Here is a 266,090-nt window from a genome sequence, read left to right as displayed (position 1 = left end):
ATCATCACCGGGTATGACCCAAAAAGCAAAAAAAAAAAAAAAAAAAAAGACTAAGAGAGAGGCTGGGGTCTCTGAGTTTTTTGAAACACCACCAGTCCGTCGGCATGCCTAGCACTTTATTCACTCAGTTCAGATGTAGACAAAATGTTGAGAGGGAGCTGGCCTCAAGCTTTCCTGGAGGAACTGAGACATTGGGACCTGGAAGCCAGGACTTGGCGAAGGTACTCCGCCCCCACACTTGGAGCATTTAGGACACAGGATAGAGTGGGGGTGGGGAATTGTAGCAGAATGCCAGCACCCCACACTGTTAGTAGCACTTGGGAATACTAGTGTGTACCCACATGCAAAGCCATTGCCTCCTTTCCAACAAGTTCCCAGGAGTTTTCTGTAAAGGAAGTTCAAAAAGGGAGACTAGAAATTCTTGGTTTTGCCTCAAAATCCAGCTTAGAGCTAGAGTTTGCACATGAGTGAGGGCCTTTGCCTTGCATGCTGTCAACATCGGATCAATCTCTGACACTGCGTGTGGTCCCCAGGCACTACCAGAGGTGCTCTCAGAGTACAGAGACAGGAGTAGCCCCTGAACACCACTGGGTATGACCCTAATATTCCCCCGGCCCACTGCCCAGTGATTGGGGTCTGGTTCCATGGCTTCTCTGGCCTCCAACTCTTTAAAATGGGAAAACAGTGGGCTGCTCTGAAGATTCAGTCAGAGCACTTAGAAATTCTGCCAAAGGGCCATGGTGGGCTGAGATCTATTAATTATGTCAGGGGTAGAGGAGGTACCCATTCCCCATGAATGCTGAACCCTCTCCCTGGCTACCAGTACTGGGAGGGCCCCTGTGCCTGCACCTACTATGCTTTGTTCTCCCACCAGTGAAGGAGGAGACCGATGAGCAGATACAGGAAACATAGCGAGTCATCACAGAACGGTCAAAATCAGGTTCTTTAGCTTCACTTCCACAACCCCAGAGACCTGGAATAGAGCCACACATCACTTCATTTACCACCTTCATTAACTAAAGGTGAACGAAAAATACCCGTCTTCTTACTCTTGATCTGTGACTACCATAAATCAGAAAAAGCCATTCAAGATGCAGTGGCAACCACTGGCCCTGATTAACATGGCTGTGAACATATGTTGAACATCGACAATGTGACAAGCTCGGAGTTACTGCATGCTTTAATCATTGGCTCCACTTTCAATTAACAGCCTGTCTGGCTTTTCTTTGATTCTGATTTCTTCTTTCACTTCACTCCAGGGGATATTTAATGAAATCATCTGCCAGAAACACTCCTCAGTAACCCCAAACTTGTATCCACAGGTCGAGTTCCATCTCCCTGCAATAACCTGCCCACTGTCCAGGGAGATCTCATTGGGATTTTCAACTTACAGTCTCCAAATGAATCTCTTAGCTTTCCTATCCCCACTCTTCTCCCTGTCTCACTTATTTTTGTTGCCTGATTCAATGTTGGACTAAAAATATAGGAGTCACCCCTGATCCCTCCTTCTTTCCCTCACTGTTTTCATCCTGCCTGTCTACCTTCAAACTCATTTAGACTTACTCCACCTTCACGAGATTATTTCTCACATCGATGCCACCCACATCCTCCATGTTTCCCATCTTATTTTTTTCTATTTAAGAAGTCAACTAGCAGGTTTCTGTTTTTACTATAGCTCACCAATGTTCATTCTCTGCACAGTAATATTTAAAGCATGCATCAGATCTTGTATCAGTCTCCAACTGCAAATTCCCTATGGTTATCGTATTTGGGTACGTAATGGTCTCCACCTTCACTGTACCCTGTTGTTTTTGCAGTAAAACGATCACATTGTTTTTGTTTCACATAATGGTCACACTCCACTTTTTGGCAAAAATATGGCATGAAATCAACAGTTATGTAGTGAGATGCAGTACCCACTCAACACAGGGTAAATTCCTTGTAGTGATCTTTCAAGTCCTTCATAATTCAACCCTTGTAACTCCTCTGGAATCAGCTGGCAGGCTCTGGTAGAAACACCTTGGTTCCAGGACCAAGCACAGAGCCCAGTGCAGAGGCAACTTAGTTTAGATTTGCTTTGCATCCACCATTTTCTTTCTTCTCCATAAGCATTCTGGTCCCATCTACAAGCATTTCTTCTGCCTTGAGTCCATTCATTCCCTGAGGCTCATATGACTGAATCTTTCTTGTGACTGATCTTTTGACCCAGATCCCACCTTTTAGACCTTTCTAGGTCTCTGTCATCTCCCATCAAGATTGCCATCAGTTTCCTCCCTTTTTCATGATGGCATAAGACGTACAGACTTCTCTGTAGTGGTCCTGCCCTTCATTAGTAGAGAAGCAAGTTCTCTGCAGACAGGGGTTCTGGCTGCCTGGCTGACCTGCCTGTTTGTATTCTCAGCACCCCAAAACACTATTGGGCCAGAGCTTGTTCTTAGGAGGCACATGGTGTGTAGGTGGGAATGTAAGGAATTAGTATGTTCTCATCCTCAGTTACCTTTTCTTTCTGATTTCACTACACTACTTTTTCCTAAGGGGAGTCAAGGCATTTAATACAAATGAAAATTAACTTACCTTTGATTATTCCTTGTGATTCTTCAAATGGTCTTGACACTAATGAATGATTACAAGGCCTTTATAAGTCCAAGACAGCAACCTGGTGTGGCCCTGATTCTTCAGAGGATAAACCTAGTCCCTGAATCAGGTGCAAGACTCACTTCAGAAACCAGGAAAGTGTGGCTCGGTCAGTAGGAGATATGATTGCTGAGCAGTTATAAATAAAAATTTATTAAATGCCATCATGTTATAAACACACTGCAAAAGTTCATATTTAAGGGAACTCATTAAAAGTCCTCTTATGAAGGATAAAATTGTTACACTGATCACCCCTTAATTTACAGGCACTGTAAATGAATTTTTGCGTAGGTTACATTTTCATAAAGTAGGGTGTTAGAAACAAAGGTCCTTTAATAAAAAAAAATTCCAGGGCTTGCCAAAGAGTGACAGGTTCTGTGTAAAGAGAAACATGAACTAGTTGGAAATAATAGATAAATCATTTCTCCGGACAGACGTGTCTGTAAACATGGCTCCCTTTTCTGAGGAGAAGAAGCAGTGAAAAATTTTCCTCCATTCATTCCTGAACAGTGACATGTTATAAAGAATGGGATTTAGGGCAGAGTTGGAGAAGGTGAAGGCCACCACCCAGAAGAAAAGGGATGGCCAGATGACTAGGTCTTGCTTGAAATTCTGGATCAAGATGAGGAGGATGGTGATGATGATGGGACTCCACATGATGAAGAAGGAGATCATGAGCAGGAAGAGGGTGCGAAAGAGCCTGAAGTCTTGTTGGGACACTCGGATCTGGTGACTTTCCGAATATGCCATGTTCACAGTCAGCCTTCTCCTTGATGCCTTGGTGATCTGTAGGAATATGAAGAAGAGCTGGAGTCACAATTCACTATACAAAGTCAGGACATGGTCAAGGAGGGGTGGGAGGGGTTGTTTTAGGGAGAGCAGAGAATCCAGGAGTTGGAATCTACTTTCCCCATTGCACGGGGTCTATGTCCCACACTCAATGTGGTGCAGGACTGGAGAATGCCCTTCTCAGAGACCTGGCACTTTCCTTGTGCGTGTGAGATGTGCTGGAACGAAATGGCCCCTGAGTGGCCTCCTGAGAAATAAGACAGAAAAGTACCCACGTTGTTAAGGAGTTGATGAAACCAAGTGAAAGCTTGGCCTGGATAGTCTGGTGATGGGTATATGTCAACAGGAAAAATGTACAGCCTTGGTGTAAATGATCCAAATGTAAATGATCCAAAATTCAATTGTAAAAACTAATTTCCAAATTGATAATATTGTGTTGGGGGCTTGGGGGCTGTTGGGAGGCAGGGAAGGGCACAGGCATCACAGAGACCTGTGATACATACAGAGACAATCTCTCAGCTTCTTGATAAAAAATGATAATGGTCCCTGATATCTGGGGGCACTTACCTGGGTCCAGGCAAGCTTTCCTTAGATTCTCTCCTGCCTTTTAAAGCCATTTCTACAATTGAGTTGGATCTTTCAGTTTTTATAATGACTGTAAGATACCTTTCAGCAATAACCATCAGGAAACTTTAAAAATAGAAGCTGATTACACACAAGCCTTAGAAATTACACAGCAGGCCGGGGCCATGGAGAGATCAGAGAAAGACTGACAGAGGGTCTGGGGCCTATTTCCTGGGGTTGAATGGTGGAAAGTCTGAGACTTCTCAGGTTTTATTGCACTTTAATGCACTCTTTATTGGTGCATTCAAACGATGAGTGGGAATTCAAAGTGGAAAGAAAGGCAAAAAGAAAAAGACAAAGTAAATCCCAACTGACTGGTTACCTGAATCAACCCAGATCTAGAAAACAAAAAGAGCCTGGGGTGAGGGGGGACCATGTTTGCTTAAGTTACCCGCTCTGAAGTGGGTGCCCCTTCGACCAGGATGTCTGGACACCACAGGCTTAGAGAACTGGGCAGAGTCCTCATGACTGGTATGAATGCCCTTATGAAAGAGCCCTGAAGTCCCCACGCCCTGTGACCACACAGTGAGGGGGTTGGCAGTCTGTGCCCTGCCTCAGCCCTCAACGCCTCCACAACTGGGAAGAATAAATTGCTAGAGTCTGTGAGCCACTTGGCCTGAGGTGTTTTGTTAGTGCACTTCTGAAGGACTAAGAGGCACTTTTCAACTGTTGTTACCTTTTGGAAAGAGCTAAATAAATAATCCCACAAAAGCAATGTGCACTCAGGGTACAAACTCAACAATATGACACTGAAGGGGATAGAATAAAAGTGTAAGGCCTCAGGGTCAGAAGAGACAGCAGAAGGGTTAAGGCAGTTCCCTTGCATGCAGTCAGTTGGGGTTTGATCCTTAGCACCATTAATGGCCTCCTGAGCCCTACTAGGAGTGATCTCTAAACACAGAGACAGGAGTAAGCCCTGAGCAATGCCAGGTGTGACTTAACCATTCCTTTGCTTCCACCTTCTGCAAAGTAAGGTCTCTGGACCTTCTGGTCTTTTATACTGTCCATTTATACTCCTTCCAAGTACCTAAAGTTAAGAGTTTGGGGCAGTTCTTATAGAAATATTTTCCTCCCCCAAATCATAGGCATTTGCACATTTGCTTTGTCCACCAAGGAGTCATAGCATGGTCATACTTGGAACCATGTTTTCCTTCCATAGCAGCAGTCTTCATGCCTGTTCCTTAGCAGTCTGGAGAGAAGTCTGCTCGTTGCTGTTGCATTTTAGTAGTGGTTGAGAGATTCTGCTGGGTGCTCTTTAGCACAATTTATCCAGCTTCCTCTTGACGAGTCGTTTATTTAGTCATGTGTGTGGAGAGAGGGGGCAGGGATAGGTATCTGTTGATTTGATATTGTTCATACTTGTCCCTTTCAGGCTGGGGGTAATTGGGAGATGCAAAAGGGTGTGGCAGATGGGGACACTCTTCTCTTTCTTGGGCTCCCTTCCTTTCTCTGGGGCAACTGAAAATGTATCATTGTCTGATGTCAGGCTGCTGAGTTGGGGCTACCGAAGGCAGTCAGGCAGTGCTCATTTGTTATGGCAGGTGCTGCCAGGAGACCTCTGAAAATGAAGATGTGACTGGGTGGTGTCCCCACCAATGCCTGGGGTAGGATACTGCAAGGGGAATGACATCTTCATCGACAGAATCTGTGGCACCACTACCCAGCTACACTGTGGCCTCTGAGTAGAACCCACTAGACGGTCTGGGGACAGTCACCTCACATGGGGAGCATGCAGTCCCTTATCCAAGAGAGGGCCACTGACAGAATAGCCCGTCCTTGTTCTGCATTCCGCTGGCGAAAGGCTAGCTTTGACTTGCCCGTGAGAACGATGGTCTAAAATAAACAGACATAGCCGAAAAGTAACGTTGCTGATAAGCCAGAGATGCTGAGCAGAGCCCTGCAGTAACGCTTGCTGAAAACTCCAAACTGTTCAGTGCTCCCTATTGCCATGCACATCCCTTGATGGGGTAACTGCTCTTCGTGTACTGGCAAGTGCTGTCAAAGGACCCCGCTCCTAATGCTTATAACAGCCTCTGGTACATGGTAGCAGTGAGCAGAGCCTGCATTCCAACAGAAGGATGCCCAGCTATACACGTTCGGAAGGGTAATCTGGACTCTGTCTGGGGGAGACCCTGAAGGGCCCCCCTCTCTGTCAGTTAGAGGTCTGGCTTCAGCCTCAGTCAGAGAAATGGGTTTTAATTGGCAATGGGAATTCTTGCCCATAAAGGCCCATCTACTGGAACAGGTTAGACAGAAATACACAAGAAGGGTACTCTTGTCCCTGTCCCAGCTGAAAACAGGCCTTCTGAAACAAGTCTACACTGTGCAACCTTTCTGCTGGAGGTGCTATATGGTGTCCAGCATCTCAGGAGCACCTCCTAGCTCCCTGGGAGTTGTACAGCATGACCTGATTTAAATGCAGATCCAGAGGCATTAGCTCCTCAGGGGAGGGGCTGAGGACGAGCCTTTCCAACAAGCTCCCCTGCCTGCATTAACTATCCAGACCTGCTGCACCCCTTTATTCTATAGGACAGGAAACCGGTGCCCCTAGAGAGGTTTTAGCCGTGCTGCTTTGAAAATAGGAGCCTCATAGGCACAGAAGCGGGACCTGTGACAGGAAAGGATGGTTCTGCCGTTTCAGGGTGCAGGGTGGTGAGTGTGAGGTGAGTCTGAGCACCCTGGCAGCTGCCCTGGAAATAGATTCAGTGCCTGCCCTGCAGTCCCCCATCACTCCCTCAGTTTCCACAGAGCCAAGAGATTGGGATGGGTGGGGAGACAAAGGTAGTTGACCCACTGTGTGCTGGAGCCCATGTCTCTTGGCCTGTTTGTTTCCAGCCTGAGACCTTCCAGGGCAGAAACCCGATTGTCACCACCACCTCCCAGGTCCCTGTGAGCAGCCTCATTGATTGAGTCTGCCCACATGGGACCACATAACGGGTGTCTGGAGACTTGGGAGGCCACACTTCCCAGTCCTCAGGAGCTCCTTCTTCTAAGATTTCTTGAATTCCCCAGGAGGGAAGTCATTAGACACAATGAGCATCTTTGGGAAAAATTAACTCCAAGACCGGAATGACTGCAATTATTCTCCACAGAATTCCTTGTACTAGCTCATTAAAGGGGAACTGGATTTGGTGATGAAATGAGAGTTCTTGCTCACCACAGTGTGGTCATTTCAGGCCACTGCTTGGGTGAAGAACAGAGCAAAAGATGCTGCATGAACAGACCCCGCCTCAACAGTGAGTATAACAGGAGCACGGCTGAGCGTGATGTGGAGCTCTCTGTGGGCCAGGCCTGGCTCTATCCATTTGTCACAGAAATTATCAAAACAACCTTCACAGCTGGGCTTGTGGTTTATACAATTATGATTTCCACCTCAGAGATGAGGGAATGAAATGCAAGTAATGTGCCGGAGGTCACTGCACTGTGGGTGGGGCGTCAGAGTTCCCAGCTGAGGAGAGCCAGCTCAGTGGAGCTGAGGAGCAGCTGGATCGTACAAGGTCTGACAGAGCTCCATTCCTGCCCACCCTCCCTTCCACCACCTGCGCTGCAGGGTGGGATCCAGACATGACTCCCCTTACATCTCAGACACATGCACAATTCACATGGGCACAGCCGAGTGTGGAAATGGCATGTAGAATCACAGTAAGAATGTGTCATTCAGTCAGATGAAGAGGGATAGACATAGAAAGATTGCATTCGTCGGGGGAACATAAAGTAACAAAATAGGAGATGAACACCCAAAAGTGGCTGAGATTAGTACCAGGAATTTTGCTCCATGGCTTGGAGGCCAGCCACACATGCTAGGGGAAAAGGGAGCCCAGATAGAGAAGGAAGCACCAAATAAAGGGTGTTGGGAAAATCCTCCCAGGATGGGAGAAGCATGCTGAAAGTAGACTAGAGACCAAACATGATTGCCACTCAATGCCTCTTTTGCAAACCACGACACCCAAAAGGAGAGAGAGAACAAATGGGAATGCCCTGCCACAAAGGCAGGGTGGGATGGGGGGCTCTGGGGGGATGGGAGGGATACTGGGACCTGTGGTGGTGGAAAATGGGCACTGGTGGAGTGATGGGTACTTGGTCATTGTATAATTGAAACCCAAGCACAAAAATTTGTAAGTCTACAACTGTACCTCATGGTGTCTCACTAATAAAAATTTAAAAAAAGAGAATGTGTCATTCAAATGACAGTTGGTTGTTCTGAAATCTCCGTGACCAAGAGACCTGAAGAGTAAGGGCACGTGTATGTGTGTGTGTGTGTGTGTGTGTGTGTGTGTGTGTGTGTTTGTGGAAGGTGGTGGGGGGGTTATGACAATCACTCTAATACTGACAGGGTGGATGTGGAGGTCTTCTCCTTGACTGTCCCTTCCCAGAGTATAGGCTGGGAGTTGGGGGTGCTGGGCAGCCCTGTGATTGCCACACCCCAGTGCTCTAGAAAGTGGCTGATGATGACTTAGTGAATAGACAGACAAACGATGTGATTCATACGACAACTGAGTGTACCCTGGTTGGTTTTTCTTTTTAGCACTGAATAATTCTGCAGTGTCCTTTTGTCCCCAGAGCCCAAGGATCATTGGAGTGAGGAGGAGAAAGGGCCCGCTGGAACCGAGTGTGGTTCTGCCCCGTTTCCACCCCGTCTCTCCACATGCTGGAAGCTGGGACTCCTCAACCAGTCATCCTTGCCCACAATGCCTCTGGCAACGAGCTGGCTGCCTCTTCAGCTTTCAGAAGAAACTAAATGCTCAATTACCTTTAGGGGATTAACTTTAATTCTGGAAACAAGTCTGTGCAGTACTTGGTAGGTAAGTAGGAGCTGTCCTCAGCCTTCTTTGGGGAAGAATAATGGAAACTCGAGCTGAAGTGACTCGTTCAAATACTCATGATCAAATAGAGGAAGAAGGAGGTCAGGGCTCCTGGGAATATGGGCATCAGTCAGTCACAAGACACTCAATAAAATTCAGATGCCTAGAGCACCCCTCAGATACTCTTATTCTGGGGGTCTGAGAGAGATCCAGAAAATTGCCTATTTTCATCAATTCCCCAGTAATCCTTAATCAAGAATAACAAGGTTTTATGTGCCCCTCCCCGCCCCCAAGAGACACTATTTTTATTTTTTGGCAGGAGAGTCACACCCAGCAGTGTCTGGGACTTACACCTGGCTCTGTGCTCAGGGATCACTCCTGGAGAGACTTGGAGGACCATATGGAATGCTGGGTTCAAACCCAGTCGGTCACATGCAAAGTAAGTACCCTATCTCTCTCTCTGTTCTTCCTTCTTAAAACTGTCTTTTGGTCCACATCTAGCTCCCGTTGCCACCAGGGAAATGGTCCAGCTTCACAAATGATCTTGGAGAGATGCCATTTTTCCACTGTGGGTCCCAGATATCTGGAGATTTTGTGAGATGGGGAAGACCAAGTTCCCTCACTGTCGAAGGCCCAGTGCTCCACCCATTTGCATCCAGTTTCCTCCACCACTGATGGAGAATTAAGCCAGCTTCCCAACTGACATCGAAGAGACTCTGGCTTCTGATCAGCCTAATGCTAAAGCTCCTGAAGCACGCAGCCATGTATGTGACCACGCGACATCTGCAAACTTCAGAGAGCTGACACCTAAGTTGGGAAGAGATAATTAGATGGGAAAATTGCTTAAAGTCCACTAAGCCCAATGCATGAAAACAATAACACAGAAGGCTCAACTATCACCTAATAGCCCAGTAAATCCTCAGACAATGGCTTTAGTAATAGCATCACTTGATATAAGTTGCAACAAGCTATATAAGGTAATAATTTTGTGCCTGCTAAGACAGCAGGCTTGGGAGTTGGGTGGGAAACTGGGGACACTGGTGGAACCTGGGTCACATTGGTGGTAGAACTGAGGTCATATTGGTGGTGGAACTGGTGTTGGAACACTGGAGACCTGAAACAACTGTATTGTAAATCACATTTTATTAAAGTTTCATACTTCCCCCAGCCCCCCTTCCCCCCCAAAAGTCCTGTATTTTGAAGACACCTGCCTTCAAACCCACATGCACAAATAAAAGCAGTGAGAAAAGCTTCTTCTTATCTCACACCTGGGGCGACAGGAAGGAGAGTGTAGGGAGGAGGAGGGTGGAGGGGAGTTCATTGCCAGGGGTGAAGGGGAGGGGCAGCATGTAGAGGATTTCTCACTGACCCAGCTGGGGTCCCTGGGCTTCTGTCAGGAAACTCTGTGGTGAATCAGCAGTCTCACTGAAAAGCCTCTGTCAGAGGCCCTCCCTGCCTGAACATCTTCAGGGTCAGGTCCCACTAAAGGGTGCGCTTCTTAGCGTGCCTGCACGTTCAGTGGAGGCTGACTCCATTTCTCAGTTACTGAAGGGTTTCCCACCTTCAAGCCATAGACATTCAACATGTACTTCTTAACCCCCTAGGACGGAGCAAGCATTCTTACAGGGCCGGACAGGCAGCAAGAAGCGAGGCCACCCTGGCGCCCTGCACTGTGTAGAAGGGGGACAGGCCGAGAAAAGCAATAAATGTACTGACTGGCACCAGGTGGAAGCATCTCCCGGTGCTTGGCAACTGTTGCTGGGTGATCATGTAAATCAAGCCTCAATAGCAAGCAGAGACAGCCTGAGGGAAGCATTGGGAGTGGTCTGGAAACTATTTCCCTGGGAAGCTACATTGGAACAGGCCGTGGAAGACGAATAACAGGTCTGAGTCACAAGGAAAGAGGAAGTGAGAAGCAGAGGGCACGGAAGACTACTGGCTTAGGCACCAGAATGGGCCCGAGAGAAAGGTCTAGGTGAAGATGATTCCTCACTGACCCAGATGGGTCCCTGGGCTTCTGGCAGGAAACTCTGTGGTTAATCAGCAGTCTCACATAAAATCCTCTGTCAGAATCCCTCCCTGCCTGAATATCTTCAAGAGCCAGGCCCTACTACAGGCATAGACGAAAAGGTGTGGGTGCGCTTCTTAGCGTGCTTGCATGTTCAGTGGAGGCTGACTCCATTTCTCAGAGTTACTGAAGCATTTCCCAACTTCAACTTATACTTCTTAAACCCCTAGCGTGGAGCAAGCATTCTTACAGAAGTCGACTCTGCAGCGAAGGACCCAGGTGAAGACCCCCATGCCTTGCTCAGGGTGGATGCAGCTACCAAAATGGGGCTTTTAAGGCATTTTCCCCAGGGAGACTCTTGGAGCACCAATGCAGAGGAAGTCTAGGGAGGAGCACCTTAATGTTTTTCTGCTCACACTCATTCCATGTTGCCTGAGAACATTTTATGCTATCGGGTATATAAAATACAAATTAAACATTTACCGATAATGCACCATAATTTTATTTTGAAACAATTTTTCATGATTCCCCCCTTCCTCCGATATCCAGTTTGAAAAGTCATCTGGGGGTCATGACCCACAGTTTAAGTAACTAGTCTGGTGGAGACAAATTCTGTTTATAGGACTGATTTTTTTTTTATTGTATGTATCTTTTTTTATTTGGCTTTCTTTTTCCTGGTTCATTCATTTCTTTTTTTTTTCTATTTCTTTTTTTTTCTTTTTTATTAGTGAAACACCATGAGGTACAGTTGTAGATTTACAAATTTGTAAATCTACAACTATAGGACTGATTTTACTGACTCCTGAGTAGGTTCCTAAAGTATATTTGCATAATATAGGCCCTGATAACTCCTGCAGCAAAGAAACTATTTAATTCTGATTTACCTAGCATACACCTTCCACCCAGCTCCGTCCCCAACTCATTTGATCATAGAATTCAACATCTAACATCACCGGAGTGCTAGAGAGTGCTTTATGGGGTACTCAGAGGAGTAACAGCAGGGAGATTTGAAAGCAGCTATTCGCTGGCCTATTGCTGATGCTTAAGGCAGAGAGAGTAGTGACTAGCGAGTTGACTGGCGACAAAAGTGGGGATGCAGTGGCTACAGATGATTTTCTAACTGGTCCCTCTGAATACGAATGATTAATTTTAATGTTCAACTGATTTTATAGTTATGTCCTTCAGAGAAAAAGCTCAGCATTCTCTTTGTACCTGCTTTCAGGGCCATCACCTTAGCAGATCCAAGGGTGCCAAAGGAAGACTAATGTCATTGTCCTCCCGGGAAATGGGCAATGGTCAGTTTCGTCAATGGGATGGAAACTAATCTTTTAAAAGTCTTATATTTGCACGAACCTCGTGATTTTCCACTTTCATGATGATTATATTTACACTCTTATTTTATTGTGCTAAAATTCCACTGAGGCGCATCTGGTGCCAGGGAAAATTGAGGCCACATTAGTTACATGATTGGCCTAAGGTCACCCAGGAATAAGGTGTGGGTGAGAATCTGATCTTACCACTCCGTTCAGTGGTTTTCCACTACCCAGAGGTAAAGGCTCTGTTGGCCCTTTCAATATGCTTCAGCAAGGCCCGTTCTAGGGCTGGAGATAGAGCAATTAACTAAATAGTCTCTGCCCTAATGGAGGGTGACTCTAGGGGGAAGGCCAGATGGCAAACAAATAAACATATGCAGGGGAATATGGCAGGAGTGGGAAGTGCGTGGCCCAGAAATAAGTCAGGATCAAGAACATGAGGATGACAAGGAGAGTCTCTGAGAAACGGCCTCTTGAGTAAAGACCTAAATATGAAGTGGAACAGTGGTTGCAAAAATATCTGAAAAAGGAAGATCCAGGAGAGGAAGTGGCAGGTTCCAACGCCCTGAGGTAGCAGAAACATTGTCTGAGGAATGATCCCAAATCCCAAATGTGGACACTTGACAGAGGAAGAGACAGGAACAGGGTGGCAGATTTCAGGTGATTCAGGACTTTAAGATGAGAACTTTGAATTTTATCCATATGTAAGGAAAACAACAGGCTCTGATTCATGTCCTTGATTCAAAGCACTGTTTTAAAATCTAAAATCATGACTGATAGTTCAAGTCCACAAGCTATCATGAAGTCTGTAGCAGTCAAAAAAAGGAAAACTGGTCAAGGTTCTATATGGAAAGCGTCTGGTTCCTTGCTCTCCCTATGAACTAGGGTTAAGAGTAAACGTTTGCACCCCTCCAGCCTGCCCTGCTCAATTGACAGAACTGTGTTCTCACCATGTTTCAACTCAAAAATCTCAGCAGTCCCTCCTGGAACAGCTTTGAAAAAAGGCTTGAAGGAACAGTTTGGCCCAACAATAGCAGGTATAAAGGAGTCATCCTTTGGTACAGACAAGCATGACACTCCATCAGTCACAGTACTCCTGTTGTTCATTAATTTGCTCGAGCAGGCCCAGTAATGTCTCCATCATGAGACTTGTTGCTACTGTGTTTGGTATATTGAAGACTTTACCACGCACGGCAAACGCTCTACCACTGTGCTATCGCTCCAGCCTCTTGACACTCCATATATTACAAAAAAACATATCTCTTCTGTATGTTTCACAACCATCTCCCTTATTGGAATGGTGATTGCCATTCTCCAGGTGAAAGAGCTGAGGTTCAATGAAGGCAAACAACTTATCCAAAGCCACACCGCAAGTAATTCAAAGCCAAATTAGTAAAATAATAACTTTTACATTCACTCAGAGGTGTGAGACATGAAATAGAAACATCACTTTCATGTCTGTCTTTCTGACCCTTTGTCTCTTCTCTTTCACCTGTTTGTGTGTGACCTTTTCCATTTGTGTAGCACTAAAAATTTGCCAAGTGGTTTCACATGTTCTGCTTTAGTTTCAGTGCACCAAGTAACAGTGCCCTGGTCTGTCACCCCTTCCTTTTCTGGATAATGTTAAGTTCTCATTTTTGACCAATCTCCACACCATGTCAACACTTCACACAAAGCAGACCCATGAAAAATGTCTGAGAAACTGGGGAACACAAACTTTTGGTTTGTGTGCCTTTGGACAAGTTACTTAACTTCTCTGCAACTTGATTTGCTCATTTGCAATTCTACTAGGATTAAATGGTTTGTTCCTGGCACGCTCAATTTAACAATAATGTTGTATAAATAATTTTTAAATCTGTCCTATATTTCTCTGCTTTTTTCTCCCATTTCTTTCAACACGATGATAATAGCTATCACATAAGAGCATATGCACATGCCAGGCCCCAGAGCAACCCCTTTATCCACCTTTACTCCATGCCTGAATCAACTTCCTGTTCTTGGAACAAACACGGACTCCTGGGGGGTACAAGTAACTGATTGGGAAGAGTCTAGGGGATAACGTGAGAGGGAGGTGAAGGAGGTCTGAAAGAACCCACAGATTAGTGGACCCAGGCAAAGGTTGACCTAGTTTAAGTTCTGTACATCTAAGAAGATTATAGATCCTCGGTTTCAAAGAAAGGACTATGAGAGTAATCAGATGGATAGCAGGGTCTGCTGACACCCACTTATACATGACTTTTTGTCAGGTGCACCATACGATACTATAAAACCAACATTCAACACCTGTACACATGAACTTCTGTCCATGCTGCTTGCCCGGCTGAGAAATAAAGAAACTGACTGGGGGTTTGGGAGAGGAGAAACAGGCTGAGGTCATGTTCACATCTCTACCAGGATCACTTCCTGTTTCAGCATCCTTTAGGAGACTTTCATTCTCTGGGAATAGGGGTGTTAGCGATGGTAATGTACTCAAAGGGACTTTTGGTCATGTTCTGGCTCCCATTCTATTCCAGGCACTGCTTTTGTGTGACCGACTAACTGCTCAACTGTACGTGTGAGCTGGGTGTGTGTTTCTGTAGGCATATTACACTGTAATAAAAAGCAGCTAGAGGTGTACATTCTCTATCACTACATTGCTATTTGTGACGGGGAAATAATGTGCTCACTCCAAACGTCTATAAAAACAAATGAGGGTGCATCTGCATGACAGAAGACCATGAAGTCATTAAAGATAACAAGGCAGATATGGAGATATGGAAGCTGATAAGGAAGGGATATTACAATATAGTGTTAGGCAAAGAAAGCAAGCTCCAGGAAGTCAGAACTATTTCAAATATGAAAACAAATAGAACATTGACTTGAACTATGGCACATCGTTGATATTTGGCTATTTCATATAGTTCTTCATGAATATGTACGCATATATTCCATATGCTAGGGAAAAATACATATGAGAAAAATGACTTGAAAACCACATGTTGAATGGTCAATAGTCCAAGTAGAGAATTTCTTCATTGTGCTTTTCAAAATGTCTTTGAAATTTTGAGTAATGAGTTTGTATTACTTTAGTGACAAGCAAAAGACAAAAGATAATAACAAAGATTATAACTCATTTAAAAAAAAAAACAGATTCTCTGCACCCAATCCCACACCCTTCTATTCTGGGTGTATGATTTTTTTTCTCTTTGTTTTATGCTTCACTCCACTTCTGGGGTTTCCTGCAACTCAACTGAGGATGTGTAATTCCTTTTGGGGGTGGTGGGGAGGGTCTCTTCTCCTCGTTTATTTTCTAAATAAAAGTATTTCACTTCAAAACCAAAGCACCAAATCCTCATTCATGAGTGTTGCTGAAGGAGTGGATGGATCCAATTCACTCCAGGACATCCAGAGAGCATCAAACTACATGTGGGCTGGTGCGAATACTAAGGTAACTTCCAAACCCAGGAATGCTGATGCCACCTTTTATGCCCTGAGTCCAAACAAAGGTCAGTTGCAACAATGAAAGCACACATACCTGTAAAATTTTGGAGTAACCAATCACAATGAGTAATCCTGGCACCAAGAAGTTCACAGTAACAAATAACACATCCCAAGAGATTTCTCCGGCAATGCTGGGCCAAATCAGTGTGCAAACTGGAATTTCCTAGTAAAGAAAGGAAGAGAGCATCATTAAGTGTGTATTTTTTTTTACTGAGTCTGCAACTCCAGATCTATGCTTGCTCACTTTCATAAACTGAGTTGCAAAGAGCCTTAGAGTCCTCTCTTTCTTTATTTCACAGTTGGAAAACTGAACCCTGAAAGGTTCTGTAGTGATACACCACACACAAGCATCTCAAAACCAAATACATCCAAACATGCTATCACATTATGTACACTGAAGATAACAGGGTCTAGGTGAAGACCAAACACTCAGACCACTATCAAATATTGAACACTTCAGGCTGCATCAGAGAAAAACATAGCTCATTCCTTGTCAGTCCCAGTGCCCAGATGAGAACACTGTCCTCCTGGAGGAGCATGCAGCAGCCCCAAACTAGACACAACTACAAATCTCCATTCCAGAGATGCAAAACATGGAATGTGTCAGAACTGTGTAAAGGTTATAATTCACCATCTCACACTAGATTGTGTTAAATTCAAAATGTCCGACACTAAAGATGCTGAACATGGGGTGAGGGGCTTATTGAACAGTTACTAAGAACTGTGGTAATGTATCTTTCAACATATAAATAGGTCAATTAAAAGTGCCTCTGCCAAGAGGCTAGAGAGATGATACAACGGGCATGAAACGTGGCCAATCTGCATTGATACTCAGCACCACATGTCATCCCTCAAACCCCAAACTGCTAGGAGTGATCCCTGGAACAATCAAGTGTGACCCCCAAAACAAAAAACAACCCCCCAAGAGAATCCATCAATCCTTCCATCTCTCTCTCTCTCTCTTTCCTTGCCCCCAAACACAATTTCTTGTGACTCCATGACAACACTTTCAAAACTGTTCAGAAAACAAGTTGCTTCAAATACTTCCATACTGTAGAACAGACTTTTTTTCTTTGTTTGGTTTTGGTTTGGGGCCCACAACTGGTGGTGCTCAGGGATGAGTTTCTCAGTATCAGTGCTAGGGATCAAAGCCAGGTCTCTGGCATGCAACACATGCACACCAGCCCTGTAAGCTTTCTCCAGAGAAGAGTTTTCCCCACAGAACAGACAAAATCTTTCCCCACAGAACAGAATTTTTTCCCTTAAATTTTTATTAGTGAAACACCATGAGGTACAGTTGTAGACTTACAAATTTTTGTGCTTGAGTTTCAGTTATACAATGATCGAATACCCATCCCTCCACCAGTGCCCATTCTCCACCACCACCAGTCCAGTATCCCTCCCACCTCCTTCCCCCTATCCCACCCTACCTCTGTGGCAGGGCATTCCCTTTTGTTATCTCTCTCCTTTTGAGTGCTGTGGTTTGCAAAAGAGGCAATGAGTGGCAATCTTGTTCGGACTATAGTCTACTCTCATTGCACATTTCCCATCCTGAAAGGAACCTCCCAACACCCTTTATTTGGTGCTCCCTTTTCTATCTGAGCTCCCTTTTCTCCTAGCATGTGTGACTGATCTCCAAGCCATGGAGCAAACCTCCTGGTACTAATCTCGGCCACTCTTGGGTGTTAGTCTCCTATTTTGTTACTTTATGCTCCCCAGATGAATGCAATCTTTCTATGTCTGTCCCTCTCTTTCTGACTCATTTCGCTTAGGATGATACTTTCCATGTAGTATCACTTGTACGTAAATTTCATGACTTCATCCTTTCTGACAGCTACATAGTATTCCATTGTGTAGATGTACCAAAGCTTCTTTAACCAGTCATCTATTCTTGGGTACTCAGGTTTTTTCCAGATTCTAGATATTGTAAACGGTGCTGCAATGAACAGACAACTGCAGATGTTGCTTCGACTATACTTTTTTGCCTCTCTGGGGTATATTCCCAGGAGTGGAATTGCTGGGTCAAATAGGAGCTCAATTCACAGAACAGAATTTTATGAACACTTTCTGTGTAGAAATACTTGCTATTTTTGAATGGAAGAAATCTTTTATCCTTCTTGTTAAAAATGTTGTTTTGTTTTTTAGGTAGCACTGTCCTCCCATTGTTCATTAATTTGCTTGAGCGGGCCCAGTAACGTCTTTGTTGTGAGACTTGTTGTTACTGTGTTTGGCATATTGAATATGTCACAGGTATCTTGCCAGGCTTTGCCGTGCAAGCAAGATACTCTCGGCAGGCGAGATAATCTCAGTAGCTTGCCGAGCTCTCCCAGAGGGGCAGAGAAATCGAAGTCAGGTCGGCCAAGTTGGCCGCGTGCAAAGCAAACGCCCAACTGCTGTGCTATCGCTCCAGCCCTGCTATTGCTCCAGCCCATTTTTTTTGAGATAGCATGATTAAAATAGTGTTGCTATTTATGTTTAAGTATACAAAGTTACTGCACCTCCAACAGTATACAAAGTTACTGCACGTCCACCAGCATCAAAGTACCTAATACCTTCCATCACTGTTCTTAGTCACTTCTGGTCAGCCCCTTCCTTCCCTCACCCCACTTGGAAACCCTCAGTTCTGCTGTCAAAGTAACTGATTGTTTTCACTGGATAAATCCAGAAGTTTCTACATGGAAAATATCATGCTAAGTGAAATGAACCAGAAAGAGAGGGCTAGACATAGAAAGACTGCACTCTTCTGGGGAATATAAAGTAACAGAATGGGAGTCGAACACACAAGAATAGTTCAGATAAGTACCAGGAGGTCTGCTTCACGGCTTGGAAGCTGGCAGCACATAACAGGGGAAAAGACAGCTCAGATAGAGAAGGGAACACCAAGTAAAGGATATTTGGAGGACTCCCTCGGGATGCGAGATGCATGCTAAAAGTAGACTATAAACCAAACACAATAACCACTCAATACCTCCATTGCAAACTACAACACCCTGAAGGAAAAAGTAATTGAAAGGGAATGCCCTGCCCCAGAGGTGGGGTGGGGTGGGGGGGATGGGATGGGAAGTGGGAGGGCTACTGGAGAATGGGCACTGATGGAGGGATGGGTACTCGATCATTATATAACTGAAACCCAAGCATGAAAGCTACTTGGTCACATGGGCACAAAATTTTGTACCTCATGGTGTTTCACTAATAAAAAAAAATCCAGAAGTATGATTATCATCCATAGCATCAGCCATTTATTCAATCAGTTTTATTAAAGTTATAATAAGCAAAGAATTTTTATCATTTCTTAATATGTGCATAACTGGGTGACCAAACTCCAAATATAGTTAAATCATCATACCCTTCAATATTAACAGTCATCATATCTAAATATTTATTGAGCATTTATTCTGTGCTGAGCAATACTGCCTGCTTTATCTTACTGAATGCTCACAGCAACCTTATTAAAATGCATTGCTACGGGGCCAGAGATATGGCTTAGTAATAAAGTGGACGCCTTGTGTGTTGGAGATACAAATACAATTCTTTAAAGGTTGCTTTCTCCCATTGCACAGAGAAGGAAATCTAGACTCAGAAACATCCTCTATAACAGTAGTTTATTTGTTTGCTTATTTATTTTGCTTTTTGGGTCACACCCGATGGTGCCAGGGGTTACTCCTGGCTCTGCACTCAGGAATCACTCCTGGTGGTGCTGATGCTGGGAATCGAACCCAGGTTGGCTGCATACAAAGCCCTACCTGCTGTGCTATCGCTCCAGCCCCTAACAATAGTTTATAACACTAAAATTTAGTCCTTTTGTAGTATGAAATACTTTCCTCAAAAACTAAATCATTTTAAGAGCTATCCAGGATTTACCAAGAAAACTATAAGGCAAGTCCTTCCGGAAAGAATGCTTTCATTATACATTATACCTATGCTCTGAAAAGAGGTGAAGATGTTGATTCCTTTTTTTTCTGTTTTATTTAGATGGCTTTAGAATACACTGGGAATATCAAACTTTTCTTCCTCTATTACTCTCCTATTTATCCTGATGAGAGACTGTTTATCAGTTCTTTCTACTTTTGGTGATTGGAAAGCACATCTCATAAAGATCTCTTGTATATTGGCAGCAAGATTACCATAGTTTTTAGGTAATCTCTGCTGACTCTGCTTGTACCCAGACCTCTGCCTACCAAACACCCCTCATTCCAGTACACCAGTAGACAACATATACCAGCATCTCTCCTAGAGCGGCAGTCAGAAGAAACGGGTTTCAGCCTTGAATGTGACTTGGTCTCTATTTCCTATACTTTTGATGGAAGAATGCACAGGTAGAGAAGGAAAATCAGATGACCCCAGTACCATTTCTCAAAACCACTAAGAGATCACAAAGACTTGTCTAGAGTATCTGCTAAAATTGTCCCAGATTTAACAAAATTTTGTAGGAAAATGTGGAATAGAACAAGTTGCTCTCCCTGCTTTAGGGACAAAAAGAGTAGGCCCTTGGGGCTGGAGCAATAGCACAGTGGGTAGAGCATGTGCCTTGCACGTGGCTGACCTGGGTTCGATCCCAGCATATGGTCCCCTGAGCACCGCCAGGGGTAATTCCTGAGTGCAGAGCCAGCAGTAATCTCTGTGCTTGCAGGGTGTCACACACACACACACACACACACACACACACACACACACACAAAGGTAGGCCTCTAAACAATAGGCCTAGATGCTGGAGCAAATGCACCTGTGTGAATGAACTAACACGTGGCTGTATGGGTTCTCACACACAGTAGAAGAAAGACTGAAAGGACAGACTCCACAGCTAACACTGTTTTTCAGTGAGTTTCCAGTTACTTTTATTATTTTAGCTTATCTAGATTTTCTAAACTTTCCACAGTGTGTTTATATGACTTTTATATGAGTGGGAGAAAGCAGTAAAAGTTCATTTTGAAGGGCAAACATCCTCAAACATGAGACATATTACCCTTATAGTTTAGAAAACCTAACATAACCCAGCTACTTTTTCTTTTTTTTTTGGAAGTAAAACAGATTTTATTTGGAGGTCTTGAAGGGAAAAAGGAAGAGAAAGTGGGAGCGATTGGAGAGTAACGTGCTCAAGAGAGAACCCGGGCTTCTCCCAGGGTGGAGAGAGTCCCCTACACACATACCAGCAGTAGACCTGAAAGTATTAAAGTACAAATCTCAAAAAGGGAGAGATGTGGGTGACACATGTGCATAGGCACCACATATGCTTAGACACCACACGTGCTTGGCCACATGGGCACAAGCAGTACATGGGCTCCGGCAGAATATGGGCCACGGGCTCCGTTTTCAACAAAGACAATACAGTTGTCCCGACAATCATCCCAAATGCCATGACCCCCATGACGATGCTCTTTCATTTATTCCAAATGGCCACACACAGCAGTGCCGAGATGGGGATGCTTCTGATGGTATGTTGGAGGAGGGAGAAGTGCACACCAGGGCTGTCCTGGGCCATGCTTGGAACTTCGTGGTGCTAAGGATTGGTTTCAGAGCTTCGCACATGCTAGGCATATGCTCCACCACTTGATCTGTCTTCTAAAACCTGTTCCTTCAGATGACTGGTCAAAGAAACTTTGGTACATCTACACAATGGAGTACTATGCAGCTGTTAGAAAAGATGAAGTCATGAAATTTACATACAAGTGGTACTACATGGAAAGTATCATGCTAAGTGAAATAAGTCAGAAAGAGAGGGATAGACGTAGAAAGATTGCATTCATCTGGGGAACATAAAGTAACAAAATAGGAGACTAACACCCAAGAGTGGCCGAGATTAGTACCAGGAGGTTTGCTCCATGGCTTGGAGATCAGTCACACATGCTAGGAGAAAAGGGAGCTCAGATAGAAAAGGGAGCACCAAATAAAGGGTGTTGGGACGATCCTCCCAGGATGGGAGAAGCATGCTGAAAGTTGACTATAGACCAAACATGATTGCCACTCATTGCCTCTTTTGCAAACCACAACACCCAAAAGGAGAGAGAACAAAATGGAATGCTCTGTCACAGAGGCAGGGTGGGATGGGGGGATGATGGGGGGGATGGGAGGGATACTGAGACCTGTGGTGATGGAAAATGGGCACTGGTGGAGGGAAGGGTATTTGATCATTGTATAATTAAAATCCAAGCACAAAAATTTGTAAGTCTACAACTGTACCTCATGGTGTTTCATTAATAATAAATAAATAAATAAATAAATAAAACCTGTTCTTTGACTTTTTGATTTGTACTCATGAAAATATTCAGATACAGAATTTGATGAAGGTGCAAGATAGGGCCACATACATCAACTAAGGGGCATTGACTGGCCAGTGTAAACCAAAGGACTGATTTATGTGCTCTTTTGAAGAGTCATAGTATCATTGACTCAGTACACAATCTATCCTCATTTTAAGAAAGAATTTTAAACCAGGTACTAGGTTCACTGACAGAAATCTAACTTGGAAGTATAATTTTGTGTCGAGGATTTGACTTCAGTCTTTTTAAACTGGGGTGTCTAACTTAAAGGATAATGGAGGTGGTCAGAATCACACAATACTCTCTGTACTCCTGCACATTTGAAATGTTTTCTGATTTTTTTTTAAAGGGAAATTAAAACCCTCAAAGTGCACTGTTCAGTTACTGAGCTACTGAACTGGAGCTGGCGGAGTCAACAAGAGTGCTCTTGAATTCATTTGCTCAATTCTCAGGGACCCAGCCACTGAGGTCACCACGAGGATGGGCAGAGTTCAGCCCTGGTCTTGAAGAAATATGATGCCACAGCGCCAGGGAGAGGCAATGCAGAACATGGGAAAAGGCTGGAAATACACAGAAAACTATGGAAGGATAGAGTTTCACCTGGCAAATGCATGAGGGCTGGCATTTCCAGAAAGGTAATACAGTGGGTTAAAGTGCTTGCCTTGACTGCGGCCAACCCTGGCTTGATCCCTGGCACGGCAAATGGTCCCCCAATACCGCCAGCAGTGGCCCAAAAACATCTCAGCACAGCCAGTTGTGGCCTCCCAAACAAAAGAACAAAAACAATCAAAAATAGGAAAAGGAAAAGCAACAGGCAGTATGGAACTCAGGTAGATGTGCTGAAGTGTGACTTGCCTACCTGCTCATTTCCCCCTCTCTATCACATCACATCACATCACATCACATCACATCACATCACATCACATCACATCACTTTCTTCATGGTAGTGATGCTGCAACACACACTTTCCTCATCCTGAACCCTAGCTCCATGCCCCTGTTCGGAAGACATTGCTGTAGGATGCCTCATTCAAGGGCATTCACACTTTTAATGGTACCCTATGAAAGGTCCTAGCTCCATCAGTCAAGAACTCCTGCACCTAGATGCCCATCCCAGTCCTGAGTACTGGGCTTGCTCTCCTTCCCTCCCCACTTACCACCTCCTGCCATCACCTGGGCTTTCTCCTCTGTTGTAAAGCCCCTCCAGAGCCCTACATTTTTGCCAGGCTAACTTTGCATCTTCACACTCAGCTGGGATATTCTTTTATAACAGTCCCCTGGGGGTGGGGACATCTGTCTTTAGACACTGCTATTCTGATTCCAGATGCTTCCTGGAGTGTCCCCTAGGGACACCCTCTCACAAAAGAAGGAGAAGGAGAAGGAGGAAGAGGAGGAAGACATAGAGTAGGAGGGGGGAGGGAGAGGAGGGGGAAGGGAAGGGACCTGAGTCCCTGACACATCCTGACACATCCCAGGGAGGGGGAAGAGAAGAAGGAAAAGGAGGAGGAGAAGGAGGAGGAGGAGGAGGAGAAGGAGGAGGAGGAGGAGGAGGAGGAGGAGGAGGAGGAGGAGGAGGAGGAGAAGAAGAAGAAGAAGAAGAAGAAGAAGAAGAAGAAGAAGAAGAAGAAGAAGAAGAAGAAGAAGAAGAAGAAGAAGATGACTTCAAGATCATTTCAGGAATTGGAAATTTTAGTAGGAAATCTCCTCTTCTATTAGCTTCCTAACAGAAAATAAAGAAATGTCAGTGCATGATATTTTAAAGGTATCCTGTAATATTAGCTGAAGCCTGAATGCCATGTTTGTCTCCTCAGCCAATGCACATGTAATCAGGGCAGAGAAAGGCCATGGAACTTATAAGAGAGTGGGAACTCTAAAACCCTCTGAGGACTCAATAAAGGAGCCTCCTTGATGAGAAGGATGGTGATTTGATCATGTCACTGATGGTAGGGACAGGGTAAAGAAGGGAGACAGGGAAAGAAGCTTTGCAAATGTTTGTGCAATAAGGAGCAGCACGTCCCGGTCAGGGTGAACTGGAGCAACTGCCAAGGAGGGTCGGGGCCTGCCTGGGCCACGGCACACACAGGCAGGAATCCCGCTGGAACACGCCGAGCTCACCTGGCTGACACATCCTGGTTGCTAGGCTGTGCCCACCCTTTCAAAATGGCAGCCTGTTATTCCACAGCGATCCAAAGACTCCCACTGTTTGAAGACTATTTAAAATGTTTGCAACCAAGGATAAAGAACTAATAATAGCTACCAGTGCTGAAGCACTGAACTGTGTCCGTGCCAGGTGTTGACCCACTTACTGAACAGCATGAATCCCTGGCTGTCCCTGGAGGCAAATTCCATTAGCAAACCCATTTTACAGGTGAGAAAAGAGAGGTATGGAGAGCCGGGATAACTCACTGGTGTCACACAGCTCCTAAACGACAGAGAGAGGACTCGAACTCAGAATGTTGGACCCCACAGCCATGCTTCTAATTACATTTTTCCCCCTAGCATGTTTAAACATAAGTATCATTTCCTCCTCTCCCTTCAGTGAAGTCTTGGGGTGTTAGCTCATACTGACACCCACGCAGGACCAAATGGACAAAAGGGCTAGACATTGTTCCTGTTTAGGGGAGTAGGTTTCAGACTATGGGTATCCGACTCTGGAAACTCCGAGAGACCTGCGGTTTGAGAAGGGGATCCAGTGTGTGTTTGGCTTAGCTGTTCTCTCAGCCTTGCTTTAGGTAGGAACACATGCCCCTCATGCCAACCCACCTACTTAGAACACAAATGCAAGGAGGTGGCAGACTGGAGAGCCCGGAAGTTGGGGTGACTGAGAGATCGTCAGTGTGAGACTCAAGGCTGACTCAAGAGACACTCCTCCAGCTTTGTTTCAAAACAGCCTCACTCCTCTCCTGTTCTGCTTCCAGCAGAGCTCTCCAGTGGCTGAGTTCCTTTGCTCAGAGACAAGTCGCCCAAGTTCAGAAATGGGCAGGGGTGTGTGGGAGGCGAGGGGCAGGGAAAGGACGAAGAATGGAGAACTGGCAAGGCTGTCCCTGTTTTTCTCCTTATCAGCTCCCCTGCTCTGCCTCTACTGATCTCAGGGGCTAGGGCAGCTGCTGCCAACTCATCTTGTGCCCAAACTTGCCAAGAGCCTTGTGAGTCCATTTCCTCCCACGGCTCTTAAGCCTCGGGAGGCATTTCTGCACTTGAACTGAAGCGTGTGTGAGCGCGGGGTGTGGGGCCGAGGGAAGACGAGCATCGCTGGCCCCACAGAAGCACCTCACAGCAAGGCGGGTCTGGCCACTCCTCGGTGCTTTCGGGGTCCCAGCCCATAGAGCTGTCTTCCAGGAGTGGCAGACAGAGGGCAAACCAGGTGCCTCTGTTTGAGTGGCAGCCTTCTCCTTCAAACCTGGAGCTGCATTTTTTGTCTGCCCTTTTGGCTGGGAGCCGACCAGAGTCACCTTTCCTAGCATATTAGCCAGTTAAGGTGGCTTGTACCTAAAATAGCTACAAATAGGAAAAGAGGCACAAACACATGCCTAGAAACTTACGATACCCTTAAGGTCCGTCTCATTGACCACTGATTCCCTGAACCTCACCTTTCTGTTTTGTGAGGAAAGAACAAGGGAGAGATCAATTCTTCAAGTTCTGCTCTTAAAATTACAGAAAGACTGTCATTCAGTAAAGAGAATGACTTTATTATTTATTTATTTACTTATTGCTTTTTGGGTCACACCCGGCTATGCACAGGGGTTACTCCTGGCTCTGTACTCAGGAATTACTCCTGGAGGTGCTCGGGGGACCATATGGGATGCTGGGAATCGAACCCGGGTCGGCCGCATGCAAGGCAAATGCCCTACCCGCTGTGCTATTGCTCCAGCCCCAAAGAGAATAACTTTAAAAGAAAAAAATGTTTAAAAATCTGATGGCAGGACTTCATGCTCCAATCCCATTGGACCGAACTCTGGGCTCCCACTGCTTCACATGCATCAGTGTGGCCCTGGTGTCTCCAGGGAGGGGACTCTGGGACTGCCCACTCAGCCCCCGTCCTTGCCTGCCTCTGCCACATGCACCCCACAAGCTCAGCTAATCCCAGCTTTGCTGTCCCCTAGGTGAGACCCAGATGTCCTTTAATCAGTGCCAGGTTCTACCACTTAGTCACTCAAGGCCTTAGAACCAAAATAAACATAAAACTTCATGATGTATCTACACCTGAAAGAAACACTTAGGAAAGAGACATTCAGTTTGCATTTTGTTAAGGTAAAAAAGGTAAAGGCCCTCCCGCTGATCGTCGATTTGCTCGAGCGGGCCCAGTAACGTCTCCATTGGAGACTTTGTTGTTACTGTGTCTGGCATATCGAATACTCTCGGTAGCTTGCCGGGCTCTCCGAGAGGGGCGGAGGAATCGAACTCGGGTCGGCCATGTTGGCTGCTTGTAAGGCGAACGTCCTACCGCTGTGCTATCGCTCCAGCCCTGCATTATGTTGAATAGAAAAAAAGAAGGAAAGAAAGAAAGAAAGAAAGAAAGAAAGAAAGAAAGAAAGAGAAAGAGGAAGAAAGAGTGAGAGGAAGGAAGGAAGGAAGGAAGGAAGGAAGGAAGGAAGGAAGGAAGGGTATACAGGACCCAGATTTCTACACACACACACACACACACACACACACACACACACACAGGTCTTGTGGGAGAGACTGACCTTTCGATGCCACCCTTGTGCCCAGGATCTTGGAGTGGACACCCAGGGGACTAACAAGTAAAAGTGGCTGTTTGAACCACCTGCAGGTGACATCTTCTTCCCTCTGGAGGACTGTGGCTTGTGCTGGTTTCCTCAGGGCCCCCATATCCCCTCCTAGCCCCAGGTTTGAGCAGTGTGGGGCCTGCCTGGGGGTGGAGGTGGGGGAAACCAGCCACCTGGGCTGAGAACCAGACCCTTGGGAGGCTGAGCCGGAACCAAGGCTTCCCACCTTCCTGCAGTTTGGACGCCCTCGCCCCCCCCCCCCCAACGTCCTTTTCCTCCACCACTCCCAACCCCCACCCCACCCCACCCCAGAGGTGCCCACAACCTCACACACTCGCTGAACTACCACCAGAAGAGCCAGCTGTGGTCCACTGCCTATGATCCTGGACCGCCACGGGCCCCTGCGGGCCCAGAGCCAATGTCATCTGAACTGAACCCTTCCCACGGAACCCTTCTCAGATCGGGGACCTTCCCCTCTGATAGTAACGACAGTGCCGGCACTCTGCCCAGAATAAAGTTCCCGGGCTCAGCCCTTGGGTGCTGAGAAACAGTTCGGGCACCCTGGACCCTTTGAAGCCACCCACCCAAGGTAAGACCCCGGGCTACTCTCAACCACAGCTCGAAAATGCCTGCGGCTATAGACGGGCATGTCATAAGCCCGCTGGAGGCAGCGCCAGGCTTGCTGCAGCTGCAAGGGACTCGAATGCCCTTGCTGGCCCTGCTCCTTCACAGGCAAACTGCCCGCGGGGCCTCAAAGCTGCAGCCCCAGGCAACAGCCCGTGCACATCTCAGCTCCACCTTGAACTAAGGATGAGAAGCTTTGGGCAAGATTTTATTTCTCTGGGCATAGCGTCACTGTCTTCTCTGTAAAGTGTGTAGGGGAAGGCGGGGTAGATAATGAGGATAGATGCACCCAAAGAGAAGGCAGAATTGAAGATAATGGGATTAGCCGGTCCAGCCCCCCGCCCCCACGTCCCATCCAACCGCCTCCCCGTTACTTCCTTCTCCTTGCTCTAGCCACTGAGCCGTCCAGGCATTTCGGGCGGGGGTGGGTGGGGGCACTCCACTGAACACTATTCCGTGTCGCGTCGCGGGACCTACAGGGCAGGGTGGTAGCGAACCCCGAAGAGCCCGACCGTCCAAGCGCCCCGCCCCGTGGATGGGAAACCACAGGACCCGGTTCATTTCGTGATTCCCCATCCCAAAGCCTGGCGTTACCGTCGGGTCCCGGCAGCCCTCCCGGAACGCGCGCCCCTTGCCCTGGCTCCCGCACCCCCCTACCGCCCGCAGCTCACCTGGTCGGCGCCCGGGAGCCGCTGCTGCACGACGTGGAAGAAGACGCAGAGCGGCAGCGCGGCCACGGCCGAGAAGCCCCAGATGAGCGCGAGCAGCGCGCCCCGCAGCCGCCGGCCCGGGCCCCGCACCCCGCGCTGCAGGCGCACGATGCACACCATGCGCTCCAGGCTGACGGCCGCCAGCGTGAGGATGGTGACGCTGCCGCTCAGGCTCATCACGTAGAAGAGCAGGTGGCAAGCGACGGGGCCCAGCAGCCAGGCCTCGGTCCAGCGCACGGCCAGCACGGGCGGGATCGCGCTGGCGAAGAGCAGGTCGGCGCAGAAGAGGTTGAGCACCAGGCAGGCGGTGGTGCCGCGGCGCCGTCGGCGCGCCACCAGCACCAGGGCGCACACGTTGCCCAGCACGGACACGGCGAAGATGAGCGCCAGCACCGCCGTCTCCACGGCGCTCAGCACCAGTCGGTGGTCGCCCTTGACGTCGGAGAAGAAGGGGAAGCGGGTGCGGTTGAGCCGCTCCAGGCTGTGCGGGGGCCCAGGGCCCGCCGCCCCAGCGCGTTCAAGGAGCATGCCCGGCGCCCCGGAGGCCCACTGCCCTCTGCGGAGCGCACATCAGGGAGGCGACGGAGCGCCAAGGCGGGGAAAGAGGGAGGGCAGCGGTTGCGACATTTCCCCTCTGGCCCCCTCCTGCCTCCCGTCCGCCGAGCAGCGCCGGCTCTGGGCTCTGGGCGCAGTGCGCTGAGTCCCGGGCGCGCGGGAACAAGGAAGTGCCAGGCGACAGCAGCTGGAAATACCCAGGCTGGGAGGGAGGTGGCAACCCAGGAGGAAGCCCTGGCCCCGGGCAGGTAGACCTCAACTAGAGAACCAACCCCTGCCCCACCCACCAGGGCTTGCGAGGACTGGCTAGTGTGCCTAACACTGGTACCCAGTCCGGAAAAGCCTTTAAGCCTACCCTTGCGGCTAAAGTGGATCTAGGGAGATCCATCCTGCAATTTGGAGATCATTTTTTAATCTGTGCTCTCTATATTCAGGGTTTCCCAAGGAAGCTCCCTCGGTCAGGATTCTAAAGTAGCTTGCCATGGGCACAGTTTGGGGTTGAGTGTCTGTACATTGCTAAATAACATTCAACTTGGGGTGGAATATTTTAAATCTCTGTGGCAGTTTTCTTTTCTTTAATCTGTCCTACTCATTGGTTGATTGTGGTGTTCACATAAAGACACTAACAGACTGGACACACAGTGATTATCCATGAACACTTCAGGTTGTTAGTTACTGCATTTCTAACACGTGTAAATTTTACATTCTAAGTAATGATGCAAAATGTTTTGAACCAATAAGAAAATATAAAACTCTACCTTTTGCTACCTCTAGGATGGAACTGGATGGTCTCATATGCGAAACTAGTTAGGAGAAAGACAAAGAACAGATGATCTCACACACAGGTGATGACTAAAGAAACAAAGCAAGAGAATAGACAATATCCAAAGTCTCTGAGAACAGAATTGAGGTTACCAGAGTGGCTGGAGGAATGGAGGAGAAGGGTCTTCCCTTCTGTGTAGGTTATTCTACTGTGGTAGACTGTGGTAGGAGGCTATTCTCTTGTTGGTATTGGGCATAATTTGGTAACATTGCACCCTTAAAACATAGAGACATGTACATGCTTGCAAACAAGAATTTTCAAAAGAATTCTAAATATATTATAATTTTTTAATGTTTTCAGAAAAGACATTTTCACTCTTCTGTTGATCACAGCACTATTCACAATTGCCAAGATCCGAAAACAATCTATGTGCCAAAGAGCAGATGAGTGGATAAAGTAACTTGATCCTGGAATACATGAAATTAAAAAGTTTTACGAAATCATGAATTTGCTGCAATTTAGATGAAATTAGAGGGTATTATGCTAAGCAGTCGGGGGGGGGGACAAATTATAGAATGGCATCTCTCAAACTATTCACAGTATTGTAAATCATGGTGCTAAATAAAAAACTAAGCAAAAAAGAAATTTAAAAAAATTGTAAGTGTGTGTATGTGTGTGTGTGTGTTTTAAATGGGATTCCCCTGAAAAAGTCTTGAATAGCTTCCATCTCCAGAAAGAGGGATAGTCCAAAGCTTTAAGATAGGGGTTGCCTTGAGCACCCTTCTCTGAGAATCAGTGGACAATCCAGTCCTTTTCGCTGAGGAAAGGCAGGTACAGCAAGAAGTGTCTAAAGTGACCATTGGTTAGCGATAAGAGCCCGGCCCTCTGTCCTTGCCAACATGTCTGCACAGTGCCCTGGTAGCTCTCTGGTATGCAGAGGTGGTTAGAGGAGTCAAGGGGTCATGTCCTAGACCCAGTGGCATTCCCTTATCCAGTCACCACCCACACCCTCCTTCCTCTTCCCTTTGTCACAGTTGCTCATTCTGTTCTTCAATTTCCCTTTTTGGTTTCATTTTAGTTTTTGCTTTGGGGGCTTGTGGGTCATACCCAGTGGTGCTCAGGAGTGCCCCTAGCTTGGAGCTCTTGGCAGTGCTTAGGGTTGATGTGGTACCAGGGCTGGAACCCAGCCTGCCAGGCATGTATTCAGCCCTCTGTCTAGTGATTGGGACTTTACCAAGGGCACAGACGCTGAAGTTAGGGGTCACTGTGTGCTGCTCACTGTCATGAGGGGCTGATACATTATGTGAACTCTGACCTCAGAGGTATGTCAGAGGAAGATGTTCAACTTGTACCCGGACTAGGTTCAAATTGTAAAGCAAAGTCAGTTTGCTTTCTGACACAGTTGAAACAGGGGTTGAAAGAAAGGGAACTCAGGTCGGATTTGGCAATTGTCTGATGAGGGTCAAGGAATATTTATTCTTGGGGGAGGAAAGGGAGAGCTGTGTGTTATGTGTGAGAAAAAAGAAAATAAAATGAAAGATGGTAAGGAGGAAGAGAGAGAGAGAGAGAGAGAGAGAGAGAGAGAGAGAGAGAGAGAGAGAGAGAGACTGTGGTGTGTGTGTGTGTGTGTGTGTGTGTGTGTGTGTGTGTTGGGGGGTGGATCCATTATCCGCAGCTGCTGTGCTTTTGTGCCTCGGGGCCATGAAGAGGCTCCAGTGCCCAAGAGTGCCTTTTATTATTTGGTCTCCTAACAACCCAGTGATTACCTGGAAAAACAACAAAGGTAAATTAAAAGACGAGGTTCCTGTTTTGTTCCTAAATAATCATGAGGGCTTCCTAAAGGCTGCATGCACCCAGAGAACTCTCGGAGAATCTGTTGGTAGCACTACCTTCATTTCCTCTGCCACCTTGACTTTCAAGTCATGCTTGGTCTTGATGCCACTGTTAGCTCTGAAAACCCAGTGTTGGAAAGACGAGATGCCGTGGGGTTCCTGCAGAAATAGTGACTTGCATAAAGAGCTAGTAGCTGATGCAGAACCCTCCAGCTCTTTCCTCCTGGGGAGCAGCAAGGTTCCCTTTGGTGCTCTTGGGCACTCATGAGCACCAAAGTTAAACACGTGTGCTTAGAAGGATCAGAGTCCTGGCTGTCCACTCGCCGTGCAGCCTGAGACAAGTTGCATTAGCCTTTGGTCCTTCAGCCTTCCCGCACTGCAAAAGGTCCTACGGATATCCCTAACTACAACCCTGTAGGGTTTGGCAGTGCTTAGATGGAACTCCTGTGCACAGAGCTCTCACCAGGATAGTAGTCACTGGACACACTTATGGGTCAGGCCCTGTCCTCATGCTGGAAATGCACTTAGGGAATGACAAATTCAGGCCCATTCACGGAGTCAATCTCAGGTTATCAAATTAGAACTCAAACCCCCTTTCAGGCCCACATTGCCTGTCTTTGAAGTCTTCATCACCCAGTCAGAATCCACCTCCCGTCCATCCCCCATGTCTGCTGGAATCCTTCTCAGTAGCACCACAGGGCTAGATTCTATACTGACTGAGTCCAGAGTTCCTGCTCTTAACTGGGGTAGAGTTTATCTCCTACTCCCGAAACATCTGGTAGTGTGGGAGCTTCTTTGTGTTTTGTTTGGCAGCCATGCTTGGTGGTGCTCAGGAGACCATATGCAGTGCTGGGATTCGAACCAGGGTCTTGGCTGCAGCCACATGCTAGGCCAGCACCTTAACCTTTGTGCTAACTCTATGGCCCAGAGGGTAGATATTGGTTGCCACAGCTGGAAGATTGCTATGTTTATCCCTTGGGTAGGACAGAGGCCAGGGTTGCTCCAGGGCCTGTAATCCTCAGAACAGTCTGGCCCCAAGGAACTGTCTAGTTCCTACTCCCACAGTGCTGAGACTGAGAACCAACCCCCCACTCCTCACCCCCACTGGCTCTACCTCCCCACTAAGTCTTCACCAAACAGTTCCTCTTCCTGGCCTATCCACTGTGGAGTCCCACCTCAGGGCAAACACCAGAAATGTCATTTTCCTTGCAGGAGATTCACTTTAACCTCATCTCTGGGTGAAACTCATCCTTATGCCCAGAGGATCGGGGCTGCGAACCTGTTTGGGCCACAGGACTGGATATCTGGGAGGGAAGGCAAAAGGAGACATAGGCTGAGTCCTCATCAAGTGGAATTGATTGCTCAAGAATATCGATTGCTATTGTTATCATGCTCCTTTACTTCTTCCACCCAGATAAAATGGAGACACGGATCTGCCAAGTGTAAATAAAGACAGTCTCGTCTCTGAGCTCCTGGGGAGGCCACCCTAAGGGATGAGTCCTTTTTATTTTCTATTTGTGATCAAACAGGAAGAGGGGACTCCCCTTTTGTCCCCCACTTCCCCCACAGTCTACCACCCCCATGTGATTCTCTTAATTTTCCTTTGGAAAACTTGACTAAAGTTTGCATGGAAATGTGTACTGGCACGTTGTTTCCTCTCTGACCAAGTTTGTTAGGAGTCTGTCATTGGTTCACTTGCCTTTCTACCACCTATCGCCTAGCGGCTTACTCTTTTAATCTACCTACATGACTATATGGCCTATCGATGACTCATCGATCACCCATCTACCTAATTAACTACCTCTAACCTGCCTGGCATCATCATGATCCTTGTCTATATTATCATCTCTCTTCATATGTCTGTCTATTGGATTTGAGACATGGGTCCTTGCAGAACATCTCTCCCGACAAAATCTGCCTCTATTCTGGACAGGGATGCGCAGGGCCCAGGGTAAAGAGTCTAAGTTGTCCTCCTAACTTTACGTCTCTATTCCTCACAGCTCCTCCTCTGGTTCCCCACCAGCACCCCAGGTAAAACTGTCCTGAGCTGGGAGCTTGGAGGAACCACCTCAGTCGAGCCCTGGGGTAGAGAAGACTGCTTTTTGCTCAAAGAAAGAAGGAGACCCAAGAGTTCCCCCAGCAGGCCAAGACCTGAGTGTTATCACAGCACTGGGAAAAGTATGTGTGTTCGGGCGGGATGCAGGCAGGTGTGGGCTGGCAGACTGATCCAGGGAAGGAAGGTGCTTAGTGCACTGTGGCCATAGTCTTTGCATCGTCCTTACTGCCCAGCAACCAAAAGAAAGAAACCTGAGAAGAAACAAAACAGAAAAACTAAACCTGCTTGTAAAGCACCCGCATCCTCGGGGCCTGGGGCAGAGGGCCTGGACAGGCTACAACTCACTCAGGCAGTACTTGATGGAAATTAAGAAAAAGGGCTTCTTGTGAGCTGGCACTTGGGAGAGGGATGATGCAAAGAGCTCCTTGGCCTTGTAGCCCTCCGGGTGCACCTTCATCCTCTCTCACACTGGGACCGCCAGCGCAGAGAGAGTCCCCTGAGGGTCCACTGTTGCAGTCACTGCCCACAGAATTTGCTGTTGTGGGGCTCTTGCCTGAGGAGATGAAGGAAGGAGAATGAGGCTTGAGATAGATCAGAAGGGCCCACGGCTGCCTGATGCCCTTGTGAACTAAGTTGGTTCTCACGCAGGTGAGAGTGGGGGACCCCAAGGAGGCTCCAGTTTCCCTGAGGGAGGCCCCGGAACCAATAAGCCAAGGAAAGTTCAGCACCTCTCACAGGCAGCTTTGATGGAAAAGGAACAGCGAGGAGGAAGGAGAGAGCAGGTTGCCTAGGGGACAATGATGGTAATAACAATTAGCACCATAGCAATAATAAGAGCAATGGCAAACACTTCCTTGGTAATGGCCATATTCTTGGCACTCTTCTCAGCACTTTTTGGTATAAGGATCTGAATCTTCATGACTTGCCTATGGGGTCGTCTGGTGGCTGGAGTGCAGTCAAGCAAGCACCACTCCCGTTTGCCACAGGTTGGCTCTGCATGATGTTGACATGGCATTGCCCTCTTTCCACAAGTGGTGCGAAGTCCAGGCCACCTGGACTGACACTCCACAGAGAGCCTGTCAAGATGTCAAATGGGAGACCGCTGGTCGTGAATGTAGGAGCACCCAGACTTGATTCCCAACACCGACAACAGAAACAAGTGGAGAACTCAGAGTCCTATGAAGTCTGTGTAGGAGGGAACACTCAGGAACGGTGACAGTGGCTCTTTGGTGAGATTTTCTGCTGGGCCATTCTCTCCCCATCCAAACTCTCAGCAGGCAGGAACCTTTCTCAAGCATGTCTTTCCTTGAATTAGCCAGAATTTATTCTTGTACCTTGTCATCACCAGGTCTAGTGTAGCGTTCTCCAACCTTTCTAGTCCTCTGGACAAGATTCTGCCTATATACCAGCCCACTTATCACCATGGTGGTACACCAGTGGTTCTCAACCTTTCTACCCTCATGAACTGGTGGCTGAAGACCACTGGCAGTGGTGTTTGCAAGTGGTAGGGCACATGCCTTGTCTATATGACGCCCTGGGTTTGATCCCTGAGCACCACTGGGAGTTATTAGGTATGTGGTTAACATACCTAATTATCAATCAGTCCAGTGGTTCTTTGTTTTAATGACAATCAGATTGCCTCTAAGATGGACTTAAAGGGGGATGGAAAACTCTACTACAAAGCAGTAATAATTAAAACAGCATGGTACTGGAACAAAGGCAGAACTGCAGACCAATGGAACAGAGTTGAATACACTGACATCTCCCCTCAATCATATGATCATCTAATCTTTGATAAAGGTGCAAGAAATGTGAAGTGGAGTAAGGAAAGCCTCTTTAACAAATTGTGCTGGCATTATTGGACGGCTACATGCAAAAAAAATGGGTTCAGAACTCTGCCTAACACCATGTACAAAAGTAAGATCAAAATGGATTAAAGACCTCAACATCAGACCAGAAACCATAAGGTACATTGAAGACAAAGTTGGCAATGCCTCCATGACATTGAAGCTAAAGATATCTTCAAAGATGCCACGCCACTGGCCGAGCAAGTGAAAACAGAGATAGATAAATGGGTCTATCTTAAACTAAGAAGCTTCTGCACCTCCAAAGAAACAGTGACCAAAATACAAAGACAGTCTACAGAATGGGGAAGGATATTCGCCGAATACACATCTGACAAGGGGTTGATATCCAGGATATACAAAATACTGGTTGAACTCCACAAGAAGAAAACATCCAACCCCATCCAAAAATGGGGCAATGAAATGAATAGAAACTTTCTCAAAGAAGAAATCCGAATTGCAAAAAAGCACATGAGAAAATGCTCTACATCATTAATCATCAGGGAGATGCAGATCAAAACCACAATGAGATACCATCTCACACCTCAGAGACTGGCCCACATCCAAAAGAACAAAAGCAACCGATGCTGGCGTGGATGTGGCGAGAAAGGGACACTCCTTCACTGTTGGTGGGAATGTCGACTGGTTCAGCCCTTCTGGAAAACAGTATGGACAATTCTCAAAAAATTAGAAATTGAGCTCCCATTTGACCCAGCAATACCACTCCTGGGAATATATCCCAGAGAGGCAAAAATGTATAGTCGAAGTGACATCTGCACTTGTTTGTTCATTGCAGCACTCTTTACAATAGCCAGAAACTGGAAGAAACCTGAATGCCCAAGAACAGATGACTGGTTAAAGAAACTTTGGTACATCTACACAATGGAGTACTATGTAGCTGTTAGAAAAGATGAAGTCATGAAATTTACATACAAGTGGTACAACATGGAAAGTATCATGCTAAGTGAAATGAGTCAGAAAGAGAGGGATAGACATAGAAAGATTGCATTCATCTGGGGGATATAAAGTAACAAAATATGAGATTAATACCCAAGAATAGCTGAGATCAGCACCAGGAGGATTACTCCATAGCTTAGAGGCCAGCCGGGCATTCTAGGGGAAAGGGCAGCTCAGATAGAGAAGGGAGCACCAAATAAAGGGTGTTTGGAGAATCCTCCCAGGCGGGGAGATGCATGTCAAAAGTAGACTATGGACTGAACATGTTTGCCACTAAATGCCTCTTTTGCAGACCACAACACCCAAAAGGAGAGAGAGAACACAAGGGATTGCCCTGCCACAGAGGCAGGGGAGGATGGGGGGATGGGGGTGGGGGGGATATTATCCATGGTGGTGGGAAATGGACACTGGTGGAGGGATGGGTATCTGATCATTGTATAATCAAACCCAAGCACAAAAAATTGTAAATCTACAACTGTACCTCATGGTGTTTCACTAATAATAATTTAAAAAAAATTTTAAAAAGGGGTATGGAGAGATTGTACAGTGGGTAAGATACTTGTCTTGCGCACAGTCAACCTGGTTTAATCCCCAGCATTTCATCTGGTCCCCTGAGCACCACTAGGAGTGATTCCTGAGCAATGAGCCAGGAGTATTCCCTGAGTACTCCCCTCAAAACAGAACAAAACCAAAAAAGACAGGGTGGCTTAAACTCATAAAAGACACATAGTGGTCCCCTTGTTCCATTCTTCTCAATGACAAATGCAATCAACTGATGCAATTTTGTCTTCAAATTCACAACTTTTAACACAAAAATAGTGGCAGTGTAGAAAGGGTTCCATTTCTACTGAAGTGGCAACTTTTCTCTGGTGGTCAGGGGTATCCTGGCCGGCCTGGCAAGGGCAGCGGTGCATTCAGCACACATGGGTGGGGGCACGTACAGCCTGAAGGCATCTGTGAAGACAGGCCAGGGTGACGCAAGTAGGAGCCCCAGTCCAAGTCTGACTTTGCAGAGAGCCTGTAAGTCCCCAGGAGACCATTGGCCAAGGTCTTGCAGGCTGCTGCAGGATTGCTCTTGCATCAATTTTTTTGATTTTGGCTTTTAAAAAAAAATTACATAATAGAAAGATTGAAAAATACAAGAAATAACTTTGAGAAAATAAACAGAACTGCGCCTCTAGCTTGCAGATTACCTGCGGGGTTTCTATTATACAGCCTTGCTGTGTTTGGGGCTGTGTGTCTGTACACATGGTTTATACACGGGGGTCAAAGTGCACAGCCTGTTTTGTAATGTGCCTTAAGTGCTTTCCTGGCACATTACTCTTCACCCTGCCCTTCAGCTCCCCCGGATGCACATGACTGCCCCATGGTAGAGTTACCCCGTCTCTCACTGCCAGGTGGGGTTCACACCTATGAACAACCACACACGCGCTCTTGCCAGGGCTCACAGAGACCAGTTCCCACTGGCCTAAATTGAACAGAGGAAGCATGCACACTTTATCATGAGGCTCAATCTTCATTCACTTGGAAGGGCCAGATTAGGTCCTGCCTACTTCTTTTATTAAAGCTAGTTTTTCTGGGTCAGAGAAAGAGCTCACTGGGCTATATGCATGTGTTGTATGTAGGGGGCTCACGAGTGACCCCTGAGCAACAGAGCTAGGAGTAGCTCCCAGCAGTGCTAGGTACGATCCCATATAAAACCCTCACGAAACCTATTTTTTCTTTGAGGACATACTGTTTGTGGCAGTGTTTTTCAAACAGACGTACTAAAAGTTGCCTGTTCTAAGTGACTGACCAAAAGTTCTATTAATATATCTTTTTTTTTTTTTTTAAAAATCATCTTGTCGCGTGCTATCTTAAAGGCCTGGAATTTCTATTCTTTCTGGGCTGGTGTGACAATCATGGAACCATTTCTGTACGTGTGTATGTGTGTGTGTGTTGGGAATCGCATCCAGGTATGCTGAGGTTCCCCCCCACCCCGCCACGCCACGCCCTCCCGTACCACCACCATCATCTGGGCTCAGAGATCATGCCTGGCAGCGCTGAGACCGTATGCAGAACCTGGGCTAGATCTCACCTCCCATTCATGCTCTCTCTCACTCCCAGCACAGCTCTCCTGCCAGGTAGCAGGGACTCCCGTGAGCCCACCCCAGGGCCCTGCACTGCACGGCACAGCCTACAGTGGAGCTGCGGGTTGAAGGCAGTTGGGCGCCTGACCATGAACTTGTGCAGTACATGCGCTAGTACTGGATCCCTGATTTTGCAGTTCGCAGGCTTCGGGCAAGTCATGTTTCCCTGGAGCTCAGTGGCCTCATGTGCAAAATGGGACTGATAATGTCTCCCTCACAAGCTTATCCAGAGACAGCGAGTGGCAGATCTGGGCACATAGTAAGAGTTTAACATGTATGTGAGGAGAGACTGGCAACATGGTACAGTGGGTAGGGTGTAAGCCTTGCACGAGGCTAATTCTGGTTCGAGCCCTGGCACTCCATATGCCCCCCCAGGGTCTGTGTAGGATGATCCTTGAGTGAAGAGGCAGGACCAAGCCCTGAGTACTGCTGAGTGTGGGCCTCCAAAAAAAAAATGTTATGTAAGGGCTGGAGTGATAGCACAGCGGTAGGGTGTTCGCCTTACAAGCAGCCAACATGGCCGACCCGAGTTCGATTCCTCCGCCCCTCTCGGAGAGCCCGGCAAGCTACCCAGAGTACCTCGCCCGCACGGCAGGGCCTGGCAAGCTCCCCGTGACGTATTCGATATGCCAGACACAGTAACAACAAAGTCTCCAATGGAGACGTTACTGGGCCCGCTCGAGCAAATCGACGATCAACGGGAGGGCCTTTACCTTTACCTTTATGTAAGAAAAGGTAAAAAGACGGTGCTGTCTTTTTCAGAACCGACACAGAGCAGATGCCGAAACATATTTCTAAGAAGCCAGTGAATGCGTAGATTAATAAACGAGTCGGAAGCAGTGAGATTTTGTGAGTTTGCTACCTATATCCCAGGACTGTACCTCGCACAGGGGGGAGGTCAGCGGCCAGGGGGCAGGCTCCCTGGACAGTGCTCTAAAACTGCCAGTTCGGGGAGCTGGTTCTGTGAACCAGTTGTAATGCAGAGAGAGCTGGATCCACCCCCGAGACGCGTGCTCCTGGCCACGGCATTGCCTTCTAGGGCCTCCACTTCTTGCAATTCTCTCCCACAAATGAAAAAAAGGCTGACCAAAGTTCTAGAAACCTCGCCAGCCAGGTTCTGCGCGAAGAGCCTGGGGCGCCACACTGCCCCCTGGTGGCAGCCTGCTAGCGCGAACATTTCTCGATGCTCGGGTGGGGAATCCCCCAACCCGCCCCATCGTTTCCCTTTTTTTTTTTTCCACTCCAAGACGGGCCCCTTGTTATTGGGGACCCCATAGCAAATGACAGATTGTGTCCATCCCAAAGGAAACACCACAAACCCTCGATAAATCTGGGGCCGTCCTGTAAATAAGCGTTTTGAAGCCAACTCTGGGGGAGGATGCGTTTGGATGCGGTCAGGTCTGCCCACATCAGTTCGGGTGTCTGGGACTTTGGGGGGCTCCCGGCAGACTGGCCTCAGGCTCCCAAGACTGTGGGGCAGGGATTGCTCCGCGAGCGTTGCCCTGCTTCTGCTTTCTGGACTTTTGTAGGGAGGCAACCGGCTTCACCGGGGATCAGGTCAAATATCTTAAAAATCCACTTCGGTCGGAGCCAGAGCGATAGGACAGCGGTTACGGTGTTGGCCTTGCAACGTGGCTGAGCAATGCGGCTGACCCGGGTTCGGTCCCTGGCACCCCACATGGCCCCAGAGCCCAGGCGGGGGTGATTGTCTGATACCTGGTGCGATGGGGTTGATGTCTGAGGTCGGGTAAACCATACACATGGAATTTGGTCATGGCTGATTGTAAGGTTGGGCGCCGTGAATAACTTTGTAAATTACAGTACCTCAATAAAAAAAAATATTTTTCGTTTTCTTTGGTGCACCCTTGGTTTGGTGGATGATTTTCTTCCGGGCTCCTTACCAGCTGTTTTCTGCAGCAGGGACTGAAGGATGACAGATCAGAACCAACTCAGCACAGCACCGGGAGACAGAACTTCCCCGGGCTGGTATGCCTCTGAGGGGTGACCCAGCTCTCTATTTTGGAAGGGGGGGGGGGGAGAAAGAGACCCAGGTCCATATCTATCGGGGCAGTAAAACTGGTGGGATCATAAAAGATTGCTCTCCCAATGCGTGTGTCTGTGTATGTGTGTGTGTGTGTGTGTGTGTGTGTGTGTGTGTTGCTGAGGATTAAAACACGGCCTCATACATGGAAGTATATGCTTGCTCTTGTGCTACCCCTTACTCCCTTGTTCCATTTATTTATTTTCATTTCTTGATTAAATAACTGTGATTTACAAAGTTATTGATGGTTGAGTTTTAAGCATATAAGATTTTAATACCAATCCCACCATCTGTGTCAACTTCCCTCCTCCAGTGTTCCCATACTGCCTCCCCCCCAAGCCCCACACCATCCCAGCCTGTCAACTTGATAGGCACATTACAAGGCATCCCGGGCCCATTTTTTGGATTATTAAGGATGGGAAAGACTGACTTCAGGGCACCCCGAGACGTGGATTGTCAGCCTGTTTTCAACACAGGCCTGTTCCCCCCCCCCCCCCCCCACACACACACACACTTAGAGATCTGTCACCCTTGACTGTAGACACACTTGATGTGTATTCTTTTGAATTTCTTCTGGGAATGACTCAAGTTCTGAGTCCCGTTTCCCCAGGGCTAAAGACGCAGGGCTTTCTCCACCCCTAGTACAGAGGCTTAGCCAACACAACACCTGTGGTACACTTGGCCTGCAGGGAAGGACACGGGAAGTAAGGCCCTGTGGCAATCACCCCGGGGTAAGGGTTCAGGACAGGGCTCTCTCCTGTGGGTCTCTGGAACCCAGGACTCAGGGTTTGGGATCATCTAGTGCCTAAGCCCTGGGGTGGGCTGCTATATTGAGCACTGCCTGGGACGAGATTGCTCAGGAGCCAGGAGCCTCGGAGCCCAGCCATCTGGCCCTTGCCTTGGAGAGACTGCAGAAAGCCCTGAAGTTGAGTCTGCGTAAGTTTCCCTTCTCTGTGCTAACATTTTCTTCAGTTTTTGAGGCTTCTGATGGGCTTTATCAATGTCCCAACTCCCTGGAAAGACAAACCACCTTAGCTTAGCATGTCCCCAGGACAGGCACTGTGTCCTTTCCTTCTAGAATAAACGCAGGAACGAGGTCAGAAGGTTCAATTAACTTTCTCCTACTTTACTCCATTTCTTTCCAAACTATGTTGCGAAATCAGCCATTTCTGTCCTGCCAACCCTGTCACCATCCCTTTTTCGTCTCTCAAAGCCCCTCCTGACTCCAACAATGGGCACCAGACATGACCCCCTTGCCCTGGGCACAGAAGGAGGAGGGGAGTGTGTGAGTGTGTGAGGTGTCAGTCTGTGACTCCCAGTCAGGGAGCTGGGGTGGGCCTGACCCTAAGTTCTGTAACTGCAACATTCAGTTCGAGTCACTGGCACGACATGTCCTGCTGGTGTAACTTGCGTCACAAGAACCTCATCTCTCTCTCTCTCCCTCTCTCTCTCTCTCTTCTCTCTCCCTCCCTCCCTCCCTCCTTCTTTCTCTCTCTCCCTCTCTCTCTCTTCTCTCTCCCTGCCTCCCTCCTTCTCTCTCTCTCCCTCTCTCTCTCTTCTCCCTCCCTCCCTCCCTCTCTCTCTCTCTCTCTCTCTCTCTCTCTCTCTCTTTCTCGTTCATAGCCCTCCCAAGAAGCATTCAAGGGCTCGGGGGGGTTCAATTCAGGAGATACTTGAACTGGACAAGTTAGTTCTTTGCTGGGGCATGGCATTGTGGTGCTGCAGACTTACACTTCATGTAAATCTCACAGCGGTCCATTAGGGAAGCCAGGCCTGTGTGCAAGCCCACCTTTGTAACAACAATGCAAACAACAGCAACAAGAAAGAGAATTAAAGAAAAACGTCACACCAAATTATGATTCCCATGAGCAATGGCTGTATGTCCATTTTCTAATAAGAGAAGTATTTTATTTTAATTTCTTTTTACTAAGGCACCATGATTTATAAAGCTATTCATAGCTGCGTTTTAGGCATACAATATTCCAGCACCAGTCCCACCACCAGAGCGAGTTATCCCTCCTTTAATGCCTTGTATTCCCTCATCCATTGATTCTCCACAACACAGATAAGTGAGATCATCCCTTGTTTGTTCTTCTTTTTCTGACTTACTTCACTCAACATGATATCCTAGGAGGGATATTTTTAAAGTTTTACATTGCCGAGATATCTCTCACTCACTCTCTCTCTCTCTCTCTCCTTCTTTCCTACCATTTTATTATGTTAATTTAGATCCAAGATTGTTGCCCTTGATTGACTTCTGCTGGTGGAACCTGTATGCCTCCTGCTTGTAAGTGCCAAAGTGTTCTAAGTCCTTGCAGCTTGGGAAAATCGATCAATTTTGCTGGGAGTCAGAAGACCAAAGTTCACCCCCACACCCACATGTAGAAGTTGTGTGACTTCTTTGGTAAGTTGTGTGACTTACTTTTGGTAAGTCATTTAACTTTACTGAGTGGCAGTGTTCAAGTCTGTGAAATCAAGGCCTAGGCCCTGACCCCGACCTATCTTGCCTAGAGGACATTAGAGGTCAGATGAGAGGCAGAGAGCAAAGTCTTCCGAAGAGGGAAGTGCTTGCACTCATATGAGAATGGGTAACACTTGCTCACTTAGCTGCTGTGGTGGCCATGCTCCAAGAGAGCCCCCATGAAGGTTGCTCACTGCTATTCCTTCCCCTTCATGTGGTCCTATTCCCTTGCATCTAAGCTTGCCCTATGTCCTGTTTTTATTTATTTATTTAGGCTTTTGGGGTCACATATGGTGATGCTCAGGGGTTACTTCTGGCTCTGCACTCAGGAATTATTTCTGGTGATGCTCGGGGGACCATATGGGATGCCGTGGATCAAACCTGGGTCTGCCGCATGCAAGGTAAATGCCCTACCCACTGTACCACTGCTCTGGCCCTATGTCCTATTTTTAAAGAGTACAATGTGATGGGATGATTCTGTGACTTATGAAACAAGACCAGAAGACTGAATCTATGGCATCCCGAGAGAGAGAGAACCAGCAATCTACAGTCAAGAGAGATAATGATCTTTTTGTTTGTTTGGGGGCCTTACCTGGCAGTGTTCAAGGCTTACTCCTGGCTCTGCATTCAGGGATCACTCATTGTGAGCTCTGGGAAATACATGGGGTGCTGGAGATCGAAGCTGACTTGACCACATGCAAGGCAAGGGCAAGTGCTATACACACTGTACTATATCTGCAGTCCTGATGATGATTATTTTTTGTCTTAAGCCACTAAGTTTGGAATGTTTGTGTCATGACACAAAACATTCACTCCATTTCACCACAATGATATTAAACCACATTACATGTGAGAATGGTAAAGGTAAAGGCCCTCCCGTTGATCGTCGATTTGCTCGAGCGGGCCCAGTAACATCTCCATTGGAGACTTAGTTGTTACTGTGTCTGGCATATCCAATACTCTCGGTAGCTTGCCGGGCTCTCCGAGAGGGGCGGAGGAATCGAACTCGGGTCGGCCATGTTGGCCGCTTGTAAGACGAACACCCTACCGCTGTGCTATGTTTTCTTCCAAGACTCTGAATTTGGGAGCAAGTCTAAACTTGGATGGTTAAAAGTTATCTTTGAAGAAAGATGGCGGCTGCATGGGAGCCTTGTGGACAACAGGTATGAGCCGGGGGAGTGGGGGCGACTAAAACCTCATGGGAAGGGGGACGTTCCGGTCCATCCTTCACGTCCTACTGAGGTCACCAGTTGCCCCCCGCGAGCGGCACTCCAGCATGGCCACAGCCCCATAAGCACAAGGACTTAATGCAGAACCCGGCAGCTTGGAGCAGAAAAGTGAACGGACTATGTGTTGATCCAGGCCATCAGGTCTGTCCGGAGGGGAAAGGGTGTTGCCCCAGTCGCCTTCTCCTCTCTGGAAAGAAAGATGGCGGCCACATGGGAGCCTTGTGGACAGCAGGTATGAGCCGGGGATGTGGGGGCGACTAAAACCTCATGGGAAGGGGGGCGTTCTGGTCTGTCCTTCACGCCCTACCGAGGTCACCAGTTGCCCCCCGCGAGCGGCTCTCCAGCACGGCCACAGCCCCAGAAGCACAAGGACTTAATGCAGAACCCGGCAGCTTGGAGCAGAAAAGTGAATGGACTATGCGTTAATCCAGGCCATCAGGTCTGTCCAGAGGGGAAAGGGTGTTGCCCCAGTCGCCTTCTCCTCTCTGGAAAGAAAGATGGCGGCCGCATGGGAGCCTTGTGGACAGCAGGTATGAGCCGGGGGTGTGGGGGCGACTAAAACCTCATGGGAAGAGGGTCGTTCCGGTCCGTCCTTCACGCCCTACCAAAGTCACCAGTTGCCCCCCGCGAGCGGCTCTCCAGCACGGCCACTGCCCCATAAGCACAAGGACTTAATGCAGAACCCGGCAGCTTGGAGCAGAAAAGTGAACGGACTATGTGTTGATCCAGGCCATCAGGTCTGTCCGGAGGGGAAAGGGTGTTGCCCCAGTCGCCTTCTCCTCTCTGGAAAGAAAGATGGCGGCCACATGGGAGCCTTGTGGACAGCAGGTATGAGCCGGGGATGTGGGGGCGACTAAAACCTCATGGGAAGGGGGGCGTTCTGGTCTGTCCTTCACGCCCTACCGAGGTCACCAGTTGCCCCCCGCGAGCGGCTCTCCAGCACGGCCACAGCCCCAGAAGCACAAGGACTTAATGCAGAACCCGGCAGCTTGGAGCAGAAAAGTGAATGGACTATGCGTTAATCCAGGCCATCAGGTCTGTCCAGAGGGGAAAGGGTGTTGCCCCAGTCGCCTTCTCCTCTCTGGAAAGAAAGATGGCGGCCGCATGGGAGCCTTGTGGACAGCAGGTATGAACCGGGGTAGTGGGGGCGACTAAAACCTCATGGGAAGGGGGGCGTTTCGCTCCGCCCTTCACGCCCTACCGAGGCCACCAGTTGCCCCCCACTGGCGGCTCTCCAGCACGGCCACGTCTCCAGTGCACAGAAACCAATTTCTTAACTATCTGACTTTCAGTAGAAATACTTCCAGGTTCAATAAGTAAAATAGCAGAAATCCAAAACCAACATTTAATTCTTGAACCCAGCTGTAGAAAGCAAATCACTTCACAATGCTTTTTCAGCATGTCTGATTTGGGGGGGGGGGTAAACTCTAAATAATAGTGGTGAATCTTTTATTGAAACAATGAATCTAATCAAAGCAGATAGAGTGTTAACTAGAATTCATCTGCCCCACAGGGACTGGGAGGGGTGGGGGGTGGGGTTTTATTGGGGTTCTTCATGGTAAAAAATAAGTTTTGGTAAAGGGAAATGTGTTTGATATTTGCATGACTGAGACCTAAACCTGAAAGCTTTGTAACCTTTCCCACGGTGATTCAATAAAGAAATAAAAAATAAAAAAAATAAATAAAATATGAGCAAATTGCAGAAAAAAAAAGTTATCTTTGAAGCTAGACACTGAATGCACAATTTTTGCTGCCACCATCCTTAAAGGTTATTTGATCCTGGGAAAATTGTTTACCTCTCTGAGCCTTACTATAGCAGTCAGTAAAATGGGCATAATAGTATCTGCCTTGAAATTCTATTGACTACATCAAATTAGATGATGCATACAATGTTCTTTGTATAATACAGCACATAGCTCTCAAAAGTTGTCAATTATAATGGCAGTAAAAATCCCTGTTGATGAAGAGCCTTACTTATTTGGCTTCCTTAATTTAATTTCTTAAAGGTCTAAATCAATCTACACTTTATTTTTTAATCACCAGTCTCAACCAACAGCACTGAGATGTCCTTTCCGGGCATTCAAATCACTCTCAAAACTTCCAATCTTGAAGACGGAGTTTGAGTTCCAAAGTCAGACGGAAATGGTGCTATCATGGGTCTCCAAAAGTCAGTTTCCTCATAAAAAAAAAGGATGCATACATATTGATGTCATTGGTCAAATATTTGCTTGATTTATGGCCATATTCTTTAAGTCAGCTGCTTAATCTCTTCAATGCCCATGTTTGTTTAAAAATTGAATCATACTTCTTGTTCCTCAATGGTTTTACTGGAAATTCTAAAGATAAGAGGCAGGTATTTCTTAGAGACAGTCAAATGTCTGGAACCATTGTTTCAAAACACCCTCATTCTTGCAATGAAAGCATATTCCGAGTACACTCTAAATGCCAAATCCTAGTCTAGATATGTAGGTGGGGAAGGAAAGACAGCCCAAACTCTGACATTAGAAAACTTACAGTCTGTGGGGGTGGGTGGGTGAGAGACACAGGTGACAGACCAGTGAGAGAGTACCATCATGCTACCCTTACAGACTGACTACTATTCTGGGGTGTTCCTAGTGGGCTCTGTCATGTAGCCTAGGTTATTAGTAGGCTAGACTGTCTAAGTTGTATAATTACACAATGACACAATTCCCCAATGAGGCATTTTGCAGCAATTATTCCCTATGGTTAAATTACTTAATCTGACTGTAATATAACACAGAGAAACAGGCTGAGGAAGAAGAAGATAGAAGAATTCTGGAAGCCCACAGAAGTATCTTCCCTGCCCATCTTGAAACTCTTATGCAAGTCCCGGGGAGGGAGGGGGAGCAGATAAATACGGATACAGCAGCACACAGCCCCCCAGCCAATTCCTAAGTCCCTTTTCTGACATCTCAGGGTACCGTGAGCTGTCCTGACATTTCAATGCAATTGAAGCTTCAACTGGCCCACTCTCACAATGGTGGAATCTAGTGTTAGTCAGGGAAATGTAAGGACTGTATCCTGTAGAGTTCCTAACACTTTTATTTCCAATAAATTTACTTTCATTGGCTGAGAGAGGCATTCAAAATTGCTCAATTTTTTCTAGCTAATTCTGTATTTTTTTTACTTTTTGAGGATAAAGTCTCATTTGAGTGTGATGTTTGGAATTGCAGCTGTCGTGATGTGAACCTGATTAGGGGACCAAGTGAATTATATAGCTCACAGGAAGTGCCTTACCATTAACAAAGTGCTGATCTCACTCAATTGGGTTCTCTGATTCTACACTTCATTTTCAACAAGGAATAAATGTCCAGAAGGTATCTGTGTTTTCAGCTCTTTGCATCAGAATGCATATACACTCACATCACAGCAAGTCCTTGGTAGAATTATTCACTCCATGGAATTGTGTTAATTTATTTTTTGCAGTAGGGCCACACCTGACAGTGCTCAGGGTATACTCTTGGCTCTGCAGACATCACTCCTGGCAAGCTCAGGGATCATATGGCATGCCAGGGATTAAATCCAGGTTAGCTGTATGCAAGACAAGTGCCCTGCCCAATGTACTATCGCTCGGCCCCTGTAAATTTGCTTTATTAGATGGGGAGAGGCGAAGAAGAAATCCTGGCCAACATGGAATGAAATGCTGTTTAACTTAAAATCAGCACCTAAGATCCTAGGGATGAGTTTCAGGGAAGACTTGATCTACTGGCGAATATGAACAAGGAGTCTGGTTTTAATGGAACTGCAAAATGGACAGAGAGTTTTGGGGGTAAACAATGTCATTTTCACTTCTCTTCTGCCCCATTCACACTATAATCAAGGATGGGGATTTTAAAAATTATTTCCTCTATCTGCTTTGTGCTTTCACATGCATATTCTGATTTGAAAGTGCTAAGAAGTGGCAGCACAGGTGAGGCAGTATGAGCTCAAGCTCCCTCAGACTCAATTACAGGCTCCTGCTCTTACTATTTGACCTAGGACCAGTGACTTCTGCTCTTTGAATGGTAACTTCCTGACTGTACAATGGAGGTCATAGAAATGCCCGTAGAACATTACCTTGACATACAAATGACACATAGGAAATATTTAACATATCACTTGAGATTACTAAAGACACTAAGGCACTGCTCAGCGGTACCTAAATTCAATTAGATTGTGATTATTTTGTTTTGAGGCCATGCCTGGCTGTGCTTAGGACTTATTCCTGCTTTGCACTCTGGGATCACCCCTGGCAGTGACATGTGGTGCAAGGGATGGAACCCAGGCCTGGCATGTGCAAGGCACGTGCCTTACTGGCTACACCAGCTACACGATCTCTCTGGCCTGTCATGACAGTCTGGAAAGAGAGCTGGGTCCAGGATTAACATTCAGCCCAAGCCAACTGAACAATTTCCTGAAGCTGTTTCAAGGAAACAAAACGAATTTTGAAGTTTGTAAAGGTCCTTTTCAGATCCTCAATAATCACAGCTATTTCCATAAAGCTCGCTCCTTTAGAAATGAGCAATTGTAGCAAATGCACAAATGTGACTGTTCATTGAACATTCCAGAGTTTACATTCTGGAAGTTTTTCCTTAATCCTGTCATATCAGCACTGCAGTTTCCTCTGCCCCCAGCCAAACACACACACACACACACACACACACACACACACGCACGCACGCACACACACACACACACACACACATACACACTCTTCCACTTCATAAAAATCAAGTGAAATACACACCTTTCTAAGCAACTCAAGGACACATATGTGCCTTGCTACCAAATTTGTGACTCAAACAGCAAAACTGAATTGCTCAGTCTTTCTTCTCCTTTATTATCTCTGCTTTAACGTTCGAAACAGCTGGCTTTCTGTATCTTTAGAGTTATGGGCGTCTCGACATCGTTAAGCAAATAGCGTATAAAAGGCTTTTCTGTTTCCAAGTTGGAATCCACACTCCCACCTTTCTCTGCTGTTGATTCTTTGGCATAAGCAAGTGCCCAATGGAACACCGGCTGTGTTTTCCTTTAGGCACTGCTTAAAAATTCACTTTCAACATGAGCCCAAGAATAAAGTTCAAAATAAAACTCGAACCTTACTTGTTTTCTTTACTTAGCTCAGTCATCACTTCCTTCAGAAAGCTTCTCTCTCAGTTTTGGGGTGACCTCTAATAGGTCACTTACCTTACTCTACTGTCACTCAACCTGCCTTGCCTTGCTCTGCGCATCCAGGAGCTCTGCAAGGCACTAAAGGGCACTTTAGTGCCTTGCAGAGCTCCTGGCCTATTGCAGATGGACTAACCTTTGGCTGAATCAATGATGAGATCAGTGCCGGGCACATCGCCTTGAAGGGAATGAGGTTCATGTAGGAGACTTCCCCAAAATAGTGTTAAAATACATTCTAAAAATATTTTTTCTTAACCCCCATTTTTTGTTGTTATTGTTGCAATAAGTGGGAGTATGTGTTTGCCAGGTCAAAACACACTTTGGCTGTGGTGCTTCCACACACTTGTGTGAGGTATGCAAGCGACTGTATACTGGGATGCATCTGAGGATGATTAGTGATCATTTCATGCTGAGGAACTCAAACTCATGTGGGCTGGTGCCAGGGATAAAATTTCTTGCTTCTGGTACTTTAGTGATGAGCTTGTTTCTGGGTCAATACCTGTTAAAATTTTTCAGTGGAAGATGTATGGCTCTGGGGTAAGGTCCAGAGCACAGGTCTGGCAGGCAAGAAGAAAGCTGACTCTCTCTCTCCTTTTGGGTGTTGTGGTTTGCAAAAGAGGCATTGAGTGGCAATCATGTTTGGTCTATAGTTACTTTCAGCATGCATCTCCCATCCTGGGAGGATCCTCCCAACACCCTGTATTTGGTGCTCCCTTCTCTATCTGAGCTGCCTTTTCCCCGAGCGTGTGTGGCTGGCCTCCCGGAGGGATGGGTACTCAATCATTGTATAACTGAAACCCAAGCACAAAAATTTGTAAGTCTACAACTGTACCTCATGGTGTTTCACTAATAAAAATTAAAAAAAAAATTTTTTTAATTAAAAACAATTTTTAAATATTAAAAAAAAAAGAAGAAAGCTGATCATTCTCCTGGGTACATACCATTTCTTCTCTGCCTCTGATGGCTTGGTTTCAGAGACACACCATTCATCTTTTTTATCTCCTGGAGTGATCTTCTTCTGCAAAAGATACTATACTTAGTTCAGTCGTCTCTACTTTGCTAGATCTTATTATTATGTAAAATTCATCTCTCCTGAGTCTAGCAAAATCCCTAGCTTGGTCTTGACCTGTCACTCCTCTTTGGGTGTCACCATTCAATTGCCACTTTGGATGTGTTGTTAAATATTTCCTGTTCAACCATCCCAAACCAAAATACCATTAGGTTCAAAAGCAGAAAGTCCATTCCATTTTGGAACGACAAAAAATAATAAATAAAAAGAGCAGAAGAAATAAAAAGAATGGCTAACAAGTCACTGCATTTATCATGAAAGATGGGCATGGAGGAATCTCAGCTAGAGTCATGAGGCTTTAACTTAAATGCATGGGCTCTTGCAAACATTGCATCACTGACTTTCCTGGAAACCTGCTTTATAACCATGAGTAAATGGTTCCCTTCTTTTGGGACTGTTTCATCGTAAAATCAACATTGGACTAAGATCAGCATCCTTCGGTATTTAGTTACACACCACAACACTCTGGTGAACAAAGCATGGTGCATGCTCCCAACCCCAGATGTTCCATTTTATGAGATTTGAAGGAGGCCAAGGAAACCATTTTTAACATGCTGTCCAGGTGAAGTGATTTTCTCCATCTGATTCTGGATCTTAGTATCATGGGTCATTTCTAGCCCTGATATTCCTTCATTTATTGGGTTTGGGGAGCAGTGGGTGGCAAGGAAATACTGACAACCAGAAAGTTCTACTGGGGAATGTAGACACAAAGCAAAGCCAGATGGTGGTTGGGAAAGAAGGGTCAGGGAGGACTGCATTCACTGCATCCTTCAATAAATGGGTTTAGCTGATTGGAATCTGAAAGGCCTCACTCTTACGACAGAAGGCAGAACTGAGGGCCTAGCTCAAGTTTTCTCCTCTGGTAATAATCCCTGAGCACAGCCAGGTGTGGCCCCCAAACCAAAAAAATTATAATAATAAAAAACAAAAAGAAATGTACACGCACACACAGAGGGTTATTTTCTCTCCTATTTCCAACATCTAGCAAGGAGTTTATTAGTATATTTCAGGTTTAGAAATTCCAGTTTTCACTTTATTTTTTATTAAAACACTATAATTTACAAAGTTATTCATAGTAGAGTTTCAGGCATACTACGTTTCAGTGCCAATTCCACTACCCCGGTCAACTTCCTTCTGCCAGTTCCTTCCCCATCTCCCCTCCCCCAACCTGCTTCCTTAACAGGCACATTTTGAGTTTGATTCTTCTGGTTTGGATCTTCTGATTTCAGTGTTGTTGACTTGTGGGTTGGATACAGAGTTATACCACTCCTCTCCCCCACCGGCTTTAACCCCTGCTCCCACCCTCCTTTATTTCCTGATCGCTTCCTCTTGATACCCCCCTGAATTTCTTGCCCTAAAGGAAAGATCAGTGACACAGAATTTCTTGCCCTAAAGGAAAGATCAGTGACACAGTATCTTCATAGTACGTTAGCTGGAGCTGAGCAACTGTGCCACCTTTGGGCAAAGGCACACAGAGTCAGGAGCCCACGGGCTCTTGAGGATGGGCTGACGCATTCACTTTACCAAGGGCACCTGCCACGATGGTACTTTTGACTTGGCTCCCAGACTCTAAAATGTGCCGTGTGATAAGCCAGAGTAGCAGAGAACCAGGGATTTGCAGAGGATGGCATTGCCTGCCCTTGAGAATTTTGTAATCGCCTCTCGACGTGATGTTTTCCACCTACCCGTTGGAACACTGTGAAGAAATCAGCCGAGTGGAACCCACTCTGTGCTTACGGCAAGGTTGCTGCTAAGGTTACAGACTTGCCTTCTCCTTGTGACTGGAGGAGTTGCTCGAGTGTCAGGGCCACATCTGCTATTTTTCTAAAAGATTAGCAGTATTTTAAAATCCCATGACTGGGGTACAGGATTTCATTTACAAATATCAGCACCAAATTCAGAACTCATTTCTCAGCAGTACAGGGAGGCTGTGGGCTTGCCTGCAGCCAGGTAGGGGGTAGCCTTAGGAGTGACTCATTTTCATTTTCTTTCTTAGTTTTTTCTTTCCAGAGTTTTCCTATTGCTTTTCACTTATTTTGACTTAAGCTTTTTTTTTGGGGGGGGGGAGAGGGGTCACACCCAGCGATGCACAGGGGTTACTCCTGGCTCTGCACTCAGGAGTTGCTCCTGGTGGTGCTCAGGGGACCATATGGGATGCTGGGAATCAAACCCGGGTCGGTTGCGTGCAAGGCAAACGCCCTACTCGCTGTGCTATCTCTCCAGCCCCTGACTTAAACTTTTTATCTTTGAAGAGCAGATCTTTAATCTTTATTAAAGAACTTAAATACATGAATTTCTTGCATCAGGGATGTAGTTCAGTTGTAAGTGCTTGCTTTACTTGCAAAGTGTGAGGCCCTATTTTTTTTCTTTTTTAAAAAACTTTTTCAATGAATCACTGTGAGATAGTTACAGATTTACAATCTTTCATGATTACGTTTCAGTCATACAATGATCAAGTACCCATCCCTCCAACAGTGCCCATTCTCTTCTCCACCACGAACGTTCCCAGTATCCCTCCCACCACCCCACCCCCCATTCCTCATTGTCCCCCCACCCCCTACCTCTGTGGCAGGCACATTCCCTTTTACTCTCTCTCTCCTTTGGGGTGTTATGGTTCGAGGCCCTGGGTTTGATCCCAAGCACTGCACTGCAAAAACAAAGAAACAACACACACACACACACACACACACACACACACACACACGCATGCATGCGCACACACAACGCAAATTGTACAAACTTTATCTACAGATGGAAGGGTTTGCCAAAGCAGAACTTCTCAGGTCAGAGGGATGGAAAAATCCAGTTCTACTATTTTTCTCAAGAACATCCTATCAGTTCAATTTTGAGGACCAATCAAGTTTGGGAATTTAGAATTGAGTTTGAGTTTGAAACCCAGGAATATAATTTTTAAATATATTTTGAAATCTAAATTATTTTTTTAATGATTGTGTAGATTTTTTAAAACTTGGTGAGCTTCAGTTTTCTCACGGATCAAAGTGACTAGCTGTAGCCTCCCATAAAATCTTGGCACATAAAATTCAGCACATAGCAGGAAGGAACCAGCTGCTAGTTTCCTTCCATGAGGTTCTTTTCTTTGAATGTGCCTCCCTATCATCTGACCCCTGCTATGAATATACGAAGTTTTGGTGTTAACGGTCCCATCCTGCCCTCCTCCTACATATTCTTTCTCCGCTTTCATTCTTCCTGTTATTTAGCTCCATCTGTCATTTACTTCTGATAATGATGAGGGCTACACATGCCAATAATGAAGCAACCAAGAAATTCCTGGTCATGGATTTATTGGAAGATTGATACACACTGAATGTGGCTCCTACCACACAATCACAACAGATTTCCCCCCCACTCCCTTCAAGTAATAGCTCCATTTCTGCCATCAGAATAGCTTTTTTCAAACGGACACACTCACCAGCAATGACAGACTCTAGGGCTACGTATTAAACTGTCACTGTTTGAAGGCAGTGGAGAGCAGCCAAAGAAAGGCAGGGAGAAGGTAAAGGTAAAGGTAAAGGCCCTCCCGTTGATCATCGATTTGCTCGAGCGGGTCCAGTAACGTCTCCATTGGAGACTTTGTTGTTACTGTGTCTGGCATATCGAATACTCTCGGTAGCTTGCCGGGCTCTCCGAGAGGGGCGGAGGAATCGAACTCGGGTCGGCCATGTTGGCCGCGTGTAAGGCGAACGCCCTACCCGCTATGCCAGTGGAGAGCAGCCAAAGAAAGGCAGGGAGAAAATAGGAAGAATTTGACTCTTGAAAGGAGGGAAGCAAAGGAGCACTATTTAACTGCATTCCCCTGTAGGCATTTCCCAGATCCTTAAAGTACCCGTGGAAAGAGTTCAAACCAATGTAGCAGCCTCATTAGGAGACAAAAAGAAGTTCGAAGCTTCAAGGAGTTGGAAGTTGAGAAGGTAATTCTAGAAATGATCCGAAGAGAAAAGAGCCCTGTAATCCGCGTACAAATCCTGCCTCCCTCCCAATCCCAGTGCTTGTCTGACTCCTCTTAACTGCCTGAGAAAGAAAAGATCCTAAGAGAGAAGAGCTTTCTACTCTGTGCATAAACCCCACCCCCAATACTCATCTGACTCCTCTGAATTGCCGAGATTCAGAGTTTATATGGCTGGATCTGAGCAAAGATTTCAGCAACAGTGTAATACTAAAGAGAGTGTTAGATGTTGATGTCTTTCCTTCAAGTCAGAGGAACTTGAAGAACATCACGAACTTTAATTTGAGACCCAGTGAACTGCTGGATGCCTTAAGAATAATCACCACCTTCCAGGTCTAATGCCAAATCCTAGGACTAAGGTTAGACTGTAATAGAATACCTTAGTCCAGTCTTCCATGGGCCATTGTGGTGATTTGGCAGAGATTTTAACAGTCTCCAAGAACAGAACTTTTCTTAAAAGAAAAATAACATAAATCTAATTTCTATAACATACTACTCACAATGTCACACAGATAATTAAAATTAAAAGACATAAAAAAAAGCAGGAAAATGTGAATTATACCATAAAATGAATTGACAGATGACATATGCTTTGGAATTAAAAAACAGAATGGCTATTTTAAGTTACTATAAACAGTATTGAATTTGAAGGAATTGGACAAAATGGGTGAAGAAACAGAGACCTCAATAGAGAAATAATAACTCAAAAAAAGAATCAAAGATACTGGTAGCCACATGTGACTATTGTACATTTTGAAAGTGGTGAGTCTAGACTATGATATGATGTAAGTGCAAAATCACACACTGATTTTCAAAGGCTTTGCAGAAAAATACATGTAAATGTGAGACATTTTTATATTTTGTGTATATATATTTTTAAAAACCCAATTCATAGTAAAAACAACAATCATAATTAAATCATTAAATGCCATTTATTTTAGCATCTAAAGTAAATCCCACATACATAAGAATAAACTTAGTGGAAGAATGGAAACTATAAGACATGATTGAGAGAATTAAAAAAAATCAGAATAATAAGAGAAATGTACAATATTCTTGAATTGTCCAGATATTAGTTTTCCAGAAATATCTAGATTCTTGATGTTTATAAAAACTGAATGCTCACCCTCAAACTTACATGCAAATGAAAAGGATATTTATTAGCTCAACTATTCCTGAATACTGGAGAACTTGCAAACCATAATTTCAAAACTTACAGTAAAATTTCAGCAATTTATTTAGCACAATATTGTTGCACAGCCAAATAAGCAGATAAAAGGCAATGAACAGTCATTTGATTTACAAAAAAAAATTTCTAGTACATTTGGATAGGGAAAGTCTCTTCAATAAATGGTGTGCAACCAACTAAAACTCAAACAGAAAAAGCAACAACACAACAATAAACCTGAAGGTGTACCACAAAATGGCAGTAAATATTCCCATTTCAAATATCTGACAAAAATTATTCATATTAACTACTATAAATAAATTTTAAAAGTCCAATATAAAAATGGCTAAAAAAACTTATAAAGACACTTCAAATAGGCATACAGACAGGGATGCAAATGTCCAATTTATAGAAATGGATGCTCAACATCATTAGTCATCAGGGAACAAAACTGTACACTACAACAAAATTTTACTATATATCACAAGACTACTTAAAACTAAAGACTGACAAGACCAAGTGCTGAGAAGCATGTGGAATAACAGGAACTCAATTTACTGCTGGTTGGAGGGAATACAACCACCTTGGAAAAGTATTTGATAGTTTTTGACTCAGTAAAGAAAAATAGCCCCTTGCATATAACCCAGTAATTCCACTTCTAAGTACTTACTAGACAGGGACATAATACGACAAAAATACTTGTGCAAGAAACACTCCAACGTCTCATCAAAAAAGCAAATTCTGATATATTATAAAATGAAATATTACTAGCAGTAAAAAGGAATGTATTAAACATACATGCAACACGGGTGAGTGTCAAAACATTGTGCTGTAAGTTGGGGCCCAAAAAGGGCAAGCACTGAGGGGTGCAAGCAGCACACACCGCTTAGTCTATCATTGAACCGTTGGCCATGAGTGTCAGAGTATCACAGGGAGGGGGTCCCAACACTGCAGCAGAGCCCCCCCTGGAAAAGATTAAAGGAAGCTAAAAGGGCAATAACAAAGTCTAAAACCTCGATGATGGCAAGATTTATAATACAAAAGTTATGTTTGTCAGAACTCAGTGTGTAACTCTTTTAAAAACTTTCAAGAGAAGTTTTGTGACATAGCAGGCCCAGAATTTGATGGGCAGCAGGAGGCGCGGGTACACCGTGGACGGAGTCTATATTCCCTCTTTACCATTTATTACCAACGCCCCCCCCCTCCAAAGTGCGGGGCATAGCCTTTCATGGATTTGCAATTATAAACTGATATGTAAATTAGTCAGCTCATTTTCAGGCTTATACTTAATATTCACAATTAATATTCAACCAGGATCAAACATGCCCTGAAGTATGTGGTCATCTGCCATGAAGGCAGACAATGAAGGAAAGAGTTTTTAATTATGCAAACTTAAAAGAGTTTTAGATCTTTTAAGTACCTTCCACTGACTTCTTGCTTTAGTACAAAATCTTAAAAAGAATAACCTGTTCTGTCCTGAATCATGTGTTAGAAAGTATAGAAGACTTTGCAGTGTCAGAGCTTTCCACAGAAGAGATGGTCACGGTCTTGAAAGTTTTCCAAAGATATATATACATGCTATCAGAGCCCAGATGTTGGCTGATGAAGTGGGCAGAGAAGGCCCCTAACTATAGACCCTGCACATGAACACAGAGGACAAAGTAAGCATCTGGACTCCATAGAGATCACTTGGTAGCTTTTAGAATCAAAGACCAGTGATCATCAGATTGGAACTTCTATTATGCATTACGTTGTGGCCATGTTGGCATGGACCAACGACCTGGATTCTGGTTCTGACTCTTCTAGTGCCCAAAGCATTTTCCAAATCATAAACTAGAGCGATAGCACAGCGGTAGGGCGTTTGCCTTGCACGCAGCCAACATGGCCGACCCGAGTTCGATTCCTCCGCCCCTCTGGGAGAGCCCGGCAAGCTACCGAGAGTATCTCGCCCGCACGAGCCTGGCAAGCTCCCCGTGACGTGTTCGATATGCCAGACACAGTAACAACAAAGTCTCCAATGGAGACGTTTACTGGGCCCGCTCGAGCAAACTAGAGACAATATCTAACTTGCTTAAAAAAAATGGTAAGGAGAACATCTTCCTTACTGCATATACTTGCTTAATTCTCTGGCAGATGTCATGACATTGTGTGATATAATGAGATCTGTCAAGCAGAACAACAGACAGATCTACTCCCTGTAATTAAAGACACTGCCTACCTGAGATTATGAAGAAAGAGAGAAACTTTTTATATTATTACATTTTCTATGGTCAAAAAAAAGAAAAAACATGGTGAAACTCTTTTGTTGCCTTTTTTACAGATAATTCAGGAGCATCTGTAATGACCAGAGTTGCTTCTTTCAACAAAGATGCTTCAAGTATCCACGCCTGCCTCCTTCAGGTAGTTTTTGGTTATAAAATATCCTTATCGGCTTCGCTGTATGTTCCTCTCAGGGCAGACATAGTACAATTTCTATCTATACAGATATATACTACACATATTTAAAACTTATTAAATAATTTTATTTTTTTCTTTATATTACTAACAATAGCCCAGTGTTAATAAGCATTTTAGAAAACCTGAATAAAAAACTTTTTGGTTTACACATGCATATACAATATATATCTATATTCAAATAAGTAATCTGTTCATTACATTGTCCAACTTTTAAGAGTGGCTAAAATAAATAAGTAAAATATTTGCAAATCTGGGACGGGTAGATGGCTCTGTTTTAAAGAAACATTTAAATAATAGCTGACCAATAGATGTTAATGAAATTCAGGTTAAAATTATAGCCAATTAATATAAAAATGTGTGTTGTAACTTAAGAGCATCCTGTAAATAGATCATGCATTATGTTTAGAACAGTTAGATTTATATTTTCAATAGTTAAGCATCAGTAGGGATCAATAAAATCCCCAAATTTCTAATAACTGCTCTCTGATAACAGTAGGAAAATATAAAAGTATTACCATTTTTTTTAAAAGAATGGGCATCTACATGGAAATTGTAGGTAAAAAAATACTAGCATAGTAAAGCATTAATTACCTCTGATTTTCCTTTATGTTTTTCTTTATGTTCCCAAAACGTGAAATAGTTGCTTCCTGGTGCAAAAGATTTAACCTACAAATAAACCTAAACTACATTTCCTCCATCAAGTAATAGTGCAAAATGCTAGTCGTCTCAGCCTTCACTGCTTACCACCTGGTATCTCTGAAGCCTGAATATGAACCATTTCCTGGAGGTATCGCTACCAAGAAAACTGCAAGGAGTCAACAAAACAAAACAAATCAAAATATGTTACTTCAATGCCCAAATCTTACAGGTAGATACACAGTTTTTTTTAATTGATGAAGCAAGTTATTAAAAATGTCCATAAGCTAATGTAAGATACAGTATTGAAACATTTGACAAGAAAACAAAAAGTTTTTTTTTTTTTTTTTTTTTTTGCTACTTGGAACAGTATTCAACATGGACAAGTAGGTCTCGATGTTCAGTGGCTGGATATTGGATATTGCACTTGGGACACTCCACCAGACTTTCATTCAATGCCGCAGAAGGACTTTTTGGTGAGGCAACTTTTCCTTGGTTTTCAGTCTCTCCTTGGAAAGTGACTAACGGCTCTGTGAAGGCGAACTCACGAAACTGCTTCTGAAAATGTCAAAATAAACACATTTCATCTATCAGGCCTACTGTTCAACAAGGGTAACTACTCCATAGATATTCTAGCTGCTTCAGTACTGCAGACAGATTTCTTTTCACCTCTGCTCTTCATGTCCAGGAACATAGGAGTTGGTTATGAATTACTCAAATTGCCCAGGAAGTACTAGGGTGTGGTATTTACAAAGTAAGGTTTTATTGAAATCCTTACACCAAATGTAAAGGTAGACCTGTATTCAAGACTGATTAAATATACTTAGCTGGTCTTGTAAAAAGAGGGGCGAGTTCGGGAGTGAATAACTACATGGAGTGTTCAAGGCAGCAAGAATTTGAGCACATCAAACAGGTAATCCCCAGCAATGATATTGTCTAATACCTATGAAGTTTTCTGTTTTTCCCATGATTTGTCTTGAGGAACTTAGAACAGTCACATTTGAAAGTGAAGATTCTACTGTACACTATGAAAAGATGACCAGTAGGAACACACAGGAAAGTAGACACGAAATGACAAATACTCTATACTTTGATAAGCAATCATGAAGAGCATCATACATTTCAATTTCATAAGGTCAAAAATCAGTGAAGTATTGAAAATAGGTAAAGGTAAAGGCCCTCCCGGTGTTCGTCGATTTGCTTAAGCGGGCCCAGTAACGTCTCCATTGGAGACTTTGTTGTTACTGTGTTTGGCATATCGAGTACATCACGGGGAGCTTGCCAGGCTCTGCCGTGCAGGCGAGATACTCTCGGTAGCTTGCCGGGCTCTCCGAGAGGGGCGGAGGAATCGAACTCGGGTCGACCATGTTGGCTGCGTGCAAGGCAAACGCCCTACCGCTGTGCTATCGCTCCAGCCCTAGTTCAGCATGATTGAATGACTTTGTCTACGAAAAATGATGATGCTGTTGGTTGATCACTACAAAACTTTAGGGATTTTCTGTTTGCTTGATGGACAATGAGCTGGTCTGGAAAATCCAAGGCAGCTTCACTCATGTTTCTGTCTAACCAGGTGGAAAGGATAATGAATTAATAATGCTGAAGAGTAAGTGACAAAGAATAATTTATTGCTGAGGGGCAGGAGGAGGGGGTGGAGTCTCAAGCAATGCTCCACTGACAGTGCTTGTGGGGACTGAATTTGAGGCCTCTGCATGCCAGGCATGTGCTCCAGCCCTTAGATTAATCTCTCAGGCACCACAAATAATTTTTCAGACAATTACTTTTTTCCTCCTTTGGAAAATGAGACTATAAAACCCAGCTCCTGGACATCTTATTATCTCATTCTTGCTTTGGACAACTTGGCAGGCTACCGAATGTAACCTGCCCACACGGCAGAGTCTGGCAAACTCCCTGTGGCGTACCAAATATGCCAAATACCAGTAACAATGATGGGTCTCATTCTCCTAACCCTGAAAGAGCCTTGAATGTGGCACTTTTTAGAATCTCAGGGCTAGGACGAAGGAGACGTTACTGGGGCCTGCTCGAGGCAATTGACGAACAACAGGATGATTGTGATCGTGATCATGGAAACTGAGAAATTCTAACTGTAACATTTCATCATTTGCAAATATTCTGCATTGCCAGGATAACATATAAAACTTGAACTAATGGAGATAAACAAACAAATGTAAATCCGAGCAGATTTGGCCTAAGACATTATTAGCAACATAGATAAGCCAAACACTATGCCCTTAAAGAAACAATGAAATTTAAAAATTTTGTTTTAAAACTTATGCTTTCAGGTAACCCACAAAATGTGCTTTAAACAGTATCCCAACAGTAAAAGTCTATTATTTCTGTCTATTCCTTTCTTTCTAATAGAAAAATAGAATTTTTGATGATAAGGAGGGAGGTCTCCCATCCCAACTTCCTACCCTAGGTCACTAAAGCCTCTAGAATCACACCACTAGGGGTAGGTACAGGGGGATAATCCCAGGTACCGAGATCATTTCTGAGAAGAATGTGCTCCTCTTTCAGAAGCTGAAATTCAAACTCAAAGGACAGGTGCTTCAGAAGACAGGGCTCTATCAATTATTGGTTTAAAAAACAGTCATTCTTTAAGTTATCTTCTCTTTTTATATTCTCTAAGTTATGGTCTACTTATGTTAAGAACTGGTTTAAGGGGCTGGAGTGATAGTAGAGCAGGTAGGGCATTTGCCTTGCACCTGGGTTCAATTCCCAGCATCCCATATGGTCCCCCGAGGACTGCCAGGAGTAATTCCTGAGTGCATGAGCCAGGAGTAACCCCTATGCATAGCTGGGTTTGAACCCCCCCCCCCAAAAAAAAGAACTGGTTTAATACATAAATAGAAAGATGGCAGAAAGAGAAAAAAGAAAATAAGTCTGAAAATAAGATCCAGGCTCACCAAGGATTCTAGCTGTGTTATCTGGCTTCTTGCCTTCCGGAGCTCCTTAAGTATTACATGTAATTGATGCTGCATATTTTGACGGTCAACTTTTTCATTTTCAAAGTCTAAAGTACAAGCCTGCATCTGAAAAAATATACAGAACAAAACAATTATAGTCAAAGAAAAAGGAGCAAAACTTTGACCTACCATCTTAGTAATTCATCTTAGCAATGAGTGTTAAGAAGCTGAAGGAAGCTTATCCAGAGAGCGAAGTCAATGACTGAGGCAGGTACAGGTGAATGAAACAGTTTAAGAAGTGCTCGTTGGGGCTGGAGAGATAGCACAGCGGGTAGGGCGTTTGCCTTGCATGCGGCCGACCCGGGTTCAATTCCCAACATCCCATATGGTCCCTTAAGCACCGCCAGGAGTAACTCCTAAGTGCAGAGCCAGGAGTAACCCCTGTGCATCACCAGGTGTGACCCCCAAAAAAAGCAAAAAAAAAAAAGTGCTTGTCTCCAATCTCCTCTTCTACACCTTTTATTTTTAATAGAGAAAGAGGAGGGTGGAAAGAGAAAGCTATTCCCTAGGTTAAAATGTGCTAACAATCTATATCCTGAGAATAAATGGAGTATCTTTATATTTATTAGGGAGATCCCCCATGTTACCCCAGAGTAGGAACTACAGGATCTGGGAGAGAATAAAATCTGTCAAGGAAACATCTCCTTGTCAAGCGACCTACCATCTTACCCTCAGAGAAACTGTTTTGACCTAAAGACAATAAAAGGAATATATGTCTAACATGGTTTCTCTTAATTTTTTTGTTAAAGTTAAAATAAAAGTGTTTCTTCCATCTTTATTCATTCATTTATTTTTGACCCTTCCAAGCAGTGCTCATGAGTTCGGGGGGTCACTCCTAGCAACTGTCAGCCAACCAGGCCAGACAGTTCAATGTGAGGACTGGGTATTACAGTGTTACATGGGCCCCACGGTGCTGGGAACCCCTGGGTCACCCCAGTGGTGCTCAGGGGACTTCCAAGGCCACACCCAGCGACAAGTTGGGAACAATGGGGTGCAGGGGAGTGATTCAGAAGTTTTGTTTTAAAACTTATGCTTTCAGGCGAAGCATGCACTCCAACCTTAATCCGAGTGTGAAGAACTCCCCGCCCTCTTCACAACTTTTCAATGACCTTACATAGAATGGTTTAAACACAAGGAAAAATTGTTTTCTAATGGGCTGCTGAAGTGAACTCAGAAGCAACCCCTACCTGTTGTTCCAACAAAGCCACCCTTGTTTGCTCCTCCTGCTGCTTTAACAGCGACGTGTAAAGAAACTGGACCTAGAGGACACAAACAGAACCAATGTCACACCAACATCAGACCTTTAGTCAGCTGCCTTGGGAAGCTCCGCTCACCAGTCTCACATCTCTAACTGGAACACCTGCCAGTTACCCCTGCACGGTGTATGCATCACGTCAGCTGTTGGGGGGGGGAGGGGTTGCTGACAAGCACAACTGTCTGATGAAAGGAGCTGAGCAGTACCACTGCAGCTGAGCGCCAGTCCATGGATCTGCGGTCGAAAACTCCTGGCCTAGGACATACACAGGTAGTCGGTAAGCAGCACTGAACTCCGCAGGGACACCCACTTTCCCGGAGGAGCTGACATCAGCTAATATTTCTCTGAACAATAACAAAGCTGGCAAGGTCATGTCTACTGGGCCACAGAGTTGGAGCAAAAATCTCAACCATTTCTACTTGGCCTGTGTAAATATTGTTCAAATCTGGAGGCAGAAGTGAAAATGTCAAAGACTAAGAAAGCAAATGTTACCAACGATTTTTAAAAAATTAATGTTACAGGGGCCAGAGTGATGGTACTGTAGGGACGGCACTTGCATTGCATGCGGCTGACTTGAGTTCAATCCCTGGCACCACACATGATCCCCCTAGTATCACCAGCAGCGATCTCAGAGTGCAGAGTCAGAAGTAAGCCCTGAGCACCACTAGGTGTGGCCTCCAAACAAAACAAAACAAACAAAAAATGACTGCTATAATATAATAATATGATATAGCAATAACTAACATTTACCTAGCCTTTTTGTTTACAAAGCACTTTTACATTCTCTTCCTGAGGTCTCACAAAGGCCCAACGCAGCAGGAAAAGGTTACTGTTATTAAGAGGACACGTGAATAACCTATGAGTCAGAGAAGTTAGGTGACTTGCAAAAGACCACGCACCTTGGACTACAAACCTGGCATGGATACAAACAACATCCTTTCTTTTAGTTCATGTAGTCAAGCAAAGAATTTAAGCTTTTGTCAAATTAGACAATTCTTATCATCCTAACTTCCTTAACTACAATACTACAGAAGTAGCCTGGCACAAAGATGGGAGGAAATTGAGAGCACAGAGGTACCATGTAAATGAATAAGAAAGGAGCATCAATTCAATCAAGTCTAAGAATCAGCCTTGATTCCACCTGCTATACCACATCTTCTTTGACCTTCTGATACATGCCTTCTTTCCTCTCAAAGCCTTTGGGTGCGTGATTGCCTCCGTGATTGCAGAGAGAAATTCCACTCATTGTCTTGCCAGGTCTTTGTCATCGGGTCTTTTTCCAAATACCATCTCCACAATGAGTCCTCCACTTGCCCCCAATTCCTCCATGTAATACTATCCTGTTTAAATTTTACTTGCTTAATTTAAAGATGGGTCTACAGTCAGTTTCCATTTTTTACTATATAAATATGGACTCCAGTAAAGGGGCAGAAACTCATTTTGATCCTATTTTTAAAATTCCTGGTAATTATAATAGGTTCCTGATACTTAGCAAAGACAATGAAAATTTGGAACTATAAATCATGGAAAACCTTTGTTGGTTAAGCTCACCTGAGATAGGAGCTCTTCAGATCTCTTTTTCTCTACTTCAAGTTTTTCCCTGGTAATGTCATTCTCTTCCTTGAGTTGTTTTATTTTCTCTGTTTTGTGCCTTTCATCTTCCAAATGTTGTACATCTGCCTTCCTTTGTGAACACAACAGCAGATTTAAATCTTGAACTTCTTTTTGGGTTTCTTCATATTTTCTTCGGAATTCACTAAGTTCAAAACTCAACTGAGTCACAGTTTGTCGTTCAACCTCAAGATCTTTTTTTGCTTCTGTCAAGAGACGGCTGTAATATTTTTGCGTTTCTTCTTGAAGATAACCTATGACAAATATATCAGGATATTTCACAAAATTCATTTTACAAAACAGATATGTATTCCTGAAAAGATACATGTTTCAATTACTTTTTCACTTTATAAAATGAGGAGTCAAGACACAGGATTATTTTTTATGTGTAAAGTTTTATTTAAACAAACAACCTTCACCCACTTCTCCTCTGTTACTTATTATTATTATTATTTTAGGTTTTGCTTTTTAAAAACATAATACAACAACACATCTGACAGTGCTCCAAGGACTACTTTCCTGGGCAGTGCTTGGGCTAGTCTTTCCAGTAATACTAAGGAAGGCATGCGGTGCCAAGGATTGAACCCAGCGTGAGAGTGTTCCATTTGAATTAACTCCTAGACCCAAGAGAACCATGGGTCAGGAAGCCCCATCAGAAAGAATTCTGGGTTTGAAATGGGCATGAAAACTAGGTGTTCTTTGAATGGAATGTCTGATTGCTTGGTTTATTCTTCAGGGTTATTTGATTCTTTGGGAACCTGTGCTTTAAATGGTCCTAGTATCTTTGATTGACATATTTAGTCATTAAAAGATTTATAGAAAACTGATATCTAAATAAAAATTATTTTTGTGTATAAACATGGAAATGAATTTTGTCATAAAGATAGAGTTGATTTTGTTTATAGAAAAGATAATTCAAAGCATTATAATTTAGTTCCTATATGATATAAACCTGCTATTAACAAATTTGTTTCAGGATTCTTGATTGCTCTGTATAGGTTTGTTCCTCTGTTTCTTAATTAAGACACAGGATTGTTAACTGGCAAAGTAAAAAACAAGTTGGGTAAATTATAAAAATTTACAAAACTAATAAATGAAAGAATCAATGCAATAATATAACCATTTGGTAGCGAGGAAAACTCACTGAAGTCTAAAGAAGATCAATCAACAAATAGATTAGAAACTCATTATAGCTATGGAGATAGTGGTCAAAAACCAAAAACGAAAATGCTAAATGGAGCTACTACATGGGGACAGAATATAGGTAGGGTAGGATGGGATGGGAACGTAGAACAGGGCTATGCTGTCCCAGTCTACTACTTTAATAAGGGCCTCTACTGGTCTGATAAAACATGTGTACAACTTGTAAAACTGATAACAAAAACACAAATTACCCCAGCAGGAAATGAGGAGATGAAATAAACAGACACTTCCTCGATGAAGACACAGAGATGGCCAATAAGTCTATGAAAAAAAATGTTCTTCATCACTTATCATGAAGGAGATTCAAACCAAAATAAAAATAGGATATCACTTTACACCAGTAAGACTGGCACACACAAAACCAAATACAAACAACCAGTTCTAGTGTGAACGTGGAAGGAAAAATAGAAATCCCCATCCACACTGGTGGGAATGTCAACTGGTTCAGTCACTTTGGAAATAACATGGAACATGTGTCAAAAAACTAAGAATTGAGTTTCCACATGACCCTGCAATTCCACTTCTTGGCATCTATTTCAAGGGCTCGAAAAGTATTCAAAAAAGACATCTGGGCTCCCATATTCATTGCAGCACTATTCAAAATAGCCAAGATCTGTAATATACATATATATATATATATATATTTTACACACAGACAGAGACATATACATACTACTTAGCTCCAAGAAAAGACAAAATTATGCAAATTGCCATTATGTGGATGAAACTAGAAATTAGAAAGCTGAGTGAAGTTAGAAGAAAATGACAAATACAAAATGATGTCTCTCATATATAAGATATAAAGAAACATAGTAAGGGAATAAAAAATGGCCAAAAACAACAGAACCAGAGACTGCCTAGAAAATTGAACTTACCTAGAGGTAGCAGGGAGGAGGGGGCTGGTGATGGATAGAAGGAGACCCAGAAACAATGGTGGAAGGAAGAGACACTCTGGCGGAGGGTGTATTGTTGGAATGTTATATGCATGAAACCCTATCATTAACAGTATTGAAAATCATAGTGCCTCAAATAAATTTTAAAAATTGAAATTAAGAAACCTGCATATAGACAAAAAAGCAATGCCAAAGAAAAAAATTAGACAATCCAGAACTAAAATTCTATTTATGAAGGCATTACAGTGGTAATTTTGTCCCCTTTAGGGTAGCCAATTCAGTATTAGCTATAGACATAAAAGTCCAAGCTCATAAGCATGGTATATTTCCTGACCTTTCTAGAATTTAAGGTTTCAGTCCATAGAATCGTCAGTCTTTTGACTGCATGGGATGCGAGCTCTCTTCCTTTCCTAGCTTGTCATCTAGAACTGCTAAACATATTTTTTCATCTGAAAATTGGAAAGAATGATCTTTCCTGCCTCATCTCTTAGGGTTCTTGTTAATTTCTTTCTTTGTGCATTTCAGTTGCAATGATGTCAGGGAAATAGAACAATTAGAGTATCTAAGCATCATTCATAAACTTTCTCACAACTCTCTGGTAAGATTCAAATGACTAAGGTCTTCTGTGAAATGTATCCTTTCTCCAGGGGATCAATATGAATAAATACTAGGAGGAAATCAAAGATAACCAGTGACAAGACCAGCTCTGGAGAAAATAATACTGAAAAAGTTTGAAGGGGAGGCATAAAAAGAGGGCATCTTAGTGAAGAAAATTTAAAGTTTTCAGATCTATCAGAGATACCTTTTACCAAGCCTCAGGCCCTTTTTTATAAAGAAGAGGGAGGAAAAAAACTTACCAAAATGGAATTCCTTCCTTCAGGACTGAAAGACTTGTGTATTTTACTTTCTAACACATATCTATAAAAATCTAAATTTAATGACTCTCTCCTGTTGGAAAATGTCAGGAAGGCCTATGCCCAAAGAACATTTTTATATCAGTACCTTCCGATTCCATCTTTTTTGTCTGCTGTGGGAGTGAATGAGCAGCTGCTTCTAATTTCTGTTCCAACTCGAAGATCTTTGCTAAAAGTCCTTTCACGTAGGCCTCTCGCTGCTGATCATACACAAGCCACTGCTGGTTCTTCTCCAGAGCCTCGATGTGAAAATGAAAGAAAATCATAACGACATGAAGAACCAAAATCTTCAAATGGACAAAAGAGCCAAGTGATGTTCCTTTCCAGCACATAAAAGCTCTGTGGGGTGGCAGGGTGGGGTGTGCACCTGGATCTGGGGTATTGATTCCTGGCTCCATACTCAGGAGTGACACTTGGCTGGGAGACAAATGTGGTGGCAGCGACTCAAACTTGGCCTAGTGGGACGTAAGGCAAGCACCTTAACTCCTGTATTATCTCCTAAGCACCAGCACATAAAAAGTTCTTTGGGCTCATATAAAATAGTTACAAGAAGTCTTGGTTACCACTAATATTAGCTTTTCATTTTTCTCCATCTGTCCCTCAAAAAATTAGATATTCTGTGATAGCCTTGCCAGGTCACCTAGCATGCGTTTTAAAATCTCATAACCATACTGATGGGGCCAGGGAGATGGCCCAGGGGTTAGAGTGCATGCCTTCCATCTCTAGCGCTACATGCCCCTACCCCCGCCCTGCCAGTAAAGCAGGTGTGGCCTAGTAGCCCCCAAACACCACCAGGGTAGCCTGGTGCCCGGCACCACATGGCCTAAGCAGCACCTCATCCTCCCCCCTTACATTTAATTGTCTGGCAGTTGGCTGAGAATCACAGTATAGATTCAGGCCCCTGAGCACTGCTTGGGAGTCTTCCTTTCCAAATTATACCTACATTTTCTGTGGATCATACCTCCTGATTTGTGGTAAAACATCAGCAAATATTCATGTAAGAAACTCCACTAATAACGGTTTATCAATGGATAAAAGAAAGTGGAAAATACGGACAAAGGAGCAGAGATGTATGAAATGCTTTATTATGGCTACGGTAGAACAGACACCTATGTCATCCGGGTCTAACTCTCACTGTTCTTAGCCATGCGATTCTTAGAAATTCAGTCAAAAGCAAAGTCATAGAAGCCTGCCAGGATAGCCCGGCCTCCCCACTGACTACCCGCTACCCCTCTGCCTCGCCTCCTACCCCTGTTTCACAGGCTCCAGTTTTGGTACCCCAAGAAGGCCAAATTCAGGCAAAGACTACACTTCATCTGCTGATGCCAGGAGGGGAAAAAAAGAGAATTCCTTACATAGCATGCAGTGAGATTATGACATCCCTTTCCTCTCCAACCTGGGTCCTCAGTTCCAAGAGGAGGGCTTTGTCCCCTTTGCTTACTTTGCTTCCCAAGGGCTAAGTCACTGAGTAAGGCGCAGTGACAGGCCCCACAAATCTAAACCTGTCACATATGCAAAATGCATCAAGTGTCCTGGGGGGAGGTACGCACAGTGGTGTGAACAGGCCTTCATGATGGTCGAGCACCTGTGCTGGATAACTAAGTTCCCTGTTATCCATGCTCTGGCTTCTCTGCCCCCACGGATGCCTACTTGAGCAATGAATTGCAGTTGGAACTGAGTACTCCTGACTGGGATTGGATTCAGAGAAAACAGAAGTAATGGTTCTATTCATTTGGAGTTGGAGGATAATCTCCCAGCCAGGAATGGGAGAGAAAAGCAGGCAACACCAAGAGCTTTAGATTAATCAGTACAATAACATTCAATATTTTAAGCCAAAATAGCCATTCCTAAATTCAATGCAACCTCTCATTCAGTTCCCCATGTGCTTGTTTTAATTACATTAGTAACTGGAAAAAGATAGAAAGCTTCTCTACACCACTTGCTGAAGCTAAAGCGATCTTCTGAGCTGAAAGAAAATGATATGCAATCTGTCTCTTCCCATCTCTTCAGGTTTGGCTTGGCCTTTCCTGCACTATTACCTTGTTGTCCCCAACTCTGCAACTCTCTGGGTTTTGCTCACATTTTCTCTCTCTCCTGAGAGCGCTTAAATACCTTCCCACGACACATGCTCACCAACATACCACTCTCATCGGGTTCCTCCGATTCCAGGCTTCTCTTTCAAGCCTCCTCACCCTACCTGTCCTCACCAAACTCCTTCTCCTTTGTAAGTTAATATGCTTCTACTGTACGTGCAATCGATATGGCCTCTCATACTCATGATGTTGACTGCTTCCTGATGATACTTCTTAACTAGATTATGAGTCTTTTTTGACAGCTAGGCCCAGGCTGGTGTAGATACCTTGTTTTATAGGACTGAGAATATGTCACAATTTTTGCAGCAAATGGCTGCCTGATATGTTTGCGAATGATGATGACAACATAACATGGGAAAACTGCGGCTGCAAGAATCAGTGAACAGGGCTGGAGCGATAGCACAGCGAGTAGGGCGTTTGCTTTGCACACGGCTGACCCGGGTTCGATTTCCAGCATCCCATATGGTCCCCTGAGCACCGCCAGGGGTAATTCCTGAGCGCAGAGCCAGGAGTAACTTCTGTGCATCGCTGGGTATGACTCAAAAATCAAAAAAAAAAAAAAATCAGTGAACACCTAAGCAGGTTTTCAGACTGAACCGATGTCTGAAAGTATCTAGGGAAGAGAGAGGGGCATGAACTAATCTAGCCAGTTCTCACATACAATACAAAAGTCATTAAAAAAAATCTTTTAAAAATCTATTAGTCATTAAGTAATAAAAAACCCCTTTGCAATAGTAGGATTAGTATAGTTATTTTTTTAATCTTTCAAGTCCTAATTCATCCTAGACCCACTGTAATTCATTATTTTCCATGTAAAGTGTTAAGCAGGCCTTACAACTTCATATTCTTTAGAACTGCCAGGAAGAGATGGTACAAGGTTCGTCTCTCTCTCTCTCTCTCTCTCTCTCTCTCTCTCTCTCTCTCTCACACACACACACACACACACACACACACACACACACGCTACATGGTAACTTTGCCGAAGTAAAGCACATATACTGGAATATATTTTTATAAGTGTCCATTGGGGGTCAGGGGCTCAAAGGACTGAAGCCCATATATAAACCCTTAATTTCCATGCCTAGAACCAGGGGCCACCTAAACACTGGTAGGTGTAGACATGGAGGTCATACGGTGGGTGTGGCCTTGGAGAGCCCTGAGCATTGTTAGAGTAGGTGGCTCTGGTGACTCTCGAGACCAGTAGGCCTGAACTATATTACATTCCCAGGCCTGAGCACTGGCCCATCCAGACTACACAGCAGAAAATGATTGGAAGTGGCCCTCGGCACAGGAGCACTGCTTTGGAGGTTCCTGAAAAGTGACATAAAAGTGCTTTAAAAACATACACTCACGCACACACAGTCTTTTTATGTCAAATTTGAAATTCAAACACATTTATGAATAGTTTATTATACAAAACTTAAATGGATGTTGGATGGCACAAAAATTTTCCTGTTTGTATGAACTTATCCTTACATCACGTAAGTCTGAGAAATAAAACTGTAACTTTGAGGTTTGAGAGGTAATATTCTAAAACTCCACAAGATGGTGATGTTACTTCAATAAATCACTACGCCTTTCATTATTCCCTACTCACTAAGTTCATCTGCTTTTTTCTTTTCATAGTTTCAACAATAAATGACTTTGATTTCTATCAATAAATACTGATATTATTAATTTTGACTGTTAAAAATTACCGTTGTTGCATTAGTTTTGTATTTTAGCTTTATGTTATTTATACTTTTGTTCAGCAACTACTTGACATTTCCAAAACCAAGAACATTATTTGTCCACCAATACAAAGAACAAAAAATGGTGCCCAGTAAACTGACATGAAAATGCTTCATCTGGCTTGATAGGGATCTACTTAATACTCATTGAGCCAAAATTTCAATGTATATTAAAATGCTTCCATAAACTGAAGGAATAAAATATTGAGAGTTTTGTCATGGCAGATTAGAGATGTACAGAGTTTATGTTACATTTATTAAAGTCTGTTTGCACTGTGGAATGAGAACATTCTCATTCCTATGAATACATACTAAAACATGTAAGTATAAAAGTCCATGAATCAATGCAACTCACTTTAAATGGTTCAGAAAATGTACACACTTAAGGGTACAAGGATGAGGAGAAATAAAAAAAAGAAAGTATGTAAAACATGCTAACAATAGCATATTTAAGTATTCTATTCCATTGCCAATTTTGCTACTAACCTGAAAATTAAACTTTTTTTTAATCTTTCCTAAACTTTGCTTTAAAATCATCTTTAAGAAAGTGAGTGAAGACTAAGAAATATCCCAGGGAGAGAGCTCAAATGAAGGAGCTCCATGTTCAAATTCTGGCCCCACATTTGAGCACTGCTAAGAGAGGCCAGCAATGCAATCCAAAATAAAGAAATGTCTATTAAATTTACCATTTAGTTATTTGGTTTTAAAGCTAGTGGTATTGGGCAATAGTTTATAATATTAATTCCATGTAGTTATGTCAAAATGTTAGTCATACCCAAATAGTAACTGAAAGTATAATACAGCTCGGCCTTAAAAAGGTAAACAGAGGTCTTAACACTTATTTTGACATAGCAAATACTGATTCTTAGAAAAGGATGGCAAATTTCTAATGATGTTCTGGGGGCCATATGGAGGAATATGGGGCTAGAGCTGCTGGGCTCTCAAAAGATAAATAACTGTCGTGATGGGCTGCAAGGCATGCAGGAGACACTGCATCAATCCACCTAAGTTTTAAGTAATATTGTTTCACTGCATATCTAGGGGGAAAAAAACCTATTAAGTTGTACTAAGTATATAAAGAATGTGTTTTCTTTCCAAACAAAAATAAACGCAATCCTGGCTCCAAGGAAGGAAGAACTTCAAACTAAAGCATGCATCTCATATGCATTTAAAAAGAGATAAGAAAGAGGAATTAAATTACTTTATAATTATAAGACACTTGTGAAAAATTAGATTTACTAGAGAAGGGAGGTTCTGGAGGTATTTGATAGTGAAAGATGATTTCTAGCACTTTTTAGCTTAAAAGACTTAAGTTAGAAGCATGGGTTTTGATAGAGATTCAAAGGTAGAAACCTAGAAAGATGATATTTAACTATTCAAGTCTATGTCTCAACAAGTTTTTTCCAAGTCACAGCATCAAAGTTGTTAAGCTCCACGAAACCTAAGAATTAATGTTTTCTTTAGCTATAACTTAAATAAAAGAAAAATCAACTTACATCTTTCAGTTGTATTTCCATTTCGTGAATATTATTCATCGATGAACAGTTTGTAGCCACAGTCTACAAATAAACCAATGAGAGTTTAACATAACAAATTTAGCAATACACATTTTCCTTATTATATTTAGTTCCGGGCTGGAGTGATAGCACAGCGGTAGGGCGTTTGCCTTGCACGCAGCCAGCATGGCCAACCCGAGTTCGATTCCTCCGCCCCTCTTGGAGAGCCCGGCAAGCTACCGAGAGTATCTCACCTGCACGGCAGAGCCTGGCAAGCTCCCCGTGACGTATTCGATATGCCAAACACAGTAACAACAAAGTCTCCAATGGAGATGTTACTGGGCCCGCTCGAGCAAATCGATGAACAATGGGAGGACAGTGACAGTGACATATTTAGTTCCATAATAATACATTATACTTCATAGAATCAACCCCAAATCCAGGTCTGGCTCATGTTGGTGAGCAATCAAGCCAGGTGACAGCCATCAATGGGGAATTAATCTCTATCAGATGCTTCCTAAGTAGATCTGAAACCCTCAGATTTTTTATCTAATTTGATATTAGACCCAAGATCTATCTGAGGTCCTCTGGATCCCAGGAGCACCAGAAAAGTCCTTAGTGAAAATAAATAGCCCAGAGGTTTTTACCAAAAGACAGAACAAACTGGACTATTTAAGCAAAACCTGGGGAAATACTAAATTGTAATTTGTTTAAAAAAAAAAAAAAGGGAAAGTAGCTGGTCAGGTGTCCAGGCTGGTCAACAAAACTCATAAAAAAATCATACTAGAGTATTTTAACAGGTATAAGTAGAGAGACTAGCAAATGCTGGCAAGGAAGGAAAAATTTTTTTCTCCAAAGCAGGCACTCTAGACATTTACCTGTCTAGAAATGTAATTATTTTTCTCTAATCAGTCTTCTAGATGGACACTATGACCAACCCTTCTCTATGAGCATACTGTAAGACTACATTTCCCAGCTTTCTCTGGGGTTAGCGGGGCCAGCAGACTGAATTATGTCTAATGTTCTGGAAGCAGAAGGGCAAGAGCCAGGCTGGTTCCTAAACCCTCCAGCTCTCCACATGAGTTCTCAAGCTCGCTGCTGTAGACAGAGACCCTGGCGAAGGGTTCCATCTCTATCCCAAGGGAGGGCACAGACACTAGGAGAGGAACCAGGATCTCTAAATCACTCTGAAATATAGCCTCCTTCAATCTGGACATGAGGGAAAAGAAATGCATTGAAGATTCAGAGGTTTTTCAGTATAGCGATTTGTCACGCTGACTGATACAGAAATTGATAGTAGAGGACCACAAAATTATAAGAATTCGTCTGTAGAAACATTCAATACTCCATTTAGTAAAGGACATGCAAATATATACAGCTCTGATCATCATCGTGTCTACCCTACAAGGGAAATAAGGCACAAAGATAAATCTTAATGGTTACCAAGGTATATCTGAAAATCTACAGATTCTCTACCATAGGTCGTATTAATAACCGTGATGTTGGTATTTTTCAAATCTTTGTATTTCCAAAAGAATCAAAGACCTGATCGCTAAGAAATGACATATTGAGTACCGATGAATAAACAAGGCACTATACTAGGCAATTTACATGTAGCATCACATTTATTCTCAAGTAATTTTATCAATGTGAAAACACGTTTAGGAGAGAAGTCTGGCAAAGTCTAGTATAGTTTTTTAAGATTAGAAAAGTTAAGGATTTTATTTATATAACTAGTAAGTAGCAGAACCAAGATTTGAACTCAGATCTGCCCTACTTACAAATCCTTGCTCTTGTTAAATTAGTGACTAAAATTTAAAAAGGGGGAGGGAAGTATAGTCATAAGTATATACTTGTTATTATGATTATGTATAAAATATGAAAAATTACACAAAATGAAGCTTACTGTTTTTATGACAAACTATAGAAATAAAAGCTAATAAAGTCTTCTTGGTTTTTGTGGCTACATATGGACTCTGTTCTGAATCTCCCCTGGGAAAAACAGTGGAGGAAGTTAGGTGAACTATTTTTGCTTATGAAGAGGATACTGGACTATAAGTAAAAGGGTGGGTATACTGAACTAAACTGTTTAATTAATTTGGTGCGCATGTTTTAATAAACTCATTCTTCCAAAGAACTGCAAATTATATTAGAAAAAAATCTGGGTTTACTGAACTTATCAGTACCTGTGATAAATGAAGCGTGCTGGCTTTGCTTTCAAATTCAGCAAGTTTTGCCGTCGTAGCAGACAACTGTTTTTTCAGTACATCTGTCTCTTCAGACAAGGAATTCAACAGTTGTTCCCTCCTTTCGCCTTCCTTTGTTTTCTCTTCCAGCTGCTCCAGCAATGCAGTAGAGCTATACTTGGCCTTAACCTGATCTCTGAGTCGCTGTATTTCTTTGTCCTTCTCTGCGAGATGAAAAACATTCTTCTCCCTCTCAGCTTCGAGGACTCGAATTTTCTAGATATAAACTAAGAAGAATCTTAGAACAAAGCCAGGTCAAATATGAAAGTAAACAATATACTACAACCAGCATGTATGAACTGTTTATTATGCTACATTTTACTAGACCAAAAGAACCATGAAGTCAAGATCTTAATGTTCAGAGAGCTCAGAGAGGTAATCGAATATAACACTGCGAAGCGGTAGTGCTGTGGGGGTTAAGAAATCTAAAATAAATAAGACACAGACCCAGGATAGAGAAATCAACTCTGTCTGCAATAATGAGAAAAGCTAAAGAAAAGTTGCATCTCACATAGATAATAGATAGATAATGATCTCCATCACATCATTACTGCTAATCTGAAAGCCCAAAAGTGAGTTATAGAAATGCTACATGCTAAACGTTATACGCTCATGCTAAATGCTTTATAACCTGAAGCAAGAATTATATTGCTGGATAAAGTGCACTCACTAACTTGCTTTTTGTATCGGAATATCTGGTCAAATCTAGAAGGTGATCATCAAGTAGTGTTCAACATTTTCAACAATTTGAAAGATAAAGAAGATGAAAAGGGGAAAAGAATACAAAAGGAAAAGAAGGTCTGTTTGTTAAAACTGCTGCTGGCCTAAGGAAGCAAGCACCAACAGAAGGATGAGAGAACAACTTCACAAAGTGACTTTACATGCCAACAAAATGAAAACCTTGGGGCTAAGAAGACAGTTCAAGGAGCTGAAGCTCATGTTTTCCATGTGGAGCCCTGGGTTTGACCTCTGGCACCACACTGTTCACAGAACCTTGTCAGACTCGAAGCACCAAGCCAGTAAGAATTGTGTATAACATTAAATAATCATGATCAAGAAGAATGCACTGTCTGCACTGTCCTCCCGTTGTTTATCGATTTGCTCAAGTGGGTACCAGTAACGTCTCCACTGTGAGACTTGTTGTTACTGTTTTTGGTATATTGAATACACCACAGGTAGGTTGTCAGGTTCTGCCACGGTGGCAGGATACTCTTGGTAGCCTGCTGGGCTCTCCAAGAGGGATGGAGCAATCAATCCCAGGTCGGCCACGTGCAAGGCAAATGCCTTACCCAATACGTTTTATTTTTATTTGCAATGTTCAAATTTCAGTGAGGCTTACTCCTGGCTCTGTTCTCAGGGCCAGTCCTGGTAGTATTCAGAAGACCAAATGTAGTGCTAGGGATAGAATACAGACTGGCCATGTGTAAGATAAGCACTTTACCTATAGCATTATCTTTCTGGCTTCGAGTGATCAAATTTGTAGGCCCTTTGACTTCTAATAAATTCCTAAATTATTTATTGAAAATGTCGTTACAAATTATAAGAAGGTATTCTAAACTACAGTTTGACCTAATAGAAAATTCCAATATACATGACTTGACCTCAAAAGGAATTGAAATCAGATTATCTGGAAAGCAGTCAAAATACATAAACTGGAGTTAAGCCATCACATTAAAATCTAAATTCCATCTGCTGGCTTAAAAAGCAATTTTTTTTTTACACAGTGAACTAACATGCAAACAAAATAATAATTCAAATAATACCTTCTCATCTCCAAAGTAAGCTTATTATAATTTAAAAAATTTATAATGCCATTTACCTCCAAAAATCTGTGTCTCTCTTTCTCCATTGGTTTTTCTTTTCCATTTGTGATTTCATCTACCGATGTTTTTAAGGATGTAATTTCTCCCCTAAATGTTTCTAGTGTTGTTTCAGATCTGGAGTTATTAGACTTTGATCCCCATTTACCTTTAATTAAATATTTGGGACTTCTGGAAGACATCTCTGAAATTTCCTATAGAAATTGGGAGAAAAAAATAATTCTATACTATAGTATGCATTTTAAAAGTCAAACATCAAGTTTCAAAAGTTCTTATCACCTACCTGCAAAATAGGAAGACTCGTATCACCGAACAGAAATAATAGCCACACCGGTGGGATATGGGAGAAAGACTCGAGAAGGTTGCTGGGCTGTAGATCACAGTATGTTTTTAAATCTGGGTAGTATATGGGGGATTTTCACACCTTAAAATGTTAGCTTGGGCTAGTGCAAGTACAGCAGGTAAGGCACTTGCCTTGCACACAGCTGACATGGTTCGATCCCCAGCATAACCATCTGATTCCCCAAGTCCCTCCAGAAGTGATCCCTAAAAGCAGAGCCAGGAGTAAGCTCTGAGCAGAGCCAGGTGTGGCTCAAAATCAAACACAGACCCCTGGAACTTGTTGACAGTTTGTTCAAGTTTACATTTCAATAGGAGAGTCTTCTTAAAAAAAAAAAGGAGTGACAGGGGTACAGTGCAGCCAGCAGGTCAACTTGTACCCACCGGGAGAGTACATCATTGGTCTGATGGTGCCTTCGGGTTTCCTGGTACCCCAAAATTGCCACTGTGCCTCCAGCTGGACCCCAACAATGAGGGACCAAGTTTCCTGAGAAACTAAACAGTCAAAAGTTAGGTATGTGGGAGCCACACTCACAGAATATTTCCAGCTCACTATACAAACTCTTTTATCAGCCTTGTTTCAAGAGACCCATAAATAAATCTCGAAAGAGATCGAAAACCGCAGTTACTCTCAGACTCACACATGGCTGAACGGACCAGGGTAAATCAAAGGCAGGAGGGTCAGCCTGGTGTCTGCCCAAGCTGAGTCCTTGGTAGCCACTTCCTTCCACAATCCAAAATAGCCACCTTGCTCACAGACTCCACCATCTAGGGACGGACCTCACCAAGATATAAAAGGTAAAGGCCCTCCCGTTGATCGTCGATTTGCTCGAGCGGGCCCTGTAACGTCTCCATTGGAGACTTTGTTGTTACTGTGTCTGGCATATCGAATACGTCACGGGGAGCTTGCCAGGCTCTGCCGTGCGGGCGAGATACTCTCGGTAGCTTGCCGGGCTCTCCGAGAGGGGCGGAGGAATCGAACTCGGGTCGGCCATGTTGGCTGCGTGCAAGGCAAACACCCTACCGCTGTGCCATAAAAATAAATTTTTTAAAAAGAAAAAGAATAAAATGAGGTGACCAATTATTAAACCATTAAATAAAACATGAAAAGAGTAAATTACCAATCAAAGACATGTTTTAACTCAGGAATAAAAAGGTAGTTGTAAATAATATGATATCTTTCTACCCAATAATAACTGGGCAGAAAGACATTAACATAATAGTATATCTTCTGTTTTATAAGTGAGGCATAATTTAGATCTCCCCAAAGAGTTATTATTTAAAAAGGTAGCAATGAGAACCCAAATGAGACCGTTGGAGAGTCAGGAATGAAAGGAATTGAGCATAACAGGCCTAATTAAGCAAAAAGAAACAGAAAATTAGGAGACTTAGTGTCATTTACACTAAGTACATGGCAGTTCAGTAGCAAGTGTACATGTAAATTCTAGGCAGAGCAATGGTACAGCAGGTAAGGCACTTGCCTTACACAATGCAGTCGCAGGTTGGATCTCCAGCACCCCATAATGGTCCCTGGGCCTTGCCAGGAGTGATCCCTGAGTAGAGCAAGAAGTAAACTCTGGAAACCACCAGGTGTGGCCCCAAAACCAAAAATAAAATCTCTAAGAGGAAAATAATAAAACATACTGCAGGTAATATTACACGAAGTTTTAATTAGGAAGCCCAAGTACCCTTAAGGATCTTTATCTTCAGATCCTTATGGAATCTAGGAAAATAAGACTATTCCTGCATTCAAGAAAGTACTGGCACCGACTGCTTTCCAGGCAGCTGGATGAAGACAGGAGCGGGAGGAGGGGAAGGCTTTCTTACATCAAGGAACTGTCAAGAGAGAAAAGGAAGCAGGTGATAACAAGGAAATAAAGATTCTTAGATTGTTAGATAAATGCCTTTCAGAACATGGAAGGTTCAGTGATAAGCCACAGCAGTAAAAATTGGGGAAGCCTACCTGGATAAGTGTATATGTGTGTGTGTGTTGGGGGGGGTGCTCTATGAAAGTGGCTTTTAGGGTCATCCCTAATAAAGGAGAGAACCTGGCAACTGTGCCCTGTGATTTAAATGAACATCGAGCAAGGAAAAAAAAAAAAAAAAAGGAAATCCTGAACTTCTGCCCAATCAAGCCGAAAGCTTAAGATAACTAAGCAAATCATTTGAGGCAAAGCCAGGGTTCCTTCCTGTTTGCACACCAGCGATAAAACGGCCGCTGGGAAACTACTTTTCAGCCAAGGTGGCTGAGACAACAGAGAGGTGAAACTCAGGTTTCGGGGGAGGCAGGGCCGAGGACCTCTCTGCGCAGCTGCCCGGGAGCCCTGCAAGGAGCAGGCCGGACGTCTGCTTTTTAGCTCCAGCGTGGAGGGGGCCGGCTGGCCTCGCCCAGCGCCTCCCCGTTCCGGGGTCCTGCCCACCTCCTCCGCGGTGTTTCCTCCTCCAGACAGGCCAGGGTGCCTGCGTCCACTCGGTTGCCCAAGGAAGCCCTCCCTCTGCGGGGGCCAACCGAGTCATCCGGACCCGGGCACAGCCTGCAGCTCGCCTGGTGCCCCACCCCCACCCCCCAGCTCTCCCGATTTAAAAGACAAACAACACCCGTTACTTTGGGGAACACTTTCTGCTGGAGGCGATCCCGCGGTCACCTGCACCGGGGTACCCCTTCCAGGCCACCTGGTGCCCGGGGGAGTTCGGATCTCACAGAGCCCCAGGCGGGGCCGGGTGGGACGGCGCAGGGCTGGGGGCGTTCGGGGGGGGGGGGTGAAGGGGGGGGGGTTCCTTTTCTCACCTCAAAAACACACGAAAGCACGTGCTGATTCTGCAAAACGCTGCACTATCAAGCGGACCTCGGCGCAGCCCCGTGTCGGGGGTGCCGGGTGAGACCCACCTCGAGGCTGAGGGCCGGGATCCGGGGGGCGCCCGGCCCGGAGCCAGGGGAGCAGGTGACCGGGCGGGCGGACGCTGGGTCCGGCCGAGGCGATCTGCCCGCCCACCCCGCCTCCGCGGCGGTCCGGCCCTGCCCCGGGGCTGCGGGTCCCGGCCGCCTCTCGCCACCTTTCCCAAGCGCCTTCCAGCAACCGGACAGCACCCGAGGCGGAGCGGACGCTCGGCTTCCTCGGGTCACACCCTCCGGCGCGGCTGCCGCTTCCGGGAGTTTGAATCCCGCGGCTGCGGGGCGGGGCACGTCACTGCCGGCGAGAGGGGGACCGGCAGGAAGGCGGGGCGGCGCACGGGACAAGATTTCGGCTCTCCGATTGGCTGCCGTCTCCTAGGGGGCGGAGCACAGAGCTGGCGTGTGGTGGGGGCGTGGCCCGCAGCTAGGGGCGTGGTCGCGAGGAGTTGGGAACCACCTACCCCGGCGCCCTCCGTTACTTTAGACTTGATTTATCAAGTTTCAGGTTGTTGGGTTTTTACAGCGTCACTTTGGATTTCTGCTTCAGGGAGTAAAGTGCCTCGCTTCTCTCAGTGAGCTAAACACAGTGACTCTGAACTGGGACCTTTTGCTTGGTCTCAGACTAACCATAAACGTGCCACATAAAGGGTGCTGGGAGGATCCTCGGGGGATGGGAGATGCATGCTGAAAGTAGACTACAGACTGAATATGATTGCCACTCAATGCCTCTATTGCAAATCACAGTGCCCAAAAGGAGAGAGAGAATAAAAGTGAATGCCCTGCCACAGAGGCAAGGAGAGGATGGGGGGGGATGGGGATTGGAGGGATACTGGGACCCATGGTGGTGGAGGATGGGCGCTGGTGGAGGGATGGGTACTTGATCATTGTATAACTGAAACCCAAGCACAAAAATTCGTAAGTCTACAACTGTACCTCATGGTGTTTCACTAATAAAAATTAAAAAAAAAATAAACGTGCCTCAGATTCACCATAAACTCACCAGTCATAAAAGGACACAGAAGCAATGTACTGCAGGAAAGCAGTGTAACACAACTCTCTTTAAATCACTGTACCTACATTTAGCTCTTTGCGGGGAGTTTGGCAGGGTGGGGCTAGATATGAACCCAGAGATTCATACATTCAAGGTCACGCCCACGCTGAGAAACAGCCCTGCCCTGGTTGCCTTTTAATATGTGATCTTGATTCTGAATCTCTCTGACTCACCGGTTTAGATTCTGTGAAAAACAAACCAAAAGACAATATCTGCCTCGGGAGTGTTTATGAGAACTAAAAGAGAATTTGTGTAAAGTGCTTGGCATTTAGTGAAAGCTCAGTTGACATGATTTTATTACACACACACACTAAAAAAACAAAACTCAAGTATCACTAAACAAATTGGAGAAGAAACCATGTAACTTAAGGAAAAAAATGCAATTTGTTTCCTAGTTCAAAGGAGCTCACAGCTCACATTTTTTAATAGAAAAGTATAGAATATTAGAATCTTACATGTCAAAGATATTACGTGGGATATGGTGGGTCTGAAGAAGCGGTGGTTAAAGGTGCAGCAAGCTGTGAATGTTATTCATTGCCTAGAGGTGAGAGTTTGGATTTAGTTTCCGTAGAAATTTACAGAGAGGAGGGAGAGGAAGAGAGGAGGGTTAAAACAAAGAGGAGAAAGAGAGAAGAAAGAGAAGACAGGGAGAGGGGAGAGGACGAGAGGAATGGGAGGGAGACAGAGAGACAGAGAGAGGAGAAAAGGGGGAAGGAGAGAGACAAGAGAAAGGAGAGAAGGAAAGATGAAAGAAAAAGAAGGGAGGGAAACGGGAAGAAAGGGGGAAGAGGAGGAAGGGGAAAAGGGAGAAAATGGAGAGGGGAAGAGACAGAGACAGAGAGAGAGGGCTCTATGCTCAAGTTGAGTCCAAAGGGGCGCCCATGGTTGGGCTGCTGGGGACCTGCCTGCTGGGCACACACCTGAATGATGCATTTCCTCTGGTTCTTGCCTTCTGGCTGTAGCTCCCACAGTGATTGGAGACTCCTCTGAAGAGGAGCACCTAGAGGCTCATTTACCAGGTGGGTTGTTTAATTTTGTGGTTGTCATTGTCAAGACCCAAACTCAGTGTTTGCTCCTCACAAATGAGAGCTGCCGGGCTTGAGCAGTGGGCACAAGGTCTCACTGATGACAACACTTGGAGGCTAACAGTTTATGCAGAGCAATCCAGGGACAAGGATTCCAATTTCCTCTTGCTTCGTATACAGAGAAAAATGGAATAGCCAGCCTGATTGATATTTATCTCAGCAGGTTAGCTCATTTTCTTACCAGTAGGAAAAATCTTCTTGGGAAACAACAACAGCATAAAAAGCCTGATGAGTGGTTTTAGGCTTAATAAAAAGGAAATGGTGAAGCTGAGTAGAGGAGTATGGCCACCACCTTTAAGACGCCCTGTGTCTTCCACAGGGATGCTAATTGCTAATGAATGCCCAGGGCCTCACCAGCTGCTATAACTGTGCTCTCTAATACAATTTTTTGCAATGGTGGAAAGAGTCCTTCTGCTCTCAATTTATTTTAATTAATCAGACACAATATATTCAAGATATTGGGTAAAATAAATGAAAATTGGTCTCACTTTTTTACTTACTTTAACTGTGACTATTAGGAGTCCAAAGTATAAATTACAAAGTGATAAATAGATTATATTACATTCCTCTGTCTCTGTTTCTCTGTATATGTCTCAGTTTATCTTTCTCCTTTTCTCCCCCACACCCTCTGTTCTCTCACTCTCTCTCTGTCTCTGCCTCTCTCTCTCTCTCTCTCTCTCTCTCTCTCTCTCTCTCTCTCTCTCTGTCACATGAGAAAGGACAGGCAGACTTATAGACAGGCACCCTCTGGCCCAACGCAGTGTAAGGGAATCCAACGCAGGTCTTCATGTGTGCAAGACAAGTGCTCTACTGCAGAGCTATATACCTACTCCTTTCCTCTTTTTTTTCTTCTTTTATTTTATTCTTTATTTATTTTTGCTTTTTGGGTCACACCCAGCAATGCTCAGAGGTTACTCCTGGCTTTGCACTCAGGACGTACTCCTGGCCGTGCTCAGGGGACCATATGGGATGCTGGGAGTCGAACCCGGGCCGGCTGCGTGCAAGGCAAGCACCCTTCCCACTGTGATATCACTCCAGCCTCCTTTCCTCTTTTTTTATTTTTAATGATTTAATTCATATGAAGTATATCTCCACAATAGAATTAGATGTAAATAATAAGAGCAAAAGCGTCACAATTTTTTCTGAAACTTAGAGATTAATCAATAGGACAATTGGAAAGTATTTTGAGGAGGTTATAGAGATAAATTCATTGTATTAAATGCTTACAGTTTTTAAAAAGAAAAGTATCAAGTTAATAATCTAAGTTCCCACCTCAAGAGGATAGAAAAGAAAGGGCACAATAAGTCTCATTTCGGTTGAAATATAAAATGGGAATTTTAAGAGCTTAAAATCAACTCAATCAAAAACACAAGCAATAGAGAAATTAACAAAACCAAAATATTTTTGAAAAGTTAGTAAAATCGGTAAACTCTGATTAAGACCAAAATAAAACACTTAAACTAAAAAGTCTAAGAGTGGGGGCTGGATCAATAGTACAGCGGGTAGGGCGTTTGCCTAGCACGAGGCCAACCTGGGTTCGATTCCCAGCATCCCATATGGTCCCCTGAACTCCTCCAGGAGTAATTTCTGAGTGCAGAGCCAGGAGTAACCCCTGTGCAATGCCAGGTGTGACCCAAAAAGCAAAAAAAAAAAAAAAAAAAAAAAAAAAAAAAAAAAGTCTAAGAGTGGTTTTTCTTCAATAGAGAAATAAGATCAATTCTAAGGGCCCCAAAGAATAGTTACAATGGGTTAGAATTTCTGCCTTGCAAGCTGTGGATCTGGGTTCAGAGCCCGAGTCTCCACCTGCACCAAGTGTGATCCTGAAACTTCTGCTCCTGTGAATCCACACTGCAGTTTCAGGCCACACCACAACCAGATGCAAAATGCACCCAGACAGTGATTCAGATCCCTGTTCATTCCTTAAAGCTTCTTGCCTCCTGCTCCAGTGTTGTAAGCATAGGTCAGAGACTTAAGACATTGGGTGTTTAGTACAGCTCCTCTCACTCTCTGGAATAAATTTCTACACCTTGAAGGTCTCTTCCCGATTGCAGCTTGGTGCCATTTGGTGGGGTTTTTCTCCTGGGAATGATGTTTGTCTCCCATATGTCTGGGTTCGCCCCTTTTATCCCTTGCTGTGAGAGAATTGTGTAGCAGGGTATCAAGTGTTTCTATATAGATTGATGCAAGCTTTTGTATTAATTTCTGTGATGGTAGAAGGAGGTAGATATAAGTTCTCCCTATAGGATGCCTTTCTATTGTATTTTTGTTGCATGGTGCTGGTATGCTCACAATAAATGTTCTTTAAATGGAAGAGAAGGAACAGCAAGACTCTTGTCTCCTTCTAATCCAATTTTCTTTAATCTAGAATTTAAAAAAATAATAATGCATTAATAATGAATAATTTTAAAAAATAATAATGCAAAAAATAATAATAATTCATTCTTCAACATAAATACTTTAAAGATCACAGTGACCTGTCTTTGTTCTGAACATAAAGAACCAAATCCCAGGGCCAGAGAAATACAGAGAGTAGGGTACTTTCCTTGTATACAGCTAACCTGTGTTCCATCCCAGACACCCCTATGGTTTCCCAAGCCTTACTAGGAGTGATTCCTGAGTGCAGAGCCAAGAGAGTCAGCCTTAAGCACTGTTGGGTATGGCAATATATATATATGTATATATATGTTATATATATATATTTTAAATCAAACCCCTGTTTATTTTCTTGTCCCACCAGGCCTAGCTTGACCTCCCACACCTGGTCTCAAACAAGTCACACTCAGTCACCTTTCATTCCTTGGCCAGGCAGGTTCTTACCTGCCTCAAGCTTTATTAAGGTTTTCCCTATCTGGAATGACCCCCAGTTATCTCCTTTCTTACCTCCCATAGAGATACCAGTTTATGCCTCACTGCATAAGGGAGGTCTTTGAACCTCCAGAGAGAATTTTCCTCTCTTCACAATGTACAGCAGTTCCAATAACTGATTGTGCCATTTTGTTCCACATCATTTGGTTATAATGCTGAGGTGAAAAAAATACCAGTTCCACACAAGGGGCACTCTCTATGTAAAGCTTGCATGGTATCCCCATATCTATGTGTTTTTTTCCTGGTAGTCCAAGTTCCTCCACCAAAGATGTGCATGTCAGCATCACTGAATCTAACATGTATGTCCCCATCATCTGTGTGAGTGTGGTGTGGGTGTGGGTGGGCCCTGTGAGGAAAGGCCATCCTGTCTGGGGCTGGTTCCTCTGTGGCCTCAGTGTGACTGGAGAAAGTAGAATGGCAAATGAAGGAATGAATACAGATTAGTTTAGTATTAGAAGTATATTGGATCTTATTTAGATTGCTAGTAATTTTTGTTCACTATAAATTTACCACAGGAACTGAATCCTTCTTTATATCAATTAACCTAGGGAAAACTGGTTTTATTACTTGTCTTTTTCCTTTGTCTCAGTTTGCAATAACCTATGGATAACTCTCACTGTGGAGTTACTGTAATTCTTCAGAATATTGACTGTAGTTGTATCATGAGATTGATTGGGGCAATATGATACACTTCTCTGGTGCTTCTCTGGTGTCCCTTCCCCTCACTAAACTGTAAACTCTTTGAGATCTTTCTTGGTTTGATGTGGCTTACCTCCCTATCCTTAGCACATATCATCATAGTCCTCGAACAAATTAGGTGGTCAGCAAGAAGTGCTGAATGAAAGAATGAATCAGTAAGGATCTACTCAGTCCTAGACTATTACAAAAAAATAGAGATAAGCTTTAGTAATTTTCTTTCTATAATGCTTCTTAGTAAGCACCCAAAACTCTTTTAAAAGTCAACCCACTGCTCTTTCCTGGATTAGAGTTCACCTTCAGCCAGGGAAGTTAGAATTTTAAGTGAGTAAACAGTTACCTTTAGCAGATACCCTTGGCATATAGCTGAGATTATAATGTCCCAATCAGCAAATAGCATCTTGAAAAGGCATTGCAGGGGATGTGAGGCATACTTCCTCATGTGACTTTCCATTCAGGAAATTGAACCTCCTATTGGAGAGGAAAGATCTGTTAGTGCTGAGTGTCATTTCTTGAACTAAATGTTAGGTTTGAGGGCTATTAAAATGTTTCATTTGTATCCATACTACAGCATACCTTCAACTGGAAAATATGTTTATGGCATGACGAGACTTACAAGACCCATAAGACATTTCCTGAATTGACTATTCTTTTTTCTTTCTCGTTTTTTGATTTGGGCCGCACTCAGTGGTGCTCAGGGATTCCCTTGGCTCCTGCTCAGGCAGGGATCACTTTCCAAGGAGACTAGATGCAGTGCCAGGGATGAAATCAGGGTCAGCCACTTGCAAAAAAAGCCCCTCATGTATATTACTATCTCTTCAGACTTAGTCTCATTTTCAGTGGAAATGTGTGTGTGAGAGAGAGATCTTCCTAAGTCTGATAGTTTTTGAGGGCTGTTATCTCAAAGTATGCTTTATAACAGGGTGCATTTTGAGCACTCTACAGCTGAATCATTTAAAAAGTACACCTTTGTTTTCTCATTAGTAATATAGGTACAATAAAAGAGTACTCGGGCTAGAGGGATATCACAGATAAGGTGCTGGCCCTTCACTAAGCCAACCTAGGATTGATCCCTGATACCATATATGGTTCTAGACCAACCATGAGTGATCTCTGAGAACAGAGACAGGCAGAGTAAGCTCTGAGCACAGCTGGGCATGACCTGAAACCAAAACAAAAGGTACCTTTTTAGTATCGGACAGTGGAGGAATTTAAATAAAACAAAATTCTTAGGATTATCTCTGACACCTAATAACAGAGCTGCAAGGCCAGTATTCAAACAGAGCTGTGATCTGCACGAATACTTGGGCTCTCTGCTTGATTGTTCACACAGATTGTTTCACCTCAGCATCAGATGACTTAAGTTCCCAAAGCTTATTGTGTCTATTTGTTTAACTCTGTTCCAGATCACACAGTTGAACAAACACACCAACATACACGTCAATACTCAGCACAACTGTTCTCCCTCCAAAAATCTACCCCGCTTGCCCAGGCATATCTTAGTAGTAAATGCCTATCTTTTCTGTTTCTGTCAGCCCACACATCTCATTGGGCTACCATTGCCCAAGAGCTCCCTGCAGAAAGAAAATTCTCCGTAATCTTCTCTTTAGTTAGCATCATGCCTGGAACCAAGCAGACATCAGTAAGTGCTAAACAGATGCATGTGATCATACAGGAATGAAATCTCTTACGGAAGTGCTACGGGGCAGGGGCGTGGCACAGTGTCAGAGCACAGTATCGCATGCATGAAGCCTTGAGTTTTTAATCTGAACTTCAGAATCACAACCAGCTATGCGGTCAAAAATAGCAACAGCCAATGAAAGGAGGCATTTGTCTATCAAGAGTTTTTAATGAGGAATTTTTGTTTTCATAATTGTGAGCAAAAGATTTAAAATAATTTTACTTTTCCCTGCTTCCTTTTTTTCCTCTATGCTTCTTTCTGAAAACATTACTTCCCTGGAGAAGCCAATTACACTCCTGTCTAATATTTACTTCCTCAAGTTGCTTGGAATATTGACATTCTGATCACATTGGATACTGTAAAATACTTTTTCCAATTACTACCAGGGATTTTTTTTTAAAGGAATGAATTTTAAATATACCACATACTCTTCTGTAAGAGTCTTCATTCAAGTTTTTAAAAGCATTTAAAAATAATTAGAATTGCTGCTATGTAAAAAATTCTTTAATTAAGCTACCAAATATATAGTATTTTAGTTCTAAAAGGCATTTTAGTTAGTAACTGAAATAATTCTTTAAAATAATTCTTTAAAATCTCAGCAAACAGATCCTGACAATGGACTCTTTTGGTGTGCCAATATGAAATTTCTTTTTTTTTTGGGCCATATCTGGCTGTTTTGGGGCCATATCAGGGATTAGTCCAGGCTCTGTGCTCAGGGTTCACTCCTTCTAGGGCTCAGGGGACTGTACATGATGCTGGGGGCCAAACCCAGATCGACCACATGCAAGGCAAGCATCCTCCCCACTGTACTATTTCTCTGGCCCAGTAGTATGAAATTTCTGACAGGTAATGCCTAAGATGAAGTAAGCTAGAATTAGAATAGATATTGTGACTCTATCTTTATTCCTCTTCTCCTGCAAATCCTCTTTGCTACTCCTATTATTTTTGTTCCTCTGAAGTAAATTTTTTTTCACTATGTGTCTTCTCTAAATATTTCTATTTCGCTATCCCTTTTGCCTCAATGTTCCAGGGAAGCTAAACTCATGAATGCATGAGTTTACTTGACTAGAGGTAAAGGAGAAACTATGAAACAAAACAAAATGAGCTTTCAGCAGAGATCAAACTGGAAAGGGAGTAGGACTTGGAAGACATTTAGTTTGAATCCTGACTCGAGTTTTTGAGTATTGAACCTCACCTTTGTCAGCTGTAATGATGATACCAGAAGTCAAGCACCACGAACTATTGAAAGTAGTGACTAAAAGATGTGTGAAGGTCTTGATTGCTCTCCTCTCTCCAGGGAGATTAATGTGGACAAACTTTTTAGTTTGCTCTCTAACGAAGCCCCAGAACCTAAAACCCAGGATTTGAGTGGTGGATGTACAAGTATTTACTGAAAGATGAGCATATTATTGATGAACAAATCATTGCTTGTGCTGTATGAATTTGCTCAACACTAGCTTACTCTTCCATCATTTTCAAAGGAAGAATTTCCTCCTTAAGTGATTTACTAAATTTGTTCCTGGAATCATATACATTTGCATTTATTTTCTTTGCTTTCCAAAATTTTTGTTTTCAGGACATACCCAGTGGTGCTTGGGGGCTATTCCCAGATCTGTGTTCATTGGAGGGTCACTGCCAGATGGTGCTCACGGGTTCATGCTATGCTGGGATCGAATCCAGGACTCCTGCATGCAAAGCATGTGCTCAGCCCATGGAACTCTCTCCAGTCCATAGAGTTATGTTTAGAACCTAATTGTATAAGGCAAAGAGGTGTCAGTAGTTTGTGTGTGTGTGTGTGTGTGTGTGTGTGTGTGTGTGTGTGTTTGAACAAAGCTTAAGAGAGGTTTATCCTTTCTTTCTTCCTTTCTGTGTCTAACTGTAACAATAGTTAATGTGTGTCCAGGAAAAAAAAATGATTGTCCAAAGAGGTCATTGAGATAGAGTTAATAGTTTCCCAGGCACACAAGTTATAAGGACAATCCCACTGCCTCCTTTCTGTGCCCCCGAGATAAACAGTGCTACCTTTGTCCCACTAGGAAGATGAAGAACTAAGAGGAGAGAGACTCTGAGAGCAGATGGTCTTTCAGAGCCTACAGCTACAATTCACCACAGCAGAATCAAGGCCTGGCGCCATCATTTCCAGGGGCTGCACACTGCAAAGCAAGCGTACGTGATACATTTTAATAGATTGTGGCAGGAAAATCTAAACCCAAACTGCCTGAGTTTGCAACCGAGTTCTGTTATTTGTTAGCAAAATTACCTTTAGTCAGTATACTTAATCATTTTGTTTCTCAGTTTTCTTGTTTTATGAAATAAAGCTTATTATAGAGCCTATTTTGTAGGGTTGATATTAGGACCAAAGATATTGGTAAAAACAAAACACTCGAGGTAGCAACAATCTGCTGAACTGGACATTTAGAGCAGAAGGTGACGGGATGGAGAAGAAGGGTTGATAGTAAGGTCAGCAGTGGTGATAATATGAAATAGTTCTAATTGCCTTCGTAGAAAGCTCTGCAGTGTCATGTTCATATCCCTGCCAATGAATCACCCCCTAGCCCAGCTACCAACACACCACACACACACACACACACACACACACACACACACACACACACACTTTACAAGTGGGTAACAAGTCAGCTATTATTAATAGGCCACAGGGTTCTGAACAACAATTTCCTTCTCCCAAAAATACCCACTGTCACCTACTGGTCTCAGATATTAAAACTGTCCCTTCCTACTCCCCAAAGAAACACCGCTCGCGGTGTTTTGTGGCTCTTGAGTCTCATTGCTCCAGAATTCTCCCTGAGATCTGGGGAGGAGCTCAGATACTACACCAGACCTGAGAGCTGCCTTTTTATCTAAGCCTCACTTCTAAGTTATACTATCCCAGCACAGCATACTAAACTTCTCCTCACACATTTATTCTGCTGGATGGAAGTGATAGTGTTGCCATCCTTAAGAAAGTCATTGTAAAGCTTCTTAAAAGAAAAGCTGGATCTTTTTTGTTTGTTTGTTTTAATTGGTTCTGTTTTTACTAGTGAGCTCACTCTCTCCTTCCTGTTCTCATTCAAACAATATAAATCAGTGCCAAAGAGAAAACTTCTAAAACTTCTAAAGATTGAGAAATTATTCCTCCTCAGAGCTCACTTATCAACTAAACAGAATTCTACTTCTGGATATGTTCCATCAAATGTATCATACATCACCTTTCAAAATATTTTTTCTGTAAAAACCTTCAAAAGGATTAAAAATGATTATTTTATTAAAAATTTGGTTGGAAGTTTGTGACATGAACTTATGATAAGTTGTGACTTTTTGGTAGTTGATCATGCAAACTAAGAAATTCTTATATAGTAAAAAAAATCTGTCTACGGTTCTTTTCAATGGAAGTGAAACTGTTATGTACTCTAGAAACTTACCAATTAACAAAGGTAGGCATTTTCTTTTGTTCTGTTTATTTTGGGACCATATCTGGCTTTTGGCTCAGGGATCCACAACCAAGATGGAACCTGGGTGTGACTGAACGCAAGGCAAGCACTCTATCCATTCTACTATGGCTCTGGCTCCCTGGGCATTTTATTTTGTTTCAAAGACTACACAGGGGACCAGAGCCCTAAAACAGAGGGTAAGGTGCTTGTCTTGTAAGTGGACAATCTGGATTTGGTGTCTCAAGCCTCACCAAGAGTAATCCCTGAGTAGAGTGAGGAATAAGCCCTAAGCATACCAAGAATGACCCTAAACCATTACCACAATGCCCCTACTCAAAAGACTACATAGTTAACAATTATTTTTCTACTTCAAAGTCTTTTTTTGCTCTTTTTAGTATTTTATTTTGAAATAATTTTAGTTTTATAGAAAAGTTTCCAAGAATAGAGTTTTTTTATACACTTCACTCATTTCCCCTGCCTAATGTTAATATAACAGACACTATATAATATGTACATATATTATTATATAAAAGATGCATTATATAACATATTCTATGTAATATGTAAAATATACATATAATAGTATGCTTATCAAAACAGAAATTAATTTAGGTATAATGTTGCTAAGTAACATTTTTTGCTAAGTTTTGGATTTTCTCAAGTTCTTTCACTAATATCCTCTCTTTCAGGATATTACCTTGCATTTAGTTTTCCTGTCACCTTGGAATTTTACAATCTGTGGTACTCAACCTTCGTATTTTTATGACCTGACACATATATTTTTATGACAGGAGCCAGTTATGTGACTCAAATGGCAAAACACATACCTTGCATGTGGGGGGTCCTGGGTTTGCTCCCCAGCATCACACGGTCACACTGGCATCAACCTGGTGGCCCTTGAATGAACCTGGTGGAATTTTGAGTACAGCAGGAAGTAGTCCCCGAGAGAGAGAGAGAGAGAGAGAGAGAGAGAGAGAGAAAGAGAGAGAGAGAGAGAGAAACTCCCAACTGGGACATACTGTTCTCAAGGCAGAAAGGAAAGAACAAAAGCCAGCAGAAACATGTCACAGAGTCTCTTCAAACATCCACTCTGACGTAGTTTACCTTATTTCCTCCCTCTTGTGGTTAGGTTCTTAAGGAAGCCAACTCTGAGATGGGGATACGCATAAACTTGTTCTCTAGGGAGTAAACATATGCAAAGAAAGTAAAGCGAACATTCCACAGTGAGGATTCAACGGGCCAAGGACCAGTGCTGGTTTCGCTTGCAATGGGGTATGGATATTCCAGTGCTATTTCAAGAACAATGAAAATGACTGTGGATTAACTGTGACATAAGAATTCCATTTAAAAATCATCCCCTCGGTGCTCCCACTCCAATGGGGGCTATCATAGTACCTGCTTCAGCAGCTTGAACCTTGCCTCCCCAAGTCCTCCAAATGTTGGCTAGTCTCTTTACCCTTCATACCTGGGAAAATGGTTTGCCTTGCATGTGTGAAGCCCTGGTTTGATTCCCAGCACTGCACTACCCACCAAACACCGCTGGACACAGTCCCCAAGCACAGCATCACTAAGGGGCACTAAATGCACAACACACACCTTCCCAAAACCCCCTGCCACCGTCCGTTTTCCACATCTATGCTTGTGCATTAATTAGCTCTGGACAGAAGACAGAACTGGCGTGAAACCCAAAATCTGCGCTACAGCGCCCCCTTCTGGAAAAGAAAAAGAAGACCCCCCCCCCACCAAGATCAACTTGCTGAACCCTAGGTGTTCTCCACTTCAGGGACACAAGCTCTTTTCATCTAACATCTTGAAAAATCACAGAGTCTTCGTTATCACAAGAAAGTAATATTTTTAGCAGCTTAACGGAACGACCCATAATATTGATTTATAACTCATAAAGAATTTAAATAATTATGAAGAAATTTTTTAAGCAAATTCAGAAAGGCAACACAAACCTCAGGAATAAAAGTAATGAACAGAAAGTGTTGTCTGTCAAAGAGTTATAACTCTAAAAATAACCAAACAAATTCTGGAGCTGAAGGACTCTATGAATGAAATGAAGGATTTCATATCTTAGTATTAAAGCCCTCTCTTTGTAAAATACTGATCACACAGATCAGATCACAGATCATCCTGTTATTCGTCGATTGCCTCGAGCAGGCCCCAGTAACGTCTCCTTCATCCTAGCCCTGAGATTATATTCAAGGCTCTTTAGGCGAATGAGACCCATCATTGTTACTGGTATTTGGCATATTGGGTACACCACGGGGAGTTTGCCAGACTCTGCCATGTGGGCAGGCTACATTCGGTAGCCTGCCAATTTGTCCAAAGTAGAAATGAGATAATAAGATGTCATAAAAAGATGTCCTGATAAGGTTCCGGGAGCTGGATTTTATAGTCTCTGAGTCTTGGCCGCTGATGGGATTACACGGCGCCAGGGGGCCAGGTGGTGGGTGTGACCCCCGCCTACTGGAATTTGGAGGATCTGGGTGGAGGATGCTCGACTCCAATCCGAGTAGGCTTGGAGGTCTCGGCCCCGGAACCCGCGTGGCTTTGTCCCTCTGCCAGTACCTTCATGTGTGCGGAGAGTGGTCTTGGCATGGTGGTGGCTGGTCCTGGAGGTCTTCGGCTGCCAGAACCCTGGTCGGGGCGGGGAGGAAAGCTAATTATTACACTGATCACAGTGTAATAATTATGGATAGTTTGTCTTCTTCGCTGAATATTAATGATATATGCTGAGGTTGGGCTGCAGTGATAGCACAGCGGGTAGGGCTTTGCTTTGCACGTGGCCAAAATGGCCAATCCGAGTTCGATTCCTCCGCCCCTCTCGGAGAGCCCGGCAAGCTACAGAGAGTATCTCACCTTGTAGGCAAAGCCTGGCAAGCTCCCGTGAGGTATTCGATATGCCAAACACAGTAACAATTGTCACAATGGAGATGTTACTGGGCCCGCTCGAGCAAATCCATGCTGAGGTTTCATTTTAGGATTTCTGTACTCTTCTGTTGGTCAATGTGTCTATTTTTGTACTAGAAAGATACATTTGGGAGGAGGTGCAACCCCTGTATTATTCAAGCTCTGTGCTCAGGTATCACTCCTGGAAAGCTACGGGGACTACATGGGATACTGGCAATCTAATCCAGGTTGGCTGCATGTAAGGCAAGCATCTCACCTGCTTTACTGTCTCTCTGGCCCCTGGAAGCATATTTTCATGACTCTAACTTGGTCTACAGTTTCCAATACAGAAGCAAGATGATGCTGACTTCATTCTTCTCAAAATTGCTTTCACTATTAGAGATCTTTTGTGGCACTCTGCATATTTTAGAATCCTTTTTCTATTTCTGTGAATAATTACTTTGGCACTTTGGTAGAGACTTCCTTGAATTGGTAGACGGCCATTTGTAGTGTGGCCATTGTAGCACTGTAGCACTGTCCTCCCGCTGTTCGTTGATTTGCTCAAGCGGGCCCAGTAACATCTCCATTGTGAGAGTTGTTATTACTGTGTTTGGCATATCGAATACGGTTACAGGGAGCTTGCCAAGCTCTGCTGTGCGGGCGAGGTACTCTTGGTAGCTTCCCGTGCTCTCCGAGAGGGGCGGAGGAATCAAAACTGGGTGGGTCAGGTCAGCCGTGTGCAAGGCAAACGCCATACCCACATGTAATAATATTAATTCTTCTACTTAATGAACACAGAAGTCATTTTATTTTTGTGTGTCTTCTTTCAACTTTTTTAGCAAAGTATTATGTTTCAATTGGGCCAATCTTTTAATTCTTTGACTAAAAAAATTTCTAAGTATTTTACTGAGATTTAATGCAGAATTTAGTGATTATAGGCTATATTAGGAAGTAATGTGATAAATATTACTTCCCTGATGATCATTTATATACATGAATGTATCCAAATAACACTGTATATTTTGAATGTATAAACAGTAATGTCAAATATTATAAATTACACATCAAAAAAGAATAAAAATAACAAAACACAAATGCAATGCAATGCACAATCCTTGATTGCATCCTGATTTAAACATATACACAGACTAAGAGATATTTTAGTATAATTAGATATTAACATAATTAGATGCTCTGAATACGGTAGTAATCATGCTATTGACATTGTAGAATGATGACATTACAAGAATCATGCCTTAATAATTAAGGATGAAATTTTATGATAACTGCTAATTTCTTTAAAATAATTCTATTTACAAAATCTAAACTGACGAATTATCATAGCAAAATGTTAATAGTTCTTCAATCTAGCTAATCTAGGTAATGGGCATTTATATATTAGTTGTATTAATATTTTCAGATTTTTTGATGTTTGAAGATGCTCATGATTCAAAGTTAAAAGGTAAAAGCCAACGTATCTGGAAAATAAGTTCAAATAAAGGTAAATTATAGAACTTTACTCAGAGTAAAGTCTCAATTAAAAAATATATATATAGGGGCTGGAGTGATAGTACAGTGAGTAGGGCGTTTGCCTTGCACGCAGCCAACCTGGGTTTGATTCCAGCACCCCAGATGGTCCCCCAAGCACTGCCAGGAGTAATTCCTGAGTGCAGAGCCAGGAATAATCCCTGAGCATCGCTGGTGTGACCCAAAAAGCAAATAAAATAAAATAAAAATATATAAAATGACAAAGATATTAATTTAAAGAGGAAACAAAGGGGCAACTGTCATCTAGAGAAAATTATTAGTAGGTATACCAGAAATGGATCTACATGCTGTGCTACTTTGTCATGGCACTTCTGGTGATGTGTGGTTAGAATCTGTATATTTAAGATGCACCTGGCAGAAGGAAAAGGCAGCTGGCATAAAAAAAGTGGATAAAAATCACTGAGTAAATGATGCTTGGAGAGCTTGCTCGGGAGGAGAGATGCATGCTAAAAATAGATTATGGACCAAACATGATGGCCACATAGTACCTCTATTACATACCGTAACACCCAAACGGAGAGAGAGAGTAAAAGGGAATGTGCTTGCCACAGAGGTGGGGGCAGGGATTGGATGGGGTGGGGATGACAGGAAGGATACTGGGAACATTATGGTGGAGAACGGGCACTGGTAAAGGCATGGGTAATCAATCATTGTATGACTGAAATGTAATCACGGAAGTTTGTAACTCTGTAATTGTTTCTTATGGTGATTCATTGGAGTGATAGCACAGCAGGTAGGGCGTTCGCCTTACAAGCGGCCAACATGGCCGACCCGAGTTCGATTCCTCCGCCCCTCTCAGAGAGCCCAGCAAGCTACCAAGAGTATCCGATATGCCAGACACAGTAACAACAAAAAATTATTTTTTTTTATCACTTAATCCCCGTTATTCATCGATTTATTCGAGCGGGTGCCAGTAACGTCTCCATTCATCCCGGTTGCGTGCTAGCGTAGCCCAATGGTATCTGTTCGTTCTAGGAACATGCAGAGCCTCAAACTGATCATTTAGGGTCTTGACGAAGAAGTCTGACCATCTTATAGGTGGGCGTCCACGTGATCTTTTGATGTCCCATGGAATCCAATCAGTAATGGCTCTAGTCCAGCGGTTGTCTGTAAACCTCATTACATGTCCAGCGCATCTGATTTTTGATGTCTTGGCAAATGAGACAGCGTCCCTGATTCTTGAGCGTTGACGAAGATCAGAACTCCGGATTCTATCTCTCATTTGAGTGAATCGTGATATTCCAAGCATAGTTCTTTCGATTCCTCTTTGAGAGACCCGAATAGTGTTCTCATCCTGTTTTCGTAGGGTCCAGGTCTCTGAGGCATATGTTAATGCAGGAAGAATAGTGAAATCAAAGGGATGTGCTCGTAGCTGGAGGTTCTTTGTCCTTTTAGTTATTTCTTCAATGCTCTTGAAGGCATTCCAAGCCACTCTCTTCCTCCTGCGCAACTCAGGTGCCAGGTCATTCATCATGTTGATTTCTCGACCTAGGTATATATAACTGTTGCATTCGGAGATGGTGGTTCTGTTGAGAGCGAATGGAGCGTCAGGAACAAGGCTGTTTCTCATAAACACTGTCTTGGTAAGATTCAGCTGTAGTACGACCTTTCCACATTCACGGTCAAAGTCGTTCAGCATTTGTGCCGCTTGGCTGATGTTTGGTGTTATTAGAACAAAAAATAAATAAGTAAATAAAATGCAATATATATAATAACATGCTAGAGTATATTCTTGGATTGAAAGGTTCATCTTACAATAATATTTGTTGTCCAAAGTTTTATTTCCAAGCAATGCAGTCATAACAAGATTTTACATTAAAAAATTTGTAACTTAATGAATTGATTCAAATATGCATGATAAAATTAAAAAATAGCCAAGATATTTAAAAATAAGACTAGAGGATTAGCTTTAAGTTTTATTATGACATCTTATAATAAGCTATAAGTAATGCAGAGTGATCTTGGTACGGATGTTGGTAAATAAATCAAAATACAACCAAGTAGAGGACAGATAAACAGTACACATAACCACCTTGTGTCAGGAAGGGATGAATATTTCAATAAATGGTACTGAATCAATCAAATATCCATATGTGAAAAAGAAAAACCAGATGCCTACCTTACATAAAATAAGCGTACATCATCAATTACAAATGGAGCATGACTCTAAATCACTTCACTTAATCACTTAACTTCCCGTTAGTCGTCGATTTGCTGGAGCGGGCGCCAGTAACGTCTCCATTTGTCCCTGTTGCGTGGTAGTGTAGCCCAATGGCATCTGTTCGCTCCGGGAACATGAAGGGCCTCAAACCGATTGTTCATGATCTTGATGAAGAAGTCTGACCATCTGGTAGGTGGGCGGACACGCGGTCTTTTGACATCCCATGGAATCCAGTCGGTAACAGCTCTAGTCCAGCGGTCGTCTTTAAATCTCATTACGTGACCAGCCCATCTGATTTTCGACACCTTGGCAAATGAGACAGCGTCCCTGATTCTTGATCGTCAACGGATGTCAGAACTCCGGATTCTCTCATTTGAGTGAAACGTGATATTCCAAGCATAGCTCTTTCTATTCTTCTTTGGGAGACCTGAATAGCGTTCTCATCCTGTTTGCGTAGGGCCCAGGTCTCTGAGGCATATGTTAATGCAGGAAGAACAGTGGAATCAAAGAGATGTGCCCGGAGCCGGAGGTTCTTCGTCCTCTTAGCTATTTCTTCGACGTACTTGAAGGCGTTCCAAGCCGCTCTCTTCCTCCTGCGCAGCTCGGGTGCCAAGTCATTTGTCATGTTGACCTCTCGACCTAGGTACACATAGCTGTTGCATTCGGAGATGGTCGTTCCATTGAGAGCGAATGGGGCGTCAGGAACAAGGCTGTTTCTCATAAACATTGTCTTCGTAAGATTCAGCTGTAGTCCTACCTTTCCACACTCATGGTCAAAGTCGGCCAGCATTTGTGCCGCTTGGCTGATGTTTGGTGTTATTAAAACAATGTCATCAGCAAAGCGGAGGTGGTGTAGTTGCCGACCATCTATCTTCACTCCCATTCCTTCCCATTCCAGTCGTCGCATGATGTTCTTGAGGGTGGCACTGAAGAGTTTCGGTGAAATGGTATCACCCTGCCGCACTCCTCTCTTGACATCAACGATCACTTCTTTGTAGAATGGTAAGATCCTGGTAGTGAATCTGCAATAGAGCTCACGGAGGATCCTGATGTATTGGGCTTGAATGCCCTGATTGGCTAGGGCTTCAATGACCGCTTCCGTCTCAACAGAATCAAAGGCCTTCTTTAAATCAATGAATGTTAAACAGAGCGGCATCTTGAACTCCCGAGAAACTTCAATGAGCTTGGTTATTGTGTGGATATGGTCGATGGTGCTGAATCCTTTGCGGAACCCTGCTTGCTCGCATGGTTGTCCTTCATCTAGTGTTCTGCCAATCCTATTTAGGATGACTCGAGTGAACAACTTGTAGATGACAGACAATAGGCAGATCGGGCGATAGTTGCCAATGTCATGGATGTCTCCCTTCTTGAACAGTAGTACGGTCCTGCTGGTTTTCCATTGGGACGGAACCTTGCATTCAGACAGGTAGCGAGTGAAGAGCCGAGCCAGTGTATTGATGAGTACTGACGGCAGGTTCTTCAGGTGTTCAGGTCTGACCTTGTCTGGGCCGGGTGCTGTTTGTTTCTTTACCGACAAAATGGCGTGTCGGATTTCGGAAGGGAGAACGTTGGGAACGACATATCCATCCTGTGAAATTTGGTATGTCGGCAAGTGGATATGGCTATCGAAGAGATTTGAGTAGAAGTCATGGATAATCTTCTCCATTGCCGTTCTGGAGGATGTGATGGATCCATCAGGACGTCGGAGGGCAGTCATCTTGGTCTTGTAGTTGGCGAAGGACAGGCGGGCGTTACGAATACTTTTCCCGGCTTCTGCCGCATCTACCAGTACTTCTGCTCTTCTCTCTTTGAGGTCTTCCTTGATCGCATCTCTGCACTGCTTTGCGAGCTCGGACGTTAGCTTGCGGTTGCCTGAGGCATGCACCAAACCACGCTGGCGAATTAGCTCAAGAGTTTTCGAAGATAGGCGATTTTTTGTGGCTTTCTCTCTCGGCGTTCCTCGCACATTCATGGAGGTGCTGAACCAGTCGATCGTATTCCTCGTCAATGTTGTCAACAATGGAATCTTCCCATGTTGCCGCAATAGTACCAAAGAGTTCCCAGTTGGTGGTCATTCTGGGAGTTCTCTTTTTGAACTTTGCAGCCCTTTCTCCCCGCTCTGTGAAGTAGAATTTTGCACGAAGGAGACGGTGGTCCGATCCCGTTCGAAATTTTGGGACAACAGCGACATCGGTCAGGCAAAACCGTCGATTGAATATGATGTGGTCTATTTCGTCTATTCTAGACCCATGGCCTAGAATGGAATGAACAGGGTGAGAGACTGTCTGAGTTCATCATGTCGACCAAGACCATTCATAGTAACTCACAGTTCCAGAAGGCAGAATCTAAACGATGGACATGGGAGTCTCCCGGTGGACGATTCCACAACGAAAATGACTCTAAATACACAAGATAAAGTAAAGCACTTCTAGAAGATGATATAGAAGATAATCTTCATGATGTCAGGATACAAAGGTATTTCTTACATTAAAAATGTGTCAAAATAAGAAAAATATTGACAAATTCAATTATTTTGACATTGTGACAAAAGAATTCACATTATAAATTTCATTTTTATAAGTCACTTTATACTTTATAAGAGTATAGTATTTATTTTTATACCATAAACTCCACATGTATTATATTTATATGTCACTCTCACTGTCACTGTCCACCCATTGTTCATTGATTTGCTAGAGTGGGTCCAGTAACGTCTCCATTTTTTGGAGACTTGTTGTTACTGTGTTTGGCATATCAAATCCGTCATGGGTAGCTTGCCAGACTTTGCCATGCAGTTGCATGCTGGGCTCTCCGAGAGGTGCGGAGGAATCAAACTTGGTTGGGCTGGCTGCGTGCAAGGCAAACGCCCTATCACTATGCTATCACTCCAGGCCCATATTTATATGTATAGTCACACATATCCTTACAGTATGAATTGTTTTATGGTGTGACTTATAAAAATGAAATTTACAATGTGAATTCTTTTGTTGCTTTTTTTTTAACTTTTCAAGCTTCCTTTTCAGTAGCTCCATTTTGCTCATTCATAACTATATGGAATTTCATTTTATGATGCAGCATGCCATATTAATCCACTTCATTCTTTTATTTTTAACTTTAGTCATCATGATTTACAATACTGTTAATGATAAAGTCTAATGTATACAACATTCCAGCATCACACCCTCCATATTATATACACTCTCATAAAGCCCCATTCAGAGAGCCTGGCAAGCTACTGAGAATATCCTGCCCACATGGCAAAGCCTGGCAAGCTACCCGTGACGTATTCAATATGCCAAAAGAAATAACAACTAGTCTCATAATGGAGACGTTACTGGTGCCTGCTCAAGAAAATTCGATGAACAATAGGAGATCAGTGTTACAGTGCTACAGTACTACTCTTTTTTTTTTTTTTTAGTGAAACACCATGAGGTACAGTTGTAGATTTACAATTTTTTGTGCCTGGGTTTCGATTATACAATGATCAGATACCCATCCCTCCACCAGTGCCCATTTCCCACCACCATGGATAATATCCCCCCCCACCCCCATCCCCCCAGCCCCCCCTGCCTCTGTGGCAGGGCAATCCCCTGTGTTCTCTCTCTCCTTTTGGGTGTTGTGGTCTACAAAAGAGGCATTGAGAGGCAAACATGTTCAGTCCATAGTCTATTTTCGACATGCATCTCCCCTCCTGGGAGGATCCTCCAAACACCCTTTATTTGGTGCTCCCTTCTCTATCTGAGCTGCCCTTTCCTCTAGAATGCCCGGCTGGCCACTAAGCTATGGAGTAATCCTCGTGGTGCTGATCTCAGCTATTCTTGGGTATTAATCTCATATTTTCTTACTTTATATCCCCCAGATGAATGCAATCTTTCTATGTCTATCCCTCTCTTTCTGACTCATTTCGCTTAGCATGATACTTTCCATGTTGTACCGCTTGTATGTAAATTTCATGACTTCATCTTTTCTAAGAGCTACATAGTACTCCATTGTGTAGGTGTACCAAAGTTTCTTTAACCAGTCATCTGTTCTTGGGCATTCAGGTTTCTTCCAGTTTCTGGCTATTGTAAAGAGTGCTGCAATGAACAAACAAGTGCAGATGTCACTTCGACTATACATTTTTGCCTCTCTGGGATATATTCCCAGGAGTGGTATTGCTGGGTCAAATGGGAGCTCAATTTCTAATTTTTTGAGAATCATCCATACTGTTGTCCAGAAGGGCTGAACCAGTGGACATTCCCACCAACAGTGAAGGAGTGTCCCTTTCTCGCCACATCCACGCCAGCATCGGTTGCTTTTGTTCTTTTGAATGTGGGCCAGTCTCTGAGGTGTGAGATGGTATCTCATTGTGGTTTTGATCTGCATCTCCCTGATGATTAATGATGTAGAGCATTTTCTCATGTGCTTTTTTTCCATTCGGATTTCTTCTTTGAGAAAGTTTCTGTTCATTTCATTGCCCCGTTTTTGGATGGGGTTGGATGTTTTCTTCTTGTGGAGTTCAACCAGTATTTTGTATATCCTGGATATCAACCCCTTGTCAGATGTGTATTCGGCGAATATCCTTTCCCATTCTGTAGACTGTCTTTGTATTTTGGTCACTGTTTCTTTGGAGGTGCAGAAGCTTCTTAGTTTAAGATAGTCCCATTTATCTATCTCTGTTTTCACTTGCTCGGCCAGTGGCGTGGCATCTTTGAAGATACCATTAGCTTCAATGTCATGGAGGGTTTTGCCAACTTTGTCTTCAATGTACCTTATGGTTTCTGGTCTGATGTTGAGGTCTTTAATCCATTTTGATCTTACTTTTGTACATGGTGTTAGGCAGAGATTTGAGCCCATTTTTTTGCATGTAGCCATCCAGTGATGCCAGCACAATTTGTTAAAGAGGCTTTCCTTGCTCCACTTCACATTACTTGCACCTTTATCAAAGATTAGATGATCATATGATTGAGGGGAGATGTCAGTGTATTCAACCCTGTTCCATTGGTCTGCAGTTCTGCCTTTGTTCCAGTACCATGCTGTTTTAATTATTACTGCTTTGTAGTACAGTTTGAAGTTCGGGAGGTTGATTCCTCCCATTTTCTTTTTCCCAAGAATTGCTTTAGCTATTCGTGGGGGCTTATTGTTCCATATAAATTTCAGGAGTGTTTGCTCCATTTCTTTGAAGAATGTCATGGGTATCCTTATAGGGATTGCATTGAATTTATACAATGCTTTCAGTAGTATTGCCATTTTGACAATGTTAAGTCTCCCGACCCATGAGCAGGGGATATCTTTCCATTTCCTCATGTCCTCTTTTATTTCCTGAAGTAGTGTTTTGTAGTTTTCTTTGTACAGGTCCTTTACTTCCTTAGTTAAGCTGATTCCTAGGTACTTGATTTTCTGGGGCACAATTGTGAACGGGATTGTTTTTTTCATGTTGCTTTCTTCTCTCTCACTGTTTGCGTATAGGAAAGCCATGGACTTTTGGGTATTGATTTTATAGCCTGCAACTTTACTATACGAGTCTATTGTTTCTAGGAGTTTTTTTTTTTTTTGGTGGAGGTTATTGGGTTCTCTAAGTAGAGTATCATATCATCTGCGAATAGTGAGAGCTTGATTTCTTCCTTTCCTACCTGAATGCCCTTAATATCTTTTTCTTGCCTAATCGCTATTGCAAGTAATTCCAGTACTATATTGAACAGCAGTGAAGATAGTGGGCATCCTTGTCTCGTCCCTGATCTTAGAGGGAAGGATCTCAGTTTTTCCCCATTGAGGATGATGCTTGCTGTAGGCTTGTGGTAGATGACTTTAATTATGTTGAGGAAAGTCCCCTCTATACCCACTCATCATAAAGGGGTGCTGGATCTTGTCAAATGCTTTCTCTGCATCTATTGATATAATCGTATGCTTTTTATATTCTTTTTTGTTAATATGATGGATTATGTTGATTGATTTCTGAATGTTAAACCATCCTTGCATCCCGGGGATGAATCCTACTTGGTCATGGTGTATGATCTTTTTGATGAGTAGTTGGATTCTATTTGCTAGTAGTTTGTTGAGGATCTTTGCATCTGTGTTCATCAGGGATATCGGCCTGTAATTCTCTTTCTTTGTGGTATCTCTGTCTGCTTTTGGTATCAGTGTGATATTTGCTTCGTAGAAACTGTTCAGAAGTGTTTTTGATATTTCAATTTCGTGGAAAAGCTTAAAGAAGATTGGGAGTAAGTCCTCTTTAAGGATTTGGAAGAATTCACTAGTGAATCCATCCGGGCCAGGACTTTTGTGCTTGGGGAGATTTTTATTACCATTTTAATTTCCTTGATGGTGATAGGTCTGTTCAGGTATTCCAGGTCTTCTTGGTTCAGCCTTGGGAGTCTGTAGGAGTCTAGGAATTTATCCATTTCCTCGAGGTTTTGATGTTCCATGGCATAAAGCTTCTCAAAGTACTCCCTGAGGATCCTTTGAATTTCTGTAGTTTCTGTTGTAATGACCCCGTTTTCATTTCTGATTCGGTTTATTAGGGTTTTCTCTCTCCCTTTCTTTGTGAGTTTTGCTAGAGGCTTATCGATCTTGTTAATTTTCTCGAAGAACCAGCTCTTGGTTTCATTGATCTTTCGGATTGTTTTTTGGGTTTCCATCTCGTTAATCTCTGCTCTGAGTTTTATTATTTCCTTTCTCCTGTTAGGGTTGTGCTCCTTTTTTTGGTCCTTCTCCAAGCTCTTAAGCTGTGAGGTTAGGTTACTTATGTGTGCTCGCTCCTCCTTCCTGAGGAATGCTTGTAGAGCTATAAACTTTCCTCTTAACACAGCTTTTGCTGCGTCCCATAAGTTTTGGTAACTCGTGTCCTCATTTTCATTCGTTTCTAGGAATCTTTTGATTTCCTCTTTGATTTCCTGTCTAAACCACTCGTTGTTCAATAGAGTACTGTTTAATTTCCAGGTGTTTGATTTAGTTTTCTGTTTTTGTGTGTGATTTACTTCTAATTTCAGCGCATTATGGTCTGAGAAGATTGTTGATACAATCTCTATCTTCTTAATTTTATGGAGGCATGTTTTGTGGCTCAGAATGTGGCCTATCTTGGAGAATGTTCCATGTACGCTTGAGAAGAATGTGTATTCAGCTTTTTGTGGATGAAGTGTCCTGTAAATATCTACTAAGTCCCTTTCTTCCATTGTTTCCCTCAGATGAAGTATGTCCTTGCTAAGCTTGAGTCTGGTTGATCTATCAAGAGGTGACAAAGTGGTGTTGAAGTCTCCCACTAGTATTGTGTTGCTATTGATGTCTTTTTCCAAATCTATGAGTAGTTGTTTTAAGTACTTTGCTGGTCTCTCATTAGATGCATATACATTTATTATTGTAAGTTCTTCCTGTTGTACAGATCCTTTGATCAATAAGAAGTGGCCTTCACTGTCTCTTATGACCTTCTTCACTCTGAAATCGATGTGGTCTGATGTTAGGATGGCTACCCCAGCTTTTTTATGGGAGCTGTTTGCCTGTAGGATTGTTTTCCAGCCTTTGACTCTGAGTCTGTGTTTGCTTTGACTATTGAGATGTGTTTCTTGCAGGCAGCAGAATGTTGGGTTCAATTTTCTAATCCATCCTGCCACTCTGTCTTTTAATTGGTGCGTTTAGCCCATTGACATTGAGAGACATTATTGTTATGGGATTTTGTCCCATTGTTCTGTTGAAATTTGGTGTATTTGAGGGGCTTTTCCTGCCTTAAAGTAGCCCATTCAGTTGTTCTTGTAACCATGGTTTTGAGTCTATGAAGTTCCTGAGCTGTTGTTTGTCTGTGAAACTGTGTGTTGTTCCTTCTATTATGAATGAGAGTCTCACTGGGTAAAGTATTTTTGGGGAGGCATTTATTTCATTGAGTTTTTTCACTATGTCCCACCACTGTTTTCGGGCCATGAGGGTTTCATCAGAAAAATCAGCTGTGAATTTTAAGGATGCTCCTTTGTAAGAGATTTCTTTCTTCGATCTTGCTGCTTTCAGAATTTTGTCTCTGTCTAAGGTTTTGGTCATTTTGATCAGAATGTGTCTTGGGGTATTTTTATTCGGATTTCTTCTAGCTGGTACCCTTCGGGCCTCCTGAATATGGTCACAAGTTTTCTTCAGCTCTGGAAACGTTGTAGCAATGATGTCTTTGACAGTTTCTTCTTCATCAAAGTTTTCTTCCTGTACCTCTGGGACTCCAATAATTCTTATGTTACCCCTCTTGGCTTTATCACGATCTTCTATTGCCATCTGTTCCCGAATTGTGAGTCTCTTTTCCATTTTCTGCTCTTTTCTGGAGAGTCTCTGAACTTCATCTTCAAGCTCACTGATTCTGTTCTCAGCAGCTGTTACTTTGCTGCTGAGGCCTTTCACTGAGTTTTTCAATTCGCCTACGAGATTTTTCAGGTCTGACATTTCTGATTGCATTTTCCTCATTTCTGCCTTCAAATCCTCTTGTCTTCTATTGGTATTGCTTTCCATTGTTTCTTTTAGTTCCCTAAGCATCCTAAGTAGCTCCCTTCTGAATTCGTTGTCAGAGAGGTTGTCTAACACTACAGTACTGTTGGTGTCATCTGGGCTAGACTCTTCAATAAGAAAGTTTGGTTGGCTTTTGAGTTGCTTTACCATTGTGACAAGTGTGGTTTAGTCCTTCACGTTCACTGTTACTATTCTGCTTGATATGCAGTGTGAGTTAAGATAGGCTTATGAGTTATTGGCTACTGTGTTTCTAGTGACTGAGCTAAACTAGAGAAGTTTCCATCTAAGAAGGTAGCTTATGGTTCCTATGGCATATGTAGCGGCCACGGCTCCGGAAAGAGTCCCTGGCACTGGGCGAGGAGTTGGGAACATCTCCTGTTTTTTTTTCTTTTTGAGTCACACCCGGCGATGCTCAGGGGTTACTCCTGGCTCATGCCCTCAGGAATCACTCCTGGCGGTGCTCGGGGGACCATATGGGATGCTGGGAACCGAACCTGTGTCGGCCGTGTTGGCTGCGTGCAAGGCAAATGCCCTACCCCCTGTGCTATTGCTTCAGCCCCGGGAAGGTCTCCTGGTTGGAATGAGACGTTCAGCTTTGTTGCCCAGAGCTGGGCCTCCGTGCCCGTCCCGCGCAGATCAGGGGAAAAAAAACCCAGTACTACTCTTATAAAGATGACCATCATGCAAATCTAAACCATTTGGCAGTAAGAATTATAAAGAATAGCACAGAAATTATTACATGAAACTCAGGATAGTAGTTATTTCTAGAAAAAAGTGGATGGACATTTGGGATATCTGAGAGGTTCCTGGAGTCTAGTAATGTTCTCTATCTTGATCTGAATATTTTTCTCTGAATTTTCACATTTATTTTCAATGCAGTTTTTGGTAAATATATTTCACTTATAAAAGAAGGACAAGCCATTTCCACGAAATTGAAATATCAAAAACACTCCCGAACAGTTTCTACGAAGCAAATATCACACTGATACCAAAAGCAGACAGAGATACCACAAAGAAAGAGAATTACAGGCCGATATCCCTGATGAACACAGATGCAAAGATCCTCAACAAACTACTAGCAAATAGAATCCAACTACTCATCAAAAAGATCATACACCATGACCAAGTAGGATTCATCCCAGGGATGCAAGGATGGTTTAACATTCGGAAATCAATCAACATAATCCACCATATCAACAAAAGAAAAGATAAAAAGCATATGTTCATATCAATAGATGCAGAGAAAGCATTTGATAAGATCCAGCACCCCTTTATGATGAAAACCCTAGCCAAAATGGGTATAGAGGGGACCTTCCTCAACATAATTAAAGCCATCTACCACAAGCCTACAGCAAGCATCATCCTCAATGGGGAAAAACTGAGAGCCTTCCCTCTAAGATCAGGGACGAGTCAGGGATGCCCACTCTCTCCACTGCTGTTCAATATAGTACTGGAAGTACTTGCAATAGCGATTAGGCAGGAAAAAGATATTAAGGGCATTCAGGTAGGAAAGGAAGAAATCAAGCTCTCACTATTCGCAGATGATATGATACTCTACTTAGAGAACCCAATAACTTCCACCAAAAAACTCCTAGAAACAATAGACTCGTATAGTAAAGTTGCAGGTTATAAAATCAATACCCAAAAGTCCATGGCTTTCCTATACGCAAACAGTGAGAGAGAAGAAAGCAACATGAAAAAAACAATCCCATTCACAATTGTGCCCCAGAAAATCAAGTACCTAGGAATCAGCTTAACTAAGGAAGTAAAGGACCTGTACAAAGAAAACTACAAAACGCTACTTCAGGAAATAAAAGAGGACATGAGGAAATGGAAAGATATCCCCTGCTCATGGGTCGGGAGACTTAACATTGTCAAAATGGCAATACTACTGAAAGCATTGTATAAATTCAATGCAATCCCTATAAGGATACCCATGACATTCTTCAAAGAAATGGAGCAAACACTCTTGAAATTTATATGGAACAAAAAGCCCCCACGAATAGCTAAAGCAATTCTTGGGAAAAAGAAAATGGGAGGAATCAACCTCCCGAACTTCAAACTGTACTACAAAGCAGTAATAATTAAAACAGCATGGTACTGGAACAAAGGCAGAACTGCAGACCAATGGAACAGGGTTGAATACACTGACATCTCTCCTCAATCATATGCTCATCTAATCTTTGATAAAGGTGCAAGTAATGTGAAGTGGAGTAAGGAAAGCCTCTTTAATAAATTGTGTTGGCATCACTGGACGGCTACATGCAAAAAAATAGGCTCAGAACTCTGCCTAACACCATGTACAAAAGTAAGATCAAAATGGATTAAAGACCTCAACATCAGACCAGAAACCATAAGGTACATTGAAGACAAAGTTGGCAAAACCCTCCATGACATTGAAGCTAATGGTATCTTCAAAGATGCCACGCCACTGGCCGAGCAAGTGAAAACAGAGATAGATAAATGGGACTATCTTAAACTAAGAAGCTTCTGCACCTCCAAAGAAACAGTGACCAAAATACAAATCAGTCTACAGAATGGGAAAGGATATTCACCGAATACACATCTGACAAGGGGTTGATATCCAGGATATACAAAATACTGGTTAAACTCCACAAGAAGAAAACATCCAACCCCATCCAAAAATGGGGCAATGAAATGAACAGAAACTTTCTCAAAGAAGAAATCCGAATGGCAAAAAAGCACATGAGAAAATGCTCTACATCATTAATCATCAGGGAGATGCAGATCAAAACCACAATGAGATACCATCTCACACCTCAGAGACTGGCCCACATTCAAAAGAACAAAAGCAACCGATGCTGGCGTGGATGTGGCGAGAAAGGGACACTCCTTCACTGTTGGTGGGAATGTCCACTGGTTCAGCCCTTCTGGAAAACAGTATGGACGATTCTCAAAAAATTAGAAATTGAGATCCCATTTGACCCAGCAATACCACTCCTGGGAATATATCCCAGAGAGACAAAAATGTATAGTCGAAGTGACATCTGCACTTGTTTGTTCATTGCAGCACTCTTTACAATAGCCAGAAACTGGAAGAAACCTGAATGCCCAAGAACAGATGACTGGTTAAAGAAACTTTGGTACATCTACACAATGGAGTACTATGTAGCTCTTAGAAAAGATGAAGTCATGAACTTTACATACAAGTGGTGCAATATGGAAAGTATCATGCTAAGCGAAATGAGTCAGAAAGAGAGGGATAGACATAGAAAGATTGCATTCATCTGGGGGATATAAAGAAACAAAGTATGAGATTAATACCCAAGAATAGCTGAGATCAGCACCAGGAGGATTACTCCATAACTTAGAGGCCAGCCGGGTATCCTAGAGGAAAGGGCTATTCAGATAGAGAAGGGAGCACCAAATAAAGGATGTTTGGAGGATCCTCCCAGGAGGGGAGATGCATGTCGAAAGTAGACTATGGACTGAACATGTTTGCCACTCAATGCCTCTTTTGCAGACCACAACACCCAAAAGGAGAGAGAGAACACAGGGGATTGCCCTGCCACAGAGACGGGGGGATGGGGGGATGGGGGTGGGAGGGATATTATCCATGGTGGTGGAAAATGGGCACTGGTGGAGGGATGGGTATCTGATCATTGTATAATTGAAACCAAAGCACAAAAATTGTAAATCTACAACTTTAAAAAAAATAAAATAAAATAAAGGGGAAAAAAAAAAAGAAAAAAAAAATAAAATAAAATAAAGGGGAAAAAAATATTAAAAAAAAAAAAGAAGGACAAGCCAAAGAAAGTAAACATTATGTTGTATACATTCTACTGAAATTCTATATGAACATTGAACACAATTAGATAATATTTAATGCAATAAGATATATAGCATTGAGTTCACTAGCTCTTAATATAAGCTTTTGAGAACTCTGAAACAGAATTCTTTGGGGGACTGGAGAAAAAAGGGGGTTTGGATCATACCCAATAACTGCTCCTGGGCTATTCCCAGCTTGGTGCTCAGAGACAGTTCCTGGAAGTGCCGAGAAAAAGAACCCTGAGCCTCCTTCCTGCAAAACATATGCTCAAGCCCAGTTAAGGTATATCTCCAGTCCTGAAAGAGAACTCTTATTAATGAAGTTACAATGCGCTTAAATGTTCCCTTATAGCTGAGTCATCTTGGCTGTGTGTTTGAAAGCAAAGGGAAGCTCTATGTTTCTCCACTCTAAGTTTTAGCCTTTTCTTCTGATATGCAAAACTTAGGGTGAAGAAATATTGGAATTTCAAAGCCAATTCAAAATAATGAAAATGCTATGAAATCATAAATAAGCACAAATCTTAAACTTAAGCTTGTGTTTGTGTGTGATTTAATACATGGCTTGTGCCAGGTTACATACTAAGTTGTTTATCTTATTACAACCTTTCCCCCCCATTTGATAAAAAAGATAATTGAGGAAGTGAGGTTTCAGGAGTCACTAAGGTGACAGACAGCTCAGGAGTGATAGAGTAGGGACCTTCACAGGACTGGCTGAAGACTCACCCCTGGACTCTGCTGTGATCCTTATCTATCAGGTTAGACTGCCTAACACACACCCTTGAGATGACAGAGATTCTTTGCTTGACCAAACTTTAGTTGGGCTCCTGAACTTTCTTCTAGACCCATCTATCCATTTGCTTGTAAAATTTCACTTTAGCAAGAACCTGTCTAAGTCAATTCAACCAGAACGCCTTAGCCTCTGTATTTAGACACTCCCCTGTTTGTTTTTTCTCAATAAAACATAGAAATATTCAAATTGGCATGTCATATTACAATGAATTACTACAAAGTCAAAATTCACAATCAAGCATAAAAATCCTGTATATCATTCTTAGACTACAGTTTCTGCACAAAGATTTACAGATGTGTGGTTTTCCCCAGGTATGATTTTTCCTCAATGTGCTGCTGCAGAGTTCAGAGGTTCTACTAGAATATTCCCCAACTCAAGTGCAGGATCAGTATCTTCATCAATTCTTCCAATAACTTCAGCATTGTAATCTCTTACAAAGTGACGCTTTACCACTTGTTCTACTCTTTGTGAGCTTCAATTCATTTATAATACTCATCCAAAATAAATTAATGGTCTGGTTAAAACATTTTAGTGTTCCAACAATAATTCTCCCACTAGAAACAATTACAACAACTCTTTAATTGTAGTTCTCCAGGGCAGATGTCATAATTCTCAGCAAGGCAGTTCCAGGATTTACAACAGCATCTCCCACAAGAGAAACAAACAAACAAAAAAAGGCAAATCTTTTCAATTAATCCATCTTCCAGGTGATGTCTGCTTACCCTGACCTATGTTCAGAAAGAATCTACTTCTGGTTTAGCCAGAAACTCTTTTCCCCCTGATGTCCCCTTGTTCAATTTCTGTTCATTGGCCTCCACCTTGCTCCTTGGTTATAACTTCCTAGTTGCCTGTGTTCTAATTCGGAACTGAGCCCAATCCCCCTCCTCCATTGCAAAAGTCTGTAGCAGAACTAGATGATAACCTCCCTCCACTCCCCCAAATCTTCTTTAATGATCACTGATTTCTTTTTTTTTTTCTTTAACCCAAAGGAAGGGAAATTACCTCTCAGGTTTAGTCCCCTAAAAAGACGTTATGGAAGCCAGGGGCAGGAGCAAGCGGGTAGGGCTTGCCTTGAATGCTGCCCACCTGAGTTCTATCCCTGGCACCACTTTTGGTAACTTCAGCCCTGACAGCAGTGGTCCCTGACCACAAAGCCAAGAGTAAGCCCTACTCAGTAATAGGTGTGGGCCTCAAACCAAATAAAATGAAATAAAATAGACTGTAGGTCTGGAATATTTAGACGCCCAGATGTACCCTCTAAAAGGCTTTTTTATAAAAAATCTAGGGTGAATCTTCTTGCAATGTTGGATCAGTCCAAAACAAAGGAGCAGTCCCTGGAACCAATTTTGTAAAGCCACACTACGAGATACAAAGTCAGTCATTCCACTGTGACACTGTAGGGGGCACACTTTAACTATATATACTGGGGGCGGGGCGGCAGCGGGAGCTGTATAAAAGGTTGCTGAGTGGGTGTGTCCAAGTCCGAGAAGAAAGGATAAAACTCAGAATTGCAACATAACCAAGTAAAGTTTTAAGAATCCTATGCAGTTAACAGAAGAGTGACTTTCAAAAGAAGCCACTGAATTCGGTTTTATGAATTGTTGCTGAGAGACAGCCAGTCGTGTCTTAGGGGTCCCCTGACCTGTCCTGAGTTGTCAACTCCAAATCTATTTCCATTTTCACTTGCTGCATTGAATTATTTTCGCTTGAGGCTTTTCACTTCCACATTCCCGCCCTCATCCTCCCAACTTTGCAAGTGGGCGCCCGGGGCGCTGCGTAGACGCAGCGTTGGGATCTGGGTTTGCACGGAGCTGTCAGTCACCGATCCGCCGAGATCCACCCCTTGTTCTCCTCCCCTCTTCCCCGGAGAATTCCTCCGGGGCCTCTCTCTCTCCCAGGGCCGGCGCGAGGCCAGCGCCCAAGGCTCCTGAAGTCCCTTTGCTGGAACTTGCTCTCTGCCCTCCTAGAGCCATGCTTCGTGTGATTGTGGAATCTGCCAGCAATATCCCTAAAACGAAGTTTGGGAAGCCGGATCCCATTGTTTCTGTTATTTTCAAGGGTAAGGAAAAGTTTGCTTCTCTTTTTTCTCAAGTCCCGTTTTGGAATGCTACTTCGGTTTCTGGGCTCCTTGTTCCTGAGAATCTGAGCATACGCAATGGTTAGTTTCTCTTCCTTTCCTTGAGCTTGTTACCTGTTGCCGCTCCTGGGACCCAACCCAGAGGATCCAGCTCTCTGGAAGGCATCTGTTTTTTCCCCAGGGCTTGGAGACTCAGACTCAGACCTGTGAATTTAACTCTAATAATGTGATTTCCTCTCTGACAGAGAGCTCTCTCGGTATGCCCAGATTTCAGGTGGGGCTTCCAAGTTAAGAGTTTCAGCCGACTTATGTGCAGTTAAATTTTCTCTGTCAGCTTGAAATGGATGAAAGGAAGGGAAAGAGCCATTAAATGATGTTTTCTCCATCTTCTGCAGCTTTTAGGTTGTTGAGACAGCAACTCTACCATTGGGGGGACAAATTTGATCTCCCTTAATGACTTCGGGCCAGTGACTTTATTTCAACTGGATGTCACTTTTCTTATCTGCAAAACGGATGAGGAGGGTTTAGCTCATGTTAAAAGGCCCCAATTGTGGTTCTTGTGGTTCTGAAAAGTTGTTTTCCTATGACATTTAATTACAACCGCTGAGAGGGCAGGAACAGTTGGTGCTCGGCACCCTCCCGGCATTGTAAATGAGTCCGGTTCTGGCTGCTGTTGTGTCAAAGCTCAGTGTAGGAGTTCTGTCATTTTCTGTTTGCCCAAGGCTTTGATAAGATTAGCCAGCTCACTTCTAGGTGGGAGGGATGAGGGAGAAGAGGAGAATGCAGAGAAAAGTGGGAGCCTGGAGGCGTGTGGTTCCTGACCATGCCTCACACGCTTCCAGCTTACTCCAAGAACGCAACTCCTTCTCATTTTCGCTTGCCAGCTGTCAATGCCTTTCTTTTATCCTCTATTTTCTCTCCAAAATGCTTTTTTTCAAATCATTTTCTAAGAGGAAACGCGGATAAGCATAGAATGCTGGGCTGGAGAGATAGTATGCGGATAGCAAACAAATAAAAAATGCTCAAATAACCTATGTTGGCGCAGATGTGGTGAGAAGGGACCCTCCTTCACTGCTGGTGGGAATGCCGACTGGTTGAGCCCTTTTGGAAAACAGTATGGAACGATTCTCAAAAAACTAGAAATTGAACTCCCGTTTGATACAGCAATACCTCTCCTGGGAATATGTCCCAGAGAGGCAAAAAAGGATAGTCGAAGTGACATCTGTACTTGTTTGTTCATTGCAGCACTCTTTACAATAGCCAGAATCTGGAAAAAACCTGAGTGCCCGAGAACAGATGACTGGTTAAAGAAACTTTGGTACATCTACACAATGGAGTACTATGTAGCTATTAGAAAAGATGAAGCCATGAAATTCACATACGAGTGGTACTACATGGGAAGTGTCATGCTAAGCGAAATGGGTCAGAAAGAGAGGGACAGACATAGAAAGATTTCATTCATCTGGGGAACATAAGTAACAAAATAGGAGACTAACATCCAAGAATAGCCGAGATAAGTATCAGGATGTTCACTCCATGGCTTGTAAGCCAGCTGCACATGCTAAGGAAAAAAGGCAGCTCAGATAGAAAAGGGAGCACTAAAGAAAGGGTGTTGGGGAGGATCCTCCCAGGATGGGAGATGCATGCTGGAAGTGAACTATAGACTGAGCATGATTGCCTCTCAGTACCTCTTTTGCAAACCACAGCACCCAAAACAAAAGGGGAATGCCCTGCCACAAAGGCGGGGGGGAGGGCTATGGGGGGGAAGAGTACTGGGATCAGTGGTGGTGGAGGCTGGGCAGTGGTGCAGGGATGGGTACTCAATCATTGTAGAATTGAAACCCAAGCACAAAAATTAGTAAGTCTACAACTGTACCTCAAGGTGTTTCATCAATAAAAAACTAAATCAAAAAAATGCTCAAAACTGACAAATGGTAGTACAATTGAAAATTGGGGAGGAGGGGGAAGGAATGGAATTTTGTTTTTAATTAAATAGAATTTTGTTTTGGTTTTTTGGCCAGACTCAGCATTGCTTAGAGGCCAATTCCAGTTCTGTGTTCAAGGGTCATTCTGGTGGTGCTCAGGAAACCAAACCACGCTGGGGATGGAGTTCAGGCCTCCTGCAAGCAAAGCTTGTGTTCAGACCATTGAGCATCCTTCTGTTCTTAAGATGGAACAAAATGGTTTGAGACTCTGATTACTAAATGTTATGTGGTCATGTTATGTCTGTATTCATTTACATGCTTTCATTTTTTAAAGCTTTTTTCTTGAAATAATCACATAATAGAGATAATATGAAAAGCTTTAAATTGTTGAGAGGAAAGAGCTTTTAACTATTAACACATAAAGACATAAAACATATGGAACTTAACTTGGAGATGTCATTATTTGAGGCAAGACCTATGATAAAGGAACTGAAATTATAAGTACTTTGTATAGATTAAATTATAGTTTGCTATATAATGAAATTTGATTTACTTGTCTAGCATGATATACATGGATGAAACTTTTTTAATTGGCTCGAATAATGACTATGATCATGGTCATTTGATTGAAAGTAGAGAAATTTGGTTAAATAGAGCAAGTAGAATCTATATAAATAATTGCATTACTGTTTTATTTCCCCCCCCCCCCCCAATTTCCTTTGATTGTACAAATCAAATTGGATGGCAGTATCATTCATTCATCTGTAAGGTCTCTAACTGAAGAACTGTGAAGTCATAGGAGAAACATCTGGATTCCAGCCAACACTTGCTAAATATCTGATGACCCAGATTTAATCATCTGGGTTTCAATCTTCCCAGCAGTGGAATGATGTGTACTAATCTAGTGAGTTTGCTTTGCATTTAAAATCTATAATTTTTACTTCCATGTATTAAACATCTGCTCTTCTCAAGATAAAGAAGACATTGCTTTAAACTCAGATTCTAGGGCCACATGGCAATGAATATGGCATTTTTCTTGCTTTCAATCTATCCCAGAGATTTTAAAATGAATGGTGAATGATGACAACTCCTTTCCAGATGTGTGGCCCAACTTTGAGCAGTGGATAAAGATAAGTAACATCAAATTCTGGGGAACTGAAGGTATTTACATCATGACATGTCCATCAGAGGAAACGTGGAGCAAAGCCAGCTGTGCCTTATGTCACTGAAGTAGGGAGGGAGTAAAAGTAAAAAGTCCTAACAGAAGATCAACAGAGCCAAGGAAAATTCCTACAATTATTACCTTTATTGAATTGTGTAGCAGGTTGACTCTTGAGTGCATAAAAGGTCAGGGTCAGAGCAGTAAGCAACTCTTTTCAAACTCTAAGACAGGTTGAAGATGAGTAAGTGATGCTGTGCTAATGAGGATGCTGTGTAGACACTGTCCGGCCCTGTTCAACTTGAGCTACATTGGAATGGAGCTTGGACCTGAGTGTGGGATACAGGAGTGGAGTCAGGCAACCAACTGGTTTAGAGTTAATCTGTCATTTGTGTTCAATTTCTTTCTGAGGCTCACTACTAAACTTCACAGGATCTAGCCTGAACCAGGAGGATATGGGCTGATGTGTGAGTGTCACTGATGTTAGTACAGAAGTGGCTTACGAAAACCACAGAGTTTATTTGATTTTTCATGTCGCCAGGTTTGTAACTGAGCTTGAATCTTAAAGCCAGGATATCTACCAGCCAGAGGCTGCAATTCTCCCTGGCACTCTCAACACACAGACTATTAGTTGTAAAGCTAAATCCTGTTGACATTAGATTAGGCAAACTCTAGCATTCGTTCTCAGTTAAATTTTCTAAAATTGAAAAAAAGCTTTTTCAATAAGCAGAAAATCTATGAGAATCCATTTAAAAATGAAGCAGAGGAGCTGGAGTGATAGTACAGCGGGTAGAGTGTCTGCCTTGCACGTGGCCTACAGGGGTTCAATTCCCAGCATCCCATATGGTCTAAGGAGCACCACCAGGAGCAATTTCTGAATACAGAGACAGGAGTAACCCCTGTGCATCACCCGTTGTGACACAAAAAGGAAAAAAAAAGCAGAAATATGGGAGTAAGATGCAATAACGGGTCTCATTCACATTCGAGTCAGAAGGGATGAGCAGATGAGAAGATGCTCACTCAGACTGGCCATCTTGCCGTGCTTAGGCTTCCACAGAGCCGCTGTACTGTATTTAAGAAACTTCAGGCAGGCCTAACTGTTTAATCTACTGAGTCATTCCTTTCACTTCCGGGAGAACAGGGGTTAGAGGCAACACCTAAAGAAAGTGGTCACGCCCTGAATTGCAGTACGGGAACTTTGAAAATCTCACTTCCCAAAGGCACATTCTGCAGGCTCTTCGTCACTCCTTAAGCCTCTGCTGCCTCTTAGAAATAAAGTGGCTTATGTTCTTTTCCCTCCTCCACATCATTTCTGTACATGCCCTCAAGGTGTGTCCAGAGGGTGAAGGTATTTTTCTGGATTAAGTTTCCGGATATGTTTCTCCATAGGCTTTACCTGGGATTATGCCTGAAAGAAGGCATGGAGGGATATGTAAACCCTCTGCAACCTTTCACACACCTCTAAGGTCAAATATACATTTTGAATTCTGATTATGGAAGCAAGAGTTGGCAGATTAGAGATAGAGATATCACAGGGCAATAAAGTCATTGATTCCTGGTTTTAAAAAGTACCACTGGAAGTCAGCCCATCTCTCTTCTTTCAGGAAAAATTAATTATATTTAATATTCCCTTGGGTGCTTTGTGGATAAGGTTTGGCAAAGAGCCACTTCATACATCCCCAAACAGAGAACATGGACAGCTCCTAGCACCTGTCACTCCACAGTAACCAGCTGCTGTACTTGCATTCTGGCAAGGAAGATGTGAGGCTGCTCATTTTCATGTTGAAAATCCATATGGAGAAGGCTCAGTGCATAGTGCATATGTGAATGCCAGGCCATGCACTGGTTCCTTACTGGTTGCATGTGCTTTCTCCCAAACAGCCTCTGGTGTCAGGGTGTGTTTTAACTGTCTCTGAACAGAATGTTCACTGAGGAACAGTGTTTGTGAAGCAGGCAGCATAGGCTTTCTCACCTGGCTTGGCATTAGGGTACTGAGGCAGTGGGTTTTAGATTCAAGGGGGCTCTAATGAGAATCCTGATTTCACCGCTTACTTCCTATGTGAGCATGAGCAAATGACTTAAAAAAAGCATGAGGACAAGTATTGGACTGGGCAGACTAAGTCTTTATCAGAATAGCTAACTGAGTGACAGTATATGAATCTTTGTTTCGTTGTTAATGAAAGGGGTGAATGAAATGTGTCTGTCTCATAGAAACGTTGTTAATGATCCATCAGGGCAAAGTGGCTCAAACATTGTCTTAGTGCCTGGTACATAATAGGTGTATGACAAACATCCCTTTTCTCCCCATTTTATGCCCCACTCCTTCCCCCACTATTGGGGGAGGGTGGCATACAGAACCCTGGAGGTTATATAAGGGGTTACCCATGTTTTAGTGAATAAACAGGATGCCTTTTGCTACGGTGCACAAGAAGCTTCAAGGAAGAGCCCGTGTCTCATTCATCTGTGGAACACATATAGTTTCCTGCTATGGAATCGTTGCTTTTAAATTGTGGTCAAATATATATAACATGCCATTACCACTTTAACAATTTTTAAGCATTGATGGAATTACATATGTTTGCACTTTGAGCTACCTTGCATCTCTAGGATCTTTTGTTTGACTGTACCCATGAAATTATAATTCCCCATTTTCCCTTCACTTGCACCTTGGGACTATTATTCTATTTTCTGTCTCTATGAATTTGATTACTTTTTCTTAGTATTTTATATCCAATGGGCTGGAGCGATAGCACAGCGGGTACGGTGTTTGCCTTGCACGCAGCCAACATGGCCGACCCGAGTTCGATTCCTCCGCCCCTCTCGGAGAGCCCGGCAAGCTCCCGAGAGTATTCGATATGCCAGACACAGTAACAACAAAGTCTCCAATGGAGACGTTACTGGGCCCGCTCGAGCAAATCGATGATCAACGGGAGGGCCTTTACTTTTACTTTACTTACTTTATATCCAATGGAATTATCTTGCTGTTCTTTTTGGTTGGAGGACGGCTTCACCCTGGTGCTCAGGACTTACTGTGCTCAGGGACCACTCCTAGTGGGACTTAAGGAGCAGTATGGGATGCAGGAAATCAAACTCGGGTTGACTGCATGCAAGGCAAATGCCTTGACTGTTTTACTATTGCCCCAGCCCCTTGCCGTGTTCTTTTGTGTTAAGTCTTATTTCATTTGGCAAAGTGACTTCAAGGTTCATCTATGGTGTAACATTGAAATTTCCTTCCTTTAAAAAGCTAAATAGGGGCTGGAGCAATAGCACTGGGGGTAGGGTGTTTGCCTTGCACGCGACCGACAAGGGTTCGATTCCCACCATCCCATATGGTCCTCTAAGCACTGCCAGGGATAATTCCTGAGCACAGAGCCAGAAGTAACCCCTGTGCATCACTGGGTGTGACCCAAAAAGCAAAATAAATAAATAAATAAATAAATAAATAAATAAATAAAAGCTAAACATTATTCCATTGTTTCTGTACCTCACGTGTTGTCTATCCATTCATCTACACCAGTGCACACTTGTATTGCTTCCACCTTCTAGCTGTTATGTGTAGTATTACCATGAATGTGGGAACTCAAATACTTTTTGAGTGATTACTTCTAAGTTTTTTTCAAGGGACCATACCTAGTGGTGCTCAGGAATTACTCCCTGTCCGTATTTGAGGGTTACTCTTTGCAGTGCTTGTAGGATTATGTGATACTAGAAATAAAACATACATGCAAAGTGTAGGCTGTAGTCCCTGAAGCTATCTCTTTGCACCCCACTCAGTTCTTCTTCTATATTCTCAGAAACAGTATTCTAGTTCATTTTTCAATTCGATGTTTAGTTTAAGGGTGATATCACCAATTTTCCCCCACAGTTCCTATACTGTTTATATTCCCATCAGCTGTGCATCAGGGTTCTGGTTTCTCCGTGTTCTCACCAATGATTGAAATTTTCTGTTGCTTTATAAAACTTCATCCATATCTATCTCATCGAGAACGGCCATCCTAATTGGGTGTACATAGATTCCCAGTATCTCTTCACACTCTTTTTTTTTCTTTTCTTTTCTTTTCTTTTTTTTATGTAGGAGTACTGCTATTTATTCAGCCACTGATTAGCTGATTGAATTGGGCATGAACTCCACCTTACTTTTTTTCTCTCCATAATTTTATTTATTTATTTATTTTTCTTCTTATATTTATTTATTGAATCACTGTGGGAAAAGTTACCAAGCCTTCAGGTTTAAGTCTCAGTCATGCAATGATCAAACACCTTTCCCTTCACCAGTACTCATTTTTCACCACCAAGAACCCCAATATATGCCCCCTCCCACCTCTCCCAATGCCTGTGAGGCAGATGATTTCTACTTAACTCTTCTCTATATTGATTACATTCATTATTTTGACAAAAGATACACCATCATTGTTTAGAATTTCCCCCCAAAAAATCAGAATTGCTGAAAAGGCATTGTGAAATACTTTGTTTTCTATAGCTGGTTATGAGAATCATACAATGTTGCATGGCCATGATAGCGGCCATGCAATTTTGGATTTCTGCAGAGCCAGATAATTACGAGATTGGTTTCTGTGCGTCTGGAGCAATGGCCGTGCCAGAGAGACACTCGTGGGGGGCAACTTGTGACCTCTGTAGGGCGTAAAGGACGAGCCTGTACCAACCCCCTTCTCATAAGACTGAAGTTGCCCCGTCACCGCTGGCTCATAACTGGCTTTCCTATAAGCTCTGAGGCAGTGGCCACCTTGTATGAGGTCCAGATGCATTTCTGCCAAAAGCTGCTGGGTTTCGAGATTTGTTTATGAGTCTCTGGGATCATGGCCGTTAATCAGCTTGATCAAGGAGCCAGAGAGGCCGTTTGTAGGCGGCAACTTGGGGTCTTGTTGGGATGGGGAGGAAATGGTCGGTTCCACCCCCATCTGGTGAGGCCCCATGTGTCTCTTCACTGCAGGCCCAAATCTGACTGTCCAGTGGCCTCTGGAGGATGGTGGTCACTGGGCCGCCAAGAGGAATAGGCCAAGGCACAAAACCTATTCCCACCTGGAGTGGCCCAGTGCCAGTAACCTACTGCAGGAACAGGACGCATTTCTGCCAAATGCCTTTGGGTTCCGAGATTCGTTTCTGAGTCTCTGGGATCATTGTTGTTAAGCAGTTTGATCAGGAACCAGAGAGGCCATGCCTGCAATTATATAGCTGAACCGGAGGTGGTTTGTGGGTGTGTCTCCCACATACCTAACTTTTGGCCTAAAGTAAATCTTTCTTGGTAAACTTTGCCCCAAGTTTTTGGGGTCTGGCCAAAGGCACAGCAGCAATTTTGGAGTATCTGAAAGTCTGATGGTGCCATCAGGCTGCTGATGCACTCGCCTCACAGGTACAGATTGACCTGCTGGCGGCACCATACCCCTACCTCTGCAGTCTCTTTGCACAATGGAAGGGGGCAAGTCCTGATGTTGGAGGAGTGTAGGATGAAGATAATGTAAAGCCTAAATAAAAGTGCAAAGAAAGTGCTTTATTATTATTATTATTGCTGCTGCTACTGCTGTTGTTGTTGTTACTTGGGAGTCTCCCAGGCAGTTATCAAGGGGCCCTGGGAACCACTTTTGGCAATACTTGGCCTGGCTACATGACCTGAAGGTTCAGAGCTCAGCCTGGTAGTGCTGAGGGCTACGAGGTCAGTGCTCAGAGGTCACCAAGGCTGTACCTGGTGATGCTCAGGGGCCCCTGTAGTAACAGAGATCAAACTTGGGGCTTCCACATAATGAGACTTCTCCTGGTCCCAGATACTTCTTTAAATTTTGGTGATGGCTGAAATCTTATGCAGGTCTTGCTACAGGTAGAGAGCACCAGTAACAGCCTCTTACGTATCCCACCACCATTATTTACTGTGTGTGTTCTCTTATTTCATCATTATGACAATGCCAGAAAATGAGTATCATTATCATTCATTCCACTATGGGGAACTGAGGCAGAGATGGGCCAGGATTCAACTCAGGACTGTCTGACTGTGTGGATTGTGTTTCTGTTCTTATCTTTCTGTTTCTCTGGCCACACCTGGAAGTGCTCAGGGCTTACTCCTGACTGTGCTCTGGGCTTACTTCTGGCTGTGTGCTCAGGAATTAATCCTGGTGGAACCTTATGCAATTCCAGGAATTGGACCTGGGTTAACTGTGTTCAAGGCAAACGTCCTACCCATGTACTATCCCCTGTGTATTGTGTGCTTTGACACCATCACAAATGAAGATATAATGCATCACCAGGTCCAATTATGAATGCTCCCTGCCCATAATGGTTGAAGTTGTTAAACATGTTGGGGTACAGGGCTGGAGCGATAGCACAGCGGGTAGGGTGTTTGCTTTGCACACGGTTGACCCAGGTTCGATTCCCAGTATCCCATACAGTCCCCTGAGTAATTCCTGAGTGCAAAGCCAGAAGTAACCCCTGTGCAACACCAGATGTGACCCAAAAAGCCAAAAAAAAAAAGAGTACTGAGGTCCAAGGACAGTAGACAGAAGGGCCAGGAATATTGCCCCATAATTGGAAGTCTGTCTCATGAACTGGGGGAGAAGGCAGCTGGAATAGAGAAGGTATCACTAAGACAAAGATGGTTGGAGGAATTGTTCAGCATGGAGGATGCATGCTGAAAATAGATAAAGGACCAAACGTGATACCCTCTCAGTATCTGTATTGCAAACCATAATGTCCCAAAATAGAGAGACAATATGGGGAAATTGTCTGGCGTGGAGGAAGGGGGAGAAAAGGAAAGGGGGGGAGATACTGGGGACATTGGAGAATGTGCACTGGTGGAGGGATGGGTGTTTGATCATTGTATGTAAAGGCCCTCCCGTTGATCGTCGATTTGCTCGAGCGGGCCCAGTAACGTCTCCATTGGAGACTTTGTTGTTACTGTGTCTGGCAGATCATTGTATGATTGAAACTCAAACATGAAAGCTTTGTAACTCTAACTCATGTTGATTCAATTTAAAAAAAAGAGTGTGGGGGTCATTCGGATGCTATCTGAAAAAGTAAAAACATGAACCAAGAACAAAAGAATTAAATTTAAAAAAAATTGAAAAAGCAAATAAAAGGCAAACCCAGTGCTCCAGGGTAACTTTCCACATAGAAATGAAAGCCTTCAGGACAGGCTGTGAGTCAGCAGCTCAGCTCTGACATAGCACAGTGGTGACTCAGTTCCTCCGCTAAGTAAGCTGAAGTGATTTTTTTCTAGAGGAGATGAAAATTTTTGCATGAAAGTTTTAAACATCTAGTGTTTGGTGTCGTGTTGGGATGCTATATGCATGAATCCCTACTACCATTAACAGTTCCATAAGCCACTGTTCTTCAGATAAAAAATAAAATATTAGAAAAAGAGTTTTCCTCCTGATGGAAACAGTCTGTCTCTCTCTCTCCCTCCTCTCTGGTGCTGATCTCTCTTCCTGCCGCAGCTCTCAAACATGAACTCAGGGAGTAGCGAGTGACTAAGTGTGGGTTCTGCCAGGCCCTGTGCTCAGGGCTGCAAATCAGATGTGGAACGGGCCTGGAGGCCTCTCTCTGCTTATTGCTTGGAGCTGAGCTAGAGAGCCAGTGGATTCTGAGTTCTATGAGTTAAAACTCTTGGCGAAGAGGGGTTGTCACTATTTTAGGTTATGTGGATGACGAGAGTTTACTTGCCATTAAGAACTGCAATAAGTGCTTCTCAGATATTCATTCATTTTGTTCTTTCCTTCAAATTCTTTCTTTTCTCAGCTGAAGAGACAAAACATTGGGCCGGGTGGGTTGCCCTATTTAGCGTCCTATAAGACTCCCATTGCTGGGGCTGGAGCAATAGCACAGAGGGTAGGGCGTTTGCCTAGCACGCGGCCAACCCGGGTTCGAATCCCAGCATCCCATATGGTCCCCTGAGCACCGCCAGGGGTGATTCCTGAGTGCAGAGCCAGGAGTAACTTCTGTGCATGGCCGGGTGTGACCCAAAAAGAAAAAAAAAAGACTCCCGTTGCTGAGGCTAAAGGACCCTTCTTTTGAGGTTTGAGGTTTGGGTCATACCTGTCATTATCAGAGGATCGAATGAAAGCAAGCACTAAGCCCTGAGCCATCTCTCACATCACCAAACACTCATCTTTAACCTGAGTTTTGGCTGTGTTACTTTGGGACCCTTCTGAGATATAGAATATGGGTTTAGATTCTTTCTGTTGACTTTCAGGCTATTTCCTCCCCCATCGTATTCTCCTGGTTGAATTCAGGCCTTGAAGGCATCTAGTCAGACCTGAGTCAGGCAGGGCCTGCCGCCTTGGTGCTGTAAGGTCAAATGGCCTCCAATTGTCCCAGTGTGATGGAAACTTTGGGACAGCTTCCAACACTGACCAAGCAAGGAGCAGGCAAGCCCTTTTCTGGGTTCTACCACCTCTGCTTTTATACAGCTCTAAGAGGTGCTCGTGGTATAATGGTGGTTATACCCATTTTACAGATGAGGTGGAATCTCAGAGACATCAAGAGAGGCCAGAGCCATGTAGCCAGGTAAAGGCAAGTACCGGTGCCCAAAACCTGAGACCATGAGCCCCACACTCTTCCCTGATGCCCTGTGCTGGCCATCTCTTTAGTCTCCTCCAACCCCATTCCATGAACTAACAGTGCCCACAAACAATCCTGAATCGTTCAGACCAGCCTGGCTCCCTAGAGGGTCCATAGTGCACTGTGATTTGCAGCTGAAAAAGAAAAGGATAAAAACTGCTGATAGTCACCCAAAGTTCCAACAAAAAAGATTAGTAATGATGGCATCTGAGGAGTAAGGCTGAGAGTAGATCAGATTTTTGCCTGAGGGGGCTGGAAGATAGTACAATGGGTCAGGTAATTAATTGCCTTGTACATGGCCGACCTCGATTTGAGTCCTAGGGCCACATATGGTCCCCTGAGCATTGCCAGGAGTGATTCCCGAGTGCAGAGCCAGGAGTAAGCACTGAGCACTTCTGGGTGTGGCCCTCAAATCCAGTGTACTGGCCCTCACCCCTCAAAGATTTTTATGGGCTAGAGTGATAGCACAGTGGGTAGGGTGTTTGCCTTGTACTTGGCTGACTGGGTTCAATTCCCAGCATTCCATATGATACCCGGAGCAGCGCCAGGGCTAATTCTTGAGTGCATGAGCCAGGAATAACCCCTGTGCATCGCAGGGTGTGACCCAAAAAGGAAAAAAGAAGAAGAAGAAGAAGAAGAAGAAGAAGAAGAAGAAGAAGAAGAAGAAGAAGAAGAAGAAGAAGAAGAAGAAGAAGAAGAAGAAGAAGAAGAAGAAGATTTTTACTTGGGAGGGAGAGTTGAATGAGTCAGCTTTTTGTTTTTGTTTGATTTTAGTTTGGGGCCTTGCCCTGCAGAGCTTGGGGATGTTTGGGGGTTGCTTTTGACTCTGTGCCAGGGATTTCTTGCTTTGGGCACAAAGTATGCAGGGGGTTGAACCTGCAAAGCAAGTACTCAGCTTCTGGGCCTGTCTCTGACTCTGAATCAGCCAGCTTTTGACTGAGTACTTTGTGTTTGTTTTCAAGGTGTTTCCTGTGACTGTCTTATTTTCTCCATGCTACCTCTGGCAGAGGGACGGATCCTGTAGTCAATGGGATTCCACTTTATAATTCTAAGTCTAACCCAGCTCGGCGTTTCCCCTAAGTCTTGGGTGCCTGGATTTTTTCTCATGGAAGCCTGGGATGGTCCTGAGTCATGAGATTTTCTGGCTACTTTTTCCAGGACACTCAGGTTCTTTTGAAACTCAGGAAAGTTCCCGTCTCCTCAGACCATGTCTATAATGCACCTTCAAATGCCAGTTTTAATTCACTATCTGGTAAGTCGTGTCTGGAAAACATAGCAGTCAGTTCCAGAGGACCTGATGAAGAGTCACAGGAACCAGAACACTTACTTTCAAACTCGACTTGGTTCTGACTAGCAGAGGAACCTGGACAAGCGACTTCCTTTTTCTGTGTCACAAAATTGGGAAATTAACAGGTTAATTAAAGGTAACACACGGAACCCTTTGAAGACTGCCAGGCATATTATGGGCCCCATCAATGGTAGCTATTGTTCCTGGGCATCTGGTGTCAGTATTTATTGATGAAGAACTCTGGGTGCAGGAGTTGTAGTACATGGCGCTCAAGGTCACACAGAGGGCAGGAGGTGAAACCCATCTGCTTGCAGCAGTGGACACAAGTGCAGCTCACAGGATGGGCAGGAAACAGAGCCGCAGCTGCACATCCACTCTGACACCCGCCAGATAGGTGATTTGGAGCAATGCAGTCAGCACCCAAGCGTCTGGGTTAAATGAGTCTGCTGACATCTTTCTTGCCAGACCTGGACGGGAATGTGTTTAAAAGGCCTGGCCAAGAGACTGCTCCCACACCAAATCCATAAAGGAATCCCAGGCAGGTGGAACACTCCTGCCCAGAGTGACCCGTCCTTCTGGTTTGCCAGGCTCCGCTGGCTCAGAGCTGAATTGTGGCTCCTCCCCAGCTTTGGGAAAGTAGATTCTTTAAGGTGGTTCAGGTTGCCTAGGCTTCCCTGCAGGATTTGGTTCTCCTGGAGGATTTGGTTTTGATGCCAGGGCTTGTTTGTCTGAAAGGTCAAGGCAGTCGCGGTGGTGGGGAGCAAGGGAACGGGGTGCTGCATGATGTGGTCAGGAGACGGTGTGGAAAGCAGAGCAGAAGCTGACACTGCCTTTCTGTCTGGCCTTTCCTGTTTATCAGCGCTATCAGTGACTGCCTTTGCCACCCACGAAACAACCTGGCTTCCAGTCACCGTTACCACTTGGCTGAGATGTCTTTACCCTAGAACCCGTTTGGCAACATCTCCTGGAGCCAGAGCACAGCCAACCTCTTGTCAGGGAGCAAAAGACAAACGGGTCTCTTTGGGTCACATGCCTCCATGCCCCTAACCCCAAATCCTAAGGGCAAGAGGGGCCTCCTGCAGGTCCCTTCTAGAGCCTCCTCTGTTCCCTGATTCTTGTGGAAATTCTCCCAGATGCTGACGTCTCCAGGATGACTGCCAGCATGCACTAGTCATACCTATACGGCAGCTGCTTCCGAGGTCTGGAGGACAGGTGTGGAGAGAAGTGCCTTGGCACTGTGCCGAGTGTAACTGGTGTTTCCTCTGGTCACTGGGGCCTGGCCCTCCCAGAAAGATTCCACTACCTGGGAACTCCCAAAGTGTAGATATACAAGGGATGCTGTACCTCTATGAGTTTATCCAGTCCAAATGAGTCACTCATGGAGATATTACTCAGGGGTGAGTGGGAGAGATAGTGTTCATAAAATACAGTCCCAGCTCTTGACTTTAGAAATTGTTAGGGATCTCTGTCTGACAGGCTCTGAATCCCAGCTTGGCCACTAACTAGCTGTGTGACCTCTGATAAATTGCTTAACTTTCTGTGCCTTGGCTTCCTCCTCTGCTACTGAATTTACTTCTTTGATTCTTATAAGGATCCAGTGACTCTCTGTGGAAACGTTGGAGACATTATAGTGCTTCCTTCCCTAAACCATAGCACCTAAGAGCTAACTTTTAGCTGTGCATGGATGAGCTTTGGGGGTGGGGTGGGGGGTGTCTGTGAAAATCTAGGCTGAATAATGAATGACTTTGAGCATGTGTGTAAAATTTTCTCAAAACAAAGAGGCCATAAGCAGGAGCTCCAGGGAGATGAAGCACTCGTAGTGGACGGTCACTTTCAGATGTCTGGCTTAGCCTGGAGATCTTGTTGGTTTTCTTTGCCTAGTAAACAACTGAGAGATTTGTAAATAGTATCCCTACTTCTTCTAGAGCCTTTTCAGTAAGACGCAGGCGTCTAATCAGTCAAGATGTATGTTTCCAGATGAGCATGTACCCCTAGAGTTGGAGGAAAATTAGTCTAAATGCACCAGCTTACACGTGGGGGGCGCTGAGCTCAGAGATTTTCCTTCCATGCCCAGACATCACAGCTCACAGAAATTGGGAGGTCACTGATTTGAAGTCCAATTGGAAGAGTTAGGATCCTAGAATTGGAATTGGAATTGTTAGGATCCTAACAATCATCAGGATTGTTTGGATCAGTGAGATGGTGTGTCTTTAGGACAATTTAAAATGGGTTATCAGGGTCTTTGTACCTGATATTACTGGCTATGTTAGCATTCACCATAGAAATAGAACCAATAAAATATACGTGTTGGTGTTAGTCTAGCTTCCAGTTGGTGTTGCTGTAGCTACAACGCAAATATCTGCATACACGACCACAACACCCAAAAGGAGAGAGAAAACAAAAGGGAATGCCCTGCCACAGAGGCAGGGTGGGATGGGGGGGATGGGTGTGGGAGGGATACTGGGATCCATGGTGGTGGAAAATGGGCACTGGTGGAGGGATGGGTACTTGATCATTGTATAATCGAAACCCAAGCACAAAAATTTGTAAATCTACAACTGTACCTCATGGTGTTTCACTAATAAATAAATAAATAAATAAATAAAAATATCTGCATACACGCATATCCTGCATATTATCTATCTCATCTATGTGTGTATATATAGAGAGATTGTATTTTAAGGATTTAAATTCCAATCTGAAATTTCCAAGTCTGAAATTTGTGGGAAAGGCCAGTAGATTGTAAATTCAAACAGGAGTTGATATTGCAGACTTGAGTCTAAAATTGACAGGGCAGGGGCTGGAGAGATAGCACAGCGGGTAGGGCATTTGCCTTGCACACGGCCAACCTGGGTTCGATTCCTAGCATCCCTGAGCACCGCCAGGAGTGACTCCTGAGTGCAGAGCCAGGAGTAACCCCTGTGCATCGCCAGGTGTGACACAAAAGGTAAAAATAAATAAATAAAATTGGCAGGGCAGGGGCTGGAGAGATAATATAGGAGAAGGTAAGACACTTGCCTTGAGCACGCTGATCCCGATGCAGTCATTGGCACAGCAATATGGATCCTAACCAGGAGTCTCTCTGAACACAGCCTGGAATAGCCCCTGAACACGGCAGGATATGACCAAAAATAAACAAATAAACAAAGCAAAACAAAATCTTCAGGGCAAGCCAGTAGGCTAGAAAATTAGATAAGATTTCTGTTATAGTCTTGAAAAAAGAATCCCTTCTTCTCAAGAAAGCCGTAGATTTTGTTCTAAAGGTCTTTAACCCCATGAAAGAGGTCAACCTACACTGTGGACAACAATTTGATTTACTGAAAAGTAATTGATTGTGGAAGTGGGTGACATGAAGTATCTTCAAAGCACCTAGACTAGTTTGATCAAATATTGGCGCCATAAGTCTCACCAAGTTGAGCCATGAAATTCACCACCAGTAGGTCCTCTTAGCATAGAGGGTGCATCCCAGTGCTCCTGTGTGTCCTGGTCCCTCATGAGTCTTCTCAACAAGAGTCAGCAATCGCTCTGGTAGGTGAGAGCAAAGGAAACGGTTCTGTGCTAGAGGGTGTGGTGGCTTGGCAAGGACCTGTGGTCAGGACTCAGGGAAGTCTTGTTCAGGGCTGGCATACCGGTAAATTACTGCAGTGGTGACCTTCACCAAACTGAAAGGGAAGCCAGTGTAACTAATCTGAGAACAGGAAATGAATCGTGGTCCAGAGTGTATTCTACATCTAAGTGAGTTGTTATGCTCTGGGCTGAAGCACTTGATTCCTTTCCATAGGAAGAAACAATCATATTAATAAAATTAGAGATGGGAATAGGGGTAGGAAGGTGAAGGTGGAAAGAATCTCTGAAATTGAATCTTTGATATTTATTTGCTGTAACTTCACCCATTATTTTATAAAAAAAAAGAAGTGGAACTGAAGAATATAAATATAAATATGTGACTGTTGATAAGAAAACATTATCTACATTTTTTGGCTAACACATTTGTGTGGGAGAATAAACTTGATAAAATGTAATGTGTGCACATTTTGATAAAGACAAGAGGTTCCTTGGAAGGATTAAGCTGAGTATCTGCAGCAGGGGAGTAGTTCATACCACTATTTGATCTTTCCTTCTTAGCTAGGGAGAGTGGAGTGGGCAGCAGCTACAACCCAGGACAAGATTCAAACTAGTCCTTGTGAGAGGGGTTCTTCCTAGGTCTGTGAGCCTAAGCACATCACCTAACCATTCTGCGTTCACACTGCCAATTGGGGACCACAGTGTCTACCTCATAATGCCCACCCCATAGGCTTGCTAAGAAGATTGCCTGAAATGATGGAGGTGAGAGTCTAGACAGTAGTTGAAGACTGCCTAGAGAGGGCTCCAGAGGGCCATATCGTCAGTAGCATCATTCTTGGCAAGTTCAGAAGCTGCTGGAAGTTTCACTTGGACTGTGATCAACGTGCTTCCCCTGGGACTCAACTAATTCCCTTTGTTCTCAACACACAACTGAATTATGTGTTCAGGAACTTGCGCATCGGCAGACTTGAGCAATTTGGGATTACTCATTAGATTGTTAATTTCTTCAATAATGTTGTCAGCATCCTTCCTTACTTGTCAGGTGAAGCTCAGATCTCAGCTTCAGTGTGACCATCACCTTTGCCTTTTCCCCATTCCACTTTGCTTGGTTCCAGCCAATTGCTGAACTCTGTCCCCAGGCCTCACCTGTTCTCTTCTCCTCTAGGACTAACCCACACACGCTGTTCTCTGCATCTGGAGTGACCATTTCTTTCTAGTTCCACAATCCATCCTGTTCTTCAACTCCCAACTTAGCTTTTGCTTCCTTGGTGAGACCTTATCTGATGTCCACAGCCTGAAGTGGCCTCCCCTTGCTCTGAATTTGTGTCTTATGTGTATTCTGACTGTGGCAGAAGCCTTGTGTGGGTAGGGCTACATCTATAGTCGCATAGGAACTTCTGAGGGCAGAACCCATGTTCTAGTCAGTTTTGTAACTCCTGCAGTATCCAGCTCAGTACCTGCAAGTGGTATTTAAAATACAGTTGGGGCTGGAGCAATAAAACATCGGGTAGGGAACTTGCCTTGCACATGGCCCACCCAGGTTCAATCCCTGCATCCCATTTGGTTCCCTGAGTGCCACCAAGAGTGATCCCAGAGTGCAGAGCCAGGAGTAATCCCTGAGCACAACCAGATATATTTCCAAGACAAAAACAAAGAAAAATATAAAATAAAATAAAATACAGGTGGTGCATTAAGAGTAAGGATGTTAAAATAAAAATGAATTAGCAGAAAAAAAGAGTAAGGATGTTGATTTATGGAAGAACCCACATAGTAGACCAATTCCAAGGGCTGAGCAGTGAGGTCCTTTCACCTGTTCTAACCTCAAGTTGTTCTCATCATTTTCCCCTTTCTAGAAAGAAACTTCAGTATGAGAATGAAACAGGCAACGGCATGGAAAAATCTTTTGCTGTTTAGTGAGAATATGCCCAGAGATGCATTTGGGTCCTCTATTAATAGCCCATTAGTAACATTTTTGGAGTGTTTTAGGATCAGGAGGCAACTTTGTTTTGAAGGGTGCCCAGTGGTGCTCAGGAGCTACTCTTGGCTCAGTGCTCAAGAGTCACTCCTGACTACTCAAGAGGCCATGTGGGTCAAACCCAGGCCTCCTGCATGCAAAACCCATGAGCTAGCCTGTTGAGCATCTCTCCAGCCCAGGAGGTAGCGTAAACCCTTGTTACCAGTTACTCACAAGTATCTAATAAGTATCTAATAAGTATCTAATAAGTCCTAAAACAAAGGAATGAGCAAGTAATCCTTTTTGTACTCCTTAGCTCTGGAAAGTTTACGATGCTAAAATCTCAGGGCTGGGACAAATGGAGACGCTACTGGTGCCCGCTCGAGCAAATCGATGATTAATGGAATGACAGTGCTATAGTGCTGTGGTGCTAGCTCTGGAACAGTCCTAGCCCTGCTGGGGGTGACTTGGTCAGTACTTCCAGGCTTGGCACCTACATGGCATTGTAGTGTGTCCTGAGCTCTGACTCCCAGGCTGCGCCTTGATTTAAATGAACAAATTCTGACTCTTTCTGCAAGCCTGCCTGGAGCTCCATTCCTGCCTTAGCTTTTGCCTGGCATGTTGTGGATTCTGAAGGTAGACTCTTGTCCCCCTAGACTCCTGTGCCCAATCAATCCAAATTATTCCCTGCCTGTTCTCTGGTCTTACTTGTTGCCTCTTGCAATGGCCCATCTTCTCTCTGGAAAGTTCCCTGTGAGCCTCAGGGTCTAGACACCTCTTCCTCACTTAGTTCTTGGGCCATTCAGCTTTGGGTCACAGGGTAGGTGAGATCCTGAGGAAGGTTGATGACACCATTTCACCCTTTCCAGGGCAGGAATTTCTAACCTCTTCCAAGTCCCTGACTCATTTGAAAATTTAATGAAAACAACAAACTCTCTTCCCCTCCCAAACTCACAGATGTGGTATTTGGTGTGTTGGACTTCCCTCTGGCCATTCCCAGGGTTCCAGGTCCATCATACATGTTGCATTTAGGCTGCTTCTTTCTCTGGCGTTTCCCACAGTTTCCACAGAAGCATCGCTTTTAAACATGGCCTAGGCTCCTCCGCCATAGAGATAACAAAAAACCCTCTAAATGTGGGTCTTTAGAGGGAGTTATAGTCATTGTGAATAGAATCCATTTTTTTCCCTGTTCCATCAGAGAAATCACTTTTCATGGCATATCTTCCTCTTGAGAGGACTTCCCCTCTCTCTACCTTAAGCAGTGGGGTGTAGGGGAGGTGGAGAGGGAGAGCAAGAGCTTTCTGTCAGGTGAGGGGAGACGACTGGGATGACTTTGTGCTCCACAAAGAAAGGCACAGTGAGGTCTTGTCATGCGCCAGATTAGGGTCACTGAAAAGGGAAGCCTGTGGGGGTTCTGGGATGCCCACTCAAGTGGAAAAGTTAATGCTTAGCAGAGTGGGGGTGATGACTCATGGCTCTGCTATGCTGAGGTCTTAGAAGAATGAGGTGGTTAGTTCCACAGTCGGCTGCCATGAGCAAGGCCTAAGCCATGTGACTTGAAGGGGAACTAAACCTGATGCCACCCACATTCCACAGCAGGAGGGGGGAGCCGGGGGATCAGTGTGTGGCCAGGCCTCTGGGCGGCTGGTAAAAAAGCTTACCCTGCCGCCTGCTAACTCTTATCATATTACTTCACATGTTTCCTTTGCTGTAAAATGATTAAACCTATCTACTAGGATCTTTAAGGACAATGTGGAACAATAGAAAGAACTATAGTGGCACTGAGCTCCCAAAACCTCTGTGATTTCCTATGTGATAAGAACACAGGAGTACCTCTTGTCCTCATATTTGGTCTTTGGCCCTGAATTTCTGGTCAAGATTAAGTGTCAAGGGGCTAGGATCCTTTTTAACTCTAATGAGATAGCACGGTTGGGAGCGTCACCAGAAAAATCAAGACATAGAAGTTTGGAATTTTCAACCCCTGACAATTCCTCTCTGGAGAGAGAGAGAGAGAGAGAGAGAGAGAGAGAGAGAGAGAGAGAGAGAGAGAGAGAGAGAAAGTGCATGGAGTTCAAGATCAATCATTTCTAAGTGATGTAACTCATGAAAGTCCCAGTGGAAGGCAGAGTGATAGTCAGAGATGCCCTGCCTTGTCTTGCATGTACTTCAATTTAGTCCCTGGCGCCATACCCTCCCGCTACCCCCAGTATAAGTGGAAGCAATCTAGGAATAGTCTGAACACCAGCAACATAGGCCCATCAACCTTTCAAAAGTCTCATTAGGAGAGGTTGCAGAGTTTCCAGGGGTGTCATCAAATCTGTAATCAAGGACAAAGAGGACTCTCTCTCTCCATTTCTCTCTCTCTCTATTTCTCTCTCTCTCTATTTCTCTCTCTCACACACACACACACACACACACACACACAGAATTCTGGCCCTGTGTGTCTTTCATCTCTCTCTTTCTGAATCCTCTGTTACAAACAAGTGACTGTAAGTAACTCCTTTCCTGGTTTGGCTTTAATTCCAAAAACACATGACAGAATGCTTGCACAGCATCTTGCACATCTATGGTGTTTGGTATCTATCTGGGGATTTAGGGATCACCCAAAATCCCTTACTCCTTGGACTTCAAGGACAGTTTGAATTTTCAGCAGTTTATTACTGCTCAGTCCCAGCCACAGAGGAAAGACCTCATATCTGCAGAAAATCCTGGAGCAAAGAAAACTGTCAATTCCCCACTGGTCCTAGAATGTGTCCATCTACTTCTTACCTTACACTGAGGTCTGCAGTGTGGGACAGCAGTGGGAGTCCAGCCTTAATCTATAAGTGCTGTGGGGGTCTTGTGGTCCTCAGCTGCTGCACGTGCTTCTGGGCTGACACCCCAACTTTATCTCAGCAATACTGTGTATGAGCTTGAACAAGTGTCATAACTTCTTTGAGCCTCATCCACTAAAGCGGTGAGAGTTAGGGACTAGAGATACAGGACGGTAGGTAAGGCACTTGCCTTGCAAGTGGCCAACCCAGGTTTAATCCCCAGCACTGCATGTGGTCCCCTGGACCCTGCCATTAGTGATCCCTGAGCACAAATGTCTGGCAAAGGTCAGAGGTCCTGGATAGCGTTATCTGAAGGAGTTGGTGGGGGACAACCAGATAAGCCCAGCATTTTTTTTGGTCTTGAGTTCCTGGTTTCCACACAATTTGTAAGCCTGTAGCACTGTAGCACTGTCCTCCGTTGTTCATCGATTTGCTCAAGCGGGTCCAGTAAGGTTGTGAGACTTCTTGTTACTGTGTTTGCCACATTGAATACATCACGGATAGCTTGCCAGACTTTGCCGTGAGGGCAAGAAACTCTCAGTAGCTTGCTGGGCTCTCCGAGAGGGGCGGAGGAATTGAACTTCTGTTGGCCATGTCGGCCACATGCAAGGCAAACGCCCTACCGCTGCGCTATTGCTCCAGCCCTTTGTAAACCTAGGTATGAGAACAGCATCTTAGATTCAAAAATGTCCGTCAGTTTGGAATACTTTGATTTGGGTAACCCTTACTCTAGAGAGCCAAATAGGAAAATGGGGTTTCCCTTAGTTTCCTAACATTTGCAAACTTGATTGACCCTTAGGGAAGTTCTTTGAATAAACCCATGATTGCACCATGCTCTATTCCTATTTCTAATGGTTGACTATCTCTTACTTTGTATTTACAGATGAGAAAAAGAAAACAAAGAAAGTGGATAATGAACTCAATCCTGTCTGGAATGAGGTGATTTCATTGTTTTTTCAACTTTGTTTCAATGGATGCACGGGCCCTGATGGACCCACCTCTGGTCAGAGGTTAGCTCTTCCCTTGGGAGGAGAATCTGCATTTCACCCAGACTTTCCCGCTCTCCCTTTCCCATCTTCTAGAAGGTTTAACACAATGGCAGCTGCTGGGCGGGGGTGGTATGGTGGGAAGGGAGGGCTGGTCCTAGTCTGGTGTAGCTCTGTTCTGCGCTTGCAGCAAGGTCTTGGTCTGGTTATGTTACATGTCTAGAGCACATCTGTAGAGCAATGGGTGTGGTCCGATTGTCTGGAGAATCCCAGGGAGAAAGATCTACAAATGAGCGCATGTTGGCACCTGACTATCATGACTGTAGTATCATGTTTTGTGTGTCTGGCTGAGTAATGACGTTTGTTTTTTATTCTGATGAACACAAAATATATTTAACACACAAAAAATAACTTACCTTTGAGAACTGGAAAGATAGTACAGGTGATAAGGTATCTGCCTTGCCTGCGACTGAGCCTGCTTCGTCCCCAGAATTTCAGTAGTACCTAAGCACTACTGGGAGTGACCCCTGAGCACAGAACTAGGAGTAGTGCTTGAACACTGCTGGGTGTGTCTCCCCACAAAAATAATAAAATAAAATTATTTTAAAAATTACTTTTGGTTCTTCTCTCTGGAACCAACAATTGTTAACATTTATTGAAAGAACATAGTTAATAAGATGTGATATCTTAAAATGATAAAATTAGCATATGGAGCATACTAATTTCTATTCTAATATCTTTATTATTATCCTGAGGATTTAACATATAAATTCCATTCAAAACATTTTAATGACTTTTAGTAGTCTACTGAAGGCATATAATTTATCTCCCCTTCCACTGTTGACTTCATATGTATTTTATAGTTTCTTTTTAATATATGCACAAAATTAAATTATATATGCCTTTCGGAGAGCCCGGCAAGCTACCAAGAGTATCCCTCCCACATGGGCAGAGAGCCTGGCAAGCTCCCTGTGGCATATTCAATATGTCAATACCAGTAACTATAACCGGTCTCATTCCCCTGACCCTGAAAGAGCCTCCAATCGTTGGGAAAGATGAATAAGGAGAGGCTGCTAAAAATCTCAGGGCTCAGATGAAGAGACGTTACTGGCTCCTGCTTGAGTAAATTGACGAACAATGGGATGACAGTGATACAGTGAGCATAATTTTCTTACCCTCACTAGTATTTTATAAAAAACTTATCATTTGGGGCCAGAGAGAAAATACATGTGTTAACAATTTACCTTGCACAGAGGCTGCCCAGGTTTGATCCCCAGTGCCATGTACGGTTTCTAAAGCACTGCCTGCAGTAACCCCTGAGTGCAGAACCAGGAGTAAGACCTGAGAACTGGCAGGCATGGCCACAAAACCAAAATAAATAGAATTAAGAATAAAAGCTGGTTGTTTGATCCCCTTGTTTCTGCCCCACCCTCAACCAGGTTAAACCTCCCTAGATATAAGACGTTAATAAACATGTTGGTTATTTCTGGTAAGTCACTAAGCTATGAAGGCTTTTCTGATTGCAATTCTTGTCCACGTCTACTCTCTGCCCCTCAAGTGAGAATAAAAATTCTCTGTATGCCTTTCCAAAAAAGAACTCATACAAGGCGGCAAGAGGGAATCCTCTTCCTCTACTGGAACCCATTTCAAGTCAGCAGGACAGCCAGCTCCATGAGATCAGGGGAACTGCTGGATCCTAGCACCTGACACCAAGTTTCAAGAGTAAAACAAAATAAAATGTACACAGGTTCATCTATTTCAAGCTTCGGGTTTGGACTAACCTGGGCATGACTCTTTTTACTGGACTCATTGCAGTGATTGTGGCCGCTGGCTGAATGGTCATCTGCACACACGCACATCTTCCTTAGTGTGTTGGCCATTTGTGCCCATTTTATTTCCACCTTCTTTTCTTTCTCACATTGCAGCTCAAATTATTAAATAACTTGTCAATTGTAGTAGGTCTTTGGGATTTGGCTTAGTTTGGGGACCAGACCTGATACCCAGGGGCCTATATGGTGCTGGTGAGTGAACCTGGGTTTCCTACATGTATTCATTCCAGTCTTTTGAGTCATCTCCCCTGCCTATCTACTGCAGTTTTATAACTGAAACACACCCAAATGAAATAGCAACCCAAGAACCATTGGGATCTTTGGCAAGCTCTACTCTGAGCCAGAAGATGAACTCCTGTCCATTCCAAACACATTACAAGGAGAACGATTTCATTAGAAAATGCTGTTCTATTTAATTCATATGTTATATAGTCAAACTATGCTGTATTGTTGCATTTGCTCTATTACAGCAGCAGTTTATTTCTTTAAAGATGAAAGTCTTCTCTGACTATAATACTAACTTTCTAGGACTTAAAATAGGGGTTGGTGCATTTTAGGAAAAAAATATCTTTAGATTATTCATCTCTTTGTTGATTATACTATAATTAATAAGAGCAAGTCATTTAAAAGTAGTCATTGAAGACAGCATTTTCACACACACATTTTATATAATTGCCAACTTTGCTACTGGTGTTAAATTAGTCCTTGATATGAGACCAGGGTTTGGTGTAAAGGTGCAGAATCTGAAACATAGGAAAGCAGGAAGTGCCTCCAGATCTTGTTCTTGGTTGCTTTCCCTCAACCATCAGCTGCCTCCAGCCTCAGAATTTAATCATGTCTATCTATAAAAATTGAGCAATTCAAAAGGAATCGGTGATGAAGATAACCATCCCATGCTCAGTATCTGTGCATTCTCTGCTGTTCCCTGATCCTTTTCACATTCTTTTGTTTTCATAATATTTCTGTGGACAGATTTTGGAGTTTGACTTGAGAGGTATACCACTGGACATTTCATCTGCCCTGGGGATTGTTGTGAAAGATTTTGAGACAATTGGACAAAACAAGTAAGTCGATTTCAACATATTTTCATTTTGCGTTTTATCTTATTGTTGTGTTTTTTGTTGAAGGAATGTATCTTTGCTGACATTTCGTAATGCTTCCAATATAATCTGACTAGTTTCCTGCTGTTTTCTCTTCCCCTGCCTTCTGAGCCAATATCAGTTATGGCTAATAAAATTACAGTACTTTTCATAAACTTCTTATTCCCAAGAGATTGCAAACATCAAGCCATCACTTGTCTATCCAATTTAGCACTTTTGTGAAAATAGATTTACACTTATACTCCTGAATTTTTTTATTAGTTACATGTCACTTCCTACCTCCAGTGTTTTATCTGAGCCCTAGCTATATGTATTCAAGCAGAAACATTTCTTCTCTAATTACATATGACCCATATACATCTCATTTAAGTTCTAACTTTTAACTCTACTTCCACTTTAATATTTTATTGACCTTTTAAGTGTAATAGACCTAAAGCAAAGTCCTTGTCTTATTACCTCTCCCAGTTTCAAATGAAGACAGATCATAGTGATGTCCATGGTGGCCTTCAACAATGTTCCCTGGGTGACCTTAACCCTTGTAGAATTTGAACCTAGTCTTAGGTTATTGATTCAAACTAACCAATCCCACAAGAAACGAATGATCAAATCTGAATTCTTGTCATTTTTCAATGGAAATGAAGGCATTATGGAAAGACATTCTTACTTTCTCATTAGTGAATTATCCTTCATATCATACCATACAGGAAACCAAATTACATTATACAGTTAATTATTTTTTTTATTCTGTTTTGTTTGGGAACCAAATACAGCTGAGCTTAGAGCTTACTCCTGGCTCTGAGATCAGGGATCACTCCTTGTGGGCTCAAGGAACCACATGGGTGCCAGGGATGTTGTGTGCAAGTCATGTACCTTACCTGCTTTACTCTCTGGCCCACTTTATATTATTAATGGTATGATGTCATTGACTGTAAGATAACCACTATTAAGCACCAGGTTTTTGTAGTTTTAAAAGAATCCTGGTATTAAATGACCACATCAATCAAAAAGAAACATCCCAGCTTTTATTAATCTCAGTGAACTGAAAGGTATGACTTGACCTCAGGCACATTTGATATACTCAGAAAGTTGGAATAAGAATAAAAAATTAGAAGGAATTAGTTGAAGTTGGCTGATCATATGCCTTTGTTTGCTGGGGACAGTCCTGGCTTATTGTCTGAGCACAAGCTTATTAATGCCTCCTTTGCTGCCAGCTGTGGCTTGATTCAGACTAGTAAGTTAGTTGGTCATGCTAGTTATTGAGTCATCCACTTAAAGATGTCAGACTGAGAAAGCATAGAGGCATTTAGCTCTGGCGGTGCTATAGGTACTGCCCATGCTCACCTTTGATGAAACCCTTTTTCCTGTCTTCCATTGTGGACCAGTGTTCTTTACAGTGCTTTCCCCATCCCCTTTAAAGTATATAAAAATGTTCTGGTAGGTTCTGGCCATACTCTATTAGACTAAAAAGCATTCAGACTTTTTCAGGCTATATTGTATATCTGTTTTGAACCAATTATGTGATTGTCAATTCTCCATCTCAATTTTATTTCCCATATTTTTAAGTTCTGGTGGAAGTGGTTATTTAAGTCTCACTTTAGCTTTCTGTCACTAAAATAGCCCCTTTTCTTCTTTGATATTTTTTCTTTCTGAAAATGGTACCACTGTTCCTATTCTAAACAAGCTCCCTCCAACAGAAATATAGTAAAAAGTAAAGTAAAGTAAAGGCCCTCCCGTTGATCATCGATTTGGAGACTTCGTTGTAACTGTGTTTTGGCATATCAAATACATCATGGGTAGCTTGCCAGGCTCTGCCGTGCGGGCGAGATACTCTCAGTAGCTTGCCGGGCTCTCTGAGAGGGGCGGAGGAATCGAACTCGGGTCGGCCATGTTGCCTGCGTGCAAGGCAAACGCCCTACCCACTGTGCTATTGCTCGAGTGATAGCACAGAAATATAGTATGGCCACAAATTTAAATTTTACTAGTTACAACATTAAAAAGCAAAAAACAAAACCTAGGTGGCATTAATAATAAAGTTTATTTAACTAAGTATATTTGACATATTGTCTTTTCAATATGTTAAGAGTCATTGAGTTTTTTTTTTATGTAGGAGTACTGCTATTTATTCAGCCACTGATTAGCTGATTGAATTGGGCATGAACTCCACCTTATTTTTTTCCCATTTTTTATAATTTTACTTATTGAATCATCATGAGAGCAGTCACAAAGCTTTGGGTTTAAGTCTCGGTCATACAATGAAATACCCATACCTTCACCAGTGCCCATTCTTCACCCCCAAAAATCCCAGTATACCCCACCCCAAACCCTCCCCCTACCTGTGGGGCAGATGATTTCCACATTACTCTCTCTCTACTTTGATTACATTCAATATTTTGACACCAGACCCATCATTATTATATGGGATTTTGCCCCAACACTCAGATCTGCTGAAAAGGCAACAGTAGACAATTTGTTTTCTATTGCTGGTTATGAATAACATATGATGTCGTGTGATTGCAGTAGGGCCATGTGATTTTAAAATTCCAAAATTTTAACACTTAAATATGGAGGGATTGCCAGAACCTGCTGGGTTCCAAGATTTGTTCCTGAGTCTCTTGGATCATGGTTGTTAAGTAGCTTGATCAGGAGCCAGAAAGACTGTTTGTGGACAATGACTCGGGGTCTCATGGGATGATGAGGAAAGGGCCAGCTCCACCCCCATCCCGTGAGGCCTTGTGTGTCTCATCACTGGGGGCCCAAACCTGACTTCCCAATGGCCTCTGGCAGATGGCGGCCACCAAGCTGCCAAGGGGAAGCAGGCGGAGGGACAGCACCCTTTAACCCCTGGGGTGACCTGGCAACAGTAACCTACTGCGGTGTCTGGATGCATTTCTGCCAAAAGCCACTGGGTTTCAAGATTTGTTTCTGAGTCTCTGGGATCATGGCTATTAAGCAGCTTGATCAGGAGTCAGAAAGGCCTTTCATGGGCAGCAACTCGGGGTCTCATTGGGACGGGGAAGAAAGGGCTGGCTCCACACCCATCCCATGAGGCCCCACTTGTCTCCTCACTGTGAGCCCAAGCTTGACTGTCCAATGGCCTCTGGTGAATGGCGGCCACCGAGCCACCAAGGGGGAGCAGGCAGAGGGACAGCACCCTTTCCCCCCTGGGGTGGCCCGGCAACAGTAACCTACTGCAGGGTCCAGAAGCATTTCTGCCAAGAGCCGCTGGGTTTTGAGATTTGTTTCTGAGTCTCTGGGGTCATGGCCATTAAGCAGCTTGATCAGGAGCCAGAGAGGTCATTTGTGGGCAGCGTCTTGTTGGGATGGGTAGGAAAAGGCTGGCTCCACCCCCATCCTGTGAGGACCCACGTGTCTCACCACTGTGGGCCCAAATCTGACTGACCAGTGGCCTCTGGAGGATGGTGGCCACTGGGCCGTCAGGTAAAACAGGCGAAGGCACGAAACCTATTCCCACCTGGGGTGGCCCAGCACCTGTAACTTACTGCAGGGACTGGACGCAGTTCTCCCAAAAGCCTTTGGGTTTTGAGATTTGTTTCTGAGTCTCTGGGATCATGGCCATTAAGCAGTTCAATGAGGAACCAGAGAGGCCATGCCTCCAATTCTACAGCTGAGCCCGAGGTGGTTTGTGGGTGTGTCTCCCGCATACCTAACTTTTGGCCATTTAATTTCTTGGTAAACTTTGCCCCAAGTTTTTGGGGTCTGGCCAAAGGCACAGCGGCAATTTGGGGGTATCTGGAAGTCTAAAGGCGCCATCAGGCTGCTGATGCACTCGCCTCACAGGTACAGATTGACTTGCTGGCAGCACCATACCCCCGAGATTTTTTTTTTAATGTGCATTTTTTCACCCATCTTTGAAATGCTGTATTTTACACTTACACACATCTGGATTCAGACTGACCACATTTTAAGTGCTCCCTAGTCACATGTGCTGGTGGCTACAACATTACAAACCACTGGGCCCTACACTTCAGACTTCTATGACTCCTCTTCCATTTATATCCCATGCATTCTGTTGCTTAACCTCAGCTTTTTTTCCATTATGTGTGTCATGTGCTTCTTATCCATGACCATAGCTACCAACCTAGTTTAGACCTTTGTCATTTATTTTAATGTGGCAACAAAACTTTTCCTAAAGCATTACATAGAGATAAAAATACAATTTGTGAAGAAGTTGTATAACTCCCATTCATATTTGGATATCCACTGCCTTGGGAATGGGCTCAGTGAGAAGGACATTATGTGATGAGAGAACAGAAGGTCTGGGTTCAAATCCCAGCTCTACCTCTTATTTGTGGACACAGTTTCTATGCCCAGGTTACATCATTTTGCCTTGGAGCTCTCTTCAGATGTTTCAAAGTTCTTGCTTTTCTGGCAGGATCAATGCTTGAGGGTACACCAGAAAACAAATATATGAGGACACAAATATATGTGGAATGCTGTTAGAAAGTCAAAATAGGGGCCAGAGAGATAGTACAGGGGTTATGGTGCTTGCCTTGTGCCTGGCTGATTCTGATTTGATCCCTGATACTACATATGGTCCCCTGAGCACAGAGCCAGGAGTAAGCCCTCTGCTTCGTCAATTGTGCCTCCAAACCAACATAAAATAAAAACAGCATTAACGATAGTGATTGAAGGTTAGGAGACAAGATACAATGTTGTGATTAAAGTGGCAAGTGAATAGCGATCTCAAATGAAGGAATGAAACTCTCCCCCCCACCCACCCCCACCCCCACACACACATACACACACTCCCTCCCACTTCTCAGCTCTATGTAGAGAAAGCATATCCCAGGCAGAGGGACCAGCAAATACAAATAGCAAGGTAGGAGTGGGGAGTCGTTGAGGACGTGTCAGTCTGGAGCACAAGAACAAGAGGGACTAGGACAGAGGAAAAAGAGGATCTCAGCATAGCTGCAGCACAAGACATGGGTGACAGTGGACTTTAGATTTCAGTCCTAACACAATGGATGCCCACTGAAGAATTATACATATGATCTTATTTTTGTTTTCAATCATCCTTCAAACTGGCTGGTGGAGACTGGGGGCAGAACCCAGCTAGGAAAGTGGAAACAGTACTGGGGAACTATTGTGTACTTAATAGACGTCTGTTGAAAACACAGCAGGGACCTAGGCGGAGAGAGAACAAATTCACATCCCAAGCCATAGTTTTGGCATTCCAGGGAGATAGAATTGAAGTTAAATCTAACTGATCCTTGGCGTTTCTCATTTTTTAAAAAGGAAAGGTGTGATAAGGAAGTCCTTCTAAAGTCTGGGGCTGCACCCGTGTTTGCTGAGATGTGGTGCTCTCTGTGTTACGGTGTCTGCTGAGAGCAGAGCCCAAACACAGGAGATGAAAGCATTATGATGATGGAGATTTTTAGGCATGACAAAAAAAGGTAGATTCTTGATGAATGATGGAGCTGCTCTTCACCATTCTCTCAACCATTTTTCACTCCCTCCTTCAGGGAGATCTTCTTCCCTGTCACTTCTTCCAGGCACCCTTGTCCTCTTTCTTAAGCTGCTATGTCCACAAGCCTCTGAGCCAGCCTCATACCTCCTGGCATTTCTTTTACCCTAACAGAACAATCTTTCAGTATCTGTCTTTCAAGGGCCTGTGGGTTGAACAGAGTGTTTGGAGAAATTCATCTTAGGGATGTTGCAACTGCTGCTGACAGTTGACAGCGTTAACTTCCTGGGAACAGTGGTTATAGGACCCAAGACCACTGGTGACCAGGTTGATAGAGTGAAGAAGCTGGGAGTCTGTGGTGGCGTCTTACAGGAAGTCTTCTCAACTAGGAGATAAATTCTCTGCCCTGCAAATTTCCCTTCACGGTTGTGGAGTGCTTTCCAGGGAAAGGCCAACCTTGAGTTGACTCTTGAATGAACAGTCAGTCACCTTGGTAGCACCCATCTCACTGTGTTCTCACTAAACCAAGAGCGGGTATGTCACCATATTCACCAGGAATCCTGATGTTTGGCCTTGATTCCATCAGTTAAACAATGCCTACACCTTCTTCAATTTACCCATACATTGCAGGGAGGGGGAAAAATACATCTGGGAATAAGTTAGTTGACTAAAATATTTGAGTACTTGACCCCAGGGTTTCTGTTTGCTTTATTCTGAGAGATCCTGAGGCCTTAGACATTCTCCTGGATGCTTATGCGGGAGCTTTTCTCTCCCCACTCTAAAAGGGCAGGGAGGAGATAAAGGAGTTTCTACCTGCCTTAAGGAATGTCCTGCCCTGGACTGGTCCCGTTGCCATGGAGACCGGTTGTGTAAACAAGGCTCTCACTCCACCTCTAGGGCCTATAAGCAAACAGTGCCAGGAGGCTGACAGGCTTTGCCCTGCTGGTAGCCACACCCACAGTGAACTGGGCCTAGGCTCCTAACAGCCAGCGATATTCCTGCTCCAGCACCATGGGGAGCTGGTTAGCCCAGTGCACACTCAACTGTTCCTCCCTCTGCAGTCTTCCAGCCAGTTCCAGATGAATGAGGGTGAAAGATGGGCCAAAGGAGCCTCTTGGTCATGTGCTGATCCTGCTATTTTTAGCTGAAATGTTAGAGGGGGAGGATTTTCCCAGAGGCTCACATGCGAGAGGGCCTCTGTGTAGGCAGGCACTGTGGTCATGGCTGGGAGGACTGACAGGGTTCCTGCCCTCAGTCCTCTCAGACACCCAGCGGGACAAGTCCTGTTTTTCCTCAGAAAGGTTTACTAATCTGTTCAGTCAGAAGAACATCTATACCCAAGTCTATATTCTTCACTGAGGTTATACTCACAATCTCAGATCATATATAGGATCTGAAATAAAGGTGAAATGATTGAAGAGAGGTTAGGGGTTGGCGCCCAAGCAGTGCTTAGGTGCTACTCTGTCACTCTCCACTGGGCAAGACAGTTCAATGGCAGAGGCCCAGATGCGATGCTGCTAAGAACCTACAGAGTGAGGAACCACCACCAGGACTACCCCAGCAGTGCTGGGGTTGTGTGTGGAGAGTGAGCTTACATTGGTGATATTGAGGAAACCATGTGGTGCAAGGGATTGAATCAGGGTTCATCCCACAGAAAGCCTAATTTCTGTGCTGTTTCCCAAGCACTGATTATTTTGGAAACTAAAACAGAGAATTTTTTTTCTGATTTTGAAAGAAAAAAGAAACAAGAACATTTCCCATTAGGTGATTGGTAACTGCTGCCTAAGTTAAAATTCTAAGCAGAGTTTTTATGATTGGGTGAAGAATCACTACACTCTTGTTCTCCGATGGACCAGATGTGATCAGACCGACCACATCATCTCAACTGATCTTTGCAATGACGCTCGGAAATGTAGATGAGATTGGAAGCTCAGGGGATTGAGGCTTGGGCTCAGATATGCATTCCTTGAAGTTCAGGAAATGTGAAAATCTTGTCATCAGTCTCAGTGTTTCTCTGACACACAACCCAGAATAACCTCTGCCGTGGCTCATCATTCAATTTCTTGTTTTAGTTCCTTGAAGTGTTTCTGATTGGAGAACTGATTTAGGAACTCTTGGGAACATGATTAAGGTCCTGGAATTCTCATCCCTAATGTGACCTGGGTTGTGAAGTTCATTCAGCTAATATAGGAGGGGATAATCTAGAGATGTAAATGCTAGAGGATGAATAGGTGGAATGAACTCATCTGGTCAGAGGAACACTTGAGGCGGGATTTGTACAAGTATTCAAGAATATGTGTGTGTCCTCACATTCACTTTTTCTAGATCAGCATTCACCAGTTGAATGTCACTTTAATTTTCTATTTAGCTGCTTTTGTGACCTTCCTGAGCCAAATGAAGAGGTTGGAAACACCACATCTGTCTTTTTCAATGCTGTGGTACCAACCCATAGGCATCTAGCACATAGTCAGTTGATTCCCAAGAAATGTCTGTCAAATGAACAAACGCATGTGTGAGCTTGTTATTGTTATACATGATGATATGTAACATTTCTTAAGCACCGTCCATTTGACAGTCCACTGGTAATGCATCTGGCAGTCCACTGGTAATGCGCCTTTTGTGAGGAAACTCTCCCATTCAACACTCTGAAACAGTTCGGGGGCTCCAACTTAGGTTTAAGTTGCCCCAAAAGTCATAAAAACAAAAGGATCAGATCATAAGGGAAACAAACACCAATTCCAAAGCTTAGGTCCCTTTGAGAAGTGATTCAGAGCTTACTCTCCAGCTCATAAGAAGGTAAGCATGCATAGGAGCTAAAAATGGAGATTCTGAAGCCAGAAAGAGAAGGGGTGGCTGGTATAGAGCCCTAGCTCCAAGGACTACGAGGGGCTATGCAAGGCCTCGGAATCCCCATCCCTAGAGTGATCTGTGTTGCAAAATTCCATTTAGCTAATACAGGAGGGGATAATGTAGAAATGTAAATGCTAGAGGATGGAGAGGAAGAGAAGGGAAAAGAGCAAAAAGAGAGGAAGAGGAGATGTCAGAGATTTGCAGAGGGTTCCTCTGTAAGTTCTGTGTGCTCATCATTGGGGAGATTTTCCAAACCAGAGACCACTATCATCTGAAAGAAACAGACAGAACAGTCCTCGTAAAGCACACAAGACTTTCATGTTCCCATCAGTCAGAATGGAAAAACTTTATGATTCTTGGAACTTGAGTAGAGTGTGCTCCAAATGCCTTTACCACAGTTATGTGGAGGAAAACCATATATTTATTAGTAGAGAATAATACCGGTAGGAATGGACAGTGAAATTAGTACTGTAATTATATTTTTTAGGTCAAGGGAGGTAGAACAGTTTATGTGCACATTAAATAGAGACATGAAGGATAATAAAGAAATCAAAATTGAACTTCTAGAGATGCAAATTGTAATGTCTGAGATAAAATAACTGTAATTATCTCTCTCAGGGTTTACATAGTCTTCTTCTCCCCTGCACTTTGTATACAATCTGAGCCCCTCCTGCCCAATGTAGAGCCAAGTTAGAAATGTCATTTGAACGTAAATCACTGTGAGTCTTCTGTTTGGCTGTAGCATGAGTGAAAGGAGATGCTCAGACTTCTGTATACCTGCACTTTACACTGTACCTTACAGGAAATTTACCCAAATCATGCAGGAGAGATGTGTCACAAGAGATTAGCTTCAATAGGAAAACTCTTAGTCCCAAATTAACAAGTTTATTCATCTATATAATGGGACTATAATACTTCCTGAGTAGTGATAGATACAGGGCAGCGTATATCACTGGCTGCTCACTTGAGTGTGGTTTAGTTAATACAAATTGGAGCACCAGCATCAACATGTTACTTGATGAAAAATTGCTTTGATTTGCTGAACAACATAGTAAATAATATCTATTGTAGGTTAAGCTTATGCCAGGCCTTGTGTTACAACTCCTCCACATATAATCACATTTGCTCTTTGAAACAGTTGTACAACAGACAGGCTTTTACCCTATTGTTGGAGGAGGAAAATGTGACCTTGGAAAAGTTGACCGAATTGCTTCAAGTTACTCATCTCTTTAAGTGGAAGCACATGGAGTCAGCCCAGTTATGCTGAAATCTTACGTAGCACACAGACCTTCAAAGATTTATTCTGTGTGTATGTGTGTGTGTATATTCAGGATTGTGTATGTAAATGTAGGGATGTTTGTTTGGAGGGGGCCTGGGACTAGGATGGGAAAGGGAGAGGAAGACAGCACACAAACAGGGTGGTAATGGTGCTGTAGAATTAATTAGAAAAGAACAAGGGAAAACTTGGACTGCAAAAAAATTTACTCCCTGAGTAGGGTTTTTATTATTATTATTTTCATGTAAAATTGAGAAAGCAGAAAGACTTTGGCTGGGAATGAAATTAATTTGGTGGGGCAAAGTATGGCATGAGAGAAATGAAAAATGTTTGTTTCCAAGACCTGTAGGGGTTAAAGACTTGTTTCTTCTGTCACTTAGACACACTGTTCTGACAAGCCACATGGAAACCAGATTCATTTGGTGGTCCTTAGAGCTGTGTCTTCTTTTTTCGTGTAAGGAAAAGACAGCCTTTTGGAGTTGGGGCAGGTTTTCTAATGGTTGTCACTTCTCAGGCTGTGTGAAAATCTAAGCCAGGAGCAGAAGTTACTGAAACAGGAGTCTCCATTCTGATTGATTTCTTATTCCGTATTTTCAATAGAGCAGTGCAACTATGAAAAGTTCAAAATGGTTTGATCTGGCTATCTCTGGATTCTGGGGAGGCTAAAACCCACTGTCAGGAGAGGCCAATTAAGGACCTGCCATAATCCTGCTATAGCATTGCTAAGCTCTCCTGAGTAACTAAAGGTGGTCCCCATCCTGGAGAGAGACACCCAGAGAGATGGAAACAGAAAAGCATTCCATAATGACAAGAGCTGCAATTATCTCCTAATGGCACTTGAAGGACCACTGTAGGAGGGGAAGCTTTATAACTTGTAAGTCATTTGTGAGGTCATCAGACTGTCTGACTGTCTGAAAGAGACATCAGTTCATTTGTTCACTCAACCAATAATTCTTAGACGATTCTACTGGGAATGGGTTAGCCACACCTGGTGGTACTTAGGGCTTTCTAGTAACCTTATGCTCAAGAATCACTCCTGGCATTGCTGAAAGGACCAGGTCAGGAATTGAACCCAGGTCAGGTGCATACAAGGCAAGCACCACATGAGTCTTGAGTTACAGGGAAGGAATTACATAATAAGCAAATACATAAACCAGAGGGTGTAAATGTGAGGAGGGGAAACAAAAATGAGGGAAGAAGAGAGATTTGTGTCTGTGTGAGTCTTATTCACGCTGATTTAAAGAGGTTTTTGGTGAAGAGATTTGCTTTAGGGGTGTTTCACAGTGACACATCAATCCCAATACCCCCAATACCTTAAGCCCATCAGGAATAGATAAGACAGTCATGGTTCTTAAGATTTCCACCAGCTGAGTTCAAATATGGGCTTGGTTTCATCCTTGTATGCTCTTTTTTTCTTTTTTTAAATGTAGGAGTACTGCTATTTATTCAGCCACTGATTAGCTGATTCAATTGGGCATGGACTCCACCATACTTTTTATTTTTTCACTTTTTATAATTTTACTTATTGAATCACTGTGAGAGCAGTGACAAAGCTTTTTAAGTCTCTGTCATACAATGAAACACCCGTCCCTTCACCAGTGCCCATTCTCCACTCCCAAAAACCCCAGTACACACCCATTCCACAGCCTCCCCCTACCTGTGGGGCAGATGATTTCCACATTACTCTCTCTCTCTCTACTTTGATTAAATTCAATATTTTGACACCAGACAGACCCATCATTATTATTTGGGATTTTACCCCAACACTCAGATCTGCTGAAAAGGCAACAGTAGACAATTTGTTTTCTATTGCTGGTTATGAATAACATATGATGTCGCATGGCTGCAGTAGTGGCCGTGCAATTTTGAAATTCTGAAATTTTAACACTTAAATCTGGAGGGATTTCTGCCAAAACTTGCTGGGCTCCAAGATTTGTTCCTGAGTCTCTGGGATCATGGTGATTAAGCAGCTTGATCAGGAACAGAAAGGCTGTTCATGGGTGGCGACTCGGGGTCTTGTTCGGATGGGGAGGAAAGGGCCGGCTCCATCCCCATCCCAAGAGGCCCCATGTGTCTCATCACTGAGGGCCCAAACCTGACTGCCCAATGGCCTCTGGAGGATGGCTGCCACTGAGCCGCCTAAGGGGAGCAGGGGGAGGAACAACACCCTTTCCCCCCTTGGGTGGCCTGGCAACAGTAACCTACTGTGGTTCCGGACGCATTTATGCCAAAAGCCTCTGGGTGCCGAGATTTGTTTCTGAGTCTCTGGGATCATGGCTGTAAGCAGCATGATCAGGAGCCAGAGAGGTCATTCGTGGGTGGCGACTTGGGGTCTCGTTGGGCTGGAGAGGAAAGGGCTGGCTCCACCCCCATCCCTTGAGGCCCCACGTGTCTCCTCACTGCGGGCCCAAACCTGACTGCCCAATGGCCTCTGGCAGATGGTGGCCACAGAGTTGCCAAAGGGGAGCAGGTGGAGGGACAGCACCTTTTCCTCCCTGGGGTGGCCCGGCAACAGTAACCTACTGCGGGATCTGGATGCATTTCTGCCAAAAGCCTTTGGGTTTTGAGGTTTGTTTCTGAATGTCTGGGATCATGGCCGTTAAGCAGTTCAATCAGGAACCAGAGAGGCCATGCCTCCAATTATATAGCTGAGCTGGAGGTAGTTTGTGGGTGTGTCTCCCACATACCTAACTTTTGGATGCTTACTTTGATGGTAAACTTTGCCCCAAGATTTTGGGATCTGGCCAAAGGCACAGCAGCAATTTTGGGGTATCTGGAAGTCTGAAGGCGCCATCAGGCTGCTGATGCACTCGCCTCACAGGTACAGATTGACCTGCAGGCAGCACCATACCCTCTTCATCCTTGTATGCTCTTTTAGATTTTTTTCCCATAATACTGTCTGAAAATAATAATCAAAGTAGCCTGTTAATCACCTTAACACCCCATTCTTTTAATCCAAACAATATAATTCAGAGGAAGCCTGTCATTGTCCCCAAGAGAAGATACAAAGTCTGTGTTAAATGGGTGCATATTGTAGGACATGAATGAGTCCAGGTTGTTCAGCTCTGCCTGGCTCCACAATCTTCCCTTGCTCTTTTTGTGTGATGATGTAACTAAAGCCATGACCAGAATTCACAGACTAACTTGGTTGTGGTGCCTTCCAGGGCTCACATATCAGCTTGCAGTGCTCATACGAACAGCAGTAATACTTGTTAGGTACTACACTACTGATTTTTCAGTTGTGGTCACCAATGACTCACTCCTTTAGTTCTGGTGTTCTTGAACTTTCTGGCATTAGTACTCTCTGGGTTCGTCAGGGATCCCAGACAGAAGAGGCTCAAGCAGCAGAGGTGCTTAAAATCATGCTCTGAGCATGTGGTGATCTCAGGGGACAAACACATAGCATCGTGCTCGTATGGCAGACATTGAAAGCCACTGAGCTATTCTCCAGGCCACTGGCTCCAAATTCTTAATCTCTAAACTATTCTGGTTCTTTATCTAATAAAACTCAAGCATAATGAAACAATGAGCAAATGAATGATTGAGAGAATGAAAACCACCACCTTGAGTCTAACGGGTGAAAGGATCAGACAGAGTCTAAGCCTGGTTGTTCTACTGAACCATCCAAGCAGGTAAGCACAGATTCAGATCTCTGAGAACTGGACAGGAGACTTGGTCAGATGCAAATAGAAAAACAGCAGGATACAGTCATAAATAAACTCAGGAAATAATTACCGAGTGTCTCCTGTACCAGGCATTAGGCTAGTTAACTGGCCCTTGCAGCCGCAAAGTGGCAAACTTGAACCCTGGCGCCTCAGTGATCAGAAGGCTAGGGTAGGGAGACCTGAGTTTCTACTCCGGTTCTTCCCTAGTTAAAACATGTTCATTTCAATGTTCAGAGATGAAAAACACAGAAAAGAGTTCTTGCAGACCCTGAATTCTATAGATCCTGCCAGGATCTAGGTTAGTAACTCCAAACTCAAGAATCAAGTTTGTTCGAAATATAAGTCCCTCCCCTCCACCCAGACTAATACACGTTGCCTCCTGAGGATGAGCAGAACAAAACCCTCCCGTTCTTTGCCAATCCTGGTCTGAAGTAAGAGGGAAGGGACCTTGGTAGCTAGACCTTCTGGTTCATGTGGAGTATTGATAAAACATTATTTCTCTATGAAATAATTGGATTTATATGTCCACTTCTCAAATGCAAACCTATAGGAACATATTGAATGTGGTTTAAAAAAGAAAGAACAAACCCAAGGGCCAGAGAAAAAGGACATCAGTTAAGGCACTTGTTCTGCACCCAGCTGACCCATGTTCAAGTCCTGACTCCACACATGATTTCCCAAGCACTGCCAGTTATAACTCCTGAGCATAGATCTGAGAGTAAACTGGGAGCATCATGTATCACTGGATGGAACCCCAAAACCAAACAAAATAAAATAGTCTTCTTTCTAAAAACGTGTAAATAACTGCAAGTCTCTCTCCCCAGATCCAACTTTGCTGTACCTTCCCAATCTCCTCGCCCCCAGTCTTTTAAACCCTCCTCCTCCTCGGAGTCTGGATAAAAGGCATTATTTTGGACCATTGTTTCCAGAACTTCCTGGTTATAAGAATTAACTAAAGAAAACGTCTGACGCAGGGTCCTTGGAATCTTTCAGTGGTGGTTCTGCTACAGGAACCCTCATTCTGAGCCCTGGTTATGAGCTAATGTGGGTCAGCTTGTAGACTCAGAAGGGGTCCCCACTTGTATTTGAGGATACCAGACTGGGGTAGGAGTGCCCTAGGAAGGGGTTTGGCTTACCCAAGCTTCCTGTGCTGGGGTTGGCTGCCTAGGTTGAGCCTGGCTCTCTCACCCATCTAGTCCAAGTCAGGTGCCAGCCCACCCCTTGCCACCTCACTCCCCCCCACTTTTTGGGTCTGTGTCAGTAATGGTGACAAAGAGACAAGGAGACGTTGTGGAGCTGGCAGCCTCTCTGGTAGTGGATCCCGTAGCTACGTATGACTGGCCTAGATGACAGGACTCTGTTGGCCCAGAGCCCAGTGCACCCAAGAGCAGCTCGCAGGCCTTCCAGGATTTCTGCGGAGAACCTGGGAGCAGCTCAGAGACTCGCCTGGCTCCTAAATTAATTAGGAGATGTTAGTTTCCCTTTGAGAATGTGAAACTGGTAAGTGCTACAGTCTGTCAGGCCAGAAACAGTCATCCCTGTGACTTACTTTCCAGCCTCCAGCTGGAATTCCTTTATGAAGGAATTTCCAGCAAACCCTCCCCCAGTAATCCACGTGGGGTGAGTCCCTGTTTCCCAGAACAGCCCACATCCATGAGCTATACCCCCCCACCCCCCCCATTAAGAACCCAGCCAGCAAATCTCTTTGTAAACCACAGCGGCATTCCGTTTTACTATTGGCTCCTGGAGAGAACACTTTCCACTTCTCTTTTCCAAACATTCTATATCCTGTCTGTTTTGACAAGAAAGAAACTGTTGAAGAAGTTTTTAACCAATGCTAGCATGAGCAAATTGCCAAGTTTACAATCAAACTCTTATGTTTCCCCCCCCACACACATCCTAACATCTAATGTTTAAGTCATTGTTCTCACTGCTATAATTATTTCCCTGTTTCATGAAGATTCACCCAAACTATACAGACATTCTAGAACAGAAAGAAACTGGGTAGGATGGGTTTCTTCATGACTTCAGAATACATCTGCAATTTATTAACTCTGCAAGTAGAGCTGCAGCCAGCGAAGGCCTTGGGGTTCTTTATCAAGTTTCCTTTTGAGCGGGTGCCTCTCTCTGTTCCAGTGTTGGGTGGAGTCCATGGGGAGAAGTGTTTTTCTGTGAAAATGCAGGGCAGCCTCCCTTTCCTGTCACACTGTAATATCTCAGCATGCTTGCTGCCTTAGTAATCTGAGAGAAAAGGGTTCAGAGTTTAGTGTTATCCCCTTTAAAGGAAATTGACTTCTGGTAGGACTGACTGACCTGTCCTCCCCCATATAGGAGGCCAAGTCATCATTTCCCAGTCTGACTGTATTTTGTTTCCAAGCAACATCAGAGAAAATAGGCCAGAAAAGGCTGGGTGTGTCCTTGGAATCCGCCCCAGCTCAGGCTTACCCAGAAGGCTTCTTCTACTTAACCAAATATTTTCACTTTTCTTCAACTCATCCTGGCTGTTTAAAGTATTCTGGGGATGCAAGTTATCCCAGATCTTCGTTTAAACATGCCTTCTTTGTTTCAGAAAAAAAGATAATATTTTTTTAGCTACTCCCCGCCACCACTGTCACCTCCTCCTGCACCCCACTTCCCAACACACACACACACACACACACACACTTATGTAAAGGGATAAAAAATCATACCTTAAGAAAGGGAACTAACATTCTCTAAAATAAGGGCTTGAAATTAGCTATATCAATTCAATTTCTTTTACTTTCTCTATTTTGGTCAGTCATAAGTTACTAACTTTGATGAGGAAAGGAAAGTTGCAGGTCACGGTTGAGTCAGAATGGACGTTGTAACTCAGATTGTGTCCAAGTTTTAAACAAATAATTTCCTTTTGATGTTTGCAGGTCTCTCCACTCCCTGTTGTTTTACACTTCACTCACATCATTTCACATTTCTGTTTTCACCAAACCCTTTTTCTTAACACCCTGTGTGAATTTAAGTTTGTTCAGTGCCCATATAAACCAACACTTTGGAAACAGAAACCCTGCTAGGTATTCTGGTTCATCAATCATAGACATATTCTAACTCGTAAATTTTCCTACATTAGTCAATAAGAAGTCACTTGACTTATGTCAAAGGTCTTTAAAAGAAAGAAGATACTTCAATGAGATTGTCTTTGAAGAATAGATATGTAGAGAATATCATGCCTTCAAGCCTAGCAGCAGACATAGAGTTCAAAAGGATCTAAGAATTCTATGCTTCAGTCCGCCCATTTACAGAAAATGAAGTTAGCTTGAAGAGGTAGATAACTTGCCCAAAGCCTCAAAGGAAATTGATATAAAGATAGGGCTGACAAGAATTGGCTAACCCAATCATTCTCAAACAGTAGGGAACAAATGACAATGGACAGAGATGCTAGAGAATGAAATACCAGTATAGAGCACCTCATTTGCTGAACATTTGATGAGTCATAGGAGAGTACCTCAGAAAAGAACTGTACCGTTAACAATATCAGTAGGGCCAAGATTGAGAAATGCGGCTCCAACCCAAACTAGCCCACTCTCTACTTTAGTACCATCTCAGCATGCTGCACTTTTGGTTTTGTGGTAAGAACTATATATCACTGATGAAGATTTAGGTCATCTTTAGCAATAGCAAGTCAGTACATGTTGGAGTGTGCGAGTCATTTGTTTTAATCACAAGCTTAGTCTTGAAATTGTGAGAAATACAATCCAGTATATGTCCATATATCTAAGGCGAGCAGTTCATTAAGATCTTTAATATCAGTCAGATGACTTCTAAATCTGCAGTTTTCACATTTTCTTAAATTTTCTCACATTTTCTCACATTTTTATCATCTTCCACGATCCTTTCCCTTGAATTACTGTTTTATTTCTAAAACAGGGAAATAAATTCTCCTCAGGTTCACATATGTGGGGCAATGAAGGGTGTGCAAGAGATTGTGTGAAGGACACCTTTGCTGAAGGGCTCACCTCTTTCATCTGGTCACATGCAGTTACCTGTAGTTGCAACCTGTCAGGAAAATAATGATTTTATGTAAAGAGAAAACATAGTTATAAAAAAAATATAACAAATATACACATCTGAAGTAAATACACTCTCTAAAGACCCCATTGATTCTTAGCATTGATTGAGAGATTTAATTTCTGTATTATCTTAAAGGGCTGAAAAGCTCACACATCTCTCCAGGGGCATAAATTTTCTTTCTCATCACCAATCATAGAATCTACTTGTCAGAGCTTAGAAGAAATGAGAATCGCTTGTAGTTGTTGAGCTCCTTGTGGTCTCCTGTTCAAGAAGGCCAGAAAGGTGTACTTTTCTAAGAAGCCAAGAAAGCACATGATTTGTTCCATTGGAGACAGCAGGGCACCTGAACAATACAGCAGATCTATTCATCAAAAGTGAGGTCATTTATTAATATTGGCAAGTCACTGGAGGTATGTGGTTGGTTGAGAGCCCTGTCCTATTTTTGAGATCCGAATCGAAAGGAGGACTATGGATATGTTCAACAATGATGTGCATATGTTTACATTTGCTTTTACTTCTTAATTTTTTAAAGAAACTGTATTACATTTTAGAATAAAATGAAGATTTCTTTATAGAATAAATTTCCTCAGTTTTTTTTCTTTTTGGGTCACACTCGGCAATGCACAGAGGTTACTCCTGGCTCTGAACTCAGGAATCACCCTTGGCGATGCTCAGGGGACCATATGGGATGCTGGGAATCAAACCTGGGTTGGCCACGTGCAAGGCAAACACCCTACCCGCTGTGCTATTGCTCCAGCCCTATTTCCTGAGTTTTAATTTTGCCTCCAAACCCAGAGTTATATCTTTTGCTCCACTCAGGTTCAGTTCCTCTATGATTTTTAACAGAAAGAATCTCTTTTATGACTTCTAGGACTTGATGTTTGGTTTTCTATTTTTCTGCGAATGGTGTTGCAGACTATAGTAGCTGCTATTTACTGGCACTGATTTCTGCAAATGTCAGCAAAGTATAGTAATTGAATTCTTATAATTCTTACACCTTGAATTCTTAAAGTTCTATTCCCCTTCTTCAGTGTCATTACTGAAAGCACAGCCCTGGACATTCTTGGCATTTTAAAAATAGCATTTCACAAAGATAAAATACTCTATCCATCAACTGATATATCATATTCCATGCTATACCCACTAGTTTAAAGATTAAATTTCTTGAGTTGCATTTTTATTTTGACTAATTCCCTGGGAAATGCATTTTATATGTTTTTTCCCATCAGGTCCTCCCTATACAAATATTCTGGGTATTCATTCTTGATATAGAGACTTATTTATTCTTTTCTTCATTAGAAAATATATATTAAGAAACACATTGTGTTTTAACCCTAGGGTTAGAGTTTGTGAACTGAAAGACAATAATTCCTACCTTTAGTGCACTTTGCTCTAATAAACAGAATGCATGGGCTCTTTTAGGGGTTGAAGATGATCTTTTGGGGTCCAGGAAGAGAAAGAAATGCAGACATCCAACTTTCAAATGCTGATTCAGATAATAGAGGGTAGTAAGTTAGCCCCATCAGTAAACTAACCACCTATTTAGACTTCAAGAAAATCTCCTTGATTTTCTTATAGCATGATAGCTATATTGATCTGTATTCATGAGTCCCCTTAAATTTCTATCCAGAGGAATTCCTGGCTTTGTGGGACTTTTTTTTGAATTCTAAGAGACTACATTCAGCCTTTGCCTCTCACTCATCTAATCATCATGACTTGAAACTTCAGACTTCCTAGTTTGAATCTTGACATGATTGCATGTTACAGAGAAGTATTTTGACATGTTCACTGTCAAAACACTCACTTAGGTGAGAATAAAATGATTGGCATTTCATTATGGATGATTTAGGTGATAGCAGATGAAGAGGGAGGGAGTGGGTAAGGCCGTGGGGTCAGGGGAACCATGCTTCTCGGATTACTGTGTGCTTTCTTGTGTCTCCTGCAGACTGATTGGCACCGCCACCATAGCCCTGAAGGACCTGACGGGTGATCAGAGCAGATCATTGCCCTACAAACAAGTGTCTCTGCTAAATGATAAAGGGCAAGAGACTGGGGTGAGTGTCTTTCCTCTTGTTGAATGGTTTTGAAATGAGATCCTTTAAGAAAAAAATTTTTAAATCTAAATAGATCACTACATAAAAAGCAGGAATCTGTTTTTTGAGATTGACACATTAATTTACAAATGATATGGTTTTATCTTGTGTTCTCATTCACAGAACTAGCAAATTTTACCAACTTGATTTTTCTGTAACAGAATGCTCGAGTAATATCTATGCATGTTGATTAAATTTTTAGTATGAGTGTGCCCTAAATCTTATTCATTATGTCACATTTTATTAGAAATCTGTGTAAGTATGTAAATATATAAGCACATACACATGCATACACCATCTTTAGTTGCAAAGGACTCCCCTTATTCTGAAGTTTATCTTTTCTCATATTGTTGTTAAAATTACTTTCTTGTGTGAAATGATTTTAATAGTAGGTTGAGTTGTGGGTATATATGCAGCAAACTAAAGGTTAGCAACACTGTGCAACTAGGATTAGCAAAAGTAAAAAATGTAAGTTCGTGAATTTAAAAAAATAAGCCTGGCAAGCTACCCGTGATGTATTCAATATGCCAAACACAGTAACAACAAAGTCTCCAATGGAGACGTTACTGGGCCCACTCGAGCAAATCGATGAACAACGGGAGGACAGGACAGTGACAGTGAATTTTATTTTAACTCAAAAAATTGTAGTTTCATGAAATGTAAAAATAGTACACTGTAAAAATACATGTAAGGTTATTCATAGCATTGAAATCTGAGATAAGAAATTTATCTTATATAAATTTATCTTATATAAATTTCTTATCTCAGATTTTAATGCTATGAATAACCTTATCTCCTAGAAAGGACCAGTGTGTTTTTCCTTTTCAGAAGGAAAATTTACATGCTATTTTCTATTTTCCTTTTTGCCCTTGACTCAGTCATCTCAGGGCCACAATTTATGAAGGAAAAAGGATAGCAATTATCTTCATTATTTGCATATTTGCTTCCTCTTTAATCAGCCCTGATTCTCCTTCTTACCCAATTTTTGAATCACATTGCTATGTAATTTTTTGCTAGTCACTTAAAATTCCTTTTAGAGAGAAGTGTGAAAATAAATTCTAGCAATTAATAAAAAAGTCCACGAGCAAACAAACAACTTAATTATTTTAAAAGATTCTCCTTAACTATAATTCTGTGATTGGAGGCAATCTCCAGTCTAGGATGGAGGCTAAGTACAAGTTTGTGCTTATTTGTGCCTGCTTTCCTCCAGTGTCCATAGTTGTCCTCAGAGCTGACACACTTGGCAGTGGTAACAAGAAACTCCTTTCCCACATTTCCAATTTTCTCACCCTGCCTGGATTCGTGTGTTGTATAATATTAAAATCGGAGCTTCTATCACCCTCCTCTTTTTTTACCAATCTCACTTCCCATCTTCCTGCTCACCTTCTCTACACCTTTTACTTATGCTGACTTGATTTGCTTTGAGTTTATGACCTCCATGCTCTGTACTGATTCTGTTTGCGATGAATTATTTCCACACAGGCCACCATTGACTTGGTTATTGGCTATGAACCACCTTCAACTCCACATCCAAACGATCCTAATGGGACCATCGTGGCAGGGATGGGAGGTAAGCTGATACTGGTGAACACCCCCCCAACCTCCATGGGATATCCTGATGATCCATAAGGAGAGCCCAAAGGATGTCATCCTGGCCATGATGCTGCCCAACTAGATGTACTGACTAAAACTCAGGCAGAAGGTCCCTAGCAAGGTCTTGTTTTGGTTTAGTAGCTTCCACCCATGCAGTATCCCCTCACTGTGAGCCTGCAGGGGTGGCCCTTACTCGCTTTATGTGTCTCATGACTTCTAAAATGCTGCTTTTCACACTTAATCTCAACTTCCAGTCTCTGCTGGTTGTCAGAAGACTTATCTCTTCTATCTCTGCTTTTATATCATGAGTTTCTCCTTTATAAGTGTAAAAAGAATGAAGAGAATAAGATGTGCTATTGGGGCCAGACATTGGGGATAAAGAGTTTGTCAATTTATTTTTTGGAGTGTGGGAGGGGGTTACCAAAATGGGTCATGTGGGCCTAGTCCCAAAAACCTCAGAAAACATGCTGATTCCCAGGGGCAGATACTTTTTCCTTAAGGATTAAAAAAGCACCAATTTGGAGGTTTTAAAGTCAACGAGGGTTAAGAAATGTTATGGTGGGTAAAGACTATGGGTTCAATCTAGGTTCAATCCCTGGCACCACATATGGACCCTCAAGCACTGCTAGTAGTGATCCATGAGCACAGAGCCAGAAGGAAGCCCTGGGAACAGCCAGGTGTGCCCACCCCCCAAAAAGAAAATGGGGTCATAGAGAAAGTATAGAAATAAGTAGTATACCTTGCATGCATACTGATTCCAATTTGATCCTCAACAGCACTGCTTTCTTGAGCATTGCTGAGTATAGCCCTAGAGGCCCTCAAGTAACCATAGGGTTGCCTGGGTGACCCCTGGAATCACAGTGCCTGAACAGTTCTGTGTCCTTGAGCCCAAGCATTGGTCAACCAATACCATTGGCCAAGAATCTCCAGAGGGATCCCCTCAGCACTGCTTGGGGTATAATCCTCACAGAACAAATAAATTATATACAACAGGATTCTTTGATCTGGAAAGGCTATCTTTTGTCTTTGTGATTTATATTCACCAAAGCTGACTCAAGAGTACAATTTTAAGTGTCGTCCTCAAAATTCACCTAAAACGAAACAGTGCCACTTTAATGAGTGTTTCAATATCCCAGATTACCTGGATATTTCAAGGAAGTACTTTTTGAAAAACACGTTAATTGTCTTCAACTAAACCAAAATATCTGGATACTTACTCAAACTCCATGCTAAGAAAGACACTAGGGGGGAAATTAACAACAGTTTTGGGAAAGGTGAGAAGAGCGAATAGGAAACAGAAACAGAGCAAACTTGCTGCACCTCCTGCCACTACATACTTTAGTGACAGCAACATGACATCTGGCCCAGAATTTGTTTTTTTTTCCATCCCTGAAACTGATTATCATAAAATAACAGGAACAGGAGAGCTCAGGAGTCACAGGAACCCTGGAGTCAAGGGTGCATGCCTGTGTATGTAAGGACCTGGAGTTCAATTCCCAACTACACATGGCCCCCAAGTTCCACTAGGTATAACTTTGGAGCCTACTTGTACTGTTGGATCTGAAACACACTGTGTTACCAGGCTAATTGAACTATCAAATGATTGGCTGATGATCACTAGGAGAGGTCCCCAAGACCTTGGAGCATTGCATGGGAGACCCTGCGAAAAATAACTCTCCTTTCCCATTATATGTAAAAGTAATGGGAGACTGAGTGATAATACAGTGGGCAGGACATTTGCATTGCACATGGCCAACCCAGGTTCAATCCCCTGCATCCCATATGGTCCCCTAAACACTGTCACAAGTATTTCCTAAGTGCAAAGCCAGGAGGAACCTCTGAGCACTGCCTGGTATGACACAAAAAGCCAGAGAGAGAGAAGAGAGAGAGAGAGAGAAAAAGTAATAAGTAATGTTCCTTATCAGAGATGAAAGTTAATAAATTCCTCAGAAAAAAAAGACTAAGACAGTTAGTATGGGAGATAATTTCTTGGAGAAAGTAATTTTCCACCGAGTATTTATTTCATCAATATATTCTTAGTGCCTGGAATAGCCCTTGCAAAGTTATATTTTGTCCAATTGCTGCTTGATTGATTGAGTGAATAGATGGATGGTGGATGGGTAATGGATATAGCATAGGGCTTTGGTTTTTCAAGAAGAGCATTTTGGGAAACACTAATAAGTTTTGGTTTTGCTTTTTGCTTTTTTGGGGGGGAGCCCACATCCAGCAGTACTCAGGACTTACTCCTGGGTCTGTACTCAGGAATCACTACTGGCCAGACTCAGGGAGACATATGGGGTCCTGAGAATTGAACCATGATTTGTTTTGTTAAATGCAAATGCTTACCTGCTGTACCATCTCGTCAGCCCCAGAGAAATGCTATTGAATGACACAAGTGACTGATTCATTTAGAGGAATAGTAAAGAGGAAGAATGCTTCTGAGAATTGGGCGAGAGTGCTAGGCTGAGACATTTGTGCCTGTGGACAGTCCATAGAGAACCATGACCATTTTCAGAACAAGGGATTGCCTCAAAACTCAACTGGAATATGATCCCCCAGTTTGTGGACTTGCAGACCCTATTTCTAGGCTAAGGTTTCTAATTTGCTTTGTGCAGCAAACTGATTTTTATTGAGTCAACTTTTTTCTGGATATTTAGGAAAACAAACTAATTATAATAGACAAATGGTTTTATGATAGACAAGTGGTTTTGAAGTTTAGACATAGTTAAATTATCGGAAAAATCCTTGCAAGTGCAGGTTTCTAGCATTTGGCTCTGGAGTATAACTGTTGTGAAGCTCCCCACCTTCCACCCGCAACCTTCCTCAAACCGGGACTTCCAGGAGATCATGATTGCTAATTTACATTTCACTTTGAGGAGCCCTAACATTGAACATTTTTCCTGGTTAAAATTATCTTGGCATGGGTATCCTAGAGGAAAGGGCAGCTCAGATGGAGAAGGGAGCACCAAATAAAGGATGTTTGGAGGATCCTCCCAGGAGGGGAGATGCATGTCGAAAGTAGACTATGGACTGAACATGTTTGCCACTCAATGCCTCTTTTGCAGACCACAACACCCAAAAGGAGAGAGAGAACACAGGGGATTGCCCTGCCACAGAGACAGGGGGGGATGGGGGGATGGGGGTGGGGGGAATATTATCCATGGTGGTGGAAAATGGGCACTGGTGGAGGGATGGGTATCTGATCATTGTATAATCGAAACCCAAGCACAAAAAATTGTAAATCTACAACTGTAAAAAAAATAAATAAAGGGGAAAAATTATCTTGGCATATCGAATACTCTCGGTAGCTTGCCGGGCTCTCCGAGAGGGGTGGAGGAATCGAACTCAGGTCGGCCATGTTGGCCGCTTGTAAGGCGAACACCCTACCACTGTGCTAAACTCAAACTCATTATCCTTGGATAATGCTTCCTAGACTTCCTCACAGCTCCAATTAATCCAAGGCAAATATTACCAGGATTTTCCTGTGAGCCTGTGTTGACATCATCACTCTCTGATTAGTGGCTCTTCTGTGATATTTTTGATCTGGTCTGTAATTTGGAACAATTCCAAAAAATTCTTGGGGCATACATCATTCACCTAAAGATGGGATTGTAATTATAGCAAGTGTTATGGACTCAAGTGAAAATATGGTGTTTAAAAACGTATGGGAGATATTTCAGAATAAGTTACGTTTGTTGTGAATGTTCTAGTAGGGAGGGGGTACTGATGAGTAGAAACAGGAAGAAATTGCAGCAGCATACACCTTCAGTAGCCAGAGGAGACAGGACCCTGTACACATCGAAAGGTTGGCATCAAGTCAGTGGTCTCAGGCCCTGTCAGTTTAGCAATATAGGCAGTTGCTTATTAATCAATCCCGAATTTATGTTTGCCCTCTGTGGTTCTGAGAGAGTTATTATAGATCTACTTGGCAGGGGTTCAGCATCTTGCCTGGATCTTATTTACAGGGCAGTAATGAAACAACTTGTACCTCTTAGGTAATGAAGCACTTGTACTAAAGGGCATGTGTACAGTGCCTTAAGGGCCCCCCTCATCCTTTGTGAGACACTTAGGGAGCATTGTTTAATCACGAGAAACTTCCTGCCACATAAATGGAGAATTTCCTGCTCAGTAACTTTCTGCCTTCTACAAAAATGTGGCCAGTACTGAGACTTAGGTTGACTTCCTCTCATCTATTCCTTCAGCCTGAAGTCCTAATGGCAGTGTTTCTAGAAGATATTGGCCCTTTATTATCTGCTGTCTGTTTCTGGACCCTCTGTGGGACCTTATTCAGATTCTAACATTGTCCAGGGGCATGATTTGCCCCCTTGTCTTCCTGCTGCTACAGGCAACCATGGATCCCCAAAGAGAACAACAGGGAAGGAAGTCCCACTTGGACCAAACTGGTTAACGGAAGTTAGTCTCCATTGTTGGAGGAGCTTTCAGGTCATGAGTCCCAGCCATTGCCTGGTTCAGAACAGGTCTGTGACAGGGTGTCTGGCTTTTGTGCCTCCTTGAGGCTGGTGCCACAGTTGGGAGAAGCACCCTCTTAGCTGTCTGGTGCTCTTCCTAATATCTGCAGGAGCTTTGCCAAACTGCTGCAGACTATAAGAAGACTTTAGCATGGGTGGAGGCAGGCTTCCCTTCCACTTAAGCCCTTTGGGTGTAACTCAGATTTGTACAGTGGGGATTGAGGGAGACCCAAAGAAAGAAAGGGTGCACTGTCTGCTTTTGAAGAGTGTATGGTTGTGGGCAATTGTGAGGTTAACAATGAATAAGGACTTTGGCAAGGAGAGGCTAGAGCCAAGTGTGGTAGAATGTAGGATCACTCCCTCACAGAGGGAAAGGGAGGGCTTGTCCCAAGAGAGTGTATTTCACCAGGAAGAGAGGGAGTCCCATAGAGAGCGGGAGGAAGGCTCCTCTCAGAGGCCAGGTCTGACACTGCCAGAGAAGTAATAGCCCTTCTTTTGAAGCCTCTTCAAGAATAGGGACAAAGAAATCTAGATTACCTTTGGGTTTAAATTAAAAAATAATAATTATAGTTTGGCTAACATGGTTATAATGGTGTTAAAGTTTATGGTGTTGATATACAAAGTTGCCGCATCCCCCCCCCAAGTACTCAAGACCTTCCAGCCCTGCCCCCATGTCACCCCTAGTCCACATCTTCATTCTCCTTCTCCTATCCCCAGTGCTCTGTAATATGAGTATTTTAATCCCAGGTCAAGGATTTGTCATTTGTTGATATTGTATATTCCCTTATTTTGCCTTTGCTTTGCCACAGATGAGTGAGATCACTTAGTTTTTGTTTCTCTCTCATATTTTTGCTTTGTATATACCCGACAGTTCCATTCATATTGCAAAAAGAACTGCATGATTTTATCTTTTGTTGTGGCTGGAGCATATTCCATTGTGTGTGTGTGTGTGAGTGTGTGAGTGTACACCATAATTTCTTCATCTGTTCATCTGTCGCTGGACATTAGGTTGTTTCCATAAGACCTAATTATCTTAAGAGCACAGAGGTAGCTAGTTTTGACTTTAGTTTCTGTGGGGTTTTCCTAGTCCTGACAAAGATGATAAGGAACCAGGAGGACAGCAGCTCCTTCACTGGAATGAAGTGTTTTCCCTCGTTTCAGTTTTAATCCAGACTTAAGCCAATAAAGATTGAGTGCTAATTTCAGCTTGTCTTCATCAACCTTTATTGTCAAGTCACTGTAGTTTTCTGAACCAGTTTTTCTATCTGTAAAATGAGGTGATGGGCAGGTTGACCTGAGGATTTCTAAAGTCCTTCTAGTGTTAAGTTCTGAGGGTCTGTCTTTTGGGGGGGAGACTATGAAGTGTGGGTCCAAAGAGTCAGGGCAAAGGAACAGAGGTACAGAACAGAGTGGGAATCAGACTTGGTGACTAGGAGCCAAAGTGGGGAATCCATGAAAGTCCATAAAAGTCCATGAAAAGTTTAAGTCAGAATGGCCAGAAGGGAGGTATGTGTTTCAAGGAGTGTCCAGTGCCATGGAAGACTGAACATGGAGATTTTGGCTCTGGCCCTAATCCGAACCAGCAGAGGGAGTGATGGGCCTGGGAACAGCATAAGTGAGACTTGGGTGGGCTGGGTCCAAATCAAGGGTGGTGCACGGTGTGGACTTACCCAACTCTCCTCATTCTGTGCCCCTGCCCCCAGGCCACCCCAAATTGCTTCTATACCTCCCACTCTATACCCCCATATGCCCTTCACCTCATCACTGCCCTCAAGGTAGTATTTGTGTATCATCTACCAATAATTTCTCAGCATATTATTAAAAAGTTTTATTTATTGGGCTTTGTGTCAGGTGCTGTGTTCAAGGATTTGCATATAGATTGATTTTACCTTGAAAATAAGTCAATGGTAGCAACTGTGATTTCTCCTGTTTTACAAATGAGATCATTGAAACATAAATTATAATAAATTATAATTTATATAACAGAGCTGAGCAGCATGATTTATCCTGCTGGTTGGTTTCATCAAAGTCACAATGGTTTACATCAGTGAATGTTTTAGGAGTGCTTTTAGACTCTTTTCCAAAAAGTGAGTTGTCAAACCATAGCACCATCAAAGTGCAGAAATCCCTCTACTTCCACTTCCTTGCACCCCTTTCCCCCTTTGTACCCTTTCTGGTGACCTCAATTCTATGACTTCACTCTGAGCATTGGTCTAGTCTTCTGTTAATTTATTTGTCCCCTTCCCTTCCCTCTGTTAATGCAGTGACTGGGGTTCACACTCGTCCTTGACTATGGTGCTCACACATTCAATTGTGCTGCTCCTTGGGCTCACAGATTAGGTTGCAGTGCTCACACACTTGGTGGAGGTGCTTTCCAGGATTGCACTCCTTTAGTTGTGATATTTGTGCACCTCCTGGTTGTAGTGTTCACCAGGAAGCTTGCAGTGTGCACACACCACTAGCTTCAGTGCAGCCGGAAGTTGCTTGTCATGGTGAGGATCACTGACCTCAGCATTGTCAGGATGGAGCTCAGCACAGGCACTGGAGCGGGGACTCAAACTCAAGTGCTCTTGCGACTGAGCCATCTCCTGGCACTCTTCAAGGGTTGGTTTGGGTTTGATTTTGTCTATTCCCTTACTGTGTTTTTTATAGTCCTCATATAAAATGAGGTCATTTGATCATTTGTCTTTCTTTTTCAGACTTATTTCACTTTACTTTACAACCCCCAACTTCATCCATGCTATTCCGTATATCAAGGTTTTGTCTTTGCTAATAGATGAGTATATTTTATTGTACAGCGAGACCAGCATCTTTGCCCACTCTGTTGCCCTGAAGCACCAGGCACACATTTTCCTCAAAAAACAACCCGTGAGTTCACGGGCCTGAGTCAGTGTCACCAAGTAGCATCTCCTTCTTCTGTCGCCTCAAGAAATTTGTAAACTCCCTGTGTGCAGGAAAACTGCATTCAGGTTCAGACAGTTCCACAGCAACATCTGTCTCTGACTATATTTATTTTTGGTGTTTTAGGAGATGAAGAGGAAGAGGATGGTGGTGAGGACAGGTTCGACAACCCAGTCAGGGGCCCTGGGCCCAAGGGTCCAGTGGGGATTGGGTCTGAAGCTCAGCTTGCTCGGAGGATAACAAAAGGCAAGAACCGCCGGTTGCTGTCCAACAAGCCACAGGACTTCCAGGTATGGGTGGTTCTGGTGGCCGTGGCCTTCTCAACCACTGTATTGCTTAACACCTAGCCCTGGTGAGGATGGAGGGAAGGACGGCTTCCTGCAGATGGTGGCTCACTGAGGAAAAGGAGATATGTATATAATCCAACTAAGAGAGCTCCCCATTTTCTGATAGAGGAGTTGGAGTGGTCAAGTTGAAAAAGACTTCAGAGAAGCGGAGTTGCTTCCTTTTTTCCTTTGGTGATAGGAGAAGCTGGTAGAAAAATAGAAACATGGTCAATGTATTTTTCATAGCTGTGGGCACTGCCTTTGGCTTGGACAGCTCAAGGCTGAATCTGTCTTTTCCACAGCCAAAAAAAAAAAAAAGGTCATAAGGAAGCTGGGGTCTGGGCTGCACTGGCCTCAGCCTTCCCTGCCTTTTCTTGAACTAATGCTGGACTGTTCCAACCCCACCACCACGCATGGATTCTGCATCCCAACTCCGCTTGCTTTCCACTTTGGGAATGAGTACCAGCAGTTCCTTCCAGTCCGTGAGTCCCAGTGAAGTGTAGAGCTGCCGTGACTTCTCAGGGGTCCTTCCACCAGTGCTGCAGAAGGATCAGTGACAACGTCTTTCTGTGTTTGCAGATCCGTGTCCGGGTGATCGAGGGTCGGCAGTTAAGCGGCAACAACATAAAGCCTGTGGTCAAGGTTCATATCTGTGGACAGACCCACCGCACTAGGATCAAGAGAGGGAACAACCCCTTCTTTGATGAGGTAAAGGGGCGAATGGCTGTCCCTGCTCAGTGAGTCTGTTCTATTTCTCTGCACCTTTAGACTTTTGCCAGATCCAAGGAGACGGGGATACCCGTGCAAACAGAACAAGTCAAGACAGGGCAGCATCCCAGCTTCAAAGATGCCCTAGAACTGGGGATCCCATGGTCACAAACCAGGTTCTTCAAACTCTCAGTGTCTTTTTGTTTGTGTGATTTTGTTGCAATTTCCCAGTGATGCCCTTCCTAACAGATTCTTGGATCCTCTGATGGAGCAGATGAAGTCAAAGCTTTGGTATTATTTTTTTTCTATTTAGTCAAGTGTCCAAAGGATTACTGTGTGTGACTAAGTAACTTCTCTCCCTTTTCCCCACTTTATTTACAAAGTTGTTTACAAAGTTGTTCATGATGATTTGTTACAAGCATTCAATATTCAACACCAATCCCACCATCACTGTCACCTTCCCTCCACCATTATGTTCATTTTCCCAGCAACCCTCAAGCATGTCCCCATGGTGGCCCCACCATCATTTATTTCATATTTTTTGTTACCACTAAATGACTAATGAAATGATCAAAAAATATTTCCATAGAAGAAAATTTTTGAAAATTGTTGTATTTCACCATGGGGACATAAAGTCTTTTTTTGAGGGTTGGTTTCTATGTTATATTCCATCCAATCTGGCGTACTACAACTAGAATTTGGAGGTGTTGCTCCAGAAAACCCCAAATATTTAACTAGACAGTCCGGCCAGAGACATGGTGGTGGCTCTGGAGTGTGGGAGAGATAGTATAGTAGGTAGGGTGCTTCCCTTGTTTGCCACCAACCTGGGTTCGATACTTGGCACCCCCCCAATGGATCCTCAAGCTCCCGGGGAGTGATGCCTGAGTGCAGAGCCAGGAGTAATCTCTGGCACTGTCTGGTGTGGTCACTCCAAAATATAACACACATGTTTACAGATAAAACCAGTGTCTTATTTGATCATTCTTAACAATTTTTCCGTAGATTTGAAATATTGCTAAATAAAAAAATTGGGGTAGTACAAATTTTAAGTAGATATTCATTTCTCCCCCTTAGGATTAAAGTCTATTGGAGTTACATGGTACGGCTTCTGTATATTCAATATTCTTCCCAAGAGTCAACCTTCTTAACTGAGTTTATTTTTGTGGCAGAGCTGGGGGAGAAGTTTGAGCCTCAGTCAGTGATGCTCAGGGAGTGCTCCAGGCACATTACTCAAGGATCATTTTCATCACTTTTGGGAAGTGATGAGGTATAGGTGATCCAACCCAAGCCTCCCACAGGCTAAGCTTGAACTCCAGCACTTTGAATTATTAACTTTACTTTTAAACTTAGCTATTAAAGTGGGTTACAAGATGTTCAATATCAACTACTGAAATACTAACATTATCTAGTGGGTAAAATTTGCTTTGAGGGTGTTTCATTAGAGAAAAACAAATTATCTCATAGGACACAAATGACGAAGTTACAAATAAAATTAAATTACTCTTCACTTTCCAGGTCATGAAAACCCTAAACACCCAGTTTAGTAAGACTTGCAGTAAGATTTGTAAGAACTAACCTAATCTCCTTACTTTAGTCAACTAGAAAAGGTTGATCCTAAATAAGCAATTTTGTTTTAATACATATGGCAGCAGTTCATTCACTATTTCCCTTCTATCTAGCAACGGTAAGTTGCTCAAAGCTCACAAATCTCAGAGTGAACACTGCAAAAAAATTTGGAGTTTGTGTTTTTTTTTTTTGAAGAGCCTCCCCCCGCCCCCCGCCCGGCCCAAATTGTATTCACAGATCCTACACAGTCCATACCTGCTGATCTTCAATTGTCTTTTTATCTTCTGTCTTGCCAGTTATTTTTCTACAATGTCCACATCACCCCCTCTGAGTTGATGGATGAGATTATCAGCATTCGGGTAAGAACTATAAGAAGAGTAAGATCATGCCTGATAACTGCCCAAGAAAGCCTTCATTTTTCATCGTTCCTTTTTTCTTTCAGGTTTATAATTCCCATTCATTGAGGGCAGACTGTCTGATGGGGGAATTTAAGGTGGGTGAAAATAGCCAATTTCTTTTACCTACATCAAAGACAGGAACTTTCACATGCATCTGCACATCCTGATGACCTGCATAGGTTGGCAATAATGCTCAGTCGTAGGATCCTTGCTCAGAGCTGGGATACCACCAAAGGACATGACTGTTCCAAGAGCCTGAGATCAGTTGAATGTCCTCTGGCCAGTGACTAGTTGGACTTTCAGAGTACAACCCTTCCAGTGCCCTAAGCAAGATGCCTGAAAGGCTGCCACTTCAGGGTCTGTCCTGACTTTCCTTCTGCAGATGGAAGCCAGCACACTGCTATAGAGACAGTGAATGCCTCACCGTGACCAGAAGCCTGTCACCCACCTCTTACCAATACTCCCAGCATTCCATCTACAAAGCCAGTTATTGCAAATATGATGCATGAAAGAAAAATCAAATGAAAAAAGAGAATCCAGGTGCTTTTACAAGTAACTTAGATTAGAATTGAAGAAAAGAAAAATATTATGTGTAAAATTGACAAAAAGCACATAAAATGTATTAATTGGGATACTCTGCTATCGCTGGAGCGATAGCACAGCGGTAGGACGTTCGCCTTACAAGCGGCCAACATGGCTGACCCGAGTTCGATTCCTCCGCCCCTCTCGGAGAGCCCGGCAAGCTACCGACAGTATTCGATATGCCAGACACAGTAACAACAAAGTCTCCAATGGAGACGTTACTGGGCCCGCTCGAGCAAATCGATGATCAACGGGAGGGCCTTTACCTTTACCTTTTACCTTTACTCTCTCTATACCTTACACACAAAAAAGTTATAGAAAACAAATAAATTAATTAAAAAATTTTAGAAATTCAACCAAAAGCAGGTCATTAGAGTGATTGACTACTTGACTGGAAATTTTAGGGCAATTGATTACTATTGATATAAAGAAGACAATTGTCAGAATAATTACAAAAACAGCAAAACACAAATGATTCTAAAAATAATTTACTAAGGACTTTTTATAATTTGTGCTAATATATGCCTTCTTTCTCCCTCTTTGCATGTTTAGATTTCATGGACATTTATAGTTTACTTCCTTTTTGTTTTCTGAATAAAATGCTAGTGATGTCCAGTGATTTGAAATATACCAAAGGAAACTAGACTGCTTTGGAAAAGACTGATAATGTGGCAGAGTCATTGAAAGCAGTTAGGCTTAAAATAATTTTTTGGCATGGACTATGGTTATCCATATCAAGGTTCAGTGGACTTGGCGAAAGGAAGCAAGTGGAATATTAAATTGGAGCAGTAAATTAAAGAGAAAATGAATGCCAGGAGATTAGGAGTGGGATTTGTGAACTATTCTTAGATCTTAATTCTATATATAACGCATTAGATATATAAGAACTGTTTTATATATAACATATATATAAGAATTATATATATAAAGATCTTAATTCTTTATGCAATGTCAGATGTGAAATATTTCGACAATATTTGGAAACTAACCTTAAACATTATCTTTAAATTACATATAACTGTTAAATATGCATGTCACTCTTTGTAAATGTGATTCAAGTTCTGCCTCTAACTTCAACACTTATTCAACTTCAACAATTCATTTTGCTATATGGGTTACAAAAATATTTGCGATCAGTTATTTCAGTCAAATTTTCCACCACCTTTGTGATACCCATTCTTTTTTATGTAATTTCCAAATGTTTAATTTAAAAGATTTCTTTGTACCTGCAATGCATATCATATATGTATTTGTATATATATACATAATTATGTGTCTGGAAGGGACTCTTTGTCCTTCAATCATACTCTTACATTTGAAAATAAATATTTCAATCTAAAAAAAAAGAATTAAAGACAGGGGCTTGGTTAGAGTTTTCTAGCTATGTGGAAAGGGCTTCCTCTCAAAAGAAGTACTCTCACTATTCTAAATCCTGGGAGATGTTTTGTGTCAGTCATACATTTGTTCACACCATTTCTGCCATGAGCAGGCTACTTATCTGCTCTGTGACCCTTAGTTTTTTCATCAGAAGGTGAGTGACGGTGAAAAATAAGAGGGTTAGAATAATTAAGCACCTATCACGGTACTTAGCTTATTGACATACCCAATTAATGGTTATATTAATACTGACATTTATTCAAAGAGAAGGAAGAACATTAGACTGGAACTTGAGCGAGCACCTTTGCATTGGATAGCTAAGGTACTGGTTTTCCAGTATGTTCTGTGAAACAACCCCATGGTTTCACAGAGGCATTCTGCGCTACCAAAAATGTCAGTTGGGACATGTTGGTCACCCTACTCAGTTCTTCCAAGGTTTAAAACATGCTCATTCATTCAAAATGATTAATTGAGCATCTTCTACATGTCCCACACCAGGCAAAGCATTGGGAATACCGAGAATATAAGACAGAGAGATGTTTGCTTTCAAAGAAATTTAAGCTAGGTTATGAGCCTTATATTTAAATAGAGTAATGATAGTTTCTTTGAAATGACTAAATTGATTTTAAGATCTTTTTGACATGCTTTTAATTATTTTCTCCAGATTGATGTTGGATTCGTTTATGATGAACCTGGTAAGTAATTTTCTCCCTATCAGGAATCACGACCATCCTGTTATTCGTCGATTGCCTCGAGCAGGCCCCAGTAACGTCTCCTTCATCCTAGCCCTGAGATTATATTCATGGCTCTTTAGGCGAATGAGACCCATCATTGTTACTGGTATTTGGCATATTGGGTATGCCACGGGGAGTTCGCCAGACCCTGCCGTGTGGGCAGGCTACATTCGGTAGCCTGCCAGTTTGTCCAAAGTAGGAGTGAGATAATAAGATGTCATAAAAAGATGTCATAAAAAGGAGCTGGTTTTCATAGTCTCTGAGTCTTGGTCGTTGATGGGATTACACGGCGCCAGGGGGCCAGTTGGTGGGTGTGACCCCCGCCTACTGGAATTTGGAGGATCTGGGTGGAGGATGCTCAGCCCCAGTCTGAGTAGGCTTGGAGATCTCGGCCCCGGAACCCGCGTGGCTTTGTCCCTCTGCCGGTACCTTCATGTGTGCGGAGAGTGGTCTTAGCATGGTGGTGGCTGGTCCTGGAGGTCTTCGGCTGCCGGGGCCCTGGTCAGGGCGGGGAGGAAAGCTCAACCCGCTCCCCTCCAAGGGACCCCAGCGAGGAATAGCCAGGCGCGGGGGGGCAGGAGACTGCACTGTTCTCCCTCCAGGAGCTGGTTTTTATAGTCTCTGAGTCTTGGCCGCTGATGGGATTACATGGCGCCAGGGGGCCAGTTGGTGGGTGTGACCCCTGCCTACTGGAATTTGGAGGATCTGGGTGGAGGATGCTCGACTCCAATCCGAGTAGGCTTGGAGATCTCGGCCCCGGAACCCACATGGCTTTGTCCCTCTGCCGGTACCTTCATGTGTGCAGAGAGTGGTCTCAGCATGGTGGTGGCTGGTCCTGGAGGTCTTCAGCTGCCGGAGCCCTGGTCGGGGCGGGGAGGAAAACTCAACCCACTCCTCTCCAAGGGGCCCCGGCCTATCATTAACTTGAAAATTCCGGGACTCAAGAAATAAGGAAGTTTTTTCTCTTAATTGGAACAGGATAAGGATACTCAGCCAGTATAAAGCTTAACAGCTTAATGTATATGTCTTTTTTTTTTTTTAACCTCATAGTAGTTATCCTAACATTCACAAATAGGTTATTTCTTCGGTTTTTGTTTTTGTTTTTGTTTTTTTTTCCTTGGAGAGCCACATACAATGGTGCTCAGGGGCTTACTCCTGCTCTCAGGAATCACTCCTGAAAGGGCTTAGGGGATCATATGGGGTGCCAGAAATCAACCCTGGGTGTCTGTTTTGAGAGGATGTTTTGATCTCATTAAAATTAAATCCTGCGGTCAGGAAATGAATTGTAGAGAGGCTTGCTGGAGTCACACCAGGGCAGGGAACAGAGTGGGGAACAGGATGGGGGTGGGAAGAAATGTCTGTGCAAAGTAGAACACATTAATTCAGAGGCTGCCCTGGGGAATTTGTTGCATCAGGACAATACTTCCAAGGAAATGCTTGTTTGTCTGACAAGAAAAGAAATCATAAAGCCTGTCAGCTTTTCTTTAGAGTGTCCATGTGCCTTGTCATTTTAGGTCATGCTGTTATGAGGAAATGGCTTCTTCTCAACGACCCTGAAGATGCCAGCTCGGGTGCCAAAGGCTACATGAAAGTCAGCATGTTCGTCCTAGGAACCGGTGATGAACCTCCTGTGAGCTCTGCTCCCTGGCATTTACTCTCTCCCCCACTTTCTCTACTTTTTTGTGCTCATCTAATACAAAAGGTCACAGGATTTTCTTGTGGTATCAGGACTAGAGAAACAGATGAGTTTCAAATCTGTACAGCAGTTCTGAGATTGGGTTGGGGCTGAGCTCTTCAACCTGAAAGGCAGAAAACCCTCATGGAATTTCAGTTGGTTTCATTTTGCAAGCAGCTATTTGGCTTCTGTGTGTGTGATCTACAACTGTGTGTCCCCAATAGACTGAGAAACAAGACCGTGACAGTGACAGTGACGATGTGGAGAGTAATCTGCTGCTCCCCGCTGGCATTGCCCTCCGGTGGGTGACCTTCCTGCTGAAGATCTACCGAGCGGAGGACATCCCTCAGAGTATGTATGGGTTTGACTTTGCTCTGGACCACTAGTGATCTGCCTGAGTAGATGGGTTCTAACAATAGTGATTGGTGCTACCGACACTACATTTTTCTTCTGAAAGAGCATCATGGGCTTTTTGTCATTCATGTGGGTCCCATTGAGAATTCCCTGAGCACATTCATGGGGCAACTGATTGGTCATTGATCCACGTTCCTTATTACGTTTCTAACACATTCTGCTTTGTTCCTTCTTTATTCAATGTCCGTTGTCTTTTCCTTTTTCTAGAGCAGAGGCTCCCAAATTTATGTGGTCTATCACACCATTTTATATGGAAAAAATATCACTTCACATCCTGTTAATCTACCTTTTTAAGCAAACAAACAGAAAATGTTCCCCAATTCTATCCAAGGATACCACAGTCCTGAGTCATTTCAGAACTCCTGGGGGTGGTAGTACCCACTTTGGGAAAATGTTCTAGTGTATACTAAAGAGAGGTCAGCAGTCAACACTTCCAACTCCTTCTAGCCAAAGTGAAAAAAGTGAATTTTATAAAGAGATAAATGCATTTGCCACCAGATTATTTTTAAATGGTTAGACAAAGTCAGCTAAATGCCAATGACTTGAAGTTTATCACTACTGTAGTATGTAATACAATACTTATGAAGAGAGTGGATACATTTCAAAGGATTACTGACAGTGCTTCTATTTGTGGAAACCCATCTAGTTAATCTTCTATCATTGCCAAGAGCCCAGTATCCTGCTGTCTTGTCCACCTGTTTGTTTTTACTGGTCCCTGATATCCAGGATCCTGCTCTAAGTGCCTGTGGGACAGCATCCAATGCATCAGCCGTCTTCAGGATATCCTTTTGTTGGGAAGACCCCACTTTTTTTAAGATCATCAGTTTCCTCACCATCCCATCTAAAATATCTTCTATGAATGAATAAATTAAATCTCTCATTAGACGGCCTACATTGACCTATTTAACTGATCTCTATTTACTTTTGAGTTTTCAAACATTTTGTAATTGACTAAATGTGATATTTATGACTCTGATAAATTTCCTTTAATTTTTCTGAAAAAAAATAACAGCAGTCCTAACCTAAGCACCTCTTCAAAACTTAAACCAGGTCTACATTTGAGAATTGCCTTTTACCCTAACTAGACAGACTTTGTTTATTCTACTTTTCACCTCTACTAATGGTTATTAACATTAGAACTTTGAGGATTTTTTTCAAGGTTGCTCCTTGATTTTAAAAAGTTTTATGGGGAGAGCACATTTTATCTCTCACAAATAAAATACAAAGAATTTGTAACTACATTGCCATGAGACCTTACCCCTTTGAGAATAGTTATTGTTGAATCTATAATTGTGTATAAGAGAAAATTTTTAATTTGGGTTGAGTGATGCTAAATTTTTAAAGGATCAAATTTAAATTCTGCTGTGTGACACATTGCTTTCTAGTGGATGACGCCTTCTCACAGACAGTAAAAGAAATATTTGGAGGCACCGCAGATAAGAAAAATCTAGTGGATCCTTTCGTAGAAGTTTCCTTTGCTGGTAAAAAGGTTAGTATGTGATCAAAATACAGATATCTCTAGAAGTAAATGTTTAAAGCATTGTGCTTTCCTTGGAGTGAACTCCTGTCTGTTCTTTGTGGAAGGAGCTCCCTGGGGAGCAGGGAACTGGGCAGAAACACAGATGATGTGAGCCAGAGCATGCCACACCTCACCACAGGTTATTTTTGAGTGAAAGTATTCAGGACTCAAATAAGAAAATTTAATCTTTTGAGAGATTAGACTAGTGAAAGCTTTCACTAAGTTATTTGGTTTATATGCCAGCTCTGGGCATTATTTTAATCTAATCCTGCGTCCCTTGCCAGAGGAAGGCCGGTAACAATGTTCCTGTAAATGTCATAGAGCAGAGCCCATGGTCAGCTGCCCATTCGGTCAGACTTTCCAACTCCAGGTCCAGTGAACTTCTAAAACTCGAGAATTAGGCATGGGAGTGGGGGTGGAGAGAATGGGAGAGTTTTGGCATAGGAATACCTGTCCCTACCCCTTTTACCTGTGAAATGGCTAAAGATTGGAGAATGGCATTCTGTAGTAGAATAACAGCACAGCATGGATAGCTACAGAAATAAATAACTCCAAGATAGGTGACCCATTTACTTAGAAAAATGAGATTCAACAAGCTGCACATGATAGGACCAGGTATTATCCCCAGAAGAATCATGGGGAGGGAGTGGAGCAATATTTGTGGTCAGTTGTGGAGTTGATTTAAATTCAAACTTTCCCTGACACTTTAGAGATTAAAGGCAAATTTCTTAACCTCAAAGACCCTTCACATTAAAATGATAATCTCAGGATTGTTAAAAGGGCCGGTTGACTCAAAAAAATTGTGAGCTGACTGAAATATTCAATAGTGGAACTGGAGTGATAGTACAATGGGCAGGACATTTGCCTTGAACATGGCCAACCTGGGTTCGATTCCCATCATCCCATATGGTCCTCTGAGCACCGCCAGGAGTAATTTCTGAGTGCAGAGCCAGGAGTAACCCCTGTGCATCGCCAGGTGTGACCAAAAAAAAAAAAAAAGGAAAAATAAATAAATAAATAATATTCAATAGTTTCTCCTGTGCTATGACTACAAAAAGAGACAAGAAAGTTGTTTTCAGGAAGTTTATTTTGTAGTAGAAGGAACAAGGAAACTAGTAATTGATGGTTTTAGCTAGTGCTAAGTGCTGCATGGACAATATAATGGGTGGGGTCTTCTCTGATACGTGGTCAGTGCGAGGTAGGGGTATTAAGGAGTGCCCAATATCAAAGTGGACATCTTTAAAGCAGATAAATTTGAGCAAAGGTCTGAGTAACACAGACATCTGAAGGCCAAGGGTTTCCCAGGAGAAAAGGGTAAAAAGATGGCCATGGGGCTGGAGTGGAGCAAGCAAGAGGAACCGAGAGAGGAGATGGGAAATATGTGAGTGCTTGGACAGTGGGACTTCTCAGCTAGAGGAGGGATCTGGACCCCATCTCAAAGCATTTGGAGAGTTTACTGAAGATGCTACTGCAGACCAAAATGAGTGAGGGGGCAAAAGAGAAAGTGGAGATCTAGCCCACCACCGACTGTAGGCTTCAGGAGGACCAAGTTCCATGTGAAGACAGGGGTGTAAGGAGACAGAAGTGAATGAGATGAGGTATGTGAGTAGAAGAGACATGCAATGGATCTCTCTGTCTCTAAGCCTGAACACCCTAATTCATGATGAATGAAAGATGGAACAGGGGCTGCCTTTGGGGAGCAGGTGGAGGGGTGAGTGAATCCAGACATCTGTCTAATGTATGAGTGAAAAGTTACACAGGACAGTATGTAGTAAGTGCTTGTAAACATTTCTCTTGCATTACCAGCCTATTAGAAATGTAGCGATTGAAAATTAAGTTTTTAGTGTCTAGAAGCAGCAACAATCAATATTATTTTTTGCCATATTTACCTAAGCAGCATCAAGAAAAATAAACTTGAATGAGGTTCCTAAGTGTATAAATTATGAGTCACAGCTATGACTCATGTACGGAGCTATGATTCTAGCATAGCCCAGTACGCATATTGTGAACTTTTATAAATTAGAAGCTTGGATCTGGAGAAATACTGGGATTATGTGCTTTCCTTTCATGCCACAAACCCGTTTGATTCCAGAAACACTGCATGTATTCTCATCCCTCACCCCCAGCCCAGACAGGAGTGACTCCTGAGCACAGAGCTAGGTGTGCCCTCATCTGAAAAATAATAATAATTTTTAAAATAGCTTAGAAACTTTAATACCAACAGATTTTGCTCTGATAATTTTACAGGTTTGCACAAATATAATTGAGAAAAATGCAAACCCTGAGTGGAATCAAGTCGTTAATCTTCAGATCAAGGTTTGGCTTTCTTTTCTTTTTCAGAAGAATGTTTAATTGAATAGTTTCTGAGTAAGTTGAGAAATAATTCTTCTCTCTCTGTGTCTTTTTTTAAAAACAGTTTCCTTCAGTGTGTGAAAAAATAAAACTAACAGTGTATGACTGGTGAGTTAAAGAACAGATTTGTATTGTATTCAAATTGAAAGAATGAAACATGTAGATATTGAAGAATTTTTGTGTACTTTTCTTCCAGGAATAAATTTTATTCCAGGAATAAATTGTTCCTGGAATTGGGTATTTTCTTTTTTAAAATGATAGTATTGTTACAGAAAAGTTTTAGCTAACTTGGCTCAATTGCTCATAAACTGAAGAAGAAAAAAAATGATCTGAAACACCTCAAGATAAGAAATCCAGGATTTAGAGGCTGGAGCAATAGCACAGAGGGTAGGGCGTTTGCCTTGCATGCAGCCGACGCGGCTTCGATTCCCAGCATCCCATATGCTCCCCCGAGCACTGCCAGGAGTGACTCCTGAGTGCAGAGCCAGGAGTAACCCCTGAGCATCGCCGAGGGTGACCCCCCAAAAAAGCCAAAAAAAATAAAAAGAAATTCAGGATTTAAATACCATTGAACTGTGTAATGTAGATTTCAGAAACAGAGTAAATCATTTCCTGGGAAGAACCAAAAAAAGTTTCTGATAGCTGTTTCATTATTTTAGAACAGAAAATGAAATGTGTGTACCTATTTTATGTAATGGGATTACATTAATCTCACTATATAATGAGCTGAAATTCATTTTATGGTAATCGTCTTGAATGTGACCTTAGGTAAACCCCTTGAGCTCTCTGTAAAAATCAAAGTTTCTGCAACTTAAATGGAGTTACCCAATGTTTCTCAAAGACAGTTTAAAGAGCCTTTAACATTATGAGTAATTGTGGACATACCTAATTATTTACAGGCATAGCATGACCTGTTACAAAGTTTTTAATATACCTAATTTTTTACAAGGATAACATAACCTGTTATGAATGCAGATTCATATTCTCCATCTACATTCATCTACATTCTATGTCCTTATTCCCATCTCTGCTTTTATTGACTGAGAAAATAGAAAATGAGAGTGTAGTATATCCCAAGTGACATTGTTTTAGATGCAGGGAAGCTTGAAGTCTACCAGACATTGTCTAGTAGCCTTTTCCAATTCTATATTTTGAAATGAATGCTTATAGGTAGAGACCTTAACATGTTCTTTTAAACAGGGATCGTCTTACAAAAAATGATGTCGTTGGAACAACATACCTGCACCTGTCTAAAATTGCAGCCTCTGGTGGGGAAGTAGAAGGTAAGCCATTCTGGAGAGATGGAAGAGAATTGGGTACAGAACTTCTAGAGAAGAAATTAACTGGGACTGCCACTGGTAGTAGATTTGATTCCTTAAAAGCCTATTGAACTATTTCAGTGATCATTTGATCATGAGCTGCAAAAAATTATGTAGTGATGAATCAATAGTTACTTAATATGTAACTAACAGTGAAAAAATTTTAGCTTTCTTGCCCCATCCCAAAGCTACCCAGTTGTTTTATAAATTTTAGTGTCATTAAATAATACCAGCATATCATTTTATAGTGTCGTTAAAACAAGTTCACCCAAATATAACATGATATTCTCTTCTCAGCTTACTTTTTTTTTAAAAGTAACAAGGTCAGATGGGATTGAACCATGACATCTCACTCCCCCCAAATAATGCACATTTTGTTTTCATGCTAACAAGGGGCTCCAATAACAAATACAACTTGCTTTTTTTTCTATACTAGGAACTACTTAAAAACTCTTTACAGGAAACCCATGCTCAAGGAGCTGCAACAAAAGGATATATGATACAACTCATTAAAAAAAGTGTCATACCTGGCAGTGGACCACATTTTGAACCACTGCCAGCAGTTATTGGGAGTTATCCCCAACAGTGCTCTGGGAACCATGAGTATCAGAAATTGAACTTGACCTTCCAGCATGCAAATCAGACCATGAGATATCTCCCCAGGCCCCTACTCTTTCTTTAGTGTGCAGAGAATAGTATTTATACTATTGCTTTTATATTAATATTTACACTTAAGTCAAAATTCTGAACAGAATGTGAATGTTGTTGCCTATTTCTGTGTCACAGAACAGAAGAGAGGGATGAGAAGGAGAAGGAATAAAAGGGAGGATAAGGGTAGTTCTACTTGTCTCTTCTTCCCAAGTGAAAAATCCAGATATTAGGACTAGATTAAATCACAAAGGTAATCAATAAAGTACTTCAAAAACAAGTTATAATTAGACATTTTAAGCAATTATTTAAGGGTTCAAGGAGATAATAAAGGGGCAAGACACTTGCCCAGCCCAGGTTCTTTTCCCAGCACACAAATCCCCTGATCCCCAAGCCTTGCCAAAAATAATCCTTATTTACAGAGCCACGAGTAAAACCTGAACACATCTGGGTGTCACCCTAAAATAAAACAAAGGTAATTATTCAAGACATAACAGTATAGACATTTGTCTCAGTGATATGTTAGTAATGTCCAGAAGAATAAAAACTTAAATTATTGGAAAGTTTCAAGCCTGTGTCTGAAGACTTTCTCACATCACAGGTCCTGCAGATTGTCTATTATACATTCTGAAAAGAAAGAGTAGTGAGCATCTTCCCCAAAGAAATAATGTGTCATTTACTATAGACCTTTGCTTATACTGTCTCAGAATAAATTAACTTGGATTTTTCTAGTCTTTGACCCTACTAGGTGAGAAATAAGATAAGTAAATATGAAATGTTGGTAACTCCCGCAGACCTCCACTGGTTGTGAGAAGCCTAGTTTTCTCGGATTCTTCACTCCCAAGCTTGGGGTTGGTGTCTTGGGACTGAATTATTTCATGTGTAGTTAATCTGCTGATTGTCAAAAATATTTGAACCGTTTTTTCATTGAACTGGTGACTTTTGTATAAATTATCGAAAGGTCATGTGACTTACACTTGAGAATTTGGGAATTTTCTGGTGTTGCTAAACCACTTACCTGCCGTTCGATTATTATTAACTTTTTCAATGTCTCTTATTATGCCGGTGTTTCGCTTGTTGTTTAACCAGTTGTATTTTTACTACATAGATATCTCATCTTCGGGATCTGGGGCTGCATCATATACAGGTTTACGCTTTGTAATTTTGCTATTTCTGGATATTATTGTCTAATATTATCATATTAACAGCATATAAATTAATTTTATTTAAAACTATGTTTGACATTTGCTCTTTCAAAAGTAGTTTTGCTGGAGTAGTAATTTTTGTATTAGTCCTTTATGTTGTCCTGCATGGCTAAACTGTAATAAACTAACTTGGCTTTGATCTTCAACTTATATTTTCACCTAGATGCACACCCTATTTAATTTCATTATAAATGACTGGATATATTATTGTATATATTCTGTAGATAGAGAGTTGAGTACTAAATCAGTTGTTTAACGTGAATAAAATCACTTTCTTCCACTCTCAACATAGATCTCCAGGTTGGAAGCCATTGAACATTTTCCACTTGGTGCCTTAATCATATAACATGATTTTTGGTTTACACAGAATTTGCTGTTCTTTATAAGTTTACTCAATGCTCTTACACTAGACCATCACAACTCTTTTAGGACTGTTGTAATCATGCCCTAAAGTACACAGGTATAGAGAGGTTTGCTTTTCAAATAAACCTGATAGTCCCTGCTGTGTTGGTCACCCAGGGTTGTTGTAATAGAGAAAGAATATAGCGTACATAAGGAAGCTTTACAAAAGGAAGTTTTATAGGATATGATATTGGCACAATTACACCATTATTATTTGTTCTTAAAAATTAAATTCGGGTGTGGACAAATTAATACAGGGGTAAAGACACTTTCCTTGAATACCAATGACCACAGTTTAATCCCTGGCATTACATATCGTCCCTTGAGCAGGAGTAATCCTTGAGCACAAAGCCAAGAGTGAGCCTTGGATACAATTAGATGTGGCCCTAAAACAAAACAAAATGAATTCATCGTTCTATAATCAGTTTTATATGAGTATTAAGGTATACTTAGATTTGTAACAAACTTGAGAGATTTGGTAATACTTTATTGCTTCATTCTTTTGTTCAACCAACCAGGAAATAATTGTGTGACAGTACTCCACCACAGAACCAATATTATGTCTAGGAAAGCAAAATAAAACATAAGTGAAACCTGCAATGCCCCACCATAATTGAAACACCAATAAGCATATCTTAAAGGCTAAAGCATAGATCTAAAGCTAAAAACACTTACATAAGCCCAAGTGTAAAGGAACTTTTGGGAGGTGAGGGAGGTGTGGGTTGTAACTAGATGAGAAGAAAACATTGATAATAAGCTAAAGAATTTGTTTTATTTTGTACAACTACACTGGAACATCTGAGGCAAAATTTTTTCATAAAATGAGTTAAAGTTTGAAGGCAGCTTGTGAGAAAATACCTGGGAGACAGACTAAGACATGAACACACACAATGACATTTTCTCATGTTAATGCATAACTAAGTAAGCCCAAGGATTTAAACTGACAAAGAAATTTGCTTGGATATAAAAGAATTTATTTTTTGTTATCAAGGTGATGTTCAGAAGATCTCTTTTGTTCATTTGTTTATTTGTTTGGGGGCCACATTCAACAGCGCACAGGAGCTACTCTATACTCAGAACTTGGTGTTTTCTCCTGGAGGTGCTTAAAAGACCACAGAGTAGCAGTACTCATACTTAGGGCTCCAGTTTGCAAAGCATGTGCTCTCTCTTTGAGCTATCTGTATAACATTTTGACATTCTATACTGATTGTATAGGCCCACAATACGGAACGTTGACATTTTTTGTCCCATCCTTGAAAATATTTAGCAAAAAGCAAAATTTTATGGCAAAAAGTCAACATAGAAAGTGACATGCGGGGCTTGGGTAACATGCAGCAAAAGTATACCAGAGTAATGGTTGGTGTACTTTTTGTACTGTTTGCATAGGTACCCTATGCAAACAATGAAATTCAAGATCTGGACACAAATCTGTCATTTTTCCCTTTGACAAGTTGCATCACTTCTGGGGCTTCAGTTTTCCCATATTAAATGACTAGAGTAAAAGGGGTTTAACTTTAATCTTACTTTAATATTTCCTTCTCTTACTGTAGATCTCTGCTTTAAACTTGTATTCCAACACAGCACCCTTCCCTGTGCAAGAATATTCTAGTGCAAAGCAAGGAGCCTAAACCTGGCTTGTGAATGATCATCTGGCCAACTTGATGATGTTCTTTAGGGCAAAGTAGATGAAGCCAAGTGAAGCATTTATTTCCACATAATATTTATATCATCTTGTTCATTTGGAAACCCTAGAAAAATCTCTGTTGGAAAAATGCTTCTTCTTGATTTGGGTTTTACAGGAGATTTCAAAGTAGTTATGAAATGAGCCATCATAAATTGTTATCAAGTCTCACTCTTAGGCTGTCAGAAACTATTTTCCTTCATCAAATTTAAATGTTTCTTTTCTTCTACCCTCTAACCTGCAACAGAGTCTCATTACCGTGTATGGCTTCCACCTCATCCTCGGAAGTGCTCAAGCCCATTAACACATATGGGAAAGTCTCAAATAATTAAGGTGATGGCAAAATGCAAGTCTCTTACAAAGGGCATTCTGTTCATCTGCCTCTCCATATGCATCTTTCCACTTAATTTTAAGCATAGGGTTGGAAAGAAGCACTGAATAAGGCACTGATCTGGTCAACCTCTTATTGATGGCAGGAATCAGTTTGACAGTCTCTTTAAATATAGGCTTGAAAGGCAAGCTCTTGCCTCAAAATTCTCCTCTACTTCATTGTTTGATATTTATAATTCATACAAAGATCTTCCTTAGATTAAGTGAACAAAAGTCCATCCCGTTGTAACTGTGATAAGAGCTGCTTACTCTGCTTTTGAAATGAGTTCATCCTACTTGCATACAGGAGTATTTGAGATGGTTGACAGCAGCTCTCACATTTACTGGTCTTTACACATGATCTCTCTTTGAGTTCCCATTTTCCTTATGCTGGGGGCGGGGGTAGACTGGCTAAATCCAGATAGCATAAATATGGGATATATTAGCAGCTCACAAAAGATGAAATGTCATGAATGGGGAATTATTACATTAAAACATTACATTAAATATCATATACAATAAACAATTTAGATACATATCTAACACTATCTGAATATTTATACTATTTAAAACTAAATTATATTATTTGGAAAATAAATAAATATAATATATATCCTTTAAATTTTCCCCAAATAATATAATCTTTTTCTTCAATTGTAGTTATGTCTTTAACATAATATTATTATAAACTTAGAAAAATGCAAAAGTCGACTTGAAATTCTCTGGCTTTTTCATTGAATATTATCTTTTTTTTACAATAGCCTCATAAGTTTACCTGAATTACCCCCCAATTTTTTTAATTAATGTTTTATAGCAGCAAGAGAAAATAAATATGGTGCATCTCACAAATACTAATAATCTGCACTAAAACAACTAATTTACATCTTGGAAGGAAATTATCACACCAACTAACAACTAATATTTTTAGTAGCTTAAGCTGTAGATGCCTCAAATCTAATCACAATGTTTTCTTCCAGCAAATACAGGAGAAACAGAGGTGGGCTTTGTTCCAACATTTGGCCCTTGTTATCTGAACCTTTATGGAAGCCCCAGAGAGTATACAGGATTCCCAGACCCCTATGATGAGCTAAATACTGGAAAGGTTAGTTTCAATCAATTCTTATAATTAATGAGTACAGATTAATGTGATTCTTATTCTAATAGTTGTAATTAAGTCTTATACTTAGGGAACCCCCACATACACATAGATACGACTAATCAAGTGTTGAAAGATACAAGTCTAAGGGCTTTTAATTCTTAGGATGCAAAATTAGGAAAGAATCCTGGAGACAATCTAATTTGGTCATGCAAGTCCATAGCATGGACATTCCTCAGGCTTACACTTAGCCAAGTGTCAGTAATCACTGCTGTACCTTTTTTCGAAGAAGCAAAAAAGCTGCCCTAGTGTTCAGCTCCGTATCATCTTCTAGGAATCTGCTAAATTATTGGAGGTGACATACTTGGTGACATGCTTTGTTTTACCATGATGGATTCTATCTTCATTTTATAAATGGAGACATAGAGGTACAGAGATGAGAAGGGCTCTTTCTACCACATTGGAATCCAAAATAATGATTTCTAACTGGCTCCCCCAAACCAAGAAAGGTAGAGTTAAAAAAAAAAGAATAAAACATTATGAGGGAAGTAGAAGACTGGCTGCGAGGCTCTTCCTTCCTCTTTGGAAGAATCTGCTGCCAACTCTGTTGAGCTTGGTGGGAGGAGTATCCTCTCTTCAACCTCATACTCAGCCACACCCCAACATCTTTTTCCTTTGCTTGTGGGTCACTGAGACTTGTCCTTGTTACCACATTACAGTCTCTCAATTCTGAGGGGGAAAAAAGAAGAAACATATAACAAATAAATACAGAGAGGGACTGGGATGATAGTACAGTGGGTTGGGCATATCGAATACGTCATGGGTAGCTTGCTAGGCTGTGCCCTGCCTTGCACACAGCTGACCAGGGTTCGATTCTCAGGACCCCATATGATCCCCTGAGCAACACAAGGAGTAATTACTGAGTGCAGAGCCAGGAGTAACCCCTGTGCATTGCCAGGTGTGACCCCCCCAAAAAAGGAAAAATAAAAAATAAAATAAATAAATGCAGAGCTATTCTGCTGAAGTAGGGTAAAGATGTTGAGAGGCCCCCACACTTCCTCTCCCTAGCACTGGAACCTCTCTGGACTTAGAGCCTGTCTTGAAAGCCCCCAACCATAGTCATAGGTCCTCTCAACTCTGGCTCCCCTGGTGACATTTGGGTGGCTTCCTATTGACCTCTTCTTGAAGATACTAGCTATCTGAATTTAGCTGAAACAGTAATTCATTCAAAGATGATTGATTTATTCTATAGGGTTTGGCCTTGTAATGAGAAACCTTTTACAGTTGTATTACCAACTAGGGACAAAGTGTTCTTTCCTGAGTTGTTTATTCCTAAATGGATAACCCTGTGTTATTGTTTTCTAGGGGGAAGGCGTTGCCTACAGAGGCAGGATTTTGGTTGAACTAAGCACTTTTCTTGAGAAAACACCACCAGATAAAAAACTTGAGCCCATTTCAAATGATGACTTACTGGTTGTTGAGGTAAATGTTGGAGTATGGTCTGTGCTAGAACGGAAATGGGTACTTGACAGCAATTTTCTTAGCCTTATTCTGACTGTGCCCCCCACACTGGTTGGCCACCTTGTCTTGTATTGTGACACCGCCCCACCCCCCACCCCCCGCCTGCCATTTATAGAGTTCTCACCTGCAGTGCCCTTGGAATATCCTGGAAACCAACTAATATCAACTAACAAAAACCTATGGTGACACTGTCCTCCTGTTGTTCATCGATTTGCTCCAGCAGGCCCAGTAACGTCTCCATTGGAGACTTTGTTGTTACTGTGTTTGGCATATCGAATATGTCATGGGTAGCTTGCCACGCTGTGCCCTGCAGGCGAGATACTCTCGGTAGCTTGCCGGGCTCTCTGAGGGGGGCAGAAGAATCGAACTCGGGTCGGCCATGTTGGCTGTGTGCAAGGCAAACGCTCTACCCGCTGTGCTATTGCTCCAGCCCAACAAAAACCATTTAACAAAAAAAAAAAAATTTCTTCTAAAACTTTCAAGCTCTTAAAAGTTTTAATATGCCTCATTTAATCTTTTAACAAAACAATGCAGTGTTAGTCAGGCTTAAGAAGAAAGAATATTCTGACACATGCTAGCTATAATATGACTAAATCTTGAAGTTATTGTGCAAGTTAGATAAGTCAGGTCACAAGAGGACAACTAGTTGATCATGCTCACATGAGGTATACGGAGTAGTCAGACTCATAGAGACTGAGAGCATGTGGAAATGGACAGTGTAGACCAGCAAATGATTAAACAACTCTGTGCATGTTTATTGGGAATGGTAGTACAGTGTGAAGAAACTTAATGCCATCAAACTCTACATTTAAAAATGGAAATAAGACAGTAAATTTTATGCTATTTGTATTTGACTACAACTTTTTTTAAAAGAAGTTTTGAAGCTGTTGTCTTAATACTTCTGTATATGAAAGACCACGTCTTGCATCGTATGTTGAAAAGAACCCACCCATGAGGGTGATTTATTTTATAGACCATAAATTATGGCATAACTGAAAAAACAAAGTTAATAAATATCCTTCAGGGATCATGTAATTTTTATTAGTTTCTTATAGGTAAGAAGGTATCACTTCTTTCCTACTTAAATTATGGTATACACATTGACATAGGTAACAGTGGGGGAAAAGAGGGAAAAACATCATTAAATGCTACCATTTGAGACCATTATGGCCTCTAAATATCAGACTATAAAGCTATAGGGTTGGGAATTCCTTCTCTAGGAACATGTTGTTATGTATATATTATAGCATAGTGCTAAATATGCTATAGTAAGAAATTTTCCAGGCTTCTTGAGTATTGTAAATTTTGTATGGTCAACAACCAAGCACGTAACCAACATCTCTGCACTGTAGTGATCTCCAGTGTTTTCATCCTAAGCTAAGTGAGCATAGACAAATACTTGGTACCAAAAAGTATGCAGAACAAACTCTAGGTGCCAACAATATTTAATAGTAGAAGGTATACAGTATGATGAAGTACAACAATTTAAATCATTGCTAATCTTTACATTGACTAAGGAAGTTACATGTCCAAGGATCAATAAATATGATCCATAAATAACAAGTGATGCAAACTGAATAAGGATTTAGAGCAGAATGTGAATTCAAGAGATCTTCTATGCCCAAATGAATCAGGACCTGAAAGCTCATGGTCATTTCTATTATACTCAGTAGATATTCAATATCATCACAACGGCCCTTTGTTTAACCACCTCAATGTACACTCACTAGTAAATAAATCATTAATAAAAAAGAAAGGAACAAAGAGGTTGAAATTGTACTCCTAGAATATATCATCTTTAAACACACCATTACCTCAATATGAAAAAAAACTTTTAAATGAACACTGATTTCTATTTCAGAAAAATAAATAAGTTTGTCTAATTTTACTTATCTTTAAAATGACAATAAGGGGCTGGAGGATAGTGGGCAGGGTAATTGCTTTGCAGGCAGCCAACTTGAGTTCAATCCCCTGCACCCTTAGGATCCCATGAGCACTGCCAGATAGGGCCCAAATCTGACGTTTAAACATATTCCCTATGATTTCTGATAGAAAATTAATATTAAAACGGTCACGGTCACGGTCACAATCACGGTCCTCCCGTTGTTCATTGATTTGCTCGAGCAGGCCCAGTAACGTCTCCATGTGAGACTTGTTGTTACTGTGTTTGGCATATCCAATACGTCACGGGGAGCTTGCCAGGCTTTGCCGTGCGGGCGAGATACTCTTGGTAGCTTGCCGGGCTTTCCGAGAGGGGCAGAGGAATCGAACTCTGGTCGGCCATGTTGGCTGCGTGCAAGGCAAACGCCCTACCACTGTGCTGTAGCTCCAGCCCCAATATTAAAACAATTAAAAATAATATATCAAAGTACACCTTTTTATCTTTGTATGTATAGAACAAAGCCTTCTTTGAAATTTTTATTCTAATGCATGAATTTAACATAACTTTTAAATCAGTAGTCTAGACTTTTGTATTGTTTTCACTTTTTCCCTCTATTTCAAACAGTGCCTTAGGAAACATCCTGATGTTTCTCTTTGCCCACTTGTATAAATACAAGGGCAACTGCTAGATCCAAGAAAGTTTTCCACTGACAAATTTGATTCAGCACAAATTATTAGCTTAAGAAATACATCTGTTAGAAACTCTCCCATAAATATACAAATGGAGTTTACTGAGCCTCAATTCTGCTTATACTTTGTAGAAATACCAGCGAAGGCGGAAGTACAGCCTGTCTGCAGTGTTCCATTCAGCCACCATGCTACAAGATGTTGGTGAAGCCATTCAGTTTGAAGTCAGCATTGGGAACTATGGTAACAAGTTTGATGCAACCTGCAAGCCTTTGGCATCAACCACTCAATACAGCCGGGCCATATTTGATGGTAAGATTGGACACTGACCGTTTGCTGTGTGCCTCCTTATAGTGGAATTACCACTGGTCAAAGAACATACAGCTTATTCTCTGATTGACAACATAAACCCCAGCATATTCTCAGTGGAAAGGAAGGGAATGAAGAGGAACATTGTGTTTAGGTACCTTGGATATTGTGAATACCCCAAGAAAAACCCCAAGAAGTTGAGGGCTCTTTGCTGGGAGCTGAATCCCAAGGCCCCTTACTGGACCAACCTTTCGCAAGGGCACTTCTTTGTGCACTCAGAAGATGGTGACTTGCTAAACATTGAACACCCAAAATGCTCCTTGCCCTGCCCACCTCTGTCTTAGAAGCCCAAGATCCCTCTTAGATTGGATCATTGAAGCAAATGGACTCTGGTCTTCACTCTCTTACCTACAGTGCACTTCAATAACATCATTTAATACTAGCCTTCATTTCTTCATCTTCTCCAGAGTTTCTGTGAAAATTAATACAAGGAGTAGCACTGCACTGTCCTCCCGTTGCTCATCGATTTGCTTGGGCGGGCCCAGTAACGTCTCCATCGTGAGACTTGTTGTGACTGTGTTTGGCATATTGAATACATCACGAGTAGCTTGCCAGGCTTTGCCATGCAGGTGAGATACTCTCGGTAGCTCGCTGGGCTCTCCGAGAGGGCGGAGGAATCAAACCTGGCTCAGCCGGGCCAGCTGCGCACAAGGCAAATGCCCTACTGCTGAGCTATCGCTCCAGCCCAACAGTATTAGTATATAAATACATATATGTTTAATACATATTAAATGGGCTGGAGTGATAGCACAGCGGGTAGGGTGTTTGCCTTGAAAGTGGCCAACATGGCCTACCCGAGTTCGATTCCTTCGCCCCTCTCGAAGAGCGCAGCAAGCTACCGCGAGTATTTCGCCTGCATGGCAAAGCCTGGCAAGCTCTCTGTGATGTATTCAATATGCCAAACACAGTAACAGTTGTCACAGTGGATACGTTACTGGGCCTGCTCAAGCAAATTGATGAACATTGGGAGGACAGTGACAGTGACATATTAAACATGTATATTTATTCAGCCTGATGATCCTAACCACCAAAGATCCCGCAATCATAGCGCTCCCTTTCTGAGGATATTTTAGAGAGATTTTCAAAATATTCTGAATAGATAAGATCTATTTCCTTCTAGTTTAACTGAATAAAATGTAAGAGTCAAACTATTTCAAACAATTTCCTAATCTTATGGCTACTCAGTAGCTCTGTGTTCATGTCTTTGTTTTAAAATGTTTTTTAAGTGCTTAGTGTTCACTGTCTTAATGTTCTATATCAGGAAACTTCTATTATTACTTGCCATGGTCTCACACAAAGCCAGTTGTTACCCTGACTTCATACTGGGAGGATATCAGCCATCGCCTGGATGTGGTGAACATTCTTCTAGGTGTGGCAGAAAGACTGGTAAGTTTAAGTTTTCGACAGTCCCTTATAACTAGAGTGAATTAACTTTTTGGTTTCAGGTTGGACAATTTAAAATAGTTATGTATCTCAGAACAGAGTGATAGACAATAAGAGCAAACTTGTTGGCAACTTATGAGTTAAGTAACCCAAGAATAGTGTGGATTTAGGCAATCATGGACCCAGGTTCTTGCACTGCTGTTGCTCCACCATCACTATGGAGTTACCATTACGTGGCTTCCATTATTCTTAATATATTTACTCATTGATTCCAATCTAAACCCCACAGATAAACCACTGAAGTAGAGGGGGGACCTAATTAGAGTTTGTGGGTTTATTTATTTTTGCTGGAGCGATAGCACAGTGGGTAGTGCGTTTGCCTTGCATGCAGCCAACACGGCTGACCCAAGTTCAATTCCTCCACCCCTCTCGGAGAGCCCGGCAAGCTACCAAGAGTATCTTGCCCTCACGGCAAAGCCTGGCAAGCTACCCGTGACGTATTCAATATGCCAAATACAGTAACAACAAAGTCTCACAATAGAGACATTACTGGGCCTGCTCGAGAAAATCGATGAACAACGGGAGGACAGTGACAGTGAAAGTGATAGTAAAAGAAGGGTGGTATATAGTCAGAATACTATATTTAAAAGTTACTTGGTTTAGTTCAATGTAATTCTGTTATTTACCTGAAACAGATGAATAGATCGGTATTGTCTTACAGTCCTTTTTAGGGTTTATTGCTCCATCTTTGCTGGGTTTTTTACTTCCTGAATGCATAAAATATTTATATATTTAAAACAATCACCAATGATTTTCTCTCTTTTTAAATTCTTCAGGAATCAAATATAGAGGCTCTAAAATCAGGGATTCAAGGAAAAATTCCTGCAAACCAGTTGGCCGAAATGTGGTTGAAGCTGATTGATGACATTATAGAAGATACAAGGTAGAGTGATCTCAAAATTCCTAGCCAGATTCTCAAACTCTAGCTTCCTCTAGAACTGTTTCTAGTGTTTACCTGAAAAATGAATCTGAATTATTCAGGTTTCTTCAAAGATCCTGAGAGAAGCAGAAGAGGTTATTCAATGGGCTGAGCACATGCTTTCACGCAGGAGGCTTGGTGTGATCCTGGCACCACCAGGAGCAACCCACAAGCACAGAGCTGAAAGTAGCTCCCGAGGGTTGCCCAGGTATGGCCAGAAAACAAAACATTCAAAACCAAAAGGCCCTCACTGAGAAGAATTTTTTTTAATTACCACCAGGAAAATCTCTGCTTTCTGATTGGTGCCACCTCCCCCTTCTGGAAGTAGGGCCCAACACAGGCTAGGACAAGGAGTACTTCTGCTGGTCTCCAATCCTTGGATGCTCACGCTGAAGAAAGGTGTCTCCTAATTCCTCCAGGGAATGGGATCTGAGGTGGAGCATTGACTTTACCATTCAGAATTGCTAATTCGTGGTAACTCTTTTGGAAACAGCCTTTTTATGTAGTCTTATGCTGACTGCCTTATGAGCTCTCTGGCCAAGCCAATTTTATGTAAAGCCCGAAGACTGGATTTCGAAGCTTTTATAGCTGTGATCTAGGGAAACAGCTTAGTTCTCTTGGTGTTTGGAAATCAAAGAAGGAAGTGATTCATTCCAAACTAAATTTTGAATATTGCCTAATAAAGCAGTGGATGGGGAAGTCTCTAAGAAAAACATCATGAATCCTTCTTTCAAGCAGCAAAAAATCAGGGCCACTCCTGGGCCAATGTTTGGAGTACTCTCCCTGTCTTCTTGTGCCTCCTAGTGGTTTACGAAGGTAATTGAAGGTGATTAAAAGACGGCTAGGTGCTTGTTTTAATTCAAATAAATGAATTCGGTCATCCCTTCACATCCCATTTTATAGATGGGAAAACAGAGGCTTACAGAGGTGAAATGCCACCTTCTAGAGGTTAAATGAGTTTTTCCTAGTATGTCTCGTTGTCTTGCTCCGTAATTGAAAGCCAACTTCTGTTTCTTGAAAGCTTTGTGTGTGACTTTTGGATGACTATCTTCCTTATATCTTTGCCTCCAGGTATCATTCTGGGAAATGATCTTTTCACATGCAATGCCCTACTTATGTATGCATCAGAACAGAAAATTTTGGTTGTACCTTTTATGTAGAAAGTCTCTGAATTTTAATTTGCCTAGCAACATAAGCATACTTATTTTTTAAATATTTGAATGAATGTGAAGTTTTTAAATTTATTAAAGAACAATGATTTACAACGTTATTGAGAGTTGAGTTTTAGACATAGTGTCTCATTCCCACTACCAGTGTCAGCTTCTTTCCACCAGTGTTCCCAAGTTCCCTCCTGCTCCTCCCAGCCTGCCACCTTGACAGACACATTTTAAAGTTTGGTCGTTGTAGTTTGGGTCTCATGATTTTAGTGTTGTTGTGTCAAATATTATTCTTTTCATATTTAGAGTTTGGGGTCACTCCCAATGGTATTCAGGTACTTACTCCTGGCTCTGTACTCTGGGATCATTTATAGAGTGTGTTGGGATACCATGTGGGGTGCCAGGGACCAAATCCACGTTGGCTGCATGCAAAACAAGTACACTGCCAATTATACTATTTATTTAGCCCCTAGATGTGAAAAATTCTTTAAAAGACTTAAATTGGCATCTTTTTAACCTCACATTACAAGACATTGATATTTACGGGAAGATGTGTTACAATTTCCTTCAGTTTTAAAAGATGAATGAAATTCAAGCAAATGGAAATTCTATGTAGAAAATGTCAGGGAGAACTTCTTGTTCTTGTTGACAACTTTACCTGTGACCCATCTGCTACTTCATGAGAGGAAAACCTTGGAAGAAGAAAGATAAATCGGGCCCCAATTCAGCTGTTGTAAACTTTTCACTTTAAAAGGGAGCTTAGCTTTACAAGTGCTTCCTAACCTTTTGGAGGCAGTGGGCCTATTAAATTTTTAATAAGATGATGACAATGGTGGAGTCAGAGAGACAACTCCAAAACCTGTGTTCATCATTGAGTCAACACTGGGTTGCATTTTCTTTCTAAGTTTCAGGGACTCACAAACTTCCTAAAAACCAAGCACAAAGCAGTGAGAAGTGTATGACTCCTATATTAAAAAGACATTGGTTCTAATTAATCTCTAAATAATCTTCCCTTTTCTTTCATTTTAATGATTGTACAAAGCAAAAGAAAGTAAGATTAGTTTTTTCTCAAATGCAATTGTTTCCCTTGCTTTCCAATGACTCCTTGAACATTAAAAACTAAGGAATTGCTTGGGAATTTTAATCCCACACATTCATCTTGGAAGTTAGAAGTCTGGCTGGCAGGTCTGTGCTGACAATGCCAGATACAGTCAGCCTCAACTTAGGAAAGGCCAGCCTTGTGGAGTCTTGCGCAAGTGTTGTGGACAGCATGATGGAGATCAAACTTAAGCAGTGTTGGCAGGTCTGAAGCCCAAAGAGCTATTTCTAAACTTGTTTCTTTTGTTTTCAGATGCCCACTGCCTGTCCCAGAAGGAAAACCCAATGTCACAGTTCTTGATACTCAGATACAGAGGCTGCGATTTAGAGCTCTAGATCAGATACAAGAAGCAGCCGTGAGAATGAGGTCTGAGGCCACGGACTTGAAATCCACTTTGGTGGAAATTGAAGACTGGCTTGAAAAAATATTGCAGCTGACTGAAGAGGTAGGACTTTACAGGACATGAAGGTGGGCAGGGGATGTAACTCAGTGGTAGTGCACTTGCCCTCGATGTGTAAGACCATGGGTTTGATCCCTGGCACTGCCAAAATCAATCAGCTTCCCTTGACGCGGAGGAGCACAGGCACCCTTGGAACAGCACAAAGGAGAGAAATGGTGGTAGGAAGATCTAGAACATTATTTGGAGTATTAAGCAGATGTGATGAATGATGAAATTGAGATAGAGGGCAGGGAATGCTAATGGATGATGGATGTGAATGTCATTGAAGTCAGGGCACAAGAACAATTTTTAATAAATAATTCTTAAAAGGTTAGAAAAGCAAACAAACCATTACATAATATATGGCCAGACTATTTCAAGTACAGTGATCTAATAGATCTAAACTAGTAGAGAATTAATATCTGACCCCTGGCTAGGATTGGGAAGATCCAGCTTTGAATCCAGAATTCATCTGGTATAACTTTGAGCAGGATATTCAATTTCTCTAAGCTTCAATTTTCCCCATCTGTAACACAGAGATAAATGTAGTCAGTGTTATTGTATCAAGATAAAAGAAGATAGTGAGTTTAAAGGGCTCTAAGTGAGTGTTGGGTATGTCTGTCATTAGGAGACCCCTCCTCCTGCTCTTCAGAGATTGGGAAAGGGTGGAAATATAGATGTGAGTAGAAACTCATTTGAAAAATATACTTGTTCGGAGAGCCCGGCAAGCTACCGAGAGTATTCGATATGCCAGACACAGTAACAGCAAAGTCTCCAATGGAAACGTTACTGGGCCCGCTCGAGCAAATCGACGATCAACGGGAGGGCCTTTACTTTACTTTACTTTACTTGATTGGAATTGAGTTTTATTTCCTATTTTCTGTATTTGTGTACTTCGACAGTGTTCTATAATGAACTGATATCCACCATTAGGGCTGGAGCGATAGCACAGCGGTGGGGCATTTGCCTTGCACGCAGCCAACATAGCCGACTCGAGTTTGATTCCTCCGCCCCTCTTGGAGAGCCCGACCAGCTACCGAGAGTATCATGCCCACACGGCAGAGCCTGGCAAGCTACCTGTGACGTATTCAATATGCCAAACAGAGTAACAAGTCTCACGATGGAGATGTTACTGGGCCCGCTTGAGCAAATTGATGAACAACGGGAGGACCATGACCGTGATCCACCATTAGAATCCAATATAAAGATCTTTAAAACAAAAACAAAATTAGTGTTTCATATTTGGCAAATACACAATTGTATGATAGAGGTATTCTGCTTACTATCAAGCTTCTGTGAAATATATAAAAATTGAAACTCTTGTTGACTGCCAGGGGATTTCTTCAAATAATGGGGCAAGGTAAAAGGAGACATTGGATACATTTCCTCAAATATCTGTCAGGGTCCAGAGAGTAGATAAGTCTTTGGGTAGGTGAAATATCCCCCCACACATATGCACATACACACACACAAACACACACACACACACACACTCACACACAGAGCTTATCTGTTCCATTTGACCAACCACAGCCTGCCTCTGGGCCCTGAGAACCCAGTGAAGTCCTAGATGAGAATATTAGGATGTTAGGATAAAGCCGGGCCGTAGAAATTCTGAGGGTCTTTAGCTCCTCTGCATTAGACTAACTCTAGTGTTACTTCCTTTTCCGCCCACCATGTGAGCAGCCTCAGAACAGTATGCCTGACATTATCATCTGGATGATCCGCGGTGAGAGAAGACTGGCTTATGCACGAATTCCTGCACATCAGGTTTTATATTCCACCACTGGCGAGAATGCATCAGGGAAGTATTGTGGGAAGACACAGACCATCTTTTTGAAGGTATGCCTTTATCACTGCTTAAATAGGAGACACTTCAACATAGCCCCGTACTCCTGAGAAAGCACTGCTCTATAAATATTTCACTATTGAATAGCTAAGGCTGTGATCAGTCTCAGCCTATTCTGGCTCCTTCAAGGGTGATAACTCTTACAGAGGGGTTTGAGATCTGTTGGTATTCAGTTAGGGACCTCCTTGAGAGGTCTTTGGGACACCTGTGCTAACATGGCATTATGAATGCTTTGCTTTCTAGCATGAATTCCCCCTGATGTTGTTAAGGCACAGAAATATCAGAAGCAATGCAATGCCTTCTTCCCTTCCCTTCCTGTGAAAGTTTGAGACCTAAGAAAAAGAAGAGATGGTAGTGGAGATTGTTCATGGAATCGATTGCTCTGACCAAATGGTTTCTTAAATTGAAAACTTCTGAGTCTCAATACTGTTGGGTGGGGTTCTGACCCACTTTAGAATCATAAATCTCTTCAAGCACCTGGTGAAAGTTATTGCCCTTGTCGTCCAGAAGAATAAGTATCTTTCAAGAGTCCAATATTTGGGATATGATTCAGGAGATTCTTAGAACCCTTAAGTCCATCCTGGGAGCCTATATTGAAAAGGAATTTTGTGTGTGCACATCTGGAGACACACAGGCTTCAGTGGGGGCTGGGGCTTGCAAAAGAAATCTGAATAGCTCCCAACTGCGTCTTTGGACCACCCTTTCCCTGGCAACCCCAACTAAATTCTTGAAGAAGAGGAATGAAAAGACAGAAGAGGAAAAGTAGTGAAGAGAAAGTTCTCTAAAACCAGGTGATAGCTGCCAACATTGCATAAATGTACTCATCACTCTTTAATCAGGAGGTGAAAATAGAACCAGAGTGATTATCTTCCTTCAAGTGTCTCTTGGTGGAATCAATTTTACTTAAGATAGAACCACAATTATAATCGACCTCAGAAGTGGGTGGAAGCAAACTGATTAATAAATAACACTTCACAGCAGGTAGGATAGGTGGCAAAATGGCCTTCTTGTATTGGGATTTATGACAGAGAAAAAACAGCAAAACACTTTTGAGAACGTTTTATGTATGTATTGAGTTTGCTAAAACTCATTATTCAGTTTAGGAAGTCATTTGACGCAGTGAGCTTTTTGGTTTATCTTGAGATTCTTTTATACTCCTAAATAAAAAGAGAGAGCTTTGTTTGTGTGTGTCTATCTATATTTACTTTAAAAGAAATTAATTTTAAAATAGCTATTAATTCATTTTCAAATAACAATAACAAAACCATTGTTGGTATAAATTGTATCTTTTTATAAAATATAATTATTTTCTTTCAAAAATCAAAGAGCAAAGTGATTCTGCTTTACATTCTTGCAAACCTTTTTACAGAAATATCATTGGATTCTGCTTCTACATTTACTCTAACAAAATATGTTGAGAATCCAGGCTCCCTTAAAATTGTAGTAAAAAAAAAAGGGCCAGAGTATTTTCATGACATTTTCTGATAACTCATCTTGAATGCAATACCAAACTCATTAAGTAGTGTCTTCTGAAAACTTAAATGCATTGTGGAAGCTAAAACTACATCAGTGGCCTTTCATTTTCTGCTATATTCAAATCTATGATTCTGTCTTATACAGTGAATGGCTCTCTTATCCAGGCATGCTTTTCTGACTCATAAGCATGACCATTCAGGAAACATTGGTTTATTGAGTTAACCAGCTCTTCCTCTAGTTGCCACATTTCATCATACAAAATTGGAAAAAGATCACCAATTTGATATCAACCTATCAGAAAAGGTCTTAGGTAGTGAAAAGCTCTCAAGTTCACCATGACCCATACAATTTTTTCCAAGTTCTTTCACTTGAAAATCTGAATATTATCAGTGTCAATAATAGAGTTATTGCCCTCAAAATAAAAAGTTCACATTTTTATGTTAAAAAAATCTGTCCCATATCCACATCAGAATAACTGAATTTGACACTAATTCAAAATTATTTTTTAAAAATATCCCATTAAAGAAAGAAAAGAAAAGAAAGTGACATCAGGTTATAGGGCAAACAACTGCACAAGTGCTTTGCTGCAGATGTGAGTCAAATCTCATGGAAGTGCTTTGAATGTAACTGCCATCTCAACTCTCAAAATATTAAGAAGACACTATACTCAAGGGCTATGCTTCAATCCAGTTAGTCATTGTAGCTGCTTCATATGGGGAATTCTTAAACAAAACAGGTATTTATTTTGCTTTCTTCACTGAGAGGATGGGAAATACAATTGTGAACTGTTGGTTCAGTTAGATGTTCAGTTTACCTACCTAGATCCCTGCTACACCACCTGGAGATCCCCCCCCAGTACTTGAACAGTGAAAAAGACGATTGACATCCTAGTCTTATGAGAAAAATAGTTTTGATCTTCTGAACCTCCTGAAAAATCCCTCGGGGACACACAGGGGTCTCTGAATTGGCAAGCCACTGATTTCTTTGCTATTTTAATCTTTGCTGTAGGGTCATTTGGAAATATTTGAGCTACACAAACATAAGATTAGACCGGTGAGAGTAATAATTAGATGTTCAGTCTGCCTTGGGCTTGAACTTAATGTCACAGTCCATGCTGTGCCCAGCACTCATGTGTCCTGTTACTGTACCTTTCACAGTATCCGCAGGAAAAAACCAATGGACCAAGGGTGCCCGTGCAGTTGCGAGTGAACATCTGGCTGGGCTTGAGTGCTGTGGAGAAGAAGTTCAACAGTTTCGCAGAAGGCACATTCACTGTCTTTGCTGAAATGGTACATTCAATGGCATCGCCGGCTTTTCCTTTCTTTGGGGTTGGGGTGGGGATAGGCAATGAGGTTGAGTGGAGAACTTTTACTTTTCATCCTTAGGGAAACAGTCACACTATCAGAAACAACATCTGGGGTCATCACCATGACCCCAAATCCCATCCGAGAAACTTTAACCTAAAGGACTAGGCAGGGTCAGTATTGGGACACGCCGGCTGGATTCACCCACAGCACCCCAGGAGTGAGACACTTGAGAGACACACTTTGAGAGATTCTCTCCTCTAGGGAAAGACTTACATGGGTTTTTCCAGGAGGAAGAAAACACTGCCAGAAAACTTTATAAACAGTAGAGAACATTTATAAAACCCTCTCAGAGTTATACATCTACTTTGCAAATGAAAAGTCTCATCATAGGTAAACCAAGTGAAAATAATTTTCACACATTTTATAGCTGAAAGCACAGCTACTTGGATTTTTTTCAGTGTACGTTTTTTAAAAATAGGGGGTCACATCTGGCCATGCTAGGGCCTAGGTGCGTGGGCAGTCATAGCTCAGAGGATGTTGGGGCCACACCTGGCAGTGCTTGAGACCACCAGGACCATGCCCGGGTTTAAGGGGTCACCTTTCACATTCTAGGCTGATGCTCACCACTTGAGTAATATTTCCACCCATTCATATATTATTCGAGGGGAATTGAAGAGGTGGACCATATTCAGTAGTGCTCAGGGCTTACTCCTGGCTTTGTGCTCAAGGATCTCTCCTGGTGGGACTCAGGGGATCATATATGTGGGACCAAGACCCGATTTGGCCATGTGCACGGTAAGCACCATAAGCCCTATACTATCTCTCTGACCCTATCGCGGTGGGGTTTTAGAGATGGAGTCACTCCTGAAAACTGGCAGAGGGCAACCTAAGGATATCTCTTTCCATAGCATCATCCCAGGCACTGAGGCAGGTACTGAAGATGAATCAATGAATATAATTTATACATAATCAATTATAAGTTGTTTCTGTGGGAAATGTGCCTCACGCTCTAAGCAGTGAACTTACAAATAAACTTTTGAAACCTGCATGTTTGGGCTGAACTGATAGTGCAGCAAAGCGTTTGCTTTGCACACAACCAACCCAAGTTCTATTCCCAGCACCCCATCCCACCAGGAGTAATCCCCTAACAGAGTCAGGAGTAAGCCCTGAACACCGCCAGGTATGGCCAAAAAACAGAAACAGAAGCCCCTGCACATTCGTCAACTGAACATTTTTGTAGTATTTAAAAGGTTAGATTCAGAGAATTATTTGCGATTATTCAAAACAATAACAGAGCAGGCATGCAGCTCAAGCAGTAGCACACATACCTTGCATGTGCGAGGTCTTGGGTTTGATCACTTGTACCACATGGCCCCAGAGTACTGCCCAGTGTGACCTGGGCTCCCACTCTCAGCACTGCTAGAGGGTCTCTCCATTCCTCTGCCCCCCACCACAATGACATAAATAGAAATACCTAACAACACATATTTCACTCCTGACAAAGCACTTTCACACTCATTTGAGAATCAGACACACTAAAAAGGCAGTATTATTCCCAGCCTGTAGGATAACATTGGTTTCATAGCCTCAGGTAATTTAGGCTTACTGGGTGGCTGCCATCACAGTGCTTCCTTTCCTCTGTGTTTATTTGTAACTTCTTTCCTTGTGCTCTGTTGACTTGTAAATATTGTTTTTCTCTTCTCCCTAAGTCCTTTGCATAGTTTATTCAGAGCAATGCCCTTTTTGTATGGACACAAGACAGTAGATGCAATGCTTTTGTAACGTGATGTATCTGTTCTCTGGACCTAAGCCTCAGTTGCCCTTACTTCCTAGTGCCCCCAAAAGCAGGGTCCCAACAAGGGACTGGATGGAACCAGGGCAAGTGATAAGCTATATGCTACCCTGGCATTGAGATGGACCTGGCCAAAGTGCCATAGTGCTTAACTATAAGTTAAGAGCTTGGTCATGGACAAATGCTGTCATGATCCAAAAAGTAATAACTACATTCGGACCCTGCTAGGGTTAGGAATGATTCATCTGGCCTGAGCCCTGTAGTCTGAGTCTGTGCCAAGATGTTCCCAGGAGAGCTTCCCTATAAGCCTCAATATTATCTCTTACTGTGTCCATACAAAAATAACTGGTATTAAGATGTTGATAGAGTTATTGGACTGAGGGAAGGAGAAAAACACCTTAGGAGGTATGTTGCCCTTGGGCAGTCAAGGAAGGGCTTTGGAATACCTCTTGGGTGGTGTTCCCTTTGAACCTGGTGGGCCCTCAGGAAGGGCTTTCTTATGTTGATTTTGCTACCTGACTGGGGGCCCAGTGTGTTGGGTAGTTGGGGAGACGAGAGAGTAGGAGTGACAAAAGAGCTGGAGAGCAGAAGAGAGTTGGAGAGATGAGAGAAAGAGCAGGGCAGCAAGATGGAGTGTGGAGAGCCTAGCAAGGGGGACAGAGAGAGAAGAATGTAGAAGAATACAGGAGTTGACTCGTGGAGAGAGCGAGACCAGGCTGCGAGATGGAGCAGGGAGAGATGAGCAGGAGAGACAGGAGGAGACGAGAATGAGGGGCAGGGTGAGATTAGAATGGGGGGCTCAGAGAGACTGGGGCAGGCACGTGGGGATAATGGAATAAACTCCATCTGATCAATCAACCGGCTTGGTCCTCATCTCCTCCTCCGTCTGCCCCATGGCCTGGGCTGCCCTGGCTGGGGGAGCGGCCCAGGCCCATCCGAACCCGGGTGGCTAGGGCACGAGCCGTCGTGGCCTCCCCTGGCCTCCCCAGGATGTTTTATACACCAGCCAAAGATGGAAATGCTGAATCTTAGAAAGATGGCTGTTTTACTAAAAATTCCCAATCAGTAAGAGCCGAGATTAGTCCCCTACTTTAAGAATTGAAAACTTTTCTTACCCTCTGTCTTTGCTTAGCCTTAGTTTAAGATTGGCTTAATTTTTATAGGTTGGATTTATTTCTTGCTCTCTGATAAGGTTTCTTTCTCCATTTTTTGAATAGTATGAGAATCAAGCTATCATGTTTGGAAAGTGGGGCACATCTGGATTAGTAGGTCGTCACAAATTCTCTGATGTCACAGGAAAAATAAAGCTCAAGAAACAATTCTTTTTGCCTCCCAAAGGCTGGGAATGGGAAGGAGACTGGATAGTTGATCCCGAAAGAAGGTAAGCTCCTGAGGAAATGATGATGGCAATGAGAATCTTTTCCTAGATATTGTTCAATGAATCTTCCCCATCATTATTTTGATGATATGTACATAATACTCACTAAATAGGAATGAGTCCATTGAAATTCATAAACACATGAAAGGCATCATTAGTATCTTATAGTATTAGAAAAGCAGCTGGTACTAACATTTACTGAAATCTTCTTATGGGTGAAATCTTCTTATGAATGTGCCAAGCACTGTGCTGAGCACCAAGACCATTCTCATTGAATTAGGTAGGACTCCAACCCTAGGAGATAGGCCATGTCTAACATTTTAAAGGGTAGGTGATATTTCTTGCAAGGGAACAAGGTCACTTGACACAGTTTCATAAATACTGGCAGGAAACACAAGACTCCTGAGTCAAAGACAAAAGACTTTATTGCCCACAAAATACCAACATTTGTTCTGTTCCTCTTCCCACTCGTTCTCACAAGAGTGACTAAAAAGCACATAAACTGACACGGGTATCTAAGAGAACAGGGACCCTGAGATTAGGGCTTTTGAATCTTTCACCAGTGGGTACGAAGCATGCTGACTTATGCTCCACAGAGATGTTGTCTGGAGCTGGGGAGAAAGAACAGCGGGTAAGGTGCTGTATGAGATGGGGTTTGAATGGATATGAATTTAATTGCATGTGGCTGACTAAAGTTCAATCCCCAACACCACATCTGGTTACCTGAGCACTTCCAGGAGTAATCCCTGAGCACAGTCAGGAGTAAGTCCTGAGCACCACTAGGTGTAATCCAAAAAGCAATAAAACAAAAAGACATTATCTGTCTTCCAAGGAGGTGATTCCCCATATAAACATTTTCAGAAATAGAGCATGCAACAAAGGCTTATGGGGCTTCTTTTCATAAATACAAGACTTAAAAAGAGTATTATCCAGGCAAGTGATAGCATTATCTCTACTTATTGATGAGGAATTCAAAACATAGAAAAACGAAGTAACTTGTCCAAAGTCACATAGGGTGTCAGTAGAATACATTTTGCCAGGGTAATGACCCACGTCTGGCTGGAACACACAAACCAGCAATCAGGTATTATACTGGAATGTCTGTGGCAAACAACAGAAAGTTCACCTTAAATGTATGAACCAAACCAGTTGTTTGGTGTGCATGTTATCTCCCAAAATGTTAATAAAAATGAAAGCTGAATAGAATCAGCATGGATAGAGTGATGAGGAGAAAGGGGCTACAATCTCGAATCCCCTGTAGTCTGGGGAATGTCAAAACCTGGTTTCCAAGTGTTGCCCCAAGCATCATTGGAAAGAGGAATTGTATTTGAAGAAGAAGAAGTATGTCAGGATTGGATGGGACCCCAGAAGTGGCAGCCCTACCTCCTGTTTTTCTCTGGGGCCCAGAGAAGTCACAGGCAAGCCCTGTTTATACAAATGGTCAAGACTAGTTCTTTTTTTTTTTTAATACTATCATTTTTTCCCCAAAGCTTGATTCTAGGGGAACATACAGCAGGGGAAAGGAGTAGAAACGTTAAAGAATAAAAGGAAAAAAATAAAAAGAAATGGTAAAGGAAAAAGAAACCTTATTTGAGTGAATACCTGGCAGAAGACTTAAAGCCAAAGTTGGAAGCAATATTCTTGCAGGGTTGTCAAAATAGTTGCTAATTCATGAGGGAAATTGGCATGGCAGGGCATCAGAATGGGTTTCTTCAGTGCCCAAATGTAGTTTGGAGTCATAAATGACCTGGCTTGGCTATCTACCTAGGAAGTCTCCAGAAAATTCTAACTCCTCCCTGCAGTTTGTGTTACGTAGATCCAGCAAGCCCTGAGTGAAATTTTCCACAATTGGCCTCCTAAGAGAGTCTCTATTACATTTTTAAAAATAGGAGAATGAGGGGGGACAACTCCCTATTCGTTTGAACTGTTTTCCAAGAGTTGTGCTGAGAAAAAGCCAAACAGTCCTGAGCTGAATCAAAAATATGGAACATGAGGTCCCTCTAAGAAGCTGCCCACCACACTGTTTTCCCAGTCTCCACCCTAATTACTGAGCAGGAACAATCCTGCTAATTTGAGGAGTTCTCTATAATTTAGGTCTCATTGTTCCAGCAGGCCCTTTCTTCAAAGGAATGTCGAAAACTATTAGAACAAAGAGGAGTTTGGAGTGGAGAACTCAAAGGGATAAAGCAAGGAGGGAAAGGGGCCATCCCCAGGGTGTAGACGCTTCCCAATCGTTGGAAAGAGCTGGGATTGTGGGCTACCATTTCTCTTTGGGTAACACGAGCTTCCCCCCACAGTCTGCTGACTGAGGCGGACGCGGGTCACTCAGAGTTTACGGATGAAGTGTACCAGAATGAGAGTCGCTACCCCGGAGGCGAGTGGAAGCCGGCTGAGGACACCTACACAGATGCGGTGAGCAACCTCTTCCGAGATGCACTCTCACACCTTCATTCCATGAGTCCAGGATGGGTGAACCCAGCAGCAGCCCCATCTCATATTCTGAACAGCCCTCTCTGTATGTAAACTTTACCACACAAGTGCTGAAGAAGGACTTCTGTGGAAAGAGCATTTAACTAGATGGGCCTATTTAACTAGATGTTGGTCCAGGGTCATGTTTGGGTTGTACCATTTTTAAACAAATATTCATTATTTAGCCAGTTGAAAAAAGTCACAACACATTCCCCCACTCCTGTCTCTAAAATACTCAAACAGCAAATAAATAAATAATAAAAGAAAAGAAAGGTAATTTTCCCTGATTCATATTCCACATCCTGGATATAACCATCACGATTTTGTTTCTGTACTCACTCTGAACTTTTCCCATCCCTTATTTAGAATCACTGCGTGCATAGTTCTGCAATTTATATTTTTCATGGGATTTACTTTGGACATTTTTGGATATCAATACATGCATATCTCTGACTTCTGGAGAAACACCTGCCAAGTTGTTTATATATGCACCTACTATAATTTATTTTAGTAGTAATCGTCTCCTTATGGACTTTTGGTTTCCCCTGCCTCAGTCTTTAGCTTTAATAAATGATGACACAGTGGACATCTTTATATGCAGTATTAATATTCATCTTTGAAAGTCTGTCTGTGGGAAAGGTCCCTGGATTGCCTTATTCACAGAATCAATTCATGTATAATAATTGGATAAAAATTGCTGAACTAACTACTTTCCATGGGTTGGTTTAGACTCCTGTTTCCAATGGCTGTGTTAGAGGACTGTTTTTCTATGTACTTGTACCCACTTTAACATCCTTGTCAATACACAAATATAGGGTATCCTGTTATTCCCATTTTCTTATCCTTCAAAGTGTAGCTGGATATCTCTCCCTGGGTTAATTAACTTTGAACTTTTTTCATAGCTATCAGCTTTAATGAATTTTAAATAGGTTTTTTTTTTTTTTTTTTTTTTGCTTTTTGGGTCACACCTGGCAATGCTCAGAGGTCACTCCTGGCTCTGCACTTAGGAATCACTCCTGGTGGTGCTCAGGAGACCATATGGGATGCTGGGAATTGAACCCGGCCCATTCACGTGGAAGGGAAATGCCCTACCTGCTGTGCTATTGCTCCAGTCCCTGATTTTATTTTATTTTTTTTTTTTTGCTTTTTGGGTCATACCCCCGGCGATGCTCAGGGGTTACTCCTGGCTCATGCACTCAGGAATTACTCCTGGCGGTTCTCGGGGGACCATATGGAATGCTGGGAATCGAACCTGGGTCGGCCATGTTGGCTGCGTGCAAGGCAAACGCCCTACCAGCTGTGCTATCGCTCCAGCCCCCAGCCCCTGAATTTTAAGTAGTTTTGTCAATATGCAACATAAACTTTGCCCAGTCTTATATGATGCAACTTCATTAGCATTTCCCTGTACTTAAAAACATGTCTTTCTAGCTTTATCCAGCTTAGATGGGCTCTTTCCAGGATAACCTCTCATAAAGAAAAGTTACTATTTAAAACATTTAAGCTGAAATGTGAAATTGCTAATATTTGACCATTTTTGATTTACAAGAGCAATTTCTCATGGCTTAGTCTAATGTGTTCCCTCGTAATGGAGCCAGAGGCATTCTGAACATCTAATTTCTTTTTTATTTTTTTATTATTTTTTGGGGGGGTCACACCCGGCGATGCTCAGGGGTTACTCCTGGCTCACGCACTCAGGAATTACTCCTGGCAGTGCTCAAGAGACTGGGAATCGAACCCGGGTTGGCCACGTGCAAGGCAAACGCCCTACCCGCTGTGCTATCACACCAGCGCTTGAACGTCTATCTAATTTCTATATGGAAATTGAACGTAACTGAGAGGTTACATTCAGTTCATGCTGAGGGGTTGTTCTGAGCATGATTGATATCTATGATGTGAGTTCACATGTGTAAGATCTGTATCTCACCTCTGCATCTTATTTAACACCATGACTCAGTTTGTTTATTTATCTAATTTTTAAAGAATGGAGATAAAGCAGCATCACCTGGCGAGCTCACGTGCCCTCCAGGCTGGGAATGGGAAGATGATGCTTGGATATATGACATAAATCGTGCAGTAGACGAGAAAGGTAACACTTTGGATCTGATACCTGGGTGGGGGCTCTCTGTTGAGGTCTTTACCAGTCTGTTTCCTTGACGGGGAGGAGTCTTATGCCTTTAGGTCTGGGATAACCAAGTTAGGAAGTATTTCCTGTGAATTCAGATACAAAATCTAAAGGACAAGCAAGTGGAGCACGGGGTATCTATTAAGAGTCAAAGTTACAAGGTGGCAGCGGGTGAAGTGGTTCGGCTTCTAGAGCCCAAGGATTCATTAGAAGAATCAGAAAGAGACTGGGGGATAGCACAACCATTCGGGTTAAATTCCTGGCACCACATGGATCCCCAAGCATCACCAGGCATTGCTCTGGAGACCCTTGAATGTGGCTGGTGTGGTTCTAGAGGTAGCCAGCACTACTGGGGTAGCCCAGCATCCCCCAGCACCAAAGAGCCCCAGCGGCATCACATCTCTGGTCCTTGTACTGCTCTGCTGGCCCAGTTGGCCAAGAATCACTGGAGAGACCCGCAGACTACCTGATCACTGCTTGGGAGCCATTCCAGAACACCCATACCTCTACACACACACACACACACACACACACACACACACACACACGAAAAAATCTTGGAGGAAGATGAATTTTTTTCTCTCTATTTGAATCTAATCCTATATCCTCTTTGGAAACAACATCTCAGAGACCTTTTACCCAGAAAGAAGAATAGTAAAGTAGCTTAAAAGTAATCCTATTCAGTAATAAAGCAGATTATTGATATATCTTTATAAAAGGTGTTTACTAAATGAGGAAGTCTGATTTTTTTCCTAAAAGGAGTGAATAGTGTACAGGAAGAACCTATACTAATATAAAAAGTTTCAAGCAGATGATATAAGCACCTTGATAGACACACCAGGGCTTACAATAAAAGTTAGCATCGATTGAGCACAAACTATGTGGAGAACTTGGTTTTAGTCCTTTGGTTGCATTATTTTGGTTATTTATTTGTTTTTCTTGGTGAAGCAAGATAGTTTTTGTTGGGGGGTTGTTTGTTTGATTTTGGGTCACATACCCAGCAGTGCTCAGACATGGCTCTGCACTCAGAAGACATTCCTGGCAGACATTCCTGGCAGGTTTAGAAGACCATGTGGGATGCCAGGGATCGAACCAGAGTCAGCTGCATGCGAGTCAAGTGCCCTACCCATTGTACTATCACTGTGGCCCAGAAGCAAGATGGTTTTTATTGAAACTAAGTTAAAATTTGTGAGGGAAGATAAAGAGATGAAATACGTGTTTAAGAATGAACATGGGCTTCTCAAGAGTGGAAAAAGCAAGCAAAGAGATAGAGAGATAAGCAAGTACAATCCATGTTCAAGGGACAACACGGGCTTGAAGAGCAAGACTTGGTTAATTGTTTTAAACTGGAGTGTCTTCTATGCTGAGTTAATTGGTTTTCTAAATTGAAAGACGCATTTTTAATAGTCACCACACATGGAGTGCTGGGATTTGTACTGAGTCCATGCATGTGACTACACAGCCCATACCCATAACTACTGTGCCTTCTGCCTCTTGTGCTTGAGCTTTATTCTTAGGGAACTCAATTACCTGTGTGGTTGGGAGTCTGAAGTGGAGGACCCCAGGGGCACCTAGGTTGCCTTTAGAAGAGAATCTGAGGAGTGGGGATGGAATTAGTTTGGTCAAATTGGAAAGGAACAAGTGGCATTTCAGACAGCAGAGTAGTAAGTGTTTGAGAGTAGCAAAGGTGATGGAGTGCTTCCTGAAGTAGGACCATCTGACAAATGCATCTCCTTCTGATAACTTTCCATAAACTCTCTTCCAGGCTGGGAGTATGGAATTACCATTCCTCCTGATAATAAGCCCAAGTGTTGGGTTGCAGCAGAGAAAATGTATCATACTCACAGGCGGCGGAGGCTTGTCCGCAAACGCAGGAAGGATTTAACACAATCTTCTTCAAGTACTGCGAAGGTAGGAAGAGCAATGGAGCAGAGAAGCGGTGGGAGGCGGAGAAGGCAGACTGTAGGCTTTGCCAGTTAGGCCACACAGAATTCCATTAATTCCACTGATTCCATTCCATTAATTCCATTCCACACAGAATTCCATTAATTAACTGACTGTTCTACAGAAGCCATTTACCAAAGTCCTGATGCCCTACTCTGGGTTTCTCAAAATTTACCTTCCACCTTCAAAGAGCCGCAGCTATATGAGCTGGGGATTTATTAGAAATATCCACTCCAAACCTACTTAGTAGATATTTCTAATAAATTTCTGAACTCTGGAGGGTGAGGCCCAACCATCTGTGCTTCAATACATTCTCCAGGTGATTCGGCGAAATAATGAGAACAGTAGTAACAGAGGTAAAGGCAAAGGCCCTCCCGTTGATCGTCGATTTGCTCGAGCGGGCCCAGTAACGTCTCCATTGGAGACTTTGTTGTTACTGTGTCTGGCATATCGAATACTCTCGGTAGCTTGCCGGGCTCTCCGAGAGGGGCGGAGGAATCGAACTCGGGTCGGCCATGTTGGCCGCTTGTAAGGCGAACGCCCTACCCGCTGTGCTATATAAATAATTTTTGGTAACATAACAAAGCAATAGAAACTGCTCAAAAGTTGAAATAAGATATATCAAAATTAATATACTGGCTTTGTTGCAAAGATGGATATAATGTCATGGATCCATTTAGGATATGATAGTGCTTAAACATAATGATAAAAAATTAAGTGGGTGACAATCATGTTTGGTCTATAGTCTACTTTCAGCATGATGCCCTGCCACAGAGTCAGGGTGGGATAGGGGTTTGGGGGGTGGGAGGGATACTGGGATCCGTGGTGCTGGGAAATGGGCACTGGTTGAGGGATGGGTATTTGATCATTGTATAATTGAAACTTAAGCACAAAAATTTGTAAGTCTACAACTGTACCTCATGTTGTCTCACTAATAAAAATTTTAAAAAATTAAGTGGAACATAAAAATATTAAGTGGAACAATAATACAAGAAGTATAGTCTGTGCTCATTCTCATAGTGTTACTTTCAGAATATGCATCATCTACAATTTACAAAGTCCGCTTTTGTAAATGTATTGGCAAATTTATTCTCGTTTCACAGAAGTTAACTAAATTTTTCTCTAGCTCATTAAATTGGGTACTCCTCCTGATGGTACAGCCACCGTAGGGAAAGCCCAATTTCTTGTTCATTCCTTGGCAGCTCTGCATTCCCACAGACCATCAGATTTGCAGAGGCAGAGAACCAGTCCACTTTGTTCTGTGGTGTATCTCTTGTCTCTCACACAGTACTTCGCACAGAATACATTTTCAATATGTACTTGTTAAATGACCAAATAATTTCCTTTACTAATATATGGATACTGCTGGTTGATGGTGATGGTTAATCATTAAAAGTTTTATTTATATTTTAGGCTATGGAAGAACTTGAAGACCGAGAAGGCTGGGAATATGCTTCTTTAATTGGCTGGAAATTTCACTGGAAACAGCGTAGTTCAGACACATTTCGCCGAAGACGCTGGAGGAGAAAAATGGCTCCTTCAGAAACCCATGGTGCGGCTGCTATCTTTAAGCTTGAAGGAGCCCTCGTAAGTAATAACTCACCAAAGCTCACGTACCATTGGTCCAAGGAAATTCTGTGAATGCTGGATACCTCTGACTCCACAGAGGCCCCACTCTCCAATGTCTCTATAATTCTTGCAGAATGAATATATCATTACCATTGGAAGGGCAACATAAAAAGTTCTGTTGCAGACACAACTATATAATGTGGTCTCACCTTGCATTTTCCAAGCAAATGTGTTCTAAAGCCCTTTCTGCCAGTGATAGCTGTTAACATTCCAGACACAGGTTCCTTGGTTTATGTCTTGAAAACAACTGTTCACAAATTCAGTGAATTTAAAAACTATTCTAGCACTGTAGCACTGTCCTCCCGTTGCTTATCGATTTGCTTGAGAGGGCACCAGTAACAACGTGAAAGTGGAGAAAATAGAAGGATGGCATTTTTTTTCATCCAGCCACAATTAGTATTTTTCTAATTACAGAGTTAGAAAAACTTGTATATATAAGCACACTAAGTAAGAAATGAGGAGGGGAAAGCAGAGAGGTGAAAAAAGAATGTGTTAGAGATTGATCTAACATGCTGTGTGATCAGGAAACGTTTCCAAGCAATCTTCTTCTGTGTCTCTATACCTTGCTCTACTGTTCTTCTATTGCACATTCTCTTCCTCCTCTATTTTAATCGCCTTACTTATCCTTTGTGCTTTTTCTGTTTTTGTTTTCTTTCAGTGCCAGGGTTTGGTATACCTGGACTTGTGGCAGAAGATCTGACTTCAACTTCCCGCTCTGTTCCTTTCAAGCTAACTGATCATAGGGAAGTCAGTTGCTGCCCTGAGCATTGTTCCTCTTTAGAAGTGGAGTGATTTGGATGAGAATGATCTTTTCATTTTATTTTATTTTAAAGCACCATTCCGTTTGATATCATTCTTGACTCTTTGCTTTTAGATATTGTATACTGATATCTTTCTGCCTCTTTAGGGTGCAGACACGACCGAGGATGGAGAAGAGAAAGATTCGGAAAAGGGGAAGCATAGCGCCACCACTGTGTTTGGAGCCAACACTCCTATTGTCTCCTGTAACTTTGACAGTACGTGTTAAACATGAACTTGTGCATTGTGCTCCTATTCTTTCTTTATTATTATTATTATTATTATTATTATTTTATTAGTGAGCCATCATGAGGTACATGCTCCTATTCTTTCATCTCAAGAAAATTCTTCAAGTCATAGCTATTTAAAGAATCTGTACCAATGTGGCTATCAATTTGGTCACTAGTAAAAAGAGGATTTTTCAAAAACAGAGTTATAGGAATTATGTATATTGGGGTAGATGATGACCAAATAATTGATTTTACTATAGTCTGTCTGATCTGTATTCATTGTATTAAATCCCTCTAAGTATCATTTTAACTAGAAAAATATAGTTGTAAAAAGTCAAGTAAAGGTTGGTTTTAATAATAACCTTTAGGAATCTTAAAAAAGGCAGACATGCCCCCTAATAAAAGTAGCAAATGCTTTCATAGTTGTTAGCAAGTTCTAGCATCTGTAAATTAATTCATTGAATCTTGATAGAAAGCCCAGCAGGCAGGTAATTTTCCAGGTAAGGAAATGAAGATATGGAAGAATGAGCAATCTTTACCAAGCTCTCATAGCTGATAAGCATTAGAGACAAGATTTAAACTCAAGTAGTCTGACTCTCAGACTCTATGCAGGGAATCACTGTGCTCTGCTCTCTCTCAAATTAAGTGTCTAATGGAGAAAGACACTGGCAGGGAGGAATGCTTGTGAATTAATATAGTAAGATAAGGTATATGAAGATTTGAAATATCAAAGAAACTTTCAGCAGAGAAATTCCTTCTGGATCTCCATGCTTCAGCAGTCTGGAAAGATTTTGTTCTATAACTCCTGGAGGCTGAGCCGCATTAGAAAAGTTGATGATGACAAGTGGTTTGCATCAGGTACTTTGCAGCAGGCTCAATGCTCTCCGGATAGGTGCACAGCATTAAACACACTATGGTATTGTTTGGAGCAAGTTTCATTTTATGGGAACCAGAAGTACTTTGGGGTAATGTGTCCTCACCATTATGTGTTCTTTACTGTGGGGAATTGATGTGAGCGACGAACATATCTGAAGTATGTTATTTCCAATGATAAGCAGTTTGTACTGTTCTGTTTCTTAGCTTTCTCCTGTTCTTTTTAGGAGTCTACGTTTACCATCTGCGCTGCTACATCTATCAAGCCAGAAACCTCATGGCTTTAGATAAGGATAGCTTTTCAGGTAAAGGCAAGCAATGGAAGGTGGAGTGGATGGGAAGGGAAGTCTCTACTTCACATGTTATTATATCACAGGATCACAGGTTAGAGTGATACTACTTGCTGGGGCGGTGGGGGAGGGTGGTTGGGGAGGTGGTGGCAGGACAGAATGCCACACCCGGCGGTGCTCAGGGCTTATTCCTTCTGACTGTGTGCTAAGGGATCACTCCTAGTGGTGCTCAGGGGACCATATGGGGTGCTGGGGATCAAACCCCCGTCAGTCGTGTGCAAAGCAAGAACTCTACCTGCTATACTATCTCATCAGTCGCTGAAATTTCTGTGGATTTCTTTTTGTGTGTATTTGGGGTTTTGTTGTTGTTTCATAACCACATCTGGTTATGCTCGGGTCTTACTCCTGACTCTGTGCTTAGGAAACTCCTGGTGGGGCTTCGAGGGGCCCTTACGAGATGGCGGGATCAAACTTGGGCTATGCACGTGCAAGGCAAACACCCTGTCCTCTGTTGTCTTCCCAGCCCTAGCTTGTTACTACTTTTCAAGTGTTTTCAGTTCTTTCTCACCACAAGAAAAGCCATGAAATTTCTACCCTCTTTCTGACAACAAAACCCTGTTTTTGTTGCCTTTGGACTGATTTTAAACAAGCATAACCAGAAGTGATTTCTGAGCAAGGAGACCAGAGTAGAACTTCAGAACGGTCAGATGTGGACCAAAGACCAAGCGAACAAAAACCAAATTAGAGTTATTTTATAATATAATATGCTCATATCAATTATGAGGTGAGATTCGAACACTTAAATCAGCACTTGAAATGGTTTTCTTACAAATTATGGTTTTGTTCTTGGACCAGTTTTGAAGGCATTTAGAATATTTGCCACCAGGGGGCCCTCTATCATTGAAAGTTAGAGTTAAAATCTTATCAAGATTCTTACATAAAATTCTAAGGAAATGTCTTGCAGTTTTAGATCTATCATTGGAGCAAAAGCAAAGACTCCTACTCATTCACCATCACAGTGCTGAAATCCAAGCCCCCTTTTGGGCTTACATAACAGTTTCCGGTAGGACATTAGGTTATTTCTCAAATAGATCAGTGCCCAAACAAAGAGTTCTAGTAAAATTATTTAACATGGAGGAGAAATGGATTCCTTCTCCCACCCTTTTTTTTTTAAAATTTATTTATTTATTTATTGAATCACCGTGGGAAAGGTTACAAAGCTTTCAGGTTTAGGTCTCAGTCATGCAAATATCAAACACATTTCCCTTTACCAAAACTTATTTTTTACCATGAAGAACCCCAATAAAACCCCACCCCCCACCCCTCCCAGTCCCTGTGGGGCAGATGAATTCTAGTTAACACTCTATCTGCTTTGATTAGATTCATTGTTTCAATAAAAGATTCACCACTATTATTTAGAGTTTACCCCCCCCCCTCCCCCCCCCCCCCCGCAAATCAGACATGCTGAAAAAGCATTGTGAAGTGATTTGCTTTCTACAGCTGGGTTCAAGAATTATATGTTGGTTTTGGATTTCTGCTATTTTACTTATTGACCCTGGAAGTATTTCTACTGAAAGTCAGATAGTTAAGAAATTGGTTTCTGTGCTCTGGAGACGTGGCCGTGCTGGAGAGCCGCTAGTGGGGGGCAACTGGTGGCCTCGGTAGGGCGTGAAGGGCGGAGCGAAACGCCCCCCTTCCCATGAGGTTTTAGTCGCCCCCACTACCCCAGCTCATACCTGCTGTCCACAAGGCTCCCATGCGGCCGCCATCTTTCTTTCCAGAGAGGAGAAGGTGACTGGGGCAACAACCTTTCCCCTCCGGACAGACCTGATGGCCTGGATTAACGCATAGTCCGTTCACTTTTCTGCTCCAAGCTGCTGGGTTCTGCATTAAGTCCTTGTGCTTCTGGGGCAGTGGCCGTGCTGGAGAGCCGCTCGCGGGGGGCAACTGGTGACTTTGGTAGGGCGTGAAGGACGGACCGGAACGACCCTCTTCCCATGAGGTTTTAGTCGCCCCCACACCCCCCGGCTCATACCTGCTGTCCACAAGGCTCCCATGTGGCCGCCATCTTTCTTTCCAGAGGGAGGAGGGTGGAAGGGAGCAACACCCTTTCCCCTCCGGGCAGACATGATGGCCTGGATTAACGCATAGTCCTTTCACTTTTCTGCTCCAAGCTGTTGTCTCCCACCCTTTTAATAAAAACCTTATTGACAAAGTTTCACTACATTTAAAGTGTTAACAATGCTATAATTTTACATATGTATAAATTATAAAGGGGCTGGAGCGATAGCACAGCGGGTAGGGAATTTGCCTTGCACACGGCCGACCTGGCCGACCTTAGTTCGATTCCTCCACCCCTTTTGAGAACCTGGCAAGCTACAGAGTATCTCGCCCACACAGTAAAGCCTGGCAAGCTACTGTGACATATTCGATATGCCAAACATAGTAACAAGTCTCACAGTGGAGACTTTACTGGGCCCGCTTGAGTAAATAAATGAGCAACGGGAGGACACTGCTACAGTGCAGTGCATAAGTTATAAAAATGTTCCCAATAAATATATCCATCGCCTCCTGCATTTACATTTGTGTATGTGTGAAAGCACTCAAGTTCACATTCTCCTAGAAAATTTCAATTATGTCATATAGAATTCTGCTATACTTACCATGCTTTCATATTAGATCCTCAGACTTTATTCATCAATAACTGAAATTTGTACCCTATTACTAGCCTGTCCCCTTTTCCACTGCTGCTGTCGACCACCATTTTACTGGATTTCTGAATTTGACCTTAGGAGGGAAGTTGGATTCTCCGTATAAGTACTAGTATATTCTCTTTGTCTTATTTCACTTAACATAATGTACTCCAGGTTCATTTAGGTTATTATAAATGGCATAATTTCTACTTTTTAAAAACAAAATTATGTTCCATTGTACTATGTTTCCTTTAGTGATTCACTCATATTTCTTTATTCCTCTATCCATCAATGAACACATGTTACTTTTGTACTGTGTCTTCTGTGAATAATGCAGCAATGATCAAGAGAAAACAGAAATCTCCTCAGGATAATGATTTTATTTACTTTGGATATATACCCAGAAGTAGGACTACAGGTTATATAGTACTTTTATTTTTAATTTCTTAAGGAATCTCCTTACTGTTTTTTTTAATACTGAAGTAACTGTACTGGTTTACAGTCATATCAACAATGTACTAGCTTTCCTTTCCTCACATCCTTGACAGAATTAATTTTGTTTACATTTTATTTACTTGTTTATTTTGTGGCCACTGCTGGCTCTGCTCCAGAACCATGCGGGGCTGGAGTTGAATCCAGGACTTCTGCATGCAAAGCATGTGCTCCAGCCCTTTGAACAATCTCTCCTGGGCCTTATTCCTATCTGGTTCATAATAAACATCTAAATGTCTGAGGTGATGTCTCATTGTGATCTTGACTTTCCTTATCCTGATGGTTAGAGTTACTGAGCATCTTTTCATGTGCTGTTGGTCTTTTATGTTTTTTTTTTATTTGATTTGATTTTTGAGCCGCACCTGACAGTGCTTTGAAGTATTCTCTTCTCTTCAGTATTTTTGAAGAAAATATGATAAGGATTGCTATTAGTTTCTTTAAATTCAGCAGCGAAACCATTTGATCTTAGAATTTTGTTTGAAGGTTTTTGAATACTGATTCAATTTCCTAACTGGTAATTTGTCTATTCTAAGTTTTTGTATTTGTTCATGATTCAGTCTTCAAGGGCTATGTGTCTGTGGAAATTTTTTTATTTTCTGAGTTTTTTATCTCTCTCTCTGTCTACATATAATGGCTCATAGTCATTTCTTATAATTCTTAGTATGAATAAATTAAATGTCACCTTCATTTCTTTTTTTTTATTGGGTTTTCATTTTGTCTCATGACCATTTTCATTTTTGCTTTAGGTTTTTTTCTTCACCCGTTGGTTGTTTAAAATCATGTTTTTAATCTCCACATATTTGTGAATTTCCAGTATGTGTCCTAGTGCTATAACACCGATCTCATGTATGATAAAATAGTTTTTACAGATTATATAGTCTACGAGAATATGAACTCTCTTCTTTATTGCTAAACTCTTGAGACCTGGGAATCTAATAAATAATTACTGAATAAATGGATTATCATTGACATTAAAAACAATAACATAATTTATGTTTGTCAAATACTCTTTTGTTCTTTTTGTTTTGTTTTTGGGACACACCCAGCAATGTTCAGGGTTACTCCTGGTTCTGCCCTCAGAAATCACTCAGCATCATGGTGGTGCTCAGGGAACCATATGGGATGCCAGGGATCAAACCCAGGTGACTGCATAGAAGGCAAGCACCTACCTGCTGTGACATCTCTCCAGCCCCCTCAAATACTCTCTTTCCGATGGACTCTCCACTTAGCAGTTTACCGTCTCTATATAAATAGTTCCATCCTCACAACATTACAAAGCTGATGCTATTTTGTTATTTTCATTGAAAGGAGACAGGAACCAAAGTTAAGGTTGATTATAAAGAATTAAATAAGTATTTTAGATATCCAGGATATACAAAATACTGGTTAAACTCCACAAGAAGAAAACATCCAACCCCATCCAAAAATGGGGCAATGAAATGAACAGAAACTTTCTCAAAGAAGAAATCCGAATGGCAAAAAAGCACATGAGAAAATGCTCTACATCATTAATCATCAGGGAGATGCAGATCAAAACCACAATGAGATACCATCTCACACCTCAGAGACTGGCCCACATTCAAAAGAACAAAAGCAACCGATGCTGGCGTGGATGTGGCGAGAAAGGGACACTCCTTCACTGTTGGTGGGAATGTCCACTGGTTCAGCCCTTCTGGAAAACAGTATGGACGATTCTCAAAAAATTAGAAATTGAGCTCCCATTTGACCCAGCAATACCACTCCTGGGAATATATCCCAGAGAGGCAAAAATGTATAGTCGAAGTGACATCTGCACTTGTTTGTTCATTGCAGCCCTCTTTACAATAGCCAGAAACTGGAAGAAACCTGAATGCCCAAGAACAGATGACTGGTTAAAGAAACTTTGGTACATCTACACAATGGAGTACTATGTAGCTCTTAGAAAAGATGAAGTCATGAAATTTACATACAAGTGGTACAATATGGAAAGTATCATGCTAAGCGAAATGAGTCAGAAAGAGAGGGATAGACATAGAAAGATTGCATTCATCTGGGGGATATAAAGTAACAAAGTATGAGATTAATACCCAAGAATAGCTGAGATCAGCACCAGGAGGATTACTCCATAACTTAGAGGCCAGCCGGGTATCCTAGAGGAAAGGGCTATTCAGATAGAGAAGGGAGCACCAAATAAAGGATGTTTGGAGGATCCTCCCAGGAGGGGAGATGCATGTCGAAAGTAGACTATGGACTGAACATGTTTGCCACTCAATGCCTCTTTTGCAGACCACAACACCCAAAAGGAGAGAGAGAACACAGGGGATTGCCCTGCCACAGAGACGGGGGGATGGGGGGATGGGGGTGGGAGGGATATTATCCATGGTGGTGGAAAATGGGCACTGGTGGAGGGATGGGTATCTGATCATTGTATAATTGAAACCAAAGCACAAAAAATTGTAAATCTACAACTTTAAAAAAAATAAAATAAAATAAAGGGAAAAAAAAAAAAAAAAAAAAAAAAAAAAAAAAAAAAGAATTAAATAAGTATTTTAGGGCTGGATCGGGTAGGGCGTTTGCCTTGCATGCAGCCAACATGGCCGACGCGGGTTCTATTCCCAGCATCCCATATGGTCCCCCGAGCACCGCCAGGAGTAATTCCTGAGTGCATGAGCCAGGAGTAACCCCTGAGCATCGCCGGGTATAACCCAAAAAGCAAAAAAAAAAAGTATTTTATAAGCTTTTAAGAAAAAAGTATTCTTCCCAAGGTTATATAACAAAGACAAAGGTAGGGTTTAAAACTATAGTTGTCTGACTGCAGAGCCTATACTCCTAATCAATCATAAGTGCAGTATCCTTGGGGCGAGAGATATAATAAAGCAGGTAGAACACTTACCTTGCACGCAGATAACCCAGGTTCTATCCCAGCACCACTTAGGGTTCCACCAGTAGCTATCTCTGAGCAGAACAGAGCCAGGAGTTATCCCTAACTCCTGGCTCTGTTGGGTGTGGCCCCAAAACCAAAAATAAAACAAAACAAATGCTGACTCTGCTTTGTATAACTGCTGTCTTACAGGTGGGTAATGATACGTCAGTATAAGTATTGGTAATGGTATGTCAGTGTAAGTGTTACTGGAGGAAAATTGAACACAATTGAAACATCAGTCTTTAGGAAACAGCATTATCCATATCCCCACTCTTAATCTCTTTTCAATTTTAGATCCATATGCCCATGTCTCCTTCCTCCATCGAAGCAAAACCACTGAAATCATCCATTCAACTTTGAATCCTACATGGGACCAAACAATTATATTTGATGAAGTTGAAATTTATGGGGAACCCCAAACCATCCTGCAGAACCCGCCAAAAGTTGTCATTGAACTATTTGATAGTGACCAAGTGGTAAGTGATCTGAAATTTCTCCGTTGGCTCGGAAGATGATGGGGACTTATTGAGATGTTTGTTAAGGAACATAAGGATTAATATTTCCCCAGGGTAAAGATGAATTTTTAGGACGAAGCATGTGCTCTCCTCTGGTGAAACTTAATTCAGAAATGGACATCACACCCAAACTTCTCTGGTACCCTGTAATGAATGGCGGCAAGGCATGTGGGGATGTGCTTGTAGCTGCAGAGCTAATTCTGAGGAACAAGGTATGTATTGAGGCCTCATTCTTTCAGAGTAGTTCCTTTAAATAGTTGTGAATAATTCCAGGTTCCTTTCTTTTTGGGGAACTAAAAGAAGGGATTGACACTTCTGTGTTTGTATCACAGGATGGCTCCAACCTTCCCATTCTTCCTTCACAACGGGCACCGAATCTATACATGGTCCCCCAGGGGATCAGGCCCGTGGTTCAGCTCACTGCTATTGAGGTATGCTGCTCTCTATGGGGGTTTTTTGTGGGTGGGGTGAGGTGGTTATGAGGCCACTCCCAGAAGGGATGGCAGGATCATGCCATGTTCAGGATTGAACCCTGGCCTCTTGTATGCAAAACATGCACTCAGCCCATTGAGGTATTTCTACAGTTTCTGTTCTCTATAGTTAATTAATCAAATCAAATACATGTACATACAGAACTAGAATATTTCATATAGGAAATAAAATCTTGGCAACTTTTCTTGCCATCTCCAACTTCCTTTAGAATGTGTTCTAAAATTTGAAATGGTCATGTAATTTTTAAAAAATGTTGAAATGGTGAAACATGTTGAATTCAACATTACTGAGATCATCTAGAGTCCTTATTTACTGGGAATAAGTAGCTGTCTGAATTTCCTGAGTTTATTCATGAATGGAGAGGGACCAGAGCAATAGTATAGCAGTAGGATGCTTGCCTTTTACAAGGTTGACCTGGGTTCAATCCCTGGTAACCCTTATGGTTCCCCAAGCCCGAACAGGGATGACTCCTGAGTGCAAAGCCCTGAGTATCACCGAAATGGCAAAAAAAAAGAAAGAAAGAAAAAAATAGAGAAGAGGAGGAAAGACATAGAGGAACGTGTCTATGTATGCCATGGGACCAGGAGAGAAGCAGAGATAGAGGAAAGGGGAGGAAAGGAGGAAACAGAAATGGTCTGTCAGACAATTGGGGCAAATAGACTGATGGATCCAGCTTGAGAGCCTGATGGACAGTGTCTGGCTTCTGCTAAAGGTCTCTTCCTGTCCAGTCACCTGATTCTTACCTGGAGATTTGTTTCTCGTGCTGTTGCACTGTGAGGCCTCTAAAGCGGAAATACGCAGCTTTAAAAATTATCTGGCATTTTAAAAATGTTTACATGTCACAATCTGTATGAAGAGCTTTACACTTGATCTTCAAAATGATCCTACAATCGATAGTACTATCAGTCCTGTTTGAAGATGAGACATAGAGAGGTTCGCAGATCACCAGAGTTCATGCAGCTCTTACTTGCCACAGTGAAGATTTGACTCCTGCATTCTTAATTGTTCTGCTTTTTCGCTGCTTAGGAGAAGGACCAGGACAAAATGATTTTATCTCCATGAATGTTTTCCAGCATAATATTCCCAGGGATGTCAGACAAATCAAGTATTTGTTCACTATTAGGAAAATTTTTTTCCTTTTGAATGTTATTTTTAATAAGCTGGGTTTCCTTCTCTTTCCATTGCTCTCTTAGATTCTAGCTTGGGGTTTGAGAAACATGAAAAGCTTCCAGATGGCTTCTATCGCATCGCCCAGTCTTGTTGTGGAGTGTGGAGGGGAAAGGGTGGAATCAGTGGTGATCAAAAACCTGAAGAAGACACCCAACTTTCCAAGTTCTGTTCTCTTCATGAAAGTGGTATGATATCATAACTCTATATCCCATGTGTGCTGAATAGCTGAAGTTTAGTTGAAGTGTGCATATATCACACAAGAGAGAAACATAGGTTATGTTTTTCCCAAGTCTAACTACAATAGAAAACTCAGCCTTTTATTCATCTTGTAGTGACTCTCTCTTAGATTCTCACCAGTGAAAATGTTTTTCTAAAGCTTCATTCAAGCCCAGTGATACAAGTATTTGTGAAAAGGCTTTCTCTAGTGTGTTTCTCCAGTACACTCTCTGCTGAGTCAGTGATCTCTTACTCAGCCATTGGTCAAGCCCACTTACACTTGCTTTGAGGGAGACCTGGAAGCTGATGTTTTCTAGCAGCAAATAGGTACGGCTTGAAGTGACTAGCCAGAGTTTTGGATTTTAATCCCTGCTACTCCAAAGCCCCTGACAAACAGTGACAAATAAACCCCATGAGAGTGCTCTCCAGAATTCCAAAGTGGCTTTCCTTGGTCCATGCCACCCAAATCCTTCCCCCATCTCCCAAGTTCTAGCCTTCATCAATAAAAGTGAGGAAGGCTTCTCAGTCCTCCAACCCCAGCTTTGGACCCTGGGCTTTGCCAGAGGTGGACATTCACCTAGACCACGTGCCACATGGAGTGAGAGCATCTCAATTTTACCTAGTCCACAAGCAGTGTCACTGCTGCCATTGTCCCAGGTGGAGGAGTCAGAAGGCTTCAAGGAAAAATGAACAACTCATGTTGCAACAAAGGATTCCCAGGGTCCCCGTTATGTCCTTGGACTGTTCCATTTTATCTTGACCATTTCCAGATTCTAAGGAATTTTAAGTCAGTGCTCAGCTGTTATGAGCAGAACCAGGTACCTATCCCTGTTCCCATATCACACAAGGTAGCTCATCAGCGCTACTCTTATTGAGGAGGTAACCAGGTCACAGAAGAGTGAGATAAATCCCCTAAAGATGTGCAGCTTCTATTGGCAAAGCCATGTTTGATCCCCGGAAAGCTGACCTGGAGCTCTTATCCTTCATGCTGCACTGCCTGTGAGCCAACACCCGACTACTTACTTAGAGTTCCCTGAACTGGGCCCAGTGGTTGGAGGGAATCTGGGTGGCCCCCTGGCAAGAGTTAATTGGCAAAGCTGCCCTTGTCAGGTCTGGTGTTTAAACATGATGCCCACCTCTGTGGTTCCCCAGTTTTTGCCCAAGGAGGAGCTGTACATGCCACCACTGGTGATCAAGGTCATCGACCACCGGCAGTTCGGGAGAAAGCCTGTTGTCGGCCAGTGCACCATCGAGCACCTGGACCGCTTCCGCTGTGACCCATATGCAGGAAAGGAGGACATTGTGCCACAGCTGAAAGGTAAAATGTGAGTCTCTGCATATCAGAGACTTTTAGGCCTTTTCCTGCATGATCTGATTTCGTCTTCACAAATCTCCTTAAGGGGTGTTCACTGTCCAGATTTGAAACAGTTGTGTGTATAGCTGGTGATATGGCTTTCTGAATTGTTAGCAATACCAGAGCTATGCTTGAAACCAGGCCTCATTTCAGGGGAATAGCTGGGGGTTATGAAATAATGCTCAAGCTATGCTATTACCTTGAAATGTGCTTTGAAAGATAGTATTTGATTGCTATCGTGGAGGTGGGGAAAATAGCACTTGCTGAGTGTAAACGAGTTGGCTTGAGTTACATTAGAAGCAAATGGTAGCCCATTGAGCTTACGAAAGAATGATACTGAGTAAATAGCATTTTTGCTATTGTCCTTTGATATTCGCTGTTTTTGCTCACCATGTACCAGGGTTTGTGTTAGGGGCCAGGGACCGAGTCACCTCAAGGAGAAAAGTCCCAAGGTCCTTGTCTTCATAAGATTCTCCATTACAGAAAGGACAGACTCACTCAGCCTCAAGACTGAAGAGAGGTCTTCTATTTAAGGAGATGCGCCACTCACCAGTTCTGTTTAATCTTCATAATCTTCCTAGTTCTGAGCATCCTGTATCTCTGATTCAAAGCAGAGGAAAAAATTAAGCCCATAGTCACACTTAAGGTGAAAAAGCAAAACCCTGCATGCATTTGTCAAGAAATTTCCCATGCAAAGCATTTTGCGCAGAATGGCTGGTGCTTAAAATGGCAACATTTTTTCCCGTAACAATAACAGTTATTATAACAGCAGGCTTTGTTTTATTTGGGATTACTAAATTGAGGCGATCCATTTCCTAGCATTTTTCTTATGTCTCTATGAGAGAGTTCTTTGATTCGAGTATGTGGCACCCTTAGGAAAGTACAAATTACTGCAGCTCTGTCTGGTCTCAGAGCCGCTTGTATGGACGTGTTTGTGTCTATTTGTCAGTATAGGTTGGGACTGATTTTGAAGTCTCTTGGTTAGGGATTCTTTACAAATAATGGGGAGTGTGAACAAGGCTATAGAGAACACGAAGAAGAAAGTTGTTCAGGAGTAGAGGTCAGGGCAGCAATTGTTTTTCCCCAAAACTAAAATCAATTCTTTTCAACTTAAAAACCAGTGATAGGTCAGAGCTGAAGTTTGAGCTTGATTGCACCTAATGTTGGACCCACACAGAACCTTTTCCTCCAGTCCCTGGGTTTGTTTTACATGAGGATAGTGAAGTGAAGCACTGATAACAGAAAAAGGAAACTACCTGCACTTAGTTTCACATCCTGCCCATCTGGCTATCACATTCAATATTGGTGCAGTAGTCAGGAGCTGTTTCTATTTTATTTTATTTTTATTTTATTTTAATTGAATCAACATAGGTACAGTTACAAAACGGTTCATGATCAGGTTTCAGCCATACAATGTTCCAACATCGTCCTTCTACCAGTATACATTTCCCACCATCAGTGTCCCCAGTATCCTCCCTGCCACTCCCTACGCCCCCAACCCCGTTTGCCTCTATGGCAGGCACTTTTCTTCTTTCTCTCTCTCTACTTGTGGGCATTATGGTTTGCAATACAGATACTGAGAAGCCATCATGTTTAGTCTTTTACCCACTTTCAGAAACCATCTCCCATCCAGAGAGCTCACTTCTTTTTCTTTTTGGGTCACACCCAGTGATGCACAGGGGTTACTCCTGGCTCGTGCACTCAGGAATTACTCCTAACGGTGCTTGGGGGGCCATATGGGATGCTGGGAATCGAATCTGGGTCAACAGTGTGCAAGACAAACACACTACATACTGTGCTATTGCTCCAGCCCCAGAGAGATCACTTTTAACCATCATTGTCATAGTGGTCCCTACTCTCTGCCCTCTCCCCCAGCACTTGAGGTAGGCTTCCAACCTTGGACCAATCCTCCTAGCCCTTGTTTCTACTGTCATTGGGTATTAGTCTCATACAATTGTGTTTTTCTTCTTTATTTGTGGGTGTAGTTAGAAACTAGAAGTGGTTGCTAGATCTGGGGGTGCCACATATATGAAAATGACCTGGCATAGTGACGCATAGAATAGGGAAAACATGTCAGTCTCAATCTGACTCTCCAATAATACCCCTTCCAATTTCTCTGACATTTATCAAGAATCTTTCTACTCTGGTCTGAACTCTGGAATAATTATTAAAACATGAACTTTGGTGTCAGATAGACCTGGGTTACTTGCTTCCACTTACTATGAAATATTTATTGTACATTTGTATGTATGTGCATATGCATTTATTATGTATAGGCATGTACATACATATGCATTTCCCCCTTCCCTAGAATGAATAGGGATTTCACACCTTCTAGCTTATGATACACAGCGGGGCCACACATCTGGTGGTGGCTCACACACTCAGCTCAATGCTTACCAGGACTGTACTCTTCATGTGGAACTCCAGTGTGACATTCTGGTTAGAGTACTCCCAGGGGAGGGGGCTGGAGCGATAGCACAGTGGGTAGGGCATTTGCCTTGCATGCGGCCGACCAGGGTTCTATTCCCAGCATCCCATATACTCCCCCAAGCACCAGCAGGAGTAATTCCTGAGTGACGAGCCAGGAGTAACCCCTGTGTATGGCCGGGTGTGACCCAAAAAGCAAAAAAAAAAAACAAAAGAGTACTCCCAGGGGCTTGTGGTAGTGTCCCCATACATACTCACTGAGACTCTCAGTCCTAGTCACTGTGCTTGTGCATCTTTAGCTGCAGTGCTTGCTGGGGGTTGCACACTTCAGTGCTCACACACACACACACACACACACACACACACACCCCTGCCTGGCTGTGCCCTAAAAATCATATACTCTCTTGTGGCACTGGGGGTGCCAAGCATCATAGTCACAATTGGCTCACGTGGTTCTAGGAATCAAACTTAGGGCCTCACACATACAAGGTAGGTACTTTGATCCTGCACCAACTTTAAGACCCCACTATTAAACGTTAAACCTAAAGCAAGTGACTTGCCTTCTCTTCACCATAGTTTATCTGTTTGTTTTTTTTAAATTTGTATAATAGGGTTAGTGGGACCTGTTCTATAGAATCATTGATGGATTCAATGAGAGACTAAGCCATTCCTCTCACCCAAATCCTGCCCTTGGCAGAGTCTTAGCACCATCTTCTAGCTCAGTGAGCCCGGGGGTAGTCCCTAACCCCCAGATATCCAGAGAATTGTAGAACCCCCGGTGTGTCCCTCCTCTCTGCAAACACTGTGAGAATCGGGTCTGCAGTGCCACCACCGAAGCTCAGGCTGAAAATGTGCAACTTTTCTCCCTGAGTTGATTATCTGTGTCTTAGAAACAGATTCCAGATATAAGCCCTCCTCTCCCTTTAGAAGTAGGTCCTTCCTTACCTTATCCCCCAAAGACATGATTGATACAATTCTTTGCTTTGGTATTTCATTCTGTTTGTTCTGCAGTGCCAGTGATCAAACTCAGGGTCATGCACACGGCAAACAAGTGTTTGTCCTTGGCATGGTTCGCCACTCTCCCAGACCCATTTTGATCATTTCCTATTAGATCATGGTCTTGTATAAGCACTGGCTAGTTATCCAAGACATAAGGAAAAATGAACCATAGAGTTCTCTCCAGGTTTCTAAAATCATTACCATATATCAAGAAAAGTAATAAATTGTTGAGCTATTTTCTACATTTGGGAGAAATCCTTTCTGTTGAATGAATCTCATCCAGGAGTTAATTCCACCATCTACTTTGTGTCTGTTAAACCTGAATTTGGAGTGGCTTTGGTCAGCAAGTTTTTGTAAGTATTTTAGATGATGCGGTTGTTTGTCTTTTAGCATCCCTTATGTCTAGTCCGCCCTCCCGGGACATCATTATTGAAATAGAAGACTCCAAACCATTACTGGCTTCCAAGGTAAGTTTCAGAAATAATAATTGAATAATGTCAATGTTATCATTCAGGTGTCTGAGTAGTAGGTGGATTTGGTCAAGTGACCATTCAGTTTGATTCAAGGAATAATAAATTATTTGTTGATATGAAAAATCAAAATCATAATTCTAAATAGTTTTGACACTAGGGTCCACTCCCCCAAAGGGGGACAAGGCCATCGATATCATGATATTATCATGATATTTAAAAGTACAAGCAGGTATGAGAACTGTTGATTTGCGCAGTCTGAATATTGGTACCATTTAATTAAAAAAATTACAGTAGATTTGAAGCATTGTAAAGTTTCAGGTAACCCAGTAGGCTTTTTTCCTATAGGAATTAGACATATCATGGATTTTCAATGACCCTACTAAGGAAAAGATAGCCCAGATGCTTCTGTTTCCCATAGTGTAGTGAAGAAATTGATGAAACTCCTCTTTCAGGACCCTGTTTTCAAACAATACTTTTCAGTCCTACCAAAAAAGAAAGCAGGGGCGGGAAACAGAGGTCTGAGCCCAGAAAAAAGAAAATATCAAATATCCGTTTGTTTTTGTTGGCATTTGTGATGAACTTTCGCAGCATGTTTTAATGTGTCAACTGGTCTCAAAATGTACATAATTGCATTTTAATATGTTATGTCCATAAACAGTGCTTTTAAAAAATCAACTTCCTTCCCACTGCATTAAACTCACTAATTATTGGACCATGTTAAACGTCGCCCCGCAGCCAGCCCTGAGGAACTCTTTAACTATTGAAACACATTGAGGTTTATTTTACATCATGAATTTAAGTTGCAACCTGGCAAAACGTTGTCAGCCATACCTACAGTGTAGTCCCTGGGGAAGGAATATTGTATTGCTAAGACAATATTGTTATAAAACTATCCCTTGAGTATAGACTCAGGAAAAGTACCATAGATCTGTGTAAAGACAAAGGAGTAAAGATGAGCCTTGGAAGAGCCAATAATTTGCTTTCTGATATATCACATGGACGTAGAGTAAAATGCATATATGTACTATATATGTATATGTGTCTGTGCATATATACATGCTACATGTATGCATTGCAAGTACATGTGATATTTGTGTGATGTATATCTCCTTCTACTAACTCAATTCAGGCTTTGTAACTGGGTCCACTGATAAGGTGGTTAAATTAATTGTGCTGTTGATGGGTACTAGAAACTGTGGCTTTGGGTGACAGTATCAGATCACAGAAAATGACATTATTACCCTGCACTGACTTGGGGAAATTCTTCACAATTGGACTCATCGCTGCCATGAGAAAAGTAGTAATATGTAGTTCTGGTACATACAAATGGGTAAGTGCCTACCAGATAACCTGGACATTCGTACATGGCCATTTCAACAATTACCTTCCAATTCCAGTGCTTAAGCAGTATGTCAACAGCACTCAGCAAAATGGCTTCTCCAACGACCGTGCATGTATGTATAACAAGAAATGCATGAGGCTGCCTGGGACCTTGCCCCAAAGACTGGAATTCTCTTTCAGAATCTTTCTATTAGTAGATTTTGGAGTGAGAGATGATCCTTAATCAAATGTGTTGTTGAAGTGATATTTAAACAAGCATAGTTTTTTTCTTCCTATGGGGAAACTCTTTTGTGTCATTTGAAGTTAAATAAAGCAAATTGCCTCTGTTTTCTTCACATGAATGAATGAGCTAGCAAATATGAAGAAACTCTCTTGTATTTGTCCTAAATTTAAAAATCAACATCACTTTTTGAATAATGCTCATATTATCATGAGTTATTATTTTCTTTGAAATGATTTGGGATAGCTAAAAATAGATGCCAATAAGCAGACTTTAAAAATCTTGAATTCTGGAATCATTTAGAATGCTCGAGCACTTGGGGACATGAAATCTCTCTCTCCAAAATCTCAATTTGGCTGTGATGATTTACTTAACCCTGCTTTGGTATGAATCTAATAGAAAGAAATGGTCACATCTGTCTGTCTCTCTGCCTTTCCTGGTGATGATTTGTGCTGAAGCAAAGTCAGTCCAGAGAACTCACATGGAAGATGCTTCGGGCCACCTCGTTCAGGGATGGTGGTGATGAGCCATGGTTCTCTCCTCCTGTAAGAAATGACCCCGAAGCTAGGATTTCAGAAAGGGGGTCTCGGCAGTTACACTTTAAACTGCTGTAGAGGGAAAGCTTCACTAGTGTTCCAGTGAGCATTAAGATTCAAACCCTACGTCCTAGCTCTGCAGTCTCCTCTACTGGGTGTGACCTAAGATAAGAGAAGGATTTTTCTAGGAACTCAAATGGAGAGAGGTAAAAAATGAGAAATGTGGTGTCTCGGAAGAGGTTTAGTGAATGAAAATGCATTGGGTGCTCTAATATAGGCATAGGAAAATCTAAGGAAAAAGATCCCCATGATGATGTAGCATTAGTGCCAGATATGAACACCAGGTTAGGATTTCTTAAAGGGATCAGAATTAGGGGCTGGAGCGATAGCACAGCAGGTGGGGTGCTTGCTTGCATGCTGCCAAGCAAGGTTCAATTCCTGGCACCTCATATGGTCCCCTGAGTTCCACGAGGAATGATCCTTGAACACAAAGCCAGATATAAGCCCTAAGCACTGTTAGGTAGGGCTCCTAAAACAAGAAAAACAGGGACCAAAATTAGGGCAACTGAGGATATGCTTTAAAAGTTTAATGGGATAAAAGATTTGTAGTAAGAAGGTTTGAATGCGCGTGCATGCGTGCGTGCACACACACACACACACACACACACACACACACACACACACTAGAATGACATCTAGTCTATGTGAAGTTATCTAACTCGGTTTGGTTTGGTTTTGTTTTTTTCCCAAAATGGGCAATATACACTCCACCCCAACCAGAGGATATGGAAATGATCCAGGGGGCTGTAGTACCTCAGGTGGAATCTGGCGGTGGTTGGGAGCACTCTATTAAGTTTGTTTACTTAATGAAAGTCGATTTTCAGGGGGCGCTTAACAATTTTTATTCTTAAAAGGTCAAATAACTTTTGGAAACTCTAATTTAACTCTATTGAAAACACGAGATGTGGGTTTGTGCTTTTCATTTTAATGCTGTTTATAACCATTTTGCACATTTTTAGAGAATAAACCTTAAATAAGGTGTTTTAACTATGAGATATCTGAAACAAAATAAATAATTTCAAACATTCAAATTATAAATCAGACCTGAATAATCATTTTTTAATTTCTTTCTCTTTAAACCCAATGACCGTGGGGTCTCCGTACCTTGCAACCTGTTACATGGCTTACCCTCTTCCTGGCCATATTCTTCATGAGCAGCTGACAGAAAAGGTAACTGTTGTACCTATTTTGCTAAATTTAATATTTTTGTATTTTCTGCCTATAGCTAATATGTAAAGAAAAAGCTTAATTAAGGGTTTGATATACTGAGTAAGTAAAGTAAAGTAAAGGCCCTCCCGTTGATCGTCGATTTGCTCGAGCGGGCCCAATAACGTCTCCATTGGAGACTTTGTTGTTACTGTGTCTGGCATATCGAATACTCTCGGTAGCTTGCCAGGCTCTCCGAGAGGGGCGGAGGAATCGAACTCGGGTCGGCCATGTTGGCCGCTTGTAAGGCGAACGCCCTACCCGCTGTGCTATCGCTCCAGCCCCATTAAGGAAAAATAACTGGATGTGTGTCTTATATATTACATAAAAAGCATCCTTCCCCCAGACTTAATTGAAAGCCGTGTTGCAGTGGACGTTTTATTTTGGCAATATCACTCTTTCCCAGGTTTTAAAATAACATGAGGGTATGATGGGGCTCTCTTCCAAATGTGATATTTATAAACGAAAGTATCATGCTAAGTGAAATGAGTTAGATAGAGAGGGACAGACATAGAATGACTGCACTCATTTGTGGAATATAAAGTAACAGAATGGAAGACTAACACCCAAGAATAATAGAGATAAGGGCCAGGAAGATCGCTTCATGGCTTGAAAGCCAACCTCACATGCTGGGGGGGAAGGCAGCTGAGATAGAGAAGGGACCACTATGTGAATGATGCTTGGAGGGCTTGCTCAGGATGGGAGATGCATGCTGAAAGTAGACTATAGATCAAACATGATGGCCACTTACTACTTGTATTGCAAACCATAACACCCAAAAGGAGAGAGAGAGAGAGAGAGAGAGAGAGAGAGAGAGAGAGAAAGTAAAAGGGAATGTGCCTGCCACAAAGGCGGGGGTTGGGGGATTGGGTGGGATACTGGGAACACTGGTGGTGGAAAATGGGCACTGGTGGCAGGATGGGTACTCGATCATTGTATGACTGAAACATAATCACGAAAGTTTGTAAGTCTGTAACTGTATCTCATGGTGATTCATTAAAAATATATTTTAAAAAGAAGTTTATAAGAAAAACAAGATATTTACAAACAGTATAGCTTCCTTCCATAAATGACAGCCTTTTGCAGTCTAAAAATGTTCCGCTATGCCAGTTTGATCCCTGGCATTATGTATAGTCTCCCAAACACCATCAGGAGTCATCCCTGAGCACCCTTCCCCTACCCTCTGATTTTAAATATGCCACAGTGGTTCTGGTCTTCTGTGCCTTCTGCCAACCAAGAACTGCTCATCTAAGCTAGAGATTCTCTATGCTGGCTGCATAGGGATCCCCTGCATGCCCTGGTCTCACGCCAAGGTAATTGGATCAGAATCTCCAAGGCTATCTTAAGAGCCAGTGATCTAAATGAAACATAGTACCTCCCTACCTTTGTTTCTCATTTATAATTTTCAAAGCTCTTTCTCCTAATGATCTAATTTATTTTCAAAACAATCCTCTGAGACAGATGGAAACAGGTAGTGCTATTATCCCATTTAGTGGATAAATAAGTTGATGTTCAAAGATGTTAATCAACTTGTCCAAGCTGGTATGGCCTGTACCATAAGGCTATGGATCATAATGCAAAGGATGGGACTTTAATTAGAACCAGTTTTTCCAACTCTTAGCTTATTGAACTTTGTTTTATAATGCATTGTAGCCAAGAGGACTGTGGAAATAACATATAAAAACGTGTATTAGAGATTTTATTTGTATATATCAATATTAATAGGATAAAAGTAAAAGATAGTCAAATAAATAGATTGTTTCCATAAGACTTAAGAACATTAGCCACTCTACAGATAGGCACCAAAGCCAAAAATTCTTCATTGACCAAGGATGACTATTTCACTTCCAGTTTCCGGGTAGAAGCATCATAAATACTTTACCCATTGGGAATATAAAGAAAAATCATATAATCTTACCTGCTCCAGGGTTCAGAAGTATTCGTTTCTCTTATCTAATATGTAGTTTTTCCTATTTAGATTGGAAGTCTATATTGTTATCACCTGAGTTTTTCATTCTGATGTCTTTCTTAAGGAGGAAGAAATTGTCGACTGGTGGAGTAAATTTTATGCTTCTACAGGGGATTTTGAAAAATGTGGACAATATATACACAAGGGTTATTCCAAACTCAAGGTATTCATGCTGCTGTGGGGGGGGGGGGGGGGGGGTACTTACTCCATCCATTACTTCTTTCACCAGAAGGTCCATTGTTGGTGCTGATGACAAAGAGCTGGCACCTCTGACCCCCTGGATACCTCTCTTGCAGTTTTGGCTTTGTTAGAAGTTCAGAGAACTAAGTTGAGCTGTTACTTTATGGTTATCATGATGACATTCTGGCACATAAGCACTACCAGCTACAAGGTTAGGAATGTTACTGGCACCACAGTAGTTCGTCAATAATTGTCCACTTTGACCCAAGAATCCCTAAAAGTTTCAGTGCTCTTCAGAACACCATGGAATATTAATATGCTTCATTCTGTCCTTCAAAGAGTCATCAATCACTAGCTAACAAGGTGGTCACGTTACATGTACGCAGAATAAATTCACAACCATGGGCACATTCGCCCAGGAGAAATTGGCAAGTTTTTGAGCTAGGTAAGGAAAGTATCTGTTGACTTTGCCCTTTCTTTTACTGTTTTGAGTTTTCCAGTCCTTCATTCAGTTTTTTAGACTGGAATTCATTCAATTAAAAGCAAATATTAAAGTTTTTTAAACAATGCAGGGAGGACGTGGGAGGGAACTCTAGAATGAAGATTATCTTGCTAATGATTTTTCCTATTAAAGTGAAAGAAATTCAGATCCTTTCATGTTATTGTCTCCACATCCCAGTAAAGCTTAAGAAACACCAGATTGTAGAGAAACACTCTTTTAAGCGAATGCTCAAAGAGATCAGATGGGTCAATCCATCCTTCTTCCTTTTCCCTCCTTCCTATTTTCTTCCTTTCCTTCTTTCTTCTCTCCTTTTCACCTTCATCCTCAACCTCCTCCTCTTGTATTTTTTTAATTAAGATTTAATTTGCATACAATAAAGTAACTCATTCAATGAGTTTGATTATTCACACATCTCCGCGAAACATCAACCCCAAGCAACAGCAAATGGACATTTCTGTCAACATACAAAACTTTGAATCCTTTTCCAGGTAATTTCTCACACTTTTCATCTCTCCCAGAGATAACTGATATGATTTCATCACCATCCATTCATTTTTGCTGTTTTTATGCTTCCTGTAAACTAGCTCATAAATCTGTGTATCATGTTTCCATAGCCCAACATAGCTGTTCTTAAGATCCTTAATGTTGCTGTGTGCCAATTAGTTTTTTTCATGGTTAAGCTGTATTCCATGTGGCATACCCCAGGGATGCTTGCTTCTCCATTGTCTTGAGGATGAAGCTGCTATGAAATTATTGTACTATGTGGACATATTTTCCTTTCTCTGGGCTAAATACCTAAAAATCTATGTTCTAGATTGTAAAATAGGTGTATATTTCACTTTGTAGAAAAATGCCTGACATTTTCCCAAAGTGGTATGTCTTTCTACACCCTCCCACACACTAGAATTCCACATCCTCATGCCCATTTGGTGTTATCAGTATTTGAATTTTTATCCTACCTGCATTTGATGAGAAATTTAAGCATCTGTTGATGGCTTTCAGGTATATGATTGTGAACTTGAAGATGTGGCAGAATTTGAGGGGCTGACAGACTTCTCTGATACTTTCAAGCTGTATCGAGGTAAATCAGATGACAATGAAGATCCTTCTGTAGTAGGAGAATTTAAGGTGAGTAAAAATGTGTGTGTGTGTGTGTGTGTGTGTGTGTGTGTGTGTGTGTGTCCTGTTTTAAATCTACCTTGAGGGTCGAGAGATGGTACAGGCATTAAGGTGCTTGCTTTACTTTAACACGAGTTTATGACCAACCCCAGTTCAATCCCCAGCCCTAAATGGTTCACTTAACAAAGAGTTTGGGATAGACTAGCTAGGTGTGGCCCAAACCAACACCCACCCCCCAAATACAACACAATCAGCTTCTACTTCTTTATAGACCTAAGAATCAAGCAATCTCTAAGGCAAAGATATGTTCTCTGTCATCAGAAGGATGTTTTAAGATGTTAACCAGAAAAGGACAGTGAGGCTGGGTGGGAAATGAGCCTATTTGGGATGCATTTTTCTCCCTGCTCACACCAGTCAGCCCCAGTCTTGAATCCTATAATTTCAGCCACCCCAACTTCCCCCTCTCTGTCCCACTGCCTCCTCCCAGGCTTTTAGCCAGACTATTGATTCAACACCCCAGCTGATGCCCTTTGCAACTCTCTTCTCCAGGCCAGAGTTCACTCCACGCGCAATCTGCCCTAATCAGGGTTCTTGACTTCTTAAAAACATCATTGGGATTCCACCAGATCAAGTCTCAACTCCTTCCCAAGGTGGAGCCAGCTTCTCACAAGCTGCCTGTCTCCCAGGCCCTGCCGTGCCCGCCTGTTCGGACGACCTCTCCTAAGCCCCAAACACACCTTGTACTCTCACAACTTGGAGCCTTGGGACAGGTTCTTCTTCCTTCCCTGGATGCCCTTCCTTCCCTCTGCATCCGTGGGCTGCCCAACGCCTCCTCAATTATTTAATCACCAGCTCGGATGTCGCATTCTTTGTGAGCTGTTCCCTGCTTGCTTCTGACCTAGTGACTCACCCTAGGCTCCCACAGATCCAGATTCCAGCCGCTATTAAAGCACCTTCCCGGCGAAGTCTCTGCTTTCCTCAGAGTCCCTCCCTCTGTGCACAGTTGGCAAATCCGTGGCAGATGGGCTCCTGCTTCCTAAGCCCTTATCAAGAGCAGACTCTGTTCATCGATCCGAGGATAAAATCCTGCACACGGTCTCATGAGGTTCTCATTACAGCCCCCACCCGGCCATCCAAGGTGGCTTGAGGGTCAATCCCACTTCCTATCTCTGCAGACTGCATGCCTTGAGTTCATTTGGGACTCTTACTACCTGGCACCTAGGAGGTTCTTCCTTCCTACTCCCTTGCTGAACATGTGTTGCTGGAGCTAAGGCCCAGACTTTGCTTTCTCCTATGTTTGAAAGTTGCTTTCAAGACTGAGAATGTGGCCCCTCCAGCTGACCTGATGACTCCCTCACTCAAAATCACTCTTGTGTCCCTACTCCATCCTCCATCCTACATGCCGTCCTAGAGGTAGAGTGAAGAACAGGACATCATTCTCGCCCTCAGGAAGCTCGTCATGGAGGAGAAAAACCATATAGGTCTGTTGCTACCATGGGACTAGGTGCAGGTTTGATGAGAAAAATAGAATCACACCCAGTCCAGGGGAAGTTCTGGAGACTTCCTGGAAGAAGTGACACCTTTTGGCTAAGGATGAAAGGGAGTTTGATGGGACAGCAGAGTGTTTAGGAGGGTTTCTGTTTGTTTGTTGGAGGGGATGGCAGTACTCCTAAGCGTTGTCAGGAGGCCTCAGGGCTCCCCATGATACTCAGTCAACAGGGTTCAATGTGGGTGCCCAAGGATGCAATGTTGTAGGCCTTGTGGTACTGGAGATTACCCAGGACATTCCAGCCATGCTGGGAGCTCCAGGGTCACACCCAGAGGTGCTTGAGGATCTCCAGGGCTGCATTTCGGTGATGCTTGAGGGACCATGTGGTGTAGAAAATCCAAAAATCAAACCCTGGATAAATCCTGGTCTGAACATACAACTGTACCATCTCCCGGCTGCTGGGGGAGGATTTGGGGCCACACCCAGCAGTGCTCAGGGGTTACCTGACTTAGTGCTCAGGAGTCCCCAGTCTCCTGCATACTCTCTAGTTCACTGGGTTTACGTTTCCAGACTAGAGCAAGACCGTGTTTAAGGAGCAATCTGAGAAGAAGTAAGTCAAGTGTAGTACTTTACAGGGTTGGGTTTTTTTTTTAATAATATTTCTTCCTATCTCCAAAATATGTGCAGTGTTTTCCTTGTCACCGCCTCCTTTGCCGTCGGACCGGGCCCAGCTACTTCTGCCTCTTGCCTACATTTTCGCCTGATTCCCCACTTCTGCCTTGTCCTTTCTCCTCCCCTGGACCTATGAAACTAAATAGTAATCACTCTATTGTGATTTCCCCTTCCTATTGGGATAGGCAAAGTTCAGGGTATGGATCACTTCCTCCCCCACTTCTGCACCCTCCTGGGGCTGTCTCTGGGTCTCCCCGGGAAGGGGGCACTCCCCAGGTCACCCGGCACCCTGTGAGTTTATCTGTGTGTGTCTCTCTCTTAGGGCTCCTTTAGGATCTACCCCCTGTCGGATGACCCCAGCGTGCCGGCCCCTCCCCGGCAGTTTCGGGAATTACCTGACAGCGTCCCGCAGGAATGCACGGTTAGGATTTACATTGTTAGAGGCTTAGCGCTCCAGCCCCAGGACAACAATGGCCTGGTAAGAGTTTGGGTGTGGGGCCTTCTCCTGTAGCAAGATAATTACAGTCATCAGCCTCGATAATTGTCATGTTCTTTCTTTCTGGGCGTCTGTTATCTCACTAGGAGAAAGATATTCTATCAAAACAATGTATTCAGGAGGATTGTCCCAAAGGGGATTAATCGAAGAGCTGGAAGGGACTTTGGGCCCTCTGGTTCAGCCTTCTCCTTTTACTGATGTGACCTCAGAGGACACTAGCTCCTGTAGCTCCTCTCCGCCCGCACAGCTTCACCCCTACCCCCACACTGGTTATGTGCCACCTCGGGACACACAGCTCAGACCCCGCCTGCAGCCCTGGGTGCCATAGTGTCACCTACTCATCAGTTGGGAGTGGGTGTGGGAGCACCCAAGTCTTACCCAGAAACTGGCTTAAACTTGCACCTCACGATGACATGGCTTCTCTCTGTCTTGTACCCACAGTGTGACCCTTATATCAAAATAACCCTGGGGAAAAAAGTCATTGAAGATCGGGACCACTACGTCCCCAACACTCTCAACCCGGTTTTTGGCAGGTACTGCACAGTCAGCAATGGTCGTCACATTCATTTCTTTCGGAATTCTGTGTGTGACCTATATTCTCATCCATGGAGCAGGTCTGTTAAACTGTATGCAGGAAAGAACGTCAGGGAAATTGAAAAGTGTCACGCGGAAAGTAAAACTAAGTCACAGGAGGGGTTCTGCTGAGAGAAATCAGCTCCGAGACTGGAGACACAGGCGGGGCAGCAGAGGAGCTGGGGTGCCCTGGTTTGAATCTCTGGCACCACATATGGTCCTCTAAGCACAGCCAGGACTTGCTCCTGAGCACAGAGCCAGGAAAAGCCTTGAAATACCACTGAGTATAACCCCTTATCTTCCTCTCAGAGAGAGAGAGAGAGAGAGAGAGAGATAATGGGACCATAAAGGCCAGGAGTCCCCTAAGTTAGTTGGTTCTGGCCAGGACATTTAGGCAGTGACTTGCCTGTAGTGACATGTTGAGTCTCACAATCCGATCCAGTTAGGATCTGTTTTCTGGGATGTTTTGATTCTTCATTTAAATCCAGTGAAGGTATCACTGACCCTTTTAGCAACACTAAAGAGTAGGCAGCAAGGGAGGGGCTCAAAGCACCTAACACCTGTTTTCTGTTCTTGAAGATATTTGAAACAGCAGTGATTTCTTTACAGTTGTCACTGTAGATTGTTTTCAGAAACTGATACCAATCTTAGCCAAATCTTTTTTTTTTCTTTTTGGGTTACACCCGGCAATACTCAGGGGTTACTCCTGGCTTTACACTCAGTAATTACTCCTGGCAGTGCTCAGGGGACCATATGGGATACTGGGAATTGAACCCTGGTCGGCTGGTGCAAGGCAAATGCCCTACCTACTGTACTATTGCTCCAGCCCTTAGCCAAATCTTTTTAAGAACTGGGAAAATCCAAGTGACCTCACAAAGACTATAAATTGCATCCACATAGCTAATAATTATGATTTGCTGAGCTTTCACTATGTGCAGGCTCTACGTTCAACCATTTACATAAAACATCTTAGAACTCTCATAATTTAAAGTGTACGGCCCCAATTATAAAAGAAGAAACTGAGGCACAGGGAGAATTTGTGTCTGATATGCCCAGCTGATCAGAAGCAGGTTCCGAATTCAAAGCAGGCCAGCCCTGCTGCATCTATGTGGTTTCCATACCAGGCACTCTGGGCAGCTGCCAACACCAGATTTTTATCCCTGTCAAGTCTTTTCCCCTGATAAGGCATGGATTAGGAACCCCAATTTCAGGTGAGGGAAATAGGGCGCCAAGGATGTTGAGCAAACTAGCACATGAGGGAGCCAAGAGGTAAGTGGACATGCCTGACTCCCAGCCCCAGGATTTCCCAGCACCTTGGGTAATGCTTCATAGCTGTGGCCAAGTCCTCACCTGGAGAAAAATTGTCTTTGTGCAGAATATTTGGGAAGAGTGTTATTTTCCCAGAACCTTTCCGCTGAAGAACATTTTGTTCTTGTTTCTCCTGTGGTCAGTACTATAATTTCTGACTTGATCATCCAACTCCTTTTCTACTTCCTTAGGTCTATTTGTTGGTCTTTGACCTCACACATTCTTTCTCACCTTCATGTGCATGCATGCATGCGAACACAATTACACACACACACCTCCAACAGTTGATGTCCAACAGTTGATGCCTACATACTCAGTAACACTCTATCTCACACACACTAAGCCCAAGGCACATACTAGTGTGTACATGTGAGTATGTGCAGACACAGAGACACACATTCACACATATACCCATACTGGCACAGATACAAAGTCACACATAGACATACATACACCTACTTTTTCACACATACCATACCCGTCCACATCGACATGCATATACATGTTCATCAGTACACACACACATGCATCTGTTCACACATACAACTCACATGTACATACCTACACACTCACACATACACTCACACATATGTTCACATATATACGTACTTATTACACTCACACGCACATTCACACATTCACCAGTACACACCCACCCACATACTTACACACGTTCCCATATCTACATACACACACATCCACACACACGATCACACACATCCACACAGCTGCACTCACATCCACACATCTGCACACGTGCTCACACACACATCCACCTGGCCACACTCACAACACACCCCCCCATCTGTGCTGCACAGCCTGAGGCCACGTGCCGGGCTGGGAGGGGAAGTAATCCTCTGGCATGGCAATCTGATCGTTTTCCTTTTCTTCTGCTGATCCAGCCCTGAGGTCTAGACAGGAAAAGGCACGCAGGGCAGGAAGGAGGGCTCCCCGGGAGACGCGAGGAAGCCAGGAAAGCAGCTTTGAGGGGAGAAAGCCGGCCCTGTCTCAGTCGCTGCTCTCAGAGGAGCCAAGCACAAGCCTAATTAAGTGGCAGGAAAAGTCTTGCTCGGAGCCACCCCAGGAGGAAAGGATGCTGTGGGGCTCCCCTTGGCCAATCCCTGTCTGGCGTGTGTGCAGACTCCCCAGGCCAGGAAGCGGGGTGAGGGGAGCTGAGGAGCCGCCAGCTCCGCAGCCCCTCCCACCGCAAGGCTCTAGTTCCTGGCCTTGGCCTTAGAGGGTTTCTTGGAGACTCCCAGGAACCCTGGGACAGGAGTTCAGACAGAGGCAACCTTCTCTTCAGAGTATTTTCAGTTAGCATCATGGCAACCCCACCCATCCTCACAGCCCCCATAACATTCAACAGAACGGATTCCACGGGATGGTCACTGGCCCTCCAGGGGTGAAAGGGGTCCTTTAGCAGACCCAGACAGCAGCATTAAGAGAGAAGGTCTCAGAGCCTGCTTGGCACCGTTACCTCAACAGAAGTGGTTCTCAACCATATCTGACCAAGGAGTTCTTTTAATGAAAAGAAAACAGGACCTAAAAATCATTAAAAAGAAAAAAAGAAAACATACAGTCTGTCCCTTGGAATCCAGTCATGGGAATGTTGGGGTTGCAGGACATCTGTGGGTACAGCACTTCAAGGGTGTTTGTGCCCCAAACCACTTTTTCTTGTGCTGTTCTCTGCCTCCTACAGGCTCCTGTCTGGCTGTAGTACCCTAAAGACATTGCTAAGATTTATCCAGAACTACCCCGGAAGCTTTTTTGCCCAGAGCTCCATTTTTTCCCAGAGGCTCCTGGGGAAGCTTTGAGATTCTGAGCATCTGAGTCTAGTTTTCAGGGAAGCTGAGTTTCTACTGCTTCTACCCTTTCTGCAGGAGTCCAACTCCTGCTCTAATAAAGGAACATTCCAGGAACCCAGGCTACACACAAGCATGCAAGAAGAAGGGAGGAGGCTTGGGATAGGCCTCTCCCTTTCCTTGACTAGGAACCAAACCCATCTAGACTTAAGCTATTCGGTCTATCGTCATTTCTTACTGGGATTCTAATGTCTAACATTATCATTAATAATAATTGTAGCAATTATTATAGCTACTGGGATTCAAGCAATGTACTCATACCATGGCCAGGAATGTGGTTCAAGTGGTAAAACACATGTCTTGCATATATGATACCATATCTGACCAGGGTTTGATCTCTGGCAATGAGTGAACCCCAAACATTTCCTCTATCACCACCACAACAGTAATTTTTTTTTAATTTAAAAAGCTATAAAGAGCTGACCCAGGATCAATCACCAACACGCCATATGGTCCCCTGAGTCCCTCCAGGAGGTCCCTGAGATAGATCCAGGAGTACGACTGCTAGAGGCAGCCAGATGTGTATGTTCATGCAAAATTCTTCCTAAACCATTCTTCACTTGGATCTTCTTTTTTTAATTGAATCATCATGAGATGCACAGTTACAAAGCTATTCATAATTGGGTTTCAGTCATAAAATGTTCCAACACCCATCCCTCCACCAGTGTACATTTCCCACCACCAAGGTCACCAGTTTCCCTCCCACCCAACCTCTCCCCCCCACCCCACGCAAACACACCTTTCTTCTTTTTCTCTGTCTCTCTCTCCTTTGGGGCATTATGTTTCACAATCTAGGTTCTGAGAGGTTATCATATTTGCTCCTTTACCTACTTTTAGCATGCAGTTCATACCCAGCGTGATAATTCCCAGCTATCATTGTCATTGTAGTCCTTTCTCTATCCCAACTGCTCCTCTCCCCAGCTCTTGAGGCAAGCTTCCAATCCTCCTGGTCCTTGTTTCTAGTGTCCTTGGATATTTGTCTTATATTCTGTTTTTTTTTTTATACCCCACAAATGAATGCAATCATTTATCTGTCTCTCTCCCTCTGAGTTATTTCACTCAGCATGATACTCTCTGTGTCCATAGATTTAAGTGAATTTCATGTCTTTATATTCCTGGTGTCTACATAGTATTCTTGTGTAAATGTATCCATTTCTTGAGTCAGTCAAATTTGTTCTCTGGCATACGGTTGTTTCCAGATTCTGGCTATTGTGAGTAGTGCTGCAATAAACATAGAAATGCAGATGTTTCTTCTGCAGTGTGTTTTTGCAACCCCAGGGTATATTCCCAGAAGTGGTGTTGCTGGGTCATTATGGAAGTTCAACTTTTAATTTTTTTGAGGAATGTCCATATTGTTTTCCAAACACCTGGATCAGTCGGCATTCCCACCAACAATGAATGAGAGTCCCTTTCTCCAAGCATCCATGCCAGCACTGGTTGATCTTGTTCTCTTAGATGTGTGCCAGTGTCTGTGTTGTGAGATATCTCATTGTTGTTTTGATCTGCATTTCCTTAATGATAGTAATGAAGAGCATTTTTTCCTGTGCCTTTTGGGCATTTGAATTTCTTCTTTGAGGGACTTTCTGTTTATCTTCTCCCCATTTTGTGTTGGGGTTGGATTTTTTTTCTTGTAAAGTTCTACTATAGCCTTATATGTCTTGGATATTAACCTCTTATTAGATGGGTATTGGGTAAATAATTTTTCCCATTCTATGGGCTGACTTCATATATTGGTCACCATTTCTTTTGAGCTGCAGAAGCTTTTAGGTTTATGTAGTTCCGTTAGTTGATCTTTGCTTCCACTTGCTTGGTCAGTGGTATTTCATCTTTGAAGATGCCTTTGGCTTCAACGTCATCAACAGTTCTGCCTACATTTTCCTCCATGCACCTTATGGATTTTAATCTATTTTGATCTGACTTTTGTGCCTGGCATTAGAAAAAAAGATATGAGGCAGCTGCATGCAAAAAAAAATAGAAGAAGAAAAAGAAGAACTCAGACCTCTTTTACTTGTATCTTATAAGAACAAGGGAGTTAAGAATATCACCAATTTACAGACGAAAGGACTGAGCACAAAGTGCTTAAGCTACTGGCCTAGACTTTAAGTAACTTCCCACACTTGGTAAGCTTCAGAGCTGGGGAGCAAACAGGGAATTTTCTCTTAGCTATTTGTTTGTTTGCAGTTGGGAGCCTTCCCAAGCAGTGCTCAAACAGCCCCTCCTGGGATTCTCATCCAACAATTCAATGCTAGGGTCCTGAGGATGTATGCAGGGATGCTCAGGCCCTGAGTCACTGGCCACCCTACTTGTGCTTGGAGGCCTCCAAGACTGCAGCGCTCATTGCTGGGGCATGGGATCACGTGGTCTCGGAGATCAGATTGCGCTTGGTCCGTGCCTTAACCCCTGTGCTTGCTTGCTCTCCAGCCCCCGAGCTTCTGAGCATGCGTGTCATCTCCTGTGTCCTTATGCTACTGTGTATTACCTATCGGTGCCCTTGTCCCCTTGCATCATTCAGTTGTCCTGGTCACCAGCTTTCCCCCAACCCCCAGCCCCACCACCACGACTACCACCAGAAGCCAGAGCCCCTTGCTTGGGGATTCTAGGCACAGAGCACTGGGGTTTACAAGAAGTCAGGCGGGGGCTGGAGATACTGTGGAGACCCTGACTGTACATTTGTTTATTTAGAATGTATGAACTGACCTGCTACTTACCTCAAGAAAAAGACTTGAAAATTTCTGTCTATGATTATGACACCTTCACCCGCGATGAAAAAGTGGGAGAGACGACAATTGATCTGGAAAACCGATTCCTTTCTCGGTTTGGGTCCCACTGTGGCATACCTGAACAGTATTGTGTGTAAGTTGCTCTGGCAATGAAAGTAAATACCTTTTCCCCAGGCGCCTCTGGGGAGGCTTTGACTCTCTACCTCAGGCCTGTGCCTTTAAGACATGAACCTTTAAAAAAAGAAAAGAAAAGAAAAAAGATTATTTTTATTATTTTACAGAGAGTTAGGCCCTTAATTTTGTCCAAGTCCAGGAAGCATTGTTCACATTGTCATAGGTGTAGTCCTGTTGGCCTCTGGTGTAGTGCAGGCCTCTGGTACAGGTAGCAGAATTCAGAGAGCCAGCCACACCCCATCTTGTTCCCTGAGCTCCCCTCATCAATGCCAGGGCAGAGGACTGGCAGTGTTTGACAGCAAAAACTACCTTTTGGAAGCAGCAGTTCCCCAGTTCCATCCATTTCTTGATGTTCCTCTTTCCCAGAGAGCTATGCGACGTCTTTCCACAGCACCTAATGAGGCATAGCATGCAATGCCAGTTTATATGTGTGCTATTATGATTATGCTGTGTGATTTCAAGCATAATCTTTTTTTTTTTTTTTTTCAGAAAAGGAAACTGAAAGGGGTAAAAGGCAATTGGCTGGTACCAAAGTAATGTGGATTTTAGGTCTCTGAAATAGATTTCTTGGCAAAAGCCCTAGTGTGGAGCTCATGGTTTCCCCCTCCCATGTAACATGGGACCTCCTAGAAGTATTGATGTGAAGTGTGAATCTGAAGCAAAACCAGGTTCGCTGCAGTAACTGTAGGTGTGGGGTGTCATTCACAGTTCTGGAATAAATACCTGGCGAGATCAGCTGAGACCCACAGAGTTACTACAAAATGTAGCCAGATTCAAAGGCTTCCCACGGCCCATCTTGAGTGAAGATGGATGTCGAATCAGATACGGGGGCCGGGACTACAGTTTGGATGAATTTGGTAAGCACGTTGCAGAGGACTGCCTGGCAAAGCAGTTTCCCAGTGCTGGGCTTGTCTGGAGGGTGTCGGGGAGAGGGCAGAGCAGGCGACTGTACACAGGTGACTCTGCAAGTTGATGATCTGACAAAGGCCCCATTATAATTGCTGAGGTTTGCTGTCTCCAAGTGCCAAATGGACACATTTTCTTGTCATTCTGACATTTTTCTTGACATCTTTAGGTCAGGCTACGGGAGCTGTGAAAACAGCTTTCTGGTAATGAGCTAATTTCCATATAAGCCATAATTAGCTCAGAATCTCTCAGTCATGTAAAACTTCCTCTTCTTGGTCTTTTCCATCGTTCTCTGAGGTGTCTCTGAGCAGGCTCAGGAATGGGGGGAGGCTTGCTCAAAGGTTGCAGAGTTCACATTTAGCGCATGTCTGAGCTTGGGGTCTTTGTCTCTCCTAAGTCATCATTTTAAAGTTATCCTGACACAAAATAGCTAACTTCACTATAACCAACACTAAAATCAGTTTAATGAGCAGAAGAGATCCAATGGAATTCTGGAGTTTTATTTGTATGTTCTTATTTGGGGGCCAGACTCGGTGGTGCTCAAGACTTAACTCCTGGTTCCGTGCTCAGGCATCATTCCCGCTTGCAATGCAGGCACCTCACTTGCTGTACTGTCTCGAGCCCGTGGAACACAGTATTTTGAAGGGACAAGGGGCACTCAGAGGGGGTGGCAGTGAATTGTCCTTGAAGGACACATGGGATGCAGAGAAATTGGTGCAAAGACACACAGATGTAAATAATGCTGCAAGGACTCAGGCTTTTTCCTGCCTTCTTACCTTGCCATTCCTTAGTTCAGGCATCTACATTTGCCATTATTTCTGCATAAAGAAAATCCTCATGTCTCAGCTCTAGAAGTTGCAGATGCCGCTTCCATCTGCATTGCATTCTAGCCTCAGTGGCTGTATGACCCACTGAATTGCAAGGAGCCTGGAAAACAGAGTCTATCCTGAACCTCAGACACAAAAGTAACCATGGGCCGTTCTCACACATCCTGGTGTGTTATGGTTCTTTTTCTTTTGGAGTGAGACCGATGAAAGCAAGGCCCCTGGTCAGAAACTTTCTATTAATGCCTCCCCAAATAGAAGTTTGCATCCCGACCATTTTTGCAAAGTCTGAAATGACATCTAAGCCCCCTCCTCCAGTCCCAATGCCCATTCTTATTTTCATGCCACTTTTGATTACAGAAGCCAACAAAATTCTGCACCAGCACCTGGGAGCCCCTGATGAGCGTCTTGCCCTTCACATCCTCAGGACACAGGGACTGGTTCCTGAACACGTGGAAACACGGACTTTGCACAGTACCTTCCAGCCCAACATCTCTCAGGTAAAGGGAGGGACTTCACCAGGGTTTGGAGAAACAGCACTGTGGCTAAAACACCTGATTTATACAACATAGTCCCTCATTCAAACCCCTTGTTCTGCCACATGTGCCAAGCATGAGCCCAGTGGCTCTACTGTCTGACCCCCAAGCACCACGATTTCTGGCCAAACTGCAGTCAGGTATGTGCGAGCACCACAAAGGGATGCAACTGAAAACAGAGGCGAAGGACCTCTCTGCCTTTGGCAACCCATCATCTAAACTCCCAATACCAGTAGTGAAACTGACATGAATTTGTCTCTTTGGGAAACTTTTAGATATTTAAGAAACAGAAATTATATTCAAATTAGTTTCATTCCCAAGGGAACTTTGTTGTCACAATTCTCAGGCAACTCACTCAAGCCAGACACAGAACGACTAAGACTCGCTATAAGCTTGAACCAGGCTACCTCTCTATCTTATTTATTTCTCACTATGGGTCTCGTTAGTCTGCTCTCTTCCCATGATTTCTTGTCTGTTGAACAATTCAGACAGTGCTGAATTATAATGTAATTCTTTTGGTATCTACTTGTGGAGAGGACCATTGGTTCCCCACCAGATCACTCAACTGTATCTAGGAGGCAGGGATTTGGAAACTGCCTTTCACTCAGGTTGGATGAGACCAATGAGCCAAGAAAGAAGCAAGGTCACAGAAACCAAGAAAGCTCATCCTGGGGGACGTGTGGAGAGACAAAGTCCAGTACTACTGGGAAATAATCCACATGGAAGCTTGTTACAATGGACACTCCCAGGCTGCACTTGCAGAGATCTGAGTTCATTCCGTATATCTGGGGTGGGACCAGGGCTGTGAGTTTTATTTACATATTTATTTGGTTTTAGGCCATACCAGGTGGTGCTCAGAGCTTACTCCTGGCTCTGCTGAGGAATCACTCTAGGAGGTTCTCGGGGAACTTTACGCAGAGCTAGCAGCATTTTACAAGGCAAATGCTTTAACCTCTGTACTGTCTCTGACCACTATATTCTCTCTCTCTCTCTCTCTCTCTCTCTCTCTCTCTCTCTCTCTCTCTCTCTCTCTCTTTTTTCTTATTGAAACTCAGGAATGTGAGTTTTATTAACACCAGGAGAAAGAAGATATTCCGATGCTGATGGCTAGGAAGTCATATTCTAAGAATTACTGCTCAAATTATGCAAGTATAATTGACACTGACAACAGCCATTTGTTGTTTATATTTTAAATATATATATAAATATATATATAAAATATGTATAATATATAGCACTGTAGCACTGTCCTCCCGTTGTTCATCAATTTGCTCGAGTGGGCACCAGTAATATCTCCATTGTGAGACTTGTTACTGTTTTTGGCATATTAAATACACCACGGGGAGCTTGCCAGGCTCTGCCATGTGGGCAGGATACTCTCAGTAGCTTGCCAGGCTCTCCAAGAGGGATGGAGGAATTAAACCTGGGTCGGCTGCATGCAAGGCAAATGCCCTACCTTCTATGCTATTGCTCCAGCCCATATAATATATATATATAATATACATATAAAATGTTTATATTTATATTTATAAGAGTCTGGTTAGCTACCCGTGGTGTATTCGATATGCCAAAAACAGTAACAATAATGGGTCTCATTCCCCTGACCCTGAAAGAGCCTCCAATACGTTGGGAAAGACAAGTAAGGAGAGGCTGCTAAAAACTCAGGGCTGGGACAAATGGAGATGTTACTGGAGTCTTCTGAGTAAATTGATGAACAATGGGATGGCAGTGATACAGTGATATTTATATTTTTATAGTTATACTCAGCCAATGTGCATCAGCCATTCTCTACAATGTGGTCACAAGTAGCCTGGGCTTACTAGACTGTCACTCCTTGCTTTTATTTTTCATTTCTTCCTTCCCTTATTAGTCACCCTTCCCCAAAGAGCCTGTTCTTCTTCCTCCTCTTTTCCCTCCCACCCCTCAATTGAATAGAGTCCCAAGAAATTGCAAAGATTTCTCCCCAGGAATCCACCAACACCCCACCCCATCGCTACCTACTGCATCAGACTGTGGCTGGTCTTAGGAGACACCTGGATGCAGAATGTTCTGCAGCATGCTTGATTTGTTAGAGAACCTTGAGCCCAAGATTACATGGAAAAGAGTCAGGATCAAAGTAAAAATATATCCCTTTCGAGTGCTTTAGTTTAATTCATTTTGATCACAATGTATTAAGAAGCCAATCTAGTGGTTTCCTTGGCAACTCTCTTGAAGATCAGTCTGCATAGAGAACATCCATCAGTTTGGAAAATGTAAATGGTCTGTCTGGAAGGCTACTGCCGTCAGATAGATGGGCCTAGTCTGAGGCTCTCAAACACATGAGCCAGGTCTTGGAAAAATGATGGTTCACATATGGGCCCAAGAACTCCCCTCTCCAGCCCTCTCCAATGCCTCCCCTCAAACATGGGCACTGGTGAGCAAGGACAAACTGCCCTCCACCCTGGGGCATAGGAACAGGTCATGGTTTGAGTAGTTTTTTTATGTTTCTTGTTTGTATTATTTTTGTGTCATATACCCGGTAGTGCTCAGAAGTTACTCCTGGTTCTACGCTCAGGAATCATTCCTGACGGTGCTGAGGGCACCCTATGTGGCGCCAGGGGTCGAACCCACGTCAGCAGGTACAGGGCAAGAGCATTTCACACTGCACTGTGCTGCTCTGGAGCCTGAGTAGCCCTTTTGAAAGCACCACCTTGTAAGTTTCTCCTTGTAACTTCTACAAAATTATGTGAGTTTTATGTCATTTTGACATTTTAGTCTTGTGCTAAGTACAGAAACTCTTGGGTTTCACAAAACTGGAACTGATGTCAAGAGACAAAGTGTGATCAACTGAGTGATCTCATGAGATTGCTCTGAAAGTAAACTACTCAATTTTAAGTTGTCAGAGTGTGGGTGTGTGATGGATGTCATATTAGTGATGGGAAGCCCTTCATTTTATTTACTTAGCAGGACTCACATTATGGCCAGAGAGAGAGCTCAAAGGCTAAGAACATGGTTTGCATGCAAGAGTTTGATCCTTGACATTGCATATGGTCTCCTGAGCACTTCTCAGAGACCACTCTAAGCATACAGTCAGGAGTAAGTCCTGAGCACATTGGGTATGTCCCAAGTTCCCATCCTCCCCAAATAACAACAAATAATTTCATGACACATATTGGTTCTCACTTTTGTACTTATTGTCTTCCCATGAACTATTAGTAGGCTTTAAAACAATTCACCTAAGAAAAATGAAAATATGCCTATAGTCACTACTACTACTAAACATTTCATTTCTATTTCATTTTTAAATGGTTTAGGGAAAACTTCAGATGTGGGTGGATGTTTTCCCCAAGAGTCTGGGGCCACCAGGCCCTCCTTTCAACATCACACCCCGTAAAGCCAAGAAGTAAGTAATCTGGAGACCCTCCTCTTTTGGACTGGGTTCTTGGTACAGAACTGGAGGAAAACGAAATGTGATTCTTGCAGATACTACCTGCGCGTGATCATCTGGAACACCAAGGATGTTGTCTTGGATGAGAAAAGTATCACAGGAGAGGAAATGAGTGACATCTATGTCAAAGGGTAAGATTAGTGTGTATGAGTCTCTGACAAGTCATGGACAGAAGTAGGAAGGAGTGACCATTAGGATTCATAGTTATGTGGAGCTATTTTGTCTCTCTAGTGCCTTCTGTTTAGGAAGTCCCAGGGAGCAAATGGAGAGAGAACAGAATGGAAAAAGAAGCCTGTGCAGACCTGGTTTATGAACAGAAGTGCAGAATAACTACCGGGATGAATAAATGTTTCACTGGGTTTTTTTTTTTAAGAAAGTGGGTTTTCTTTCATTTATTAAGCAGATTATTTCTGAGACCCTTTAGTCATGCAAGTTATTTTTAATTCATTAGTTATTTTGAATAGCCTTAAAAACACTAATACCCTAACATTGTTTCACAGGTGGGGGAGGAAGCTTAGACAAGTCATAACAAAATAAGCTCATAACCTAAGAGTCTCTATCTGGGGCCAGAGAAATTCCTCCAAATTTCCTTTTTTCTATATATTTTATTACCAATAGCTAATGTTCATGGAAACAAAATGTTAGAAGATATTTTGTTTGTTTGTTTATTGGATCACACCAACAGGCTCAGGACATACTCTTAAGTCTGTGTTCCAGGGATCACTCTTGGCGGGGCTTAGGGGCATCATATAGGGCACATAGGCTGGAGTGATAGCACAGCGGTAGGGCATTTGCCTTGCGCGCAGCCAGCCCCGCCAAGGTTCGATTCCTCCACCCCTCTTGGAGAGCCTGGCAAGCTACCGAGAGTATTCGATATGCCAAACACAGTAACAAGAAGTCTCACAATGGAGACGTTACTGGGCCCGCTCGAGCAAATCGATGAACAACGGGAGGGCAGCAGCAGTGGCAAGATCAATGTTGGGTCAATTGCATGTACAGCAAGTGCCTTGTCCACTGTACTATGTCTCCAGTCCAGAATATATTTTTAAATTCATTTATCTTATTAATATTTCTGAGTGCCTTTATCTAACTTGTACAGTGTCATAGTTATTCATTACTCTGTTACTTGCATAATTCAATTGCGGATAGCCCCATAGATAAAGTTTTGTGGTTTGCTTTGATCATTAATATTAAACACTGAGCATCATAGTGATTAAGAAGCCAGACTCTGGAGACAAACAGCATGAATTGAAATACTTTACTTTTCCTAATAGCTGGGCAAACTCCTCATTGATAATAGTTCTGTTATCTGCAAGACAGAGACCCGGGAAAGTTGGTAGCATGATTTTGAGTCTTAAGTTCAAAGGTCTTTAAGCAGTGGAGTAGATTTATCCATCTCAGTTTGAGGTGGGCAAAGGAGTTGTTGAAATACCCCCCCTCAATCAATGAGGCAGAGTTCCTCATTATCCTTTGTTCCCTTCAGAACCTATAGAGGACATTCACCCAGACTAAGGATGCAGTTTGCTTTACTAAATCCACCAATTCAGGGGCTGGAGAGATAGCACAGCGGGTAGGGCATTACCCGGGTTCGATTCCCAGCATCCCATATGGTCCCCTGAGCACCGCCTGGAGTAACTTCTGAATGCAGAGCCAGGAGTAACCCCTGTTCATCGACAGGTGTGACCCCCCCAAAATAAAATAAAATAAAATAAATCCACCAATTCAAATTGCATTCTCATTCTTTAATACATTAACATCATACACACCAGATCTGGTGTTCATTCTATATCTTGTGGCCAGTCACACTGACACAAAAACTTAACCATAGTGCTGTGTGAATGTTAGCTACTAAAATCACCTTACCACAGAGACCATCTTTGCTTCCTTGAAATGTAGAAGACAAACTTGTTGGAATTTAATATATTCATAAAGTGAGAACAAAGTTTCACTTGGGATCCCAAGTGGCCTTCAATCAAAACTTTGTTAAAGACATAATCACTATCATTTAGGTTCAGTGTAAACAGGGAATGTTTCATCAAGTTCTTCATTATTCTTTCTCATTTCAGGATCTTATTATCATTCCCCAAGGAAAACTAATCCCAGCTAATTATATATATGCAAATTTATTTGACTATCATAAGCATTGTGCTTTTTGTTTTCAAATCAGGAAAATAAATTCAAGTAATACTGGACTGAGAAAAAACTCGTCTAATCAAAGAACAAAGGGCATTCTAAAGTACCATGTAATATTTGGAATTAAGATAAATATATGTGAAAATATGAATAATGCCTCTATTCATAACTAACCCACCCAGCACCACATATAGGCATTACACACAAAGTCAGACCTACAGGTACACAGATATACTTTAAGTTTTTGCTTCACTCATTTTAAAATTAAAATGTGAAAAGATTGGGGCTGGAGTGATAGAGCAGCGGGTAGGGGTTTGCCTTGCATGCAACCAACCTGGGTTCAATCCATGGCATCCCATATAGTCCCCTGAGCACTGCCAGGAGTAATTCCTGAGTGCAGAGTCGGGCGTAAGCCCTGAGCCTCACTAGGTACGATCCCAAAGCAAAAACAAACAAACAAAAAATGAGAAAAGATTGACAAATCAAATTAAATGAGTTAAAAAATTCTTCCCTCAAACTGAGGGCAAATCTACGGCTGTGTGTTGGTAATGGAGGCATCTTTGGGATGCTGTCAGGAAGCAGGGAAATTCCTGAGGTACTAACCAGAACATGAGACTATCTGTTCAATGAGTTAGTTCAAAAGCTTAAGCATTACTAGTCAAAAGGAGCCTATCAGCTAGCCAATTTGTCTAGTCAGTTAACTGGCTGATACAAAGTAAAATGATATAGCTGATTGATATTTATGCCACTATGAATAATAGGGCTTAATATTAGCCTGTGACTTTCTGTTTTCTGTGATCAGTAAAGGCAGAGTTCAAAGTACCTGGACTTTGGTAGTCAGGCTGGTCTAGGAGCAATATCTATTTAATTTTTCTAGTACTGGCTATATGACCTCCTGCTGGTACTGGCTATATGATCTGTAGCTTACAGATTCTTTCTGATCTTTCTTTTCCTCATCTGAGAAAAATAAAAATAGTGATATAGTTATTGGAGAAAATGAAATAAGGTGTGTTAAGTATACTAATTTAAAGCATATACTTTAGAAACCTGAGTTCAAGAGTTCCTTCTTCCCAAGTTGGCCCTTCTCACCATATTGGTCATGTTAAGGGGACACAGATCATGAACCTCATTTTACAAATATAAGAGAAAACTCAGAAAGCAGTTAAAAAAAACTCATAATTAGGCCTGACTCCAACCAAGAGACTCTATCTGGGGACCAGAGAGAGAACTCAATGGGCTGGAGAACTTGCTTTGCATGTAGAAGTTCTGGGTTGACTCCCTGCCACCACATGGTCCCTGGGGCTCTGTTGGGAGCAATCTCTGAATACTAAGTCAGGACTGTGCCCTGAGCATCACAAGATGTGGCTCAAAATTTGAAGAAAAAAACAAAAGAATATCTGTGGAATCTAGGCATCAATATTTTTCAAAGTTTCTTAGTTGACTGCCAATATAATATCCAGTGCTAAAAAATGGGCTTGGGTCCAGGGAGATATTACAGCAGGTAAGGCACTTGCCTTGCACATGGCAAATCTGGGTCCAATCCCCAGAACCCCATATGGTCCCCTGAGCGCAGCCAGGAGTGATCCCTAAGAACAGAATCAGGAATAAGCCCTGAACACCTGTGAATGTGGCCCTCAAATTAAAACAAACCAAAAATCCAATGTTCCGCCTCGTTTTAAACCAGGAGTCTCCCTGTTAGCTAGGAGATGTAACCACTTCTTCATGGGTACATTCATTCATTCTACATGTCTGTTATGAGCTAAGCACAAGCCCAAGTAAACTCTTCAGAAGTGGAAAGTTAAGATGTTATGTTGTTTATGAAAATGAATTTTCATAGATAGGCGTAAGGAATGGCAGTTTACATCTCCCTAGTTAGACTCATTATTTGAGTCGTGCCTGTTTTTTTTTTTTTGCTTAAGTGAAATATGGAAAAGGAAATGCTAAAATGTTGAACTAATGTGTATTCACTGAGCCTATCAGCAGTGATGACAGACACTCATGAGTTAGTTAGACTTATGAAATCTAAAGTCATGGCCAGCAAGTTTTAACATCCCTAAAATAGAAGATAAGTTGTTGATATTCTCCAGAAAATTTCACCCTATCCCTGTTAAGCATAGTCTAAAGGGTTTCCTGCTTTGGTTTTAGAGGAATTATATTTTATTTGGCTACAACTGTGTTGGATGCAGCGGAGTGCCTTCCCTTCATAAATCACCCTCAGCTCCTTAGATAACTGGAACCCGCCCAAGAAAAGTGCATTAATTCTCCTGCCCTTCGCTCCCCTAATCACTGCACAATTTTGCGGCTAGATTACTTGTCAATCACATGAAGCTAAAGTCTGTTTGCCTCTGCTTTTCAGCTGGATTCCTGGTAATGAAGAAAACAAACAGAAAACAGATGTCCATTACCGGTCCTTGGATGGTGAAGGGAATTTTAACTGGAGATTTGTTTTCCCATTTGACTACCTCCCAGCAGAACAACTTTGTATCGTTGCCAAAAAAGTGAGCTCGAAAACATACCGATGGGAAGTAGATGCTGTGGGCCTTCCTGAAGCAGACGGAGAATACTGGGGTGCCTTTACACCTTGTTGTGGGGGAGGGGCGCAGGCCTCCAGCTCCTTCTTAGTACAGCTGGGGAGTCTGGGACCCACAGAGGTGTAGATATTAGCCCAAGGTCACACAGCTATGAGAGTGATCTGTGTAATTAGGAAGCGCATAGAAGACGATGTTGTTTCTCCCTAATATGTTGCTATGGGATGAGGAAAAGGCTAGACACAGGGCACTTAGAACAATATCTATGACAACGCAGAAGCATATTTACATCACAGGGAAGTAATTCTTCCCATGACAAGCAGAACTATTCGACTCACTATTAAGTCCAACAGAAAGTAATAAAGAAGGTGAAATTTTCCTTTCACCTTCCTTATTAGAACCCAGTATCTGACTTACATCCTCCAGAAGCTCTTCCATAAAAATACAGGCCCCTCCTAAACTAATTTAATGAGACTCTCTGTTACAGAACTCAAAATGGTTTATAACAAAACAAGTGCCTTATTGCCTTTGATGACTTAAAAAGTCTAGGGTTGCTAGTGCAAATGGTGCCTGGATCAACAGTTGAACTGCTGATTTTAGAAAATGCTCTCACCTACCCAAACCCCGCTGTCCTGTCTTTTTCTGTGGCCTTACTCCCTGGCAGAAATAGGAAAACCATCAGCAGCCCCTGTTCACAGCCCGCCTCTCAGAACCCTGAGCAAATGAATGCCCCCAGCTAGAGTTCTGGGCCTCAGTGTCTGCTTACTTGAGGTCACATGCCCATCTCTGAACCAACCAATGTTGTCTGGGATGCAGTGCTCTGACTGGCCAGACTCTCCAAAGAAATGGGAGTCAGATCCTCCCAAACTTCATGGACTGAAGGAAAGGAGTCCACAAGGAAAAATCTGGAAATTTTCATCCTTAAAAGAGGCTCTGAAATCTAGGCAGGCAACAGCAGATATTTTAATGAGCCTTCCACATTCCTACCCTCCACAAGACACACAACACACACACACACACACACACACACACACACACACACACACACACATTCTATAAACCCTTTCTTTCTCTGCCTTGTCATCCATTCTCCCCTGATCAAAATGCATCTGCCAGGTGACACCTTTAGCTAGCTACTACCCCCTGCTTATCCTTTGCGTGCCAAGGCAGTTGTAAATGCTTTTTTTCTGTGCCAGATGAGATAAGTATCTTCAAATGGCATTTTGTAGACACACAGAGGCTCAACCAGATGTTAAACCATTATAGACTTCCAGATGTAAAACAGACTGGGGATTTCAAGTCAGGTAGGCCTGTAGGCAACTCTGTTAGAGAGAGCAGGGGGTCTTAGCTGGCCACAGCATGTGAAACTCAGTAATATTTTTCAAGAGTTAAAAATAGCAGGTTGTTTAAAATTTGCACAGATGAAGGTGAAATCTGGGCTCTAGGCTCCTCAATGCCTTCACAGAACACATGTGCTCAGACATTTCTATGAGGTGGAAGCAAGTTTGTTGAGCAGAAGTGACACCCAGCAGGTGATGTTGTGGGTGAGCCTGGGGTGGTTTGTCTTTGGAGGGATAATCTGAGCCATTGGAGTGGTCTGCAGGAGGGGGAAGTAATTACTCCCTAAACCCCAGGAGTTGCAGCAGAAATCTGCAGCACTGATAAGAACATGGCCGGAAAGCTCTTTGCAAACTACCTGGAACATCCGTTTTGTCACCCAGCTGGTGGCCTTGCGATTTCCTAGAGAGATTTCCTAGAGTTGCTCTCTGTATACCACATGGGGTACAGGGGTAGGGCCTGGAGAGGGGGGTAGGATGAAAAAGAGGGGCCCCATGACTTGAGAATGGTTTTTCAATGGGCCCAAGGGGAAACTAATCATTATCATTTGGTTTATCTGTATCTCTTGTCCTTTTAGGAACATTTCTGGAGTATTGACCAAACTGAATTCCGTGTCCCACCTAGACTGATCATTCAGATCTGGGACAATGACAAGTTTTCTCTGGATGACTACTTGGGTAAGGCTTCCATTTGGATACTTTAAGAAAATTGCGCTTGCAATGAGTGAAAGCAATTGAAACATGGAATCAATTTATACTTGAGTCCTTTATACTCAGGGATAACAGGGAAGCAGGAACACACTCATTACATTGTCTGGATGTCCTCTGGGCACTGTGGCATGCCTGTCTGCTCTCTCAGGTCCTCTGAGGGACGCCGTAAAGGTCACCTTTTTTGTGGGCCTCTCCACTCTCAGGAGCCACATGAAGGTTTTGCCCCAGTTCCTGCCAACCTATGAAGACTCTAGTCCAGTTTTCACCCTGCTTCCATTTCCACATCATCCATTCTCTCTCTCCTTAGTACCTCAGAATTGGCTTCCACAGGTCTTTCAAAAGCTACTCAGGTCTCTGAGTCTCTCTCCGGTCATTGTTCTTTCTCCCAAGTTCATCCTCCTCGATGACTCTAGCATTTGTTAATATCACACACACAAACACACACATACACACACACACTCAGTTTTAACAATAGGATGTACTCTATCGTACATGTTTAATTTCTTTTTTCTAAGCCCTCTGCCATTTTCCAGTTCATATGTCATTATCTCTTAGCCAACAGTTACAGCAGCCCCTACTCCCTCTCACTGCTTCCATCCTGTTTCCTAAGCATCTTACCTGAAAGAGAAAAGTCCACAGTGACCAATAGTTGTGTCTTGTTCATTCCTTTACCCTTCATAACATTAATTGATATGGCTCTGATCTGGTGACTCTTAAAATTAAATAAACAGATGAGTATTTAAGCGCTATTCAATTATAAAACAGATGGGCATTACATTTCAGAATTGTTTCCAGGAGTCTTTCCCTTGGACTTTGAATGAAATAGTCTGATGACAGATAAGAGACAATTATATTTCAGAATGAGCGAGTGGCAAAGGACTAGAGCAATTGCCAGAAGGAGAGACAAGGAAAAAAGCAGGTCAAAAAGAATTTACCATAACCTGCCTTTTGTTTGTTTGCTTGTTTAATTGAATCACCACGAGATAGAGATTTACAAAGCTGTTCATGGTTGGGTTTCAGTCAGACAGTGTTCCAACAGCCATCCTTCCACCAGTGTTCTGCCACTGTTGAATTCCAACCCTTGTTGTGGCATTGCTAGACTAGCACAGCGGTAGGGCATTTGCCTTGCACGCAGCCAACCTGGCCGAGCCCGGTTCGATTCCTCCGCCCCTCTTGGAGAGCCCAGCAAGCTACCGAGAGTATCTCGCCCGCACAGCAGAGCCTGGCAAGCTACCCGTGACGTATTCGATATGCCAGACACAGTAACAACAAAGTCTCCAATGGAGACGTTACTGGGCCCGCTCGAGCAAATCGATGAACAATGGGAGGGCCTTTACCTTTACCTTTTTACTTTATATCACACTATTTTTCCCCTATAATGTGGATCCACCCAGGGTCTCACATGCAAGGCAAGAGCTTTACCACTGAGTTACCTCCCAGTCTGTCACCTACTCACAGCAGGGCTCACAAAGCCAAAGAGTTCACAAACCACCCCCTCCCCCAAAAAAACTCGGTTAAAGGACTAGAGTTCCTGCCTGACATCATGGAAAAGAGACTGTGCTTCTCCAGGTGCCCTAATTTGGGCTTCCTTGTACCTGGCGAGAGATTGCTGTTGAACTGTTGTGTTTCTTCTCAAATCCTTCTTTCTTAGGTTCCTCTAGGAAAGACCTGGACATGAATCTTCTGTGGAACTTCCCATGTTCCTATTTCCATTTGTTTTGACCCTAAACCAAATGGCCATGACAGGGACCTCCCAGAACGAGTAGGAACCCATTTTAAATCTAAGTCCAATGGAACCTTTTTCTCCAGATGTTTATTTTGAGCTCCTAGATGAGTTCTGTGTACGCTCCTGTCTTAGAGACATGAACATGTAAACCTTAGTGAGATGCAGAGCCTTTAGACAGATATTCTTTCCATCACTTTCTAGCCTATCTGGAAATCAGTTTAAATACCTCCCTGGGTCCTTTTCTCTAATACACCTATCACCTGTTCAGAATCACTGTCTACCTTTTGTTCTGACAAGAACATTCTGTTCTTTTGTGCTGCTTGGATGATCCACCTGAAGTTTATTTGGGTTTTATGTTTTTTGGCCAGGTTTCCTGGAGCTTGATTTACATCACACCATCATTCCAGCGAAATCATCAGAGAAATGCAATTTGGATATGATTCCAGACCTCAAGACCATGAACCCCCTTAAAGTTAAAACCGCCTCCCTCTTTGAGCAGAAGTCTATGAAAGGATGGTGGCCATGCTATGCAGATAAAGATGGCACCCGGGTGATGGCGGTATGAGATTTCCTGCTTGGGGGTCACTGATGCCTTTTATCAATAGATTCATCCAGACAAAGAAGTGTTACATTGGTGGGACTTTAAGTTACAGGGAATGGCATGTACCTAGAAATCTCTGAGAAATTGTGCACTCTGTGAGCATAGGTTTGGGGTTGGATGGTAAGTGGAGAGATTGAAATGATCCCCAAATGGGAATTAGAGAGCCTTTTTGGAGTCTGCTTCATCAAGAAGACTGAGCTTTTAGATAATTATGCCAAACTTTTAGAAAAGGGAATCAAAATTATTTTTTGTTTTACTCTAGAAAACAGAAAGGGAAACTTTAAATTTTCCCTTTTGTTTTTGTTTTTTAGTTAAAAGAAGGTAGAAGAAGCCAGAAGTGCTGACATTCATCTTCAGTGAGAAAGGGATAACTTAATTGTTGATATAGAAACAAAAGTATAGACCATGCTGCATGTAACAAGACAACCAAATTTGTTATGTACTATTAATATTAGCTAGTAATTTAGTTCCTTGAGTTGAAGTAAGGCAACATGCTGCATGTTTTACATTCATAATCTCATTTTTGAAAAAACAACTTCGACATATCACTTAGAGAAAATAAGCTGTAGCCTTTTAAAGCTCTCGCTACAGGGATGTACTTTGCATGTTGGAAGCCCAGTTTTGATATCCACCATCACATGTCCACTATTCACTGCTGGCAATAGCAGTATGGCCCCAAAATCAATAAGTAAAGCACTCAATTTGATATTTTGGCACATGCAAATACTCATGGAACCATCAGAATCAAAATCTGGAATACTTTCTCCTTACCCAAAATGTTTCCTTATGCTTGCTAGTTTCTCTACCCCTGGCCCCGGAACCACATTTCTGCTCCAGTAGATTCACTTGTAATAGTTTCACTTGGTTCTTTTGACTCCTTCATAAAGCAGACATTCACCTCCATTTAATAGATTCAAATATCAGTCTTGGAGATACAGGACATTTTGCCACAGTCCAAAACTTGGCCTTGTCTGACATCAACGAGGAGGTCATCTCTGCCCCTTCACTTGAATGAGTGTCGAGGTTGGGTGTCCTCAAATTGTGGGTGATATGCAGGGCTTCTTTGGGTCCTAGACCATGCCATGAACTTCGTTAAACCTGGAAATTAAAGTGGGATAGTTGCCTAGACATCTTTTAGCCTCAGCACCATCGTGTGTACACAAAGATAAATAGTAAAATCTACTTTTTAGGGTTTCCAGGAAAATGATGAGATTATCACCATAGAAGACTTAAACAGTGACCAATGGGTCCCTCAGAAACCTGTTGACAAGGAGAGAGAATGCATTCACTCATTCATTTAGTTCCATACATCAATTTTCCTCTGAGTACCAGCACTATTCCATACTGTTCCGTGAAACAGGCGATCTATTTTGGTGCTGACAGTTAATCAACATTAGAATTATTAGCAGTACTTGGGTTAATCTAGGGCCAAGTAAAGTTACAAAGGAAGGTGTGTGAGAAGGCGAGGAGATGAATGTGAGAAATTTAGAATGATGGAAATACAGAGAATGAAAAGCAGGGCACAGGGAGGAGGGAAAGCAATTTGTCCTCTCAGTTTCCCACAAAGAGTCATTCAGAAACACATGGAAGAGGAAATGTGATGAAATCTCTTGAGGAAAATTTAAAGCAATCTAAGGATTGTTTTACAAGAATAAAAATCATCGCTAAGGGAATACTCCTTGGGCTGAAGTGAAAATATTTGTGAAACGTGATGTCATGTGTTTAACCTGTTCTGCTTTACTGAAGGGGAAAGTGGAGATGACGTTGGAAGTCCTCAATGAGAAGGAGGCTGATGAGAGGCCAGCCGGGAAGGGACGAGATGAACCCAACATGAACCCCAAGCTGGAACCACCAAAGTGAGAGGCTTTCTTTGTTCTCAGTGTTGTCTGATCCCCCAACCACCTGCAGCCTGAAAACCCCCCTTCCAGTTGACTTAATGGAATGGATTAGCTGTTGTCTCAATTTTGTGCTTAATAGTGGGAGGGAGGGATAAAGGACTGGACAACATGGCTTTATGGTGACCATTCATATTTTCCATGAAACCGAAGTCCAATATGTCTCCAACCTCTTAAGAAGTTATTTAAAAAGGGGGCTGGGGCGATAGTGCAGAAGGTAGGGCATTTACCTTGGACATGGCCGACCCGGGTACGATTCCCAGCCTCCCATATGGTCCTCTGAGCACCGCCAGGAGTAATTCCTGAGTGCATGAGCCAAGAGTAACCCCTGTGCATCACCAGGCACGACCCAAACAGCAAAAAAAAAAAAAGTTATAAAAGGTGAATAATCTTTTTTTTTTTTTTGCTTTTTGGGTCACACCCGGCGATGCTCAGGGGTTACTCCTGGCTCTGCACTCAGGAATTACTCCTGGCGGTGCTCAGGGGACCATATGGGATTCTCGGATTCGAACTTGGGTTAGGCTGCGTGCAAGGCAAACACCCTGCCCGCTGTGCTATCACTCCAGCCCCAAAGGTGAATAATCTTTTTCAGCCAACTGGAGGAATGTCTTTTTTTCCCTTTGTTTTTCGGTTTTTGTTTTGGGGTACATCCCAGAAGTGCTAGGGTTTACTCCTGGTTCTGCACTCAGGGATCACTCCTAACTATGTTCAGGAATCACTCCTGACTATATGGAATGCCAGGGATTGAACCCAGTTGGGCTATATATAGGCAAGCTCCCTACAAGCTATATTATTGTTCCAGTTCCAATACTTTTTTTCTTAAATTGTATTAAATGTTACTGATAATTCATGAAAATGTATAATGCTCTGAGGTCAAGTATCTACCATCCGAGTTGAGTGGGTAATGTATCATTTCTTTCCAATGTAGCCGCCCAGAAACCTCCTTCCTCTGGTTCACCAATCCGTGCAAGACCATGAAGTTCATTGTGTGGCGTCGCTTTAAATGGGTCATCATTGGTCTCCTGATCTTGTTCATCCTATTGCTCTTTGTGGCCGTGCTCCTGTACTCCTTACCGGTATGAGTCCTTGTCTGTGTGTGTGTGTTTGTGTGTACACGTGTGTGTGTGAGTGGTTGTGTATGTCACCTGGTACTTACCTTTTTTGTCACTCCGAAGATGGCCAACAGCAGAGGTGACATGGAACTTTCAACCTTTGGGAAACAATGTACCATATGATTAGAACCGTAATTCTTTTCTTTTTTAATTGAATCACCACGAGACACAGTTACAAAGTTGTTTGTGACTGAATTTTAGTCATACAATATTCCAACACCCAACCCTTCACCCGTATACATTTCTGACTACCAGTGTACCCAGTAGGAATTACAATCTTAAGGCTGAACTTTATGATCTGAAAACCAAAGTCCAAAGGCCCTCCCGTTGATCATCGATTTGCTCGAGCGGGCCCAGTAACGTCTCCATTGGAGACTTTGTTGTTACTGTGTCTGGCATATCGAATACTCTCGGTAGCTTGCCGGGCTCTCCGAGAGGGGTGGAGGAATCGAACTCGGGTCGGCCATGTTGGCTGTGTGCAAGGCAGACGCCCTACCCGCTGTGCTATCGCTCCAGCCCTAGGGGAAATCCTCCAGACCCTTGTCAATACCCATCTAGACCAGGCCAACACTTACAACTGCTCTTTCTGCCTTCAGACTTTGTTGTTCCGAACCATCCTATATTCAAATTTCTTGTTATACCTAATTCTGGCATTTTATATGCCCATACTACATTTTTACTCACCTCTCCCAAATCAGGGTTGCCCTTATTTGCCAAAAAGACTTTGTCAATGACATGCCTTTGCCTAGGTTTTGATTTAAAATCCTCCTCATTCTTCAAGATCCTCATCATATAAACACTTCCCTTAAACTTCCCATTAAAAACCCAGTAATAAAGGAGAGGCCAAATTGGAGATTATTCAGAGTACCTACAATTAGTACTTTCATTCGTTAAGTTAAGGACTATATTGAGTATCAACTATAAGATGGTAATTGGGATGTGGAGAAGACCAAGGCATGATTTATGTCAATGAATAGAGACAAGGAAACAAAATAATATACACATTGCTATAAGATGCAAGAGGTTGAGATAACCTCTTAATTATGACCAATAACCATAGGAACAGAGAACTTGATTAAAGATGAGATTTTTAAGCTTGGTTGCCAAGTGGAGGAAAGATTCAAAGATTTTTACTTCAATTCACATACAATAAAATATATCATTTTTAATTTAATAATAATCATACAATTAGAATAGCAGGAATTTGGTCTTCATTCTCCCCAGTATAGATAATACCAAGTTTGTTGACCATGAGTACACTAACATGTACCATGAGTACACTATTTTCTAATTGTAGGTAATTTCCTTTGTCTTGACCAACAATTCTTTTACAGTGTTTCTTTATTTAGAATTCATTGATTGGTTCTCAACTGTGGAAAGTTTTTCTGATCATAGGACATTTGTCAATGCCTAGATACATTTGGTTGTCAGAACTGGGGGGTTCTCTCAACATCTAGGGTATAGAAGACAAAGCTACTGGTACCATTGCAAATAAAGAACAGGCCTAAACCCAAAACAAAGCATCTGGTCCCAAGTGTTAATAGTGCAAGGTTGAGAAACCCTAACTGAAATAAGTATATGCAGGAGTAGGGGAAGTTCTCCCAAGCAGTGTTCAGTCGGCCTGGGGCCCCTCCTGGTGATTCTCAACCAACCTGGCCAGAGGTTCAATGTGAGGGCCCAAGGATGTGATGTTTCTTGGACTATGTGGTGACCAGAGATTACCCAGGTCACCAGATGGTGCTGGGGTTCCTCCAGGAACACACCCAGCAATACTTAGGGAATTGTGAAGAACCAGGGATTGAACCCCCAGCCCCCAGCACTGACATACAAGGCCTGCAACTAATCCTCTGTAGTATCTTCACAGCCTCTGTGCTATATCCTCAGCCCCTTAAATATACATATGTTTGTCACCTGTTTCTATTTGTTTTTCAGAATTATTTGTCGATGAAGATTGTGAGGCCAAATGCAAAATGAAAGCAGACTTCTTTTCAAAAGTCGCCTTGAAGTGAAGGAAGACTTTCTCTGTTGATGGACTAAAATGCAAAGTGATTTTCTTTGTGTCTGAGACTATTCCAATGGCAATTCCTCTCCTTCACCAAGGCTATTCCGAGAGGCCTGGTTGTAAAGTTAAGCCAATGTGCAACATTTTTATCTTATTGTCTTTTTAGGTATCAAAGTTTTAAACTTGTTTTTCAGAATATTTTCCAAGGTGGCTGGTTCCATTATAAGATCAACTTTTTTTTTTTATGTGTCCTTAGTTGTAGAATTCAACTTTTGAAAATTGTTGAAATTGAATTTAAAATATTTTGCATCTTGAGTTCCTAGGCTCCTTATTTGTAATCAACACAAAGGACTGTGCATTATAAAAGCAATTCATATGATTAATTTTTATTTATGCCTGCAAGCAATGTTTTTCTTTTTTATATGGATAAATATCATGAGACTCTATTCAGCCTCAGGGGTGAGCTCAAATAAAAATGTTTCACCTTTGACTCAGAACTCTCTGTTTTAGTGGTGGGCCAGAGGGAGGGAGGCAATTTCTAGCTGTAGGTCTCAGTAAGAAGAAATGTTGTGAATATATCTCTTGGTCATATGTTCCTTCAGTATCTGCATTGCCAATTCCTGGCCATTGAGTTAATAAAACTAATCATCAATAGTGAAGAATATATAATAATTAAATGTTACAAGTAATATATAAGTATATATACTTATCAACATATAAATCCATAATTAACATATAAGTAATTAAGTCTAACCCTTAATGAAAAATTCTTAGTTTATGCACAGTACTGTTTTAGGTGTTAACTCATTAATCTTCCTTAATCCTTAAAATTAGTACATCATTCATCCCATTTTTCATTTCAACAAAACGTGTGAAAAATAGGTTGAATAACTTGCCAATAGCCATGAAACTAGCAGATTTGTTAGGAATGGATTTTGAACCCAGGCCAAAATGGGTTCTGGGTTCTTCCCTTCAGAACTTCTCCTAACCTCAGAACTATACTACCATTGAGAAGGTTGTCAAGAAGAGTATGAAGCTGGGATGGTCAAGTAGTGAGTGAAAACAACAACTAATGTGAACAGTTATCATGTGTTCCAGTACATACGAAAGCATGACATGCTGATATATGTGACCCTCCATATATATTTGGAGACTGGTGATATCAACACCAGGATGAGCGGCATGGAAGAAAGCAAGAAATTGTGCGATGCTGGCAATGCTTTTGGACCCATGGTCAACGTTATATGTAGTGGGGACTGTTCAGGCATTATTGTTGAGTTGTTTTGTGTTGTTGACATTTCACCTTTCTTCAGTGTTCTGCCCCCAATCGTAATAATCAAAGACAATTCAATACGCAAAATATTTGGAGACTCAGTATTCGCTAAATCAGATGCTCGCCTTTCCTCCAGATACTCTGTACAAACCTCCCTGTATGTTTATGGTATTTCCCACCATCCTCTGGAAAGTATTTTTCTTCATTGCCTTCAGCATTAGTGCCATTCCTTTGAGTAAGTGGCAGTGAAGCTCTGTTAGGAGTGCGATCATTCCCAGAGAGAGACTAGTGAGCTGGGCTTTCTGGATAGTGTGTCTCCCTTCTTCCATTCCCTACCCCACCCCCCACAAAAAAAAAAGCTTCATCTTGTCAAAAGATAATGGTCCCTCATTTAGGGTTGTTAGCCGCCTGGTGACCTAGAAATGATAGCTAAAAGCTGGAACTAATCATAGTCCAGTCAGAGTGTCGCTTCTATGTGAATTAAGGAACATTTAGTCCTAACCAATTCTAGCAAGTGCCACCATTAATATCAGAGCTTTCATGGGAGAAAATAAATGTCCATCAATGCCTGGGAGGTGACTGAAAATCAGCAATTTAATTTTGTTTTCTTCTTCCTTTCTCTTTTTTAAGGCTATTGGGGGAAATTATGTCACCATTAGATGTATGTTGGCTTGAAAGCGCTATTGAAAGGTGGGCAGAGTTCTGAAGGCCGTTTTGGAAAGGGCGCAGGGAAAGCTGAACGTCTGGTTTTCCAGGTGCGGCCCAGTGGCCGCTCTTTGCCCCTCTGCCCCAGTGCAGAGGATTGTTTGTCTGCCCACTGGCGCTGACTTGCTTCACCTCTGCTGAGCAAATGTTATTCCAAGCACAACTAGAGGGCAAGGGGGCCTTCCAGAAAGAACCACTCCGTTCGGAGAAAAGCACCACTTGCCTACCATATGTTGAGCCGACATTGACAATGATTTTCAACTTTTTAAAACCGGTTTCTCTGCTATTCAAATGTTTTGTGCAAAAGAGATTCCTTTGTGAGGCCAATGCATTTTAGTGCTCTGGATCCTGTCTATGCATGGATCCTCCCAAGGCAGATGGGAATTCCATCCACAAGAACGCTTTCCAAAATCCATGGATATAGAATGAGCTCATAACGAAGCCGTTGTAAATAGATTTAGTACCACCATCTTTGCAGCTGAGTTTTATGTGTATTTGGCTTTGAATGGCAACTCCCTAATCTTCCTCAGGTTAGACAGAATAGGGTCCCAGGGTAGATCAAAGGAGGCTGCTTTTCCCTTGGATATGCATCCCTGAAATGAACTAACAGAGTTCACACAGTTCAAGAAAAACACAAGAGAAACGTGTAACACGGATTAACGCAAAACCCAGTGAGCAAGAGAACATAATGAAAAGCAAAGGGTCGCCCTGTAGAGTCAAACTCCTCATTTCAGGAGTGCCACTTTGTAGGAGATGCAGCCTCCAGAATATGATCAGCTAAATAAACGTAAGGGAGAAAAATCACAATTTTCTTGAGAGATTTCCTCACAGCAAATTGAATTCTATGCAGGGCGACCTGATTTTGCCAAAATTTATCTCAACTCCTTATAAAGGGCCATTCAGTCCTTGACTAATATTAATGTGCTGCTTCCATGTGTTTTCACAGAATCCTAAAGCCAAACCTGTAATCCTCCTCCCATCATATTTCAGCTAAATCCTGCCCTTATAATTATCAGGAGGAGGACCAGGAATATCCAGCTGGATTCCACTACAGCACGACTGCCTCTCAGACGAGGCTTCACCTGGGTCAACAGGATAAACAAAATAAATGGATGGAATTCTGTCGTAGGGGCGGCAAGAGTGAGGGGCCAAGGGAGCCAGACGTCTGGAGTTTGCGAGCTCACCCCAAATCGGTCACAATGGAATAAGGTAGCCTTAGGGCTTTTTCCCTCTGCTCTCTTCCCCTCCTTCGTGAAAGTAGGCATTGAATTAAGAAAGGTTGTCTGTCCTCACTCTGTTTTAGAGCTCTGTTTGTTTATGGCTCAGTTTTCTTACCTAAAAATATTGAGACAATCATTTTCATAAAATAGCTATAAAGATAAATGATAGAAAATAGGCCAAGTGTTTGGAAACAGTGACTTGGACAATTTTTTTTCTTTTTGGGTCACACCTGACGATGTTCAGGGGTTACTCCAGGCTCTGCACTCAGGAATCGCTCTCCTGGTGGTGCTCAGGGGCCCATATGGGATGCTGGGAATCGAACCCTGGTCGGCCACATGCAAGGCAAATGCCCTACCTGCTGTGTTATCACTCCAGCACAGACAAATTTTTTTATTGAATCACCATGAGATTCACAGTTACAAACTTGCTCATGACTAGGTTTCAGTCATACAATGTTCCAGTGCCCCTTCTCACCAGTATACATTCCACACCACCAATATCCCGCCACCCACTCCCCACCAGCCCGCCTCTATGGCAGGCACTTTATGGCAGCAAATATATTTTAGTTGTCATCATCATAACTGTTGTCATTTCATAGGACTAGGACAGCTGACTAAATGTGCTATAGCCTTAAAAAGGATGAGAGTCAGCCTAGAGAGATAGTATAGGGGTTAAGGCATTTACCAAACATGCAGCTCACCCTAGTTCAATCCCTGGCACCCCATATAGCCCTCAAGCACTGCCAGGAGTGATCCTTGAGCACAGAGCCAGGAGTAAGCCTCAAGCACCACAGACATAACCCAAAAAAAGCAAACAGAAAAACAGAAAAGTAAGGTTGTGAATCACACATATCCCTCACCCGCCCCCCCCCAAAAAAACCCCAATGTCATTGCCCTCTTAGTCAGACCCTCCATGATGTTCCCTGTAAATCTCAGCCCCGGGCCCCAGGAAGCAGGGATGACTTGCTGACTGGCCTATGGGTGAATCCTATTTCACCAGCAAAAGTCATTAAGGGGACATCTGATGGCTCAATTCCACACCCATGGAAATTATGGTTTTGGTTTTGTTTTACTTTGGTTGTGGCTTTTTTTATTTTTTGCCTTAACTGACAGTATTTATAATTACCGTAAATAGTAAATTCTGATCACTG

General features: G+C 42.8%; 3 protein-coding genes and 1 pseudogene across 4 annotated transcripts; 1 reads left to right on the top strand and 3 right to left on the bottom strand.

Moving 5' to 3' along the window:
* Nucleotides 1–2,778: 2,778 nt before the first annotated feature.
* Nucleotides 2,779–28,546, bottom strand: FFAR4 (free fatty acid receptor 4). The gene is made up of 3 exons (XM_056130404.1): nt 27,930–28,546; nt 15,685–15,813; nt 2,779–3,420 (listed from the first exon to the last, which is right to left on the bottom strand). The coding sequence occupies exons 1-3, from the start codon at nt 28,494–28,496 to the stop codon at nt 3,031–3,033; spliced, it is 1,086 nt and encodes a 361-aa protein (XP_055986379.1). The 5' UTR covers nt 28,497–28,546; the 3' UTR covers nt 2,779–3,030.
* A 30,109-nt stretch (nt 28,547–58,655) lies between these two features.
* On the bottom strand, nt 58,656–76,725 carry CEP55 (centrosomal protein 55). The gene is made up of 8 exons (XM_056130403.1): nt 76,543–76,725; nt 74,664–74,939; nt 72,478–72,540; nt 67,247–67,397; nt 64,089–64,402; nt 62,470–62,541; nt 61,223–61,348; nt 58,656–58,856 (listed from the first exon to the last, which is right to left on the bottom strand). Exons 1-8 carry the CDS (start codon nt 76,723–76,725, stop codon nt 58,656–58,658), a joined length of 1,386 nt encoding a protein of 461 aa, XP_055986378.1.
* A 33,820-nt stretch (nt 76,726–110,545) lies between these two features.
* Nucleotides 110,546–110,828, bottom strand: LOC130038613 (U6 snRNA-associated Sm-like protein LSm8; annotated as a pseudogene).
* Nucleotides 110,829–112,132: 1,304 nt separating this feature from the next.
* On the top strand, nt 112,133–262,231 carry MYOF (myoferlin). 2 transcript variants are annotated; one of them, XM_056130410.1, is made up of 54 exons: nt 112,133–112,280; nt 134,450–134,505; nt 137,354–137,445; nt 156,687–156,795; nt 158,317–158,404; nt 165,924–166,087; nt 166,703–166,831; nt 168,694–168,756; nt 168,840–168,890; nt 171,419–171,449; nt 173,003–173,118; nt 173,388–173,514; nt 174,963–175,066; nt 177,344–177,412; nt 177,513–177,556; nt 178,649–178,731; nt 180,524–180,562; nt 184,050–184,174; nt 185,534–185,650; nt 188,392–188,569; nt 189,888–190,012; nt 190,846–190,952; nt 193,497–193,689; nt 195,370–195,525; nt 198,166–198,297; nt 201,325–201,488; nt 203,783–203,897; nt 205,935–206,040; nt 207,842–207,987; nt 209,434–209,607; nt 210,557–210,665; nt 211,778–211,855; nt 218,222–218,403; nt 218,496–218,654; nt 218,775–218,873; nt 220,128–220,289; nt 221,473–221,638; nt 225,494–225,570; nt 228,892–228,903; nt 230,973–231,071; nt 232,593–232,718; nt 235,193–235,348; nt 235,808–235,899; nt 241,792–241,962; nt 242,712–242,860; nt 244,094–244,233; nt 247,563–247,651; nt 247,732–247,827; nt 252,186–252,327; nt 254,273–254,372; nt 256,500–256,690; nt 258,479–258,588; nt 259,556–259,703; nt 261,672–262,231. In XM_056130410.1, the coding sequence occupies exons 1-54, from the start codon at nt 112,193–112,195 to the stop codon at nt 261,711–261,713; spliced, it is 6,186 nt and encodes a 2,061-aa protein (XP_055986385.1). In that variant the 5' UTR covers nt 112,133–112,192; the 3' UTR covers nt 261,714–262,231. The 2 variants fall into 2 exon arrangements, with proteins under 2 accessions (XP_055986385.1, XP_055986386.1); XM_056130411.1 differs by lacking the exon at nt 180,524–180,562.
* The last annotated feature ends 3,859 nt before the right edge of the window (nt 262,232–266,090 follow it).

This window comes from Sorex fumeus, unplaced genomic scaffold (genome assembly GCF_029834395.1).
Source record: "Sorex fumeus unplaced genomic scaffold, SorFum_2.1 ptg000078l, whole genome shotgun sequence".
Lineage (NCBI taxonomy): Eukaryota > Metazoa > Chordata > Mammalia > Eulipotyphla > Soricidae > Sorex > Sorex fumeus.
The sequence above is the reverse complement of the archived record's forward strand: the minus strand, read 5'-3'. Positions and strand labels throughout refer to the sequence as shown.

Excerpts from the sequence above, each read along its gene's own strand:
- FFAR4 (XM_056130404.1), bottom strand. The coding sequence starts at position 28,496 with ATGCTCCTTGAACGCGCTGGGGCGGCGGGCCCTGGGCCCCCGCACAGC. Across the intron at positions 15,814-27,929 it reads GGCTCCCGGGCGCCGACCAG|GAAATTCCAGTTTGCACACT; the intron begins GTGAGCTGCGGG and ends TTTCTTTACTAG. Across the intron at positions 3,421-15,684 it reads GTTACTCCAAAATTTTACAG|ATCACCAAGGCATCAAGGAG; the intron begins GTATGTGTGCTT and ends ATATTCCTACAG.
- CEP55 (XM_056130403.1), bottom strand. The coding sequence starts at position 76,725 with ATGTCTTCCAGAAGTCCCAAATATTTAATTAAAGGTAAATGGGGATCA. Across the intron at positions 72,541-74,663 it reads GCACGCTTCATTTATCACAG|ACTGTGGCTACAAACTGTTC; the intron begins GTACTGATAAGT and ends GTTTATTTGTAG. Across the intron at positions 64,403-67,246 it reads AAAAAAGATGGAATCGGAAG|GTTATCTTCAAGAAGAAACG; the intron begins GTACTGATATAA and ends TATTTGTCATAG.
- MYOF (XM_056130410.1), top strand. The coding sequence starts at position 112,193 with ATGCTTCGTGTGATTGTGGAATCTGCCAGCAATATCCCTAAAACGAAG. Across the intron at positions 218,655-218,774 it reads AGCTAATTCTGAGGAACAAG|GATGGCTCCAACCTTCCCAT; the intron begins GTATGTATTGAG and ends TTTGTATCACAG. Across the intron at positions 241,963-242,711 it reads ATACCTGAACAGTATTGTGT|TTCTGGAATAAATACCTGGC; the intron begins GTAAGTTGCTCT and ends TGTCATTCACAG.